The sequence below is a fragment of the Netta rufina genome, assembly GCF_964035555.1.
Source record: "Netta rufina genome assembly, chromosome: 1".
NCBI classification, from domain to species: Eukaryota; Metazoa; Chordata; class Aves; order Anseriformes; family Anatidae; genus Netta; species Netta rufina.
Genome location: NC_140123.1, coordinates 1,943,545 through 2,191,534, shown reverse-complemented (window position 1 = coordinate 2,191,534; position 247,990 = coordinate 1,943,545). Strand labels below are relative to the sequence as shown.

The following is a 247,990-nucleotide window of genomic DNA, read 5'->3' as shown; positions in this document are numbered from 1 at the left end:
TCCTTCAGTGCAGTGAGTAAATAATGTGAATGAAGCCGTGGAGTATCAGGTTTAGTAGCACCTAACCCTCTCGCAAGGCTTGGTACAGCCCAAGCCCTCCCCTGTAATCCCTCTCCACTTTTTTATTTAATCAACCCAGTTTCACCCAGGTCAGGCTGATCTCATCCAGCAACTTGGGACAAATCTTTTAATAGCCCAGAGACCAGCAGCTTACTGCACATCCAGCAGCATTATCGGCATTACTATTCTGAATGTTACATGGTTTGGCCAGGATGATTTGGGGAAAGAGTCGAGAGCAAGGTGCTGCTGCCTGCCTTACCTTGACCTCCTACCTCCAGCCTTCTCCCAGATCCCCTGGGCTGGTACAGTGCAGTATGTGACTTCTTGCTCAAGCCTGCCAAGGATGCTGAAACTGCCTCGGCACAGAAAGAAAACAGAGCTGAGGATGTTCTGATGGAAATTCGTGAATCCTGAAGTCTAGGGAGAAGCTAGAGTATGAAAACCCAAACAATCAGGGAGAGCAGGACCATTGTGGTCTTCCACAACATCTCCACCCATCAAGACGTGGCTGGAAGGACGTAGCAAGTGGAAAACAGTCTCTGTGAGGTTTGAAGAGGAGGATCCCATAGTTTCAGAGAGGCAGGTTTGTTGGGAGAGTGATGGGGACAGAAGAGAAATGCCATGGTCACCACAGCCTCAGTGTGCTTCCACCACACCCAACGATGCCCAAGGCCAGCACAGCAGGGGGACGAGCAAAACCAGAGCAGGCCCCAAGCACATGAAGTGCAATCTCCCAAAATTCAGGCCTGAGCAAACTTTCCCTGCTTGCGGTTAAAATAAATGCCAAAAACATAGGCTCCAGTGGTATCTGAGATATTTTCTTAACCAACCCATTTTAAAAAGGCTTTGGCATATCCTACCGCTTTCCACATTAAAAGTGTTTTTCCTCACATTGGTGACTCATGGGATCACTGTTTATCAAGAATCTGTCGAATTTCAACATCTCCATCTCTTATTAAAGCTTCTATCAAGCTGGTTATGCTTAAAACCTTGTTAAGCAAGTAATTACCTATTCCAAACACATGAGAACATTACTGATAACCAATTATCCATATTGATATTCTTGTAAGCCTTCAGGTCAATTGTTTCCCTAATTACACTGGAAAATCCTGATTTTCTTAAAATACTTTCTCAATAAAAGAAGTTAATCTCTTCAAGAGCAAGCCCTCCAGTTCTACACGCAAAAGAAATCCTTTTTGCCTGGCCAGGACTGAAGTGGTTTAAAGCTTTTAAAGGAACTGATCTAAATCCTTGTGACTTTCATGGTTTTCATAGCAATCTTTCTTCTTTAACATGCTGAGCTCATCCAAAACAAAGTAATGCAATTTCGTTTTCCCCAGCTTGGAAGACAGGAATGGAAGAGGGACAATATTCCCATCTGTTTAATAATAGAACAGCTCCTATAGAAGGGATGTTTGCTACAAGAGGAGATCTATATGCACACGCTGAGCAGTACTTTCCACATTTTCTTGGCTCATGCCCAGAACATCTCTGCTCACAAGACCAAGATTTAATTTTGAGGCAGGAACAGCAAGAGAAGACCTCAAAGCCATGAGCAGCTTCAATCACTGAGATGCTGCCTCTTGTGGCGTATTCTTGTGCCCTTGATGGTGTTGGAGGGTGCCCAAGGAGCAGCTGTGGTGACCCCTCAATTCCTGAAGCCCTCTTGATGAGCCAGGGGGGGGGTTCTTTCCAGTATCTTGTTATTCCCTGCTCTGGAAATCAGGTCAGGTTAGAGGTCTCCTACCTTTTTTTCCCCCCAGTGACAAGCACCCAATTTTATCCAGGCAACACAGAAGAGTCCCAGCACAAGGAAAAGCATCAGATGTGTTAAAGTGCCTGTCGCCACCAAGATTTTTCCCTAGCAAATAAACAATTAAAAAAAGGATAATCTGAATCCATTCATTGCTGCATATGTGCCACAAATAACTGTTCCAGTGACAAAAAATATGGAGGGGAAAATTAAAGTTAAGAAGAGGCCTACAGGGGTTGATTTATCAGAGAACTCTTATTCTTATGAAGAGGAAGAATGCTGTTTCCCTGATGCCTGGTGATGCCAAAAACCCTATGACTACATCCTAGCCCAGGCAGACACCCTGCAGAGCCACTTTGATTCACAAAGCTTTGAGTGATGACCCAAATAGGCAGGAGCTGGCTGACGTGTAGCCCCTATGGGTCTGACCTCTTGTTTATTGTTCTTAAATTTTTTTTAAAAATTAACAGTTTGAAACTAGGGCAGCTTGTAGTTCGGGGGTTGTACACTTCCAGTTAATGAGAATTCAGACTTCAAAAGATAAAGACTTCAAAGGAATTACAAAAGAAGAACTTTTACTTTAATCTCACTAAATAAATAAGCGCGGCACATGCTAACACCCTCTGCAATCTAGCTTCTCAAACATTTTCCACCAACTAAGGGCATGTTGGGTGCCCAGCATTTTGAAGGGCTTGAAGAAGTGGAACAGGACACCGGAAAAACCTGTACACACTTCTTACAGAGCAATAACCAAACAGCATCTCTGCTTTCTGCATGAGCTTGAGACTTCACAACAAAACCTTGCAGGTCAAGACACCAGTGCAGCTCTAAAAGCCCAACACCTGCTACAGTCAAATCCATCGAGTAGACTCAGTTGTCTCCCTTCTTCCAAAGTTCAGGAGCAAACTGCACCAGTTTCATAGAGTCCTGCCCTAATCCTGCCAGATTATGGCTCCGCAATAATCCCAGGCACCTGCTATGACATCTAAAACCAAAAGCCTACTCCTTTGTCTTGGTCTACATGGAACGGACAAAGCACAGACTAACCATCTTCAATAAACTTGGTTTCTTCTTGGAAAAATGTGGAGACCCAGCTGGAGACAGATTAGAGTTGACAGATGCCGACAAGGATCTCCATGGGCTGTTCCCACCTGATTTTTAAGTGACTATTTACTGGAAACCAGAAAAACCAGCTGAAATGGGTTCTGGTCCACATGCAGAAGTCCAAAGGCCACCAGAAGTCAGACCAACAAAGCAGGGAGGACACCCCACATGTTTACTCATGTTGCTGTCTGGTCAAAGTAGACCAAAAGGATTTCTGCACAAGAGATATTTAATAGTTGGAAGCAACAAAGGCACTCCGGTCTATGAAATAGCAGGTGATAAACAAGGGACTTGCTGGTCCTTTCTTGTGCCAAAGTGTGTCTGGCAATGAGTGTGAAAAGTTTGTTATTTTGGGGGCTGGTGGAGAGATGGGCAACAACAACAGCCTCATCAATTGCTCACATCTATTTTTTCTTTTCTTTTAGAAGTAGCAAAGAAGTTTTAAGCAGCCCAAGAGATGTAAAAGCTGATTTGCCCTGGCAGAGAAACTATAGGCCACTGAAAATACATGTGGCTGGGGTGAGTTGGAAGTACCCAAAAAAGTTAAGAAAATGCATAAAGTGCCATAGCTGGTATGGTAGAGGTCTACTTCCACTTCTGAGTGTATGTCATAGGGAAAGCCCAAGTTGGGCCGCTCACAGAGGTGCCTCCTGTGCTTCAATGGAAAGGCTGGCAACTGCTGAACAAGGCAGGATGCCGTTTGGCAGGCACAAAAACATTATTCCACTGCTGGAACATAAATGTTAAGCTCATTTTTAAGCAAGGCTGAAAGAGACTTTTAAAAAAGGGTAGGAAGATTAATAAAGGAAATATCAGCAGTACCTGAATTCCCATTCCAAGGAGTTAATTAGCTCTATAAGCACATTTCCTTTATATAGTGCTTTCTGGCTAAGAGCTAAGGCTCTAAGTGCTGCACCAGGGTCACTTACCCAATTAGAAATACAAACAGTTTCACATGGAAAGCCACGGCAGCCAAACCACTGCGCAATCTTTACACTGGGAGAGAGGATAGCCCCATCCTTCTGAGCCAGAATTTGGTAGGCACGCACTAACTTATAAGCCAAAAAAAAAAAAAAGCCAGGAAGCCAGTGGATTTCAGCAGTGCACCAGAACATGCTGATGGGTTAAGAGTGATGAGGACATCCTCAGTCCTCTGGACTGTGAAACCCTGAACCAGATCAGCCAGAAGGAGATCCATCCCTGAAGGTGTTCAAGACCAGGTTGGATGAAACCCTGGGCAGCCTGATGTCATGGGAGGCGTCCCTGCCCATGGAACTAGATGATCTTTAGGGCCCCTTCCAACCCAAACCATTCTAGGATCCCAGTCACTTTTATAGAGTTATCCTGCATTTAAGTAGTATTTAAGGGAGCCAGCATTTGGAAAGAGAGAGGGCAGCCTCCAGGAGGCCAGCAGGAGTTTCCACGTTACACCAGCCAACTTTTTACGCCATTGCTGGTAAACAGTGGAGAGCTCAAAGCGGAAGAACCTCTGGGTTACATCCTTTCCCAACCACAGATAAGTTGGGGACACAGTTTTCAGAAGGCACAGGTTCTCTAGTACACGTCTGTCTCAGATCATTGGCTCTGCGAGAGAGGAAGATGAGTGGATCACACAAAAAGCCACCAAATCCCATCACCGCGGAGCACTGAGTGCCTCGGCACCATGCCTGGTGGAGCCACCTTGGGACAGCAAGCCAGAAATGTCCAGACTAGCACCACAAGAGCACAGCAGACCAACAGTTAATAAAACCCAAAAAACAGCTCAACAGTAAACTGGGGTGGAAAAAGGGAAGGACCCAGACAGCACCAGGAGCGGCTGTTGATCTTGGCAAAAGGGGTGGAAGAAGCGGTAGCTGAGTCACAGGAGAAGTCAGGCCACAAAGTGCCAAGCAGGTCTGGGGGAAGCTGGATGGGGAGGGAGGCTGCGTCTTGTCCGGTGCATCCCACGTTCAACCTCTTTTTGCCTACAAACATCTAATCGTGTGCACTGTGATGCCAGCAGAGTCTGGGAGATGAAACCACATCAGTGGAGACAGCCAAGGAGGAAAGGAAAGTCACCAGTGGGAGAAAATACTAGGACCAAGGAAACACAGCTAGATGCTGAAGAATATCTGAGAGTTCCTCCGGTTGTTTTTAAATGAAATCTCTTGATTCCTCAATAAATTTTAAAAAGATTGCACAGCTTTTCCTTTCCGCATACCCCAAGAGTTCTGCCATCTCTGCCAAGATGGAGAACAAACGTTTATATCGAGCCTTATCCAGGCTCAGCATGTGTTTTTGCTGAGGAACTAAAGGGAAACAGAAGTGTTTTTGAACATGCACACCCTGCCATGCAGTTTCCTTTACAGACAAGCTTCTCCCCCCCTTCCTGATTACCCTTTCCTACCCACACCCCGAAGGGTTCACCATAACCACACGTGAATTGCATTAGCGGGCCCTCCGAGGGGCAGTTTTCATCTCCTCTGGAAGGTGTTAGCAGCTAGAGCAGAAGTTGGTCCAACACGTTGCTACAGAGGGCTTGTCATCTGCTTTCCCCAAGACGTGTTCCCTGCTGCACTGCTGAAAGTTTGGTTCACGCCAGCAGGAAGAGAGGAGAATTGCACGAACCACGCCAACAGCGCTCATCTGAGAAGGAGCAAAATGCCTCCACACCCACAGCACACACTTTAATTGAAACAGTAAGTTGAGGGGAAAAAAAAAAAAAGCAAGATTTATTTTACAATCAATACCATGCACGTCTGCTGTGCAACTGCTATCCAGAGAATTAAGCGCGAATGTCCCTGACTTAATGAGAGGTGGAAAGTCCTAGTTAAATGGATTACAAGCTCTTTATTTCCTGTGATTGATTCCTTCCATGCGGCTGCACGAAACGTTCTTCAAAACTGTTCTTACACAGCAGAGAAGCTAAGCTGGGGGGCAGTAGGCTCGTTCCCCATGTACCAACCGCTCCTTCCCTCCCAGGTAAGGCTCCTGCCCACAGCCAACGTGCACAGCTCTGCACCAAAACACCCTCTCTGACCATACTGAGACCCACACACACACGACCTGTTCCCTCTGCTTCTTCCAAGACATTATTACCCTTCCATTCCCAAAGCAAACATTCACTGCTCTATCACAGTTTGTTGCTCCTCTGTAGCTCCCTTGTCCTAAAAGCCAGATACTGTTTTGGCTTCCTACACCGAGAAGGCATAAATTAACTTGATAAGGCTCTAATTGAACAGCAAGCTTCTTCCCACTATAAACACCCTGCGTATCCCGTGGCCAAAGTAATCAAAAAAAAAAAAAAAGAAAAAAAAGATAGCAGGATCTGGTGACATGAGAGACATGAGGAAGCCAACCCCATCTCTGAGATTTTGGAGTTTTTGACTCCAGCACTTTTTCCTTTCCTTTCCATTGTTCAAAATCAGTCCAGCTGCCACCAAGACAGACCACTGGAACCCTAGAAAGGATTTCCAGGCATTCATTCTTGGATAGAGAACTCAAACACACAAAAAAAAAAAAAAATGATGAAGCCCAGGAGATAACCAAAAATGGCCAGCCTCCATCAGTAGATGGATATAGAAGAACTGTTCGTGTCTCTATTTCTCTCTCCCTGTCTACATTAAAGTGCTGAGCAAAACCAATAGTGTGATTGCACATAACAAGAGTTGAAAAATGCATAGCAATGCCAGAAGTGACATAAGCACAAAAAGTGGCTCAAAAGGTTCATGGAAGATGCACGCAAAGTGTCTCAAACCTGGAGATATGACGATGACTCAGGAAGACTTGTGATGCTACAGGTATCTCTGGAAGGTTGCAAAAACTCCATCCTTGGAGATTTTTTTTTTTTTATTTTTTTTTAAGACCTGGATGGGAAAAGCCTGGTCCAAGCACACATCAACCCTGCTTTGAGCAGGGTGAGATGGAGCAGAGCCCTCCAATGGTCTCTTCCCACCCCAGTGGGCTGATGGAGCCACGAAGAAACGAAACATTAAGCACCAGCCCCACAGGAGCCCCAGCTTCCAGAAGAACACGCACACAGGTTTTTCAAGTGGAAACCTCCTAAAAAGCGACTCCATTTTACCACCACAATCCCTTTGTGCCAAGTTGTCAGAGCAGACTCGCACAATTGGCACTTTCCACTTCATCACCTCCACTACAGCTTTTAGATCACTCAAAAAAAAAAAAAAAAAGAAAAGAAAAGAAAAAACCTTAAGACAATCAAAGACAAGATCCGGAATTATACTCACACCCCCTCCTCCAGCTATTTCACAGCAGATGCTTTGACTTCTGGAGAGGAAGGGCTCAACTCCTGCTCACCCCTCTCCTGTTCCAGAGCTGCTCAGAGGTTTGTCTCGCGTTCCTAAAGCCTCCTTCCAGTTGTGGCTGAATTCTTTCCAGTCCTGTATAAATCAGTCTCTGTTCAATGCAAGGAGGCAGACGCGACAGTTTCCCTCCCAGAGGATTTACAAGCTCGATCCAGGCACCGCGCGGTGAATGAAAGTGGCATCCAGGGAAACAAGCAGGCAAGGAAAGACAGGTGACAAGCTCCAGATCATACCGTCACTCGTTCCAGGTAAACACTTGTCTTGACTGCTGATGTGTGTACTCAAAACCCAGGAGCTGATCTTTAGGAAGACATGAATAAGGACAAAGTGATTTTACTGTTTGCAGCCGCATAAATCCTTCAGGGGAAGGGAATTTTCTCATTTCGTTGAGCAAGTGGTTGCAAAGTTCCCCCAATGTGTTCTGCTTCCAGAAGAGCATCTCAAAACGCCGGGCAAGGTCATTGCAACAGCGGCATCAGAAGTGACACAGCAAGGGAAGGGGAGAGAGGGTGAAGCCAGAAAGGGAACCACCCCTCCAGATCCACAGGGTGACTCCCAGAGCAAACAGAGGAGACTCATTTCCAAGCTGTGCCTGGAGAGTCCTGTTAATAAAAATAAAAACCAGAACTCCCTCTGACCATTGCATCAGCTGCTATCTTATTTTCCTTATGGAAGGGAAAAGTCATGAGGGATTCATAAACTCATTTACTGATGCAAATCCAAGACCTATCAGTCCAAGGGCTTTCAAACATTTTGCTTTCAAATGTTTTTGAGGACTTTTAGCACAACGAGCATTAACCCAGCCTATTCCAGAGCCATCCCCGGCATTAATGATGCTCTTCCAGACATTTACCAGTGGCACCACCACTCAGCATGCTATGAACAGTGACGAGCAGAGTGGCAGAGCCAAATTAGTTAATTATTACAGTGGAAGAATGACATCTGCAGCAAGCGGCCTTTGCAGCAGGACAGCCACCTTTCCTCCACCCCTGGTGAAACCTTAACAGGACTTATTTGGGTGGACAATAAATCACAGAGAAACAGGGGCATCCTTTACAGGATGAGCATCAAGCATTGCTGCCCATCCTTACAGCTATTTCCACCTTTCCCTCTCATCCTTCACAATGAGAAGATGATTGATGGTGGTCAGGCAAAGATACCTGGAGCAAACTGGTGAGGTTACAGCAGGCTTTGGAGATGTGACACAAAGCTCTCCATCGAATGTGCCTCAAAGCATCAATGTCCACATCGGTCACTGCTTACAAGCCTCATGCTGCAGAGAACGTGGTCTTGAGACAAGACCCCAAGGGGTCCATCAATGCACAGTTATGTAGTTCGGTGGGAATTGCTTCCAGCCCAGAGCAGCTTAGCCAAACATCTGCAGCAGCTAAGCAGCAAGTCCCACAGGAGCCCAGAGGCCAGGACGCAACAGCACCAGTATTTTTCTTCCCTTCCCCATGAAGCACTGAGCTTTCTAGGAAAAAGCCTCAAAGAGAAAGAGAGAAAGCTGATTGTTCTTCGTAGCCCTGTGACAATGCAGGAGGTGAGGGGGAAAAACAACCGCAGATTTTTACCAGGGCAGAGAGCTCAGAACCACAGACTAAAGATCAGTTATGCAAGCATGCAGTCATTGCTAATAAGCCTGACCAGAGGGATATGTGCTCATTCAACAAGATGACCTTTCCTTCCCTACCAAGAAAGGCATGGATGTCACCACAGAGATGACACAGACACCACCTAAAGCAGACCTTTCAGCACCAGGCAAGCAAAAAAGCTTCCTGGAAGTCTTTTGATGAGCCATCCTTATGCAAGCATCAAGAAAAGCAGAAACACTTGGTAGTCTGAAGCAAGGCTGAAGCACCTACCTGGGAGCATCATGCACCTCACACCTGGAATATGGACCAAAAAGCAGCTGAATTCCGGGAAAAGGGAGGACTTTCTGGAGCACAGATCTCCCACAGAAAAGCTTTTTTTTTTTTTTTTTAATTGTCCATCCTGGGTTTACGAGGTTTAAAACCTCTGGGTTTAAGAGGTTCCCAGGAAAATTAGCCCATGTAGCTTGAAAGGGCAGGTCAGCTGCACGCAAACAGTTTCCAGGATTAAATGGTTTTCTTTCAGCCTGGTTCACTTTCTAGCAGAGCCCATTTGGGGTTTTCATCTTTAAGAACCTGTCTAGATAAGAACATTGAGGAAAGCTACCATCCACAGAAAACAAGCAGATTTCTTTGCGCTAGCCAAGAGCTAAAAATATCTTTATTTTCAGCTTATTTTTCTAAGAAAACTCCGTCTGCTTGCATAAGTCTCTCTGATCACGTACTCTTCTCTGCTCTCCACTACCCTTTCCTTCCCAAGCATCAATGCTCTGGGGCCTCAGCCTCTTCCAAGGCAGAGCAGTTGTGCACTGACAAGCTCTCCAAAAGATGCTGCTGGGTGGAAAAGCATCACAGGAGCCCCCCAGGGGAAGAGCCGTCCCAGTCCAGCCCACTAGCCCAGACTACTCCACACGTACAGCTGGAGACATGAAAGGATGGAAGTGGGAAGATTAAACACTTGAAATAAGTCCCAAAGAAACAGATTTCATTTGCTCTTCGGTCTTTTTTTTTTTTTTTTGGTTAAATAGAAAAACTTTGAAAACAGCTCATGTTAAATAACTTGCTGGATGAAGGACCAAGCCAGTATCTGCTACCTCTTGAAAATACTTAAAAGGTCCTGAAAAAAATGCTGGCTTATTAACCAAATTAAGAGAAAGTACCAAGCACCTAACAAAGCACCTCTGCAAGTACAAACCCAGTGAGAAAATTCAGGATTAGGCTTTACAAGCACTAGAAACAAAACAGAAAGGACCATCAGCTAGCAGTATTTTGTTGTTGGAATGGTTCTTACATAATCCTAAAACTCAAGGGCAAGACTTACCCTTCCCTGGATGAGCACACCTGAGTTCAGCACCACCAGTAGACTGGATAAACCAGAAGACTTAATCCCAGAGGAAAAGAACTGGCCAAAAAGGGAAAAAAAAAAAAAAAAAAAAAAGACTGCTACAGAATGCTGCGTTTCTTAGCTGGGTAACTGGTCAGACTGGAGAAGAGAGGAGGAAGGTGGAACTGGGAAATAAACTGGACCAAGGTACAAACGATGGTTGGTTATATAGTAATAGGAAGCAGGCAATCCCTATGCAGCAAGGAAGAGCAGTAGTAATCCCAGCTTGCTTCAGGCCACAAATGTGAAGATGAGCAGCAGGGAAACCCAAAGATTGCATTTAGCAAGAATCGGTTTATTCAGATTTGCACAAGGCTGCAATACAAAAAACCCTGCATTAACAGGGTAAAGAACTACCTGAGGAGCAGGAAAAAGGTATATATGTATATTCAACAAGAAAAATACTTTAAGGCCATGGCACCAAGTTCATAAAAATCTCCGTCAAGCACTCTAAGCCAAGAAACCTTCCTCTCAGGTTATTCAGGGATAAGAAACATCTTGAAAGTTCAGGAAAAGGGCTGACCTAGGAGGAGTTCACAGGGCCTAGCATAGCTACCCCATTTATAAAAGTGACCGGGGTCCTGCTACGACTCAAGGATTCATCAAAAGCACAAGGCAGAAGGCACCTGCATAGCATAATGACTTAGGTTAACCTACCATCCATGAGAAATAAAAGACGTGAAAAAACATACTTCATGCTTTTATTTCAGAAAAATGGCAGTCCATTTTTTTCTCCTTAAGAACCATTTTCAACTAAAAACCAGGAACCTGACATAGGTGCTCCCTCTGCTTCATCGCCGCAGGACTTTCTTCACCTCCAATTTCCCCTCCATCTATGAGATGTAAGCATCATGGTCTAGCTAAGGCATAGGAGATTTAGCTTCCACACCACTTGCTAGAACTAGAAAACGATTTTCCCAAACAGGATACAATTTATAAACTGAGCCAGGTACCTTTACATCAAGATACAGCCCAGCTGATGTGTGACAGCAGCTCTGTATGGCTCACGGTTGATTTGACAGTATCTGAATTTCTGTCAATCTAGCAGACCTCCAACAGGTCCTTTTTTATTCCCGGTAGCCTGATCCTATTTTTGGATTCCGTGGGCTTATCAGCAATATGTTTGTCTATTTTTTCCATCTCTGCTACCTCTTAAGCTGGTTCAAGAACAGTTATGCAAGAGTCCCTCTGGTTACAATGGAAAGGAGACACTTTCTTCTCTGACCTGAATTCTGGCAGTATTAGCACATCTTCAACGTCTCTCGGCCACAGCCTTCCTCATTTTAGAGGTGTAAATCAAATCAATCGGCTGCCCAAAACTCAAATATTTTAGGCATTAGAACACAGAGCACTTTCTTAACCAGAAAGTGATTATTTCTCTTTACAAGTCCCTGCGTGGAGTGACTGAGACTCTGTACCTGAAGAAGTTTTCACTTTTCTGATATGGTCAGCTCACAGCTCAACTATTACGTAAACATGGATCTGGAAGCTCTTAAGCCAAGAATGCTGGGGAAGAACAAATACTGCAGCTTCAAGCCACTAAGAAGCTTATCAAGAAGTCTAAGAAAGGATGAGACAGAAGACTGCATCATTCACAAAAGAGTCATTCTAATGTCTTCACCCAGCAGAGCTAAAAGGAGTTACTTTTGTTGGTTTTAATCAGCCCACAGGCATCAAGTGAGACACATGAAGGAAACTTCTATTTCTTACTGCTCTCTCCAGGTGAACAAGTCGTTTCACTACTGTTATTTCAAAGCAGACCAGAAGAAATCTGGATTAATAATTGGTAGAAGTCATCTCCTTTCCTAGCCAATTGAATGGGGAACCCTGTTTTTTCATGTTGTGAACTTAAAAAAAAAAAAAAAAAAAAAGCAGCAGACTTAAACCCCTTGGGTCCACGTTTTTCTGCATCACACAGGACATGGCAGTTCCTGCTCATCTAGCGATGCTCTTGCAGTCAGCCTCTGCATCCTGCAACATCACACCAGACTCTGCCAAGCCACAGGGTTCAGCTGTAAGGTTTTATTTGATCAGCTTGCTTTACAGATGACCTCAGAGCTGACCTGAGAAGGAGATTTGACTAGGTGACCTCATGAGCTCCCTCCCCAGAGGGCTTACATTTTTCCTAGTCTTCCTTCTGTCACTGATGTGCCTGATTTATGCACTGATTTATCTCACCAGTCAAGGGAAAACATGGCTCTGTTCTGCAATAAACACAGCTAGACCCTGTTGTCCATACCAGTGGGACCAGTATTGCCAATACTGGACAATCTCATTGTCTCCTGTTAAGAACAATGGTGAATGAGCCAGGTCCATCCACTGAGAAATGCACCACAAAGTATTACAAGAAAACTGAGAAAAGCAAGCAGAACAGACTATTGCTAACAGCCACAGTAAAAGCAAGTCTTTTCAAAATCTTGGAAGCACAAGAAGTGTTGTATTTCATCCACAGCCTCACGTTAATTCTTCTGCCGCACATCAAGGCACTATGGAAAAGCATATAAGACACAGCACATGCTTCCTGATAGCCAGCTGCCAAGCAGCTATTTTACCAGGCTCAGGTCTCCAGCAGCAGCTTCCACACAGGAACGAGGTTTGCAGGGAGAAGTTTTGGTGTCTGCCTCCTTGGATAGGGAGAGCACAATGCAGTGACCGAGGAAAAAATGACCACTACTCACACTGTACTCAGAAGTGACTTGGAAAGAGGGAGTTAGAAAAATTGAGTGTTTTCCCCTCTTTCTTCCCTTTCTCAATGGATGTTTCCATTAGAGAAACAAAGTGCCTGACCAAGTTTTAAAACAGTCTGAGGTTTGCAGCCAACAACAGACTCCAAAAGAGTCTGGTCAGGATGGAAACTTTTTTCCAGCATAAACCCCCTCAAGCTAATAATGTTGGCCAAATCACTGTAAATCACTGTCTTCTCTTTAATCCTTGCTATTAACTTTTAGCTTTCTAAGCAATTTCACGTATTCCAGAAAGCTGGGGTTTTGGATTGTGCTGCTTTCCAAGAATATCCATTTCTCTTTAGCAGCATAGCAATTGCAAGCTATTGAGTAGGCTGTGAGACTTAAAGCCCTAACCCCTTACCTCACGTCTTCCTTAGCACTATTTAAGAAAGGCTGACAACATTTTCACTGCAGAAAACACTCTGCCCCAATAATTAGTAAAACATGGTAAATTTTAACTTGAATAACTTGAACGTTATGCATTTTGTAATGGAATTGTTGTTCAATCTTCTGCCAAGCCCCCAACAATTCCACATTTCTTCCTTTTTTTGTTCTTTTGAGTATGGACTGAAGCCTGTTCAAACTTTTTTTTTTTTTTGTAAACAGCTGATACCACCTGCTTCCAGCAGCAGGGAGGAAAGCAGAGCATCACACACCTGTTTCTATTCCTGGGACATTATGCAAGCATCTTCTTCACACGCCACCCACACTTTGGTCCTCAATCTGTTTGGCTTCACAGCATCCCTCTCAAGTGAAAACATGGAGGCAGCTCCCCGTCTCGTCTAGCTCTGTCTTTCGTCAGGCTGTTCGTGTTTCATTTCACAGCTTAATAAGGTTTGTTCCCTTTGCTGGTGAAATCTTTGCTACCCATCGTTTGCTCAGCCCACAGGTTTGAACCCAGCATATGCAGCTTGCTCGGCACACCCCAGCTCACAAGTCCTCTCCACAACAGGTGGCTCAGCTTTTACAGGAACATAAGTGTGACTTCTCTTAAATCTTCTTTCAGCTCAAAGTATGCATTTTAAACAGAGCATCCTGAAGTCTATGGGTTTTCTGTCAACTAAGCTTAGATGTCAAAGCTGTCATTATTCAAACTCTCAACAGAAAGCCCTGGCTATTTACTATAATAGATATACAAGTTTGACAAGCCCAACCCTGATACTTGGCCACCATACACAAGGAAATGACCACAGACATAAATGCATTATAGAAAATAGTGGAAAGGGGTAGAGACAGCTATTCTTCGGTGACAGGATGCTCAGTAAGGGAAGCACCTTTCCCTAGCACAGGTTCCTTCCTATTAGGCTTCAAGAAGTTTTTCATGCTCTTGGAAGTCACTTTCTATGACATTCTAAGTTCATTCTTGTCCAAAACACTTCAACCACATGGCCCAAGATAATCCCACTGACAGTTTAGACATGGCTGCAAAGAGCTCCATGTGGTCCACAGCCTACAAGAACCACTGTCTCTACCTTTATCTATAGAGAAGTTTCCAAATCTATAGAGAAGTTTCCAAAACATAAGGCTGCATGGCTTTTAGATGGGAAAAAAAATAAGTGGTTGTGCCACTAAGCTCACATTACCCTATTTAGGCAAGTAGGATGGAGGGGAGCATACCGTATTTCATATAACCCTTCATACAGGACAAGGGTTTTGCTTTCTTCCGGAGTGAGATCAAATGCATTGAGATAACTCCCAGTTGGGGAACCCCAACCCTGTGCCACCAACTTTCACAAGATCCCTTGTTCAGAAACTTCAGGAGCTAGACATGATAAAGAGTAAGTACTGGGATCTCCCAGGCTTGTTGGAGAAAGATGGAAATGCTTCACTTATTGTTATCACAAATAACTCCCACCAGCTTATCTTATCTGTCCCAAAAGACCTCTTCTACAGAGCAAATGAGGTCTCAAAACATCCATCCTGAGGCAGCCCAGTGAAAGTCTTACAGAAAATCTTGAGGGTATTATACACAGCACCTTAGCTCTTTGCTGTCGAAATACAGGGAGAAAAATGGAGATTCGGGGATTTGATATAGATGGATAGATATTTTCACAAGGTTTTACAAGGAGGGAGCTAAGAGGCTACAAATACTCATCTCACAAGGGCCAATATCCCTGGTCTTCAGCACTTCCTCCTGCTTCCAACATTAGCTTAGGATGAGCAAAACATGCAACAGTGACATCCTCCAGAGCATCAGCTCTAACCCCCTACCAGGATCTGTGGGAGTCACTGGAGGAAGGAGCAGAGCACACTGGGGAGATCAGAGAACAAGCACAGCAAATCACTCCGTTTTTCATTAGAGCCAGAGAGTACAAGAGCACAATCTCACGCTTGCCACAATCTTTGAGGTTGCAGAAACAGCTTGGACCCACCAGTACATAGGTTTTCCCCGCTTCTTCTCCCACTCAAGCTATCAAGGGGAAATTACTGAAACAAAGCCCTAGAAGGAAGAGGGTCTGGTGTGCTCAGGAGCACCTAAAATGCACCAGGGAGATCCAAGCAGGGTGGCCAACTTCCTTTACAGCCCCACCTCAAAAGGACATTGAGACAGCACACTACAAGTTATTTCTTACCCTCAGCTTGTAATATTTTGGGTCTACCCTATTCTGTGGCAGGTTTCATAAGAAACTTGTATCTAGGTTGCCCAGACTTTCCCTGCACTCTAGGAACAAACCATGCGTGATGAGGTGACCTTCTAAGCACTAGAAGGAGCAGAAGGAGCCTGATTTTTTTCAGGAGAGTTCAGTAGGTGGCATGCATAGATTTAAAGCCTGTCAGGTATCATTGCTGAAGGCTGCAAGGCCAACAGGATCATCTGTTTTATCCCAAAATAAAAACAACCTTCTAAAGCTGACCACCAATACAGGAGGAAAAAGCAGGTACAGGATCAGCTCCAGCAGATCTAGGGAAAAAAAAAAAAATCACAGGCAGAGCAGAAGCAACAAGAAAGAGCTTTTAAGAGGACAGTCAATATTCTTGGCAAGAAGTTTGAGATTCACAGGGTGTTTTTTTTTGCTGCGTGGTCATGCTTTGTTACAAACACTCCTTCCCAAGGAGGCTGAAGCCCTGCACTTCCAAACACAGTTGTCAGCAGCTTACAGAGCAAATATTCTCCAGGGCAGTCTCGCACTACTGACTTCATATTTTCACATTAGAAGCCATAAGCTGTATTCAAGATAGACTCCATCTTTGTATTAAAGCAAAAACTCAAGGCTGTCGTAAGTTATAATGCAGTTTATTAGCTGAAAAGTATTTCCAGCTGCAGTTATTGCCTACTAGAAGCGGAACTGGCACCCATTCATCATCTTACTCCTTATGAAAGGAGGCTGCACAGGCAAGACAAAGCTAATCACCAATTTCTTGCTGAAATCAGGTCCCACAGGCAGCAGAGTCACAGAATCACATAAATTTTTGAGTTGGATGGGATCTTAAAGATCATCCCATGGGCAGGGGACATGCCCTCACAGCACAGGGTGACCCCATCCAGCCTGGCCTTGGGCACCGCCAGGGCTGGGACACCCCCAGCTCCTCTGGTCAGCCTGTGCCAGGCCCTCAACAGGCAGAATTTCTTCCCAAGGCCTCTCCTAGATTCCAGATCTCTCAAAGATTTATGCATGGATTTACTAGCCAATTGGCTATTCTTTGCAGCAATCTGGGTGCTACTGAGCACAGCTAGAGCACGTTATTCACTAGGACACTTGCCCAGAGTACAAATACCAGCTGGGCATCAGCAGCTGAACAGAGAAAGGTGAGACGTTCAAGAGTTCAGATTAAAAGTAGCTTCTTCAAACCATACCTGGAGGTGGAAAGAAGGTGAGAGGCAACAACACAGAGCAGAAAAGGCTTTATAGCGATAAAGATGCTGGGCAAAGAGTTATAAGACTGTCACAGCACTCGTGTGATTGCAGCATCATCCAGGGACTGGAGCCACATCCCACAGTGGCAAAAGCAGCATTTTTATTTACTTATTTTTTGCAAAAAGCAACATTTTTTGCACGTTTTTTGCAAAAAGCAACAATTTCCCCTTTGCTTGCTGGGAACAGGAATACACGACAGGCGAAGTGTATTACAGCCCTGAAACCAGGTTACCTTAAAAGCCCATATAAACAGCAACAGTTGAGTGCCCTGGGTGGGGAGGATTAGCTAGGTTTGTGCACACACACAGGATGCATTTCATCTCGGGGGTATTTTCAAACAGAAAGACAATAATGCCTTTTTGCAACACCTCTCCTCCCCAGATGATCTTTTATACACCCACGTGTTGCACAAGCCTGAAAAGAGGTTCTCAGCATGCAGACACAAGGCTTTTAAGAGAAGACAGCACAATTAAAAACCTAGTACCTGAAGGGAACAATGGGACATCCACATGGATTAATGCGGGCAGAGGGCTGGATGGCAGGTACAAGAACAAAACATCAGGAGATGTTTCCATTGCAATTATCTCAATCCCCAAACCTACTCTTAAATTACATTCTTCCAGTGCTTTAAAAAAATACTCAGACCATCTTATATTTACTTTTAAGCAGCCTTTCTATTACCAGTGTTTGAGCGCGCAAAGCCCCAAGGAAGGAGATCAAGCAGCAGGGCAGGATTGGGAAAACTTCAGCTCCCAAAAGGTGATTCCTGCACAGAGAACTCAATGCTGCTGACACTTTGGGGGCAGATAAACATTATCAGAGGAGCCACAGACAGGAATAAGTGTGACTGCCTGCTCCTTTCACAGGCCTTAGATGCGTTCAGGTTGCAGTTTCACTAGAGCAAAGCGGATACGCCTGATAAACCACCCCGAAGCTTCCTTGGAAAAAGAAAATGAGTCACTTCTGGCTAGATGCATGCACACACTACTACAAAAAAAAAAAAAAAAAAAGAGGCAAAGGATCAGTGAAGTATTGACCCTGCTCAAAAACAAACTGAAAGTCCTTTGAAACAAGGATCACGTTGCTTTAACGTAGGTTCTCTCTATTGCTTTTACCCACATGCTTGCCTTCAGACCACACAGCAATTTGCTTTATAGTTCACACTGGCAGAAAGAAAAAACCCAGCAGGCCTCCAGAGCATCTAACCACAAAAACCCTCAGCAAAAAGTCACCTACACTGTGAAAGACAGTCCAGAATTGTGCAGCAGGTTTTTCTTTCCATCACATGCTGAATCTACGGGTTGAAACCCTCCCCTGCAAAAAGTCACCTATCTGGGCACCCGATTTCAGGAAGTTTTGTTGCATTCCTCTTTTAGTCAGATTACTGAAAAACCCGACAGAGATGCTGAATCACCCAGGAAACACAGGCTGCTTTTGAACTGGGGACGAGAAACAGCAACAAGAGCTAAAAATCCTAAAGGGATGCCCCTGTCCCTAAAACTAGGGAGACAAATTGTCACCATGCTATGAGCAGCAGCTCAGGGAGAACAGCCAGTTTCTGCAAATCTCTGGAGTAAGAGAAGGGATAAAAAGGAGATGAATTGTGACACTTTGGACCTTAAAGCCTGCAGGTTCACACAAGGATGGTGCCCCCATGCAGCCCGCCAGCTAACCCCACTCTCCTGTCCCACCCTCTTCAAGACCTCATTTGACACACTTGCATTTCAGGAGCATCAAAGCTTTCTCTTGCAGCGAGCAAAATCACAATGAAATGCTTCAAGTGCCCTGCAGCCCTTCAGCAGTGTTCAGGTGCTTGTCTGGTTGCCACAAGCCTGCTATGCTCCATCTCCCTCTCTTCTCCCCCACCAGGACCATGCAAACCACCACCAGAGCCCACAGAGAAGTGCTGTAAAGAAATCTCACCATCACGTTTGCAGCACGGATGATTTCATCCCAATTACTTGCTCTTGTCATGCAAAACAAAACCTACAAGAGAAGGTTTAAATCCTGACCAAGAAAAAAAACACAACCACCAACATGAAGACACTGCTCCAGGCAATCATTTCAGATTTTACATGCTGGGATCAGCCTTTGAGTCTGAGGAGGTTCCCAGAAGTGCTCTCAGAGGGCAGACAGACATTAAAGCACAATTATACATCTGAATTTATGTCTTCACCCTCTGATTCAGGGCAGCCCAAGGAACACGCACATACAGGAACAGCTCGTTTAAAAAAAAAAAAAAAGAGGACCTGGAAAAAAGTGTGCATGTTATGCCGAGAAGCCGGGCAAAGAATGCAAATTCTGACCTACTTCTCCCTCCTTGCTGGAGAGGCAGCTGCTATTGCTGCTCTGCAAGCACAAGAGACGAGCAGGAGCCCTGCCAAAACTGCTGCAGCGATGCCTCTTCCAGACGCAGGCTGCACCGTGCCAAGCTCCTTGCAAAGCCAGGGAATCGTCCTTCTGCCTGGACATCGAGATCACAACCGCCTGGTCCAGCAGTCGATGAAGTCAGGGTGGACAGAGGTCACTGAAGGGCCTGGATTCATTTTTTATGCCTGCATCCAACTCTTTTGCCAGTGCCTTCCTTAGCTCTGCTTCAGGGATGAGGAAGAGCAGTGCCCTCCAGGTAGATGAGAGGCCAGGTGCCTTCATAAAGCTTCTCCCCAACCAACCTCCAAGAGGAGAAGGACATAGCCATTAAGGTGATGGACACATTGTCTTGACTACAACCCCAACTGAACACCCACAAAGTCTTCCCAGGATCCACATGAGTCATCCACACTCCTCATGCAACGGGAGAGAGATGCAAGGAAAATTCCAGAGAGAAGGAACATGGGGAGTTTCACCCAGCAACTCTTCCACGGAAGGAAGTTTCCCTCTTATTACACAAGCTGAGGCTCTCAAACTAGATCTTGGTGCTGGATTATCTACCTGAGAGCCACCAAACCGCAGGTGAAGCAGAACCAGTAGCATTTAGGCAAGATTCACCCTACCGTGCTCATCATCTCAGGAGGATTACTTCTCTCATGTACTTGCAAAAACACAGCAGCCTGTTTTGGAGGGTCATGAGAAGCTTTCCTCCCAAGCTATCCCACGCTCCTTCCTGTAGGAGAAAGCCTTTCAGAGGAAGAAATTCACCTTATCTCACACGGATGTGCACTGATAGGGTTAGCCATTGGCTTGGGTTCGATGAGTCACAGAGACGCGTCATTGCAAAGTATTTTCATTAAGGCAGCAAACTGTTTCAGCACAAGGTGATGCAAAAATAAACGCAACCAAGAAGCAAGAGCTATCCCTTTTACATCAAAGATCCAGCTCCTTTTAGTCACCTCTTGCTTCATCCAGGGCACAGGATGCAGCTGGCATTTACAGGACACCTTGCACAGCACAAGGTGCCTGGTGCCAAAAAAAAAAAAAAAAAATCAGGTAGAAGTTACTGGATGTTCCCAGCTTATTGCAGCCAGCTGAAAAGAAATCAGGACAAGCAGAGCAGCACTGAGAGCAGTTTTCAAATAGCTCCAAGTCTCAGCCCGTTTCCAACACCAGCATAAAGGCACGGGGTGCACACAGAGGGTGGAAGTTACCTGGCAAATTTCAAGAGATGGGAATGTGAGAGGCACTGACCGTCCCACACCCCAGCAGGAGACACAAGCATCCAGCAAACACTGGTTTCTCATCAGTTCCTGCAAATCCTACCATATATTACACACATTAAGCTCTTAATACAGCCTAAGGTGTATTATTCACCATCTCTCAAGTCTTATGGTTAGCATAAGTGCTGTTACAGGGAGATCCATAAAACCCTAGCTGTATTGGCCAGCAGTTGCCATTTCTGGCCAAAGCCTCCTGCAAACCCTGATTATAGAGAAGGCTTTGTTCAACCTCCCTGCTTCCTTTCCCTCGGGAAGCCTATATGTCAGAAGACCAATAAATGCTGGCAATTTATTACGCGGAAAGACAGCCACGCAGCTGAAAGAGAGAGAGAACCGAGAGCTGAGCTGGGTTTACGATTGAAACAGCCACAGAGCCCTGCGGTGGCAAGTCAGATTTGTTGATTCTGCTTATGCACACACAGATATCTGGGGGTGAAGGGACATAAAGTAGAGAAGGATTATCGGCTTCACAGGAGAAGTTGGACAGAAAGACGTAGTTCAGCCTTAAAGACCATTCGGGGACTGTGTTGGAAGAAAATGGAGGAAAAAACACAATTTACCAGGAATCAGATAGTTCCCATTTAAAGAGGCTGTTTGTCAGTGTTGATTAAGGAAGGATTGTTTTTATCCTGAAGGACAGCAGGTCAATCTCCACAGCCCTAAGAGCTCTCACACCTCATTACTGTGATGCCACTACCCCAGGCACTAGAAGCACCTCCAATGTAATTGTGGTGTTTAAATAAAAAGAGACTCAGCCAGTATTTGGGGTACTTCTGGCCACCCAGGCACCAAAGTGCTCATCACCACCTATGCAGACACCTTACGCACTACTTTCAAGACAATTGATCATTTCTCTGGCCTCTTCCCAAGGGACTGGGGCATTCAAACACCACTTGGATAATTTGCTTTCCCAAGCCCTTTCTGCAGGGCTGCAGTCAGGGCAGGCACAGAGGTGTGCCTGCATTTCAGTGCACCAAGCAGCACAGCTTTCTTCACCTTCATGGGATGTGGCTTACGAAGATCTCCCTCTCCCACCCTACAGAAGAAGGAGCTGGGATGTTAAGAAATGCAGTTTATCCTTCTCACCAAAAACAACGAACAGCCCCAGGACTGAGACCAGTACCTGGGACATGCAATAGATGTTTAAATGTGTTGCCTTCCTCCCATGTCCTGCTGTAAGCACCCTGCCTTGTCCACCAAGAGCATTTCTATTCAAACCAAGAGGAAGAGAGCTCTCACCTGTTTAGTTTTATTTAATGCAGAGTGGCAGAAGCATACCTTAAAAGGTTTTTTATTATTATTATTTATTTTTTTTTACCTTGTAACAAAAGCAGCTGCTTTTTAGCTCAGACACACCAGCACATCCATCCAAAACCAGCAGTGAGGCAGACAAACCTGAGTTCATGCAGATCCTGCTCCTCACTCTTCTTCGTTCTTTGAGGAACACAGCAAAATGTTCCCCTAGGAGAGGCACGGCAATTTTTTTTTGTTGTGTGCAGGAAATCACACGTACAAGCTGTGCCACTTGCTGAATGAAGCAGAGCTGATGGCTTGGGTCACTCTGCTCTGTTCTTGTTTAATCTTTTCTCCAAAACTGAAGGCTCGCGGGTTTTTAATGAAGGCAGAAATTCTCAGGTTTCTGTAGACCTCAGACAGAAGATTTCAGAAAGTGCCGACTACTACACACCAAGGTCAACAGAGGAGAGGTAGGTGGTGAAAATCTGAGCAAAGAGCTCATCCCAATCTGTCCCAAAGTGCTGGGCACTTGCTTAACATCACTCCATCTTTCCCCCAGCAACTCAACACAGAACTAAACAGCTTCTCAGCCATCCTCCTAATTCTCCATGAGGGAACTGAGAACCTGTCCTGGCCTTTTCCAGAGAGCCTTTGCTAATGCAGACGGGCTCATGCACTAATGCACATGGGCTACCTTTGGAGCATCATCCCCAAAACACCACCACAAACTATCACCAACCCATGCTAGGGGTGCTCTGTACTATTTTGAGCAGGGAGAGTCACATCCTCCCTTTCCCTAGAGCTCACCCACAGAGCAGGACTTCAATGGTTTCAACACTGTCCTAGTGAACAGCATCTGGACCAGATTTTTCTTCCTCACCACTATGGGAAGCAAAAGACATCAGCCCTTCTCTCTCTCTCTCTTTTTTTTTTTTTTTTTTTTTAAAAGAGAGGTGACCATGTAAGCCAGCTTCCTAGCATATTTGGATAAACGTTAATTAATGGCACCTCTACTCTTACAGCCCTGGCTGTTTTTAAAGCCTCAACCACAATTTTTCAACAAGGAGAAGGTCACATCTGTGTCTGCTAGGAAAGCTGTATTTTGTTCCTCACCACCTCTATGGAGCCTTTTTAGATGCAGAATTAAATCTTTCTTTATACACAGCTTAGAGCGAGATGAGAGAGAGTATGAATTTCTCTTCACCTCCAAGGCAAGTTAATACCGATCAATCAAAAGGAGCAAGCAAGTCATACAAAACAGGGTTTAAACCTTTATAGGAAAGTCATTGTCACAGCAGAAAAGACAGACCAGCTGCTAAGAGAGTAGCATTTAATCATGCCAGGGATTCACACGGGATTCAGGGAGCCCAGGGAAATCTCAAGTCCACCTTCTGCAGTGGACACACCGGGAGAGGAGACCTCAGGTCACCCTCCCCATTTCCTGGCTTCCTACCACTGTCTCCATCCTTTTGTGAGGGACGGAAATTGCATCCTCTGAAATTGGCATTAAACCAAGGAAAACCAACTGATTGTCTTTATTTTCCTCCTCGCCTTAATGAGAATGGCATTCACCAAGAGACAGGGGGAAGGGGAAGGAAAGAAAAAAATCAATACATTACACACATTTCCTGCTTTGCAAGGTTAATTGCTCCAGCAAGCTATTAGCATATTTCAGAACACAGTTATCTGCCAAATATTAGATTTTCAGTTACGCTGAACAGTAATTAAGATACTCAAGTCTCCACGAGTCAAAGAGGTGGTTGTGCTACCCACCAAGGTCTCAACCTGGCTTCCCCACAAACAGCTCCAATGCATCAGCTCGCACAAAAATGCTGTGTTCAAGGCTCTGCCCTCGCCAAGTTTTATTGAATCCGCCCCACAGGTTCACGTGTTAAAAGAAAAACTTTCCTTCCAAAAAAGGAGGAAGAAATTAAAGTCAAAGCACTGATTCATAAAGAGGGGTTGATTTATACACTGCAAACTCACGCTGGAAGGGGTAGGAGGATGAATTAGCAGACGGTCCAAGCTGACACATCTTTGTTATTAGCCTCCTGTCATCCCTGGGACAGGGATCCAACTGCAAAGGAGAGTGCAACACCAATCCAGCGTCTCCGGGTCTGCCAGTCCTGGTGATTAACTGCACAGACGTTAATTACAGGATGTAAACAGTGCCCTCGCCTGACCCATAACTTGACGTCAGGCATTTAGAGCCCAGCTGGTGCTCTGGGGAGCTGGTCAGCTGCACGGCGCGGTCACACACGTGCCACCTCTTGCCAAGCAAGTGCAGCTTCTTCCCACCAGCCTCCCAGTCTGGGGCTGCAGATGACATCGAGCATTGCACCCACCTTTACTTTGCACCCTATTTCTACCCCCACCTTTTCCATTCCCAGAAATAAAGCTCCTCAACGCTGAGAGCTTCTACCACAAAGAACAGAGCAGGACAATCACATCAGCCCAAGCATACACCTGGAGAAAGACCGATTAACACTTGGCACCCCTGGGCCAACACCAGCCCATGGCATCCACAGAGGCCAAGGATTAACTCAGAAGCACTATAGCAAGATCCATAAACACCTCCAAAATTTCCTCTGGCACAGTCCCCGCTGCTGCCACAGTCATTTTTAGCAATGAAGGACTCACCAGGCAATGACCAGCAAGGACTGCCACTGTGCCACCAGAGACAGACAACGGCTGGCATCTTAATACGTGTCACCATGACCTTCTGCAGCTCCAGCCACAAATATAAAGGCATAACAAGATAACAGGAGTGCAAGTGCAACTAGGAATAAAGCAGTTTTAAGCAGCCCTGACGAATATTCATTAAAGTTTCTTTGCTGCAATCTTCCAAGCATTTTTTGTGTCCAAATGCCTGGGAGAGGGAAAGAGCTGATCCCACCAGCCCAGGAGATGCCTGACTCTGCTAGTTAATAAAGCAGCTCAGCAGACAAACATGCTCTGAGCCTTTGCACCAAAGGAAAGGCAGAAACAAACACTCTTCCATCTCCCAGAAAGTCTTCCTTTGCATTAGCTTTCCTCCCAGTATTTCTGTAGGCCACTTCTAAAACAACTGAAAAGCCCCGTTTTGCGCTAAATCCATATCCAGAAGGCACCAACGCTGAAAGATCACATGAAGCAGAGTCAGGATTCCCGCACTGCCTTTGAACTATAAGCACTTAAATGAGCAGACAACTTGAAATAAATGGAGTGAGCTGATGTTCACGTGAATTCAACACCAGCTGCTGGTTCTGGGGACTTGCTTTTAGAAGTGTGGTGCTGGATACTGACCACCAGTTCTCAAAAAAAAAAAAAAAAAGAGAAAGAAATACCTATGTACAGCACTTCCAAGCACCAATTTTGTGTGTGGTTATGTATGCACATGCAATCCTCTCATGCTACATGAGAAAACTTTTTCTGTACCTCCTTCCAACCACCCCTGCAAGACCAGGACTCCTGCTCATCTCACAGGGATCATTGTGGAGAAGCACGCAGGACCAGCAGCCTGTTCCTGCCCAAACAAACAGGGCTCATGCACCCTACAGCAGCCTAGAAGACAAGATGTTCGGTTGTGGCCCCCAGGCACAGACTCATTTTCCCCTGTGAGATCCCAGGGACCAGGCTGCACATACCAAACCACTGTCACCCATACCAAAGGGGTGGGAAAGACACATGGAATGAGATTTGTAACAGCACAAGCCACGTTCATTGTTGCTTCCAGCTTCCTTGCCTTTATTTAATCCGTCCTTCCCTTCCAAAAGCTCCTCCAATAGTTCAAAAAAATGTATTTTCCTGCTTATTTCCCTTCACATACATCACAGCGTGAAACACAAGCTAATAAGCTCCCTCAGGCCAAACGTGACGGGCACAGATAAGGTCAGTCTGGTGCTTATCTCCCACAAAGCTGCCTATTATTAGCAAAACAGGCTTGACTCAAACAAACAGTGCATTAGTGCAGATCAGCCAGAGCAACACAGACAGCTGGGCCATGCCTTTGTTGTCACCTCAAAGGCACCCAGTGCAATGCAGGAGGCAAGCAGAGAGCTAGGATGGCTTCACTTTGCAATGAAGGAGCCTTTGCTTTAGTTATCCCTTTGCACTACAGCCCTTGAAGCACAAGGGGCAGTTCTCTAGCATTTAGTTCGGAGCAGAAAACTTAAAATAATAGGAATAATCATAAAGGAATTTCAGAGCAATTTTCAGCTCAGGAGAAACTTCCATTTTCTCTCCACACTTGTGCAGGCAGCCTCATTCATCCGCCTCTAATCTCTGCTCAGACGCACTCTGACAACAATTTTAAATAAGTATAGGGATTAAAGGGGTGATACAGACTGCCAAGGTCAGGATGAATGGGAGGTGAAGCCATCCCTGCAGCTGTAGCGTGGACCTGCCCTGTCCACACCATTCTGGGTCCCTGTCCAAAGGACCACAAGGCAAAAGTCGTCCCTGACATTCTGCATCACCAGGAGTGATGGCCACCAAGTAGCCCACCTGCAAAACTTCTTGGCACAAAACACTGCAAAAAACAAGTTTATAGATTTCCAAGGGGGATATACTCTTAAAGAACACCCCACTGAGGCCTACAGTTTTTAAGAAGGCATTACAACATGTCTTTAAATTATTACACAGCTAATACAGGAGGTCTCCAAGCAACAAGCTTGGAAAAGCATATCTGATGACAATGCCTTTAAGCTTCAGCTCTGTCCCTCTACTCTTTTCTATGCCTCTGGATCAGCTTTGCATTGAAGACTTTCCAGAAGTACCTTCCCTGTGGCCCAAACCCTGCGGTAATTCAGCTGAGAAAAAAGGACACAAGAAGAGCAAACAACTTGTGCAGAGTCAGCAGTGTATTCCAGTGCCTAAATCAACTGACTTGTTTTCTTTTGAGGAATTGGAAAGGAAGGAAGCAGATCAGCACTTCAGAAAAACACTACTACAGCTGTATCCGTGGAGCATTTCTGATTCAAAACAGGCTCCAGCAGTCTCAGGGCTGCTGCAGATTACACGGGAGCCTGTCTTGGAGACTTATTTGACGCTTCTGGATAGACTTGCACCCAAGCAGAGCTGTATGGAAAAGCACCTGAGATGGTCTCTACAGGACTTCTCTCTAAACTTCTGCCCTCCAGCAAGGGATATCACAGAAAATAAATTATCTCAGCCCACCTCCCAGAATGAATCATCCAAGAAGTGTTCTGACCTCAGTTTCTCCAGCCTGGTGGGCACCAGGTCAACATTTTGGTGTTTGTACCTCTGTTAAAGGGAAAACATGCTGCATTATGCTATTTCTGTGTACTGTATTCAGTTTTGGGCCCTTCAGTAAAAGAAGGGCATTGAGGCCCTGAAGCACATCCAGAGAAGGGCTCCGAAGCTGGGGAAGGGCCTGGGACACAAGTCCTGTGAGGAGCGGCTGAGGGACCTGGGGGGGTTTGGGCTGGAGAAGAGGAGGCTCAGGGCAGAGCTTATTGCTCTCTGCAACTGCCTGAAAGGAAGGGGTGGGGAGCTGGGGGGCGGCCTCTGCTCACAGGGAACCAGGGCCAGGAGCAGAGGGAACGGCCTCGAGTTGTGCCAGGGGAGGCTCAGGTTGGCAATGAGGAGACATTTCTGCTCAGCAAGAGCGGTCAGGCCTTGGGACGGGTTGCTCAGGGAGGTGGGGGAGTCCCCGTCCCTGGGGGTGTTCAAGGAGAGGTTGGACGTGGTGCTTGGGGTGGCCCTGCTGGAGCAGGGTGGGAACAGCTCACCCAGGGGTGCCCCCAGCCTCAACCTCTCTGGGATTTTGTGAAGTTTATGCAGGAAATGGCAAATTTGTTTATATCCTAATTGCTCCTCACTTTGTGATTTATTTTTTATTTTTTTAGTTTACAGAAGAGATCAGAAGAGCCTAGATAAACTCAGTCCTCCCAATACCATGCACACAACCTGAGCTAACTGCGTTGCTCAGCATCTCTGGGGTGAAGTGACAGGAACTGCACCAGCATGCCCTCTGCGTTACCGCAATGCCCAAATGAGCTCTCCGTACAAGAGAACAGTCCTCTGTGCAATCACTCTTGTCCCCATGAGACAGCATTAAACAGTTTTGACGATGTCTATTTAAACACTGTCTAAAAATACATCTGGCTTTTGACCACTGCAGATGCAGGTATAGCCTCAGTGACTGTGGTAGGGCAAGGACAGATGCTAAACTACAGCTTAGACTGCGCTGTTTCAGGGACTTATCTGCCAAGTCAGCAAACATTTCCAAGCAATTCTCAGGCAATGATTTCAGAGGATCGCCTGCAATTTCTAATCTCCATACGCCTTGATAAGGCCAGGAAAAGGTTTGGGGTTTTTGTTTGTTTTTAAAGAGTAGCATAGATTAAATAAAGAGGAAGAACAAGAGGAATAACGAACAGTCCAGAGGAGAAGCCAAAGTGAGAATCTGCACCAATTTCAGGCCTTTAAAACACCGGTCTCCATTCCTGCATGTGTGGGAAGGCAGTCATCTGGCACATCATAGTACCCACGGCCAATTAGGCAAACAAAAAGAAAAATCTACCTTGGTCTGAGCAAGTGTTAGATTTCTCATCAGTATTCCTACAGCTTCTGCAGATTTAGACCCTTATTTCTGTGGGCAAGACATCTGCTGGGGGGCAATTTCTGGATTTCAGATCTACCCACTGGACACTACTAGACGCAGAATAAGGTGTTAAATTCTCAGATTTGGCTGATTATTTGTTACAGCTCTACTACAGACCTCACATGTTCTGGAATGGAAATCTATTGTCAGATCCAAGCTAGATACAAACAAATTCCAAAAAACAAATTGGCCTCATTCCCCACGTTACTGTATGAAATGTTTTCCTTAGAGGATCACACTCCTGCAGAACAATCCAGCTACGCAAGCCTCCGCTGCAGAAAGCCCCCCTGTCCTGGTTTCAGTTAGCACAGAATTAATTTTCTTCCTAGTAGCTGGTGGAATGCTGTGTTTTGGCTTAGAATGAGAAGAGTGCTGATAACACCCCGATGCTTTAATTGTTGCAGAGCAGTGCTTATACTAAGCCAAGGACATCTCAGCCTTTGCTCTGTCCTGCCAACGGGCAGGCTGGGGGGTGCAGTAAGAGCTGGGAGGGGACAGACCCAGGACAGGTGACCCAAACTAGCCAAAGGGGTATTCCATACCATCTGACGTCATGCTAAACAATATATAGGGGTGGCTAGCCGGGGGGAGGGGGCCGGACTGCTCGGGGTTAGGCTGGGCATCGGTCAGCGGGTGGTGAGCAATTGCATTGTGCATCACTTGTTTGTACATACTATTATTACTTTCGTATTATCCCCATTGTATCATCATTATTATTATTGTTATTATTATTTTTGTTATTTTTTTTTTTTCCTGTCTTATTAAACTGTCTTTATCTCAACTCACGGGCTTCACTTTCCATTTCTCTCCCCCGTCCCAGAGAGGGAGGGGGGAGGGTGAGCGAACGGCTGCGTGGTGTTTAGCTGCCGGTCGGGTTAAACCACGACAGTCTTTTTTGGCGCCCAACGTGGGGCCCGAAAGGTTGAGATAACGGCAGATCTGATCAGAGTGTGTTAAACTAAAATTGGTGTAAGGATTAGACCTGCTTAATAGTCACTTGTCATGATGCTGATTGCTTTAATCACAACTCTGCTGCGCCTGTTTTCCAAATTGAGTATTATAGTACATTATTTTCCGTATTTGCTCTCTGTAGTGTTGTTTCTCCTCTCCGGGCCCTGGTTTCAGACCATTATGGTACTAAGTGTTATAGCAATGGCTTATGAGACGATAAGATATCTGGTCATGACTCTAACTTGGTATTTATACTCAGTAACATCGTGGACTCTGTACTTTGGAAACAGCATCTTGGGAACTATTAGCAATTATACCTATTGTTTTTCTCCATTAGAGAGTCAATCTGTGGAGGGGAAAGGGGAGGATATTTTTCCTTACTTGCTTACTCTCCCTTTCTCCTTCACCACCCCTGTATCCTCCTGGGTCACTCTGCCTTCCTCCTTCACCACCCTCTTATCCCCTGAGCTTGTTACAATAGCTCTCCAAGATATTGAATATTTCTGGAATACTCAGAATACCATAGTCTTGTTGTTCTGCCTCATGAATGCACTTCAGATTCTGCTTAAAGTTAAACAACTACTTATGAAGCTCATCCGGAGATCTGCCCGGAGGCAGTATAGTTGTGGGTGGCAGGGAGTATGGGTGGATATGGGCAGGCATCTAGAGCAGTTGGCACCCCCAGTGTGTTGGAAATTCACCCCTGAACAATGGCAAAATCCTCAAAAACTGGCAGAATGCTTGAAAAAAAGGTGTAATGATTCTGGCAGTTCCAAAGTAACACAAATCATTGTAACGTGCTGGGGCCTGGCTCATGCCTATCGAGCTGCCATTGATACTGCTGTCAACTTAGTGACAGACCCTGCGGCCACTCCAAACCCTGTGACAGATCCAATGGCCACTGTGACCCCTACGGTGGATTCTGCAGCCGCTCCAGTCCCAGCTCCTGCAGCCGCTCCAGTCCCAGCTCCTGCAGCCGCTCCAGTCCCAGCTCCTGCAGCCGCTCCAGCTCCAGCTCCTGCAGCCGCTCCAGTCCCAGCTCCTGCAGCCGCTCCAGTCCCAGCTCCTGCAGCTGCTCCAGTCCCAGTTCCTGCAGTCGCTCCAGTTCCAGCTCCGGCCGCTACTCCAGTCCCAGTTCCTGCAACTGCTCCAGCTCCAGCTCCTGAAGCCGCTCCAGCTCCAGCTCCTGCAGCTGCTCCAGTCCCAGTTCCTGCAGTCGCTCCAGTTCCAGCTCCGGCCGCTACTCCAGTCCCAGTTCCTGCAACTGCTCCAGCTCCAGCTCCTGAAGCCGCTCCAGCTCCAGCTCCTGAAGCCGCTCCAGCTCCAGCTCCTACTGCTGCTCCAGTCCCAGCTCCTGCAACTGCTCCAGCTCCAGCTCCAGCTCCTGTAGCCGCTACAGCTCCGGTTCCTGCAACTGCTCCAGCTCCTGTAGCCGCTCCAGCTCCTGTGGCCGTGTCAGAGAAACGAGCTGTAGCAGTGCAAGTTGACCCTGCAGAGGGCATTCCAACCCCTGTGGCAGACCCTGTAACAAAGTCAGAGAAACGAGCAGTAGCAGTGCAAGCTGCCCCTGTAGAGAAGGTGAAAATATGGTACAGAAATTCAAGTCGTTTAGAACGCAGAGAGTCTTCTGCCAATCCAGGTAAGGCTTCTGCCAAAACTAAGTATAGAGATGACGAAGATGATGACGACGCTGGGCCGTCAAGGATTCAGGAGGAGGAAGATGAGGATGCCGAAAGAGCAACAGTAACTACCCGAAGCCTAAACGAGCGCGAGCTACGAGATGTGCGAAAAGATTTTGGTCGCTGTATAGGTGAGCAGCTTGTCACCTGGCTGCTCCGGTGCTGGGACTCTGGAGCCAATTGTGTGGAATTAGACGGCAGGGAAGCCAAGCGGCTGGGATCCCTTGCTCGAGACGCCGGCATTGACAAAGCAATTGCAGATGGAGCACGACCCACCAGCCTCTGGAGGCGTCTCCTCTCAGCTGTGAGGGAAAGGTATCCCTTCAAGGAAGATATTTTATGTCTACCAGGCAAGTGGACCACTATGGAGAAGGGAATCCAGTACCTGAGGGAATTAGCCGTACGGGAAGTGATTTATGAGGATCCAGACCTCAATCAAACATCCACAGATCCAGATGAAGTCAAGTGTACACGACCCATGTGGCGGAAGTTTGTACGGAGTGCACCATCATCATATGCCAGCTCATTGGCAATAATGGCCTGGAAAGAGGATGAGGAACCCACAGTGGGTGAAGCGGCTAAACAACTCCGGCAGTACGAAGAAAGTCTCTCCTCTTCCTTACAGGCCTGCGTCTCAGCTGTGGAGAAACTTTCTGAAAAGGTTCACCAACTTGAAGAGAATCTATTGTCCTCCCCACCTGAACCAACCAGTGCCCACCGACCAAAGGAGAACACTTGGGAGAAACTTTCTGAAAAGGTTCACCAACTTGAAGAGAGATTATTCTCCTTCGCACCTGTACAAAGCAGTGTCTCAGCTGTCAGGGGTAGGCGTTCACCCACACAAGGAAGACGATATGGTGGGTACTCACCCCGTGCCACCCTGTGGTTTTACTTACGAGACCATGGAGAGGACATGAGAAAGTGGGATGGAAAATCTACCGCGACCCTAGAGGCACGGGTACGTGAGTTGCAAAAGAAAACAATCAGGAAAAAGGGATTCTCCGAAAAGTTTGCTGCTCCAACTTCCAGCAGACAGTCCTTCAAACACAGAAACGAGGAAGATTCTGACCAGGATTAGGGGGGCCCTGCCTCCAGCCAGGGGGAGGAAAGGGACAATCGAGTTTATTGGACTGTGTGGATTCGATGGCCTGGCACATCACGCGCACAGAAGTATAAGGCTTTAGTAGACACCGGTGCACAATGTACTATAATGCCATCAAGCTATAAAGGACCAGAGCCCATCTATATTTGTGGAGTGACAGGGGGATCTCAGCAGTTGACTGTATTGGAGGCTGAAGTGAGTCTGACTGGGAATGAGTGGGAAAAGCACCGCATTGTGACTGGTCCGGATGCTCCATGTATCCTTGGCATAGACTATCTTAGAAGAGGATACTGCAAGGACCCAAAAGGGTTCCGGTGGGCTTTTGGTATTGCTGCCTTAGAGACAGAGGGCATTAAACAATTATCTACCTTGCCTGGTCTCTCAGAGGACCCCTCTGTTGTGGGGTTGCTGAGGGTCGAAGAACAGCAAGTGCCAATTGCTACCACAACTGTGCACCGGCGGCAATATCGCACCAACCGAGACTCCCTGATTCCCATCCATAAGCTAATTCGTCAATTGGAGAGCCAAGGAGTGATCAGCAAGACTCATTCACCTTTCAATAGTCCCATATGGCCAGTGCGAAAGTCTAATGGCGAGTGGAGACTAACAGTGGACTATCGCGGCTTGAACGAAGTCACGCCACCACTGAGTGCTGCAGTGCCGGACATGCTGGAACTTCAGTATGAACTTGAATCGAAGGCAGCCAAGTGGTACGCCACAATTGATATCGCTAATGCATTTTTCTCCATCCCTCTAGCAGCAGAGTGCAGGCCACAATTTGCCTTCACTTGGAGGGGAGTCCAATATACTTGGAATAGGCTGCCCCAGGGGTGGAAACACAGCCCTACCATTTGCCATGGGCTGATCCAGTCTGCACTAGAGCAGGGGGAAGCTCCTGAACACCTGCAGTACATCGATGACATTATTGTGTGGGGTGACACAGCAGAGGAAGTTTTCGAGAAAGGGAAGAAAATAGTCCAAATCCTTCTGAAAGCCGGTTTTGCCATAAAACAAAATAAAGTCAAAGGACCTGCACGGGAGATCCAGTTTTTAGGAATAAAATGGCAAGATGGACGTCGTCAAATCCCAATGGATGTGATCAACAAAATAACAGCTATGTCTCCACCAACTAACAAAAAAGAAACACAGACTTTCCTAGGTGTTGTGGGGTTTTGGAGAATGCACATCCCAAATTACAGTCTGATTGTAAACCCACTCTACCAAGTAACTCGCAAGAAGAATGAGTTTGAATGGGGCCCTGAACAACGACAAGCCTTTGAACAAATCAAGCAGGAAATAGTCCATGCAGTAGCCCTTGGGCCAGTTCGAACAGGACCAGATGTAAAGAATGTGCTCTACACTGCAGCCGGGGAGAACGGCCCCACCTGGAGCCTCTGGCAGAAAGAACCTGGGGAAACTCGAGGTCGGCCTCTGGGGTTTTGGAGTCGGGGATACAGAGGATCTGAGGCCCGCTATACTCCAACTGAAAAGGAGATATTGGCAGCATATGAAGGAGTTCGATCTGCTTCGGAGGTGGTCGGTACTGAAGCGCAGCTCCTCCTAGCACCCCGATTACCGGTACTAGGCTGGATGTTCAAGGGAAGGGTCCCCTCTACGCATCATGCAACTGATGCTACATGGAGCAAGTGGGTTGCACTGATTACTCAGCGGGCTCGAATAGGAAACCCCAGTCGCCCAGGAATATTGGAAGTGATCATGGACTGGCCAGAAGGCAAATACTTTGGGATATCATCAGAGGAGGAGGTGGGTCGTGCTGAAGAAGCCCCACTGTACAACCAGTTGCCAGAGAATGAAAAGAAATATGCCCTGTTCACTGATGGGTCCTGTCGTATTGTGGGGAAGCATCGGAGATGGAAGGCTGCTGTATGGAGTCCTACGCGACGAGTTGCAGAAGCTGCTGAGGGAGAAGGTGAATCGAGTCAGTTTGCAGAAGTGAAAGCCATTCAGCTGGCTTTAGACATTGCTGAACGAGAAAAATGGCCAGTTCTCTATCTCTACACCGATTCATGGATGGTAGCAAATGCCCTGTGGGGATGGTTACAGCAATGGAAGCAAAACAACTGGCAGCGTAGGGGCAAACCTATCTGGGCTGCTGCATTGTGGCAAGATATTGCTGCTCGGGTAGAGAACCTGGCTGTGAAAGTACGCCACGTAGATGCTCATGTGCCCAAGAATCGGGCTACTGAAGAACATCAAAACAACCAGCAGGTGGATCAGGCTGCTAAGATTGAAGTAGCTCAGGTGGACCTGGATTGGCAGCATAAAGGTGAATTATTTATAGCCCGATGGGCCCATGACACCTCAGGCCATCAAGGTAGAGATGCAACATACAGATGGGCTCGTGATCGAGGGGTGGACTTGACCATGGACGCTATAGCACAGGTTATTCATGACTGTGAAACATGTGCTGCAATCAAGCAAGCCAAACGGTCAAAGCCTCTTTGGTATGGAGGACGATGGCTGAAATATAAATATGGAGAGGCCTGGCAGATTGATTACATCACACTCCCTCAAACTCGCAATGGCAAGCGCCACGTACTTACAATGGTGGAAGCAACCACCGGATGGCTGGAAACATATCCTGTGCCTCATGCTACCGCCCGGAACACCATCCTGGGCCTTGAAAAGCAAGTCCTATGGCGACATGGCACCCCAGAAAGAATAGAATCAGATAATGGGACTCACTTCCGAAACAACCTTATAGACACTTGGGCCAAAGAACATGGTATTGAATGGGTGTATCACATCCCCTATCATGCACCAGCCTCCGGGAAAGTTGAACGATACAATGGCCTGTTAAAGACTACCTTGAAAGCAATGGGCGCTGGGACGTTCAAAAACTGGGATACGCATTTGGCAAAGGCCACCTGGTTAGTCAATACTAGGGGATCTACCAACCGAGCTGGACCTGCCCAATCAAACCTGTTACGTACTGTAGATGGGGATAAAGTTCCTGTAGTGCATGTAAAAAATATGCTGGGTAAAACAGTCTGGGCTACTCCTGCCTCAGGAAAAGGCAAACCTATTCATGGAATTGTTTTCGCTCAGGGACCTGGATATACTTGGTGGGTGATGCAAAAGAACGGAGAGGTCCGGTGTGTACCTCAAGGAGATTTAATACTGGGTGAGAATAGCCCATGAACTGAATTGCACCATGTTAAATAGTATATTATACTGTATGTTATCACTACCATGATTACTATAGGTGACTAATTAGAATGTATGGAAAAGAGTGTAACCTGAGCATGACATAAATGGTATGGAATAAGGGGTGGATAGATGTCCTGGTTTCAGTTAGCACAGAATTAATTTTCTTCCTAGTAGCTGGTGGAATGCTGTGTTTTGGCTTAGAATGAGAAGAGTGCTGATAACACCCCGATGCTTTAATTGTTGCAGAGCAGTGCTTATACTAAGCCAAGGACATCTCAGCCTTTGCTCTGTCCTGCCAACGGGCAGGCTGGGGGGTGCAGTAAGAGCTGGGAGGGGACAGACCCAGGACAGGTGACCCAAACTAGCCAAAGGGGTATTCCATACCATCTGACGTCATGCTAAACAATATATAGGGGTGGCTAGCCGGGGGGAGGGGGCCGGACTGCTCGGGGTTAGGCTGGGCATCGGTCAGCGGGTGGTGAGCAATTGCATTGTGCATCACTTGTTTGTACATACTATTATTACTTTCGTATTATCCCCATTGTATCATCATTATTATTATTGTTATTATTATTTTTGTTATTTTTTTTTTTTCCTGTCTTATTAAACTGTCTTTATCTCAACTCACGGGCTTCACTTTCCATTTCTCTCCCCCGTCCCAGAGAGGGAGGGGGGAGGGTGAGCGAACGGCTGCGTGGTGTTTAGCTGCCGGTCGGGTTAAACCACGACACCCCCAGTTTAAGTCAACACAAATTTGAGCTTTCCAAGAGAAGCTTCTATCCAAAGCCGTCATTATGGCTATGATGAATCCCATGGAGACAAGTTTCTGCAGCAGAGCTGAACTAAATCACCTCCATGCACCTTCCCTGCCCTGTGGAGGGGAAGAGTCGCTGCTGAAGCATTTCAGCCACAGGATGGACAGCAGCCATCTGAGTTTCCATCCCAGCCCACCAGATAACTTCATATCCAGTTATGCCAAGTGGAAAGTTTTCAGATGCTCATCAGCTTTGTACTCCAGGGAGACAACACCCTCTCCTCCTCTACACGAGGAATTTATTTTTAAGCAGGGAAGCGCAGACATGCTCTTGCTTTTCAGTTTCTTTTTCCTCCTAAATTCCAACCTCAAGGCTCCCATTTGCCAGAAAAAAAAAAAAAAAAAGTGTTTATACATCAACTTGCCAGAACGTGTCTCGTAGCTGTAGCATTTTATTGCTGCTCTGCAAACTGAGGAATGAGAGCAGAAAGCAAGCTAGGGGGATTGCACAAGGTCAAGGGATCCTGGTCCAAAAATCTAAGCACAAAGGACAGACCAGCACCACCCCAGAATCCCAGGACAGACCTTGGATACCAATAGAGCCATTGAAACCCAACTACATCATTTCATCACATACAAGTTGAAGCTGAAAGGGTTAGGATCATGTCTGTCCATAAAAAATAATGACATACTGTATGCAAGAAGGTACCGGTCATCATTGCCCAAGGGAACAAGTTTTGTAGGCAAGGTTTTAAATATCCACCAAGGGTTTTCTCCGAGCTTCTTGCCTATTCTCAAATTACAGCTTTCCATTAGAGCATCTCACACAGGCTCAGGCTGTTAATAACAGTGTTTACAGTGGGCGTTGGCCTTATCAACAGGATGAATGTGCTCTGGCTGCATGCCCCATCCCACTACAGCGTGATATAATCCCTTAAAAACATTATCAAGAACTGCTGTTGTTTAATTAGAGCACGTGATTTCCACCTAACAGGAGTGGGCAAAGCCCACGAGTTTGCTGCTGCCTTTCCTAGCTCACTCCATGAGCTAAGCAACACAAAGCCTATCATGAAACGTTCACACCAGCCACCTTTCCTCTTCCTCCCCAGCATAAATCACCAACAGCTCCCTGCAGGAAGCTCTTCTGATAAGAATTGCCAGGTCTTTTCAGCATTTATCTGCTCTGCCACGGAGTCTAGAGAACATTTTCAAAAAGAGAAGTAGGTCAAATTTAAGTAACTGCATAATCAGGTGGTTACTTATGTCCTTAAGCCTGCAGCATCCAAGGGCTTATCGTTTCTGCATACGGCACTCCACAAATTGCTCAGCTCCAACCTATTGCACCCATGGTGAAGGCTTAGTGAATTGATGAGCATCTTCCCTCATGCTGCTCTATCAAGGCTTGATTTATGACAGCTTGTCTTTGGAAATGCTCGTGGAGAACAAATCCAGTCTTATGAGTAATATTCAAGGCAAGTCTACTAGCTTTGGTATAGTGGATGGCACAGGGGATTGAGATACCTCCGAAATAAGGATTCTCATGGCTTTAGTGTATCATGAAATTATTCAAAAAATCCTGTCTGGTCTGAGATGAGCACCATCTCCACTATATTCTTCTTCCCCTGCACCAAAGAGGTAGGCATCCATCTCCATTTAGCCACGTGGCAAATAGGTGATCAAGACCCACTGCACAGTTTGTCCTCTCCTCCTCTGAGCACACCTTGGTGTGGTCTAAGAAGAGAGGATGCAAGGCCTGAGAGGAGAAACCAAGGGATTCTCAGGCATTGCAGAAGCAAAAATAAAAGTTAAGTTGAAAATAAAAATTTAAAGACTACAGATCACAAGGGTTTCCCCCAAAATGAGTGTATTTGAAAGGCTTTAAGAACAGGCTGACCACAAAAAGACCAGGTTTCATGGACCCTGCAATGGGGATCCAGACAAAAATTACACAGGAATAAGTGAGACCTGAGCAGGAGCAAGAAAAGCAAACCAGAGACTGAAGCTGAGCCCATACATCATCGGAGCGCTTCCCACGATGGAGAGGAAAAGGAATGAAAAGAGTCAGCTGCACAGGGAACAATTGCTCCAAGGAAGAGGAAACAACATTGTTTGAGAGATTTAACCAAAAGCCATATAAACCAATCCCCAAACCCCACCTCTCAAAAAAAAAAAAAAAAAGAAAGAAAGAAAGAAAAACAGAAGGAAAACCCTATGTGCTTTAGGAAGGCTTAGCACCACCTTGATGTTGCCTGCCTGCTCTGAGCCAGAAGGGAAGAGAAACAGCTTTGTTTGATTTTTCCAGGTGGTGTTACCAGCCCTTTTCCCCAGGAAGGAAGCCTTCCCCATTCCCCTTCCCCCCAAATTCACCAAGGCTGAGATCGACTCCTTATTCCACCTCCCCCAGTAAAACAGGCCAAAGGACAGCAGGACCACACATTTATTACACTGCTTTGAGAGCTCCCACAAGTCCTCACGGCACAAGAAAGTGGCAGCAAAATGCAGCAGCTCACCCACAGGTCACAAATTCAAATCCAGCCCAGGTTTCCAGGGCACCTGCAGGCTTTTCAGCTTTCATGGGCAAGCCTACAGACTCAACACAGCTCTCAGATGTAGACATTTCCCTTTTTCCCCTTTCATTGAGCAGAGTTGAGGGCATCATCACCCTATTTCCAGCAGGGAAGACCCCCTGAGGATGCTTGCATAAGCAGGAGAAATGTGGCCGTGCACATTCCATTTAGCAATGGTAAAATTCATTGCTTCCCCCCTCAGTTAATTCCAAGTCTCCCCGCTGTAACATGATCACAGCTGAATTTTATTCCACTTAAGCCTTCCCAAAATACCTGTGGGTCCTTTGAGGTAGTTTTATTTCTCATCAAAAGCTTTGCAGAAATTAAATCCTATTAGCACACAACAATCATGCAATAACCGTACTTTTTTTTTGCCAACACTGTCTCAAAAGCCTTAGCATACCTCCTCCTTCAAACAGGAGAAGTTCAAGAAATGTTTGAAGCCTCAAAGCACCCTTCCTGTGCACAGCATTTAGTGCTAATCCCACCAAAGCCACCCTGTCCTTCACCACTAACACCAGTAACAACCCACTGTTGGATCTCAGCCCTGTGCCACCCCAGCCTCCAGGAGCTCACTATGCAAGACCCTTCCTGGCCCCACAAAGTACAGGTCATGGCACACAACTGAATTATCTTATCTCTATCTGAACTAACACCTTTAACTGATTATTAATCATGTTCCCTGATGACTGGCAGAAGCAAAGCAGTTGCATGCTTGGAGGTTCTTGGAGCATTTAAGGTCAATTTCTTTCCCCCATCTGCTTTTTTAGTGCTAAAAACATCATGGTTTTGCACCTCTTCCCAAAGGAAACTGGACACATCTGCTAATCATTCACATGCCCCACTATCTTTAACCTTTTTCCTACAAATCCCTCTGCATTATTCCACACTACCGCTACAATATCAGGTCAGACACCACTCCTTCCTCTGCGAGATCTTACAAGTTCCTATAGATGCTATGGAAATGAGCTTTCCACCAAGCAGAGGACAGGACACAGGCAAGGGACAAGCCAAATGATCTTGTAGGCTGTCTTGGCAGCATCCAGGAGAGGGAGAAGTCTGAATCACAGTGCCTGGAAGACCCTTGAGATGTCACCCAACTTGATTCCCCCTATCCAGAGGTGGATTTGTCAGCCTTGCACAAAGCCTTGTCCAAATGGATCCCAAGACCTCCAGCATCATCCTACAGCCCTGCCCCAGCACAGCACTACCAATGGAAAGAGATCCTGCTGGTAAGCTTAAATCATCTTCCCTAAGCCAAGATAAATTTCTTCCTCCTGTTTTCCCAAGTTTTTGAAGATTTCAACCTAAAACTGAAAGTACACAAGGCTTGTAGACAACAATTGTATTTCCTTTCAGTCTATTTGTTCCCTCAGCCAGTTATCAGCCATGTTATCACATCCTCCTAAATTTCCCCCCTAGGTAATCCCTGTTTTGCTGTGCTACTCACTGATCCTCGGAGACCAAACAGCGCTCAGCCAGGACCCAGGACCAAAAAATCTGCTTCCACGTCCCTTTGCCTGATTTCTTTCCATTTTCTCTTAAACCAGTGGCTGCCACCCAGCTGCCCGTGGTGTTTCATGTGCATCAGGACAGGAGGAAGGTGCTCTGGCACACCTGGGTTTGATCCCCAAAAGGTAAGAGGAGCAACAAAACCACTCACCTTTAGAAAAAGATCTTGAAATCTCCCACGTGGCTTGATATTAAGCTGCTCTGAGTCCTGGGGTTTACAGCCAGATCTCACCCCAGTTACCAACAAGCAGATGGGTTATAAGATACTCCTGCACTACACAACAGGGACGTGGTTCTCCAAAACCCACCCCTCCAGGACTTCTGCAGCACAGGTGCCTTCTGGAAGACCTCTGGAGTTCTGCTATAGCAACCAGCTTCCCATACACACACAAGCACTCCACAGGTCTCAAGTTAGAGAGACTTATAAAGTTTGAAAGACAGTCAAATTTCTGACATTTTTAACATTTTTTTTTTTCCTGATCGGTAGCTTTTCAATCAGCATCTCCACAGAGGCAGGCGCTGGTCTCTAAGGAACGCTTTCAACCCAAACGCTAAGGGAAGAAGCATGCAATTCAGCCCTGACATCTGCTTTCCAAGGCCATTTTCTTGTCTGAAAGCCTGCAGGATAAAAAATAAAATAAAAAATCCCTATTTAGCACAAGAGGAAGTCTTGCAGTAACTCCAGGAGACAAAGGTTTTTAAAAGACACAGTTTTTGTCCATTTTCTGTCCCCATCCAGTACATCTTTCTAGGTTTCATTAAGCCCACTACAAATTTACTTTTTTTTTTTCCCCCCAATGGAAGTACAGATGCCGTTTGATCTAACGATTAGGATCACATTTCCTTCCTCCAAAGCAAAAGGCAAACATTAGCAAGGGCTGCTGAGGTTAAAGTTTAATTATTGCTTAGGAGAGGCCCAAACTCGCTGAGGCAAGAGACAGGGGGGTTAAATAAGTTAGTTGCAATGTATTAAGGGGCATTTAAGAAAGCTGTGTGTTGTAGCAATGGTCAAGTCTTGCCTTTATTCCACCTCCTCTAGCTTTTGACCTGGCCAACAAGCCAGGCACAGACAGGCAGGAGCATCCACGTGTGCTGCTGAAAGCTGTACTGCAGTATCATTACTCTATCAGATTCCCCTGGACAGCCCAAAAAGCTCTTGATTGAGACATTTACACCCCATTTAAGGGAGAGCAGGGTTGTCTAAGGAAACAATCCCATCCCCAGCTCAGTAAAAACAGCTGATAAATGAGAGCTTTAGCAACAGACAACAGGCTCAAGGCAGGCAAGTTTTGGAGCTGTTTTTTTTTTTTTTCTGGCATATAAGTGACACCAGAAGCTGAAGACCAGGACAAACATTCAATCCAATGCCTTCAGAGAAGTCTTTGCTAGCAAAAAGGAGAGCTGCAACTTGCTGTCTCCTTCCCTGCCAAGCATTAGGGTAGTTCCCCAGTTTGGTTTTCCATTTTTGGGGGATGACAGGTCATTGCATAGCTGTTAACTAGCCCTATAAATGTAGCTGGAGGCCTCAACAAGCCACTAAAACAAAGCTGGTGAACAACTCTACCCGACAAATCGGGGGAGCCATCCTGAAACCACATTCAGCCTTTCCACAGGTTTGTGGAACGACCACAGCAGCTCTTAAAAGATTTAAGTAGCAGCCTGTGTAGTCCTGGAGCTACAGAAAGCTGAACGTACCAGGAGATCCACAGCACTGCCAGGGTCCTGCATCTCTCCCCAGAGAATGAAAAGCTAATGTAGGAGCTGCCTTTGGAAGGCTCTTTGGTCTGCAGCACCAGGCAGCTTTTTTGGGTCCATGGCAGAGCCAAGAGGATGGCTTGCAACTATCCATGGCCCAAAGCACTGTGCACCTTCATCCTGACACAAAGCTGAGATCCATGAAGGCTGCTTGCCCTGGGCACGAGAGTGCTCTGCAAAGTCTACATCAGGCCCTTCTGCAAGATTAACTTCAGTGCATGAAGCACTGAAAAGGAGAGAAGGGAAATTAGAGGAGACTGCTCACAGCTGGCTGAGCACCCCAGCAGGTCCCCATCCAAAAGGCCTGCCAGCAAGGAGAGCACCAAACTATTTGGGGGAAAAAAGAAAGAAAAAAGCAGGTAAGCCACATGAAATTTGTTCCATTTCTGTGCTCATTCCCAACTACACAGCTGGCCTAGTGTTGGAGGTGACCATCAAGAGCTACAGGGGAAAGAAAAGGACTCGAAGCTCTTACCTGTTAGGTCCTCACCCCACTCTAGTGTGACATCCCTTCTCCAAGAGACTCCTTCAGCTTTGGGATCTGCCACCAGGCTGCAATAAAGAGGATGCTTTACAATGCCCCCCTTAACACCTTCTCAAGCAGAGACCTGTGCAAAGAGACAAGTGCAGTTTCCTCCTGGTGGCCAAGCTTCTGGAGCATGGAAATAATCAGCGTGCACACCAGGCACCGCTCTCCAAGCTTAAATTCCTCCTTGTCAGCATCCAGGCTGTGGCAGCGCTGCACCTTTCCGCTTCCTCTGCATTGAAATTAAGTTATTCTAGGCTGCTGATTGACACCAAGTCAAACTCCATCTGTTTCCACCCAGATAAAGATTCCTCCGAGGTCGCTCTGCTAAGTACCTGTGACTTTGCTGCCCTGCACAGGGAACAGAGGGGTGCACGGTGCCAAAATTAGCACCCGGGTTTGCTGAGGGTTTATTCCGGTCCAGATGCAAGGTAAAAATCTTTGTGCTATTTAAGCGCCCAGATCGATGCAGCAAGCTCAGTGCTATGCACAGTGTCAATAAATGGGAGTTTTACAGTCACTGCCAACGGGCTAGAGAGGAAAATGTAAACACTGCAAGGGAAAAAGCAGGAGGGAGCATTGCTGAAGCCCTTTTTGCTACACTGAAGGTTCACAAGTGAGGTCCATCACCAAAAACTCCCACACATAAAGCTCCCACCTCTGCGTTTCATTTCGTGTTTAAATTTTAACTACTTCTAAGAAAAATTAAAACCTTCCTAGCAGCGCTACAGTGCACAGAGAGTACCCAGGACAGGACAACTGGCAAAAGCCACGGCAGCATTGACCTTCATGCCCCACAAAAAAAAAAAAAAAAGAAAGGATTATAAAACTGAAACACCACAGCCTTTGAAGCATAGGATGCATGCAAACATCAGCAAACAGGAGGGGCAGAGAAAGGTAAACTGCAAGAAAGCAGGTACGCAGGCAGGAAATAAGAGGTGTGATTTTCTTTGACGTTATAATTACGAGTGATCGGGCTCTTGGGTGACAAATGCATTTGAGCTTTATAAATAGAGGCAGCCAAACCAAGCTTTCCCCATTGCCAAAACCAGCACCAGGAGGCCAGTGACTTGCTGTAGTCATTGCCCTGAGTGACAGCTTGGATGCAGCTCAACGCTGTCACTGCTGCAGCCAGCAGGCAGGAACAGGGTCAGCAAGACCAGCACGCTCACCAGCATCTCCTGAAGCCCTGCTCAGCCAGGCGCTTCACGAGAAGCTTTGTGGCACACATGGTTCTCTCAAGGCAGGAGACAAAGATGTCTAACCATGCTTTCAGCAGCCACCTGGATTAAGTATCCACCTGATTTTGCTCTGCAAGCAGACTCATGAGCATTTTGGGAGAGAAGATGGACATCATTGCACACCAAAGCCCTTCCTGCAGCAGGGCATCGAGCTCCTTCTCCAAGTGCTGTAGGATCAAGGGAAAACAAGAAGGAACGAGGCCTGAATGATTGCCTGGGCAGCCTGCACATGTCTGGGCACCACATGGAGCTCTGAAGCCACCAGCTGATGGGCATCCCATGCCACGTCAGGAGCAGTTTCGGACCCACATGCCCAAGCCATGCTGCGTACGACCCAGTGGCAGCCTCCAGACGGGTCCCAAATGACCCTGAATAAGCACCACTGCTGCACCTAGCAAGAAAAAATTTCCATGAAGCAGCTTGCCTTGCTTTCCCCTCCAAGTGTAATGGCCACTAAGCCACCACAGCTGCATTTTACAGAAGAGACTGGAAGTTCCTCTGCAGCTACTCATCAAGTGCTCACAGGAACGCACACCTAAATATGGGCACCAAAATACTTGCTCAGCAAGGGTTGGCAGAAGCTAAGCATCCTGCCTCACACCGCAAGGGGCGGCCAATCTCATTAAAGGTCAAGCTCTTGCCGTACCAGCAACGCAAGTTCCTATATTGCCAGAAAGCCACAAGTTTGAGTAAGGTTTGAGTAACGCACAAAGCTCCCCACACCTAACAGCGCGCAGACCACACCGCTGTCCCTCACAGTCACTGACTTTCCAGCAAAAACTCAGGTTACAGGGAAACCTTTTGAAAGATGACATCTCAGAGCAGATTTAGACCAAGCATTTTCGGGACTGAATACTTCCTCAGCAGCCCCACCTGCCCATTAGCTTGTGCTGTGCCATGGGAGGCTCGCCAATTTATTAGCCCCACTAAGCAAAAATTGGGCTTGACAAGGTTGGCAAGGGCATGGAGCAGCCTCAAACTCTGTCCTGATTAAAACAATATTCACTTTTTTCAAAAAACAAAACAGCCCCGTGTCACTGCCACAGCAGCAGGAAGGTTTTCCCATTACCACCTTCACACCCCACTGGCTCCAGAGATGCTCCACGAACTCAGCCCATGGGCACACTTGGGATGAAGACACCAGAGCCCCTCACCAAGTGCCAGCCCCCACAGAGCTCCCAGTTATTTTTTGGCAGGTTGCATCCAATGCTGCAAGGAGTTGTGGTGTTGAGCTACCATCCATCGCTGGGCAGAAATCACACGTGCTCATCATTTGGTACACACTAGACAAAGACCATTAGGAAGGAAAGGTGAAGGAGGAGAATTGTTGCAGGTTCTCTTTTCTTATCCCTATAGTCCCCCAGTGTCTCTGCATCACTGCTCACATGGAAGAATGCCATTACGCTCAGCTTAAAATACCAGAGCAAAGCCTAGCTCCCCAGCTTGGGAGCCAGACACAGAGCCCAGCCTCCAACACAGCACTTTCTGCACCCTCTCTCATCTCAGCTCTCACCACTCCCCCAGAAATCCCATCCTTTGGGCATTTTACATCGCCTTTGAGCATGCCCCATCTATCCCAGCCCATCACCAAGATGAATCTCCACCAAGTCACCTTGCTCCCTGCTGATTCCATCCCAGTCCTACCGTGGCCTGGAACCATCACCTTCAAGCTCTCCATGGCAGATTTTGCCCATTGCAAGAGGAATACAGACCTACAGGGTGCACACAAAGCATTTGGGGACAGGGATTGAAGGATGAGGCTTTTAATCCCAGTTTCACCACAAGCTTAACAGTAGTGGCTCAGGTAGGTTTGGTTTTGAGCATCTCACCCCCAACAGAGAAAGCAGGGTGCGTGTGATTTTAGGTGGCATCTACCTACACCAGTGGTGCATCTGAAGTGCTGCCCACCCAGCAAGCTCCCTCCCTCTGGCCAGACAGCTAAAATACTCTGAACACACCACTGGGGCTGTATTTCCATTTGTTACAGCAGGAATCCGAAAAGTTGAGTTCACCAGCTCAAACCACCAGCGTCACTGCAGGAACAGGCCGAGCAGCCCACCTAAGGAAGGCATTTTCCAGGAATGAGGCTTTCCTTGGCATGCGACAGCTCAACAGCTTCTTGTGTCCCATCTCTGGGTGAGTATGGAAAATTGGTGGAAAAATACTCCTGCAGGTGTCTTGTACAGGCTTTTAACTCCAACCTTCGAAGTGGCAAATATTGAGCAAAAACACAGTGACCCCCCAAAAAACAATTATCAGAGAAAAACGTGGCTCACACCAGGTTTTCTGGTATCCCTCCCATCCCAGGGGATGGCCAGAGCTGGTGGTAAGTGTACTTGAAAGCAGACACCTGACATTAAACAACTCATTTTTGAACCCAAACTCTTCTCCAGAGCAGTCACAAAGTACAGTCAGCCCAAGATCAGCACCAGGGAAGCTGGATTTGTGAGAGGATAACACAAGGAGGGAAAAACTTACATATCTACCTGCCTTTCTATGGTATTCAAGTCTTCACATCCTCGTACTGCCCCACCACCCATCCTGAAGGAGTGCTGTGTCCTCAGCTGACATTTTTCTCCTTGACCAAAGCCACTGAGAATACATGCATAGAGCAGGCAAATGAGCCCCAGTCATCACCCAATGCTTCAGGCATCCTCCCTTCATCACCACAGCACCAACCCCAGGCTTCATTACAACATCACAGCATCCAAGAACACGTATCCAAACATTTCTGACGTTAAAATGCAGGATGAATGACTCTGCTTCAGCTCTGCCAGGCTGAAACAGGAGGCAGATGGCACGCACAAGACCCAATGCCTCTTCTCCCTGGATAATCACTTTCAGATGCCTTCATCTTGCTGGGTAGGAAGGACTCAGAGTTCTCCAGTTCCTCTGAGCAAACATCCCTCTTGAGGCCAAGGGAGAAGAAAAGCTTCCAGACCACCAGCTACCCAAGGACAGAACTGCTCCCAGTGATCTCAGGAAGGTCAAAGCAAACACTTGCCATGAATCTCAGGACAATTACTTACTCATAACATCCCACAAAGCCCCATTCCCAGTTTACACCATTCTTCAGTCATCTGTAATAGAAAATAATTGGCCACAGGATAGCGTTGGTAGGAAGAAAGGAGCACGTTCCCTGTCCCCATCTCTCACGTGGGTTGAGGAAACCACACAAGGAGCATCAGGTACTGTTTGGGAAGGTCAGAGACTGATACAACCACAGGACTGCAGTAGAGCTAATCTTAAAGAATAACACCATGGAAGTAAAAACATTCCAAAAACATTCCCCTTCTTTCCATGGGAAGATTAGCATTGAGGGTCACCGTGTTTTAAGCTTAAGAAAATCCCATTGAAGGGATTTTATCCCACCCAGGGAATAAATACATTAACACCCACAGCAGTAATCCCCAACACTTCGTTGTACTACTTATGCAGAGCAGGCATCATCTCCCCTGGAAGGGGAGAAAATACAAGCTCAGGCATGAAGGATGAAGGACCTTCATCTGCAGAAGCAAAACCCTCAATGGTTTTTAGTCCCAACAGTCCTAAGCTTTATGTCCAAGCCCACAGGGCTCTGTGTTTGCAGCAAAGAGCCTGAAACACGTTGTTTGCACTTCACTCTGTCCCCAGCTCATCTCCACTGCTTCCCACAAGAGATGTCATGCCAGTGCTTTCTGTGTCCTCGTCACACAGCAAGGTTTTTCCTGAAGGAGATGCTGGACTGGAGCAGTAGGATATTAGTTTTCATGCTGCCTGTGCCATCTGTGCTGGAACTGCAGAGCAGAAAGTTGTATTTTAATTTTTTTTTTTCAGGTGGTGAAGGGAAAAAATAAAATCAAGACCAAGCCATTCTTACAGAGAGGTGCATTCAGACAAGTCCTGCTTATCCTGCCCAACAAATTCTGGTGTTTTGCAAAATAACTTCCAGAAAATAAAATTTCTTAAGCAGGTATTATCAAAAGACAACAACTCAAGCAAGCCTTCAGTGCCCGAGAGCTGCAGGATGGCCGTGGCACACAGGTCTTCACAAAACCCATGCCACTATAGCACCGAGATCTTTCAGCCCTATAAACCCCCACATATTTTACGGTTCCACAGAAGGAAATGACAAACCCTACTTTGGCCATCATTTACAACATTAAAAGAGGCTAGAGGATCCAACTCTGTAGCTCCTTTAAATGCTAGAACAGGAAAACGATTTAAATAAAGCCCTCGTATTTCATGGCAAGGAAAGGATTTATTACCACTGGGACACAACATTTTCCCCATGTGCAGGTAGTTGCTGCCTTCCCAAGTCTCCCACCTGGCAGCGAGCCTTGGGGAGAATCCAGACACCTCAGCAATCCCCTCGTATCCACTCACCAAGCATCCACAGCACGATTTATTTGGAAGCTCAGCCACTTGCAGCCGTATTTATTTTTTAATACCGGCTGCATTGCCTCAGCCCAGTGCTTCCCCTCAGCAGCTCTGCCATTTAGCAGGCATTAAACTTGATGGTGCATGAGACATAACAGGGTTTTACTCACACCCCTGTAAAAGAGCTGGCTCGGTAGAACTGACAGCCACAAGTGTTTGAGGCAGTATTTATCTCATACCTTTCCTTCCAGAAAAAAAAAAGCCAACCCTTTGCAACCAAACATATGGGAACTGTCACCCCCAAAAAAATAAATTAAAAAAAGGTGAGTTTGGGAGCAGAACATCACATCAGCCTCAGGCAAAGCTGAACCACAGCGATGTGTTTAAGGGTAGGCAGCTAAAGTTAGTGGTGACAGAGCTGAGCAATGTGCAAGGAGGGTGTAAAGTCCTGATTTTTGGTCAAGCACTTGGGCATTCCCCAGAGACAGCAGCCCTCAGACAAGGGCTTTCCTCTCCAGTACACGTTCCTCCTGGGACTCCATAAGCCTTTAAGTAGTTATCTTCTGGAGCTTTATAAGGTGCTGGAGGAAAAAAAAAAATAAAGAATAAAGACCACCACATGAACACAAAGTTGTGCTGAGATCCAAATCTGATGCCAGCACGTGGAAGGTTTGAGGGTGACGGTACACAACCTAGACACTAAGCTGTTTGCTGCCTCCTTCTACCACCACTTATCCTCTTTTCCTTCTAGACCTAACCCCAAACTCCACCATGGTTTTGTTTCATTTCCAACTTGAAGCAGAGAATCACCTCTAGAAGTGTGAAATGGTCAGGGTTTCCAGTTTGCAGCTTCCAAGGTAGAAGATGAGCCTGTGGTCACTGCAACCACCTTCCCTCAACGCAAAATGCTGTTTGCATGTTCTGTCTGCTCCATTTAAGCAAGAGAAATTTCACAGGAGATGCTGCCTTAAGCACAAGGTCTTTGAGATGTAATAAGTGCCAATAGATGTTCTTTATCCCCAGCTTTATAACATTTCGAGTCAGTTCTGATGTAACTGTTAGTGCATTAATCCTGGTAGAAAGCAGATGGTTTCTCTGTCTGGTACTGGACTTGGATAGCCCCAGGAACTCACATTTCCACTTATTTTAACTCTGGCCTTTTTTTTTTTTTCCATTTTTGATTATGTTGCTAACACAACACTGAGTTAGGAACAGTGGATGCCGTGTTAAATCCTGTTAGCTGATTACACAGCTGAGCAGCAGCAAGTGTTTGCTGAAACACTGAACCCAACTGCCCGATTTGGGAAGCCGACGGTCACACTGACCTTGTGTGTAACAGCAACACAGCGTTTGCTCCCGGTTTTGTCTGAATGCCATCTCCTCCAGCAGCTCAGACTATCTGCAGCACCTCCAGGGCTGACATTCCTTGAGCAAGCACCCAAAATCCTGGAGCACGGCTTCATAGAAAGCATGAGTACTTCTGCCACCAGAAATATTTGGCTATCTGGTTCCGACCTCCAGGCTCCATCCCTCCCGGGGAAGGAGTTTTGGGGAGGACGGAGATGAAAGGTCTCATTTCCTCGTGCCAAAAGGGAAAAAGGATATTTCTGAACACTTCCGATTGCACCACTCCCCTGTACAGCAGATATCACATCTCCCTCCTCAGGAGTTTAGCCCAGAATTAATTCATATTTTTAGAGAGAAGCCATGGGCACCCGCACTCTGGAGAAGGCCACAAGTTGCAAATCCCAAGAGAATGGAGAAGTCTGCATACAGATGGAGACAGCTGCCCAAATCAGGACAAGACCTGCCCGTGCTCAGACTACAGCCCCTCCATTCATCTCGATACATCTGGGCAGCACACGGGAATTAGGTGCTTCCAAATCAAGGTGGGAACCAGGCGATTCCTGGTCTCCATCCACACCACTGCACCCTTTCAGCCCAGGTTTTCACCATCCCTGCAGGTGCCCTAAAAGAGCATCAAGTCAAATCGGAAGATTTGTTGTCTCTGCACTGGCATTCAAGTCACACAAAAGCACCGGGAGCTCTTTCTCCAAGCACAGAGCAGCCCAGCAAGATGCAGGAGGACAAGGATCCCTCAATTTATTTCAAGCCCACACTGTGACCAGCTACCACCTTCCTCAATCAGCAGCCAGCTCCTTACACGCACACACCTGCAGGGCAGTAACCAGCTGGCTGCAGGCAAGCCAAACCCTTGGCCAACTTCACAAGCCTCATTCCCCAGATTATTCCCTGCTTTAAAAAAAATAAAAAATAAATAAATAAAGCACATTTGAGCAGGACTTACAGAGCAGCAGTACTTCAGTGCAATTCCTCATTGAGCATTTCTCCTAAAGGACCCGAAACACCCACCTCTCCCGAGCCTGGCTGATCCGTAAAGTTTTAATAGGGTTGATAAGCTCACGGCTGGAACAGCTCTTGCGCACAGCAAGTTTTATCTGCTGCAGAGCACACTTGTTGCCGAGCCTCTTATCGCCACTGCAAATATCAGCAGAGATAGAGAGCAGCACGTAGTGCCCACGGAGGGAAGCTGCAGAAATGCAAGCGGACACGTTGTTTTTTTGACAGTTTTCCCCAAGTTCGTGACCTCGGTGGCTCGCTGCTGCTCACCCCAGGTACCCCCAAGCTCCGCAGCAAAGTCATCAACATCCAGACCACAAGGAGAAGAGCAGGACAGCCTCTGGCCCTTAAGCCAGCGGTCCAGATTCATCTCTCCAAGGAACCCTCAGCTGAGCTGCAAATTTCAGGGAAATAAGGAAAAAAATACAATATTTTCCTTATGCCTGGAGGGAAGAAGCCAAGAGAACTTAAGCAATGGTCTCGTGGCTCTAATACACCACTCACCACTACCAGATTATTGCCCCAGAAGCTTGGATTTAAGGACTGTCATGATATAAGGGTTTTTAGCATCATAAACTGACACTTTTAGAAATAAAGGACCCCCGGTCTAAGCTCGTTCTGCTCTTCGAAGGGGATCTGTAACTCTTCACATCCCTACAAGGCAGGACTTCAGGTTACAGCCTCACAGTCAAGCTGCCAGGCTCCATTCCTGCTAACTAATCACATTCCCACTGCAATACAACGGCATTTAGCACATCGAGATAAAGCCACGAGGGGTTTTCAGGCCAGCAGGAGCCTTTACCTTCAGGTCACCGGCTCAAACCCAGCCTTGTTATTATCCAGCTGACCTCTGTCCACTCCTCCCACCCCTTCCCAGCACAGCCAGTTCTCCAGCCCAGGCATTTACCACCCCACACCAGGTGACAGAAGGGCAGGTCACCAGCATCATTAAAGCTTCCCAGCATCATTTTTCAGCCACGCAGCTTGATATCAGCACGCACCAAAGCTTTCCCAGCCTGTGAGATGCGTTGCAGCAGGCAAGTTTTTGCAACAGCCCCCCAGAAGCAGGGGCATATTTCCAATGAGCAACTTTTGGTGGAGATAGAGTTGCATCACAACCCAGGACAAGAGCAAAACAAACAGGTTTGGAGGGCTGGAAACCCAAAACCTGTAGGAATCAACCTTGCATTCAAGATTGAACCCAAAAGTGGAGCAATCAGCTTTGTTTTCAAGAGCTTCCTCCCCACATTCTTCTTCCAGGGGAAAGAAATGGGTATGCTCAGGCTTTATCTGGATACCTAGGTGGGTGCATTTCTCCAGGAGCTCTGGCAGATCCTAGCTGGAGGCCATGTAATTTCATCTTCCCTGGGGATCAAAGAGGCACAGAAAGGCTTCTGCTTCCCCCAGATGCCAGCAGGGTGCTCTGCCCCGGCCCCACAACAACCTGTGTGGGGTCAGTCCTCATCGAGCCACAGCAGACAGTAGTGTTAGCTCCTGCTATTTTTCCTTGCCTATGAAACTGGTTGTTTCACTGCTTCCTTGTGCTCTTCACTGCCCAAAAATACCAATCTTGGCCACCCCCTAACCAAGCACTAAGCATGTCCCCAAATGCCACAGGTGCCAGCAGACGTGGTGGCATCTGCAGCACAGCCTCCCACCCTAGTGTCACCGCTCACCTTCTCCCCAGCACCCTCTGATTTAAAAAGGGAGAGCAATTTTCCAGGCTAAAAGTTGTTGATGGAGCTTGGGTTGCCAGATACATCCACCTGGTTACAGATTGCTCACAGCTTCCAGCTTGCTTCACTTAAGGACTTTCCACTTAAAAGCAGAAGGGAAAAAGGTTGGTAGATGCTAAAGCCTAGCAGCCATACACAAGGAGCTCTGGAAGGGTTATTTTAAAGGACTGACAAGGTAGATGTTACAATCCCAGAATCATTAAGGCTGGAAAAGCCCTCCAAGATCACCTGGCCCAACCACCCCTTACCACCAGTGTCACCACCAAGCCCTGTCCCCAAGCACCATGTCCAACCTCTCCTTGAACACCCCCAGGGACGGGGACTCCCCCACCTCCCTGGGCAACCCGTCCCAAGGCCTGACCGCTCTTGCTGCGTAGAAATATCTCCTAATTTGTTGTGTTGACCCCACTGATAACATCAAGGAAGCCCAGCAGCTTCCTGCCTCCAGCAACGCTCCTGTGACAGCAGGAGAGATGCTCACCTCCCCAGGGAGGGCTTTCAGGAAGGATTTGGCACAAAAGCCAAAGACCCTCTTGCAAAGACCCCCTTCCAGCTCCAGTTTTGAGCTCATTAAATCAATTGCAATCACACAAACTAAGAAATAGAAGTTAAAATGCCTATAATGATGGCAGCTTTTGCAGCTTCACCTAACCAGTCACCCTGTACAAGGCCAGGACCAGAGCTGAAACCCCAGCACGTTGCAGGGCTGATAGGTGCAGCCACAAGGATGGACACTTCCTTGGGTGCTGGCCTTCAACTCCACCCCTCCTGCCCGTGTTTTCAGGGACAGCAGCTCCCTTGCTATCACCACACGAGCAGATTTATTCCTCTTTGCAAAACAAAACTGCGTACGGAGGCCCTGCACAGTTTGTTTCAGCAACACACGTCTATGCAGCGGCGTGACCTTGCGAGGCACAGAGACTTCCCTGACAGCTTAAGAGACACCAGAGCACGCTTTACTCCCACCACATTAACATTTTAACATACACAGCTGGCTTGCCCACGAGCACACCGCATTCCTTTAACGTACAGCTCTCAGAGCAAGAGCCCCGGGATGCAAACAAGAAACATCCTCGCGCAGAGGGGGCGGATTAGGAAACACTCGTGATAAAGGGAAGCGTCTCCAGCCAAGCTGTAAACCTTGCACTTTAAATCAGGCTTTTAATGAAGATGGCAAGCGCTCTGCATCAGTGATTCATTCAGAGCGAAGGATGAGTTTTAGCTGCTTTGTTTTAACGCTGATGCTGTCTCCAGGCTTGGGGCAGGAGGAAAAGCAGTAGAAAGGAAGCAGAACTGCAAAAAGCTCGCAGGCTGTCAGACACCAGCAGCTTTCCAAGTTAACGCCAAAGCCCAAGCAGGGGGTAACTCACCCCAAAACATGGAGCCACCCTCCCCTGTGCATTTACAGAGCACATCTTGAGCATTTCAGGAGTCCACAGGATTGTGAACACGGGGAAAGTGTTAAATACGTATTTTTAAATACATATTTTTGGTAAGCTTTTCGATACCTCAGTAGAAGCTGGAAAGCAAGGCTTTCAAGTTCAGCGTGGCAAGCGCAGAGCAATCCTTTGCGATAAACACAATTTGCATGTTAACAGGAACAGGGCTAAAAATAGCAGTTTTGAGAAGCCGGAGGTCTCACCTCACCTCTCTGCTCGATGAATCGCAGGGCTCCCGACAACCCCGAACCCACACACGGGTTATGAGGAGCGCTCAGCCCTTGTTACAGCACACAGCTCCAAGCCATGGACGAAGAAATCCCAACCCAAAAAAACTCCAGAGGAGGTTTGAGCAGCTGTTTAAAGTCTCATTGAGGAGATGCATGGATAACGAGCAGGCAGAGTGACACCATAATTCCCACCCTACCTGCAAACGCAATCACTGCTCCGCCAGGTGAATGCCTACAAAGCATCACCGACTTGACAGCCTCAAGAAACTTTTCTACCCTGGGCTTCTGCCTCCAAGAAAGCAGTCGGGTAAGAGAGAAACAGGTTTTGTACACTCCTTGCCTCCCCCACAGAGCCTTCCTTGTCTCCAAAGAGCCAGAGGTCAAAGGGTTGGATGAGTCCTTCCGACACCAACAGCTGAGACACGCAGGAAATATTTTAATCCCAAGGAAAGCATTAGTTACCCCTTGTTAAAAAAAAAAGAAAAACAAACAAAATCCGCCCAAGTATCACAGTGAGACTTCGCCTTGGTAAATCCCTGTAAACAAGCCTAAGCCCTTCGTATCCATCCCAAAGCAAGGGCGTTTGGGCAGAGTTTGGGCACTGGTGACACACACAGGGCACTTCAAAAGGGCCAAGCCTGCCTCTTAACACCACACTTCTACCCTCACTGCAGGACAGCGAGCCCAGACACAGCCCCAAATCCCCTCCAAGCTCTTTCAGGGAGCACTCCAGGATCACATCAGCTTCCCAACAGCCTCGCTCAGCCCTCGGTGCATCACCCTGATGGCCCACAGCCTTTGGGCACCGCGTCCCAACCAGTAACCACATTTCTCTCGCTGACTCCCACTCCAAAAAACTTAATCTTGTATTTTTCTAATGTAATCCTGACTTGACCAGTAACTTGATTTGAGACTGAAGCAATACAATTTATGATGAGGTGACTGTCAACACAAGAGGTTCATCAATACAAGACAAGTGGCTCAAGATCCACTCTATTAGAGCAGCTCAAACACTCAGACACCAAAGCATACAATCAGTCCATTACGCCTTTTTTAATGCCACATCCAAAATACCTGTTAAAGGAAACACTGGTTCTCACCTTGTGCTATTTCAATCAGAAGCAAGATGCTTTCCCTGAGCAACCTGTGCGTGTGTGAGCCCAAAGCTCAGCACAGCTAAAAACCAGCGCCCAGACAGAACATTTCTGCACCCTGCATCTGACCTCAGGCTCAGGGAGGAAAGTTTCACTTCATCTCGCCATGGGGGAAGGGAAACCCATGGAGTGGCTATTTTATAATTATAAAAGAGATTGTACAAGTTACAATGGCTAACAGAAACTGCTGGGATTTAAAAAAGAGAAACGAGGATTTAAACATTTGAAAAGGCAAACTTGCTTTAAAGGCAAAGCTGGAAGATAAAAGCTGTGTGAACACAGTACCACATGGTAAAACTGAAAGCAAAAGAGGCTCTTTTAAGCATTCCTGGAAAAAAAACCACAAACTTACAGTCCATCACATCCAACTCCTCCAGGATGCAGCAGCTCAGACCCTGAGCACCGCACGAGGCTTTGCTGAGAGCCCAGCTCCGAGCAGCACGGAGGACACAGTGGTTGGAGAGCAGGAGGATTTGGTTTTGTCATGGCTCAGGAATTACATCAAAACCAGCACAAGCTATTTCCCAGGAAGAGATTCACCACCAGCAGGACTGCACACAGATAGGGGATGGAGCTAGCGCCCAGATTTGTGCATCATCTGGGGCGAGGCACGGCTTGCCTCTCTCCTACCCCCATCCCACCCTTCATCCGTGGGAAGAAGAAAAGAAAAATTTCTTTTAAAAAGAGCCCATTTCAGCAATACCTGGCGCAAGAGCCACAAAAACCAGCGCCAAAAACACATTCGCAAGAGGAACGTTTCTCATCAAGCTGATCCTGCCCAAAGGCCAGACAGGCAAAAAGAGACAGAGCTCAATCAAGACGGGTAATGGATTCAGTATGTGCAAACACGCCGTGTGGCGTGATAGACCCAAGCACGGGAAGATTTCCCACTGCCACCCAAGAAGGTCCTTGTTTGAACACCCTTCGGGGGAACACGCCGTACCTTGAACCCCTCTCTTGGCAGAGGCGTTACACAAATATTTAATTACGTACAAAAATAAGGCTTTCGGGGGGTTATTGAGCAAGAGAGGCTATTTAAGCAAGCGTTCAGGCAGTTGTCCTGCCAGTATCTGTGGGTATTTTTGGAGGAAGTGGGGAGAACTCGGTGGTTAGCTACAGAGGAAAAAGCAGCAAAGCCAAACACCAGCCTGCAGCTTTTTCTCTTTTTTTTATTTTTTTTTTTTGAAAGCAGAGCCATGCATTAAAGTCGCTGCACCTAATCACTGTTTATAGACGGGCTGGCAAGCAAAAGCAACGGCTATAAACAATCCTTTAAATCCCTTTTCCCCGCATCATGCGCGGAATATGCCTGCAAAGGTCTGGTAAACACCGTCTGCGCCCTGCCGCGCACAGAGCATAGCTGGAAGGGAAATGATTTGTAGGGGAATGGGGCACTGGGATCCCACAAGGGGACTGGGAATGGCACCCTAGGGACCCTCCCGGAGCCCTGGGTGGGTGAAAAGGGGGCACCTCCGTGCAGGGCTGGGGGACAGCAGCAGCTCGCTGGTGTCACACTGCCCTCTTCTGAGCAGCAGGCACTGCTCAGCTCCATGCCCAGCTCTGTGCGGTGTCCCCAGGGAGCTACAGCCCTGGGTGACACCCTGGGACCTCAGTCCTAAGTGACAAAAGCACAAGGAGAAGCCAAGAGGCACCGCTCACCCTGGAAGTGCCCTGGTTGGCATCGCAGAGCCCAAACCAGCCCCAGCCTCCTCACGCAGCACCAGCAGAGCTTGTTGTGATGCCACCAGTAGAACCAGGACCTCCCCCAGCCCCATTTGGTCTCCTTGAGGTTTAATTCCCACCTGGTGCAGCCTCTTTATGGCAGCAGCCAAGTGGTAGCCAGGTGGATCCCATCACTTCATCTCCCCACCAGATAAAAGGTGCAAAGCATCTCGTTACAGCACTTTTGGGCAGGAGCACGGCCCCTTCGGGGATATTTTCTCATGGAAAAGCAGTTTCAAAGCAGCATCACCCTTCAGGGAAAGCCTGCTGCTACACCCCATGTTTGCAGGAGAGGAGTCCTAAACACCCATCCACATCCAACCCCAAAACTCTTCGCGTTGGCTAAACCCAAGCCACGACGCACAAGCCCACAGCTGCACCGCAGCAACGCCACGAGTATTTCAAAGTGCAACCATCTCCTTTTATCTTCGCCCTCAGACAGACTTAAAAGCCAGCTAAAGGACAATATTCCCTGCAGGTGCGTCTTTCAAAAGGGCACCCAGGTCTGACTTCCACCACCTGCCAGCACCGAAACACCTCGAAGCAAACAAGAAGGGGGAAGGAGCCATTCCTTGCCAAGATCTTGACCTCAACTTAAAATATATTTTTATTGTAACGCACACTTAAAACAACCACAAAAGCACCCAATACATACTGATTTTTGCATTGGGCAGAGTGAAACGCTACAATAATATTCATGCAGTTATTTACGATGAAATTTACCCAGCACTTTCTGGATAAAGGTGCAAGAAGCACCCCCCGGCCCCGCAGATGTCTCGGTATCTCGCTACAACCTTCCTGGCTCATAACAGCGATTTGTTGCCTTGCTAAAAACTCAACCTTTTATCATTAATTCCCAGTCAGCAGCTTCTGAATCTACAGCCTGACACCGACTAAATTGATCGGAGCCGAACTCATTTTCTTTGCTCGTTGTCGAGGCACAAGACAAACATCAGTCATGCTTCGCCTTCAAGTGGAGAATTCATTGCAGGGAGGAGCGTAACGTGCAGAACATGCTTATTTAATAGAAAAAAAAAAAAAAAAGTACAGCTTGACAGAGACACCCACTCCAAAATTAACTCTGCCTCGAAGCAGAGCTTATTTTTGCTGCCAAAGCCGTACCTGGTGCATCACGGAGCAGCTGGGTGCTGCCGAATATCGGCTGGGAGACGCTTCAGGTCTCGGCGAGGGGAATACAGGTTAAAATAGCAACTTTTAAGGATGCACCATGTGGACAAAGGGTGTGCAGTGCATTGACGGACTGCTTCCCGCAGCAATCTGACAGCCCACGAACGTGGAGGTGCCGGGTGAATCGCAAGGCAAGGAGCCCGCTGACTCCAGCTTTGCCCCAGCCACACCTGCCAAGAGCAAGCTGGCGATTTAGGAGAGGGAGAGCAGGTAGATGGCATTCAGTGCAGGATCCAAACCCAAAAAAAAAAGCTCTTTAAGAAGCAGCCCTGGTGCTACTTTTGCTCACTGACAAGCAATGCTTTGCATTTCCCAGAGGAGAAGGCAGAATCCACCCGGCGTGGTGGGGTTCCCCGTGCCCCACGTAACTTCCTAACACAAAAAGCCCTGGGGGGGCTCACCGAGCGAGCACTCCTTTTCCTTCACACGGGGACAAAGAGCCAGCAAAGAGAACCATAATTATTATTATTTTTTTAATCTCACATGCAGCGTTGTTATGTTCATGTACCAGTTATCCCTTCCCAGCCCCAAAATCAACCTTGTAACCGCACAATTACAAGTAATAATACTAGCTGTGCAAGCCCACCCCCAAAAAAACAAATCCTTGTGAGTTAGAAGAAACCTTTAAAAAAAAAAAAATGCTTTTTGTTGTTTTCTTTCTGGCTGAAGAATCCCCATTTCCATCTGGCCAGGGCGAAATTTAGCAGCTTCCACACCGGGAATTGCTACAACAGACCTTTTCCAGAGGCGAGCTCACATTTCCACTGCGACTCAACTCCTCAACGCCCAGTTTTCTAGGCAGCGAACGCACAGGACTAGCGAGAGAGCTTCCATAAAACAGGGACGGGATTTTTTTCCCTCTCCCCTTTTCCAGGCGAGCTGTCATTAAACCCGTTGGGGATTTTGCTTTCTCAGGATTTTACGGCACCGGACAAGCCCGGAGTGAAGCCCCGGGGCTGTGGGACACGGCGGGTGGCGTTATTTTGTGAGCGGTGGATAAAAATGAAGAGTTACCTGTAAAACAAGTATGGCCTAAAGGAGACCGGGGGGGTGGCTGGATCCACACCCTAGAAGCTGGGGGGGTTCCGGGGAGCCGAGGGGGCACCCGGGCACCCATCCCAGGTGGGTGCCCACCCACGTCCCCCACCGCACGACAGCTCCCATCGACTCCCAACTTTGCTTGGGATGCTCCCAGCCAGGTGAGGTAAATATTTATTTACTTTTTTTTTTTTTTTTTTGGGGGGGGGGGGCGCAGAGGGTAAGGAAGCACATTTTGGGCGAAAAAAATGCCTTTTGCCAACCCCGCAGCACCTTTTGGGTGTCAAAAGCTGTGTATTGGCCAAACCCCAACACCCCTCCAGGCTCAGCATCACCCCCCCGGGCACACCCTGCACCCCCGGGGCCGGTCCCAAGGCTTAGGGGGGGGGATACAAAAAGCCCCCCAATCCTCCCCAACACCTCCCCAGTCCAACCAGTCCAACCCTTTACCTGCTGCCACTGGGAAATCCTCCGTGTCGCCAAGGTGGGGTGGGATGGGGGGGGACACGGCCCCTGCCAGCGATGTCCCCCCGCTGTCCCCTTGCAGCGCGGGGGCTGGGGACAGCGCAGGGTCGGCAGGAGGGAGGTGGCACCGTCTTGTCCCTGTCCCTGTCCCTGTCCCCGTCCCTGTCCCTGTCCCCGCAGCCCGGCGCGGCTCGGCTCGGCTCCGCCGCCCGCTCCCGGGAGCGGGGCGGGGGCTGGGGGCGGGCGAGCTCCGCCCCAGACAGCGGCAGGAGGAGGAAGAAGAAGAGGAGGAGGAGGAGGAGGAAGGCTGCGCCCGAAAGCTGCCAGCCCCTTCTTAGTAGGGGTGCCCCTATGGGGATGCGGCCGGCTGCAAGCATCGGGGTACCCCCAGGGTACCCCCCAAGGTACCCCAAGGTGCCCCCAGGGTGCAGGTTTGGGGGTTCCCCTATGGCCCTGAGACCCCCGAGGGGTTGGGGAAGCTTTGGGATGCTTGATCCCAAAGGGATTTTGGCAGTGATGAACCCCAAAAAAAGCCTCACCACATAGCACTGAGTCCCCCCCCTTCTTCTCCTGGGCAAGCCAGCCTTCCTCCACCCCCATCTTCCTCTGAAGCTGGAGGTCTGGAAATCGTCCGCCCCGGGAGCGATGTGCACACACACGCACGCACGCAGGGTGCAACGAAAATAAAACCTTTTCCTTGGAAACCTCAGCAAACGAGAGCAGAAATCCAGCCCTGCGCGCCCCGGGTCGCAGTTAACTGGGCACCAGTAAATCCCCGTTTGGCAGCAGGGAGCGGAGTGGCCGTAAGGGAAAACACTTCTAAGGGAAAGGAAGAAAAAAATCTGTTTCTGGGATATTTATATCGAAGGCGATTGCGTCCCAAAGCCTGCTCAGGGGGACGCTTTGCGCAATGGGGGGTTCCCATCCCAGCTGATGGAAGCAGAAAGGGAGCAGAGGAAAAGGGTCAGGCATGGATTTAGGGGTTGCAGCCTGCTGACGTCTCCTCCTCCTCTAACTGTGCCCTTTCCAACCCAACAATTATTTATTTTTTCCATCCTTTTCCATCTTGGTCTTCCCCTGCTCTCCCAAGCGTGCACCGTGGAGGGGTCCCCAGGACCTCACCTGCAAGCTCTGGGGGTCGCGGCACAGGAGGTGCACGTGGTAGCAGTTTGGGGAAAAGATGAATGTTTTGATGAGTGTTTTGCTCTGCCTACACCACGCTCGGGATTTGTTTCCTGCACGCTGTGACAGCAGGGATGAATCAGAGCAGCCGGGGCTTGCTCCGAGCTGCCGGGTGCTGAGACCTGCTGAACTTTGTCCCCGGCGTCAGGTTTTAATGCAAGGTGGAAAACACCTGAAAGCAGCAAGTCCCTTTTTTTTATTTATTTCCTGCAAATTGGCTGTTTTTCACCCTTTTGGCCCACGCTCTGAGCCAGTCCCAGAGCTGTGTATGGTGCAAAAGGAGGAGACGTGCTGCCAAAACAACACGCGAGGTGACAGACACCAGGCTCCTCTACCGGCACGGGCAAAGCCAACAGCTCACAAGCAGCTTTTCCAAAAAAAAAACAAGCTCAGAAACAACCCAAAAGGCTTCACCCTCCAGCAGGGAAACCTCACGTGGAGTAGAACACAGAAGGGAAAAAATCAGACCCTAAAACCTGATCCAGAAAGACGATGGCTGGCCACAGCAGGATAGGAGCGGGCTGGCGTTGCAACTGGGAGCGCCTTGCAAACGCCTTTCCCTTCCTCTCCTTCAGCTCTGCGGTTATCTTAAATCCTGACGAAAATGCATCCCATGTGGGCACTTTATTCGCCTGCTTGCTGGCTGCTTTGAGGAGCTCAGGGATGTTTTTTCATGTTTGTTTTTTTTTTTCCCTTCGTGCAGGGCAATGGGGGACAGGCGCAGGTATTCGGAGGCACATAGCAGAGCCGTGACCGCAGCTCCTTGCGACTCTGCCAGGCTCTAAACAACCAGGATTACATTTTGCATGCTTGGGTGTCTGCCTAGGGATGGTCTCCTTGTAATTTCAGCAGAAATAGCTCGACCGTTTGCAAGATTCGGGGAAAACTATTTTCTTTTTTGGCGCTGCGGGGAAAATATTCATATAACTCTTGAGGTTCCAGAAACTGCAGCTGCTCCCAGTGTCAGCCAGTAACTTATTTTTCCCCGTCCCCGGGAACACTTGCTGAGTGAAATACCTCCGAAAAGAACCGCAGTTTGCACATTTTCAGGATTTTTTCTCCAACGTTGCCAGTTGAACCCGACGCGGACGCCGGGGAGCACGCTGGGCTGGGCAAGGCTCCCTTTTCCAAGCAGCTGTGAAGGGAGGAATGAAGAGCAGCAAGCCCAGCCTCCCCCCAGCAAGCACGTCCAATGTCCAAACCTTCATGGATTGACCAAGGGAAGGAAATTTCTTATTGATTTTCGACCTCTTCTAGGAAAAGAAATGCAGTTTTGGAGTGGGAAAATGTTTTCTGGTTTGAATGTTCCCGATCCTGTTTAGAGCCTGGAGTGCTGGGAGTATTTTAAATATCTCCTTTCGGCATGGCTGGGACTCTGCTGTGCTCATTCCTCACCATGTAACCCCAGCGATGCTCATTTCAGGATTTTACCTATAAAACCTCATTAAAGCCCTCTTGGTCCCCCAGTGATGCATTAAGACCTGGCGAGACCCCGATGCTCGGAGCCAGGGGCAAGTTTCAGTGGGCACATTTCTCACCTCATCCCATAAGAGTTTTGCTATGTGCTTATGGAAAAGGGTCCTTTTTTGAGCCTGGTCCCTTCCTGGTAAGTCAGAGTATTTTGGGGTGTTGTCTTTTCGTGTTTTCTGCAGTGCTCAGAGGTGGGAAGGTGACCACAGGAAGGTTTGGGGAACAAGACCAGGTGTATGGTGAGCAGCACAAAGAAAACACAGAAATCAGAGAGCATCGCCTTAAAATAAAGTGGCTGCCACTTACCTTTTGGGGGACAAGACCCCCAAAACAGCCACATGTATGTGCCGTATGCAGTCCGTACCCTGCTGCTGTTGGATTCTTCCAGTCGGATTTGGGGACAGAGCAAGGAACAGCTCACAAATTTGTGATGGCACTGATGTCCCATTGGAATGGAGACCCAAAATGTCCCATTGGGATGGAGACCCCAAATGTCCTGTTGGGAGGGAGACCCCAATGTTCCCTTGGGATGGAGACCCCAGGTGTCCCCTTGGGATGGAGACCCCAAATATCCCATTGGGATGGAGATCCCAATGTCTCATTGGGATGGAGACCCCAAATGTCCTGTTGGGATGGAGACCCCAAATATCCCATTGGGATTGAGACCCTGATATCCCATTGGATTGAAAACCCCAAATGTCCCGTTGGGATGGACACCATTGAGCAAGGGCTGGATGTTAGCATTGCCATCTCCATTTTGCAGAAGAAAAAAAACGAGGCATGAAAGAAGCAAGGCCAAGCTCATCCCAAAGCCTCCTGCCAACGCCACGCTGCACACGTCTGTCTGTCTGTCCGTCTGTCTGCCCGTCCGTGCGTGGCAGCAGAGCTGGTGGGAGGCAGACCCCACCACGGCGTGCCCCAGCATCCGACCAGCCCTGGGCGAGGGGAAGGAAGCGTGGCGAGGGACACGCTATTGTTCTGCTCCTGCCAATGCTCGGGGAACACAGGACAAACAGGAGGGAGAGCTGCGTTTTCCTGTGTTTGTACTGCAAATATTTTCATTAAGGCGCTTTTTCTTAATTCTTTCTCCCGGCCTTTTTGCCTCTAATAAGGGCAAGGAGAGTTCTGACTGCTGGCATCCCCTCGGGCCCCATTATTTCCCCATAATAACAGCCGCAGGGAGAACTCGTGGAGCTATTTTGCTGTTACAAACCCTGCATTTCCACGTCTCCCTCACCCTTTTCTCTCCTCACTCCACCCCCACGAGCCCGCACCAGGCACCCAGCCCTGCAACGGGGGCAGAGATGGGTCTGGGAGCCCTCAATTGCTCATGGGCTGAGAGCATGTGAATGTTTGATGTTACCCAGCAACTGGAGGCGAAGATATCGCGTGCCCGCTCAGCCAGGAAACACTTTGCCTGTTTACACAATAGCTGTGTTTGCCTGCTCTGTGGCGGGTTAACCCTGAGCCCTTTCAGGAGGAGATAAGGTGAGGATGCTTAAATAAGAGGGAAGTCACTCTCATGGTTTATTCTTGCTTGTAAATCGGGTCCCAAACACCCCCTGTCTCCCCTAATTACTGCATGGAGAAGAACCCGTGGCCATGCAGATGGCCCAAGAGCCATGCAATAAATGGGATAACGTTGGCCTGGCATCGTCTGGAGGAGAGGATTGCAGCCAGAACAAAATGCTTTGTGGCACATCATCGGCACAAATTTAGCCCTGAGCACATCTTCGCATAGACCAGAGGCTGCGAGTCAGCAACAAAGATTCAATGGGGATGATAAATGAGCATTTTTTTAGCTGTTAGGGAAAAACAACCATGAGAAGTGATGAACAGAGGCAGAAGTCACCCCCTTGGACATCTATATCTCACTTTAGATGCTCCTGCTCTGTATTTAAATATGGACTGGTTTTATAAATAAATGCAGAATGTGACATCGGGTGCACAATCAGGTCAGTACCCAAGGCAGTTCCCCTCCTTTCCCCTCTGAAAGGTGTAGTCGAGCCCCGAAGCAGGTGAGCAGAGAATTCCTGAGCAAAGGTTAACCAGCCCTTTATCACAGATATTTTATCGCAGCCCCATCTGGCCTCCCTGCCACCGTCCTCCAAATCGATGCCTAGGGAGCAAAGTGTGAACTCTCCCAGCAAGCGGCTCTAAGCGCACTATTGAGGAGGTTTTGGGCCTTTTTGGAGTCATTCACCAGCATCTTGCTCGCTGTCTGGTGGTTCCCTGAGTGAAGACAGCTTCGGGGAGGAAAATCAGGGGCTAACAAAATAATTTCAAACCTGTAACTCCCTTTTTTTGAGATGTGCATTTAGCTGTAGGTGGGAATAGCTGTCCACCCACCGCCAGACTGCGTGGAGGTTCCTTGTGAGAACCTCAGGGCAGGTGGGTGAAGCTGTCCCTGAACTAATTACTCTAATTACGTGTTTAACAGCATTCTCCAGATCCTAGATGTGGTCCAGTTAATAAACAAATGTGGCTGAAACGGTGAGGAAAGAATTACTTTTTTCACCTTGTGAAGCACATTTCCCCTGCCCATGTGGGAAGCAGCTTTACAAAAGATGCCCCAAATGTCATCTGGTCCGAAAAGGACGAGGATGAGGATGAGGATGAGGATGAGGATGAAGGCCAAACCTCACTTGCATCAAAATCCAGGCGGGTTTTGCTGCAGGAGTTCCCATCCCAGCCATCCCCATGGGGGGCAGTGGATTACAGCTGGCTCCAAATACCTTGTTACACCTGGTTTCAGATAAGATTTCCCTTATCAGAAGCATTAATCGGAGGCTTTCGGTGATGCCTTTGTTCTGTGCCCGCTCAGCAATGAGCACGGGGAGGTCGGGGCTCACAGCTCACACCCCTGGTGCCAGCACAGAAATCCCTTTATCGACAAAAGCCCTCACCGACACGGCTCCCTCCAGGAGGACTTTCACCTGCTCCAGCCCGTGCAAGGCTTTAACCTCATTAATTTGGCTCCGGAGGCGACGTTTATATAAAAGCAGAGATAGACACACAATCAAACCCTTCATGGATTACGGTTAATATTAAACAACCCCTCGGGGCGATATCCCTCCGCTTCTCCAGACCGAGGGGAACCTGCAGCATTCTTCTCATAGCTCCTTTGCAGGTTGCTGAAATAAAACCTGGGCGGCACAGAGCCGACCTGTGTCCCCAAACAAAGCAGCTCTTATCCAGCCAGGCAGAAGGGGAACGTGGCTTTGCTGATCGTCTCCATCCCGTTTTTTCCTCGGGTGGAGACGCCGGGCTCCAAGGACTGCGTTGGGTGACCCTATAACGGGGGCTTTATACAATGAAAGGCCCCTCACAGATGTCAGTGGCGGGGCGTGTTGGCACAAACAATGCCGAAATTGAACCCCGGCGGTTCAAAACCTCATTGTCCGGGATGCACTACGTGAACTCTTTTCCCCCTTTTCTCATAAAGAAGCGGTGTTATTTTCTCCCTGCTGCAACATAAGGTAGTTTCTCTATAACGCTGCTCCAGCCTTTCATACAAATTTAATCAGTAAATTGCTTTTTTTTTTTGATGGATGAAATAGGAATATTGGGGGTGTTTCCTATGATTTCACTTGTCTGAGCTTCAGTGTGCTACGTGCAACAGGCTGCTAAAACCACGTGGGGGTTTTGGGGCATATTTGGCCCATCAGGACCTTAATGGCAGTGGAAAGTGGAGTCCTCCTTGCAGAAGTGCCCGGCCACTGGCTCACGGGAAGGATTTTTTAGGGTGGTCAGCTCCTACCTCCTCCTGGCCACCAGCAGGAAAAAGGTCCCAGGGGACTGGAGGCACTGGTTGGGCCAGGATTCATTACAAGGACTCCTTGTCCCTGGGTTCCAGGGCAGGACAGAGCCCAAGGGAGCTTCGGCAATTATCCTATGAATCCCAAAGGATGCAGGACGGGCAGGACGGGCAGGGCTGCCTGTGGTCAGGGCAGGGTTGGGCACAGCAGCGTTGGAGCATCCCACGGTCCTGGTGTGGGAGCCGCTGCCCTGTGGATGGATTTTGCCAGCCCCAAAGCTGGGAGGCTTTTTGCCTTTGTCCCCTGGACTGCAAAATCCGTCCTCGTCCTCCCCAGCCAGCTCATGATGGGTTGCATGGAGGAGAGAAGAGAAAACTGCTTTGATCCCAGTAGATATTAAAATAATTCAGGGGAACTGTGATCCATGCAGCACGTTGTCCTCCAGGGACAAGCAGGAGGGCATTGGAGGCAAGACCTGCCATCACTTGGGCAAATGAGCCCAAACCATCTCCCAGGCAAGCTTTGGCCTCACCCAAAAATGGCTTGGCCATGTAAAAATCCTCCCTTCGAGCCAGGAGTTAAAATCCCCAAAAGCGCTCATTTTGACCCATTTCACGCCTAATTAGCCCCGTGCCTCGTTCTTAGCAGAGGGTGGATCCCAACTCAGGTCCTGCTGCTGGCCCCAGCAGCACGGAGAACCTGCTGGTCTCGTCTGACCTCCAAGCTCCTGCTCCACCTGCCGAGACCAGTCCTGGGAGGAAGGCTCCCATCCTCCTCACCCGCTGGGAGCACGGAGAAATGCGCTCAGCCTCCGCTGCCGTCCTCCTGGGGCCAGACCTGCCCCTCTTTGTCTGGTTTCATCTCGAGCTTCCCCTCCTCTTCCCGGTCCGGGAGGCTTTTTTCCTGTTTTCCCATGCTGTAACCTCACTTTTTGTTTGAGTAGAAATGGTCACGTTTTAGGAACAGGCACCACATTGGTTACCAGCCACCCTACACCACGGGAGCACTGCTGCAAACGCCCCCACATCCACCAACACAGCTCCTCTCCCCCAGGCACATTTCCCCTCCTGGATCACGGAGAGGCCACGAAACATTTATTTTGAACACTTTGTAGTGTTTGGGGTGGAAAGGTTACAAAGAAAACTCTTCCCCTATTTACGCTAGAGACACCAGCAGCCACTGACCCGCTGTGCGGGGCAGCGCTCTCGTAATAAAAAGAGCAAATATTATGTTGTGCAGGGCTAACGAGCTCCTGCTTTGTGATGCTGGGCCCATCCAGGGAGAGAAACCTCCTTAAATACTTGGGATTCCTCCGACAGGGATGAGAGGAATAATATTTGGGAGAGGAACACACCCCGCATAACTGCATCTGTGCGCGGGGTGGAAAGGAGCCGGCATCTCCCGGCCACAGATGGTTCCCATCAAGAGGAATTTTTTCCTCTTGTTAATCCCAAAACAAGCCCAAGATATATTTTTATTTCAGAGTTAAGCAAAGAAAAAAAAAAAAAAAAAGAAACTCCAGCATGACCCCTTGTTTTTCTGGCCTCGCTCCCTGCTTGGCCTCTGCTCTGAGCGAGCACAGAAAATTCATTTCGTGTTAGGGGCAGGCCCTGACAGGGACCCCAAGCCCAAAAACTCCTGGGTGGTTCCTCCAGCTCCTCTTGACCTGGAAATTTATCCTATTAAGGCTGGAAGAGGGGGGTGAAAATCCAGAGCCAGCGCTGCCTCGCTCCATTTCTGGTCTTAGCCAGAAGAGGGAACCTGTAAGAAAAAATTGAACGTCGCCGACAGCAGAAACGTCAAACCTAAACCTCTTTTTGGGATTTGTGCCCCTGCTGTATGTCCATGCCCTGCCTGTAGCCTGTTTTTTCAGGAGGAGGATGGGGGAAGAGACAGCAAGGAGGTTAAATCTGAAATAGGATGAGGGGAGGAAGACCTTGTGGAGGAAGATCTGGCAGTGCCGTGGTGCAGACAAGATCCAACCCCAGCTGCAGAGGGGAAGGTCCCCCCATCCTCCTGAACCTTGTGCCATCCTCGGGGCTCATTCTTCCCCCATTTCATATCTGAAAGGGAAGAGAGAAGAACTCAAGGGCTTCATAAAAATATCTAGGTAAGAAAAAAAAAATCCAGGTATCCATAAAAATATCCAAGACTTCATGAGGGTGGTGAGGAGCAGCCCTACAACCAGCAAGTGCCCGCGAGGAGGGGACCTGGGGACGTGTGTTCAGCACTGCCTGGGGCACTTGGAGCTGTTCCCTGAGGGAGTGATCATTTTGGGGTGTCTGTAGGGTTTGGGGTGCCACAGCTGGGGGCCACAGAGAGGGGTTTTGGGGGGGAATCAGGGCCAGGCACCAACCTTTCTTCATGGGGTGAAGCAACCCTAGGAGGTGGCAATGTGCCCTTGACTACCCAAGGGGGTCGTTAAGATAAATAGGTCATTAACAGGACCCCACAAGGGGGTCATTAATAGGAATTCATCTTCGGTTGGCCCTTCAACCCAGGATATTTACACCACCACTCCTGATGAAGGTGGACGGCCTCCTCTTCCTCACCGCCCTTCCTCGCCCCGCGGTGACTCAGCACGCCCAAAGGCTGACTCAGCACAACTTCCCAACAGCATTGGGCTCCCCGATTTTTCCTGGGAAAGGAAAATTCTCCTTCTGCCCTCTCCTGGGCCACGGGGACACATCAGGGGGCACCGAGGACACGAAGGAGGGGTGGAGGAGCTGGGACGGGATGGGGCAGCACAATGGATGGGGATGTATGGAGATAAGGTGATCTGGTCTGGGAGATAAGGTGATGTGGTCTGGGAGATAAGGTGACCAGGTCTGGACCTGCCCTCCTGTAGGTGCCCTTCAGGATGAGCAGAATTGCCAGGGGAATGTTTTCAGAGAAGATTTTTCAGAGTTGAGGAAGGGGATGGGTAAAGCCAGGGCTGGTGCCTTGCTTCGGGGTGTTTGAAGGGTGGTGGTACGGATCTTGTGGGGTTAAGGGGCTCGGTTGCATGAATTACGGGTCTCTGCACAGACAGCAGGAGACAATTTGTGCAGGCAAGGATAAAAACAAGCATTTTCTGCAGCAAACCATGTGGATTCTCTGGTGTCTCATAAGGGTTGTGCTCACGTCCAAGCCCAACAGGACGTTTATCTCCTCTCTCTCCCTGCTCCATGCCACAAAGCCTGGAGACTTCTACTGCCCAAAGGTCGTGTCTGAAATTGGCCACAGGCTCCAGAAGTGGTTGGATGGGAGAAAGATGCCAAAATTAAGCCCACCTCAGCTTGTTTTCCCTGCGCAGGAGAGGCAGCAAGGCTGCGCGATGCAGCACCGATGCCCGTCGCTGGCCACGGAAGATTACAGGCTCATCCCGAACAGAAGGATTGTAGGAGTCAATCCCACTTAAGCCTTTCTATTTAAAGGAATAAACTACCCAGGAAAAGCAGCCTAAGATTAGAAACTTGCAGGATTTCCTCAGATTCCAGCCATTGGCCAGAGATTCAGCCCGGGGGATGGTTTATTTTTCTCCCGGTGCACGAAGCCTGCACCCCAGTGGAGCTAAGCACGGATTACGTTCTGCAGCTCCATCGCAGAGCCAAAGCCCACGCCGAAAGCTGGTTTAATGCTGCTCCCTCTCTGCCTAAGCCCTCCCTGGCATTGCCTGGGTGACAAATAATTCTTCAGGCAGGAGAGTGTTGGCTTTGCTGGAGAGGCACGAGCAGGGGATGCTTCCTGCAAAGTGCATGCAAGGGTTTAGTGCACGAAAGGAGACTTGTGCAGGAGCATCTTTCATAAAATTTGGTGTTAAATGGGGTGGGAAGCAGAAAAAAATGCTGCAGTGTGGTTAGTTCCCAAGGCCAGAACAAACACAGGGAGGTGGGTGGCAGGTTTTGCTTGATCTCGAGGCACAATGTCACGAAAATGATTGGAGAAAGAGATGTTAGGGGGAAAAAAAAGACATGGGGAAGAAGGAGTGGGTCACTGCAGGGGTTTGGTGTGGATCCAGACATTACTTTGCTGTGATGCTGGTCCCACAAAGCATTGACCACCAAGGATGCTCCCAGACCTGCCAGCACAGGCAGCTGTGGAGCAGGACACATCAAGGAGTATTTAGTTTAAAAATCCCATACTTTGTGCCATACTTTGGCTGGAAATTGAGCATTTTGGGGGGATCTGGGATGAATTCCTGCCTCTGCTGCTCCTCCTCAACCTGGAAGAAACTCAAACCTAAAAGGATCTCCCCTTATCTTGGAGCAAAAAAGAAACAAAGCCACCTAATGGAAACATTGAAATCTGGTAGGACTGTGCAGGCTCACAGCCGTGCATGCAAAGCTAAGTTCAACCAAGTTGCATGTTCTGGAGAAACCTATTTTGGCCAAAAAAAAATCACCAAGCCAACAACAAACCCAGCCATGTTAGCAGCTCACCCTCAAAGGAAATATGCCGAGCCCAAAACTTGGCTGGATTTGATGATCTTGAAGCTCTCTTCCAACTTAGATGAGTCTGTGGGAGATCTTGGAAAGCTGAAGGTGGGAGGAAAGGGATCCAGAGGTTGATCATGCCTGGGACGTGTCTGGCTTGATGCTCGAGGGATGCCTTCACCAGGAGCCACCTCCACATGAAGCTGCCCGCGGCTGCTGCGAGCCTGAGCTCTGTCGAAATCATTGCCCTGTGTTGAAACCGCCCAAAACTCAGGGCCTTCCACGATTTCATCAGATGTTTTCCCTGAGCTTCCTTAAGGGCTCAGCAGGAATTTGGGCACCTGGGCGCAGTCCCCGGTTGCACCAGGGCATTCAGCCTCACCCGGAGGCTGCTGAGCTCCTCCTGAGTGGAGGCCCAGAAGATCCTTGATGTTTTGACCAGCACCTTGTGACTCTCAGAGCCTTCCTCCTGCCTCACCATCACCCAAACCACACCAAATCCCATCAAAGCTGCTTCAATCACTCTTTTCTCCCCCCTGTGTTTATTGCCCCGGACCCCCTACGGACTTACAGACAGCGATGTGTCATCCTCTGCTTCCCCAGACTAAACAAACCCTGCTCACCCGGAATGCCAAAGCCTTCCAAAAACCACCGAGCCTTGCCCCAGGCAGGCCCAGCTCCGTCTTTATCAGCCACATGCTTTAAAACCTCCAGCAATGGGGACTGCAAGCCCTCTCCAGCCTCCTCTCCCTACATCCCTGTGATTTTCCCCCCGTGTCTGACCATAGCAGTGACATCTGTGACATTTCCTCCTCTCTACCATGGCCAGGGAGTTTACTCCTTCCTTATTTGTACTATTTTTTTTCTAGGAATTTGAAGTTTGTCTCATGTCTCCGCTTCTGGCAAAACAAACAAAGAGAAAAAAAAATTCATTCTATCTTTCCCCCAGGACTTGCATTTTCCTGACTGCACCAGGCTGTGTACAGCCCAGCAGCAGGGCTGTTTGCAGGACACGTCCCAGGACATCCTGACCCTTTTTGCCTCGTATTTATCATGGGATAATCCAACGTCCCCTCCCCAAACCTGCCCCGTCTTGAAGAACCCAGCACTGCTCAGCAGCACCCGTTCCAGGCTTGGATTTCTCTTGATCCAAACTGCAGGAGCTTTACCAGGCAGCTCAAATTCAATGCAATCAGTATTTCCCCATCTCCTTTGTAGCAGTTTTGGAGTTTAAGGCTGCTGTGGGCCAGCTCAGCACGGATTCAGCCCAAACCAAACCCTCCTCCCATGGCTCTGAGCTCGAGCAGCTATATGGTGAACACAGGAGAGCGCCTGCTCGGTGCTCCCTGGGCTTGTTTTTAATGCAAGTTGGGCATTTGTTGGCTGGAAGAGCTCTAGATTCAGCACCCTGTGTGTAAACCAGCATCTGATCCAATTAGGAATGGAAATTCAGATGTGGATCCAGTGCCAAAATCAAATCCCTGCCTTGCTCACACGGGCTGACCCGTCACAGAGATGGAAATGTAGGCACTGCAGCTTGATTTCTGCCCACATATGGGGGCTTGAACCCACCTCTGGTTTAAAAACACCCATAGCTAAGGGAATATCCCCAGCAGCATCAGTCTGGGCTAAGAAACAGGGTGTCTTGCACCAAGGGAAGCAACAGAGCAAGGCAGAAAGCAGCGTTTCTATTACAATGATACTAAGGCGTACTTGGAATCGAGTTTGATTTCAGAGCAGAAAAAAAAAAAAAAAAAAAAAAAAAGTAAATAAATCAGGCAGCCTGCACTGCCCAGACCCCATAGGCTGCCACAAAAGGGGAGTTTTCGCTAAACCTTTTTAGAAAAACTCCCTTTGTGATGCTAGAGGTGCTTGCAGAGCCAAAAGCAGAGCAAGGGACGAGCTGCCTGCATGGTGGCAGCTCCTCTAGGACAGCAGGAGGAGGCGCAGCAGGCTTTAACAATCTTCCATCCCCTCTCCATCGGGACAGAAAAAATGGGAATTCGGTGCAGAAGAGGGCAGCTGGGTTCGGGAAGGGGCTGCAGGGATGACAGAGGTGTGCCCCCAGCTTTTCCTTCACCCTTTTGGCAGAGCACAACAGCTCGCCTCCCCCTCGCAGCTGACGCAGATCGAACGTCGCTGGAAAATAAATTCCTTTACCGAGCACGCCGGGATGGATCAGCTGACGGGGTTTGCCTCGGTAAATCTCGTGGTCACACAGCCCTAAATGTGCAGCGGTGGCTGTCTAAGCCTTTCCATTTATAGGACAGGCGGGAGCCGAGGGGATGGAAATAAAGTGTTGGCGAGCAAAAGGCTGCGGGGTCCTGGAGGCAGCTCCCCAGGGACGCGGGGTTTTGGCTACAGAAATTTGCAGGGTGGGAAGGCAGCGTGTGCCCAGGCACGAAACAAAGCTGATTGAATCCCCTGCATGTGTTTGATTCATTTTTGGCTCCAAGGTCTGGGGCAGGGCTCTGGGAAGAGGGAGAAAAACGCTGGGGCTGTGCCTGCCCCAAATGCCCGCTGAGCTGGGGCATCTCTTTCCAGGCTGGGCTGCAGTGTTAAATAAAGTGGTTCCAGGAGGGATAATAGAAGGGTAAAACCACCTCCCCAGAGCACCCTGGCTCACCTTGCCTGCCCCACATCTCTTTGCCCAGCAGCAGAAACCCAGCTTTGGGACAAATCGTGGCTGCCTCCAAAGCAGGGCGCAGCCCTCGCTCCTCCTGGGTGAGCTGCCGTGCCCTACTAAAGCAGATTTTCCCTCGAAAGCAAGACCCTGAGCTGCTTCTCCTCGGGAACCTGGCCTTTTGGTGAACTGTGTCAGTAAATAGCTCATGCCTCCAATTCCTCTTTCATTCAGCTGATCCCTGCAGGAAGCACCACGTCCGTAAGAAGGGCGCGCACGAGGCACCCAGAGCTGCGTGCAGAGGCACTCGGCTGCCCCATAAATCACCTGCAGACAGGCTGTGCTAATTACAACAGGCTCTAATTGCTCTGTCTTTGTTATATGTGGAGCAAAACTTATTGCTTCAGCCAGTTGTCCTCGTGCAGGCAGCTGTTAGAGCAGGTCTGAGCGACTCCGCAGGGGGGTTCCCACCCTCTAGCGACTGCAAAGTCGATGCAGAATCTGCCCTATTGATGATATTTAACTTAAAATGTCTGTTCCCTGAGCATGAGATGTTTCGTGGCAGATCTGTAGGGCTTTTTGTCGGGTTGGTTGGTAGTTTATGCTGGCGGTGGCGATGACACCGGTGAGGCCATCAGCTCCCATCACACACCCAGGGCTTGCTGGTCTCCAGCCAGGTCGGATCAAAGTAATTAAAGAAAAATAAGGAAAAAAAAAAAAAACACTTTCCTACAAACCAACCCCCCTTTTTGGTCGATTTTTCATCTGGGATTGCAGCTCTGGACTAAGCCCAGGGACAAATCAGTGCAGAGCAGACGCTGGCTGTGCCATTATCCACACACCCCCCGAGCCACTGCTGCCATGGGATGCGGGGGGACACAGCCTTTCCTTCTCCCCTGCATCCCTCAGAGATGTTTTGAGCTCCCTGCTGGGTGCTGAGGGGTTTTGCTGGCTTTTGGCAGGGTGTAACCCTGTAGGATCCCACCATGGGGCCGCCCCAGGCTCCTTGGGGGGCTCCTCGCCCAGCAAGGAGCAGCTCCTCCAGCTCCATCCACGTTTTGTTTCCCCAGTCTGAAGGAGCCCCTCCAAATCCCTCCTGCTGCAAGGTTTTTCCTGCACAACCCTCTGCTCCCTGCCTATTTTTTCCCTCCCCGAGGATGAAATGGTGCTGAGCATCCTCTGAGCGGTCGGGATTTGGGCAGGGCGAAGAGCAGAAGGAGAAGGACTCCCCCTCGCTGCCCTCCAGCGGAACAGCAGCGTTGACCAAAGCCTTGACAACTGAACCCAAAAAAGATGCGTGGCATCTCCTGGCGTGCCGCTCGGCGCCCCTTTGATGCTGCACGACCTGGGATCCAGCAGGGTATAGGAGCACCCATACTATTGTCTCTTCCTTTCTCGTGTTTGCTCTAATAAATTTCATCTTAAATGATATTTTGCAAGTTTTGAGAGATTTTCGTACCCAGGACAGAAGGGGAGTGCAGGAGCCGAGGGCATCATTTCCAGCCGTGCTCACCTCTGCTAGGCGCTGGGCAGAAATTACCCTATCCCATGGAAATCTGCCCCATTAGCCCCAAAATAACCTGATGTTATAACCAGGGGTCTTGCAGCTGGGGGGATACCCCCCGCTCACCACTCGGGGGGGCTCCAGGACTTCTCTTCCAGCATCCTCCAGCCTCCTCCAGCATCCTCCAGCATCCTTCAGCATCCCTGGTACCACCAGCAGCTCCTGCTGGGACCCCAGGGATGCTGAAAACTCTTCACCACCAAACCCCACAGGCATTTTCAGAGCCGTGCGAGGAGCAAGGAGCTGGACAGACTTTGGGGAGAGGTTGGAAATTATGAGGCCAAAATGAGGATGCTCCTCTGCATAGGAGAAGCATCTGCAGCAAGAGCAATGCAGTGTTTAAGTGGCTACAGCACCCATCGCAGGGAAAAAGGAGCCCAAGAGGCAGCCCATGAGGTCTGGAATCTCTTACATCCCTCTGTCTCCTCCTCTTTACTATTTTTAAATCTATTTCCGCTCATCTTTCCCTCCTCGGTATGCTTCACTGACACTAATATCCCGGAAAGTCCCCCGAAATATAATTGTTCTCTCATGTGTCAGCCCCGCGGGGATCACAGGGAGCTCGGAGACAGCAGAGCGGGACCTTGTGCCGTTTCTTGTGGTTTTCTGGCACTTTTTGAAGCATGGGAAGCTGTTGTCCATCACCATGCACAGCCAGAAGTGTGTTCCCAGGGCAGGATCCGGGGCGTGGGATTGGGGCTGGGACAGGGAATGTCAGCCCTGGAGGCTGGGGGAGGCTTTTGCCTTGATCTCACCCAAAAGGACACAGAGGAGGTGACATCAGGGGCACGATTTTCTGCGTATCTGAAGCAAGAGCATCAAGATCCTTCAGCTAACGGGAAAACGTGGGTCATGGGGCCCTACAAAACCTGCTGGAGAAGCAGCGAGCTCTCCTTGCTTCTCCAAAACCCCATGCCATGGGGTTTTTGGGCTGTCCCCCAGCCAACCCACCCCTTCCCAGCACTCCCATCCCCAGCCCTTCCTGCACACCCTGCACACACTGGGACGTCCCCAGTGCAGGGTTATGGGGTGAGCAGATGAAGGAGAGGACTCGTTACACATCCCACGTTTTATGAACTTGCAGGGCCAATTATCCTATTAGCTGGAATTAGGGAGAAAACTCTCGTTAAATCGTTAACTCACCAGGGCATGTGCTGTCACAGTGACCAAAAGCATTTCTAGACTGGGGGAGTGTTTAAAAAAAAAAAATGATAAAATGGGGAAAATAACCCAAGCAGTTTGTTTCGATTATTTTTTAATTTATTTTTCTTTGTCTGATAATTATATTTAAGGCTCCATTTAGCCCCTTTTTAGTGTAGAAGAATGGTGAAATAAAAGAGAAACCATGTTGCATTCAAATTAAGTGCAGTGGATTTCCCTTTGGGCTAGCAAATTGCCTCTTCTGACTTTATTTGTCCCAAATGAACGATGAATTCCATCTCCTGGAGCGACCCTTTGTAAAAAATCACCATTCCTCCGCCAAATTGTGTCCGTAACATCAGAGAGGGTTCGCCCAGCTCCACCACCACCACCACCACCAGAGAGCCATTTCTGGCAGGCAGTTCCTCCCATCACGGACACAGAGCTGCAAGAGCTTCATCCTACCTTGATTTATCTTACCTTGGTTTACCTTACCTTGATTTATCTTACCATGATTCATCTTGCCTTGATTTATCTTACCTTGATTTATCTAACCTTGATTTATCTTACCATGATTCATCTTACCTTGATTTATCTTACCTTGATTTATCTTACCTTCATTCATCTTACCTTGATTTCTCTTATCTTGATTTATCTTATTTTCATTCTTCTTACTTTCATTCATCTTACCTTGATTTACCTTACCTTGACTCATCTCACCTTCCTACCCCTTCCTACCACCACCTCCAATGGGATTCTCCACCAAATCAGCTCGCAAGCTGCTTCTCCCTGGACAGGACGTGGTGTGAACATGAGAAAATCTGGAGGGAGGTTAGGAGTGAGGCAGAGGGCAGCCCCACCAGGTTAGGAGAGATGGACGTGGACTCCTGGATGGACTCCTGGAGGCTCTGTAGGGATGGGGGAATCAAATCCCTCTCCAGGCCTTGCCTTTCTCCAAATATACAAAGCTCCTGGGCTTCAGACATCCAGGGTGCAAAATCACAGAGGAAATACACAATCCAGCCTGCAGGTGGACTAGCAGCTGGAGAGGAAGCCTAGAAAGAGGCTCTACACACTCCTTGAAACAAAACCTCATCGCAGCCTCCGTGCAGCCGCAAGGAGGCACAATGTCCATAGAAATGTGTTTTTTTCTCTATTCCTGGCATTGCTTCCAGCTGGAGAAGGGGGAAAGGACAAAACAAGCAAACAAAAAAACAGTTCAAGAGTTAAGAAATAAAACGGAGAGGAAGGGATGCTGATGGGCAATTCCTGAAAAAATAAAAATAATGTGAAACCTGACCTGGAAAACGAGCCCTTGGAGGGCAGTCACGAGTCCGGGTGATGAGGAGACACCAAAACTTCTGCATTTGACCCCAAGCCTTCGTTAGGTGGGACTAGGTAGAGCAGACTGCTGTCCGGGGCTTTCTCATAATCGGGCAATGTACAAATTGCAGGTTTTGCACTGTTTTGCACGTCCAGCATGGCTCTGGAAGCTGCACTCAAATACGCAGCTGGGTATCACCCTACCCGACAGATACCTGTGAGGCTGGGAGCTCAGGCTTGGAGCGTTTCCCTTTAAATAAAGCACAGCCCATGTTTCGTGGCCTGAACTATTCAAAGCTCGGGAGCTGCCGTTCATTCCTCGCTGCTTCTTCTCTATGTTCGGGCAGCGAGTGAGCCTGAAATAAATCCCAGCTGGATGGGGCCGTGCCAGGACCGTGGAGGAGTGGAGGAGGGCGGCTCTGAGAGGCTTCGATTCACGGCTCTTTTAACCACATCGTCCCCCTCAGACTCAAAGCAGGAGGAATTATAGGGAGATACGAGCCCTGTCCTCGGTCTGACAGAGGCCAGAAGTGCCGATGATTTTGAAGGATTGAATCCAAGCTGTGCAAGGCTGGTAAACTTCCCCCAGAGGTAATCAGGAGCGAAACAACGGGCCCCATTCATCGCCTCCCCCTACACCACCTCTCGCCCCGCCTGCCCACCCACCTCTCTGCCCTGTGCCGAACAAGAGACCTTGTGTGCAAAGCCCAAATTCCCAAATTCACCTCCTCTGGGCTTCGAAACAGCTCGTTGAGCCATGGGTGAGATGTAAAAAAGGTTTCATTTGCTGTGCGTTGGCTGAGAGCGTGGACTGGGCTGCTCCTGGACAGCCCCAAAAGTAGAGATGCAAAGAGGGAATTTGTCCAAGCTGCTTGTCCAAGCAGTAATGGGGTTCTGTGACTCCCTGTGTGGTGCTCAGCATCATTTTGGGAGGGGACGCAGCACAAACCAGTAAAACCAGTGCAGGACTCACAGTGCAGGACACCCGGCTTCTCACTCTAGCCCCAGACTTGCTACCCGTGCCTCGGTTTCCCCAGCTCTTACGCCAGGAAAATCGGCCTTGCTCAGCTTGACAAAACTTTTGGAAATCAGCACAAGCAAATCTTCCAATGTGATGAGTCAGGATGCTCCTGGGGAGGCTCGATTTGCAGCTGCTGAGCCCTGCATGGCCGGGGCCATCTCCCACCAAACATCTTTGGGGCTGTCCCTTTTCCAGGACCCTTTCTTCCTGCAGCAGCGCAGCCCCAGATTTCCAAATATCAGCCTATTTTGTGAGTTTCTGGACCCAATTCGGTCGCAGGGTCACCATCTTCTTGCTAACACTTGTGTGAGCAGCACAGGAGTCACAGCTCTGTCTCCATCAGCACGCTGTGAATGAAAGAGAGAAAAGCCAGGGTATTACTTGCCTGCAGTGGCCAAATTGCTGTCGGTGCCCACAGCAGCTAATTGAGCTCCAGGGAGAGCCAAAAGGCACTTCCACCAGGTCCCATCAAGCCTCCTGGTGCCACGGGAGCTGAGCACAACTCGGCCACGTGTGCAGCAAAAGCCTTGCAAGATTTGCTGCATCCAGTGGCTTTCTGCAAAGGGAGAAGCAAAGAAGAAAGATCTGCGGGAGCTGGATGCATTTTTTTGTGCCCTTTTAGTAAAGGTTTCAGGCTGTTGGGTTTAACTCTGATCTGGGAAGAAGAAAAAGCTTTCCTGGACGATCGACAACTCCTCTCTGCGAGATATAAAAGAAGGAAAATTGAAATCTAGCAGTGGTTTTTGCTGCTAAATTTAGAAGTCTCCCTGACGCATGAATGTGGCTCTGCACCACCGGCAGCGCAAAGCCCGGAGCTCTGGCGGGACACAAACCTGACCCTGGAAAAGTCTTTAACAGGTCGGTGCAGCCCCTGAACATCTGGAGTAAAATGCCAGCAGCCCCTGCGAAGGATTATGCTCGCAGACGGTGCTCTGCAAGAATGCAGCGGGGTTGCATCATGTGGGCTTCTTGACATTTCCAGAAATCCTGCCTGCCGCCACTTTTCTGCCAGCTTTTCACTCCAGATCCACACAGTAGCTGGAAAATGCTCCTTGCAATTCTGTGCTGGCGTATTTTAAACGGGGGTATTTAGGTTAGATATAGTTTGTGGGGTTTGGTGCATAGGGATATATAAAAGACACTCCTTTTTGGTAAGGGTCCTGCATGCAGAAACTATATCCTGGGATATAGGAAAGTTTGGACAGAGAGAAATTATGGTTAAATATGTTGAACGTTATGTGAAGTTATCAATCAGGCACCACACAATGACATAAAAAAAAAAAAAAAAAAAAAAAAAAAAAAAAACATTATTGAAGTTGCAAAAAGCACTATAAAGCTTGGGTCATGCTCCCTGGCCAAATTTGGGCCCAATCCCACATTTACGTGTAGGGACCTGGCTGGTGTGAAATTGGATGTGGGTGCATGGTGTTATCCTAAGCAAAGAGCCCCTAAAGAATGAAGCCTCTTCTCTTCTATCTCTCTGGGCAGCTTTTCTGTTGTCTGTGAGAGTGGAAAAGATCAAGAGGCTGCCACGACCCCTTCCTAAGCATCCCTTTGCTTATATATCCGCAGCACGTGGGCGATGAGCTATGTACGTGCCGTTTGCTCCTGCTGGACCGCTGCCCGGAGCAGGGGCTGCCGAGCCCAGCGTGGCTTTCCTTGAATTCATCTCTCCCCTCCTCCCTTCCTGCCTTCACCCGCTGCTCCGAGCACCCCCAAAATCCCCAACGCAATGAAAACGCCGATCCCAGGGTGTCGTGCGTTCACCCCCATCCCACCACCAGCAAACCCCACTTCTAACAACCACGCCACTTCGAGGGACACCAAGAAGGTTCCTGGGTCTCAAGCCAGCCTGGTTTTGTCACGGTGACACACGCAGTTGTGCAAATGGTGCGCCCACACGCGTGCACACGCGTGCACGGGAAGCACCCGCCCCATTGCCTGTCCCAGCGCTGTGCTGGAAGGAGAAGATTGGCTGGCGGAGGATTTCTCTCCAAGCAGGGTCAGCTTTAGGGGCGTTTCTGCTCCCTCAGCTGGCTCCGGAATAAACGGTTTCCTTTTACATCCCATTTCCTTCGAAGGGGCCCAAAACTGTGCGGCGCTGCAGGGGGGTGGAATGTGGGTCTGCGCCTCCTCTCAGCTCTCTGACAGCTTCAGCATGACTTAAAGGAGAGGCACCGAGCTCCAAGCTCCACATTCCTTCTGGAAAACCAGAAAAAAAAAAAAAAAAAACAGCCAGGATGAGATGAGGAAGAGCTGCAGTGGATGGGAACACAGCTTTTTACAAGACACCAGAGATTCCACCCCTGGGAGCTGCCCTCGCTTCATGCCCTGCTCTCAGCAGGCTGACCTCCCCAGTCCCAGACCTTCACATTTTGTAATAAAGGGTCAAAAACTGGAGGTGGCACATTCCCTGCCTCTAAGGAGGACAAGGACCAGGCGCTGGGAATGGGGAAACTGAGGCCACGGCACCCCAAAGCACTGGGCTCACCCTGCCCTTGAGGTGGCCCTGGCATACATGGGGCTGACGTGGCTGAAAAATTAATTGCTTTCTTGCTCTTTTGGATAACTTCTGGGTGGATCCAGATGGTCCCGTTCACTGCAAGGCAGGGAGAGGGATGAGGAGCACAAACACTCATCCAGCCAGCCTGGAAAGGGAAAGGGAATCCTCTTGGCCTTGCCACAGCCCTAAATCAGATCTCCTGCACCAGTGTAGAAAAACCATGGGACCCCACAGCCATGGGTGTTCCTAGGGAAGGCAAACTCCATCCCTGAGCTTTGGCAACCCACAAAGATCCTCTATTTTTTGTTCTTTTCCCCATTGCGCAGGACACAGGGGTGCACCAGCTGACCTGCCGCTACCCACGTGGGACCTGCGCCGAGGCCAAATTGTTGCCCTCCTTTCCACACGAGAGCACCCGAGGAATTTCCCCCTGTCCTCACTGGGTTGGCAGGGGACCCTGTGGATTTTGACCTTTTCTCTGGAGTATTAAACAGGGATTACGAAGCGGGATCAAGGGAGTCTCTCTCCTCTCTGCCCTGCGGGAAAGCAGCAGCCGGGGGCCTGTGTGCACCACGACATTCCTGCGATGCAGAATTATTTCCTCCGGGGCAATTGGGGTTGTTTTCTTCCTTGTTCTCCATCACATTTGCTGAAGGAGTGAAAGCTGACCACTGCAAATGTGCACCCATGGCCAAAACTTGAACTTTTAGGGCACGTAAACCCACCCCAGCACTTCCCAAGAGGCAGCACCCCCTCGTTGGAGGCATGGCAGGGTTAGCGGGGATGAGTTTGGCTCGTCGCTGCTACAAACCAGGCGGGCCAGGGCACACATCCACGGGACGCTCAGCTTTCAGCTTCACTGCCATCCTTTGTGTGCTGTCTGCTCACACAAAGCCGGTCCCGTCCAGCCCCAGCCAAACTGGGAGCCGGGCATGGCTGCAAGCCAGGAGGGAGGAAAAGGGCTACGAGGCTGCAGCGGCCGTGGCTGCTGCCTGGCTCCATCCAAAAGATTTGCTCTGGCTTGGGAGGGCTTTGTTCTGGCCTGCCAGGGCAGGAAAGCTGGGGAAGGTCTCTTGGTCAGGGCTGGGGGGACAGGACGAGGGGCAGCGGCTGGAGCCTGGCAGGAGAGAGGCTTCGGGAAGAAATTGGGAAGAAATTCTGCCCTCTGAGGGCGCTGAGGGCCTGGCCCAGGCTGCCCAGAGGAGCTGGGGGGGCCCCAGCCCTGGCAGTGCCCAACGCCAGGCTGGGTGGCCTTTAGGGCCCCTTCCAACCCAAACCATTCTCTAATTCAATGATTTTATGATTCTACGATTCAGGGTGGAGGCTGCCAAGAGGATCAATATTGCCTTCTCCACCTCCACTGTGATCTTTGCAGGTGCCATGGCTTTCAATGCTCCGAGGCCTAATCCCGCTGTGTGTCGTGCAAATACAAAATGTCCTGTGCAGACAGTCCTGCAGTCCATCCAGCAACACCCCACTGGTGACACGGGAGAGAGAATTTAGGACAAGCACCTGGTCCTAGCTCACCTGTGGTCCTTTCCTTGTGCCACCCCAGCACCGAGTCTGGCCTGTGGATTTTCAGCATACATCCCCGTCAGTCCCCAGTAGCATCCACTCCTGGAGCTGTTGTCCATAAATTTGTCTCTGATGCAACTTTGTGAAAAAGGACTGCCAGGGATCTCTTTAAAATTGATCACCTGATGTCTTCTTCCTAGCTCTTAACTGTGGGATAAGGCAGACAGCTTTAATCCCCTGCCCCATTACAGCCTAAATTACAAGGGACTCCTTCTCTGGTATCTCCTCTACAAAACACCTTCCTTTCTAGCCTTGCTCATGACTGTGCTTGATCTTGAAAAGCAGAAATCCCACAGCAGCACTGTCTCATTGCCGTTTTGGAGACGTTGGACTCTACCATGGGAAAACAACATCAGCCCCGTGGGTCACTGCAGCCTACGGGACAGGGCAACCGTGCAAAGCTGCTGGTATTTATATTTAAAAAGTCCTGTCCAAAGAGCCTGGCAGAGGGCAGGGTTTGGTTTCACTTGCTTTCGTAGGACTAAAGCACTCCTGTAATATATAATCGAGTGAATTAGTAACGCTGCTTTACAAAAGCCAGGCCAACCGACCACAGCGGCCATAAAACGTCTGGGCATGCGTAGTGTACCACAGGGCTGGCTGTAGGACTCCCAATACCGGGCAGATTTACCTCAGTAACTCCCCCAAACCCAGCTCAGATGCAATAAATCCCTGCCTGCTTTGTCGAGCTGTGTCGGATCAGACCCTTATGACGTGATTTATTACGATTATTTTTAATTAAAGTACCTCATAGCGCGGTAGATCCGCACCCTCCTATACCCAAGGCTCACTGTCCCCAGGGACCGTGCCCATGCTTGAAGCAGCTGGCGATGAAAGGAGCAAAAGTTTTGCCCTGCAGAAAGTAAAAATAAATAAATAAATAAAAAGCCGGCTGGCTGGAGGGGAGGAGCTGGGCTGCAAAAGTGGATGTGTCTTTTGGCAGCCAGGCCCTCTCATTATGGGAGCAGAGAAGACGGAAGAAGGCAACTCCCAGCATCGCTCCCCCCTTTCCCGGTCCTCTCCCACCCCAGCGCCGTCGTCGGATCTCCTACGTGGCACTGTGGGGGCTGGGAGAGCCAAAAACGTCCGACTGTGCTTGGATATCACTCGATGGAGAGAGAAATCTGCCCCCCTGCCAAGCAGATCGGCCCCATTCCCAGCGCTTTTGCCCTGGAAAATATATTCCCCATCGCCATCGAGCTGGGTGCAGATATTTTGGTAGAACGAGCTCGTTTTCTGCATGTTCACATCCTACAGCCCTGCAGATTTGCTGTGGTTAGCTTAGAGGAATGCAGCTGGGAATGTGCTGGCTGGGGACATAAATTAGTAAGGCAATAGGGGAAAATACATTAAAAAATCAGGCAAAAATTGAAACTTCTCAGTGCTGGGCTGCCTGTCCTCAGACACAAGAACTGTTTTAGTCAACTCTAAATTTCCCTTATCGAGGCAAGTCCGTTTAAAAGGACTGAAGTACAGAACCCTGTCCTTCTGTTGAAATAATTTGGTGCTGGGAGGCATTGAAAGAGATGAAAAGTTTTAGAATTTCACTGGGAATAATTAAAAATAAATAAATAAAATCTTATGAAAAGTTTTAGAATGTATTTTAAATTTCACTGGGAAGAATTAAAAAAAAAAATCAAATAAAATCTCACCTGGGAAGTAATTATTAGAAGGGTTTGGAGGTGAAGCAAATCAAAGCTTGGCAGGGGAAGCTGGCTGACACTGGAGGTTTAAAGGAGCTCTTCTCATTTCTCAGCTGGCGCGTGCTGCTGGTACAGACCAGCACCACTTCACCTGGGCACTGACTGTTTGCAAGCAGGAAATTCTTTTTTTTTTTTTTTTTTTTTTTTTTTTTTTGCTCCATAGCAACACAGTAATAAAGCAAAGATTGTGCTGTAAAAACCCTGGGGCTGCATTTTGATCACTTCGGTCCCACTGAAGGCAAGAAAATTGCTCGAAATGTATGCTAGCATGTAAGGACATGATGCTCAAGGTACCGCAGATCTTCTTCCCCCACTGGATCCCTCTGAGCATCACCACTTGCTCTGAGATGACTGGCATGATCTCCGCTAAGTAGGACCATTTCGGCATCCTATCATTAAAGACCTCAGCCTCAGGTACCTGCTTGGATGCAAAACGCCCAGGGAAGGCATCAACTGGAAATACATTTTGCTCAAGCATTTCTTTCTCCAACATGCCACTGAAATAGAAATAGAAATAAAAACCTCACATAACACCAGGAGATGTTATGACTTCCTGCTTGGCACCCAAAGGTCACCCAACAAGTGAGCCCCTTGGCACGCTTCCCCTATAACAGTTTGTGTGCAAATGTCACCGTGCGGATCAGTTCGGCCGTGCTAAATGCTGCTGGGAGTGGATGAATGGGACAATCTTCCTCACAGCCAGCAGCAAACTCGTTTTTTTGTCTCATTATTAGTGCTCCGGGAGCTGGCGTATTGCTGCTGGTGGGAATATTTGTGTAGGGAAGGCTCCAAGACCTCACCTCGCTTGGGGTGGGAAGTAAATACTCACATAGCATCATCCGAATGGTTTAGACAGCACACAAATATCACAAATATCACTAGAACTGGGGGAGCAATAGTGTGTGGTGGGGTGGCAGGTGGAAAGATGGGCTGATCTTGGTGCTTGCAGGGCAACAGCCCAGGGGTGAGGGCTCAATATTCAGGCTAAACCAGGGGCTGTTTTCTACCCCAGCATCAAGAGGTAGCGACGTGCTGAGACCCCTGCCTCCTGAGGGGAACCTGCAGAGCCAAAACCAGTATTAAGAGAGGACAAAACGAAATCAGAGGTAATTTGAAGTAAGGGAAGAAGCTCACCAACGCGGTGCAGCATCCTTCTAATGTGGTCACCGTTGAGCACGGTGCTTAATTACTGGGTAGTACCTGGAAAACGTCCCGAAGGGGCTGCCAGATTGCTGTAAAAAACATCCCAAACCAGCTCAAAATGTGACAGGGGTGAAGCCGACTGGAGTTCACCACCTGTGAGTCAGCACAGAAACTTCTCTACGGCACGGTCTTTGCTGCAGGCGCTCTCAGCCAGGCGCACACAGGCACCGCGAATATTTAACTCCTTCAGCATCACTTTGGGGCTGCGAATATTTGCAGCCGTAACACAGACTGAAGGCGAGCCCTTTCTAAATTGTGGAAATTTGCTGGAGACGAGGACTTTGGCACCGTACTACAAGGAACAACCACCCACTAACCTCACACCTGTGGGTCAGGAAGTGCAGAGGATGCGATGGGTGGAAGAGGCTCAGCTCCGAGAGGGGGAAAGAGAGGGGGGAAAAAGGAGAGAGGGCGTTGTGCAGGAGGGGAGAGGGCTGGAAAAGCAGTGCCTGTGGGATCTGGTAAGAGAAGGAAGCTTTTTGGGGACTTTTGGGGACACCTCAGATGGCGAGCGGTGGCTCTGAAGTGATGCAGCCGTGAAACCTTTTGCTGCCCGTGGGCACGGCTGGTGCACGGGGTAGGGCACTTTATATAACCAATTTCAATTACGCAAAGGATGACACCCTGACAATAAATAAATAAATAAATCAAAGGTCAAAAAAAAGCAACGATACCCTACCAAAAAAAAACAAAAAAGCCATCAACCCCACTCCTCCTCCACCACCGACCACCCAGCCCCCCCCTTTTGCAGCAGCAGGGCTGGCCGCTCTCAGCCATTGGAGGGAGGCCGGGAGAGCTCTTCGGATCCTCCCCTTCCTCTCCCTCCCCAGGCGTTTTCTTTCCTTTTTTTTTTTTTAGTTTGGGAGAGGTTTTTCCCAACTTTCCAGAAGTTTCTCCCCGGCCCCTTATATACCCCCTCGGCCCGCCCGGGAGGTGCACAAGGGGAGAAGAGCAAAAGCAGCAGCCCCATTCCTCAGGTAAGGGGAGTGGGGGGCGAGACACCACTTTGGGACCCCTCTTGGGACCCCCACTCCCAAAGGGATTGGATGTGCCAAGCTGAGATTGCAGGCCCTTAGTTTGGGGTGTTGCATGCTCCCCAAAATATGGGTGGGATTTTTTTTTTGGGGGGGGGGGAAGAGGAGGAAAGGGAGAAAATGGGGGGTGTTGCATGGAGGTGTTGTGTTTTTTTTTGGGGGGGGGAGTATGGGTAGGGCAACCCAAAAGCCAGCTCTGTTTTGCCAAAGGAAGGGAGTTAAAAGGTTTGCTGGGGGCGATGGCAGAGCGGCTGCAACCCCGGAGAAACTTTACGGGGGTGGAAGAAGGGAAAAAGGGAAGCGCCAGGATGGAAAAAGCTGCGAGCTCCTGCGCCTGCCCAGCCTGGGAGCCTTGGGGACCCTGGGCACCAACCCAGCGCAGGAGGGCGAGCTCTGAGCCTCCCCACGACAATCCCGATGAGCCCTATTCCTTTTCCTGCCTTCCCAAAGCATCACCTCCTTCTGCCAACACACGGAGATGGCTTTTGCTCGAAGTCCTGCGGCTTCACCGGGGTGACAGCGTGGTCCCGGAGGGGCTATGGGTGCTGGCACCTCCAAATCCTGCCCGGAGAGTGGGTCCCTGTGAGGTCTACGGGATGCCACGCTGGCACGGGGCGTCCCCTCGCAGGGCTGGGATGTTCATCCCCCGCAAGGATGCTATCGCCTGCACATTCCTCCTGTGGCATCCGGACCTATTTTCACCCCGGGTTACAAATTCAGTGATAATCTCACCCTTCCTCCAAGGATGGGCAACATTTTTCTGTCTCGCCGCAGCGGGCTGAGGCACAGCCCGGCTGCCAGGCCAAAATTTTTCGCCGGTCTCTGAAGTCACGGAGCTTTTTTAGGCTGAGGATGTAAGCAGCATGGGCCGTGGGTTGCTTGCGGGAGAACTGCTCCGTGTATCTGTTTTTTTTCAGAGGGAAAAAGGCAAGCGTTGACCTCCCTATGAAACAGTTTCAAGGTATTTTTAGAAATAAAAGGGGAAAGAAAAAAAAAAGAGATAAAAGAAAACCCCTCAGCTTTTAAATGCTTGGTGCACCCAACACTATTTTCACCTTAAAGTGCACCAGGGACAGCTCTGAGCCCTCTGCACACATTTTTTGGCTCTGAGTTAGCCGGGACGGCGCTTCCCTTCAGCGGAAGGCTTGCTCCCAAAAGGGCTTTTGGCTATAAATTGCCTCCCCGTCTGGAGCTACGTAATTCCCACTCTGGCAAGAGGTCCCCGGTGGAACTGCGCACTCGCTTTGCTCGGGGCTGTGTGCGTGCGTGCTTCCTTCCATATGTAATCCCGGCGGGCCCTTCGCTTCCTACTCTGCTCCCTTTTAACCCGTTGCAGTTCTCCTCTCTGTGGACCCTGAGCAGGGTGGGGGGACAGGACCACGGCCCTGGTAGCCTTGGGGATGAGGCATCCTGCTGGAAAAGCTCGCTTGGGGTTGCAAATATGTTTGCAACCTCAGCAAGGTTGCAAATATATACGCTCAGCAGAGGGGGAGCCCAAGCAACCCATTTGGAGCAAATGTTCACATTTTAGTTGCAACTTTTAATGAGCATTTAGGACCAGTCAATCTTTAACTTCATCTAAAAACCCTACAGTGGCTCAGAGGCCTCACCGGGCCTGGCTGCGCTTGAGTTGTGCTGAGATGCTTCACCAACGCGTGTGCATTAGAGGAAGGGGGAAAGGAGGGGATTCGCCACCTCCCTTTGTCCCCCTTCTTCTCTGATAGAGCTGAACAGGCAAAATTGAGTCAGCCGGAGCTGCCTGGCCAGCCTTGGAGCTGCTCCGAGGGCCCCTTTGATTTGGAAGCTCCCGTGCTCCACCTAGTGCCTAAAATGCAGGGTGCTGAGCTGGGGTCCCCAGAGGGGACAATCCTGCCAAGCACTGACCCTGATAACCCCAGGATGAACCAGCTACGTGGCCCTTGGGCAGCAGAAACATCCCAATTTTACCTTTTCCTGACCGATGCAGAGGTTCAACTTGCCACTCTACGGAGCGAAAGAGCTGTCGCTCCCATCCCCTGGCCCTTCCTTAAGTCATGTACTGTACACAAACATAAAGTAATACAGCAAAAATTGCTTAAAAAGGAAGCTTTCATTCAAAAAAAATGCGTTTCAGAGCACAGCCTGGACTCTGCTGCTCAGGGGAAGGCCCAACGTGGACTTGGGATCGTTGCAACCCAAGCAAAGTGTTGACGTGGGCGCTCTGGCAGTCGCTGGAAATTAGGAGTGGATTTCACTGATGAGCCCTTGGGGCCTCTGAAGGCCCTAGGAATGGTTTGGGACATCCTAATGGTGAACTCTTCTTGCCCAGCAGGTCCCCAGGGGTGTAAGGTGCTGCCAAAACCATGCGGATTATCGTGGTGCTCGCCCTCTGCGGCCTGGCCATGGCCGTGCCCTCAGAGGACAGAAAGCTGAGCGACAAGGCAACGACGCTGGCCGACCGCAGCACCACGCTGGCCTTCAACCTCTACCACGCCATGGCGAAGGACAAGGACATGGAGAACATCCTGCTGTCCCCCGTGGTGGTGGCCTCTTCCCTGGGCCTCGTGTCCCTTGGGGGCAAGGCCGCCACCGCCTCCCAGGCCAAGGCGGTGCTGAGCGCCGACAAGCTGAACGACGACTACGTGCACAGCGGGCTGTCGGAGCTCCTCAACGAGGTGAGCAACAGCACGGCCCGCAACGTCACCTGGAAGATCGGCAACCGCTTGTACGGCCCGGCCTCCATCAACTTTGCCGACGACTTCGTGAAGAACAGCAAGAAGCACTACAACTACGAGCACTCCAAGATCAACTTCCGAGACAAGAGGAGCGCCCTGAAGTCCATTAACGAGTGGGCGGCCCAGACCACGGATGGGAAGCTGCCGGAGGTCACAAAAGATGTTGAGAAAACTGATGGGGCCCTCATTGTCAATGCCATGTTCTTCAAGCGTAAGTTCTGCCTTCAGTTATTGACCCAAAACCCAGCGTGAGCCCATATAAAGCAGCCTAAGTGGGAAGATAAATAAATCCTGGGTCCACGGGAGGCCAACTGTTTTTTGTAGTTAGGAACCAGGCATGAAATTACCACTTTTTTTTTTTCTCACATGTTGATTTTCTCTCTCCTGTAGCTCACTGGGATGAAAAGTTCCACCATAAGATGGTGGACAACCGTGGCTTCATGGTGTCCCGGTCCTACACCGTGGGTGTTCCTATGATGCATCGCACGGGTAAGCTGCAAACCTCCTGCCCCTTGCCAAGACCTAGAATTACAGAATCATAGAATAACCCGGGTTGGAAGGGACCCACAAAGATCATCGAGTCCAACCCCTAACTTGCTGGATTTTTACTCACTGCTGCTCAGTTTTCTACCAGCTGCTTCCAAGATCATTTTGCTCCATGGGCAGTGAGTGAGAGAAAACAAAATAGGGTGTGCTTGCTCTGTTGATTCAGTCTTTGTGAGCAGAAATAATCCGGGTTTGCTACTGCATGCTTGGCTATTAGGAATAAATGCTAGTTCATCACACGAATGGCATCCACAATTTTGAGCTGTTGCCAGCTCCAGTAATTCCCAAAATAGCACTGATTTTCTCCCCTTGCTTGGCAGGGCAAGTCCAGGGTGAATTGGCAAAAAGGTTGAGGGTAGCTCTGCTCTGCCTGTGCTCTCCTTCTCACCATTTCCCACTTCTGATTCCAACTTCAAGGTCTCTACAACTACTACGATGACGAGACAGAGAAGCTGCAGGTGGTAGAGATGCCACTTGCTCACAAACTCTCCAGCATGATCTTCATCATGCCAAACCACGTGGAGCCCCTGGAGAGGGTCGAGAAACTGCTGAACAGGGAACAGCTGAAGACCTGGGCTGGCAAGATGAAGAAGAGATCAGTGGCCATCTCGCTGCCTAAAGTGGTCCTGGAAGTCAGCCACGACCTTCAGGTAAAGGAGGTCCTTGAAGAAGGCAGTTAAGCCTTGCATTTTTTTGGGGTGGGAGAGAAGACAGCGGGATAATGGGGTACTCGTGCTGGGAAGCTTTATTTTCATCAACTGGCGTGACAGTGGAGGGAACAGATCGCCCTGTGTCCTCTCCAGGAGGGTTGCTGACCTCTTTTCTCCTCCTAGAAACACTTGGCTGGCCTGGGCCTGACAGAAGCCATCGACAAAACCAAGGCTGACCTGTCAAAGATCTCGGGCAAGAAAGATCTTTACCTGTCCAACGTCTTCCACGCCGCTGCTCTCGAATGGGACACGGAAGGGAACCCCTACGATGCTGACATCTACGGCCGGGAGGAGATGAGGAACCCCAAGCTCTTCTATGCTGACCACCCCTTCGTCTTCCTGATCAAGGACAGCAAAACCAACTCCATTCTTTTCATCGGCAGGCTCGTGAGGCCCAAAGGAGACAAGATGCGCGATGAGTTGTAGTTCTGTTTTATTTTTTTTTTTCCAGAGCTCGTTTTGGTTTGTGTTCATTTTTTTTTTTTTTAGTGGGGGATTTCAAAAAAGGGGAAACACTATTTTGTATCCTTCTCGAACTATGGGTGCTATTCAGACCAGGGTGCATTGTGATGAGAAACCAGCATACACTTTACCTCACCCCCCAAATACTCTTCTTATTGCACACAAACCCACCTCCAGAGGAACAGGGGAGCCTGGCACGCGAGGGTCACCAGGAATGGATGGGAACTGGCACCTCAGCTGAGCTGCTCAGGCTGCTGCCTCGCTCCTCCCTGCACTAAAATTCAGCCTCCTGCTACTACCAGCAGCCCTGCCGAGGCACCAGCCCTCCACCCTTCCATCTCAAACGCTTGTGCACGTTCAGCTCTGCTTTTTTTTTTTGTTTCCCCTTCACTTTGGTGCTGTGAATCGCTATGCCGTGGCTGCTCTGATCCCTCTGCACTCGTTTCTTGGCTCGTGATGGAAGGCAGACGCATGCTCGCCTCTTCTTTCCTAAGTGGTGCAAAACAGAGCGAAACAAGGGCTGGTTCTGGGGTGCAACCCCCAGCACGAGCAGAACAGGAGAGAGCCAGCAGGGAAGAGCTGAGGTCGCACAGATCTGTGCCCTTCTGCCCTGCCTCACCCCTGCTTCAGCAAGGCACCAGCTCCTTAGCTAGAATAAAGCCAGGCACAGCTTTGGTCTGCGCTGCAGAGAAGCCAAAGAGAAGAGGAGCCTCTAAAACGAGGTCTCACTTGAGGTCCCTTCAAACGCTCCTGCGAGGAATTCCTATAAATGGCTGTGCTCCACGTTTCCAGGAATCACGGAGGGGGCCCTGGGGGCCAAGATCTGTAAATAAACATCCTGTCCCGGGCCGACAGAGGAACTTCTTCTCGCTGCTCCTGCATCAGCTCAGAGGGATGGCAAAGTTTACACTGTGAAGGTTCCCCCAGTTACAGCCAGGGCTGGAACCCGTCAGTTCCTGGGGCAGGCTGAGGTTTCTCCTGCTGGCTTCTCGCAGGGATCAGGTCTCACCCCCTCTTTCTTGTGTAATTTAGCTTTTGAGCTGCCACTACCTGGCTTCCTAATGACCCTTTTTTGAAGCTCCTTTCTCCTCCGTGATACTTTAGCTCCCTGTCGGCTGACCTGGACGAGGGCACGCTGAAAAAAGCAATGTATTTATGGTTATATACGTATTTATGTCTGATAATTAGCAAGTTTCATCACCTGCTCCAGCCTCCCCTGGGAGGCTTTTCCCATCTTCCTCTCATTCAGGGACGTTGTCAGGTTAATACTACTTAAATAAGCGATGCAACGCCACACGCATCAAAGCACGGGTCAGGTAAGCCTTGCTATGCACTGAGACAGAGCAAATCACGACAAATCACTGAAATGAGAGAAATCTGAGTGTCATAAATTGGTGGCAGTTATTTGGAAGCAGCAAGGATGGCGTGAATGCGTCGCTTTTATTTTCCTTCCAATGCATTCCCTGCCAGGTTGCTTCGTCCAAGCCCAATACTGCATTATTTTTTTTTCCAGACCATATATGAGACTGCCTCCACTTATTTATTACGTAAAAAATGAAGGAGTTAGCTCTCAAACAGCCCAAAATACAGCACCGTGCGCCCCCAGGTTTAACCTGACCGCGTCTCCTCCAGCTTCGCAAGGACACACAATTGCAGAACAGCAGCTCTGCCCCAATTCCCATCCAAGCCAGCTGGAAAGGGAGCTTTTTGCCCCGTTTTCTTCCTAGCTCATGCTCCCAGGTGCTTTCCAGGGGGAGGAGGGAACCCACAGGGATGTACCCAAAGGAATGGGAAGCCGAAAAAACCCAGCGTGTATGCTAGACCCTAAAATGTGGTGGTGAATCAGCGCACTGAAACCCAAATGCTGTAGCACATTCTGGAGGTCGGGGTTTGGGGGGGGAGAGACGGGGAGGGCAAGGCAAGAACACACTGTGGGATATTGTGAATAATTCACGTCGTGTGGATGCAGCTGTCCAGTGGCTTTTGTCGCCTCTTCTTGGATCCACACGATGACAGTTGTATAATTTTGCAATAAAACCTTTTTTCAATGAACCTCCCATCCTGTGACATTCAACCGAGCAGCAAATGGCTCTTAAAAAAATAAATAAATCTCTCTGGAGTAGGAATAAAACCGACCTGTTATGCACAGGGACCGCCCTTCCTGCACCTGCAGCCCCAGATTTGTGTGGCTGGGATCCAGCTGAAGGAAATAGATAAAAAAAAAAAAAAAAAAAAAGAGGAAAAAGTGAGAACCTGCAGCGTTGTTGTGGGCACACAGCTAGGTGCTGGAAAAAACAGCAAGGTCAGAACCTGCTGGGCTGTGCATTAACCTGCTGTATTTGAGCGTGGCACCACCTGCCACAAGCAAAAACTAAAACCCCATCTCAAAAAAAAAACACACACTGATCACTGTTGATAGCACTCTAACATTTAACAAGCAAGAACTTTGGGTTTTTAAAGCTTTCCACTGGAAGATGTGGACAGGAACCTGAAAATCAGGCTCATTCCGTGACACCCTGAGAGGACACGTCTGTTTCTGACAGACCTGACTTCCATCCCAGCCAGCTCCCTGCCAGAGCCAGGAACAGGACGGCTGAGGCTCGCACATCCACTGCCAGACAAGTTTCTGGCGCTGTCAGTTTGAAATTCCTGTTCAGAGGCTGCCTACGCAGCTCTTGCAGAGGAGCCCTCAGAAAATGGGAAATTGGATGCAAAAGCTACTCCCAAAAAATAAAATAAAAAAGTAGCCTTGTAACCTCGTTATCAGCTTCAGGATCTACCTACGCAACCCTACAGCTCCTCACCAAAGCCAGTTTGTAACAGAGCAACAAATTAATATGCTGTCTGTTCAAGCCCCAAAGGAAGACAAGATTTTTTTTTCAACCATTTAAATGTGTTTGCATCTAAATATTTAGGACAGAAGGTTTGAAATCTACATACACACACACTTTTTTTTTTTCCCCAAGTAATGTGTGAATGCCTGCCCAGGTTGTTTCACCTCGTATCACCACCAAGTGACGTTACCTCTCCCTACCAGGAGCTGTAACACTCCTCTGTAGCCCTAAGGGGCCCACAGTGCAGGAAGGTCTTAGAGTGAAGAGGAAAATGGAATTATACAGGTGAAAAAAGCATTTAGTAAAAAGTAAAATACTTCACCTGAACCCTGAAAGATCACAACGGCTTTGGACATCACTACAAAGCTCCCCCTTCTGGAAACCTTGGAGAAAGACTGGTAAGTAATTAAAGATTTGCCACGACTCCAGGTTTTGGAGATAATTGTGACACCCTAAGCACCAGACTGCTGCTCCATCTCTATCTAGAAACCAGCATTTCATCCCCTCTCTAGATCAGGATCGAGTAAGTTCACTCCAGAAGGTAACAGAGGCTAGAAGAAACGCGAAGGAATTCCTTCCACACCAGAGATGGGAGCGGGGCTCTCTCTGAATGCACCTGGCAAAAGAAGCACCCCCACAAACGCTGTCTTTTGTGATTTTATTAAGAGATGTTTTCAGGACAGCCAAGCTTCTGCTTGCAGATGCTGCAAAACCTGTAAGAAAAAGAAAAAAAAAGAACAAGATACTGAGTGAGATGGTAGCAGAGCATTTTCCATTTCCATTCTCCTACCCAAAATATTTATTTAGAGATAGGAGTTCAAACCTGGATCATTTTCTTACGGAATTTGCCTACGAATCATGTTCATGGGGTCAGCTGCGTGCTGGTAGGTGGGCTAAGGGGTGTGAGAACACCTCAAGCACGGAGCCCTTCTCAGACAAATGCCTCTAGGTCACTCAAATCCCAGCCCGAGGTCCCAGACCTCATGCTGCAGAACACAGCACGAGGCAGGGCACTCGGACGTTCCCTTTCAGACTCGTCATCGTATCCTCACTGAAGGGCAAGCCCCGGTGCTTCGCAGCGTGTCACTAAACCACCTCAGTTTTGGGGACAGCCGCCCCCAAAACAGCCACCGCAGCTGATAATTGCCCCCAGAACAGCGTGAAGCTGTCCGAAGGAGGAGAACAGCTCCCTCCTGGTTTTCTTCTCCACGTTTTAGCTACCTCCTGGTGCCACAAAACCTCTCCCACAGTACCCTCACCCCATTAAGTCCCGCTGCTCGCAGGCTCTTACCCCTCAGGCAGTGGGAACTGGCTGAGGCATGGCCGGCTGTTCTGGCTTGCCACCTTTCTGCTCTGAAATGGGAGTGGTGGGCAAGATCTCTTCTTTGGGTTCCACGATGCTGACGTGATCTGGCAGAGGCTTTTTGGGGCCAATCTTTCCGCTTGGGTCCCAAGGCAACATAATCTTTACTTTGATTCCCAGTACACCTGCAAAAGAAGGGTAAAAAAGTGCTCATTCACGAGGTACCAAGTGCACAGTCAGCAGTGAAAAGCCCCAAGGCTACCAAATAACCTCCCTGCATCAAAAAATGTTCCCTATCAAGACATAGATGGCAGCTAATCAAGACAAAAGGGGTAGAGCTTCAAAATCTAGTTACTGTAGATCTAAATCAGAGTATTTCTTTATGAATTTTGCTAACTGCAACTCAGGATTTACGTCATACTAACCCTGATGCGAAACACTTTTTCCTTCGGGTAACAGCTCAGTTTCCCAGCCAACTGCCTTGTTTCTTGTTTTTTTTTTTCTATCCCTTCTCAGACAAATGCCTCGAAATCATCCAATGCGTAGGACGTCCTGCCCAACGTGGCCTTGGCACAGCACCACAGAACGTGGCACCGAGCGGGCTGCGCTGATGCGAGGACGTCACCGTCTGACTCGTCATCAGATCGTCACCGAAGGGAAGGCAGAGAGGGTCCTCGTGCTGCCATTCCTACATGGGATGCTCTGCAATTAAGTAACCCGAAGCTAATTAAGATGCAGAAGTCACTTTTACCCAGGGGAAGGACCAGGGTGAGCAGGCTCGGCTGGTTTAGCTGGGAAGACCTGGAACAGCACAGCTATGGGGGAAAAAACTGTCAGTGGGTGGTGTTGGATTTTCTGTGGGGCTTGTAAGCACCCGTGTTCTGCCTGACTTCCCCCGGGAGCCAGAATCCAACTGCAAACAGCCTTTGAACAGTCAGGAAGTGCTTCTCTATGTTTAAGGTGTTTTGCTACCAGCCTCAGAAGCCATAAGACAAAAATCAGTGCCTGGAAAATCACATTATCAGCTGGAAACGTTCAATCCCCGCTAGTAGCAAAGGCAGAAGACTCAGAGAGACTACAACAAGTCCTGTTGTCTGATAAAGGATGCTTCTCCATCTCCCATGAGCTGCAATTCCCAGGGGGAGCACAACAGAAACACTCTGCAAGATCAGAGGGGCATGAGAGCTGAGGAAAACCTCCCACCTGCAGGCACGGAACGCCTGCAGCTGAGATCTCCTGGCTCCAAAGCACTTGGAAACAAAAAAAGAGCAGGGAGAGCCACTCACCCTGCCGGAGAAGGACGTGACGCACGGCTGTGTCGACGTAGTAATTCACGGGGTCCCCGCTGTGGATCATCAAACCGTCCACGAACTTCATGGACTTGGCACGCTGACCTCTGAGTTTGCCCGACACCACCACCTCGCAGCCCTTGGCGCCGCTCTCCATGATGAAGCGGAGGACACCGTAGCAGGCTCTGAAGGCAGAAAGCAGAACAAATTTTGGGTCAGTTGAGGGCACCTCAGCCAAATCTGCACTTCCCGGTGCCATTTTACACCAGCTTCAGTCCCGGGCCTCGGGAAGTTGTGAGCAGAGTGACAAGCGGACGTTCTGAGCGGCTCCGTAGCTGAAGGTGGACAATTCTTCACGGCAGGAGCCAGCCCCTGTGTCCCTTTCTCAGACAAATGCCTCAAAATCGATCAATGAGGATGGGATGCTCCTGCTGAAGAGCCACCCGCAGCACCACAGAACGTGACACCGCAGGGGCACCACTCCGCAGGAGCCACCCGCTTCTGACTCGTCATCTTATCATCACCGAAGGGATCTGAGGAACAGGGCCGCTGTCACCTCAACCACAGTTCAGCCAGAAGGCTTCAAGTTGTGATTTGAACCATTTATTCACAAATAAACGCAAGCTTTATCCACACCAGTCACCCAACTTTTAATCCCATCTGCTGTGGGCTTCAACATTTACTTCTGAAATAGTGATTACTACAAAAAGTAACAGTGTACTACACAAAAAGCTGCACACAGCAGGGATTAAAACTCCAAACTGCCCTCTCCAAGCACACCATTACCAGGTTAAATTTTCAAGCTGAAAATTTAGGGGTTCTAAGGGGTTCTTTGGAAATGGTGCCTGAAATCTGCACTGCCTCGCATTTGCTGTACTCACCGACGCACCGCTAAGCCTCCCAGAAGCTTGTACCGCAGGGACTCTGCCTGAGCGATGGCGCACAGACCTCTCGTGGCCACCTTCTCGGCATAGAGCTACAAAAAACAACAACAAAGCGGTCAGTAAACTCAGCACTGGCTTTATTTCCAGATGTTTTTCAGTTAAAATAAAGCAGGAGCTTCGTACTGCTCAACGTCCCATCCCCATTAAAACACGTCTGCTGATACTTCAGGAAGAGACACTCAAAAATCACACGGACAATATTCACGGAGCCAACAACTCCTGATGTGCTCCGTGAAGGTCGCTGTCATTAAGTTTAAACATCTGATGAAGATAATCAGCAGCCTTCACTGTATAATGTGATCCAGCAGCACTGGCTGAGCAGGAATAAACACGAGCAGCACCCCAGACCACAAAATACCACCCCCCAGCCTCCCCCAGAACTTTTTAGAGGAAAGTACGAGCGAGGACACCAGATTTCAACCATTTAAAAGACAGCAGGAAATTACTGTTGTGTCACTTCACTATCTAATTCATTACAGCTCTCACACAATCTCAGAGCTCATTCTGTAACAAAGCACTAAGGGCAGAAGCATTATGAATTTATTAATTAGGAATGGTAACATACAAATAAAAATTACGCTGCTAGACTCCTTTCTCACCTCAATGGTGGTACAGCAACATCCTCTACAAAACAACCACAGAAATGGTTTGGGTTGGAAGGGACCTTAAAGACCACCTAGTTCCAAACCCTACTGTGGGTTTTTAGAGAGATGTGCTTCTCAGATATTGGGAAAGCAGCGAAAAACAGCCCAACTGACAGCACTCAAAGTACCACTAAGAGCCAACCACCTCCTCTTTCAGGGCAACAGCATTTTGTGAGAACAGGTAAAACGCGCCCCAAGATAATCTCCCAGCAAACTTTCAGCTGAAACCACCCGAACAGAGCACGCAGCTAAGTGAACAGCCCACTTACTACTGGTTTAACTGAGGCAGTTTTACCTCAACGCTTCCCTCAGGAAAGCCAAACCTCTTCTGCACGACAGCTGTCAGCTCCCGGATGCGGCGCCCCTTCTCACCCAGGACATTCTGGGTTCTGTAATTAAAAAAAAAAAAAAAAGAAAAAAAAAGAAAAAACACAAAACAGTGAAGTGTAACTGAGAAAGCATACTCATGTCAGAGACAGACACCATCCCAAAGAGCTTCCAGAGAGCATCTAACCTCAACCAGCCTCGACTAATAGGGGTTGTAACGTCCTCACCCTTGACTAGCAGGGGCTGTAATGCTGCTGTATCACTGAGTATCACTTCAGGATTTCTTTCCCAAGTGTCTTTCCCTAATGATATTATCGTTTAAAGGTTCTGCAGCACCTCTTACAGCCTGGCACAGCCTCCAGGACCCAACAGCAGCGTCCCTGTTACCTGGTGGCGAGTATGATGATCTCGGTCCTGGTTGGAGTGACCCGGACTTCTACTCCCGAGTAGCCATCTTCAGCCAGTTCGCGAGTCAGGAACTCGTTCAGCTCAGCTTTGAAGATGCCATCAGCGACAAACTACAAAACGAAGGGGCCAAGTCAACCTCTGGCCAAGCACTCAGCCTCAAGTCAGGGTTTTCTGTTTAAACCTAGGCCAAATTCACCCCCGAGCCGGCCTGCAGCCTGGCAGCTCCTCTCCTCACACAGAAATAAGGAGAAAAATAAAACCTTCCGCCTTGAAAACCCCAGGCCCGGCTCCCCTCCCTCCTCTCAGCACCCCGCCAGCCTCCCGCCGCCATCTTCCCCACGGGGCCTCCGCGCCTCATCCGCCTCCATCCGCCGCCATCCTCCCCCATCCGCCGCCATCCCCCGCCGCCGACGAAAGCCGAGACCTCCCTCATCGCGGCCCCGCCGATATGGAGGCGCCCCGAGGCCGCGGCGACGCGGGAGGCCGCCCTCACCTTGCGCTTCTTGGAGATCTGCACCGCCATCTTGCGCCGCGCCGCCCGGCGGAAAGGAAGGAGCGGGCCTTCCTGGGCGGGCTATATCGCCTTCCGCCGCTCCCCATTGGCCCGCTGAGATCACGTGGGGGGGCTACCGGGGGAGGGGGATGATGGGAAATGTAGTTTTTTCCCGGCGCCGCCATGTTGGCGAGGCTTAACCCGCCCTCTTTCAAGGCGTTTTTTCGCCTTCCCAAGCGGCTGCGAGCGCCCTCAGTCGGTGTTAAGATGGCTGGAAAGCCGGTGTGAAAGGGCCTGGGCGCTGACAGGGTAATTCACCTCGATATGCAGCTTTCAGGGTGGTTACAGAGGCCGTCCCCTCATGGCTGCCGTCCCCGTCGCCATGAGGGGAGCGGCGCTGAGGGGAGGGCGCCAGCCCCGCTCTGACCGCGTTTTGCTTCAGTGTTTTTTTTTTCACCTTTCTTCCAATTTTTAGTCAGTCACAAGTGAAGGAAACGCCCCTGAGGAAAACCATGTGAAAAGCACACATGAGCTCTCTCTTATTTGCAGGGAAACATCAGGAGTCTTGACAGCTCAAGATTGCCTCTTACCCCTTACTTTAAGTAAAATTTAACAATAGCTGTTAATTATTTACAGTTACCTATAACTATAGGTTATGGTCAACTGTAAACTTCGAGCTATTGTAGGTCTTGGCTGCTGCGTTTGTGCAGCATCTCGAGGGTGGGCTGTGGTCCCTCTACCTCACTCAAGGCAAATTAAATAAATATGACAAATGGAGTTGCAGGACAAGTTTTTTTTATACCTCTTTTGACATATTGTCACGTCTTGTGTCCTCTTTTGACATGTCATCGCCCCTGCGGTCTGGGCACTGGATTACGTGAATACCAACAGGACGGGATTTCTTGCTTAAAACTTCCATGGTGGCCAAAGATGGAGAAATCTGTCATTTTGTCAAAAATGTTACAATTTTAGGGGGTTGCAGGCTTTTGGATGTGCTATGTAAATGAGAAAACATAATAATGGGGAGAACTAATAAATGAAAATATCTACAAACACGTGGGTAAATACGGACTGCTTGGGAGGAGTGAGAAAATGGAAGTCCTGCCTTGCAAACCTCCAAGGACGGAGCCAGAAGATTTGGGGATAATGGTGAAAAACGGGATAATAGTGAAAAAAAAAGGTTGAAATAAGCTGCTGGGCTTTCCATAAAGCTTCTTCTGGATAGCTTCACTAGAGGTTTGACAAAAAGTGAGCAGCCACGGGTGAGGGCAGCGGCACTGCACGGCTCTGGTTGTACAGAGAGGGCCTTGTGTGGATACTGCAGGGCTTCTCTGCCAAAAATATGTATTGAGAAAGGATGAAAAAATGGGATATCATCATTTCATGGCTCCGTAAATGACCCTGTGGTCCACCTGCCTTGTGCCAGCTGGATCTCTATCTCGGAGGGGTAGAGGCGAGGGGTGTTGAGAGGCTTGGGAGCACCTCTGTGTGCAGTAAAGATTAAAAAATGTGGTTAAAATTAAGCAAAACCCACAGACTTCACGATCACGGTCCTCCCACAGCAAGCAGATGAAGGCAGTGGGAGGTGGATGCTTGCTGCGAGCAGATTTGTTGTGTTTTCAGGTTTCCCTGGGCTTTTGGCTATGGACAGAAATGCTGAGCTGGGTTTCTTCTGAGCCAGAACGGGGAGAGACTCTTTGGGACGAAGTGTAGTGACAGGACGAGGGGTAATGGCTTTAAATTAAAAAAAAGTGGTCCGTCCTGCAGCCACCTCCTGCACTGCCCGTTTTCACCCTGCTCAGAACCACCCATGGGGCCCAGAGAAAAAAAAAAAAAAAAAAAAGGAAGGAAAAAAAAAATAAAAGAAGCCTGGTTTGCCACTAGATGTCAGTGGAGACAGTTTCCAGGGTGGGGAAAGCTTCGTGTGTTGTGCTCAATGAGGAGCTCCTCTTGCCCAAAATTCAGAGCCAAACTCCATCCATCTCCTCCTGATTTCCCCCTGTAGGGACTGAGGCTGGAGCCAGGTCAAACAGGGATCGAACTGGGAGCACTGGGAGCCCAGGGCTTGGACTGGGCTGGTGTAACGTGGACAGAAATACCTGCTTAGGCGTGCTGTCAGCTCCTGCTGCTCCTTTCCGTCTGCATCCCTGTAGACAGACAAAGCCAGCTCGTGGTTTAGAGGAGGTAAGAAAAGAAGAGGAATTTAGAGGAGGTGAGAAAAGAAGTGGAATTTAGAGGAGGTGAGAATCACCTTACGAGAGACTTCAGCCTCTAGGTTGGGACGTGCCTTCAACATCCCTTATCCAGCGGGATGGATCATGGGGCTGACCAGAGGTACGAGAGGGAGAAGTCCCCTCTCTGAAGAAGTCATTCCTTTCTTTTTCCATCCCATGCAGAGGCACTACTGCATTTTCCATGGCAGAAAAACGTTTTATATGACCTCTTCTCCTGCCCCCCTCACCCTGCCTTGCGCCTTCCTCCCTCCTCCCGGACCCATCCTTTGTAGGGCGGCCAGGAGCCGAGGACGTCTCTGTGCAGGGATCTGAGCCTAAATCCCTAATAACCTGGCTCTCAAATCAGTTTTTAGGACCCTCCTAACCTAAACCAAACCCACTGCTTGCAGGTTTCCACCTTGGGACCACCTTCCTTCAGGAAATATCTGCCCAAGGTCTTTCTTTTAGGCCGGGTTCCCCGAGCCGATGCATTTCTGCATCCCCTAAAGAGAAGGGGAAGGCACGGCGTGAGCCAAAAGCCTGGCCCTGACGTGCGTCGCCTTTTCCATGCCCTATTAAGGAGAAACTATGTGTTGTGTCAGCATTTCGGGGGCAGCATGGCCCAGAGGAGAGCTCTTGGGGGGGGGGTGTCAGGCGGCGAGGGAATGTCCCCTCTCCCCCCAGACGTGGCCTGGCTGAGCCAGCGGGGCTCCGAGCCTCGGTTGGGAAGGTTTCAGTCCCACAAATAGCAGCGTGGGATTCCTCCTTCGGCTCCCTCCGGCCCCAGCCACAGCCAGGAGGTTGCTTGGCTCTGCTGAGGAGCCAGGACTGCCCCTAAAACCCGGGTTTGTAGGTTTTTAGGTTTTTAGGTTTTTAGGTTTTTGCTGCTTGGGTTTTTGGGGTGCGGAGGGAGCAGGGAAAGAGCTGGCCGCCCTTGAGGGCATTTCCCTGCTGCTGCTCAGAGCTCAGGGGATTCACACCCCCCTTGGATGCCACATTGGTGGCACCAGCATCCCCGACGGGGGCCCCTTTTGGTGAGCTGGGGGTGAGCAGCAGGCCTCCTCGCGGCGGGGAAGCCATCCCGGAGCAGGTTGGGGATTTGGGAGCTGTCCTGCCTCCCCCCCTTGCTCCTTTCATCGCCCAGACAGCGACATGGTTTATGGCAGCCCCGGGCCATTGAGCGGGCTCAATGAAGCCGCTCGTCCCCTGCTTTGGCTCCCCAGGAACCTGGCTCCCGTTCAGAGCAGCCAGGAGGGGCTGGCAGCAGCCTCGCAGCGAAGGGACCGGGGTAAACGGTGACTTTTCCCAGCTCGTAGGCATGTGGGATTTTGGGGGGAGGCCCCGGTGGCAAAAGGCAGCATTGGGGGAGAACGAACTGCTTGGAAAAGCCCACGATTCCTCCTCCTGCTGCTGCTTTCCCGTGATAAAATCATGTCCCTGTCACAGGGAGATGCTGCAGGAGCAGGAGAAAATCTGATTGCTGCTCCCGGAGTGAGCCCTCACCTTCCCGAGAGGAAAAAGGAGCCAGCCCAAGGTCAGTGCTGCGTTAAACCTGCCTCCCACCGCCTTTTTTACACAACCTGGAGGCCTGGAAGAGAAAAACCATCCCACTCACCCGCCCCACAAACAGCAATTTCATCGGGCACACCGCAGGGCTCATGAGTTTTCCCCCCAAAAAAAGGTGGAAAAGTGGAAAACAAAACCCGGGACAGGGATGGACAAAAGGAGTTGGGTTTCTGCTCCCCGGGAGAAGGAGTGCTAAGGGACAGGGGGAAAAAACACAGCCCGAAAACCTCCACCTGCCTGCTCTTCTCGTCTCCTGCAGCATTTTAGCTCTTCTCTCTGCTCGGCAGTGAGGTGATTTGCAGCAGGCACGCAGCCACCTCCCAGGGGACAGCGCCGTGTGTAGGAGCTGAAACCCGTTCTGCTGCAGGGTGATGAAGATTTAGGGTTATTTCCGCGAGGCTGGGGGTTTGGAGGCTGTAGGATTGGCTTTGCTTGGGGAAGGAGGGAGGAGGGGTGTGCATCCCAGCCCTAATGGCCCCTGCATGAGGACAACCCATGCACTAATGGGGCAAAAACGCTCCCCGAGCTCCAGCCGCCAGCTGAGTCTCGGGACCCGAGCCTATTCTGAGCAAATTCACCCCATTTTCAGGCTGCCGGCTCGCTGAGAACCCCCTCCAGCAGCAAGAACCAGCACCAGAACAGCCGGGAGTCCACGCACAAGGTGATTTTATAGGACATTAACCAGAGCCCTCGGCAGCCAGCTCGCTAGGGACCCATGAGGAGCACACAGACACCTGACCGGAATGCAAAAGCGGAGCTGAAGATGCAACACCTTTTATTTTTTTTCCCGATCTTTCAAAAATAGCTCTAAATAGCGAGCTCAAAGCAGCGGTAGCAGTTGCGAGGGGCTATTTGCTTTTGAAAATGAGCAGACTCGGCAAAAATATCAGATGACTGCCGTCCAGAAAGGGCTTATTTTGGGGATCGCAGCTACTCACGGCGCTAAATAAACCATTCGGGCTGCGATGCGACACACCTGCTTGGCAGGGTCTAATAAATAAATGAAGCGTGTTTACCGAGCCGGCCTTTCTGGAGGAATAACACCTCCTCGCATCCTTGATTTATCTCCAGCCAGGACGATTCAGGGAGAGCAGGAGCTGCAAAGCCAACGGCAAGCAAAACCCAACCAGCACGAGCCGTTCCCAAAACGAGGGCTGGGTTAAAGGAGATCACAGCGGCCACGATCCCCTCTTTGTCCCTCCTCTGCCCTTGCTGCTCCTTTTTGAGGAGCTGCACTCATTTCTGTCACCTCTTTTTGGAGGAAAATGATGGTTTTGTGCTCAATTCATAGCAATGGAAGCAAAGGAAGGGCACACAAACAGGTAAAGGCATGCTGCGATCGCTCACACCTCGCTTCTCAGAAACCAGGTTATTCTTATTCACACAGAATTAATATAAAAAAAACCACCTCGTAACCATGCTTTTAAATCATCAGCCTCTCATATCTCCTCGTGCAAGCACATTTCATGAATTAACCTGAGGTTGTGGCTGTTTTCGGTCCCCGCCTGACAGCCTCGCACCCAAACGTGGTGCCTGTGGTGCCCTCCCGCTGTCCGGCAGGAAGGAGGCCCCACTCCTGGAGAAATTAATTAATCAGTGCAGTAATTTGCCTCTGTGACACGGAGGTGAAGCTGGATTTGGCCCAGTCTGCAGGATTCAGCCGGGCAAAACAGCTGCGCTACGGGGTTTGGAGAAGCTGCTGCCGTCAGCACTCCCCGCGCAACTGATCCTGGAAATTCATTTGTCTTTTAACAAACAACGGGAAAAAGGAGAAGCAATTACAGCAGAACACACCTCACAGCAATTGTTCTTGGATTTGCATTGTAAAGAAAAACCTAAACCAAACCCAGGAGCCAAAATGAGCACCCAAGAGGGGACAGAGCCTCCTCCACCCCTGGGTTAGGACAGCGCCCACAGCCCAGCACGTTTTTGCCCCAAATGATGCATTTAGGTGCCGGGAGGAGTGGGAGAACCCACTTCTTGTCACGCTGCTCTGACAGCTCCACTCCTCAAAAGCCATTTCCAGCCCGTTTCCAGTGCACAAAGCAGGCAGGCTCCTCAGGAGTGTCAGAATATTGTTTTTTGGGGACATTTCTCCTGGCACACTCTGCAGCCTCCATCCTTGATCCTGCCATGGCGGTGGGCAGCCGACCGCCTGCTGAAGACCACGAAGCTTCCCAGGAGACCCCGGGCAGCTGAAGCAGCAGCCTGGGATGCTCAGAAAATGACAGAAAGCCTCCAACGCTTCCTTTCCGAAAGCTTTCTGGCTGATCTGAAAGCTCTTCTTTTCGGGGAGAGGCTCAGAGGGATGCTGCAGACCGAATCGCTCGATTCTCAGACGAGAATCTCATCAGCTTGCAATTAAAGCAGCCTCACGTACCCGGACCGGCAACCCGGCGATGGCTGCATCCAAGAAATGGCTTTAATAATTTACTCTCTTCACTCTGCCAGTCCTGATTTTATCTCCCGGAGGGCCTGCCGTGTGTGATGCGAACTCAACCACCGTCTGCTACAGCCCAAACCCAACCCAGGACATATTTTAAGGGCTGAGCTTTCCCCTGGGACGTGGCACAGCAAAGCAGAGCCTGGCTCCTGCTTCCCTGGCTGCTGGTGTTTTTTTTTTTTGGCTCAGGCAGGGCCAGGTGGGTGTGAAACCATCGTCCTCCCCTTGTCAGTGAGTTTTCATTCATTCTTTCTGTCACTTTCTCTCAAAAATTTCCATCTTTGCACTGGCCAAGCTCCACGTGCTCTTTCCCTAAATCCCCCACACCAAATACAAAGCCATATATAACCTCTGCTTTGTACCAGGCTCCCTTTTGGCCTCAAAACGAGAGCTGTTAAAGCCACAGCTGTCTCCTTCTCGCAGGCAAAGCGCTTTGGGAAGTGCTTCAGGGTGAGGAGCTCTTCATGGAAAAATCGGAGGTGGATTTGGGGATTAGCATCGTTTATAAACTGTGCTGATAACAAACAGAGGTGTGTGAAGCAGCAAAAGGAGAGATGCAACAAGCAAGGCGCTGAACAAAAGAACAAAGCAGTCGGGACAATCATTTTTGGAGGAGCACCACGAATGGATCTAAAAAACAGGAGAAGATTTCTCAAAGGAGGAGACCTCGCACAGGGCTTGGCCGAAAAGCACTCACCTTCGAGGAAGGAAAAGGAGCAAAGCAAGGCACCGGGCTGCTGAGCTGGGAAGAAAATAACAGGGAAAGGCAGAGCACGAAGGGAGCCTTGCTTCGTGGTGCAGGGGCAACGCACAATTAGGCAAATCGAGCCCATTAAAGGACAATCGGGATGAAGAGGTATTATCAATCACCTTCCCCCTCTTTCTTTATGCAATTATCCTAACGGGGCCGTTAAGCAATTATTTCGATAGCTGGGGCTTTGTTGCCGGCTCTGCATTTGGGGAAGGATTTTGTTCCTCATATAAATACCACCTCCAAGCGATATTTTAAGCTTGTGTGTGTTTTTCTGAGCAGGAGTTTCACATTTCTGCATAAAAGAATAATAAACCATAAAAACGATGCCCCCAAACCTCTATATTTTTGTCCCCAAAGGCCAGGCTCTCTCTCAGCCACAGATCTTCCCCCGGTGGAAATCTTCCACGGACTTTTTGCCCCAAACGTCGCCAGGTCTGGTATCAAGGCAACAACAGGGCTTTAGTTCCACTTTTTTTTTATTATTCAACTTTTTATACATAATAAATACAAACTTTTTACAGCCAATATAAAGAAAGCATTTGCACCCATGCTTTCAGTGTACTGACGCTGTACATGATGATACGTCGAATACATGCCCTGTATGAAGAAATCATAGTTAAAAAGGAGGCATATTTGTACAACTTTTCTTTTTTTTTTCTTTTTTTTTTTCCTTTTTTTTTTTTAAATAAAATTAGCAGCTCTTACAGAAAATATTTTAAAATACAACTAAAGAGACTTTAAATAACACTTTCTGAATTTTGAAAGTCCAGGTATGAAGGACACAGAAAAACTGGCCAAAGAAATTGAACGTGAACGTTATGGCAAAACTTGCTTTTCTTCTGCGTTGTGAAGCTTTCAAAATTTTTGCAAACCGTTAAATCTTTTTAAAAACTTTTTTTTTTTTTTTTTTTTTTAAACTTAAGAACAAGTTTGATAAACACATAAAAAGACCTCGAACAGATCAACAGGACAAGAGGTGCAAAAGAATGAAAAATATGGAAAAGACTTCATTGGACAGTCACTGATTTCATAACTGATCAATGAGTTTTTTTTTTTTTTCTTCAAACAGCCCCACTCTTGGTTAAAGATCCCACTGGGAAAGGAGATTGGCAAATGCGAATGTCTCAGAGACCCAGCTTGGGTTGGGATTTACAAGTATGTGCAAAGTTTATGACAAAATCTGGTTAGATGATTTTTGTAAATGCAGCCTCAAAAAATAGCCCTTGTTAGTAAACTAACGGTAGACGATTTACTGGCTTAGAAAATAAAAAAAAATGAACACAGAAGAGCGCGTTCACTCGAGCCCATACAACAGCTCAAAAAAAGCAACCTTGTGATGCCTCTCAGCTTTGATCCGACGGATATTGCTATTCTGAGAGCAATTTAGGAATCACATATGAAGAGAAACCTGCTTTCACCTGGTTTTCCCCTTTCCTCTTCGTGTTACAGCTTTGAAAACCCTCTTCTTTTTCCATCCCACCACCAACAAAAAGCCTCCTTCCCGGAGATCTCTGATTTAAGCCTAGCTTTGAGATTTTTTTTGAGATTTTTTTTACTCTCTACTTGTTGCCTAAGAGGAATTTGCGACCATGCTCTGTTGTGCTCTTGGCCACTAAGGCAGTCTGAAGGCTTGGAATAAACCAGAGTTTTTCCTGGCTCTGGCTTCAGGTGGGAGAACACTACAGGACCATCCAATGCACGAACTAAATAATGCATGTAAATACTCTAAATGTAACGTCTAACTCTAGCCAGATCTTTTGATGACAAAGATACACTGCTAACGTTGGATAATAAAGTACACGGCAATAACTGGGATAAGAGTGACCCAAAAACTTTTTAAAAAAAAAAAGAAAACCAAAATAAAAAAAAAAAAAAGAAGAAAGAAAAAAGAAAACCCCCAAAATCTGCTAAGAAAAAAAAAAAAAAAAAGAGAAGCTCAATTTCCAGATCTAGACAAAATCTCACTTACTTTCCTACCGGTTGGTTTATGCTATGGAACAAGATGTTGCTACTAATTCAGCACCTCCATATTAGATACTCTATTACTAAATGTACTGCATAAATATTAATACAAAGAACATTTAGTTCTGTTTAACTGTTAATTATTGAAGAGGTGTGCATTAACGTAATTAACGCCATATGATCTGCCTCACTTTTCCTTATCTATAAGATTATTTTCCTGTTTCTTCCTTCCTCAAGGGTAGTAAAGAGGAGCCAGCCTCTCCTTATACTTATTTTTTTTTCAGTTCCCTTTCTCGTTCCGCAAGATCTGATTAATAGCTAATCAGACAAGTAATGCTACTTGGAGAATTGACAATCTTTTATCACATTCCTATGGCAACAGTAATATACTGTACTAATGCACGTGGTAGAAGTATGCTATGACTAAGTTGCATGAACGAGGCTCTTTCCTCGGCCTCCGTATAAAAATTGACCATCTTCAGCCAAGAGAGAAACCTGCTCCAAGGCAATCCTCTGCTCGCTGCTTGGCCCGGCTTGGTTTGTGCTAAGAGAGGAAGAATGATGTCTAGAAACCAAAACCCAAAAAAAAAAAAAAGGCACGAAATAGTCATGACCGTGGGAAGGAATCCAGCATGTCACCGTCACAGAAAATCCTCCCTATCTCTTGCTCTATTCAACGTCTTCATCATGCAAAGGTGCCTAAAAACGAGATCGACCAAATGCGGCGTTTGGCCTTGATTGTAGCACTACTGCTCGACCAGTCCGCTCGTTACACCAGAGTAATTTCCACGTCCTCTATCTTCTCTGTTGGCCGGCGATGATGCTGCGTAGGGGGCGGTGGGGCTGCTCGCACCTGAAACAGCCAGAAAATGCCAGTAAATATCCCCAAACTCAACCTTGGGCTTTAACAGGGTTTAAAGGGTGTTTAAAGTCCATGCAGGGTTTTTGTCACGTTTTCAGAACACACCAGAATGACTTGCTATGAAAAACATGAATTGTGGAGTATGAAACAGCTGCGCCTCCCTGGTTGGTACTGTCAGCAATACCCTAAAAAACTTCACAATATTTTAAAAACATGCATATTTAAAATGCAATACTACGAGAAATCCCTTTAATTAAGACATGGCACTGTTGTAGTATCTTGAAAAGGCACTCAGCTGCAAGAAACAAATTAAGTAAATACAAATCTACGAAATGAAAGAGTTGAATCAGGCATTTCACCAGAGAATATGATAACTTGCAACTTCTCTGTTCAGTACTTAAATGTTTAATAATGCAGCGCTGTATCTTTCATCTGTATTTCACTAAGGCTAACTCACTGCTGGAATATTTGAATGCATTTTTGAATATTCATTCAAAGAATACTTCTTCTGCAAACTCATTCATTAAAAATGTTAGGAAAACACAAATATTAGACCTTAATGTGATTTGTTGCCGGACTTTGAAATCCTCAAAATGTGATTCAAAGTTAACCCTAGCGGATGAACTTTGCAAGATTGAAGTGATGAAATTTTTCCTTTCCTTTCCTGGCAGGAGCTCTCTGTCTAAGCAGCAAAGGCATCACAAAAGGTACAGGATATCACTGTTAAGAAAATTTTTAATTCAAAATTCTCAAATCAAGCAGTTTGGAAAAAAAATTAGCCCTAAATGCAAGGGAGCTCCAAGGATTGGGTATTACATCAAACTGCCAGCGAGCAGATTTGTCTGCCAGCACGTTGTGTGGCTGGGAACACAACCTCTGGAAAAAAAACACAAAACACTTGTACAAATCATACGATTAAACTGTTCTGGCATTTATTCACCACCTCTTTATTGGTTCTGCTCAGTGGGTATTACGTGTGGCAACAGCAGAAGTAATCTCCCAAAGCCTCGCAAGGTGGTGTAGGTTTATTGACTAACATCTACATTATAGACGTAACAATTTCCTCCCAGCTTACATTTCACAATTCATGTGCCTCACAAAGAGACACGAAGCTATTCCAGCTACCAAGGCAGATGCAGAAGGGCAGGCTGGATACAAAGGGGCCAGATAAAATTCAAGGTCATTTTTAAGCCCAGTCAGGGACTTATTGTTTAAACAAGCGCAGCTTTGTTTTGTTCCAGTACCCACTTATCTCCAATAGCTCTCGTGTCCCACAGCTTTCTGACACATCTGTGGGATTATCAAAGGGGAGTGAGCAGACTTTTCCTCGCACCATTCTCCCGAGATGCTCTATTATTATACGGAGTAATTGGATTTGCAGGGCACTGAGAGCCAAACCATCAGGTGTTGTATCGCAGGCCACGGGAATTCCACTGCTCCGAATGCCCCTGTGCGGGTTTTACCTGGGCTAGTGACACGACCCAGCTTTAAAACCTGGTAACATCAACAAAAAAAAAAAGCCAGCATTTGAAACTCACAGGTCGCAGTTTGCCGTATGAAGTTTCAGGAGGAAGTCGGGGAGGCTGGGAGAATCCAGGGGACTCTGAGCTGAAGCTGTTTTCTGAAAGAGAAAGCATCAACACACCACCACCGGGTCACTCAATATTGCTGAGTAAGATTTATGTTGCAAAAAAAGCTTTTTTGTTGTTTTTGTTTTCCCGAAATACCAACATTTTATGAGCAGAACTGCTTCTTTGTCTATCACAAAACTTCTTACCATTAGTTGACGGCGATCTGGGGAAGTACTGGGACCCTCTTTTATCTGGGCTATGGTAGGGGCTCGTGGGAGGCTGGTCGTACAGCGGCAGCGGCGGGAGGGCGTTGTTGGGCTTCGGAGTCGGGGATACCTGCGTGAGAGAGAGGTAAAGCCTTACTCCTCCACGGTTTTTATCTACAAACCACGGCACGAGAAGCTCTCCAGGGCATTAGCATGCTAGGAACTTTCATCTGGAGAAAAACTATCTGACAAAAGCGCTGTTGGGTACACCAGAGGACAGCCAAGATATCCAACAGTGATTACAGATCTATCTTTAAATAACAGGTTGTCACCGAGCAGAAATTTTCATCCTTTCCCAGGTATAATTTAGACAGGCTTTTTGAAGGTTATCTGAAAAAAAAAAGCCATTTGGCCAAGCGTGCCTCTCCACACAGACACAAAAATGTGATAAAAGTGATCTGACTGCTCAGTTCTGTTTGTGCCATTAAAATGTTGAGACAAACAGAAGCAATAACACTCCTGCATGTAATTGGGACAAAGAATATGAAACAAAATTAGCACTGATATTTTATGACACAAACACATGCAAAGTCTGTCCAAAAAGCTCCGTGAATGTCTCTTTGGTTACCTCTGACATTCCTACCCGTTTAAATACAGGCAGCACTTCGGTGTTTTTATCTCAAATGAAATGAAGCTCAGTCAGAACAGAGGAACTGAGCGTGCCCAGGAATGCAGCTGAACACTCCTCTGTCTTCGTGGTCTTCTCAAATCAAAGAATAAAACACTGGAGAAATGTCTGTAGGACACATGGAAGTCCAGTTTCCAGCACCACAGTTACAGAAGGCGCCTGATTTTCTACTGTAGCGTGGGGATTACAGAACTACGCTGAAATGAGGACGTTTTGGCAAAAAGTACTGTGCTACAATATTCAGCAGCATTCTCCCTTCAAAAATTGAGAAGACGCAGACCAGCTTTAAGTATGAAAACATTAAATTAGGGCTAAGAGAGCCTGTAATTCTCTTTTTGCCAGGTTCTGTTCGATGTCTCAGTCCATGCCATGAATTAATTACAAGAAGTAGACTGCGAATTTTCTCCTTGGCTCATTTCCTTTCTACCCAAATACTTTCCTTTATTCACAAATCTGCTGCATTTGCCAAAACACATCAGTTGGTAATTATTAGGCTGGGTAAGGAGCTAAAAGGTAAGCATTCACTTTTTTCTTTTTTCTTATTTTGTTCTATTTTTTTTTTTTCTGTTAAAGAAGCAGCAGATCCCTGTGGTCTTGCAAAACTTCCCAAAGTGGGTGATTTCTAAATCACATTTTCATAATATCGAGTACATCACTAGCCAAAGGAATAGCTCAAGATTATCAAAGCTTGTCACTGAGTGAAAAGGGTTAGTGTGCAGAGGGTAAAATTTCCTACAGGAACATGCCCTAACAAACTAACACCACACATACAACTCTCCACGTACCTGAATATCTCCAATCCACTGAGTCTCTCCATTTTCTGAGGCCGTAAGCTCTTCAACTAACACTGAAGGGAATACCCCAACACGTCCGTTGAATTCTCCTTCCCAAAACCCATCATCGTCTTGATTCTCCTTGTTCAAGATGCGGATGATCGCCCCTTCTGGGAAGGACAGCTCATCATCTGTCTGGCCCTCATAGTCATAAAGTGCTTTTACAAAACAGACTGGGGAAAGAAAAAAAGTGTAATCAGCATCAGACTGAAAAAAAAACAACCAAGAGCTATATGAATAATTGCTAAATCAAGTTATTTTAGGTTTCCTTAATTTTGGTTAATGTTAATTGCAACTCTACAAGACAGACAAGTCAATTATGCAGATGTTTGATTGTAGGTAGATCGTTGTTAAGAACAGTTGTGCTCAGGTGCAGCTCAAGAAGGAGAAATTGAGAAATAAGAGGCTGGACTGGGTGATCTTGGAGGTCTCTTCCAACCCAAATGATTCTGTGATTCTGTGAAAATCTCACGTGCAACCTCCAAACTCACTGAACAGACCACGTTTGAGAGCAAGCTTAACACACCACTTCCTGGTTTATTGATATTTACCACTGGAGTCTCCATTCAGGCTGCCTGAGACCAAGTCAGCCTCCGTTGAATTATTTGAGGTGTGTGACCGACTGTCCAGTGCTGCAAGGGACTGGAGCATGCTCAGCAGGCTGCTCGATGTCGGGAACTGCAGGTACTTCTCCGGGACATAACCCACCTGGCCCGCCTTGTTCCGTGCCTGGAAATAAACGACAGGAAAGATGCTCTGCTTTTGCCTACTACTCTGAAAATAATCCAAATACGTTCTTACGTCACTAGTTCTGTTTCTAAAAGTAATAGCGGAAAGAAAACAACCTGAGGAAAATGATACCTTTACCCAGTCTTCCATATCGCCGTCTTCAATAACCTCCAGCACCTCGTGCTCCTCTATGGTCAACTCATCTGGCTGCGAAGCCTGAGGTGTATAACAGGAAAATTAGAAACTAGAAGTGTTTTCGGGTGCGAGGGACAGAATTCTACTAGAAATTAGAATTCTCATGCAGAACTCTATTAGAAATGAGGTTTAAAATAAATAAAAGTAAAAAAAGTCTATGATGTAGCTGACTTTAAAGCAGATTAATAAGGGGTTTTTCTGAGTGCCCATGGCACCCCCAAGGCCTTTTTCAGTCAAGAGGACAGATGGAAGCCCCCTGAATACCACCCAGCCTGCCGAGCCCTGTTTACTTTTGTAACCCTAATTACTCCGTACTCGAAGGCTGCCACTGGCCTCGGCTCCCGGCGCGGTGTGATTTACGGCTGGCCCAACAGCGCGAGCAGAGGTAAACAGCATGAATGCAGTTTGTCAGCAAAGCTTCAACTCGCCAACAGTGGCTGCACTATTCCAGCACAAAGAGCAGCTTTGTCGCGCAAGGCACAGGCGCGCCGGACACCGATACCACTGCTAGTGCAGCCCTGCAGACTCAGCAACAAACATGAGAACACCTCCTGATGGCAGGAGCCGGACAGGGACATCTCTACGTGCTCCTCTCTCCTTGTGCTTTTCACATCTCGCATTCAGACACAGTTAATGTGCACAATTACCAAACGCTGGCGTCCTAACTCCAATTCCCCCAGGCTGTGCTGTGTGTGTTATATATCATGGTGGGATTTGTTTTTCGAAGCAGACACAAATTTAAAAGAAAAAAAAAATCACAAACCTTATACGAATAAACGACTTTGCAGGTGAGAGGGTAATTTCTTAGAGTACCAGAAGGACTAGAGCTGCTGTCATCAAAAACATCCATGCTGTCTTCAAACTCCTCACCTTCTTCTTTTTCCGCATCAGCATTAATCTATTAAAAACAAATAAATTCATCAAAATGAAGTCAAACTGAATGTGAAGTCAAACTTAATCAAAAGCCAAAATGAACGTGTTAAATAAAAAGAAGTGAAGCAGTAACAATGAAATGAATTAACCACTATTCTTCAGGGTTTTTTTTTTTGGTTGGTTGGTTTTGGTTTTTCCTGCTTACAATTACTGAATCATCAGTGACTGCACAAAAACACAATGCAAGTTTTTCCCTTAAAAAATAAAAGAAGGAAATCAGGACCAAAAAATATTCAGCCTGTGAGTCTCAGCGTCGGGAAGACAATCATCAAACAAAGCCAGTAAGAGAAGCAGATGAATAAGAGCTGTCACCAAATCCCATCTTTGCCCAACTCAGCTGTAATTCTTTATTCAAGCCCAGGCCCATGTACTTAAAACCCATCACTAAAAGATTTTGGAGGCTGTAACTCAACTGCCGGACAGCAATTTTTTACATAAGCTATGAAATGTGACCGATGTGCTTTGGAGATGCCATTTCAGAGCCGTAGCAAATAGTTTCATGGAAAAAAAAGGTCGGTTACGGAGAATTTGTGCTATTAAGAGGCTAATGTACCTGTGACCACGAGCTACAAAATGAAACTGCAGGGGAAATACTCAAATTGAAGAAATAAAAACCTCAGCCTTCCATCTGGTGCGCTCTGCGCGAGGTATTTGCTGCAGTTTATTAAAAAAAAAAAATAAAAATCCTGAGAGAAAGAATTACGATTAAAAAACTAGCCGTAAAAGTTGAAATAAAAGCTGGAGTCAACATGCTGGAAGAAGGCAGGTTTCTGTAAATGCAGCCGGGGCAACATCGACAAGCACTGTGCTTTGGCCGCGTGCCCAGACTGCATTTTGAATAAACATTTCGTCTCGTGCAAAGATAGCAGTGTTGCCTTTGATTTGAAGGACTTGCCTACGTATTTGCCGTCTTCTCTTTATTTATGTTTATAAAAATACACTTAAACCCTTATAAATATGTAATATATATGCATGTATATATATATATAGTATTGAAACATGAATATACTCCGAGGAGGAGGGTATTTCGCTCCTCCAGACCTGGAGCAGATCACAAAGCTTGATGATTTTCTGATTTACACTAATTTTTATAACACCTCTGTGTAACTCCTATTAATTTCTCCCAGGCATTTTCACTCCAGAACTGCTTCTATCCATTTCTACCCCGCTGTTCATGGATGTACTATGAAAAACTCACCGTCCCGGCTAGCTAATGCTTTGATAAATCAGCAACCTACTAAATTATGGCACATGTAAGGTTTCCCCTCCAGTTTCTAACTGGTTTGTGCTGTGTATGCTCTACGTCCCAGCAGCCGGAGCTGGCATCCAGCTGACAGCCACACGAAACCTCATGGAAATTGGTGTATCATGTCTAGAAGGCCGTGTTCGTGGAACATCTGGTGCTGGTTTTCTAACACGAGGAGGAGAAATACGTTTTAATTTGCAGTGTGTGGGCTGCTCAAGCTCCTTGAAGGGAATCATTTGCGAAGTTGGCACGCAGAGGGAAAACAGCATTAAGGATACAGAAAACTTAGCAGTTTGTTTCATAAAGCTCCTCTTTCTATGCAGTCTGGTAGCGAAAGACACTGTCAGCAGAGACTAAACGCAGCAGCCAGAGTGGTACCAAAGGGACAAAACAGAAAAACAAGGATAAATGAAGATAAGAAGCTGACAAGACAGCTTGATTCTACGTGTGAAACAAAATGCAAATATATTTCTAGTTTTGTTCCACAACTGATAGCAAAAGAAAACCCAAAGTCTTTTTTTTTTTCCTCCTTATCTATCCTTATCTATCCTTGTTGACCCTGTCAACAGCAGAGCACACCTTCATTCCTGGAAAATAAATTCCATTTATTTTGAATAAATAATAATGATATAAAAATAATATAATATTAAATCACAAATTCCTCCTTTCTGAATAAGTTCCTTTATATATACACTTGCTATCCCAGAGGCAAGCACCAGAAAGGTTTCCCAGCCCCATCAATATGTCACAGTAGCCCTGCGTACGTCTTCCAGATGACACTGAAATTCAAAATGATGATTAACATTATTTTTTTTTGGCATCTACACGAGGAAAAAAAAAAGGTATTCCCTTCCAAGATGATGCATTTCATCGTGCTATCAGAAAGTCAGCCGACTGGATAGGTGATGGGATATTAACTCCTCCTGCTTACTGTAAATAAATATATTGGAATTTGATGATCTTGAAGGTCCCTTCCAACCAAGACGTTCTATATTAAATCTCCATTAGAGTATTTAATATATAATAAATGGTATTTATTAAATAAATAGATGGCTATCAAGCCACCAGTGCTGTTTTCCTCATTTCAGTCGCTTTGAAGAAAATACCCTGGGAGCCTTGCCGAGCAAAGCGCGACGTCAGGAGGGCAGGGAGCCGACTTGTGAGCCAGGCTGAAGTGAAAGTGCTGCTTGTTTCAGGCCGCAGTAATTCTCCGATAATTGCAGCGTAATTCCTGTAACAGTTCTACGAATTCCATCCACAGGCTGTCCTCATCCGGCCTGCCAAGGTCAACAGCGTCTCTTTTATTTTATTTTTTTCAAGCGGGAGCGTACGTAAGTGTAAAAAAAAGGGGAAAACAGGAACCAGAGCTTTAACCTCCCACGCCGTGGCATCCGCGAGCTCGCCAGGGACCCGCGGGGTTTTGGGTGCAGGGCCAGCTGTCAGCATGTGCGATGGGACGGAGAACAAGGTGCTGGGCAGCAGCCAACGGGATGCTCAACGCCCGACGGGAAGCCGAAGGAGGTGGAGCACAAGGAGAAGAAAGGGAAAAAACATCACCAAGCACAGCAGCGATGTGGCTTCTCCTCATCGATCAGGGCCAGGAAGGGCTTAAAATAAAACTCAGCAGAAGAATTTCTCCAGGCTTTGGGAAGTCTGAAAGGTAGATCTGCACAGTGTGACTTGAATCTGACTTGAATCGTGCTACTAATGATGGGAATAAAGCCTGCAGAGACTGCCTGCAAGGAGCTGTGGCTCTATCAGCCTTTGTATATCACCACCAGCATCCGAGCCTATGTGGGACATCCTCCAGGAGACATCCCAACATCCTGCAGAAGACTAGAGTGGGTTCAGGAGGTGTTTGCTACTCTGTGCTCACTCCCTCTTGTGAACTGAAGTGGACATGAAAGTATCTGTACATCCAAAATGACCTTCCCTGGAAGGGTTTGCCCCTTAACCATTACCAAGAACCCAGTAAAAAAGCAGAAAATCATGAAAAGACACAAGAAAAAGCAGGACTTTTTGTGTGTAGGCAATGCATGCTTGCTGCAAAGGACATTCTCCATCCATCCTCAGCGCTATGAGAAACCACCACGCCATTCCCCTCAACTTTTGTTATGCAGAAGGTACGCTCTGGCTGCCCAAAGAATTGGTCAAAAAGATTTAAAAAACAAGTGTGAATGACGTAATTTTAATAGTGTATGAAGACTACGAACGAAGGAAGTACCCACACCCAAAGTGAGACTTCACAAAAGCCTCTGAACTGGGTGGAATATTCTGCCACACGCTAGACACGCAGAGAAAAAAAATTCAGTTTGTTTGAGGCAAGCTGAGTCAGCCTTCAGGAATTTTATTTTTGTTGGTTGCTGGTGAAGAGCAGCAGATTGGCTAGCAGGACTGCCAAAGGTGACAGCTCAGCATTGCATGCCTCGCAGGGGGAGAAAAAATAAATAGATGATGAGCTCTTTTAGAGCTTCCTGTTTTCTGAACAGGATTTCTCGGTTCAGGCAGCTGTTTGATTCAGCTAGGGCTGCTTGTTTTGAAACACATCATTCTGTGGGACGGGAGAAGGGAGGAAAAGGAGTTTTCTTTTTATTCTTTCTTGAATTACATAAAAATGTGGTGTATTTTTTCCCAAGCTAAACATATAGAAGATGTCTCTGGCTTATTTTGCAAAGGAGCCATAGACATTACAAACCCAACTGGGCTTACCCAAACAAGTAAAAAGTCCTTATCAATCTTACGCTGGTCCAAGCCCCGTTTTAGTTAAATTCTGTGTAATGTGGATGAAATTTTCAAAAGTGTTGGAGTGACTGAGGATATAGTGAGACATATCCATGCAATTGAATGGAAGAGGTGCAGAATTAACCAGCTGATGAAATGCAGTGGTGGTGGTGTTTGCTTCCAATTTCACTTCGGTTCTGCTCTGAATTCTAGCTACTCGTGCAGAAAGACAAGGTGCAGACAAGTATTTGGTGGTCCCCAAATTCTTTGGAGAGGAATATCAACACTGCTCAGAGCGATTCAGAGGAAACCAGCCTGATTTCCAAAGCCTTACACTGACGTGGAATGCATCAAATTTTCATCTCGACTGCCCAAATCGATTTGGAAAACGGGCTTAGCTTTCCTGACGGCTTTCAAAGCAATCTGCACATAAACTACTTGTGAACAGAGGATGTAGAGTCAACATTTTTCCTAAATATTTGGAAAAAAAAAGGAAAAAAAGAGCCTTTCATCCCAATAGCTCAGCTAACATCCTAAACTCCTAATGAAACTTCAAAGAAACACGCAGACATTTTTTTGTTTTCAGGAGATGGAAAATAAATGGTATGGCACTCGTCCAAGGCCAGAAAATCAATCTAAAGTAAACCCAGCAGCAGAACCCAGCTTCCCAGCTTCTTGCGTTAAATTCAGGAACATGCTTCAGACAAGTTAAGCTACCAGAAGATTTTTCTGGTTAGCTGAAGGACCAAAGGCTACCAATTTTGGTTTCTACTCGATACGAAGTTACGAGTTGCTACTGGAAATGAGTGATGTGGAGACAAAGAAAAGGTTTACATGCTGGGAACCGTACCAGGTGCGAGGAGCCGTTGTTGGTCACCGAGGGAAGACTCGCCCAGCGCTCGTTTTCCAGTTCTTCCATCACTTGGTTCATTGCACTTTTTAGCCATGTGTCCACAGAGACGCCGATCTGCTTCAGCAGGTCGAGGCGGGCTTCTGCTTTCAGCTTAATTATCTGAGGAAAGAAAGAGGCAAAAATCAGAACTCGTCCACGATTACATTTCACTCCTCGCCCCATTTCAATTACGTCCTTTCCGGATCCGGAGATCACTCGGGTGGCTCAGAAAGCTGCTCCAAGCAGAAACGAGTCCAGTTCTTCATTTCCTTGCCTGCAGAAACGCGGCGTGAGGCCAAGAGGCAGGGAAGGGCTTTCTAGAGGTGTAAAACTCCAGGCATATCCCATTTCACAGGGCGATGTTTTCACCAAAACATCTAGTTCCCACTAACTTCCTATTCATCTATAGGGCGGTCAGTTAGTTTAGATGATTTTAGAAGCGCAAAAACCCCGACAAGACCCAGGGCTTCAAAATATTTTTAAAATCAGGAATTGTCTTGGGCTGCAAGCCCCCAGAGCTGTTCACAGCACACAACCACAGCTCGCACAAACCCCAAGGGCAGCAAGAAGGCTGCTTTCCAGGGAGCTTACTGGTTCTGGGAACAGCCCATTTTAAAACCCCCCAAATTTTAATCAACCTCACACTTCGCCAAACGCTTCCATGATCTCGTCTTTGTGACAGAGCGAAAAAATTAAGTTTTCTGACAGCTGGGTTCACTTGAGCATCCTGGCACGCTTCCTGGCCAACAGAGCCAAGGCTTTAATGAATTCATGGTAAACAACGACCCCGGTCCAAATTGTTTGACAAACCGAAGGAATGGGGACGGTAGCACCGAGAAACACAGCAGATTTTTCAAAGAAAGCACGAAGCAAACCTGGGGATGAAATTGAGGATCTTGATATCTTGTCCAGCACCGCCACCATCACCTTACTGCCCTTGTTCATCAGAGGAAGAAAACCGAAGGGATTTAGCAAAGGTCCCGCAGTGAGTCACCACGGAGGCAACAATACCAGCCCACCAAACCGCCTGGCAGATTTTCCTGCGTTTCCTTTCACAGCATTGTTCATTTTTAGCAAGTTTCGGTGCAAGCAGCAAAGTTTCGGCCCCTTTTTCGCCCCCGGAGCTGGGCAGCATCGTCCTGCAGCACCACTGCAATCAATGGGGCGCGTCCCCAGCCACCCCTGGAGCCCAAGGAAAACCAAACTCCAGCAAAACAGTTGGGTGTAAATACAAATTAGAGGGAAATTACTTTTCCTGGAGTGCAGCAGACTAGGTAGGAATATATTTACAGTGCATACAAATGTTAATTGGTGCTCCATGGATGTCTCTGTCCCTTACGCATCCAAAAAACCTTCACTAGATGCAAAATTTGGCGGTGTCCTGACATGACACCGCTGTTTTTCTTGGTTTTGCCAAGCTGCTGCTCTTTACCCCTGTATTTCTATTAAGACAGGTCAGAAAACAAATGACTAAGTCTTTAGGTATGACTTTCATCCAGCTAGCCACCTAACCGTGGGGCCCTTTTCCCTTTGAAACTAACAGCACAGGTGGCTCTAAAGCACTGCACCACTTCTGCCAGCCATCACTTATAATTCTGCTTAGAATAAACGTGATTTTTAGAAAAAGCAGAGAAGCTAAGAGCAGAATTTATTATGTGGAATGCATCTCTGTATGCACACAAAAGCTCTCCCATGAAATCAGGGAGGGACAGCAAAGGATAAGGTGCATTTCGGGAACATTTCCCATGGGAAAGGCCACGGGCACTTGGCCGTGAGTTTCCACTTCTCCATTCGAGCAGCCTTCAGGTGAATGATTAACGTGTACTGCAAACAGTGCTCATATAACCGAGAAAATGAGAAAAAAATAGAGTAATACACACCACGCTGCTTCAGCCAAGATTGAGGAAACACCAAGTTAAAGAGAAGTGACGTCCAAAGAGTGACCCATCTGTCTGCGTGCACATTAGAAAGAGATTCAAAGCATCGAGCTGAAAACCTTGCAGTTTAGTAGGGCCCAAGCTCTGGCCCTGACTCTGTAAATATTTACAAAAGCGATACCTATGGGAAGGTAGAAAACCAGAAGTTTTAAATGCTTTGTGTGCCAGGATGAGTGGAACGGGCCTTTTACCCCTCTACCGCTCTCAGACAGGCAACACCTGCTGCTCTTTTTCTTTTTTTTTCTTCTTTTTTCTCTTTTTTCCTTATTCTACAGTTTGTAGATTTTAAAGCTGCAAGGACAGGGAAACAATTATTTTAATTAATCACTAACCTTTCTACTTTTTTAATGTTTCAGGCATGCTTACCAAAATGAGAAGTGGATTTCTCCCTAAACGAAGCCAGACAGAGACTTTTAAACCCGAAGTGTGAGCACAGAAGGGTTGCACCAAAAAAGCTGAACCCAGGGATGCCAAGTGTTGAAGATCTGGAACAAAACCACTTTCTAACCACTTTTTCTTTGAGAGAAGGGGGAGGAGAGGAGGGATGCTGCGGCACTGAGTGGAGATCAGCACTGCTCCTGCCTCACTGGGATGCTCTTGGCTGCCTGTGGCCCAGCTGCCAAAATTAGAAATGCTGAGCTGAAACCCCAGGCAAAGCCCAGATGTATCGTGGCATCTGCCTATCAGCAGGCTCACGGGGCATTTGTGGTGCAGAACAACCTGGTAAAAGGCTTGTTTCATCCGGGGCTGGTTTGTTACTGCGCTGGGCTTGGTTTGCAGCTCCCGGGGGTGCATCACCCTCTCATCGTGCTGAGAACCTGTGATAGATGGACTTAATGCAGGATAATGCAAGTCATTTGCTTTTGTTTGTTAATGAGAAACCTTAATCTTACATTAATTATTGAGCTGACATGTCTTTCTCTACACATAAAGCTTTGGCACGAAGAAGCCAGCCCCAATTTGTCTTTGTTCTGCCATCACATTACGGTACAAAACCTTTTTAACACCCTCAACAGAGGCTGCACAGCACCTCCCAGCCCCGTTGTTGTGCTGTTTTACCTCGTTATGCAATTTCCAGTGCGCTCGGGTTATGCAACAGCAATAAACATTCGCCTGGGCGTGCTGTAAACATTTGTAGATGGTATTAGTCCGCTGCGAGCCGTGTTGTTTGGACCAACTTGTTAGCTAAAATAAACAGGCTGCTCCGAGCCCCTTGACTGGGCTTGTTGGGAGTCAGACGAGAAGTTTTTAATTCATGGTACAGGCGAATCCGATCGGGTTCCTTCCCTCTATTTACACACAGCGCCCTTAATCTTCAACAAACGCCGCTTCCCAACCACAAATGTTTTGGGTTTCATTCCACTGCAGGCACTCCATAAAAGCACTGACAGCGCCGGGTCAGGCCCGCACTTGAAAGATGGATAACGCTATTTACGAGCCTGGATATGGATTTTTTTTTTCTCCCCCGAAATAATTACAGCGTTAGACCCAACTTAACAGCTTCCTACCTATCCATGTAGGTGTACACATGCAGACAGATGTATATAAATATCTATAAAAGCCAGATGGTATTAAAACTTCATTCTGCTTCTCACACGGGAGCAGCTACATATTAAAAACACAAGCACTCCATTCAAATATCATCATGTCCAAATTAGCTGGGGCTTGGTGCTTTTGTTATGCTGGAATAAAAATTAAATTACAGAGGATGGTGTGGAGGAAACCTTGGAATTGCTCCATACCAGCTCGGGTGAGAGCTCAGCTGGGGGTGCTGCTTTTTGTCCTGTGCCCAGCCCCGAGATGCTTTCGGGAGGTGACAGTGCCACGAGCTGCAGTCCCAAAGCCTTCGACCAGGCAGGGACCCACCTTGCACAAAGTTTGCTCTTGGCTTTGATGTGGGAACGTAGCCAGAAGGTGCTGCAGCAAAATCTGAAGAGGCATGGTGCTCTTTCCAAGAAATGAGTGAAGGAAGCCCCTGCGTGCTAGCATACCCCGAAAAGAGGATGCAGCAGCTCTCAAAGCCTCAAAAAGGGCATCTACTTCTAGATAACAACTTCAGGCATTGATTTTCCCTCTCTGTGAGATGGAGCCCAGCAGACAAGCACGTTGTCCGTCCTTCTGGACCGATCTCCACCGACAGAAGCTTGTAAAATATTTTTTAATGAGCATTAAAAACGAAGAGCTTACATCCCCTGCAACATGAGGCATCTTACCAGGAAGGCAGCTGAATTTCCAAAGCACTGCAACGCCAAAATCCAGCACTCTGAGATCTGGACCCTGCCCAGATTTCCTTGTTATTAAAGCCTCACTGCAGGACAAATATTTTCCTACTTCACAGCGAAATTGCTATTTACTGGGACTATTTACCAATTACCCTTTAATAGCTGAGGACTAGAACACGTTTGCACTGATTTAATAACTGTCAGCCACCCACCACGTTTACAAACAGCGGTCTGGGTGGTTCCCACTTCTCCGAGCTCTTCTTTTGCCTTAGCTGATGGCAGGTTGTAAGATGATGAAAGGGAAAAAATAAAAAGAAACAACATTTAAAAAAACCATAATTATCTGTTTCTCACATACCTGTCATTGCTCTACATGGAAGAGGGAATAATTTTGTTTATTTACCGTTCCAGTTTTAATTAAGAAAAGTCTTCAGACCTACAGCTTGCATAAGATGAGGAGCAACGACTGCTTCGGAACTGATGGAGACCAAAAGCAGCAAGATTACAGCGCTGCACACCACAGGCTTAAATCTTAAACAACTTATGAAGGTGTCGGGGTAAAAAGCACACACCAACATCCACCAAAATTGATCCGATGAAGTTCCTTAAACATCCTGGGCTGTGATGGTTGGATTTTTTTTGAATGGAGCTTCCGAGAAGCAGAGTTGCTTTATTTTCCGTGATTTTTCAGGGGGAACAAGACCGTGATGCTCATCAGAGAGAGCTCCTCTCCCTGCTGCCGCAAGTAGAGATTATTTTTTTAGATACAGGCTATACTTAAAATATGTACAAATATTTAAATCGAGTGAAATTAGGATTACAAGTAGACCTAAATGATTTTTTCATGAGAAAGATATTATTCTACTGCAATATTTTTCTACAGGCAGGAAAAAATCATTACCAACTTAGATAGCCTCATGTTTTAGCAAATTGTTTTAGCTAAGAAGTAAAACACCACAAAAAGGTTTTGGCTAAATATTCTGGAAAAATATCTTTTTTTTTTTTTTTTCCCATTTGGAGAAATTTTTGTTTATATTCCAGGCTTTTTTAATTAAAAACATCTTAAATTGAAAGCGTTCTCTTAATGAGAAGCAGCGTAGCATTTAAATTTGGGGCCACACCAGAACTATTTGCACCCTGGTAGGTGGAAGGAGCTCTGAGGACAGTGAACACAAGCACTGAAATGCCGCTGATTTCTCAAAACCAAGTGTAAGCCCTCCCCTGCAAGTGGGTTTTAAATTGGTAAAGTAGGGATGCACAAGGAAATAAGCCAGGAAACCAAACTTTCTCAGCCTTGTGGCCATAAAAGATGTTTGGGATGGAAATGCCAAATGAACCCCCAGCCAAAAAAGTCCTCTCCCCAACCAGGCTCACCCCCGATCTGAGGCACAACCGAGAGCTCAGCCTTGAAACGGGAGCTGAAGAGGAACCCTGGCCCTATTGGAATCCATTTGCAGCACAAAATCGAGCCCTTGTGGTGCCAGAGCCTCGTAAAAACCAGGTGAGGGAGAGAGTCTTCTGGATCCGCTGGGGAATTAACTGATAACTGGCCATTTTTCGAGGTGACACGGAGCCCTTCGCCAAGTGGGAGCACGGGTGGGGAGTTTCTGCCGGTGTTACAGCCGAGTCACTTAATTTCTATGCTAAATTCTCTGCCTGGGTTCAGAGGGTTCAATCAGAAGAGGCTGCTGGGGTGAAACAAAGAGGAAATGAAACACAGCCGCAGATAACGTGTCTCGGGAGGGAATGGCAGGGTTAAGAAAACACCAGGGGAGCTGTGAATGAATGGAGAAGAGCTCACCTGCGCGGCCCCGGCCACACCAGCGGGCTTCTTTTTCCCAAGCTCAAGCACAAAAAACCATGAACGAGTGCTAAGGTGGGAGAGGAGGTGGTGGGAAAGGAGGAAGGGGGAGGAGGTGGGAGCAAGAGCAAAGCGTGGGGGGGTTTGGAGGGCTGGAGAAATCGTTCCCAGGCTACCGGTAACTGGACTGGATGGAAATCACCCAAATTCTGCACATAGAAATGAAAATAAAATGTGTGCAGGTAAACATTGACTTGCCTGTTTCTCTGCACTCCTGTTAATGAACACTGCTCCTTAATTTACTGGATAAATGTGGTGTATTTCTCACAGTCAAAAGATCCAGAGATTTCCTTTAATCAGAGCCCAAAGACACCCCATAAACGCACACCCCACGCACTGAAACCTCAGGAAACCACAGAAAGCTGGTTGGACTTTCGGTGTGATCCACCCTTCAAAAGGTGAAAGCAACTGGAATTAAAAAATGGCAGCAAGAAAATCTCCAAAACAAGCAACACCGATGGTCTCGTAGCCCCAGATAATCGCCGGCCCCTTTACCTAAAAGATTTCTGAAAGTCTGCCGGAGTCCTACAGCAATTTTTCTTCATCTTGGACAAATTTCAAGTCTCTGTGACTATTATCTGTGGGATGTTTTTAAAAGGACTTGCTCATTTGTTTCCATATATAAAAATATCTGTCCTCTAGAGTTCATAGGGTCTATAGGATATATGCAGAGCCAGCATTTCTTCCAGGAATCTTTACGACCATTTTTTACCATTAGCTCCAGAGCATCCCCGTGTTTGTTCCTGACACTTTGTCCCATAGAATACCTGTTAAATGTCCACTAATAATAATAAAAAACACCTTGATTGTCACCATGAGTTCACGTATCCCAGACTTCTAAAGACCTCCTTTCTCGTTGTTCGTACCAGCACAGGCAGGTTTGTCAAAAAACACCCCGTGAACTCTTTAAGCTGGGTCTGAGAATGCTGCACGCCGTCCAAATTGCTCACTCAGAGCAAATCCCTGAAAAATAATTACCAAAAAGCATTACTCCGAGATAAAAATGCTCGAACGCAGTAATATGATTTGGCCACGTTGCAGCCAGCATAATTGAATTTTGGGATGCAGCCGACGCCGTCCTCAGCCTTCTACGTCTTCCTAATCCCCCGACACAGCTCCAGACCCCTGGGGATGTTCCTCACCCACGAAATACCCATCTCTGCAGTTGTCCTCGCTGAGCTGCTGCTCCCCAGACCAATTTAACAGTCCTGATCCGTGGATGTCAAAGGCTGGGGAGTTTTTTAGGGTTGCCCAGGAGCAGGGACTAACCCCTCGCCGCGTCTCACAGGGCGAAGGCAATCTGCTCCCCGGAAAGGTTCAGCTCCAAAAAAAAAACCCACAAACAACCCTACAAATAGCAAGGGGCTGAAATGGAGCTACACCTCCGTGAGATGTACGTGGCACACGATTAAGAGATCAGATCCTAAGATAGGAGAGGGGCAGAGCCAGCAAACACGGCTGTTATCGCAGCCCGGTAATAAATATTCACAGCCAAAGAGAAGGGGAGGGGGACGACAGCCCTCTGCTTACAACTGGAACTGGACCTAAGCTTTTGAACTAATCAAACGAGGTAAACAGCACCATAACGAGTCTTAATCAAATCTTATCTGGCACAAATACTCCCCTGAGAGTTGTAGATATCCTCATTATGAGACAAAACGCGTCCCCGTATAATTAAGTGGAAATAGGATTAATTGCTGCGGAGGCCCCAAGACCTTCCTAGAGCACAGACCTCAGCACAAGAGGGAAATCTCCCATCAGGAGAGGAAAAGTGTTTCAGCCCTGAGACCAACTCCACGGCTCGATGCAATCCAAAGGTCGAGGGCTTGAGAGAGACACGGAGGTGAGCAGCAGAGGTAATTCAAGTCCCCCAGCCTCCGGGTGTAGGATTCAGGCTGAAAGGAAGGGGTGTGGAGACCAAGGGAAGAGCTTCGCCTTCTGCTTCCCCTTATTTCTGCTGGACGGATCCGTGGAGACGGGATTTGATTTTATTTGTTAATCCCTGATGGTTTAAAGACAGCGCCAGAGGTATAACCAGGCAGATTCTAACCTTTCCTTCAAAAGAAGCGAGCGAAATGAAACAAAAAACCCTAAGCCCTTTAACAAAACAACCCAATTCTTTTCTTCAATGAAGAAAATGTGTTGTGGTGATCAATTACGGTCATTGTAGAGCAGCTAGCATTTATCAATTGTACACAAGCACTTGGGTTTAAGTCTTATTTTTCCCAAACTTTTGATCGATCCCTGCTCCCTAAAAGACCACAGGGAAAAAAAAACATCTATCGCAGGGAGAGGAAGATCAGAAATAACCCGCTGAGGATGCTGAGGCCGTGGCCCAGGCTGCCCAGAGGAGCTGGGGGTGCCCCAGCCCTGGCAGTGCCCAAGGCCAGGCTGGATGGGGCTGGGAGCAGCCTGGGCTGGGGGCAGGGGTTGGAATTCGATGACCTTACAGGTCCCTTCCAACCCAAACCCTTGTGTTTTTGTAGGATTTTATGATAAATAGATGCTATACGCACTGCACAGCTCCTCGGTTGCTCTCAACCGTCCGATTTCAAAGGATTTGGGATCTCTGAGGAAGAGGGCAAAGAGATGAATACACCTATCCACAGGACGTATCCTGGAGAAACCGTATTCCCAACGTGTATCTTCCCCTTTCCAACCGATATCCACATATGGGTTCACCACGGGAAGCTCCGAACTCGGCCTCGTTCACTTTTCTGTACATCTGTTCTGAAATGAACGGCACCCGCAGGACGGCCCGATTGCACAAAGGTCATTTTTGGGTGCCTCTCCGATGGCTTTCTGCCTGGTTTAGGAAAAAAAATAAAGAGAACAAAGCTCCAGGTGGCTGCTTAGCAGATGTCCACGGGGAAAAAGCTTCCAAGAAGGTTTTGGGAGAGGCTGTGGCTCAGCCCGGGTCGTGTTCGATGGCATGTAGAGGTCGACGGGTCTTTGGGTGTTTAAGCAGGCTGGCACTGGGGCAATGTGGCAAGAATGAAAAATTCCCCAGGGAAAAACATGCAAGTGGAAGCATCCAGCGATGACCAAAATAGCTTCGTCAGAAGAGAGGCAAAATTTAGTCCTAACGTGCTTGTGAAATTATCTTCCCCTTCCGGAGCGATGGAGAAAGAAAGGGGAAGGGCAGTTTTGCTAAGGAAAAAGGACCAAAGAGCAGAGAGAAATCCCCAAATGGGACAGACTGATGGGCAGGCATTTCAGAGAGGAGAGGAAAATAAAATGCATTTCAAGAGAAAAAGCACACAGAAAAAAGGGAAGAAGGGAGAACGCCTCTGGAATGAGGAATTTCAGTGCACTCCAACACACCACAAGAGGTTAATCCAACCACACTCGTGGGGAAGCTTTCTCCAGTTTGTGTAATTCCAACCTTTTAATCCTTTTCTTCTTCTAGATGAGCTGTCCTCTGGTTGCTTTACTGAAAATGGGAGCTTTCCATGCCTGAGACTTCATCAACACGGCAGCAACCACCACATAAATCAATACTTGTTGCAGCTGCAAGCTAAGTGCGCTGACACCTCCCCAGTAATATATATTTTAACTGTTTTCTCTTTTTTTTATATACAATCCCCATGTTACCATGAAATGCTTTCAGACATGGTACCAGAACACATTAGACATCCTGATTTGCATGCTATGGGGATGCTGGCTTGTTTTACGAATGACATACATCAAACTGCCATCCACAAAGACGCCTGAATAGTTGTTTTTTTTCCCTTTTTCCTTTTTCCGAGTCTTCTTTTTCTCAGTAACACGGAGGTGCTGCAAATTCCTCCTTCCTCAGCTGGGCCTTTCCAATATGTGTTGGCTCCGGCCAGCTCCCCAGACTTTCTGTCCAGGATCTCTGAAGGACAGAGCTGATTCAGGTGTCTCCTTGCTTTGCTTTACTTACCAGCCAGCAGCTCCTTGATCCGAGAACTGCTGCCCCAAAGGGAAAAGGTCGTCCCAGCCCTCCCCTGCAGCCTAAATGCACGGCTGTAAATTTTGCACAAACGCCCATCCCATACCCACCCATCAGTAATCCCAAATCAACCCGTTCCATTTTAATACGCAAGGAATCCTGGAAATGTTTGGCTTTCAGACACTGAAAAGAATTATCATTGTATTACAGAAGACAATGATTATTTTTTTCAAGAAAGTTTATTTTTCTGCAGATAGCAGGTGTGGCAAAAATCTCATCTAATTAACGGTCCTGAAATTACCTTAGTAGTGCCACTCCTAAGGGCTGAAGCTAGAAGAAGGGGCCATCCCTAAGAAAGCCAGAAAGCTCACTGAATTCACTTAGTAGCTTTTCGCAAAGAGAAAATAAATCTATGTTGTAAATAACTTACTCAACATGCAGAGGTCGCAAACACAGTGTGGTAAAACAGACCATGCTGAACAGTGGGAAGATGAGGGATGTTTTAACTGCAACTCGCTGTCTAGCACCAGAAAACCCGAGAACTGCATCATTTTTCTGTCTCAGCCTTCTACCAAACACTGTGAAACACAGCGCAGAGAAAAATATTCATGATCTCTGCCTCTTCTGAGCGCTGCTTGGTGTTTAGAAGGATGTGCACATATTACTTTGTATTTGCTTCTCGTTAGTTCTGAGAATTGCATGCTATTTTTTGCCTTCTTCGTTGCTTTATGAATCACCTTCCTGGCTGCGTGCTTCCTGCCCAGCGTGCTTCCCAACCCAGCTCTCTCCATCCCTCTGCTCCTGGAGAAGACCATTGTTTGCTACAGAATGAGCCTGGCTTTGTTTCTGATCTCGCTTCTCTTTTCTTTTTTAAATATAAACCTTCCATTTCTTGGCACTTTCCGTCTGTTCTCGGCCAAGCTCTGTGGCTGAGGCCAAGAAAACTTGCAAATTTGTCTCTTTTTCGGTAATTCTCTCAAAAAAGCCAACCTTCTGCTGGGCAAAAGTCCTGAAATGCTCTCAGATTTCTTCTCTGCTGTATCCATATGGAGAACAACTGGCACGTTATCCCTGCCTTTGTGTTCTCTGTATCATTCACACAGGACCATGGCCTCGTTTCTACTGTTGAGACCCTTCTTAGCCACGACTATTGCAACACTTGCTTTGAAAAGTTCAAACTTTCAAGACCTCAACAACTCAAAATACTCCTGTCAATTTTTGCTCTCCGCCACCTCCCCCAAGGAAATGCCATCTTGCTCAAAAGAAAAAAAAACACAACAAAATAAAACATAACAAAACTGGCCCAAGCTGCTTTCCACTGATTTATTGGGTTCTGTTAATTATGGCTTCTTAAAAATTCACAAGCATTTGATTTCCGGAACTGATCTCATCTATACTATTTTTGTGCAAGAACCTTCTCCTCTGCAACTTCTTATCCTGATTTGATTTCTTTCTGGTTTTATCTTCCTTTCTCATGCTCCCTGTCCTTGTGTATTCAATCATTAACTATATATATACATCGAAGTACTCTGGAGTACAGTCTGTGTGAAAGAGGTTACTCAAAACAAAAGGCATTTTAAAAGATTTGATGTTAAGAGAATATATTCTGGATTTGTTTTAAAAAAGAGAGGCTAAGATTTATCATACCAGTGGGAGGAATATTTTCACTCCATATTTTCTAACCTCTTGAACTGTAAATCCCATTCCTAATTACAGCAGGTACTCCGAACATCTAGTGGCATGAGAAGCACTTAACTGAAATAATTACGTTTGCTCTACAGTTTTAATTAAGCAACCCACTCAGCTGAAAACTAACAGATTAGTTCCTCTTGCTTGCAGTAGGTTTTTTTTTGAATCACCGGCCAAGAAAATAGTTAGCTTTACCAACCTAACTTTGACAGTCAAATATGAAGCTCTCCTAACCCTGAGCAGGTCCGTAACCTTTCCAAAAGTAAGAGCACAAGGAGATACAAAGGTCACTTCAAATGTTTTCCCATCAACATTACAAATATGTATACCCAATAACAGCAGAACAGAAGCCCCATCAGCACGTGGTAGTTCCTTCTAGATACGATCACTATTTTCTGCTATCAGTTCTTTCAGGCAGAAGGAAAACTGAGATTGTTTTTTCTCTGCTTACGACCAAGCCCCTAAACAGAGAGATTCGTGACCTTTGCACAATAGCAGGAAACACAGCAAGTTTAATCTCTCTTTATCAGGAGGTTTTTTAAAATACGATTCTTTTTATCTCGAGTCTTTTATTAAGTTGATTCGGTGATTTGAGACGTAAGAAATCAAGGAAACACGACCTCTTAAAATTCCCTGGGTTTCGATGCTGGGAGCTTACACTTGCACACACAAAATTCAATAGCTGTAACAGAAATCATTCTGTAGTACGAAGGTGAACATGCCAAAATGATTTCTTCCTTACCTCAGCCTTGCGAATACTCTCTCTGGCTTCATCTATTTTCTGCTCCAGTTCTGCTCGGGTTTGCTCAGACATCACAGGCCCGTGGCATTCTAGCTCTTCAAGCGTCTGTCAGAAATAAGAAAATACAGCCCAGATGTAGGAAATGCTGCCTGATAAATATTTATGACAAGTCACAGAAAACGCTGTTTGACCAGGTTGGCTGACGATAGCTCCTTCCAGGAAAAAAAAGATGAGGACCACGGAGAAACACCATTTAAAAGCACAGTACTTCAGGTAGAAATTCCATTTAGGAGAACGTTTCAATATTTCAACGAAAACGTGACACTGTGGTATGAATCAACTCATCTACACCTTGATATTTACGTGTTTAAAATGGACGTGCTGGTCCGTGTTTATGCCAGGTTTAAAAGGGCATCCGAAACACGGAGTGGAAAGGTGCTATTAGGATTACAGCCCTGCTGCAGTGGAAACCCAGGCAGGTTTGCTGCATTTGCAGGAGCCTTGTGTGCAGAGAATTTGCTGAATCACAGAAGACACGCTGGAGTTTCTTGCCTTTAAGCACATAGATGTTGACTGTACCGGTCCAAATGAAAAACATCAAAGGGATGTGGTTGCACAAATTGTTATCTGCAAATCTGTGACTGGTTCAGTGACTGCATTTTGTGTTAAACGGTCCCTGGAGACAAAGCAGGAGCACCAGGAGCTAGGACCAGAATCCAGGACGCTCCCTCCTTCCTCAGAGGTGAATTTTTTCTGTCCTGTTTTGGCTACAGACTGCCTGGGGCTACAACTTCTGCTTTTTAGCTGTGGAGTGCCCCAGGTTCAGTAGAAGACAGGTAAAATGGCAAACCTGTTTCGGCCTTCTTGCTTGGTGCATTTTTCTGGGAATTTGGAGGAATGGCTCAAATCCACTCTGTGGGCAAAAGCTCGCTAAACACTGTACAATATCATAAGACATTATAGTAAAGCCTCGTGACCTCTAATTAGCAGTCTACACAAGTTGGTCTTGACCTTAGCAAGTGAAATGTGTCACACCTCCTCAGGCAGAAGCCAGCCACTTCCCCGCTCATCTCTGAATTGTGGCAGTCAGGATGCTTCCATCTCACCCTTCGGTGAGACAGCAGCACGACAGCCTTGTGACAGGCATTTAAGGAGCTCTGCGACCCAAACTGCTTTTCTCCTGACTTTATTCCCGCTCCCCATCAGTCCCAGCTGCATTCCAAAATACAGCCACCTAAAATCCCAAACGAGGCGCTCACGATACCGCCCTGGGTTACCTGCAGCAAAACAGAAGCTGTAACTTCGGATTTATACGGGAGTAACAAAACGTACTGACGAAGCAGACAGGCTGAGGAGCTGCAAACCTGGCAGTTTGAGCATACTTTACCACGAAAGGACAGGATGAAAAAGGCAGGTTGCCTCGAGAGACAGCCACCACGTAAATAACTCTGGGATGCTTGCAGCAGCTCCTCCTTCGTGCGGTGGGGAGCTGCAACAAATCAAACCTGTACACGAGTGTTTTCCTCACGTACCCGCTGACTGTGGACGATGTTTTTGTGTTCCCGGGCTACCCGGGTAGCCCATTTCCGAGCCTCCTTGTTGAGGCTGTGCTCTTCGGTTGTTCCAGTTTCCGATTCCAGTTGTCGACTCTGCAACAGAAAACAAGCAAACGAGTCGTGACACGGACCCGGGGCTACCTCTGGAGGTAACGATGCTATTTAGTTATAGGGTGACTTTATCTTACATTTATCAGCCTGGGATCTTGGTTCATATAAAACAAGAAAGATTCAAGAAAAACAACTCCCTTCCTTATGAACTTTGCTTATGAACACGCTGCAGAAAGCCAACTGCAAAAGCAGAGCTGACAAGAATTCACAACTCACTGTCTCGGGAAATCACCGAGCGGCCAGACACAGTCTCGCTGCAGTCAAAAAACACTCCTGGTGAATAAAACCAAGACACTATTTCACCAATAAACCACATCAAAGAAATGACAAACAGCTCGCCAGGGAAGCCACCACGTATCTAGACTAAACGTGCACCATGGAAAGCAAAGATGAAGGTTAAATGGGATACACGTGGCCGTTTAGGCTTGTTCGTTGTGACAGGTCGTCAAATCGTAATGCCATCAAGTACCTTAGAAGAGCACAGCCATCTCCAACAACAACATTTTTGATACTCTTTCATATCAGGCCTGCTTTTATTGTGTGTCAGTAACAAAAAAGAAATAATTTCTCCCTCTCAAGAAGTGCCAGCTGAAGAGGAAGTCGATTTCTACGCTCAACAGATTGAACTGAACCCCTTTGGAAATCCAAAGACACATATTCCAGAATTTAATTACTGAAATCACTCCCAATATTTCTATAATTTCCATTACTGCCACTGCAACTACCCCGTGCGTTGCATATCTCAGCCTTTAGGATGTAAATCGGCCTCAAGCTTTCTGTTAGAAGTACGTTTTCTGATATTCCTTCTGTATTTGTGACCGATCTGTACATATTTACTGCACCTGGACTGCGTAAGGATAACTCAATTCAGGATAACTCAAAAAATAACTCAACTCCTTTCCATGTGTGGCTTGTTTACTCATGCTCATTTTGCTACTGAGACAGTCACCCCGTTCCCTTTTATCCCAAGTCCTCTTTGGACTGATAAAATCTTGCACAGCCTTTGAGAGCAACTGAAAAAAATCCCCTAATGAAATATTACTCAATAGGAGAGTAGCAAAAGGAGTGAGTGCATGTGATGCTGCTCCACAGGAATAGAGGTTGTGTATGCACAGTTTCTTTCTCTCTTCCCTCCTTGGTTCAAAAAATGGGCTTTTTATCCATCAATTGTGGCTTGAGATCCCATAGGCAGGCAAAAGTTGTTTGGGAAGGAGATGTCCAAGGTCAGCCAGCTGGAGGAGGGTAAGGGAGATGAAAAACAAGGAATTATTTCCAGGACAGGTGAGAAACCTCCAGCTGCTGCTGAAATAGAGATGGGGCAATCGGGTGTTTTCACAAGGAAAGGGATATGACTCGGGTCAAAGAAGAAAGACAATTTTAATAGCAATATATGGAATTGGAGGAAAATGAAGAGACACGGGGAAGGAAACCGCAGGGATTTTGAAAGCAAGATTTTTGTGCCTTTGGATTGCAGAGAGGCGGTGACACTAACTTATGCTAACAGGCTACCAGAGGATTTAATTGAAAACGAGGCAAAAATTGGTTCAGCTTATTATTTTGTTCAGCTAAGCTACTTTTCATCAAAATTGAAATCTGGCCTTTATTCTCATTCATCCTCTTATTACAAGAGAGCCGGGGGTTGTGGATTCGAGGGGCTGTGAAGGAGATTTCCAGCGGTGGGGGCAAGTGAAGGAAAGGAAGACAACCCCTGGACTACCATGCACAGAAACACGTCCCTCTAAATTTCAGGGCTCTGAAACAGAGATAACAATCCTGGGGACTCCTGGGCCACTTTCTGCATGATTTTCAGACCTGTGACTTAGCCAAGAAGCTTGTAATGCTTTGCCTTGTCCCCACAAAATGCCTTAGGGCAGGCATTACTCAAAAGGGGAGTGGAGGGGGGAAGCATCCCTGTGCTGCTCGTAGCAAATAAAAAAAAATAGGGGGAGGCTTTTAAAATCAGGTTTAAGATGCCAAGATGTGTTAGCTCAAAGCCAAAACCAAACGTTTCCGTGAAATTCACAAGCTGGAGTGAATAGAGCTCGTGTGAATGACATTGTCAAAGTAAAAGGAAATATCAGACACAGCGCAGAGCAGCCAGAAGAGGAGGAGGGAAGCTGTAAGCTCCAGCAAGAACACGTAAGAAGGCAAAGCCGTGTGCTGAGCAAAGACCAGACAGGTGCAGCTCCCTTCACACCCTCTCTCTGTTTAAACACCAAGTTGCCTTTTGCCTGCTTTTATCGAGGTGGCTTTATATAATCAGGGTTTTGCATTGCTGTTTGAGCTCTTATTTCCTTCTGCTAAGTAATTGCAAACCATAAGAGGACAAACACAAGGATTTATATAGGCACATCCAATCCTTAAGATAACATTTGACCTCACTTGTGTTTTTTTTTCAGGCTTAGTGGAATCAGCATTTTTGTACGAGCTCTTCTTTCACGCCTTCCATCTGAGCCTTAAAGGCTGCAAGTCTGAGCAGAAATGACATTGCTTCTCCCCTGTAAAGGATTTCTTAATGGGTCTTCAGTATTCCCGTTGGTCTTGCTCCTGCTCAGCATCTCATTTCCATGAAGGAAGGACACAGACTTCTTTGCAACTGCTCGATAACCTTCTGCACAATCCCAAGCGTGGTTTTGGTTTTTAATCTATTTATCAAAAGCACTTGACCAGAAAAAAAAAAAAAACAAACGCAAACTTTGTGGCTACTCCTAAAGGCTTGTTAAAAAATAAATGAGTTTTTATTGCATCGGAGTGGTTTTATTAGCTACTCGTAAAGCACTGCTGTATCCACGCAGACCTCACCCTTGCTTAAAGGTCTAAATATAAACAATGTAAAATGGAGTAATAGAAAGAGTTGTGAAGAAAGCTCCTGCTGTGGTCTGTGTGGAACATCAGAAATACAAGGAAAAGCAGGAGACGAGATCTAGAGGCAAAATTTAGCCTCCCGGGGAAGGAGATGACTCCCAACCTGCACAAGACGAGGGAGAGTGGAGGAAATGCCCGGTTTGAATATTCGGCTGGATGATGGTGAAAGGAGAAAGGCTTCAAATTCACCAGGACCTGGAACTCTGCCTGAATAAAGGAAGCTGGTAAGGCAGGGATGGACTTCACCTGACCTGCAGAAAGACCACCAAGCTGCTGGCACCTCAGGAGGCCGTGAAGGAACTTCTAAGCCAAGAAACAGGAGCAAGCTGAGTGCCATGGAGGAGTACGAGCTTCTGGAGGGCTTCAAGGATGATGTGAGAAGTCTGCATCCTCAGGTAAAGATAGCACAGATATCTTTAAAGATAGCAAATATCTTTAAAGATAGCACATCAAATAAAGCAAAAACTGACTGCCATTCAAACAGGCACGAAGAAAGGAGTTAAAACTGAGACTTATTTACTACAGACATAAAAAGCAAGTGTAGGGAAGAGGTGATGGAACTGAATTAACGTGTCCTACCTGATTCCCTAAGCACAGATTTACGGGGCATACTAGAAATGTGGTGGAAGACAAACAAATCAACGTCCATTTATTACTCCAGGATGCAAAATATGTAAGACTAGAACACAAGAACAATCTGGGGTTTAATTACATTAAAAAAGAAGTTATTGTAGGGCGTTATAGGATCGGTGTGGATTCAGACACCCAGGTCCAAACAGCAAGAACACAAGGCTGTGTTTGCACCAGTCTCCTGCAGCATCACCAGACTGCTACAGAGCCTTAAATTAGTCGCTTGCTCACATGCTTTCAAGACTGGAACTCGGTAGCAGCAAGATGTCCAGTGACTGAATTTAACCTCGTCCAAAAGTGAGGGAAAACAAAACCACTTACCATGGCCAAGGAACGAAGGAAGAGCCAAAAAAAAAAAAAGAGCTAAACATAGACGAGCTTTCTGCTGGTCTCTCAGGGCTTAGATTACAGTGAAAGCAGTATTTAGTGCTAAAAATTCAATCAGTAAACCAACAGAAAATGCTAGATGACTCCGACCAGCTAAAGAGCTTAGAGGCTAGCCATGCTATGCTGTTTCTTAAATTAACAAACGCATTTGGTCTGTAGACACGTCGGCCTCCAGCTTTGTCTGAAACGTTGTTACAGGTGCAGCAGTTGCCCTACAACAGCGCCGAACACGATGCTTGCATTTATTTTTTATGTAATTATATCTGGATGCAGACGGCACATGCAGTTTAAGGAACTAAAAAAGAAGTCAGCTCTTGAGCCTAAAAACTATATTTTTCTAGCTGAAGACTAAGAAAGCTCACTTCAATGAAAGCAAAAAGGAGTAACATTTATTCCATGCAAGCCACTAACACAAAACACACCTAAAATCACAGCCGTTTCTTTCAAAAAGCTGAAAATAAGAGGTTACCATGCCAATGCGAATTTGCAAGCTCAACCTTACAATCAGCACTTCTGGGGAGAAGGAAGGGATATGCATGACATTTTTCACACAACTGATGGCTAAACATAGCAGTTTAAAGAAAATTGTGAGTCAACTTCGGGGCTCGTTTCTTGTATTACAGTGAAACTCAATTTCTTTTAGTTTAACCCAAAGTGAGCTAGGACTGGCTTGGATTTCAGTTTTTTAGTGTTACAAACAGGACACCCACCACTCTTAGAAGTAAAGAATATTAACTTACAGTTTTTCTTCTACTCAAGTATAAAAAGGGACCTATTCACAGGTTACATAAACTTCTTATCATACGTTATGATAAAGCTAAAAACCAACCCAACCTACTATTGCTGCATTTCAACTCATCACAGAAGGTAGCTCCAGGATATCTGAAGAGAGAAAGAGGGAACTGGGCCTTTCTGCCATAATCTGTGCTGAAAAACATCCCCAACATGACTGCATTTTCTTAAGTACATTTTATATAGCAAAATGTTTGATTCCCATATCTGCTTTTTTGTTTTTATTAAGACTAGAATCTAAAAGTAGCAGTTTTTGTTAGTGGTGATCGATATGGATTTGTTGTTTGCAGGGCCTGATGTTTCATATTAGGCCCATTTGTTACATAGCAAGGATTGAAACCTACAAATCTTATTTTTAATTTTAATCTCATTTAAAAGGTTTTAATCTTTTCACTGAAATTGATGTTGATATTAGGGTGTAACGTATTCTTTTGCTATGGTGCCTTTCCATTCTCACCCTCGCATTACTCTGATTTGCCTCAGTTATCAGCTGCACTCACATCTAACCTTTCCAAAAACCTATCATATGTTTGATTATAACAAGAAATACAGAGAAACTGCTATCATTAAATAACCACAGGAGGAAAAAAAAGAGCTTTTGCTTTGGCCTTGACACAGAGAAATTGATTTTGCAGATATTTTCCATAAACAACGGTCTGTTCTTTAAGTGGCCGCTGCTTTCAGGTATCACTTCTCTCGCTTTCACCAATTACTGAGAGCTTTGCTCAGTGTTTACTGACTGTAAAAAGCATTAAAATAAAATCAATTTCCGTTTATGATACTTGAAGTAAAGCAGAAGCTAGGGTAAAATTGAACGCGGGGTAAGGCAGCCAGTAACCACAGGCTGTGGGCTTTGCGTTTCCTTCAGCGTGCCCTTTCAGTACAGACCTTGGACCTCAATCCTCAATCTCCAACCTTTTTTTAAATTAATTTGAGAAGGCTCTAAGGACCAGCTGCAGTCATGCCAGAGGTGTACATGAGTCGAATTGAGGGGGATTCACAAGCCCAAAGTGCTCCTGTGCCTGGCAGGCCTCCTTTGGGCCTACCCAAACGCTCCCATGCCTGGATGGCTGATTTTTACCTCAGCAGCAACTCCCAACACTTTAGGTTGGGAACATTCAATCGTCACTCCTTTTGTCTAATTAGCTTCAAAGATGTTAGACTTAAAAAGAAATCACCTTACTCTGCTCTGGCATTAAAGCCCAGACCACTCTCAGTGCAGAGATGGGAGCGCATCCTCCGGACCCCTTCCCATGGGCTAGCGTCCGCTTATATTTCTTATATTCCAAATTTACTTTTTTGTATATTGATATATTGATGTCAAACATCAAATATGTACACTAAATAATTATAAAAAATGTAGTTATTTATAAAGATAAGGTGGTTTAAAATATTTAAATACATTTAATATTAAATAAGCTTTAAATAGGTCTTGAAATATTTAAATATATTTAATATTAAATGCTGAAATGTGTAAATACAGAGAAGAGAAACAAATAGTCCTCTCTGCCTCTATATGAATGTGCAGAACCCCTCTAAAATGAAAGCCTGGCAAAGCAGAGCCCTCGGCTGAGTCCTCGTTCCCACTTCCACAGTGATTTCCAGTCACTCTCGAGCCCCTGAACACTTCGAGAGCTGAAAAAACAGCCTTGCCATGAACAAGAACGGTCTCCTTTTGTAAGCCAGGCTGCTCAGAAATTCAAGAAATCCATCTGTGTATGGCAGAGAAGTGAAATTATGCCTTGTTCCCACCACCTAGCTGTAAACCTCGCACTCCATCCAAGTGACGAGGGGTGAGGCTGTAAAACCTTGCACCCATCTCACTAAGATAATAAAATATATAAATAGTATCATAATTTAGATAAAATAATATATAATTTAATAATATATAATTTAATAATATATAATTTAATAATATATACTGTACTATACTATAATATAATGTAATTTCTCTGCACATTACACAGAGAAAAAAAGTATTTTTTATGTTGATAAGCAGCCATACAAGTAATTTTTGGCTACATTTTTTACTTGTGTGCTCAAAGAAAATACCAGCATCAGTAATGTACGGGGAAAACTGCAGTCAGGGGCAGCAGGCAGCTAAAAAACAGGAAAGGGACCTACCTCGAAAGCTCGGTGTCAGCTTTCTGTGGCCATTATCCTGCAGCACTACAGACGCCCTTTTTGCCATTTATCCCATTTTCTCACCTGATAACACGCGGTTCAAGGAAAAGAATCTTTTCCAAGCAGGAAATATCGAAAAGCTGGCTCATTTCCTTTACGCTTGGCCCTGTTCTTCTAGCCACGCTTATCTCTGAAGCACGGGGACGGTGTGTTTTCAACGCAACTCATTTCTGTGGATTTAATAAGCATCACTCTCCTCAGGGGAGGATGTCGGATGATTAAACTGTCACTCGGTTGAATATAGCAGCCCCCATGTCAGGGCAGCATGTGCTATTATCTCTTCTTGGGAGGCTAAAAGTATTTCAGAAGATCCTTTCTTTTCTTTCTTTTTTTTTTTTTTTTCCATCTTGTAAAGGCCCAATCCATTTTTTGAATTCATTTATTGAGAGGATTAAAGCTGGTTGGGAATTTATCAATTATTTCTTGCTGAATACTTCTGAAACAATCCGCTTCCTTGAGGAATCTTTTTTTTAAATGAATTTATGTCAGTGAAAATCAACTGAGAAGCAATAATTTAATAATTTAACTATTTTAGTAACATTAATAAATGTACAAACCTAAGGTTAAAACAGTTCTTAGATTCTGGAAAATAGCTAAATGACATAAAATATTTTGTAGCAGGTTTCTCTGTGTGGACCTTCAAGAGTCCACCCAACAGCCAGTGCTAGGGGGACACTGGGGGAACAAAAGCCTGAACATGCTGGTAGGATGGAAAACTATGTCATACCTAAGCCTTCCCCCAAATAGTCTCTTTTGGAGGCTCTGGCTGCACGTGCTGAGAGTATTTGGGGAATAAATCGTGCTGCAGTGTTTGTACCTGACCCAAGGATTGCATGGCAATACATCCTATGTTAGTCTGTCAACTGCTCTCCCTCCATAAAACAAAATTTTAAGATAGACCCTGTAAAACTGGAATTTGCCAAAGCATTCATAGCTTTTCCTGTAGGTGAGTTCCATTTCAAAACTGTTTATAACACTCTCCTTGCCTACGATATTCACAATTGTTATTTCTTCATTCCGGTAATACTTCCTATTTATTCCAAATTTGGACCCCAGTCTCACTGTATCAGGCATTTAGTTTGATTTTTAAAATTTGTTGTTGAACAAGGTAAATATTAAACATTTGATTAGATGTACAAACCACTGTACATGTATTTCCTTCAGTGTTAGTGTTTAATACGAAAACTATCATGCACATCCCACAAAAACTAAAAACCAACTGATAATCTATGCAGGTCATTTACAGAGAGAACACGTGGCAAAAGAATGCTTGTCGATTGATCTTCCATTCCAGTTTGTTCAATTCGTTACAAAACATGCAATTTCTGACAAATTTGAAAGCCAAATCCTGATCAAAGCCTTTCATTCTCGAATAGCGACTAAATAAGAAGTGGTAAAAGCGTAACCTGCAATTTTCTAGGCAGGATCCCGTTAGCTGAGCATAATTATTTGGATCATGAAGTGTGTATATATTTTTTTCTGTTTGGTGTAAATTGGTTATAGCAGCTAGAAGCTCAAAGAATGCAGTGCAATGAAGAAACACAGTAATTTGACAGCCCAGGGGGGTTAGCCAAGTAAAGAAGTCACTGCACCAGATGTACAGAGACAGCTTTAGACATGTACGACCCATTCACTGTCTTCTAAAACAATCCTGCAGCCAAGCAGCACGCGCAGCGCATGTGTTCACTGTCAGGCCACACAAGTGCCATGCCAAAGAATCATGTAATTTTTCATGTTGAGGACTCGAACAATAGTGAATTACAGTTTTATTTTACATGGGGATGGCCCTCTGGAAAAAGAAGAGAATTAAATTAGTCCTGGGACTGCATTTCATCAGTGCAAACTAACAGCCTCCAGTTGTTATACAAGCTTCCCCGCTCGCACCGGAGAAGCAGCCAATTATACACATCGCTGTCGCGAGCTGTGAAATTTTAATTCATGCCCCCAAAAGATCAGAATATCAATTGCTAATGCTGTGCAAGTGCAAAAGGTAAGTGCGATGCGATCCCCATAAATAACACCGCTTTCTCCTTCTTTAAGTCTCTTTGCAAAAAAAGCTTTTTTTTCCCCATTTTACAGACGTATTATGCATTCTGTTGCCACCTCTGCAGGAGGAAATTTGAACGTCCCAAGCCACATGCACGCCAGGAACAACACAGATGCCACAGGCTGATGACAGATACTACCAGATACCTCTGCTATAGTCATTCGCATAGCACTGACAGGTGAGGGCTCAATGTCCACCAGCTGAACCGCGTTAAAACTCTAGATGCAGAGATTGCACAGAGATGAAAACACACAGCAGCAAAGGTTAGAAAGGCAGCACGAACAGCTAGAAAGATTCTTCTCACTGTATGACAAACAAGCTAACGCTTTATGTGAATAAGGGCTCCAGACAAAGGAGCTGGAAGAACAGCCAAAAATCATTTACATTTTGTTAAAAGGGAAAGAACAAGGGAAACGGTGTTACAGATGTTAATATTTCTGCAAAAATCATGCTTACAATGCTACGTATCCATTAGGAGAACTCTACTATTTGGTGACCCAAACTGGGGATCATGACATTTTCATCCAAGTCAGTTTATTAAGGAATTTGAGCAATATAAAGCTGCACAAGGTTAACTTCTCTTTAGTCTAGACAGATTTTAAATTGCTGTTGCTTAAAATAACATTAGTGGTGTCGTTGGGACATCAATTCACTTTCTTTTAAAGTGTTGACTGGGAATGTATTTACCTACTGTGATTTACTCACTTTTAATATCATTAATGATTGCTTTGGAAGCAATGTATGTCAAAGCATAATATTTTCTGAGACTTTTTGGAGTGCAATATTTTAACAGTGTTCTACATCAAGAACTTCTTATATGCATCTATAGATACTCCTTGAGTAAATCAGAGGAATATGGACATTGTATTTGGCATAGCATCACACTATTTGTAACCCAGCATTAGAAAACGTTTTGAGAACCTCACCCACACAACAAAAAGCTAGCAGAATATAGGAAGTATCACAATGAAAGCAGAGAAACACAGGACTGCTAGCCACAATCTGGAAACAAAAAAGATTCAGCTTTTCTGTGGATGACACTGAGCCTGTCTGATGCTTTGTTACCCACCTACCACAAGCAGGGCTGGGGGAATCTGGGTTTTTATTCCAAAATACAGCACGAGGTTAAAACAGACTGCACCACCCGTGAGCGCTTTCTCTCGCACATTTACAACAACTTTCTTAAAAACAGAGCAAGAAGAAATAAATGAAGGAATTCAGCGGTGTTCTTACAGTGTCGCTGTCACTTGGTTGGAACTGGAAGGGCTGGGGTTTGTGAAACACTGAGTTCTCCTGTAGAAACAGCTGTAGATTGTAGTCCCGCACCACCTAGAAAATAACACACGCCGTTTAGGTTGGTTATTTTACAGTCTTAAAAGCATGCAACAAATGCTGCTAGAGTAAACTCAGTGCACTTTCAAACAGAGACCAAATCTGCAGCAGCAAAACCTTGAGCAAAACAGAAGGAAATACAAAACCTGGCTCCGGGCAGTACTAGCCACAGGTATTCAGAAGCGACTGGTAGGACACACACCGGGAGACAGAGACCTAAAACATTTCTGCCATGACCCAACGAAAAATGTCACAAAGGCAAAACGGGGAAAAAAAAAGCCAACTACCACGCAGAGAGCCATGTCGTATCCCTACCATAAATATTTTGCTCTCCTCTTGTAGGTAATTTCTTGTAGGCAGCTCTTTCTTAAACTGAAATGTCTTATCTTTACACAAATTATTACTTGCAGGAGCTGAAAAGACTATTTGGAATAACGCACACAAAATCAGTTACAAAATTAATCTCTCCATATTAAATTACTTTCAGACAGAACTTTAGTAATTTGCATTTTGCCAAAACAAAGCTACTTCGGCCACCCAATTTGTTTAATGACATATTTCACATAGCAGGGCACGCATCCCTAAACAAATCAGCTACGTCACAAGTTGCACATATTTACAAAGAAAACCTCAGTGACTGCAGGATGACACAGAGCATCGCTAATTTAACAACACTACAGAGTATTCAGTGCTTCCGCTGATGACTGTGCACAAACAGCAGCAAATTATAGAAATGTAGAACCAAACTGAGGCTTTAAATGTGCAGAAGTCTCTAATAAAGATGGCATTTATCCATAAGTGTCAGCAGCGTTGCACATGGCCAAGAACACAGAGTGAAATTGTTGTAAGCTGGTAAATGGGACATCTCCAATGTATTAAAATGTTGATGCTTGCAATGCAGAACTGCAAGGAATTAATCCTGAGTTAAAGAAAGAAAAGTAAATAGTCCTCCAGGGCCAATAATGCACTAATTTAAAACAGTAAAGTACATAATTGCTGTTCCAATTGGAGTAGTTTAACGTAAATGCATTGAGATGCACAGAGATGGACAGAGAAGGCGAACAGGGAGCCTGCGTTAGGGATCACCAAACCCAGAAATTCCTAAAGCACTGAAGGAGGAACCATCTGCAGTGTCAGAAGATGCCGAGCACTGATTATGGGATCGCTAGGATGTGGTACAGGACGCTACCCCCTGACATCCCTATTTGCAGGGCACACTTTTCAGCAGCAGGTTGCACCAGATCCTCCAACACAAAACCCTTCTGCTGTGCAAGGCAGCCAGCCCTCCGTAACTGAGGGCTTGAGGGATGTGGACAGATCCAATTCTTCTTTATTTCCTATTAAAAGGACTCAAAAAAGGCAGAACTGCGCCTAGCCAAGTAGTCCGTGATAAATTCACTCTATACACCCTTTAGATTTAGTGCAGATTTTTGTGCCTGAGGACAACTGTGCCACCACAACGTCAGACCTGCTGTGTGCACCTCCTGCAGATTAAAAACCTGGAGCATTATCCTGTAATAATGACTAATCATGAGTGTTCATTATTAATTATAATAATTGTCAGATATCATAAATCTGATAACTGTTAAAATAAAAAAGACTTCTAAGCAATACAATATTCTCAGGACCAAGGGGCAATTTTTCCAAAGGGATTTCTTGTTATTCGGAAATTAATTCAGTGTTCTCATGGAGTTTCTTTACGAAGCCAATGTCTGTTGGCATTTTTAAATAGATTTGAAATCAAATGGTGAGTATATACCATGTGCAGGAATAGCGCACAGTCAGACACAGGCATACATGAAATGATCTGCCCTAGGCTGGAGAAGTTTCTTGAAATTTTGTTACTTAAACCAGCGAGTGGAGCTTTAAGAAAACAGTCGTTAGAAAAGCAAATTTTCCCAAAGGAGAAGTGCAAGAAGTGCAAATCTTGAGCAAGACTGTTCGGCTGAAAAGGAACTTGAATGGCTTTTTCATTTGCTCGGTGTCAGACAGCCTGGGTCACCCCAACCTCTCAGTAACAAAACCTCCAAATCTGCAGCAAACAGCACCAAGATAAATTGTGCCAGAGCTTCGTTTTGTACACAAAGCTTGTTTCTGCAGTGTTTTCCTGCCATGGACCATCAGCAGCTGCTCTGCGTTTGCTCCAGGGAAGCAGCTCGTCCTGCCCTCCATCCAGCACACACAAACACACCTCAGATGGCGAGGAACAGCAAAAGCCTTCCCATCAGTGATATTTTCTAAACGCAGCTTGGCAGTGATCTGGTATTTAAAACTAACAGAAAACAGGTGAAGCACTGAAAAACCCAATAAATATTTAAAATCTCTGCTCAGATGGCAGGCTGGCTTTTCCTCCAAATGACTGCATCACTAACAAATTTGTTGGACTTTTACCACTCAGGCAGCCTTTAAGACACACACATAAAAACTCTTTTGCTAAGCTCCTCGTCTGGATTCACCTCTCCTTTTTTTGAGCTGGTTCCTGCAACACAGACCCACCAGAAATGCTGAAGGTTCAGGAGAAAGGGTGAGGAAAAGCATGTGTCTGTGGGATAAACCTCTAATGAATGTGTTTAGCATTTCAGAGCAAGTGCTAACGCAGTACAAACTTTTCCTCCCTGCATTCTTGAACAGCAAGGAGAGAAGAAAATTGGGGCCGAAAAGCAGTTGTAAAAATCCTGTCGAGACCTGACAGCTGTATTTACATTTTCGTTCCTTCTCCGGGCATTGTACTAACCTAGTAAAGCAGAAACAGAAGAATTTTGCTCAAGCTTACACCAAGGAGTTGTTGCTGTGCCCAGGAAGGCAGACCTGCAGGCTGTGGCTGCTCGGGGGCTTGCTAACACGACTGTCACAAGCTCAGCGTGACAAAGGTTTTCCTGTGCCAAGGAGCCACGTGGATGTGACAGTTCAGCTGGATCACGGTGCTGGTCACCAAGCTTTTAACACAACACTGAGAAACGAGCTGGGAGTACGTAGGTATTGCAGAATTGGTTAAAAGACTCAAAACAGCATTTTGGGGAAGGTATTTTAAGCCGACCCAGATGATGCACTGCAAGGTCCTTTTCCAAGAGAAAATAAAAGAAAATTTCCCTGTCCTCACTGCCAAGTAAGTTCAAAGACTCCCTAGAACGAAGTCAGTTTTTAATCCACTCGCATTACACCTAATAAGGTGCACGTTAGCCTGCTTGCAGGTGAGCAAGGAAGGTGTTAAACATGTTGGTTTTCCATAAGTCTCTGCATAATGGGCTCTGTCTCCGTGCAGGTGCTTAAGGGCTACGTACAAAGGAATATTATGACTGCACCAAGGCAGCTCGTTGGAGCTCGATGGCATTTTTATTTATTTTTTTTTTTAGCCCAGCACATGAATTATTTAAGTATCAAAATGATCCTGGAAGCGATGGCATATTTCAGACTCGGGCTGCTCGACAAAGCAAACAAACCACGTGTATGACAAGGCTCTAATCTGCTTTCTGTAGTTCTCCATTCAGCGGAGAGAACGGCGTAATATTTTGGGTGTGAGTTGACAAACAACTATTAAAAAACGATCCAAACAGTTTGGTACAGCTTCGCTGTGACGGATGACTAATGCTGTTCCAGATCACACAGACCCTCAGCTGCAATTTCTCTTCTAAAACATGCAGAGGGAGGGTAATTAGACATCTCTCGGTTGCTGTTCTCCAAAGATCGTTTGCCGTGTAAGTGCACTCATGAGAACACAGTCTGGGTGGCAGCAGGCAAAACTCTCTCCAAGAAAACTGTCTCGTTTCTTTTAACTTAATACCGCTCCGGAGGAACCAAAAATAATAACCCGTCAGTTCTGTCATTATTTTGGAAAGAAATCTTAAGCCCGGGACCCTACGTATGCTCGAAGTATTCGGTTACAAAGAATCATTCGGTTAAAACTCACCCTGCTGGAAGTCTCCAGTAAAAACTGGAATGTGTTTTGTACAGCTTGGCACGCCTCGAGTTCAGTCCTGCTGAATGCCATTAAATAATCCTTAAGGTGATCGTACACGTTTCCATCAAGGGCCTGTAGGAAGAGGGGAAGCATTACAGAAAAGCAGTTCAGAACATGATTTATTGATATAATTGGTTAACTTTGCAAGATGCCCATTGAAAACCTTTTTAAACACGTCCACCTAGGCTTACTGGAGCAGACTGGGATGACTGGTGGACATGTTTCATCGGGGAGCAATGGCAGGGCATTATGCCCATCAGATGGCACCACAGAGTGCTAATCAATGCCTGCCGCTGCACACCTTCACAGAGGAGCATCAAATGCACGGCAAAAATTTATCACGAGCTTAATAATTACCTGAGGGCAACATCAAGGCTCAAACTCAGAAGCCCTGCTGTAGCAAGAGCTGTAAAATCCCATCGCGTGGCCGAGGTTATGCAAAAAGTTCAGTGCAGGTTCTCTACAAGCACGTGCTGCTTAGCAAGAAGCCAATAATTTCACTCAAGTGTCACAGATGTCGCTTAAAGTCATCATTAAAGTCAGCATTAAAGTCATACAAGGTCATGGAATGGACCCGATTTCAACTGATTCGAGGGTGCATTTCTAAATAAAGTCACATTTGGTTATTTAAATCGTTTGGAAGTCAAGGGGGAAAAAATAAGGTGAAGTTGTGAAAACCTTAAGAAATAGCTTCTGTCCCTACAAAATCAAACCCACATTTTAAGACGAGGCTAAGGGAGGTAAAATGGACAAAATCTGCTCTGAATCTGCTCCGAATCTGCTCAAAATCTGCTACTGAGTGTGAAGCTCAGCACCTCCTAGCCCAGGCTGAGTTGTAGCTCCCACCATCAGCATTAAACCCGCCTCTCATCCCAAACAAATCCCCTCCTGCGAAACGAGGGCTGTAGGAAAACAAACCAGCCTAGGGGCACGCCAGGCCAGCAGGAACATGAGGATTTCTCTACCAGCACCGGGCAGCATCTTGGCCTCCAGGCTCTCATAGGTGATGGCAGCAATACCTATATTCCACTAAATACGCTCTGAAGCATGGCTATTTTTTAAAATTTCTTTTAAAATGAGTTATGTAAAGTGAGTTTATGGCCGGAACAGTCACAAGACAAAAACATCAAGAAATTCACAAGCACAAATCCATAAAAAGCAGACGATGAGATACATACACAGCCTCAGGTCTTGCCTACACGCACAGCTCTACTGGAAGACTTCTCTCGCAGCACGCAGCTGTAAGGCCCAGGATTTTGACACCTTGCATGTTTTGATGATGTTAAACCTTTTTTATAACATTAAAATCTTCCGTGTCTTACTTCTGCAAACACCAAAGTTGCTCTCCCATTTCAAGGGCGTTTATTTTCATAAGTACACGTGGTCCTCAAAGCTGCCTTGCACTTTTGGAGACTATAAATGATGTGTAAAGTTGCTGAGGATGGGTCGTGCTCTGATGGTGGCAATCCTAAAATTCCCCCCAGACGGAACCTGCAGGCTTTTATGATCCCATGTATCTGTTCCCAAAGCTTTTCGGATCAAACAGCGGGCTGGATTGCGACTCGACTAATAAATGTAAATAAGTTGCAAGTTGGCAAGGCAGTTATAAATGCTCAGTTTGCAAAGCAGCTGCGATTTTTATTCCAGTCTGCTATAAACAGTGGTTCACAATCCAAACAAGTGACTATTTCAGAGCTCCCCCCCCTGCTCTCATATCGAGCCCATATGTTCTTTTTATGTCGGACCCAGCAGGAGGGATTCGTGGCATTTAGCTGCAGCCTGCCCCGATGCAGGGGTCTGGATTCGGGTTTGTTGCTCCGGGTCCTTTCTACAGCCACTGGAGAGAGGTTGGTGTGATTCCTCTTATTCTAAGGTTGATGGCTGATAGAGGGAAGAGGAAATACTGCATAAGTGCCTCTTCCCCTGCACTGACCGCACACAGCACCCAGGTTTGGATTTACACGTCTACCTTGGGGAGGTGAATCCCATCTCAGCACCTGTTTACTCCCTGTGACTGCTACCTACAGCTCCTTAGGAATTCGCTTGATAATCCCCAGCTGTGCTCTGCAGGTCTAGAAATATAAAAGGACGCAAAACATTAACTTCGTTTTTACCCACACCTCTTGCAAGCACCCTGAAGTTTTGTGCTAAAACGCCGGAATATTCCCCAAAAGTGATGTAGGGGGTACATAAGGAAGACAAGGGAGAAGCGTGGCTGAATTTTAGCGAGCACAGAAATCTGTCAGCATGGGAAAAGTGCCTCACAGCCCTCCTTCCATTAATTAAAAGCCGTTTCAATATGATGAAGTTCTTAAATACCGAGGAGAGCTGCCAGAATTGGAGTTATTGAAGTCGATGCAACACAACGCGGTCACTTTTGTCGGCCAAGTAAGCCAACAACAAAAAAAAGTAAGTGCTAAAAAAACCCAGGATGTGCAAACGTGGTTGTAGGGAAAGAAGAAAATCCCATCAGGTAGTGGATTAGAGAGATGGTTGGTTACAAGTTGCTTCCAGTGATAATTTACCTATCCTCCTATAAAACGGTAATTCTTACATCAAGCTGGATATTGTCATGCTAAAACAAAAGGTTTGACTTTGCTGAGCTATACAATGCAAACGAACATCCCTGTGGGATTTCGTAGTACCCAGCCTGAACCTCGTTTACGTGCACGCAGGCTGCCCCAAACCACCACCCGTCGCCGCTGAGGATTGAAAGAAATCGTCTTTTCAGACTTGCTGATCGCACAACTCCAAGAGGAAACTGAAAAAAAAGCCTCCAAACCCTCACGCGTTATTACACTACAATGGCTTTTGTTCTCCCGCTGAATCTCAGCTGAATGCTAAATCACTCACTGTATTAAAATCAGCCCGAAAAAAAAATCCATGGAAGAGTTTTTTTTTCCAACCAAAAAAGGGAAATTAGAAATTTCTTTAAAGGCGTTTCGCATCAGAATGAAGATAATGTGAAGTTAAGCAACACAGAATTACAACTTCCAACAAAAAGACAGAAATGTTTTTTGTGCTGTCATTTTTTTTCAGTGGAATTGTACGAAAGGTGCAAAATTACTTCTCCACCCGAGTCCAAGCAGATAATGGTTGAAATTGGGATTGGGAAAAACGGAAACTGTAAACACAGGTAATGAATACAAAACCAAATTAAATAATATTTTAGAATAAATCCTGTACTGCTAATTCAAATCAATGGAATGAAATAATGGGGAGAGAAATTTTTTTCTGGTTTCAGCATAAAGCGCCCATGTAAGACACTTTGAAAATAATTTTTCTAGTACCAAAATTTCTCAGTTTGAGGTTTTCTTATTTCAAGAGATTGCATTAAACCTTTTAGGAACTTGGCAGATGCTCTGGCTTTCATCATTCCAGCTACTATAAAGACTTCGTCAAAAACAAAGATTTGAACAAAGCTATTTCAAGTGTTGTTAGTGCATTTGGCTGCCTTTTGGCTGTTGTTTTTAAGCACAGATGACACGCAATGAATTATGGAGAAATGACAGCGTGTCGAGCGTATCTTGTTCATTCATGCAACTTCAACACCTACAAGTCTCCTTCCTTTAAAAACCACCACTTCAACGCTAAAACACACACCAGAAATATTATCAGAGCCCCTCGGTTCCTGGGAGTAGATGGGGGAGAAGCTAAAATACCGTGTATTTTTATTTTAAAAGATTAATTCTTTCCAAAATCCCCCTCAAAAACGTGTTGGATTTGACCCGTGCCCAACATAGATCAACGTCGTGCTAGGGCACCAACGCAGGTCTCCCATCCCACCTCTATTTCCCAAATATTCCTGCTAAAAAAATCATGATTGTCTCAGGGAGAAACTGCTAAGATGTGCTGGAGCTTTGGACGATATTTTTACAGTCGGTACTCACACGGTCAACTAAATCAACTGAATTTAGAGACTTGAACCCGCCAGGCACCAAAATCTGGACCTTCAAAAGACCACAGAGCCTCCCTGCTTCACACAACACCTCTAAATCACCTGGGCTCTAAGTACCTGGGCTTTCCGAATCACCTCTGACAGCTTCCTAAAGGGATTTGTGTTTTTAAACGAGGGCACCAAACCCCGAACCCTTTTCAGACCCCAACCCAGCTTCCCGAGAAGCTGGGAAGCCGGCGGCTGATGGTGAAGGCGAAGCATTTCCTTGCCAGGGTGGAGGTAAGAGACCAAAATTAGCCCTGCCCCTGCCCCACCCTGCCTCCAGGCTGAAAAGGGGAAGATAAGGAGAAGTTTTCAATGAACTGCCCCCAAATCATTGTGCTGGGGGAGCGATAAGTCTTCCCATTAGCTGCTCACTCAATGCTGTTGCATCAGGGCAACGTGACCTCATTTCCTTCTGGGTAATCACAGCAAAACCCCGAAGCAGTAAGGGAGATCCGTATCACAGGTGCCTTCTTCCATCTATTTTAGGAATGAAGAATTAAGAATTAAATTCTTACACCACCCTATCCTCGTTCACAGCGGAAGCCGTGTTTTGCCCGTCCCTGAGGTTTTGTTCTGAAAGCAACCTGTAGCCCATTAAGAACGGGGACTATTTTTAATTCCTGTATTTTCCTCAATGCTATTATCAATCTCTTAATACTTAACATTAAAAAAAATAATCCAAATGACATAGCACAAAAGCTGAGTCCAGCTTTTTGGGTATTTGTCTTTAAAACTTACGCCCATAATCCATTAAGAAGTGGGGTCTCACGGACGGTGCAGTTTGGGCATTTTCAGCCAAATGAGCTGGGCAAACGGGACTCCAGATAGAAAAAAATATATAGAAAAAATGATCAGACATCAGAGCTTTGTGGTCAAAAGGGGAAATGGAAAGGAAAAGCTGGTTACGTGCAGTGATTGGGGAATAGTTAAGTCATTGTTGCTATTAAAACACCAGCTTCAGCATCCTTTGGTCTCCCAGGGGTTAAAAATAAGGATGGTTTGGGGGCATTTTAACCCAAGCATGGCGAAGGACCTCGGCTTATTTGACAATGAAGGCCAGGGTATCTTAAAAATCCTTCTAAGCTCATGGGGAGCAAAGCCAAGAGCAGGCATCAGCTGGCTTTGGCGGACTCAGCAGCTCTCTGAGCAGGGGCACGCAGCCTTTCCCAGGGACCTTGGGACAGAAAGGAAGGAAGGTCAGGCAAACCTCGTCCTTTTTGGTTAAAAGTGCCATTCCGCAGCGATTTTCCCTTAAAAACGCTGACTGCTGTTCCTGCCCGGGGTTTATTCCAGGCACCTCTTTCTCCTCCTGCGTGTTTTCTTCCAGCCGTTATCTCGCCGAGTTCCTCCTTCCAGCATTTGTCACTTCTTTGCCATCGAGACACCCGAACATGAAAGTAAAGCGAGTGCTTGTCGACAAAACACGACTTCTGGCTGTAAATTACCAACAAAAAGCCGAGATCAAAGCCGTGTAAGCGGCCCCGAACAGCCTGCCTGCAGCAACCACGTAGCTGATGATGCAAAGCTCGTAGGAGCTCCCTTCTTTTTACCCCATCAGAGCAATCCCGGAGGAACTACTGCACCGGGTCTGCTCTGCTCAGGATTTCGAAGCCTGAAGTCTGATTTAAAAGTGACCATCCTGTCCTTTACAGGCTCTCCATTTGATAAAAAATCCTCGTTTTCTGCTAAAACGTACGTGTAAAGGGCCTGCTGGAAAGAAAGCAGATGACAAAAACCTACCCCTGGGCTGGCTCAGGAAGTTTGTGCTGGATTTCTCCAGCCTACAAGGAGCAAGGGCCCTCTAGGCTTAGCTCTCTGAAGTCAGAAGTTCGAGTTACGCAGCAGTTTGCATCCATTAAAAGATGGTGCTAAGCTAATTCCATAGAAATTCTCCATTTTCCAGGATATTCTTGCACATCCACGGCTGCTGCAGTGCTGGGCATGCCTCAAGGTCATCTCCAGGTCCAAACCACTCTCAGCGATGCATCCCAGCCAGTCTGCTCCATGAACTTCTGCAATTTAGTGGGTCCATAATAAAAAACACACAAAAACACAGAACTGCAGCACGGCCTTTATAACCTGCAGACTTTTCTACTTTACTAGCCCTTTAGAGCAAACTCTCCTACCTGCCCAGCCGCTGACCAGCTCAGATCTCCTTAAAATGAAAGAGTTTTGGGCCCAGCAAGCTCACAGCAGAGGGAACAACTCAGGAGCTGGTCCCTGCTGAAGGCTCCTCCGCCACCCGTCTGCCTTCTGCACTGCCTGCGGTTTCCCAGAAAACAGTGAAAGGAGTTTTTATAACTGTCTTGCTGTGCTGTTGCTGTCAAGTTAATTAGTTGCTTGTGTTTCTTTTTTTTTCTCTTTATTTTTTATCTTTTTTTTTTTCCTTTTTTTTTTCCCCTTTTCTTTTTTCCTTTTTTTTAATCCTTTTTTATCTTTTTCTTTCTTTTCTTTTTTCTTTTCTTTCTTTTCTTTTTTTTTCCTTTTCTTTTTCCTTTCTTTTCTTGTTTCCTTCTTTTCTTTTTCCTTTCTTTTCTTTTTTTCTTTCTTTTCTTTCTTTCTTTCTTTTCTTTTTTCTTTTTTATCTCCTCTTTTTTTTTCCCTTCTTCAATCCACACCCTGCATTATCACTTTCTCTTCTTCAGGAGCACGTCCTCACGCAGCCAGCTATGAACAAGGAAGCAGAAGATATCCCAGGGAGGCGCTGAGACAAACCCACCCTGCTCAGGAGCAGTAAAACGACGAAAAAAAAGCTGGTAAATAAATCATGCAGGCTAAAAATGTAGGAGAACAGGACAAAAAAGACAGCAAGAGGTGTAATGTGCCTATGTATGATCAAACAAAGGCAGCAGAAATTATATCTGAGCTTTCTCCTCTTTTCCCCCAAGCTCCAGGGGGAACTTTGAGCACGGCCGACATGGGAACAACAAACACGAGAGGACACCAGAGGCTGTTGGCTCGCCTTTCAGCTCGTGAGCACGCTTTGCACTTTCCCTTACCCCAGAGCTTTCTGTTTTCCAGTGTCAATAGTTTGGGGCTTGTTTGCAAGTTCTTTGTTCGGCCTCATTAGTCACTTGACAATTGGCCCGCACATCGTTTTGTTCCTTTACAATTTGGGCAGGGTCATTGTTCACCAAAGTCTGCTTTGAGCAAAGAAAAAACACGAAATAGCCACCGACACATGGCCGTAACCCTTCCCCAAGCCACAGAAAGTCCTTTTAAGACAAATATAAGCAAAATTAATGATAATATGGAGTACTGCTAGGCACCAGCCCACATGACAGTGCCCCGTGGTGGTCACTTGTGATGGTGGGGAACACCGAAGCAAATCTTCTCCACAAGTCTCTGCCCCGTGAGGCAGATGGCCATGAGTTACCTGATGAAGACGGCATTAAATTAACACGTAAGGGCCCAAGAATAATTCCTCTTCAGATGGTGGGAACACCCTGATGTAAGACGGGCATGAAATTAGAAAACCAGATCTTAAATTCTACTTTATAAGGCTTTAAAAAAAAAAAAAAAGGAAGGTGAAAAGATGAAAAGAGATTTTTTGTAATCTAGAAATGCATCTTTTTTTCCCAAAAGTGTGTACGTATCATCTCTGAAGACTTCCTGGGCCTATTTGTCTTTCACAGCACAGGGATAAACGCCAATCCTTCTGACAGGGCCAATTTTCAGAAAGTTGCACTGGTTGCTTTTGTACTTCCTTGTTCTTGGAATAAAAAAAAAATCTGGAATGAATCCAACACTCGGAAAAAGGCTTTGTGGTGGACCATCACCGTCGCATTATCTCAGTATCTGAAGACACGCCATAGTGCTCCTGCCAGTGACGTTTGGCTTCCTTTAGGCTTGAAAATTGTGGATTTAATTTCAGTGTTTTGCTGTGGATTTCTGCTATTTGAGTATTCTTACGCTGCCCACAGCATCACCGCGACTGCCGAACAACTGTGGAGTTGTAGCTGTGTAGTAGTACGGGCTATGCCCAACGCTCACCACGTGCTGCTGGTTTTATTTGTCCTTCGGTGGGGAAATAAATCCTGCAGTGAATTATGGCTCGGTGTTACAGACTTCATCCTTCACTCGGTTAGAAGGTAGCTGGAGGAAATGTACTCTGCTCGATGATGGACAAGATCCTCGATGAGTCTTCGGTCCTGCAAGACTTGATCACACAAAGACCAATCTCCAAGAAAGCTCTTGAAAATTTCCCTTATTTCCCTTTCCACCATGTCCAAGGTGTGGATTTACCTGCTCGTCCCCATAAAAGCTCTAGTTAAGTCTCAAAATCGTTTATGTTCTACAAGAGCGTAGACTAAGGAACAGAAACCTTAAATTCACACAAACGTGCAGGTGAATGTGCATTGCATACCAAATCCTCTGGATCTTAATAGTTAAAAAATACTCCTTTGGCAGATAAAATGCATACAGAAGTGGGAAAAAAATACTGATGATATGCCTTCCTTGAGACTTTTTAATTTTTTTCCTTGCATCCTTCCATTTTTTAATGATCTATTTTGTTTTCAGCTTTTGTTCAGTTTTGTATCTTTCTCAATCATTTTCTTTATTATCATTTTACCTGCACTTAACGCAATTAAAGTTTTACCCAGCGTGCTTTTCATTCACTTCTTCAAATAAATCTGTTAGAACAAAACCTTTTCTGCTCCAACAATGGCTGTTGCTCCCAACTGCTCTTTGGATTTATCACTTCCATGTGTGCTTTTTTCTTTCCTTGAACACAGGTTTAAAGTTACCTGTCACTTACAGCAAACTATTCACTGCACAGGCTTCCCAAAAGATGCTCTCAGAATAATTTCTGCGATGGTAATACGAAAAAATAAAAGATATTTCAATAAATTTAATCTATTACTGAACATTTCAGATTCTTATCACGCCAAATAGACATAACCAGCAGTTACCAGGTCCTAAAATTTAACATTGCACTGTCTATCCCACAACACAACGGGTGTTTTCAGAATAACGATGGCACTTTCCAACTTATTTTTTGCATTTTATGATAAAATATCAATTAATTAACCAGTACGAAAAGCCCATTTCATAAGCACATAGCATATGCACGTTCATTTCATACGGCATATTTCTTATAGTGACCATTCCTAAAAAAGATTAGTAAATACCCTTTACCAATCATAGGAAAATTTGAGGTCTAAAACAAGCAGAACTATTTTTAGGAATCCTTGTAATGTCCACAAATATGCAGCATGTTCTTAAAAGGCCAGCGGCTCTGAGTCACGGCAGCGTGATTACTGCAATAATTATAGAAGCGTAGAACAATGAAGGAAATCATCCCGAACAATAAAGGAAAAAAAAAAAACAAAACAACATCACAGCACTATGCCAAAGGTGTAACAGCTGCACTGCAGCATGAAAGATTAATCCACGGTTCCCAAAAACCTCTTGGGAATTCCACGTGCCAATTAGGCTTTATTACTTTTCGGAGTCCGTTCTGGTCTGGTCACGGGGGAATCGTGCTAAGGATTTCTCCTTCGTGGTGGGTGAGGAGAGAGAATTTTAGTCTCAAGTCTGCAATTAAAAACACTGTGCAAGGGCTGTCCCTTTGTAATAGATGCGCCGACACAAAGCAGGCAGGGCAAGCAGCATTCCCAAACAAGTCTGGATGTGGTTGTACTGTTTTCTCCAGAAGCTGCTGTTATTCTCCAAAGCTTCCACACGATCGTGATGGGTAACAAGAATCAAAAGAAAAACGAACAAAATAGGATCCGGTGTTGTTAGGCTATCTTTTAATTAAATCAGCTCCTAAGCGTGGCCTCGTTGGAATCCCCTAAATGCCTCATACTCCCCTAGCATCATTTCACGAACGTAATTTCATTACAGTAAGCTTCTTTCCAGACTTATTTCAACAGTGCTGCACGCTCCGTGGAAGTTGAAGGCTCAGCCCTATGTTAAAAAGGGTGATTATTTCATAATAATACTGCTTCGGTGCCCTAACTACCATACGCAGCCAGAAATGTTTAAATCTCGGAGGAAGAGACGGCTCTGCTTGTATAATTTAAAGTTTAAATAGAAAAGAAAGGATGAAGGGAGGTCAAGTGCCTCGGATGATGGCTCACAGCAGACTGTCTGCACAGCTACGACTACAGCTCGAGCTTTCTCCATTATTAATAAGCTCTGCACCAAAAACCTGGCAGCTTTTGGCTTTCTTTGGGTCACTGCTGGGCGTTGCTGTTAAAGATTCTTGAATCCACCATAAAAAAATCCCCTGCAATAACCCTACTCAGCGAACGCCCACTGAGAAGGGCGAGGAATGACAGGAGCAGGTCAACTATTCTGATATGTTAAATGATTTGGGCAAAGACATTTTCACAAATTACTGTGAAGTCGTTGTCCTCTGCATAAAGATGCTTCTCGCTCAGGTTTGTCCTCTTCTTTTTATCCACCTCCTTCCTAGGGCTTCATACGTTGTCAATTTATTAAATTGATTTTTCGTCTATTAAATTACATCATTATACCTGAAATCTAATAGAAAACATTGAACAATTTAATCAACGAGAGCAGTTAAAATTATTTTTTTTCCTGATATTCAAGGGCTTCAACTGGAAACCTGTTTCCTGCGTATCCCCACATAACTGCTTTTACACTTCAAAAGCAGCTCCTTCGAATAAATTCAGACAACCACAGATCGGGATATTGTCATGATTCTTCCAAGCAAACAATTTTTTTTCCAATATCCCAATATCTTCAGCCCATGTGTGTTTTTTTTTTTTTCTTCCAGGACAGTTTTTGTGCTCCCGTAGCTTTGAGACACGGGAAATTAAATTATTGATGAAATAATTGATGAAACTTCCTAATTGACGAAACTTCCCCGCAGGTTTTGAGGTGCCCTTGGACTTGCACAAGGTTCCAGCTGAGGGTGCTGCTGCTCAGAGCCTGATGCCTCCAGGAAGCCTCTCTGAATGCTGCTGTCACCGAGGGGGAAGGAAACATGCACACTGCAGGCAGGACTCGTGGCGAACGAGGTTTTCACCTTAATGCCGAGCAACGCTGGCTATCCCACCAGATGGATGGATATTCTGTCTTTTAATTACAACCAGAATCCCATAACCAGTTAATTTAGTGCTTCGTTGGATGAACTATTAAATAAGATAAGAGCTTTTGGTCATCCAGCATCCAGCAATCGACTGCCAAGGAATTCATGCGGTCTGAATTTTGGGGTAGGCAGGAGCTGGACTCGATGATCCTTGTAGGTCCCTTCCAACTCGGGATATTCCATGGTTCCGTATTTGCCTCCCTTTCAGGAAAAGGGGATTTGTCCTCGTTAGAAAGCCCTTTTAGCAGAGATGACAGCTTGAACAGATGGGAATTGGTTTGTGTTACGAAAACTAGCAGGTAGCCAGACAAATCATATTGCAGGATTAACGCTCCACCTCCCCTGAGTGATCCCAGCCGGCTTTCCAGTGGCTATTAGGAAATGTTAAACGGGAATTTCTTGCCTCCTAATGCCTGTCCGTGGGCTAGATGGAGTGGTGCGTGGTCCTGCTTATTTGCAAGAGGCAGAACGATAACAGATTAAAAGCTATTTTTTCCAATAACTTTTTTTTAACTTATAGCAAGATCAAGCTTCAAACACTTTTTAAGACTTCCTACCATCCCTAGAGGCTTTGGCAGAGGATTAAAACCAGCTGATCTTTGCCATGAGCTCTGACACACCCAGACGACCACTTTTAATTTGCAAACGACGTCGGTTATGTTGCTGGGACACCTGGACATTCATTTCTGGCCAGGCAGCAATTATCCCCCTAAAACTCTGGATTTTACTTCAAATCATCCAACTGAGCATCCGAACGTTTTCAGGACTGAAGTTATGAGCAGAGGGTTTTGGTAACCTTAAAGTTTAAGGCAGTAACATCTCGTTATTGAAGAGGGCAAAATCTGTACACGTGCATTCAATTTTAAAAATAGTCCAGGAGCTTTTCAAGTAGGTTCAGCTTAAATAGGTGTAAATTCCAGATAACTCCCGGAAACGTTAGGTGGCTGTAAGTGATAACAGCCAGAAATGTCTTCAGTTCTTGAAGTGAATCCTGAGTTGCTAAGAACAAAACAAAAAATAAACCCACAAGCAAACACAACCCCGCGAATGATCTGTTCGGGGCGTCTGTCTCCATGGCTTCTGAAAGACGAAAGACTTCTAAAAAACATGTTTCTAGTTAAAAATTTCAGCCGTAGCCCCACCTGGGTCCCAACCAGAGCACGCCAGGTGTTTCCTGAGCCTGGCCCAGGCACACGGGCTGGTTTCTGGCACAGCGAGGGGCTCCGGGAGCTGTTCTCATTGCATCGCAGCGTGGCTTTGAAATGAGCTGGCAAACTTTCATTTCCTGTTCCCAACGGCTAGCTTTACGACGTTTGCCACAAAAACCTCCTAGCCTGAGCTCTGCTTCTCCATCAAATCTGGAAAAGACAAAATAATAATGGACAAAATACGAAACACGGCCTCTTCCCAGGCAGCCATCCGCAATGGATCACTTTCCAGTTGTCTTCCTTGCTCTACCGCCTTACGTCCATCCTTCATCACCGACTGCATCTCTTTTCTCTTTATTTCTTCCCATTTCCAAGTCACTCCCATTCAGTGCTCCTGTTATTTTCTTGCATAAACCATCCGTGGCTTCTGCGCAGCCTCCTGGGCAGGAAATACCTTTCACGAGCATCTGTGAAATCACACCACGTGTTTTGCAATCAAGCCTTTTCCTAACGTTATTTCTGTTATCTGGCCAAAGAAAAACTATGGGACAAGTCATTGCGTTGTCAAGAAAGAGTTTTATTATGCCATGTAAGATTATTTGTTTAACATACTTAAATAAATTGTCTTGGTTTAGATATTAGACTACGGATGGATGCTGAGCCCCCTGGAAATAAACAGCCCCTTCTGCCCAAATGCTTGAAGAAGGAATTGAGACTCGTGGTTAAAACACGAGGTGAGACAGCTGCCGTCAGGCAAATGTGACCATTACTCAGTTTTTCATCTGGAAAACAGGAACAGGTCCGCTCCACACCCACTCTTTGTCTTGAGCCACCTTGGAAACGCTGTGTGTGAGGTAACGTGATATTCCAGGGGGCGAGTGGTGGACTTTAAATTGAAGATAGTAGATGCTACCAGAACATTTACGAGCAGTACCTTTTGCTGTAGGTAAACTTCATTTGCTTGTGGTTTTGCCAAAATCACCTCCAGGAGTGGCCTTCTGTTGGGAAGTCATCCTTGTTAATGTTTCCTCTCCATCAGCCAGAATACCAATGCTCAAAACTGCTTTTAGCACATATCCAAGAGCTATCTGGAGCTCCTGGTCTCCAAGGCAGCAATAGAGTGACTACGGGGAGGTGTGATGTAGGAGCACCTAAGGGAAAGCCTAAATAAGCACGCACCATTTTGCATTAATTATTCACCAATTTCCGTGGCTGCGTAATCACATCCCAGCCTCTCATTAAAGGAATTCATTTCCCCGAGGTTTAACGAGCGCACACGCACACAGACTGATGCCCTTGGAAGGGAAATCAGCGTGGCAGCAGACGTTGCAAAGCCCCAGTTGGCATCTTTGGGATCGCTCCTACCCCAAAGTGCAGCTGCCCCCCTTATTCATCCCCATTCATAGGAGCGAACACGTGAAAGCAACGCTCAGTCGCTGGCTGTCTTCACAGGAAAGTGACCGTGCCCATCTGATACTGGCGATAAGGCAATCTACGGCTGGCTTAATTGTAATTACAAAATATTTGTGGCTTGCAGCTGACAAGAGCAGGAAGTGGAACAATAGCTCTTTCACTTGCATAAATTCCCTCTGACTTTTAACGGGAGCCTTACGAGACCCGAGGAGAACAACGAGTGCTAAATTTGTAGAAGAGATTTATAGAAGAAACCCGAAACCTCTGCTGACATCAGAAATGCTTTAGAAAAGCAAATAGTTCCCTGGGCGCTTCTAAATCATTCTAAAAAGCACAGAACAATAATGTATACGTAGAGGGATTTCTTGAGAGCGATAACGTCGGTTCGACTAGCTCTGGAGTCTGCAGAGATACTGATGGAAATGTTCTCATTTATTCGGGGCACAAACTGCCCGGCCGCTGCTAGGGTAACATTCCTGAGACCATTTAAGACCTTCTAAAACACGTCAACTTAAAGCCAACGTCAGCTTAACAAGTAATGTCAACTTAAAGAGAGCCACCAGAGCGAAGCACCATTTGGCACACGTACCCTATTCATTTCTGGGTTTAAAACCAAATTATTAAATGAAAACCACCAAGGCCTCAATCCTGGGTCATTTCTATTAATATCACTAACTGCAGCTGATTCTCATTTGCCTAAGCAACATTTGGGGTTTGTGTTTGCATTGGTTTTAATTGATGGCTTAAAGTGCTCCATCGAAGTGGTGGATGGCCATGCTGCAAACACAGCTGGCAGCTCGGCTCCACAAAACCTCCCAACACCACTTAATGAAGAAAACGCTCGTCAAAAGATGACTATCCAAACGCTGCGTGCTCACGTGGATATTCCAGTCAGTGGCAGAGAAAACGGAGGCTGGAAGCTCTGTTTTCTTGAGCAGATCTTCCAGGAGATCTTCCTCAAGAGAATCATGGAGTAATTTAGATTGGAAGGGAGATACCAGCCCAACCTCCGCTCAACGTGGGGCCAAACAGATCAGGTTGCTCAAGGGTGCTTCCAGTCAAGTTTTAGATGTCTCCACGGTGAGACACTCCTCCCTGACCTCAGTCCCTGTTCCTGCATTTGACCACCTTCACGGGAAACCTTTTTCCTTGTATTTAATTACAATTTTCCATGTTCCTACTGGTCTACGGCCCTCCGTCCCACCACTGCACGCCTCCAAAGCCTGGCTTGGTCTTCCTCACACAGGTAGCTGTAAAACATGGAAATTGTTAGATGTCCCTGTCATTTCTTAGGCTGAGCAAGCCCGGTTTTCTCAGCTTCTTCATCATGTGCTGCAGGCACTGTGCTCACTCTGGGTGCTCCCTTGCTCTACCCATCTCGGTCCTTGTGACTGCCAGCTCATACCCCCGAAGCCAGACCGATTTCTTCCTCTCTCGGATCCTTTTAAGACAGTACCTAACGACAGGCAGGGATGTGAGAAAGGGAAACGTCACCCGTGTTTCTAAAAACTGCTCTCCTGGCTTAAAAAAGAGATGCTGTAACATGTCTCGGTGCCGTCATCCATGCAAGATGTGTTCGGCCCAGGGAAATTACATAAAATTAAGTTTCTATTTCAACCTGCCGCATCACCGCTGGAACTCGGGTCAAGAACAAGAGCCAAACCGAACGACTTCCTCATAGCAAGCAAGCTGGAAAGTACAGAAAAGCCAGAAAAGGCGACAGAGATTCATAACAATACAGAAAAACCTAACTGAAACCACGGAGGAAAGAAACGGTGAGGCACGCTCCCTTTTGACACCATTCCTCTAATTCAGTCTGCAAAAACGACTGTACTAGGGTATGAAAATTTAAAAAAAGCACAGAAAAATATTAGTTAGAAATACCTGCTATTACTGCTTGCTACTATATTGAGTTTTTTTTCCCCAAAGTTGTTCACAAAAATGCATCACTGTCTGCAGGCACTCCCACAACACTGATATCACACCTGATTGTCGCTGTTTCGGGGCTTTTTTTTTTGTTTTAATACCCTACGGTAGCAATGAGGATCCTTAAAAATCGTTTAGCTATAAAGGTTTTTAGCTTCTGGCATCAGCCCCGAAGCTCTGCTGATGACCAACTCCATCATTACAAACAGCTCTGAAAAAAGAAATCAAGGCGGACTCTTGGTGCTTTGAAGCACAAGCATCAAAACGGAAATCTCAGTGAAAGCAGCGGAGTTTGAAAAACACACCGGAGGGACAAAATAAATTATTTCATTAAAATGTTTTACTTTCTGTCAAAAACCTTGCTCCTCTGAGCGTGCAGCCCCAAGCCCCACGACTCCCACACACTGCGGGCCACCAGGGAATGAGCGGCTGATGCTCGTGACATCAAAACGAGACGTGGAAATCAGGTTAAGTTTTACTTCTCTGTCTGTCCGACAAAATAATCAAAGAATTATTTAAGATGTTAATGATGCTTCCTTTTTTTTTTTTTTTTTTTGATTGACCTTTCCATAGTCAGCAGCGTGTTATAAAGTCATGATCAGGGGTGGTTCACAAGAGGAACTTACAAAAGATTTAGGGGTAGAGTAGTAAAAGAGGAAACGCAGTAATAATAAAGTTTAGAGCAAGACAGGTATCAAACAAGCCTGAACTTCCTTCAGCCATCATCTCACACTTCCTTCTGACCTCCGTTTAAACTCTTGCAGAAGCCTGAGCACCAGGCAAACACCCTGAGCTTAAAAGGGTTTGCAACCCTGTGCCTCAGCACCAGGCAGCCCCTCCCAAGCAGCTTGTCAGGAAACTGGCACAGAAAAAAACATCTTTATGCCTTAGCCTAGACCCTTTTTTGTTCTTTCTTCTTCTTTTTTTTTTTTTTAAATCTCTCTCCAGATACCGAAATACAGATCTCAGGTCTGTGACAGCCCGGGGAGGTGGCGCAGCTGGTGCGGAAGAGGCACAAGATGTAAATCCTGGACAGAAAGGAGAGCTACAGGAAAAAAAAGCAAAAGGATTCAAATCTTTTCTAAAGGGAGAGCTAAAATAGTTGCGCTGCTCATTTGCTGATGGAGTTGGCATAGTGGGATGGCATTTTAGGAGTAATTCCCAGTTCTTTGAGAAGTGCTGGAAGCATTTGGTACATTCGGAGCATCCCTGCTTTGTTTGTGATGGCCTTTCAGAACTAACAACCACATCAGAGTGAATCATTTTGTTCTTCTTCAGATAAAATCGCTGCTAACTAAAATACCGTACTCTAAATACTGCGAATGATCAGGAGCTGTATGTCACCAGGAGCTCTGCCAAGCGAAACGTCGATTTGTTGCCTGTTCCAGAGGAGTAATTTGTGATTCATTTGTCACAGGACAGCACCACAGCAGCATTTCGGAGTCAGCTAGGACGAACAAAACCAGTGCTGGCTTGTAGCAAACACCGAGTAACCCTCAAGCCCGGCACGAATTATCTTTTCCCAGCAGTGGCTTCCCAAATCCCTTGTGCCAACATAAACCGACACGGGTGCTGAAATACGTCACCGCCCCTCCTCTCTCCTTCAGGTGTTGATTTTGCTGCTTAAAGAGCTGTCACCTGTCGGCAGTGCTTGAACTTTCACTGGATTTCACTGCTTAAAAGCCACCACCAGCAGCAGCTGGAAGCCAAGGTGTGCCTCGCCGTTCCCCGTCTGCATTCAGTTCATCTTGCACGGGATGCAACGAGCAGCTTTTGATGGACACGGCCCACAACGGGCTAAATAAATAAATATAAATTTCAAGGAGAAAATTGCAAGTTTTCGAGGAAAGAGAGCGCCGCCTGCATACGCAGCAGGGTCCCCAAAAGCCACGCAGAACAACTTTCATTGCAAACAATAACCTCATTAAAACCAAAACCTGCAAGGAAATTGTTTAGGATGGGCACAAACAGAAAGGGTCTTTGAGGCATTTGTAAAGAAGCTCGGGTTTTACCTTCTCACACAGCAACACAGCCAAGGAGCAGCTGACATCTCTGCAGGGCTTTTTCCACTCCTAAAGTTTTTATCATCTAAAGAACTATGGAAAGCTTTGACTCTGCTCAAATCCATACTGCTGCACTCCAAACAGTACACCAAGCAGCTCTCGTTTTATACCTAAATTCAATTTCGAACAACTTTTTTAGACAACAGGTATGTAAGATCAGTCTTTGAACCAAAATTACTTTGTTTTTTCATCTTTCCACGTGATTTGTAACATCTGTATTGTAAAACCGATGCTTCAGGTGAGGATTAGGGAGATTTTGAGGGCAGGGGAGGTGGGGCAGTTTGTTTTTCAAGCTTGAATGTTATATTAAACAACTTAGATGCTGAATATTATTTAGATAAAGGATTTACCTACGGGTTACTGAGTAACTCTGAAAGCCAGCCTGAAAATAATTTAAAGTTTATCTCTCTGCCACATACAAAAACATTTGCCCCGAAGAAAAGGCGAGGCAATGAACCCGATTCCAAATAAAGCAATGAAACTGGTCCTGCAATCACACCTCCAGATCTCACAGGGTAGATGCTGTGTGCTCCGGGGATCTCAGGCTCACCTGGTGCAGAGCGTGGATAAAATCAGCCGATCCGCACAGCTCCTCGAAGAGCAGACCCTAAATAACCCCGTTAAGCCCTGTGGTGTTCAGGGTGCTGCTGATTGCACGCAATGTTCCCACCTTACAGAAGTCAGGCTGCTGTCTTCCAGTTTGCTTTCAAACGGGGCGGGTGGCGAGAGCTGAATTTTTCAGGAATGCTGGAAATGGATGGAGATTTGGGACTTTGGGACGGGGATTTTATGGAGAAAACAGATGTGACATGGCACACGGGCAGCCCTGCAGAAGGCATATGGGCTCAGTCACAGAAATACGGAGAAATTAGGGTAGCAAGGTGCTCACCAGGTAGCAAGGTGGTCACCACGGCACGAATGCCAAAAGACTCATTAAGAAGGTGAAAAAAAGAAGGTTGACATCTTAAAAATGTCAACCTTAAGATATAAATGGCCACGTTTGGCTTGGACACTGCAACTGCACTGTATGTAATGTCTGATGGGGTCACACTGCTAAAAGAGGAACAGGGCTGTAAAGAAAGTGTTTTAATCACCTTTCGGTAGGCTGCCTTTCCTAGTGATGCTATGTAGAGATGGGATTAGGATCACATAATAGTCAAGTCCCCATTTCTTTATCCTTCATTCCAGCTTCTCCATCACAAATGGTAACGGCAACTCCGAGTTCTTTATCCCGTAGGCAGTGATTTTATCTCTAAATACTGCTTTTCACTTTTTAAGGCGAATTTCAGGTGCTATTTTCTTGCCTGGTAATCCCAAACCATCAAGATTTTATGACGCTTCTTGGTCGTAACCTTCACGTTTGCTTATACAGAACGATTCTGTACCTGCAGACCACCACTGCTCTTCTTCAGTTTGTTTTCCACATCATTTCTGTGAAATCATGATGCTAAATAAAACAGTCATTTTCTCAGCATTTAAACAGCATGGATCCTCCAGATTTCAGTTGGAAGGGGGAGGGATAAGAGGGAAACCAGGGCCCTGCCAGCAAATCTCCTCCCATTACAGAGCCCAGGCATTTGCTTTAATCCCACATCTTGGGTATCTCTTCATCGGGTCCTGATGTGTGAGAAAACCCCCGCCCTACCTGCAAGGACGCACCTCTTCTACGTAAGCAGAGGCTGAGTGGGAAGCCTGCTGAGAGCCCTTGGCAAGCTCTAGACACTGAACCAGATGAATCACCTTATCCCCGGGCTTACTGAGTCTTAAAGACGGCTTTTGCAGTCGCCGTCCCTCTTCTGAAATCATGCTCATCGCCCCACTATATCGCATTTACTTACGTGTGTACTGATCCCATTCACGAGTCAGACTTCTTGATAAATGATCCACCCCTGAAGCCCTTTTTAGAGGTTGGGGCACACTTCTGTTGATGCTGAGATTGGTTTTAGCATTACACCCAGTTGCTCGTATTTCAGCAGTTTCACATCCAAACTTACTGGATAAGCCCAGTTGGATCCTAATGACACTATCCTTGATTTTCCTGATTATTTTTTTTCTCTCCTCTTCTAAATGCATTCAGCAGACATTCAATTTGAAACCTTGCCTTCAACTTATTCTCTCCCTTGCCCCAAAAGACCTTGTTGCAAGGATGTTGTGTGCGCCCACTGATTTTTACTCATGCACCAAAGTGCCAAAACCAAATTGACAGATCTTCATTATTAACACAGCTCTTTACCAGACCAGGAGGTTTAACTGCCACAAATATCTGAAAGAGACGCAGAAAAAGAACCCTGCATGTTGTCCTTCCCTTCCAAAGCAATTTGGCTCAATGGAAGTACTTGCAATTTAGGTTTCCAGCAAACCACGATTATTTATATGGGAGAATAGGTTGCACAGAGAGATTTCCATATCAAAAACCATTCACATTGAAAACAACTTCAAAACAAGTTCTACAAAAGAAAGGACTGGGCAAGAGGGAGCCTGGTAAAGGAACCACCACGAGCTAACACGGATCAGCAGCAGCTTTAGGACAGGACCCCGGGTAAGCAGAAGATCTATGGACAACAGCACACACGCAGAGGAATGGCACCAACATGACTTTGTTATCCCTTATTGTATTTTTCAGTCTTCCAAGAATGATTCAACAGTTTGTTGTCTGATTTCTTATTGCAGAAACTTCACAGCACAGAGAACTTGTACCATCCAAAAGACAAACACTTAGGGAAATTCAGAGAGATGACAATCCTGCATGGCTCACTACGCTGACACCCGTTGTGCCTAGTTCATAACACACAAAATACAGCTGGACATACAGAGAAAATGAGACACTCGGTGTGCTCTGCAGAATTTGCAGGCATTATGTTCCAATGCCCTGAGACTTGAGCAGCCATCACCCACCAGAGCCAGCCATCATTTCACCTTTTTTTTTTTAATACAAAAAATCAAATGTCCATATTGTTTCTTAGGTTCTGAACATATTAATTTCACTTCTGGCATCACCTACACATAAAAGCATGATGACAGCCAGCCATGCAGGTAGTACAGAATTACCTTATAAGTATCTATTCATAATTTTATCTTCAACATTATAAGGAATATTTCCTCTACAACCATTGCACAGCTTCAAGGACCATCAGCTCTGCATTGCCTTTGAGATGCCCAGATCTGTTTTGGCCATCCAAGCACTTATATTCGAGGCAGAGCAATGAACATCCAACACAAACTGTGATTTTCTTGAAGAGGCATGCACACACCACCGTAGGAGCAGTTAACCTAGTCAAGACCTGATGGAATTTCACGCAAGAATCCCTCAGAGGTCGTGTTTTGCTCCCTGAGTAATTTGGTCGCCTGCATTTCAGAACAAAGTGATTTATAGATAGATTTCTTACAGATAGATTTCAAACAGATTTCTTCGAGTACGCAAAAACATGCTGGTAACACTGACTTGTTCCAACCTGCCACCCTTGTTCCAGGTGAGGAAGTCTACTCAAAAGTTTAAGTTCACAGAAGTGCTACGTTACCCAATAAAGCAATTTTAAATGCAAATTACAGGCTAATGAGTTGCCACGATCACATCACCTGGAAATAGTTTGTACACAGCAAACTTAAATACACCTCGAAAATGTCAAAATATGGAACACAACCACATAAAGCCTGCATCAGATTTAAATAGATGAAATTGCAGATTTTACACTTTATTCATAACTATTTAATCCTAAGTTACAAGAATTGAGTACATTTAAGTAATTCTAGAATGCTGTGGAAAACCTGTCAGCAATTATATTTGAACTTTTTGAGTATGTCATTTCCTATGAGTTCAAGCATCTACTCAGCTTGATGTGGCAAGCTGCCATGTGTAAGAACAGCAATGCTGATTTGCTATTCTCTAAAATTCATGGCTTGAAACCGACATCTTTAGTAGTTATATTTTCGTTAGCTATACCATAAAGAAATGTTCTGATCAGACACAAAAAAAATATTTTGGGATAGGCACTCAGGAACTAAAAAGATCTCTAACTTAAAGTCCACCAACTTGATTCCTTTAAGTATATTTTTAAAAAATAATAAATAAATAAAATAAAAAATAATTTTTAAAATGAAGTAAAAAAAAAAAAGGCAACTGCTTAGCTTTGGGACTGGGCAATTGTTACCAAGTATCTGTATGTTATCACAAGATTCATTGCAGTGCCCTCACCTACTGCAATACACTGGAAAAGTCAACAAAGTCAACAGTGCTGCCCCAAGATTTTGCATATTATTAATTTTGCTTTCCAGATTTTCACACTTCTCAACTCCAAAACGTAAATTAGCTTCCTTACCTTCATAATGTTTACTAAGTCCGTTTGATAATAGCGATCTTGGTGTGCATTAGCAGCTGCTAGAGTGAGAAGATAATCATTCCTTGCATGGATAGCCTTTGAATTACACTCTGATCGTCGTGCTTTTAACTACGAGAAGAAACAGAAGTTAAAAGGTAGGTACTAATGACAAGTTAAATGACTAAAAAAGGATTAAGAGCAGATTAATATGCATGCATGCATATATTAATACAGTCAAAACTTTAAAGGATTAACAGATTAAGATTTTTCTTAATGGTAAGGGGATTTTAAAATTATTTTTTCTCTCATGCAGTTTGTAATTTTACATGCAATTTTTATAGAACAGCTGTAATTATGACTAGAAATAACTTCCTTGTAAATTTGGCCTCATGTAATTCTGCACTCTGACTGCTGAGGAGTCTGTTCTTATCTGATAACTCATTCTAACAAGGTACCTTATCAAATGTCAGTCATCTGTAGATTCCAGACAACTTGGGTCATACACCTCAAGAAAATAGCTTCAAAGCACTTATATCATAAATGCAAACTTTCCTTATACTCACCTTTACACTTGCCTTTTGCAAGCTTATTCTTGACTGAAAAAGACTAAGTTTAGACCTGAAACAAAAAAAAATAACAGAAGAGATTACTGCCTTGTACCTTTTCTACAAAAATACAGGATAAATAGGCTACTGCACTTCTGTAAAACTTCCATTTTTCATGCCTAAATTTCTATTTGTATAGTTTTAAGCTTAATCTGAGAACACTACTGAGGATTTCTTTTTTAAAATAAAGAAACGAACAAACTTGCAAGAAATGGTGAAGCAAACTCAAATGATACAGGCAAAACTCCAAACTGAAAGCATGGGAGTTGCTTGCTTTCCTGAAACAACGGGAATCAACCTCTTCAAGATGTCAAAGAGCATAAAAAATAGTGTCCCCGTCCCCCCGCCCCCTCACATGGACTGATACCAAATCTGAGATCTGGAAAGAGAGAGAGAAGCAAATAGCCTTTAATAGCAAAAAGAGTGCTAGGTCACACAGTATCCTTCAAAAAGATTAAATTAAAGCAGCTATTTTAACTCCTGTCCTAAAGAAGTTATCCTAAATAAGCTGTACTAAACTATCAGGGTAAAAGCATGTTTGAAATGGTTACAAAAATGCATATTAAAAAAAAATGGCACAAGCTTATTGAAAACAATTATCTTCCTTCTAAACTAATATCAAGTGTAAAAACTAATACAAATAAAAATCTGGTTTATACACATGCGATTATTTATACATACGCTATTATAAAAACATACTTGGCCTCAATATCAGCTTTCTCCCGCACTGCTTGAGCCATCTGTTCAGTCTCAAAATATTTCTTTTTGCCTTTAGCTAAATCTTTTACTGTCTCTTGTAATTCGGCTTGGATCCTTGTCAGCTGGTCCACATACTGAAACAAAAAAAAATGCAGGAAACAAAGCATTAACATCTTTTGCATGTAAATAATTCCATTATCATCATTTGACTTCTTTTCATTCAATTTTATATGGAGCTACGTGGTCTCCGAGTCACTCCTGGTCAATTATTCATGCCTTCCTTTTAAAGCCGATCAGAACATAAAACCATATTTCTTTGTTTCAAGTGCTGTATTAACTGCTCGAATTCAATGCTAACTCGCAAATTAAACATAAAAGTCCTGAAAGGTTTTAATGAGGTAATTAGTAGAAATAATTGGAATACAATGGGGAAAAATCCAAAGGCAATCTATCAGAGGTGATACCAGAAATGATTTGTCTCTCCTTCTCTAAAATTTCAAACACGAGACAAAATTTACCGTGGAAAACCTAATGGTACTGTAGCACCAAGAACAATTTGCTAACATTATTTTAAGGCCTCTTTTTTTCTAAACTATTTTGTGACTTTTGAATACAGACTAGGGGTGGTAGGTGAAAGCTGCGGGCAATATTTAGAGACAGATCCTCAAATTCTTGGCCTTCTCTTCCCCAGGCCCACCACCCCCAGCTCTCTCAGATCAAAATTCATATGAGTTCCCATTAAAACCATTATTTCGTGTGTGCAGATTAATTAAGTATAGGGCTTCATAAGGTAAGCTTCATGGTGGAGGACAAGACTGTGCTTTTTTGGAAATCTTTGAGTGTACGATAGGAAAATGAAAGGTAGAAAAACCCGTATATATTGGACAGCTGACAGAGACCTAAAATCATTTTAATAGGACTGGGTTTTTGCAACATCAATCAGCGTTTTGATCCCTGAAGCCTCCTGCTGGCATCAAAAAATTAAAATATCAAATAGCCCCAGTTGTTAACATGATCATTTTGGAAACATCAGATCAGTTTGCTTTTACATCTCTGAAGAATAAAATAATATAGTCAGGAGGCTGGATGCCCCTCAGGGGTTTTGGTTCGGGCAGACGCTGGTTACATGCTGAAAGCTGTCTCAGGGAGCTCACAGAGATAATTTCTTGTTGCCCTGCCTCCACGTAGAGCAATTCTCCTCTATCTGCCTTTTAGCCCTCTAACATAGATCCGTGGAGACTTGTGTGGTGGTGGCCACGCTGTCTCAGGTTGGCAATGAGGAGACATTTCTGCTCAGCAAGAGCGGTCAGGCCTTGGGACGGGTTGCCCAGGGAGGTGGGGGAGTCCCCGTCCCTGGGGGTGTTCAAGGAGAGGTTGGACGTGGTGCTTGGGGACAGGGCTTGGGGGTGACATTGGTGGTAGGGGGTGGTTGGAGCAGGTGATCTTGGAGGGCTTTTCCAACCTTCACGATTCTGGGATTCTCTCTTTTCTGAAGACACGTGATGAAAGAACACCACAGGGCCTTCTCTCCCAAGGCCAGCTATGAAGCCACCCATCACTTACGGGATGAGTTTACAAGGCCTCAGGGGAAAGACGATGGCTGAGGGTGGGCTGCTGCCCACAGAAGAGCCTCCTCATCACATCAAAGAGCCTCCAAGTGAGGGCAGGGGATCATTTTTCTCAAGAGGCGAGACATGGCCTACAGAAAACATTTATTGCCCCCACGCCAGGACACCAACCATCTAGCAATGTTTTTCAACAAATCATGATGTGATTGTCCAAATGTTTCAGTTAGGACTAAAAAGGGTCATAAAAATGAATTTGATATAAAGCTTCTACATGCTACCATGTCAAGGAAATAAAGGCTAACAGAAACATCTGGAAAATAAACAGAACAGGTCATCGATAGCCACTCAACACCTACTGCAATCGTGGATGGAGACCCTGCTCCTAGCAGAAATTTGACTTTGGTTGGGCACTCCACCTTACAAGTATTTCACTGACTCCAAAATTTAAGTTTAGTAAGGTTTTAGCTGGATGGAGATCAGCATAATACATTATTTACCGTTGTGGAAAACCAAAGGACCGGGTGACAGATTGCACTGTATAAAACAATTAATTTGTCGTGGAGGAAAATTACTACTACCAGGTGGAGGATTGTTCCATCTCGTAGGAAAAGTGTATGGCTGTTAGAATATTATGAACCAGAAGTACTGACCTCATAATAGTAACAACATGTTCTGGTAATTTAAAAGTGAAGGAAAATTGTTTTATTTCTGTATAATTTCTACAAATTTAAAGCAGTGGTCCCCACTTCTGCCAACCCATCAACTTTCTGAACTACCAGAAAAAAAAATAACTGGCAATTATTTACCAAATAAAGATAAAATTGGAAATCTTCACAGAAAAAAAAAATCCCCTGGACAATAAACAAACAATATTAATAAAGTTATTTTTCCCCTAGAAAAAACAAATATTGCACATGCTTCTAGGAGTTATGCAAAAATTCATTGAGAAACTGAAAGCTCATGTTACACTAACATCTATTTAAAAGTCTGTAGCCAAATATTTTACAGTATACTGCTCTGAAGGGGGTAAGTTGCAATGAGATGTGGTACAAAAAAAAATGGAAAAAAATGAAATTTTTTTTTTTTGTCTTTTACCATGAATACATGGTTCAGCCTACTTGAGATTAAACCTAGAGGCAAAGCTCAGTAATATGCAGAGAAGAAATATTTACAACTATTAGTAATATTTGAGATGTTTGCAGTGTGTGTTCCACCAGCATTTTTATTTCCCTCCTTATTTTATGCTTCATGGAAGCCACAGAACGAGCATTTCAAAAGATCATTTTTGAAAACTTCCAAAAATGTATGGTTGGTGCAGTAATGAATTTTTGTAAACTATGCTTATTCCTTAAAACAGCGGGTTTTCTCCTTGCTCCAGCAAAATCCACGGAACACAAACACAAAATAATGAAAATACGAAGAGTACTTAGCCTTCACATAAATAAATGATTATTTTTAAAAAGTGTCTTCCTGCCTTATGGAAACAGATGGAATATTGCATCTTACTTCAAACATATTCTGTGTTAAGTAGTATGATAGAGACCTTTTAAGGCATAAATTACTTTAAAATGCAACAGCCAATTACATTTTTTAATGAAAATCATGCTTACTTTTTTCCTCGAACTACAGCATTTTCTTTGCATGAATTAATAGATCTGTTATAGCAGCTTTTGGAATAGTGACTTGAGATGCTTTTACAGCATGTGGCTGAACAACCTGCACTCGACATCTCAAAGACTGCACAAATCATTCCTTCAGGTTAAAGACAGGCTTTTTCTTAAAATCAGAACCTATTCTGACAATTGCAACTGGCACTACCCAGCCAATTCAACCTAATTGCCACAGCGTGATGTTAGACTTGCAGTCGTGGTTGTGATCAACTTTGTACAGCATTCATTTCAAAGCAATTTAAATGTCAGATATCAGCACAGAACTCTGTTCCCTCTCTAAAAAGCTGGCCACTTACTTCTGTAACATGCACATAAAAAGACTACGAAGTACACAGGTGCTTTACTAAAACACCTCTAATAACCAAAGAAAGGAAAATTACCTTTTTCAGCTGCTGTTCCTTAAAGCACCTTACAGTCCTGGCTGGTTCGGAAATCAAGTTTTTATAGTTCTCGCAGATATTGAGGCGGGATTGGGCCACTTGCATTGTGCCTTCTAACAGCGATTTCCAAACTGAGTACATGCTCCTAGAGTACCAAAACACAGAAGGAAGAAAGGGAGGTCAGGCACTGCTGAAAATGTGTTGATTTGTGTAAATAGAAATGATACATTCTTCAAAGAATGGCTTTTAAAACTAAGCTACAGCACAATTCTTTATGCTGATCTAGCAAATATCTGCAGTTTTACATGAAAGCTTAATCAAAGTTTCACAAAAACTAGGACTTTTCTCCTTCTTGCCCTGTTTTCTGATTTAATTTTGGTGGCAATTACTCCCATGGAACACACCCTACTGGAAGCAGCAGCTAAAACCCACCAGATCAGATGATAACTTGTGATAAGATCATGCAATTTTAGGCATCTTGCAATAGGGCTCGTGGTTATAGCTCATCCATTTTGCTTCAGCTACTGCAGTTTCTTTGTCCAACCCCCTCCCCACAACTAATCTGAAGATGCTAATAATCCAAACCTTAAATCTATTAACGGATTATTCCTTCTGAACCAAAATGTGTCAGAATAGGAAAATGAGGTATTTTAACACCTTTCCAAAATACTTAGGAGGTACTTATCCAAAGGTGGGAGGCATTTAGCAATTGAGTCAGGTCTGCTTTCATGTTAAGATGCACTTTGCTTCTTAATGAAACCAAGTTTTGTAAACACTGGTTTCGTGCCTCCTCACTGTCAGACAGGATCTTCATTACAAATAGCCCCCGAAAAAGAAATTTGTTGCTTTGTCTCATCCTGTGGAGTAATCTGCATGCTTATTACTCTAACCTTAAAGCTATTTCATAAAAGATATATATTTATATACCAACTTCCCAACTGGTAATACCCAAAGGAGGCACACGATTATGTTTTTTATCCTGTTGTGCCATTTGTTTTCCCAATCCTCCTAAACTATCCAAGTTATAAACAGCTATTTAAGCCTATTTCAAAATTTTAGAGGAAAACAAAGCTTCCTTTTTAACTGACAATCCCCTACAACAATGAAAAGCTTCCTTTTTAACTGTCAATCCTCTACGACAATGAATATAAATCATTTAAAATACAGAAGAGCAGCGTTTCATTGTTGGGAAAAATAATTACACAAATTGAAAATATAAAGACGGCTATTTCAAGATATCCAACTGTTAAATTACCTATAATCAGCTCGCTCATCAGCTTTTATTCCCAGCCAGTCCTTCTTTAAGTATTGGCTAGCCAGCTTCTGAATGCTCTGTTGAAAGAAAGAGAAAAAAAAGTTAAAACGAGGTACCTAAAAAAACGTTTTTGCTCTTATATCCGACAAATGATAATCTGGTATATAAGGAAGCAATTCATTTTTAGTCTTAGCAAACTATGATAATACGTGACTGCTGTTTCTACCTCTTTTTATATTTTTTAAGTTTCTGGTGAGATGTATTGATGAATTTCATGTTGATGTCTTAATTCATAGGGACCCCAAGATCTAAATGCACACCTCAGCTCTGAAAATGTTCCTGCATGTGAACGACCCCAGCAAAACCAGAGTGTGGCCAAATCAGAGCCAGGAATATTGACAGCAAAATGTCTTGATGTGTCACAGACAGCACAAACAAAACCCTTACTGAACTGCAAAGGAAAAAGGATTCTCGGGAGCAAGAAAATGTCAGGTCATTTGTGCCCCAGACTGACACGGCTCCATCCCTGGGGAACCGACGGACATTTGGTGCTCTCAGGATCAGGCTCAGAGAGTGAGAGCAGACTACAGATTAAAAAAAGCATTTTGTTTTTAATTATTAATGTTAATTACACTGTTTAGTCTCTGCATTTCACTTAGCACAGTCTCATAAAACCAGCAACGTCAAGGCAGCAGCAAAATGGAGCTGTAACGGTGCCAGGGGGGCTGGTGCAGCAGCATCGGCGTGGTGGGGATGGGGGGAAACAAAGCACGAGCCAGCACCAAAATCCACAGATGAGAAACGGGACAGTAGCCAGATGAACCCCCAGAAACAATTAAATTAAGACATTGCAGAAAAATCCTCATTTTTTAATTAGGTCCATCACCACTGCTAGCGGTGATTTCGTGCCCACTGGTTCCACACTTCCCTGATCCAGTTTCCATGGGTTTGCAAACGCTGCTGGTTCCTTCCATACCCCAAGCCATCCACTAGCACAACCCATAAATTTTTGGCGGAGAAAAATAATCAATCCCTCAAACAACACAGTCCTCAATACTTTTCACAAGCAAAGTTATGCCTGTAACTCTTATTTTTTGCATTCCCATTGCAATTTCTTCTCATTTTAAGAGTAGTGGATCGCATTAGGTAGCTGTTAAAAGGAAAAAGAAAAGGGGTATTTAATTTAAGTCAGTTTGCGATGAGATTTGGAGCCCTGTGAGGGGCCTCTACCTGCAGCTGCTTTCACGTTTCTGCCCCTTGTGCACCAGATCCTTCTGTGAGATGTGCCCTGAGGTGCTGAACAAACGTTCAAAACCAGAAAATGAACCAAGAAACGTGTTTGCTGGTGGCTGAGGATAAGCTCTGCCATAGGTAAAGGTGTAAAAAGTCGTGGTAGGGGTATTTAAAGCCATTACTGCCCACCTAAACCTCGTTACTCGCGATGCCAGCAAATCAGGCACAAAACCAGCGTGATTATACAGGCTCGACCGTTTGTGTCCAAAGTGAACAAATGCACCACAGAAGTCAACAAAACCCCAAACACAGGGCTCCAGCTGCGTTTTGAGACGCCTGATCATCCACTGAACTCTCCCGAGAACCGATAAACCAAAATGTTTGCCTTCCGTGCAAACTCCTGCAGGCAAGTGCATGACTTTGAGTGAGTTGAGAACAGCAGATTCCCTTTCCTAAGATCAATTCCAATCGCCGCTTTGTCGGGACAAGATCCTTCTTGTTCCTCCCCCAGCGAGGCTCCTCGTTGTGCTCCACTGAAACAAAGTGTGGCCTTGTTCGGCTCGAGCCGGGACGCGAAACGATTGCTTAGCCCCTGGCCTGGCCCGACTCGGCCCTGTCGTGGTTCCGCTCGAGTGGGCAGCCGAGCTCCACCACAGCCGCTCTCTCACTCCCCCTCCTCAAAGAGGAATGGGGAGAAAATATGTGAAAAGGGCTCAAGGATTGAGATAAGGATGAGAAAATCACGCAGTAATTATTGTAACGGGCAAAACAGACTCGGCATAAAGAGATAGTAAGATTTATTGCCTATTACTAACAAGCGAGAGAAGTGAGAAAACAAAGGAAAAAGCAAACCAAAAGCACCTTCCCCCCCATCCACCCTCTTCCACCTCCTCCCCCCGAGCGGCGCAGGGGAACGGGGAATGGGGGTTATGGTCAGTCTACAGCACTTCTTCTCTGCCGCTCCTTCTCGGTCACTCTCGTCCCCTGTGCTGTGGGGTCCCACCCACGGGATGCAGTCCTTGATGAACTGATCCGGCGTGGGCTTCCCACAGGCAGCAGCTCTTTCAGAACTGCTCCAGATATGGGTCCGTACCACGGGGTCCATCCCTCAGGAGAAAACTGCTCCAACCTGGCTCCCCCACGGGCAGCAGCTCCTGCCGGGTCACCTGCTCCTGCGTGGGCTCCTCTCCACGGGCTACAGGTCCGGCCCGGAATCTGCTCCGGCAGGGGTCTTCCACAGGCGGCAGCCTCCGTCGGTGCAGGGCCACCTGCTCCACCGTGGTCTCCTCCACGGGCTGCAGCGTGGAACCCTGCTCCACCGTGGTACTCCATGGGCTGCAGGGGGACATCCTGCTTCACCATGGTCCTCACCACAGGCCGCAGGGGACTTCTGCTCCGGCGCCTGGAGCACCTCTCCCCCTCCCTCTACACTGACCTTGACATGTGCAAGGCTGTTCTCTCACTCCCTTGACTCTCCCGGCTGCTGTGTGGCGCAGCGTTTTTTTTCCCTGTCTTAAATATGCTCTCACAGAGGCGCAAAACAACATCGCTTATTGGCTCGGATCTGGAAAACAATGGGGCCCTTCCCAAACATGGGGCAGCTTCTAGATCTTTCTCACAGAAACCACCCCTATGGCTCCCTGCTACCAAAACCTTGCCACGTAAACCCACTACAGGCCCGCGGCCTCCGAGGGCCACTGCTGCCCCCAAGGTGCCCGTCGACCACGTTCGAAGGGCTCGGGATGAAAATGTGCACCCAAAATGGGAGAGATGTGAAGAGGCAACAAGAGGAGTCCACGCAGGCTGGCCTGGTCGCAATGTTGTTTGAGGACGCGTTTCCCAAAACTTCACGTTTCCTTCAAAGTAACCCTAGAGCTTCAGTTATTAAAAACAGATTAATTACAACACGAATCTCCACCAAAACCCTCCAAACCTCTCCTCCTTCTCGTTTCAGCAGGCTACAGAGAGCCAAGCAGCATCCTTGATGTTGCACGGCTCGGACGTGCAAGGCAGGGGGTTGGCTTCAAGAACAGCAATTTTGAGAAATACAAAAAAAAAAGGGTTATTGTAAGTATGGAAGGTGACAGTTCACCAAGCCTACAGAAAGTCTGCTCACTGGCTGCTAAACAAGGAGTTTTTTTCATTTTAATTTTTGCTTTTCATCCTAAGGAATGTATAATTATAATTGAATAAATGTTCAGTTACTTATTTTTGAATGGTAGGAGCAATTCAATACGTTGATTTATTTTCAATCCGTTGATTTCTTTCAATCCGTTGATTTCTTTCAATATTTTTACTCAACACGAAGACTGTGAATGCCTGGAATCTCCTGCGAGCGCCGTTCAAGCTCCGCTCGTGCTGGCAGAAGAACCGTGCTTGGTGAATCCTACCTCGTGCGTTGCTCCCACGCCAGGCAGGATTTAGGAAGAGCAAATGTAAAAGAGTGGAAACAGACAGGCTGTCACACGAAGCCAATTTCAACTCATCACGAGACGACACGCACCCTTCCCGCGCCTCGGTTTTTCCTTCCTCGCCCCCAAGGCACTGTGCTGTGAGCATCAGTGGGGAGAAAAAGAAAAAGAAAAAGAAAAAGGAAAAGGAAAAGGAAAAGGAAAAGGAAAAGGAAAAGGAAAAGGAAAAGAAAAAGAAAAAGAAAAAGAAAAAGAAAAAGAAAAAGAAAAAGAAAAAGAAAAAGAAAAAGAAAAAGAAAAAGAAAAAGAAAAAGAAAAAGAAAAAGAAAAAGAAAAAGAAAAAGAAAAAGAAAAAGAAAAAGAAAAAGAAAAAGAAAGGAACGCTCTGGGAACATTAGCTATCATACTGATAGATAATAGAAAGTAAGTAGTTGGTGACAGGGAAGTGAAAGATGTCCCAAATTAACAGGTAATTGATAGAGACGTAGGAGGCTTTTAAAAAGACACACTAATGATGATTTTCAAAGTCTCAGGATCTTTATTAGCAAAAACTGAGAGCTGCTGCTGACAGCCAGGCCCCCCCTAAAACCTATTAGGGATTGTAGAAAGCATCGCAGACACCATCTGATGCTAAACTCAGTTTGGGTACAATATCACCAGGACAAATTTCGTGCTCTTCTTCAGCAGTCGTGCATTAGGAGTTTTCAATATCTTGCTTCATTTCGATCATTTCTCTGTATTAGAGTGGCATCCATCAACCAACCTATGCATCAGGTGCAGCAGCACCTTCCTGGCATGATTTTGTTTGCCAAGAACCATTATTTTGTGTCCTGAGCACTCTTCCAGCAAGCAAACACTGGGCAAGGGAGAGCTTTATAACCTCGCTTTGCTCGACTTGTTTCCCTTGGAGGAGACAATCAAATCCACAGAAGTTTGAAAGATGCCGGCGCAATTCAGCAGTGCCAGGCTCTACAACAGCAGAAGCAATCTATTTTATATATTTATATGTATATATAATATATATACAATGAATATTTTATATTTATATATCTATATATCCATATACATTATGCATTTTTCACTATTCACTATTGAATATTCATCACTCCCTATATTCACAATATTCACTATTGTGGTTGCATATGGATGGAAAATTGTCTTATTTCATTACTGCTGGTTCTTCATAAGTCAAATTGAGTTACTTTAGGACTTTCTTTTACATCAGAAAACCTGCAGTTTGTCTAATATCAGATTATTTTTAAAATGGCATGAGAGTAAGAATGGCTGAGAATGAGGACAAAGTGCCATACTCGGTGAATCCTCCAAAAAAACAAAGGATGAAAAACCCCACACAACGAAGCCATATGAAATTCCTGAATCTTGAAGAACACTTCTACTAGAAAAATTCAAAACCCTATGTCCATCAGGTGCTACAGCACCTCCCTTGATGCTCTCAGGTTCTTCTCCTCCATTAATAAGACCCCAAAATAATTAGTAAGACTCCAAATGAATCGCAATAGTCAGTGATTCTGGCTCACCACAACTGCAAGAGATGCTTCTTGCCAGCAACCCTCAGACAGCTTTAGCAATCGTCCAGATGTTTTCCCACAAGCCTGAGGAGCAATGTGAAACACATTTTGTAGGGTTTACCATCTCTTCAAACCCTCGTGGGGGAGAGGGCACGGCAGAGCCACGCAGCCTGCGTGCTGCTCCCCAGCGCAGGCGAATGAGTCAGTGTCAATATTGAGTCCCAAAATAAGACGCTGCGTGTTCACAGCAACTGCTTGAAGTGGCATTTTATTTACTAGGGCAAGAGTCAATAAAACCTGCAATGACTTAACGAGAACAAACTCTGTTTGGGACAGAGTCAGTTCGGGGCTTCCACGCAGGAGGGGACCTCAGGCAACGAGACCGGGACTGAAGAGCTGCTGCAGAGCAAATCAAAATGAGAATAAATGTTGAAAAAAAACACAACACGGGCAGCACGTGGACTTCTACAGCACATCCTAGTACCTCCTAAGGGCACAGATATGCCGGGACTGTTTGTCTGCATCGCCTTGAATCCTTTAATTGCCTTTAAAGAATCGATAACGTGGGTTTAGGAGGCCTGCAGCAGCAATTTGAAGCTCCCTAGGAATATTAAAGGAGGCTGATGTAAAGGTGCAGATCTAACAGCACCACGTCCCCCTCCTGTTTGCTTGTCGGGGTGCTCCTTCCCATCCTTAGACAACTCCTGGACAAGAAAATGCCGAGTTTGCCACCAACACAACTCACCCTTACATTCATAATCTCTTTCCAAGCCGCTCCATGCCTCGTTTTTTGATATTCGACACATGACAAGGTGGCAAGGGAAAAAAAGGAGAAAGCTGAAAAATTAATTTACGGCAGTGAAATATCCTCTGGCAGTCACAACGAACATCACTCATGGCACTCGCAGTGGGGTTTCGCCACATAAAGGTCAACTCTCATGTCCTTCATGGGGTTTGTTTGGTTTTTACGTTGAAGCTAAAAGCTAAAACCGTTACTTCACTGGAAGCATGCTCTCTAATTCTTCCCCAAACAGCAGTGAAATGTGGCGTCTCATCCCAACGCCTAGCTATTTTTGACTCAAATGTGCCTTTTATCATTTACTCCAATTCCAAGAATATTGTAGAGTTGGTAAAACAAAACATTACCTGTTCCATCTCTTTTTACAACGCCTTTTGTGGTGTTTCAAGACTTCCTTATACTCTAGACAAAGCATGTCCCTATTTCTTCCAGTACATTTTTCAGTCTTAATTTGTAACCTGGTTACTTTCCTTGCCCTTGATTTTCATTGCTCTACTCTGGTCTCTCTTGAGTTGGGCCAAATCTTCCTCGAAAGGTAGGAGCCAACACTTGAAAGACCTTCCTCTGATTTTTGAGGCTGATTTTGAACTCCCAGCACTGCTGGTAGACCCACCTGCCACCAGTCCTGGGTCAGCATCAGTAAATTTAATAGCATGAATCTCACTCCATACACAAATGATGATGATGAAAAATACTGGAGTAGGGACAGACCCTATGAAGCTTCATTCATTTTAACAAAAAAACAGCACAAACAACTATTTGAGATCTACATGATTTGCCGAATGGCTTTTATCACCCTTTTGTGGTTTTATCCTGACCACATTTCCCTAGCGTGAGTGTTAGACCACCACGAGGATCAGCAAGCTCCCCAAAGTCAAGGCATCCAGCACCTTCCCTATTTATGAATGTTAATCCGTAGAGAAAAGAAAAAAAAAGAAAAAAAAAAGAAAAAAAAAGCGTATGCCCAACTATCATGAATCTGTTTTTCTTAACACTTCCATTTGTTGCTCCAAAGCTTTTCTAGGAACTTCAACCAACCACAGTGATGCATAACTTCAAAACTCATAGATTCATGGAATCATTAGGGTTGGAAAAGAGCTCCAAGACCATCCCTGGTCCAACCATCCCTCTACCACCACTGTCACCCACCAAACCCTGTCCCTGAGCACCAACTCCTCAGCCTTTTGGAAGAGGGAGCGCTACCAAGCTGAGCTTTCCAAGCCAAAACTCGCAGCTTTTATGGGGGAAGCGACCTGATGCTGAATGCTCTGCAGCCAAGCTGACTGCACCCAGAGCCAAATCGTGTTTATTTATCAAAATAGCCTCTAATCTACTGTATTCCTGACCTTGCATCAGGCCAAGATCTCTGTGAAATAATATAACAACTCGGGGATTAATAGCAGTCAATCTACCTGTGATGCTCTAGTTCACCTGGCAACAAATAAATGTTGGAAGTTTCTCTACCTGCATATATCCATTATCAAGAGCACCCTAACAGGCTATTTCAATAAAAATTAAGTGATAAAATCGTGTCCTAGCAGGCTTCCAACTGTTTGCTTTCTGTCTTCAGCTCCCAAATTCCAAGGACATACAACTCATGCCGTACCAACGCCGCAAGGCAGGATTTGCAACACTTCTCCAATATTGTTCAGTCCAAAGGGAGGGTTTTCTCTGCACAAGATGCACATGCAGCAACAGAAAATATCAACATTTACATTTCCAGACACATATAGAAGAGACTGGGAAAATCTAACTTGATCTTCCTGCCCATGAGCTTATGCTGCCTTCCGAGCGAGTCTCCTGAAAGAAGAGGGTTTGAGAAAACCCGAACAAATGCTACCTTTACGATGAGGCACCGTGTCCATAACTAAACAGCAGATGCTTGTAACTCTGAGCTTACAAATTAGAAGAAAACTAGCTAAAACGATCAAGCTATGTATTCAGCTTTTTACGTTATTTTTGCTTTCTAAATTACACGCTTCAAATCGCTAAACTAGGAGTAAGTTGCCATTCAGAAACATTCCTGGCTATTTTTAAGGCCTTTTTCTAAAAACGTCTAGGTTGATGCAAAACTTACTGCATGGTCCAGTGAGATTTCGATGTGGTTTTCCTCCTGCATGCACTGCCATGCAGAGGTAGGGCTGATAGACCAAGAGCCACCAGGAGCTACAACACGCCGAGCAAGCTGCCGTCCTCCCCTCGCCAAGACCACAAACCCAACGGGCTGAACAAAATTACCCCCTGGTCCTCAAATTTGAAATGAGTGAAACCGCTAAATTGTTTTTTTTTTTAGTCTTCCAAATACAAGGATTGTCTTAAAGGAGCTTGTGTTTAGACTACAGGCAGTTACTCTTCCCTATACTTGTACTAACTTTGTCTAGATTGGGAAGTTCTTCAAAAACCTAAATGTTGAGTCCTTTTTCATAGCTGCCTTCCTTACAGTCCCTGTGAAATTATCAGAAGAACCTCAGATTATCTCTAAGAAGTTGTGAAGGCCCCAGCATAGCACCTGCATGTGTGGCTGATGGCAGATTAACAGCTCTGCAGAAGAAATTGGTTTGCATCCTGGTCAAAAGCCTGTGTTTCTGGAGCAAATCCCCACTCCTAACAGACTGAGCAAAGTCCTGTGTAGTGTTTCTGAACGGCGTGCCATTGCTTTGCAAAGTTTTGTGTAAGGCAGATGCTTTTACCCTAGCACCACAATGGATAATAAAGCTTTTAGCAGTGTTCGTTTTGTAATTTTAGGGAATCTAAAAATTGAGGTTGCCCAAAGCCCCATCCACATCCCGATGCAAAAGACAGCCTCCAAAATCCATTTAGCAGTCCATGAAAATTCAGCATGGAGAAATGCAGAATCAATTAGGTTGGAAAAGACCTTCAAGATCATCAACCATCAATCCAGCCATCCACCTGACCTACCGAGTGCCGTCACCAGACCACGCATCTCTTAAATGCCTGCAGGGATGGGGACTCCTCCACTGGCCTGGGCAGCCAAGCCCAGCGCTTGAGTGAGGAGGAGTTTTTGACCAAGAGTTTGAAGTCACTGCTAACCACCTCTTTTTTCTGCATGTACAGGTCTGATTGCTAGCGTTATTTCAACACAACGCTTCTCAACCTGCCACAGAGCTCTGGAACAGCAGGACGCAGCATCTTCAGCTGTGCAAAGTGAAATCAAACACCACGTGTAACAGTGAGTGTAAAAAATCAGTCATACTTTTCACTCAAAAGAGCAACTTTCACACTTAGCGGATCCATCGGTCTCCTCTTGAGCACCTCATCTGAGCAAGTACTGCCTGGGAAGGAGGCAAGGGGATGGGACAAATCTTTCCTCACCATCATTTTCTGCTGTTTTAAGAGATATAAACCAAAAGCACGAAGAGGTCCTGTTATTTAACATGAGTTTGAAGGCGCACGATGCAGGGTTTGAAGCAGCGCTGCTGTCAGGTGGAAATATTTCTCTTCCCTGCACAACCTTCTGTTATAACACCTGAGAAATACAACCTGAAGCCTTACAGGCTCCTGAAATGCTGTCTGCCTCCCTCCTCTGCACTCAAGGGGCAGCTTCATGCTGCTGGAGAGAAAAGCATCACGACCGAGTTGCTGTGGGAAAGAGCAAAGCATCACTGATGAGACCGAAAACCCAACAGCTTCTCATATTCTCACCTTCCCTGTGCTTATCTCCACGAGATCCGTTCTGCAGAGTGAGACCACAACCTGGCACTTCCTAGTTTTGTCCCGTGTGAGGATTTGGTGTATTTTTCAATTCCTAATTTCCTGTAATTCACCTCTCGGGCGGCTGACGAAGCGTGGCACCCAGCTTCGCCTCCCGCAACGTTTCTGTCTGGGAGAGGAATCCGGCCACGTCCCCCCCACAAAACAGGAGGCTGGACAGGATCCCGTAGGCACAGACTGAAGTGGGGTGTAAGGAATGATGCTATAACCACCTCACCTGCCTGATGGAGGAGAGAAAAGCCTCATCATCCTGCCAGCAAAACGCCTCCAAAGGCATCGGTCTGCACCAGCGGGCAGCTGCCCCGCACCAACGCCTTCAACACCGCCACCAGAATCGCTGTCAGGTTCACATCATTTGTTAAAGAAAGTAGCAAAAAGGTTAAAGCAGCTTTGTACACCCCAGATGTGATAACCCATCCACACAGCTCTCCCACCCACAGTAATTTCAGTCCGTCCTGATCCACGTGGCTTTTTATTCCATCTAAAAAAGAAAATGCTTTATTCACCAAAAAAAAAATAACATATTTATAATCTAACCAAACCCTTTTTAGAAGAGACTGGTCAAGCGATGCTGCCAGCAAGCCTTACCCGTGCCTCATTTGGGAAGGAACCTGAAAAATCCAAATTTTTGCTTGCAAACTGTGCTGGCTGCCTGATGGCAGGAAAAGAGGACAAACCCATTCTCACAGCACAAGCAGGTTCAAGTGTGGTTTTTTGGAAGCAAATCTGTGGTATTGTCGACCCTAGGATATTTTCTGGGAGGTGAGAGGAAGCCTGGCTCATGTGGATGCAAAGAAAAAATAAGCAAAAAGAGAACTGCACAAGAATAAAAACTGAAACACCGGAGGGGACATGAAAAATACGACAAGCCACAGTAAACCTCATTTTCCCTAATATACATATTTTCTTCCATTATTACACTAAAGTGCAGAAAGATGTTAAAAGATTGTAAAATAAAGGCTGGAAACTTCATGAAAAGAGGATGACAAAACGACACACTGGTAAAGTCATCCACAGAGACAAATTAAGCAACAATGAAAACGGACTCATTAGCAGAACGTGCAGATTGCAACACAGGGAATTTTAAGAAAATTGTTGGAAAATACATATGATAGCAAACGTAGCGTGTTTGTTGGGGAAGTTCAGCTAGGGAAAATTCCATTTTACTTCCACTTGATCACAAGGTTACAGAACACGTGTGGCTGAATCTCATTGTGACAAAACACAGAGTTTCAGGACGAAATTAAATAAGTGGAAAATTCAAATTAAAACTTTAAAAGCCTACAAGCGCAGCATCGCAGAAAGATGAAAATATTCTAATAACCGCACTTACTGTTTCACCCTATAACTAAAACGGAGAATTATGAACTAAGCAGTGTAAGACCTTAACCAAAATTAAACTCATCAATCTTCAGTTAATTTAAAGACATGTGATGCATATGGAAAGAGCGTAAAATTAAGAACAATATTTAAGAGACTCAGACCCGGAGACAGGGGCAGTGATAATACCTGTTAAATTAAATATTTATATAAGCAAATACAGCTGATTTACACCAAAGTCAGCGGTTACAAAGTAAAGAAAGTGAATGCACGGCAGTCAGCAAGTGAAATTATCTGACATGTTGATTAACAACCCTTACAGCTATCAGGTTGTAGGGGCACGCAGACAGCTTATGGCAGCCCAAAGACTTTGCTCAGTCTTCAAAGCACTTCTTGTCGTTTGGGAATTACCAGCAACCTAAGTGAGCTGTACTTTGTACCTGAAAAGCTGCTCAGTTCACAGAATCATTAGGGTTGGAAAAACCCTCCAGGATCACCTGCTCCAACCACCCCCTGCCACCAATGTCACCACCAAGCCGTGTCCCCAAGCACCACGTCCAACCTCTCCTTGAACACCCCCAGGGACGGGGACTCCCCCACCTCCCTGGGCAACCCGTCCCAAGGCCTGAGCGCTCTTGCTGAGCAGAAATGTCTCCTCATTGCCAACCTGAGCCTCTCCTGGCACAACTCGAGGCAACAAGCACAGCTACACCCAACCCGTGCAGGGCAGGCCGTGTTTTGTCCCACAGACCTTTTTTCCTTCACCAGCAGAGCTGTCACAGAGCTGCCACTCGGTGTGCTCGCTGTCTGAACCCGGCACAAGAAACCTCCTGGAGTGCTTACTCCTAAAAAAAACGTTTTCCTTCCCAAACGGCACCCCTCAAGGTGGGCAGCGTGCAGCTGGGCAGGGAGCTGATCACCTCAGGAGCCCTTCCTGCTGTGCTGGGGATTTCTGTTTCGGTGGGGATGGAGGAGGCAGCCCGGGGATGTGGGCCAAAGGCCGGGCTGGTGTCAGCTTTCGGAGCCAGCACCGGCCTCCGGGAGAGCCTCAGCCCTGTGGGCAGCGAGGTCCCAGCCCCGCACCGCACATCCCACACGGGCACCCGGGGCTGGGTCCTCAGCTGCCTCAGCACCCCAAATGTGGGGCTCGTTGGTCTAGGGGTATGATTCTCGCTTAGGGTGCGAGAGGTCCCGGGTTCAAATCCCGGACGAGCCCTTGTCTTTTAGGACACCAAGGCCAACGGTGTCCAAGGTGCTCGTCCCCCTGGGCTCTGCTCTGCTGAGGCCGCCCCTCGAGTGCTGGGTTCAGCTTTGGGCCCCTCACTCCCAGAAGGACATCGAGGCCCTGGAGCCTCTGCTCACAGGGAAGCAGGGCCAGGAGCAGAGGGAACGGCCTCGAGTTGTGCCAGGGGAGGCTCAGGGTGGCAATGAGGAGACATTTCTGCTCAGCAAGAGCGGTCAGGCCTTGGGACGGGTTGCCCAGGGAGGTGGGGGAGTCCCCGTCCCTGGGGGTGTTCACGGAGAGGTTGGACGTGGTGCTTGGGGACAGGGCTTGGTGGTGACATTGGTGGTAGGACCAGATGATTTTGGAGGACTTTCCCAACCCTGATGCTTCTGGGATTCAGCAGTTGAACAGCACTCATTTCGAAGTCCTCTCCCAACTTACTTTCCTCTGGCTAACCCCACAGCCACAGTGGAGGCAAGGTTTGCCACCACCCGTCAACCCTGGTTGTGCACAGATCAGTAAAGGAATTAACTGGGCTGAAAGGGCTGCTTCAGCCAGGAAATGTAACCTGTGGAGCAACATTTCAGTAAGAATGTACTAGAAGTATCATTACAAGTGGTAAACATGACGGAGATGATCACCCACAATTTTTTAACAACAAATGAAGAGGATTCACCTTGGCTGGACTTTCATCCAAGTGGCTTTTCTGAAGAATCTCCATTCATGTAAGGAGGTCACAGAATCACAAAATGCTTTGGAAATGGTTGGAAAGGACCTTAAAGTCCATCTAATTCCAACCCCTGCCATGAGAGATGCCTGCCCCCAGCCCAGGCTGCCCCAAACCCCATCCAGCCTGGTCCCAAGGCTGGGAGATCCCACTGGAGATAACAACCAGCCTGGCTGTGTCCTGCAGGGAAATACAAGAGAACCTCAGAAGCTCCAAAAATATAATTTCAGGAGAAATGTTGCCAAGGACAAATAAATATTTCCAGTCCCTGGTCTGCTGTGACAGCTGATCTGCAGGCTGGTATGAGCAGATAAACTGGGTTCACAGGCCTTTAAGAATGAAAAAAGAAGAAAATACAAGTATTGATTCCTTCCCTTAACTCCAAACTTCGTTACGTTATCAGTCGGAGCAACGCTCTGTGGATTACCTAGGTCAGCTCAAATTTTTGCAATTTGTGTTTTTTTTTAACACCAGCAGAAGTTTCTTCAAGCTTTCCAGCTGAGATAAGACGAGAAATGACATTACCAAGAACCTTTAACCCATGGTTTGCTGCTCCAGTAGTTCATGTCTGAGATGCCACCACTGAAACTCTCAACGTTCATACCCCAAGATGCCAGAATAGAGCCAAGGTTTCCCAAGGCTTCCTACAAAAACTGAATTTTCCGCTCTTGGGCTGAATATAAAAAGCAGCCTTGGCAACCCAGCTTGCTGCTCCTCTCATGTTGGTGGCTGCCCCTGCCATGGCAGCAGCACGGGCAGCAGGGTTGTGTGCCCCTGCCTGGCCACCCGTAGGCAAGATGTAGGCAATTATTTCCTTCGTCTGCACTGCAGACACTTACAGATGTTCATCTGTAAAAGACCTGAACGCTCAGGTTGTATTGCAGTTTGCAATGTCTTGTTTTATCCCCGCAAACAGATTGGGAGCATTCTTGCTTTTTGTTCATGGTCACAGTTAGCAAAAAAACATAAAATATCCTGAGCTGGAAGAGACCATTGAGTCCACAATAAAAAAAAGCATACAAACAAAAACCCAAAACAACCCAAAAAAGGACAAAAAAACCTCCACGGCCCAGGATACAGGTGCTAAAGCACTCATTAAGCGCAATATCCGTCTACTAGAAATTGTTTTTTTCTCTGAAGTTATAACGCAAGCCAAATCTTGGAAGAGCTGCCAAGAGAAGGCGAGTTCAACTCAGCTTGACTTCATTCACACAAAACCCCCTCCTTCCTGCTCATTTACAAAAGAAGTAGACAGGAACAATTGAGAAAAAAAAACATCGAGCTCATCTCCACACAGAAAAAATGGCTCGAAAAAAAGGGAAAATTGGCGCTCAGGCAGCTACAGCACGACCCCGTCCCATCTCACGTGGAAATTCCACTTTTACCTGGCATTTTTTTGGCATTGTTTTCTGCTTTCTGAATGGGTCCTGTGGTTAGTTTTACATCGCCGGGCCTCTGCAGCACTCGACTTTGCTGGTTTTGAAAAATCTTTGATTTTTTGGCTAATTCCCAAGTCTGCTTCCAAGACAGGTCAAGAAAGGAGGCAGGCAGGACTGAAATCAGTCAGTAAAATCACTCCAGGACTGTCTGCGTCAACCTCACCTGGGCTCAAAGTTGATTCTAAACAATCAAAGTTAATCTTGTTTACCTGTATATTTACTAATGGCCAACAGACACGGACGAGTTTACTCATGCGTGAATAAAACAAACCAGCGAGGTCTGAACTTACCACAAACGGGACATTTAAAAGCCTATGATGGTAAGAAAAAACACTCTTTTTTAACTTAAAATTGCCTGAGCAGAGGACTGAAATGAGGTACTTGGAAACATTATTTCATGGACACTCACACCAGCAGCAGAGAGCACCCCGGACTCTTCGAGAAGCCAATTTATTGCAAGGTTCTTCTTCGGTGATACATGGCAGTTCCCAATGATATTTTCAAAGCATTAATTTAAGAGATATCGATAGATATTGCCTCGGATTTTTCTACGTGGGTTCCTGTGGTGCCTGGGAGCACCAAGACACCCTGAACGGGTCCGAACTCTGCAACATCAGGGGCAGAAAAAACAAATGCAGTGACAAGACAGCAAATTTAAGATTAAAATTATATCCCAGGATTTACCTAATGTCAACCACAATGTGCAGGAAAGAATGAAAGCAGCATTGATCTCATCAGTGCCCATCAGCACATTACCTGACATCTGGGATCACGCAGCGGTTACGGGAACTTACAGTAATTCACGTTTTGGGATGTTCAGCCCTCACGTACTCAAAGTCAAATCTTGCTGACTGCCTAATATCACTTTTTTTTCGCTCTTAGTGGCAGCTTTTCCTTTCCAAAGATTAGTGGCTACTATTTTTAAAAAAGATAAAGGGATTTAGTAAAAAGCATGCAGCTTCCAGGAGGGTACTTTAGGAGCAGCCTCATGCAAGGACCCTAAAAAACCACAAATTGTTCCTGCCAATAACGCACACGATGCCCAAGAGCTGGAGGGATGGGGAAAGGGTGCTTGAGAAGATGCGGCTGCCAGAACTATACAACTTCAGATGCTGTCTTCACTGCTAAAAAGGTGTTCAGGAGACTTTCAGGGTGTAATCATGATAAGAGAGCCATAAAATTAGGGTTACCGTGCAACAGGGACACGGCAGCAACTGTCTACGTGCGTGGTGTTACCTGCAACAACTACTAGAGTAGTGTCACTGCTGATTTAGCAGGTGTTAAAGAAGTAATTGCTCGAGGGCAGCAAGTTAACCTGTAGGAAAAAAAAAACAACACAAGGAAAATAGAAATACTCCAGTCTTTAAACTAGAAATGGTGTTTTCCAGAGAGTGCTGTTAAATAGTTTGGGAAGGGGGATGAGGAGCAGCTCTGCTGGAACTCAACTGTGGAGGTTCAAAGTTTTTAGGGGAAAAAAAATCTAGCAAGTTTAACACTGATACTGCAAGATGCATGGTGCAAAAATACCAGCACCCCCAAAGGGGAAAGGCCTTGGAAAATGAAAGATGAGTTGAGGGCAAAAAGGGAACAGAAAGAATAAAGTAAAGGAAGGTGAATTTACTGCGTAATTCTGGAAACCAGGAGCCTGTTCAGAATTGAATCCAAAGGTACATGACTGAAACCACAGCTCTACATCTTGATGTAGAGCTGAGATGTGCTTTTGGGTTAAAGCAGTCACCAGAAATGATTTCACAATAATCCAAATAATTTCTACGAACAACCGCTCATATAAACACCAACTATACAATATTTCATCGCTTTCCTCCCTTCTGCAGTATTTTTCTTTTTTTTTATTATTATTTTTTTAAGGTAATATTAACTTTAAGGTTACCAAACAGGCAGCCAAACGACCTCCCAGAGCCACGAGCAAATTCAGCTGGAAGGAACTGAACAAGGTTTGCCAAAAAAATACCGTGATGTTCATGTCCTGCTTCGCGTGGGTTTTTATTTATTCACCATACACTGCCGCTCGGAGAGATGCGAGCGACCTGGTCTCCGCACGGAGCAGCACAAAGCACTAATTAACAGATGACAAAGTCATCTGCTTCGGTATTCCCCACCACTCCTCAAAGGAAAATCATTCCGAACCCAAACGCAGGCTTCGTGGAAAAAGCCCCGAAAGGTTAAACAAAAATCTCTTCAGTCAAAACGCTTACAAGCCTTAAGACAGCAAGCTATAAATTATTAAGTAGCTTGTCTAATTGCTTCATGATGGCATCCAAGGCCTCCAGTTCCCCCTACCCCCACGTCCCAAGACGCAATTCCAGCTGGATGCACTTTCAACACAGACCATTATTCACCGGGGTCCGCGCTGATGTTAAAATGAGGTACCAGGGGTCAGGCTCGCAGTAATAAAACAAAGAGCAGGATTCCCATGCCCGCAGCACATCCTAAACCGAGCGGCTCCATCAGCAAGCTGGCAACTGGAAAACCTTGGAAACCTCAGCGATAAGTGATGGAGAAAGGAGTTGGATTACACCAGACCCTCGGATTTTACCCCAAATTGAGCCGTGTTTGGAGAACGGCTCCAGTAAACGCTGCTCGGAGCCACGTCTGCACATCAGAAGCTTAAAGCGAGGATTCGGGGACTTCCAGTCAAAGGACAAGGGAAATGAAAGAGAAATCAACCACCAGTCATTATGAAAAATACACGCAAAGCAGAAAGAACACACTGCAGGTTAAAAAAAAAATCATACCCGGTTCATCAGCATGCGGGTTTTGCAGCTCACTGATTTATTAGGTTTTAAACAACACGGGCAGAGAGAGCACAGATTTCATGGCTTGGAGTGTGCAAGCACACTTTGCAGCTCAAGCAAAACATTTTTTTATTTAATAAAAGGGCAGTAGTAAGTAACAGGCTTCCTAAGTTTGAATTATACATTAAGAAGCCATCCACAGAAAGGCGTGCGGAGATGTTAACTGCTGAAGCAGGAGGCTTGGCTTGAAACTTCTCGTCTGAGTTTGCAGCCGTTAAATATTCATCGTTTCCTGCCCAGCGTCTTTCGCTTTAACGCAATTATTTGTCATTACAGTGAAGTGCAGCTGAATGCTTTTCATCTTCTCTCCTGGGCACGGCAGCGGGTAACCTGGCAGACACGCTCGGCTTCCCTCAGGCTGAGCGCTACTGACCTGCAGCTAACGGGAAGAGATCGGCCACATCTTACCAAAGGATGGATAAATAGGGGAAGAAAAACAGCAGCAGAGCTCCGTGCCCACTGAAACGTGGTGATTGTGCATCGGGGACAGGCAGGCAGCAGCACGGGGCAGTGAAGTGTGCGGGGATTTCTCAGGATCGTGGTGGGACCTGCAGCTGATGATGGACAGAGCATCTCCTAATCTCATCCTCTGACACCGAAGAGCAATCCCAACGGCACCCTATGGGCTCAGGAAGAGTTAAAATCATCACGTCCTACGGGCTGAAAGCATCTCTTGCCTTTAATTGCTAAGGGAAGACAAGGAATAAACAACATCCCTCTTGATTCCTACCTCAGTAATGATCACTGAGCCAAATTGTTTGGAAACGGAGAAAAAAGGGAGCAAAAAAACCATCTTTTAGGATAAAGGTATGGAAGTGACGGGCACTACAGAAGCACAACGATCAGGGCTGGCTCCCGTGCCTTTCGTGGCAAAAAAAAATAAATAAATAAGAAAAGAAGAGCAGGGAAGGGTTTGTTTTGCTTTGCCATAAGGCAGCAATCGAAACTCAATCTGTGCGCGCCGAGACGCTCTCGGTGCAAAGGTTGACGTGCGATGAATCGTGGCACCCACAGGGTTTGTCCTTCCTACGCCCCGGCTGTCAGGAGATCCAGGAATGAGATTTTTTCCCCGCAGAAGGCAGAAGAGGGCGGAGGGAGAAGCAGCCCAGGTCTTGGGATGCAGCACTGGCAGGGGGAGCGGCCGCAGCACCCTGCTCTCCTTCCCCCCGCTACCAACCCAATTGTTTAATGAATTGTTTTGCGCAGGTGAAAGGGACCATTAGGAAACATCAGACAACACTTAATTTATCATTTATACAAGGACGAATGCAAATCTTTTTAAGGTTCGGGGTGGCGTTGTGGTTTTTTTTTTTTTTAATTATTATTCCCACACCCCCGATTAATATTCATGAGGATAATTCCACAAAGGCGGTTCGAAAACGAAAGAAGCAGCCTGAAAACAGAGCCGTGGTCCGGCAGCGAGAGGAAATTCTCTTCCCCCCCTCCCATCCCCGGCTCGAGACGGGGATTTAAACCCAAGGCAAACATTGCCCAAAGGATGGGGTTTATAATATTTTAATCGAGTTATTCATTACACAAAGATAAGGCTGTGGCGGAGCAGATAACGCCGCACAAAGGCTAAGTTCATTTGTTCTGGACAGGTGGCCGGGCTGCAACCCAGCGCCGGCATCCCAAGCCCGCCCACAATAGCACTAAAGACGATTATGCAAATGCTCCCCCTTCCCCTGCTATTTTCCCAGGAACGGGGAGAAGGGGCTCTCCGTGTGGAAGAAGCGATTGTTCCCCACTCATGTGGAAAACAAACGGAGAGAAAGAAGGGAGGCAACGTGGAGAGGGAGGTAGCGCCGCACGCCCTCCCTACCCCGCATCTCCCAACGCCGGCAGGGATCCCGATGGGGCCGGGATTGCCACAGCCCGGCACGGCCCGCAGGGGTCAGACGCAGAGTTGAGAGCCCAGGAAATGTATTCTTCATCCGGCATTTTTTTCCCTTGTGTTCTGCCGCGGGACAAAGCGGTTTAAAGGTGGTACCTCTGCTTCGCTCGCCATCCATCACGCCAACGTGAACGGCGCGGGCAAGGCAAAGCTGCCCCGGGGGAGCCCGCAAGGGATGAGAAGCCGCCTTCGAGCTATCCGGGAGCCCCAGTGCGGTCAGGATTTTATGCTCTGCCAGGATTTTTTCCACCTTGGTATCAAGGAGTGGATAAAAAATCACAAAACCGAAGGGTGTGCTCGAGGGTTTTGCTCCAGCCCCTCAGTGGTCTTCAATTCGAACCTGTTTGTACTGAAACACAGCACCTCACACCACGGTATGGACTAGTTTAATTTGAAATTTACTCTTAAAAAGCATGAAAATGTTTCTTACGTTTCAAACACAAGCCTCAAAGCCCGTGGTTTGTACCTGGAGGCTTAAAGAGCAATTCCTCTTCCACTTCACACGACGCCACGCAGGCTTTTTCCAGTTCCAGCACCGCAAGTTGTAACCATCAAAATAAAAGCTACCTCCTAGCCCTGGATCTTTTACTTTTAAAAGCACAGATTTTCAGAATTTAGTTTTTTTTTTTATGCTTTTTTATGGCTTCACCTTCACAACTGCTAACCCAGCGGGCAGTTTCCCAAAGCACACGTGCCCTGCTTCCCCGCTTTGCTGGGGGTTTCTTTCCAGCTCTGACCCCGAGCTCTTCCCCGTTGGGATGACGACAGCTGAAAGTCTTCATTCGTGCTGATGTTCGGTTCACCAGAGTTTCTTGGCAGCTCCTGCCATTGCTTTAAAGTGATAAAATCCCCCTTCCACAACTGATATTACTGCTGCTTGTCCTCATTCAACAGGATTTACAAATAGAAGCGCCGAGTGAAGACTCGTACTCACACGCTCATCCTATGTGCACTGCCTCAGTCCTTCCTGCCTGCCCGTAATCACTCCGCGGTGATTTCCACACTCCTCAGGACTTTTTACTCTTCCTTTTTTCCCAGATTATCAAGCACTTTGCACTTCCATCAACTCTCCCATTTGTCTCCCTCTTGTTTTAGGAAGCTCCCCCAGGATCGGCCTGCCAGTTGGCTTCTGGGCGCTTTGTAGATCTTCCAAGCACCTTTCATCTTCTCCTTTTTGGTGTGCTCGTTCTCAATTATTATTGTTCTTTCAGCACCAACATCTTCAGTTCCAGTGCCCCAATCCTCTCACCTCGTCATACAGCTCAGCTCAGGCTCCTCTCTCCATTCATCCCCTACCCAAGAAGGGTATTTCCATTTTCAACACCAGCAAACTTCTCTTTTTTTTTTCTTTTTTTTCTTCTTTTCTTCCCCTCTCCAACTTCTAACGCTTTCCAGCCCAGCAGCTCCTCATTCTTTACCCACCTCTATGGCTTTGTCTTGGCCCGCTAACACGAACCTCGAGCAGCCATTCCTATCATCTCATTTTTTATGCTGTTCCACGGCTCTTCACCATTCATTTCTTCTTTCACCGGCGACAAAATTCCTCCCCCCGAACCTCTTTGTTTTCTCTCCTGTATCTGGCTCTTCCCATCTGTGCTTATCGTAGATCTTCGCTCTTGACACTTTTTTGGGTTGCTCCTCGCTTCGCTGATGCCAGCACCGACTCGAGCTCAGGAGGTAATTCTGGGAGAGAGGAAGCCTCCGACAGCCTGAGGAACGTGCCCTGATTTACCGCGAGCTCTGCCCGGAGTTATCAATTATTGCTCGCCCTCCCGTGCAATTGACTGAGATTTTAAAGGGCAGGAATTATTTGGGGACTGAGCCAGACACTTTCACATGTAAATAATCAGGAACTTCAGAGAGTCTTAAAGAGGTGAGCACAAGTATGGCTACGAAATAAATCATATTTCGTATTTTAATTCAAGCACGCCTTCAGGCTATGGCAATATCGGTATTGTTCTGGGGGTTATTTCTACATATTAGAGAGATTTTTGCATGTTAAAGCTGTGAGTACATGACTGTACATAACAAGAGTCCTGCTCTACCCTTCATTTAGTAGATTTTATGTATTATTGCTGGTCTTTTTTTATAGGAATATAGAAATACGTAGACAGAGGGACAAAGAGCATTTAGAATAACCAGACCGTGCTTGGGGCATCCCAGCAGATCAGGCTCTCAACACTGCCACTTTCTCCCAAAAATAGTAGAAAAGAGCACACTTAAAAATAAGAAAGGTAGCACTAATAAGGATTTTAACAATTTCTCGTTTCAAACGAGATCCAAATAGCCACTTTTCTTATTCGCTGGTTATGCACACACCTGAGAGAAAGCACCTTTTGCACATTTTTAGGCACACAAAAAACCTTACGATTAATTTAGCATGCAATTAAGGTATGCTCATCAGCTCCTTGTTTCTCTGCAGGCCTCTAGCCCGATATTTTCTGTCCAGCTACACCGATAGTGGCACCAAACTCAAAGGTTTATGCTGCAGACCCAAGTCCTGGTAAATAACAGCTTTGGAGCCACAGCGAGATGAGTCATGTTTGAGTTTCCACCCGTTACAGGTAACTCAGCTCATTCATTCTTAAAATATTTTTGCTCCTTGGGTATTATCTGGAGTCGGGGAGAGAAAATTCTTCGCTACAAGCCGGAGGGAGAAGAGGAAAAAGAAATTCATTGTAAATAATCAGCTGCTCCTGGGAGACAGAGACATTGCAGTGTGCCAAGTCAAATTAATCCCAGACACAAAGATCTGAATAAAGCTTTAAAGCTGAGATAAAGCAGGGAAATTAAATAGATCACTTAGAGAAATAAAACTAACCTCATTCGGTACTGTATTTTACACACTGGCCAATGTGTGCCTAAAATCCAAAGTTTCTGGAAGGGGAAACGCTCTTCACATGAATGCCCGAAGCCGAAAAGAAGAGAGCACTGTATATGGAGAGCGGAGAGTGCAGATGGGCTTTCTGAAGTCTTGTTTTAAGCAAAGGCATCAAGCACAAATTTCTCATAAGAAAAGCCAACAAAATCTGGTTTTGAAAGATCTGAAATAGAATCAGAACCAAAGCGAAGTGCATTCATATTGAAATCAGCATTGCCAGATAATAGGTTTCAGAAGAACCACTTCCATTTAGCCTCCAGCGAGCTTCAAATTTGCAGTCTGGTCTCATCCCTCCACTCAAGCCTTTCTTTATCACATTTTCATTTTGACTCCTTGGTCTTTAAATAAACGCTGTGTTTCTCAACACAAGATGTCAAAGTCGGCCCTGACGGAACTTAATTAACTTCTCCGGGGGTGCGTCATTAGAAAACATTTAGATTTTGTTGCACATTTCCATAGTGCTTTGCAAACACTGAAGAAAACAGATTTCCTACCTGGAAGCACTTGCGCCACAAATAAACCAGCAATGACTGGGGGAAGCAAAATTAATTGCAAACGGGAAGGTGCAGAAGTTGGGCTGTGCTCTGGGGGCACAGAACGGTGGCCACCGAAGGCTAAAAAACAGTCGAGAAATGGAGGAAAGCGAGGGAAAAAAAAACACAGAGGCAAGTTAACAGGCAAGGGCATGACACTTCAGAGCCTCGCAAACAAGGAGCTTAACTGTAATGCGGTGAAGGACAGAAAAACACTCGTGCTCGGAACAAAGAAAGTAGAGGAATCTGTCTATGTTCCCGTGGGATGACTTGAACAAAAACTGTCTTTCCTTTCAGCTGCTAAACGAGGAGTAAGATGTTCGTGCTTCAGATGACTGAGAAAGACATTCTGGCAACGACAAAGAAGGGGGGGGGGGGAAAATGAATCAAAACATATGTGAAATACGAAAAAAATGATCACTGGAAGATGGTATCTCACCGCTTTCCAAATTAAAATCTGAGAAGAGCAGATTTGGGAATCAGAAGCACGGGCAGGGATGGGTCAAGGCAGGGCAGACCTACCCAAGCTGGGCTGAAATCACGAGGCGTGGAGCCACGGAGGGTCGCAACGGGGCGTGAGATGAGGAAGGGGCCATCCACGAGGCCATCTCGATGCTGCTGCTGCACCCGATGCAGCCTCGTACCTCTTCCAGACATCCCAAAAAGCAGCAGCGGCGGTTCCGCGCTCAGGTTTTCGTTGCCTGCTCCCCTAACGGGGCAATTTCTGGGCACCCGGCCAAATGATATTTAATTAAAAGCTACCACTCCGCTTCTGATTCTTCTGTAACTTGGTTACGGGCCCAGCTGACCGTTTGTGTGATGAAAGGAATTTAATAAGGAACCGGTTTGCTGTTGTGTTTACGGAGCCGGGGACAGGGTAATTTTGGTTGTAGAGACAGCTGGCAGCATAGTTCGCTTAAAAAGACTCCGAGAGGTAAAATATAGAAAAGGTTGAGACAGAAAACGCCCCAAATCAATGGAATTCGTGTACTTTAAGACTACATGAGTTCAATTTCTTTCAGTTTCCCATTTGGCAAACCAACGAACTGTCTTCACCAGAGATGAGTTTCTCACAAAATACCTCAATAACCCCAAACCCATTGACTCCAGCACTGATGCCTGATATCGGGAAGGAGAAAAAAGGTATCTTTGATTAAAACTACATCTTCTGCACTCAAAGACGGCTGATTAAACAAACCTAGCAGATGCACACCAATGAAGCACACAAACATCACTGAGAAATCAAGGGATGCTGCGTAAAGCACCATTTCTTTTTATTCTGAGGGCGGATTTACGGCCCTCAAATGGTAGGAAAACCTCTCTGAACCTATCAGTAGGCTCTGGTCGTGGTTTTAAACACCTGCAATCAAATCTTAACCACAGCGAACTGATTACAAACCTTCCTGATGACCTCCACGCTGATAACCCAGGCCGCTCCCGGAGAAAACTCGCTCCTGACATCCTTCAGCACAGCAGCCACGAGTTATCGAGGACAAGTGATGAGTTTTCCCTAAACTGGTAAGATGAAGTGAATTTCAACATCTGAAGCCTGAGTAAACTAAGAGAACTGGTACAGGTGATACCTTTGGAAGAGCTGGCTTCAATCAACCCCAAATGAAATAGGATGGGCAATACTACGTGATGCACGGCAGAACCACCTCAGGTGTTCTCCCGTTTTTATATCAACACGAAGTGAGAAACCTCTAGGAAAGTAGCCAGTCTGATTACGGAAAGTAAAATTTGCTTCCCAGTGTCAGCTGCGTTCGTCTAAATTGTCCCTACATCTTTAGAAGAAAACTTGGTTTTTAAATACTTAGCGCTGCAGATAATATTAAGAAATCTTCAAGATTTCCCTCATTTTTCTGCTTTCACACAGGATTTTCAGACTACTATGCTTTTTTTCTATATTGCTAATACCTTCTCACACGAAATACAAGTGGTTGGAATAGGATGTAGATATATTCCTGCATCCCCCAGGGCACAGCACCCGTGGGGACACCGCCAACCAGCCCGGCCTGAATCCCATCGATGCTTCCTCAGCACGTCCTGATCCTGCCAGCAATCATCAAGCACTTCACGGTCCTGAACCCAGATAAACTGGAAGAATAATCAGGGAGAAACTGCGTTGAATGCTACATTAGGAACTGGTTGGAAGAGTAAATCTCTTTTCAGTCCTGTTTCATACAACCCTGCGAGGCTTGGAGCTTGTCTAACTTCCCCAGCTTGCTCAGTCTAAAAGATTTTGGTGAAGGAAGTGTGATCACCACTTGGTGCAATTTTTGTAAACTGCAGAGAAGATATTTTAACTGTAGCCTGTGATTCAAATTTAGCTACCTTTAATACCTTAATTTTGAAGTTAAGCTTCGCTTCAGCTCCGTGGCTTACTGAAAAGAGCAAAAATATCAGGAAGTGAAACAATATTTCAGGTTGTTTTCAACATTTCTACTTACAAGCTCTTTTCCTAACCTCTAAGACATACAGAAAAAAAAACAAACCACTAAGATAAATAAGCCATGCAACCTTACAAAGCCAATAACACGATATAAGTTTGGGGGTGGTTTTCTTTTGGTTTTGGTTCTCTTGGGGGGATTGTTTTGTTTTGTTCAATTGTTTCTGTCAAAATTCAAGAGCTCAATTTATTACCCTGCAGCCACAACCCTTCTCTCATGGGTTTCTTTTTGCAAAACACGGGGACAGAAGCTCTGGATGAGGACAGGACTTGGTGCTATGTGCATCTGTGAACGGTCTGCAGAAGGCCAGGAGCAACGAGCTGCCATCTGCTGCTGATGGTTACGCAGGGATTAAAGTTGAGGGCTGCTATCAGGAGCTGGAAAGGTGTTTAGTGAGTCTGCATCATCAGATAAGGAAATAGAGACTAAGTTCAGGATAAATAAACAGATGCAAAGCAAAAACCCGCTGCCCTCATCTCCTGTGAGAGTTGCTTGATGGACTGTTTCCATGCAGGGTCAAGATCTTGGGGTCAAAGTAAATATAATCATGAAAAAAATCAATGTCCATTCACAGTCGAAAAAAAAAAAAAACACGCCCCAAAATAAAACGTAGAATTAAAAATAAAAACAAGCACCACCAAGCCAGGAAGGAAGAACAAAGATTGGTGCTGTGGCACTGCAGGAAGAGATGGAGCTCCAGCTCAAATTTTGCGTGCCGGTGTGGTGTTTCCTTCTCCCTCTTCTCTAAGAAAGAGGAAAGAGTTGGAGAAGAAGGAGCAAGGATGGAAAAAAATGTACGAAGGACAAGCAGGCTGGGACAGGGCAGGTTCACGCTGCACATTAGGGAAAATTTATTTTCCAGGAGGGTCATTAGGCACTGGAACAGGCTTCCCAGAGAGGTGGTTGATGCCTTGTGTCTGCCCAGGTTTAAGAGGCATTTGGGTAATGCTCTTAATGGTGTGGTTTGACTTTGGGTCAGCCCCAAAGCAGTCCGACAGTTGGGCTCGATGACCTGCGTAGGTCCCTTCCAACTGAAACCATCCTATTGTGCATCAGCTCAGACAGCTTGGCCTTCTTGGACTCGGACTTGTCACCAATATGGTGACAACTGGTAGGAATTCACTGTTAATTGTCAAGTTAATGGGGAAAAAACGGCACTAGCTCAGAGTGGTTGGATGTCAGGACCTGCCCAAAACCAACACATGGACCACGATGCATGGCCTTAAAGGATGGTGTCCCTTCCTTCACAGATGTTCAAATGGGCCATCAAAAAGGGTTTTGCTTTGTTGATATTCAAACTTTTCCCACTGGATCAGTCATGACAAAAAAAGCTCAAGAAAAAGAAAAGGCAGGAAAAGCCACAACCAAAATGCTCCTCTTTACTCTAGGTTTTGCAAAGCAGTTTCCACATACAGCTAGTTAAGCACCGTGATTTCTTCTCGCAATCAAACCTGTTTATTTTTCTCTGGAGCCTACTGCGAGAACAGAATCGCACGGTGCTTCTCCAACACTGACTGAAGACTTCACCAAAGAGTAATGAAGGAATTTAAGGAAATGCAATGAAGAGCCCATGCCCAAAGGAAGGGTGTTAACGCCAGAAATGAATTCTGCACTACTGATGAAGACCTCGGATTTGCTAGCAGCTGGTAATCTTCCCTTCATATTGTTCTTTGAAGGTCGTGTGTCCGCCCTTCCCCCCCAACAATTACGGTTTTTAAAACTGCAAAAATATCCTCGCTGGTATATGAAGCCTTGCACGGCTGCTACAGAGCAAAAAGGCTCATCTAGAGATATCAGGGTAGTAAAACAATTCATTTAAGCAGCAAAACAATAACAAAATAACAAAAAAGAGGCCAAATTTTTAAAGCTCTGCAAGCTACATGAAAACACATTTCGCTGTTGCGCAGTAGGTTAAGCAGATGGATCTGTCTGATTCCATTTCATATTTTGTAGGACAAAGATATTTTTATTTTTACTAAAATTCTTGAAAACAGGACAGCTCAACTCCCCAAATCTTTGCAATATGGATTTAAATCGACTCCTTAACAAGCAGCAAAGCTTACAGTCCACGCAAAATATTGTAAATCTTTGTGCAATCTCAATTCATCGGTTTGCTAACTCTCGAAAGCCAAGTTCAAAGCACAAAAAAAGGATTTCCTTATTTCTCAGAGCTACATACACAGCAAATTAGCCAGACAGACACATTTGCAAAAAAAAACAACTTACCAGTCAGAACCTTCACTCAATCATTAAAGTCTCCTGAGCTACTTGAAAGTTGACAGAGTGACACTAATATGGCCAAACTCATTTATTTGACTGTTAAGTTCCTAACACTTTAGTTGCTTTGAAATAAACCCACATGGTTGAGGTGGGAAGGGAGCTCTGGAGATCATCTGGTCCAACCCTGGTCCTAACAGGAATCTGTGAAGCCTCAGAAATGCACTTCTATGTTCCTAGAAATAATTCCCAAAAGTGGCCACATAAAAACAACTCTTGAGGATGGTCGGCTTGGAGTTACAGAAGGGGATGGGAGAGAGCCCAACTTGCATCACTAAAACCCCCTCGTGTAAAAATAAACAAACAAACCTCAGTTCTTCTCTTTTATTCACCTGCAATTATCGCTACAAAAGAAAGGAAATCAGCTTTGAGGTCAAGATCCCTCACTTTGTTATTGAGAGGAAAAGCAGATGGATTTTTACTCCAGATAATCAATAAGCTGTGTGGTTTTTGTTCTGTTTCTGTGGTTAACCTACCTCTATAAGAGCGAGCTATAAACATCAGTAAAAAACATATCTACAAAGCTTACTGTAACTGGGCAAGGCAGTTGAGTAATTCCTAAATACGTCTTTCCAAGGAAAGCTGGTTGAACCGTTGCTGTCTTGATAGAAACCAGAAGGGCTCCTCCAAGAAACACTATTTTGGCTTCGTAAATTGAGTAAGGGATCTCACGTAACGTCAAGTTAACCTCAAACAGCCCCAGCCAGGGGCACATCGCTGCAAAGCAAAACGTAGCAATGGAGTTTTAGCAATGGCTTAGGATTTGTTCAAGCTCTTTCTAAGAGCTCACGGTGCTGTCCTCATCCAAAAGTTTTCTTCATGAGACTTTCCAGAAGTCGTCTGTACCTAGATTCAAACTTCTTGCGTGGTTTTTATTGGTGTTGGGGTTGCTACATGAATTTGGGTGGTTTTTCTCTCTATATGGTGATCTAACATAGTCTACCAGAATAATCAGAAATAAAGATTTGGATGGATTTCAGCTCTTTCTGTCTCCACACAGCCCCTTGTAAGCGAGAGCAAGGGTTAAGCAGGTGACGAAGAGTTCTTCATGCTAACGCCACGTCAATGTGATGGAATAAAACAGAAAGCTGTGCTTAAAGGAACTTTTGATCTTTGATCCCCACGTCCATCTCGGCACCTTTCCTTCTCCAACAGTTGGGAAATCACCTTTCTTTCTGCCTCTGAGGAACCTCTGCCAAGTCCGTCGTGGTGGTGAGCCTGGGAGGCACGGGAAACTCAGGCAGAACACAGCAGGAGCAGTTCTGATAATATCCATATATTTAAAAGCTATTTTTCAGAAGGTAGATACAGCCTTACCCTTCTTGTCCAGAATATGGCACTTTGAGGAACACAGAGAAGTGATTTTCTTCACCCATCTAACTCCCATTTGCTGGAGGGCACTCATCAGACGCTTTGCTCCAAGTTAACTGAACAAAAATCGTCAGGAAAACCACCAAAAAACCCAGCACCAGACAGAAAATGTCTTTCAAGACGCTGCTATAAACGGAATAAAAATAATTTGATAGGAAAAATGCAAACTTCTCACTAGCCCTATTTGGATAGACAATCAAAAAGCAAACACAGATGTACTTGGCACCCCGGCCAGAAATAAATCCAGGAAACCTCGTAGCTTGCAAATTTCACATCCCGAAAAAATGTGACCGGCCCTTTTTTTTTTATTTTTAAAATTACCTCTTTATGGGTTGGGAAGGGAAAAACAAAAAAAGCTTTGAGTCATATTTGTACGCAATCAGAGCTAAGAAAACCAGGGCTGAGATATTTTTTTTTTTTTTCTTCCATAAATCTGCAAGCCTGAACTTCCTCCCACTCAATTAGCTTCTGTTTGCAACCAGCATGAAATATGCTTTTATTCGTGTCGAAAATATGGCAAGCTACCCCTTAAGCTGCAAAAAAAAAAGGTGTATTAAGTATACTGCTAGTGGAATGAAGGGCAGTATGAGGATCTGTCTAGCAGAAAACACAGAATAAGGTCTGAAAAAGCAAAAAACGGATAGGAGGAGTAAATCAGTGTAATCATCAAAATGTTTTACTGATGCTGATGTCACTGATTTATTGGTCAATACCTGAGAATGTGTGCTCAATGTAACAGAAGTGCAGATAGTTTAATACACTGAAATTTCCCGATATAAAGCTTATCACAGACTCATTTTTTTAATGAAAATGGAAAATATTGAAAAAAAACCTTCCAATTTCCCAAGTACTGCAGGCCATCTGCGACTAACGGGATACAAACCAGTGAAGGCTACAAAACACAGGGAAGTAGCAACAATTTGAAGAGAGCTAAGAAAATAATCAAGCCCATTTTTGCTGAAACTGCAAGAAACTAAACCACGCTACGCTTCCACTCTTTCATACTCGTAATTAGGAGATCGGCTCGCAATTATGAGTTTTATGTGGTTAGGATGGATGCTGGAACACAAATTTCTTTTCCACGTTGACTTCAATTTCGTACCGTGCTTCAAGCACAATGCTGAAATTCATCCCAATATCATCATTATTTGTATAGCTAAGGCAACTGACAGCTTCTTTTGCCTGCCCAAATTCCACAAACCAGGTTAAAACCTTTTACCTAGGCAGCTATAAACATCAGCGAGTGCTTTGAGCACCGCCCTGGGGGGTTCTGTTTTACCGTGGGGACAGTGCCAGCCCTGCCGACGATGCCACCCGGCGATCCGAACTACACGGATGGTGGAAAAGAAGCCAGAAGCACGTGGGCAGGATGCTCTCCGATGGTATTTCCTACACCATGACCCACAGAGGAGGCTCAGCACCTGTAGGGGATGTATAGCAGGCCACGTATTTCCACACCGTGTCCCCCCAAAAAAACCCTAGTCGTTTATTCCTATCTTTGCCGGAGCAGCAAGAGCTACAGAGAGCAGCAGGCACTCGCTCGCCCGGATCGTATGGGCAAGACTTCTCTGCTGTTAGCACGTCTGTCAGATCAGCAGAGCATCTTTTCTCCCTCTGCAGCTGCCATTTGGACTCCTCTCCTGGCCTGAGCAACCTTACATTTCCTCTCTCCCTCCTCTTTCTCGGGAGGGTAGGCAGGGCTGGCCGATAAAAGGCCTTTTATCTGGATAAAACCGAACAAGTCAGCCACTGTATGCACGGGGTCTTCCACTGAATAATCATTTACGGTAGATTTGACTTAAACATTCTCTCCCTGTGTTGTTTTTCTTAAAGCTGTCAACACATTCGGGTTTGTGCAGGTCTCCAAGCGCGACTTCCAGGGCTGCGAAGGGGAAGAAGGGAGCATAGATTTTAAAAATAGTGAAGAACACGCTTACTGTACCCTTTAAAGTAATCCTCGGTCTAAGACAAACAGCTGTAGCGGCCAAAAAATCTGCCCAGTTTACCTTACATCCATCTAACAAACCGCTGGGCGTCAAACAGAAAATCTGGATCACTGGGTCAGGGACAGCTCTCGAACAGAAAGGCTGAAAGGTGCCTCCTGCAGAAATATACCCAAATATCGTGCCAACACGCGGACAAATTAACGTATTTTGGGTGTTGTACTGCGGGTTAAAGGAGCTCTGAATTGATTTTGTTGTTGTTGTTCACCAGTGAAGGCTGTACCCTCGGAAAGTTATGGTAACGTGAGCTGAGAGATATGAAAAGTCCGACTACTCTGAGATTTCACCACCTAAAATACATGGAGATTGGTTAGACATAGTCCCAAAATCCTCTGGTTACTATGTAGGAGGTGGAATCAGACATTCAGCCCTACAGAAGAAAGGAATAAGTCCTTATTCCTATAGGAATAAGTCCTATAAACTGGCTTACAGATGTTATACAAACAGTTGAGCATCAGAAGAATTAACCCGCTGAACAAACCACCTGAACCTGAATTAAAATGAAGAGTGAAGCTCCACGTACCTTCATTTCTGCATGGATTCTTTTTTATATACAAACATTTTCATTTTAGTGACACTCTCCGGAGCACCGTTTAATTTGGTGACTGCTGCCTCCCTTAAATGATGGCCTTCCAGTTGTAAAGGAGAAGAGGCTCGTTAGGTAAAACAGCAGCGTTATGCTGAAATGCAAAAGATTCCTTTTTTTTGTTTGTTTTAATTGATGGTTTCAGAACAAATCCAGTGCATAAATGCAAAGACAAGACAAAAGAGTGTTAAAAGACAAATGGCTTTTGCCTTGTTTATGGTGTGCTAGAATATGGAGAAAGGGATGACGAGGAGGTGCTCACGCTCCAAATATTTACCTTGAAATACGCATTCATAGAAGGTTTGAGGATCTTTGAAGACCACCTAGTCCATTTGTAGGTGCCTTGACAGCTTACAGGTCTTCGCACACGAGTCTCGGGTGCATTTCCCAGCCCCGAGGAAAAGTGACACCACCCCAAAAGCTGACACCACCCCAAAAAGTGATGAGGATGGGGGGAAGGGAAGGGAAGGGAAGGGAAGGGAAGGGAAGGGAAGGGAAGGGAAGGGAAGGGAAGGGAAGGGAAGGGAAGGGAAGGGAAGGGAAGGGAAGGGAAGGGAAGGGAAGGGAAGGGAAGGGAAGGGAAGGGAAGGGAAGGGAAGGGAAGGGAAGGGAAGGGAAGGGAAGGGAAGGGAAGGGAAGGGAAGGGAAGGGAAGGGAAGGGAAGGGAAGGGAAGGGAAGGGCAGCCTCCCTGAACCTTCACGCTAGACATGCTTGGAGCAGGATTTTGGACCAGATGATCTCCAGCCATCCTTCCCACCCTAAATTATCCCGAGTCTAAAAGTGGGAGTAGAAACACAGAGAAGAGCCCAATGTCCTTCATCCCTCAACCTCCTTTGTCCCTCTCCCCTTGCCTGCTTCCATCCCCATCCTTCACAGCAGCTTTCTCCCTACACACGTGGCCCCGACACATTGCTTCAATGCATTTTTGACTCATTTTCCCTCATCTTTTACCCCACTCCAGCCACATCCTCTTACAGCACCCCAGGAACATCACAGGGATAATCCTAGGAAGCAGGAATTAGCTTTTGACCAAGGAAGGCACAAGACTGGGATGAAACAAAAGGCTGCTAAAACCAGGTTGCAATAACCTCTCCCCACACACCAAAAAAAGGAAAGAGGGAAAAGGCCCTCAAAAACCAGCGAGACAGCGCAGGACAGGAGTGAAAGGGCTGTGAAAACACGCCTGGATTAAAGGATTAAGGTTCCTGTTGGATCCTAAAGGATTTTAGGACAGACCTATGACTCGGTGCGGGTACCGCTACGACTCTGGAGGCCCGAAGTTTCCACTGGGTTTATTTTTAAAGCTCGGAGCCGTGCCTAGCCTGCCCTCTTAAATCATAGGAAAGAGCACGGCAGATAGCGGGAAGGATGACTGGTTGGGCTGAACGCGTTAAAAAAAGAAATTGAGCTTCTTGGGGAATTGAAAAAAAAAAAAAAAGAAGCCAAAATGCCAATGCGGTTCAAGGAAAAAAAAAAAAAGACACACACACAAGCTACAGTGCAGAGAACAGTGATGCTCACAGAAGCAGCTCACAGATAACTCCCCGGGCTGAAAGACACACTGCCCGCTTCACCGAAACGAGGAGAAGGAGTCAAAAAGGAGCAGCTTTTAGGGGCGCCGTCCCTTCATCGGGATGCGAAGCGTTTCCACGTATCAAAATTCCAGGCAGGGGGAGCTTACGAGGGCAGGAACTGGAAAGAAAAATAACAGCTAAAAGCCAGCCCGGAGAAAGCTGCCTGCATCGTTTCAGCAAAAAAAAGAAATAAAATAAAAAATGTAGTTTCTTTATGAAGGGCTGGCTTTGTGGAAACGACGTCGGTCTAAGCTTAACAACCCCTTTACAAGGAACTAGGTGTTTTCACTGAAAATAAAAGCTGACAGTCCACCTCTGTTCCTAGAGAAATACTGGTTTAACTTCAGGAATTCCACAAAACCCCGCAGAAGATGGCAGGTTTTACAAAAACGACAAGCTTTTCGGAATTATTTTTTTTTAAATGGACAACTCTTTGGGTCTAAAGCATTTCAGATTGGCAGCCAGCGGCGAGACAAATCCTCGAGCTGCTACCTGACTTTGTCCCCCACCCTCGAAGCGTTGACATGCGGCTCTTGGAGGACGACAAGTCCATGAAATGACTACCCAAGAAATCTACATCAGGACAGAAAGGCACCCATAATATTGTTGGGAACGTCACATGCAGACCCATAGCCTTTGTTACACGCTGGGTATATTATATTAAACATTAAACGGGCGTTTAATATAGACAATCCTAAAGAGCTGCTTGTTTGGCAGCAAAAAGGGGAGCGTGCACGAAGAGGCTGGGCTGTGACAAGAGCAGAATAGGATGGATAATCCCATTATAACACCTGATTTGTCAAACCGGGCTCGACAAGTTCTTCTAACTTTCACAATGGTGCCCGTAACCATTTATGAAACGGAGCAGACCGCTGCTTTGTGGCGTGCCCGGCCGCTGATTCTCCATGCTTTGTTGGGAAGAATGGCTTGAATAGCTCCCAAAAGCCTTTCCACTTCATCTTCTTCCACCCCTCGCTGATGCCCTGTTGTTTCCAGCGGTGCTTGGCTACAAGAGGACGGGACACAAAGGTGGCACGGAGCAGGTGGTGTCCTTCTGGAGCCAGCAAGCCCTGCTGCCACGTTACACGGCACCAGCTTCCTTGGCCATGAAGTCAAAGCATGGTTTGGGTTGGAAAGGACCTCAAAGATCATCCGGTTCCAACCCCCTGCCATGGGCAGGGATGCCAACCTCTAGATCAGGTTGGCCAAGGCTCCAACCTACCTGGTCTTGAGCGCCTCCAAGGATGGGGCATCCACAGCTTCTCTGGGCAACATTTTCCAGTGCCCCACCTCCCTCTGAATGAAGAATTTCCTCCTAACCTCTAATCTAAATCTCTCCTTTTTTATTTTAAGGCCATTCCCCCTTGCCCTGCCATGATCTGAGCAACGAGTCACTCTCCATCTTTTGTCCAAGTCCCCTTCAAGGATAGAAAAGCCTCAACGAGGTCACCCCAGAGCCTGCACGCAGTCCCTACCAAATTGAAGATTTTTAAGGAAAATTGCAAGGAAAAAAATAGACACTTCTTTAGAATGGTTGCTCATCAATACATACATACTTTTGATAGCCTGGACTGGAAAAAAAAAAGTTTCCTCTTACTTTTGCATCTGGACTGAATGAATCCAAAGCACTTCCAGAGGCCTCCATGGATAATCCAGAAGAAATGTTATAAAATAAATGATGGCGTAGAATAAAGATGAGTTTTTTGGGTCAAGGAGGTGCTTCAAAAATACTTTTTCCCTGGTAGAAAGTGTTCCTCCAGGAAAAGGGTCCAGAAACTATTGCTAGCTGCAGGCCACCTCGAGCTAGGAAAACGTTGGATCATACAATTTCTAAAACCTTATTTATTAAACAGAAAAACAAAGCACACAGCATGACAACTGCTCAGACTTCTACACAGAAGAATGATTAAGTTCTTGGACTGGAAGCCAGGGATTCTTTATAGATCATTGATTTTGACCTCAGTAACTTGTGTAAACAGAGGAGGGCTCGAAGATATGCAACAATTCTCTCTTTTTGAAATAATTCTCCCAAAAATGAGAAAAACGACCAAAACTAACAGCAAGGAAAAACACAGAGAGTCCAGAATGAATAAATTTTTCACATAACTAAACAAAAGCCACAATTAACGTAGAAGGATTTAAGAGAAGAGACACAAAATGGAAAAGGGAGGAAATGAAGGCTACTGAGAAACTCAGAGGGGAAAGTGGGAAATGCTGGCTGATGGAGTGATGGACAAGGACAGGGAAGGGGAATGAGCTGTATTCGTGTTCCCTACATCTCCACTATCAGGGGCAGAGATTAGATTTATAAATGGACTTTGGAGACACAAACAGGTCAGTACCTATATTCCATAAAGTCCCTGTTTGCTTATGTTTCTAACGCAAAACAATCCATTAGTACCATGGAGAACGTGCAAATAGAAAACTCTGACACAAAGCTCACACCTTAAAAGAGAAAACTTCACAAACTGATGTTTATTTCTATAAATGTTGTAATACCAATTAGCCAAAAGACAAGACAGATGTCCATGGACATGGTCTCTCTCATTTAAGAAGAAAGATAAACGTTTTGGCCAACTGGTTTCTGTTGTTTGCAAGAATGAGAGCTAATATTTCTATTCAAACCCACTCGTGAATATCTCCCACCATTTCCAGTGTATTATAGTTGTAGGTTAGTAGGTGAAGCTTGCCGACCTATTATACATTAATGAGGTAGACGACAGATTTTCATAAAGCATTTGTCTTAGTACCTAATTAAACTTTAATTTCAAAACAAGACTGGGTAACAATAACTAAGGCTTCACAGCTGTCAAAAAAAATTATTTGCCTACGAAGAGATTTTCGGAAAGCAGCACAGCACGTTGAGGGGTTGGAACGGGACGATCTTTAAGGTCCCTTCCAACCCAAACCATTCTGTGATTGTGTTTACTCAAAGAGCCTGAGATGATTTTCTGCACAGCTGGGCTCGACCAGCCCAAGCCCACAGGGCAGGAAGGGCAGGGAAGTTCCCAGAGCTGAAAATTCAGATCAGACCTTGCATTACGGGACTCCAGCGGCTGTTATCTCTGTCCAGGTAAGGAGTGAGCTTTCCTAAGCCATCCGCAAGCACTGCAGGGAGCAGCTGAAGCTGGAAAAAGGCTTTGCATTTGCAGAGAGCCTCCCTCCAGGCGCTGGGATGGAGAGGCTGTGGCTCTGGCTTGGGAGAACATTCAGCAGCGCTGGGGGCAAAACTGTGGTTTTCCTATTTGGTAAAAAGAACCACTGAGAAGTCATTAAAATGCTGTGCAATGCTACTGAAAAAAACACCCCCCGCAGAACAAAGCTGCCTCAAACCTACAGCCATGCTTTGGACCTCCAGGATCACTTCTCGCTGTCAGCACGAACCTGGCTGCCCGAGCTCCCTGAAGATATCCAGGACAGCACGCTGCAGATAACAAGATACCTGCTCTTCTCAAAAGCAGGACTGTATGGAGAAAACTCAAAAAAAAATTAAAAAGTTATTTTTTAAAAATATTTTTCATCTTCTTAAACAGGAATGAGAAAGCTGACACCTGCAGAAAATGCAGCAAGATCACTGAAAGAAGATTTTACTGATTTTTTTTCCCCTAATATCTCCTACAGAAAGCTTGGAAATGCAAGGAGGATACACCTGAGAAAGACTTCAAAGCAATTTGCTGTCTTCCATGCAGCTGCTGTCAAGTACACCACGATGCAGACCTGCTCCTCTCGCTGCCCAGTAGGGAAATTTGTGGTGCACAGACTGCTCACCTGCTACACGCAGAAGTTTCTCTGCGGAGGAACTGCAGAACAAGAGCCAAATTTCTCCAAAAGATAAGCCTGAGAAGCACTGGTCTCCATACGCACGCTAATTCTCAGCTAAACTCCTCCTCTCGTGATCTGGAGGAGAGAAGTCAGAGCTCTTAGCTCCCTACAAGATGAAATGTGCCCATACATCTTCCCCCAAAAAAACACCCTTCAAAGGCTGACCTCGCAGGTGTTTATCTTAAAGCCCTGCTTAATTACTACAGTCATCAATTTCAGACCTACAGCATAAATAAGACGAGTGTCTTAATTACTGCAGACATCCTTTAGAGAGAGATTTCCCGCGGCAGCAGACCTCGTACCATCCTCCTAGGATATCCTCGAGCCCATCACTTAAAGCAAGCTGCTGACCGCTCGATCCAAGGCTGCTGCTCATCTGTCCCCAAGCCAGGGACCCACCCTTAAAATCCACAATCCCTTCCTGCTCTGAGGCCACGGTAAGCTCTTGTCTCCTTTGGGAAGAAAAAGAAAACAAACGGACTAGCAGCAAGCTGCTTGTAGGGTCTCCAAGGTGGCTACCTCACGTTTATTTGACCCCAGCCCAGTGGGAGTTGGAGGGGAGCTGCTTTCACCTCCAGTTTTTTTCTGTTCAAAACCCATCCTCAGATTGTGCTCACCAAGCTGCCACCTGGGACTTCTGATTCATCCTGGGAAACTTGTGTTTGGGTTTACCAAGCTCTCCCCAAGCCTCCCAGATGCTGCTGTCCCTGTGTGGTGCCTGCCATCCTCCCCCTCTTACCATTCCTGCCGTATCTGCCCAGCTCCTCAGCTTCCTTGAAAATCAGTTTGCTCCACCTGGTGTAACAGAATAATAGCAGAACAGGAGACAGCTTCCCTTTCAAGAAAGAAAAGTGTAATCTCCACTAAAGCACGGCTTACCTCTTTCTGATACGCCAGCACAGGCACTGTAGCAATAAAATAAAATAATGAAATGCTTGTACAGCTCCTCTGTAAACCTCAAAGCCTTTTACAAAGCAAGGGAAGAACAAGGATTGGAATTCTACACCTGAAGCAAACGTTGCATTAATTGTCAAAGGCTTCTGTTTAAAAAGAAATTCAGAAGACCAAGGATCTACTTCCTATTTCTAAGAGACATAAGTTATATATCCTACGAGACATAAGATAAAAGTTGCCCAAGTTAATTCAGTTTCTCTAATTCCTTTATAGGGAAATATTGCCCCATTTCTAGTATTCTCATTACAATGAGATACCAGTTCATTTTTGCAAAGGTTTGGACTACCCGGTAAAAAACAAAGAAAAAAAAAAAGAATCACAGCGCAAATTAGTAAGAAAGGGGCTGGATGGTAAAATCTCTTTTTAACTCTCAGAACGTTAATCTGTTGAAAAATTATTAAAAAGGGTCACTGCCTCTTGATTAGAGCAGTGCAGCATCGTTTTCAGAAGACACTAAGATAAGGGTCAGCTTCCATCTTCTGAATTCAACCAACAGAAAAGCGATGTAGCAGGAAGAGTCAGCACCTATTTGGGCACTGCAGCCCATATATAGATATCGGATACCTAAATAATATGTATGTAATGTATTATTTTTGTGCTTTGTGGCTGCATTTTATACACACGTACACAGAAGATGCTGCTGGAATGCTGCACAGTTTTATTACTTCCTAGGAAATAGGTATTCACTTTCCTGATGCCTTGAAAAAAAGTGCTTCTCTAGTCGTGCAAAGCGAGGAGAAGCTGCCAGAGGTAATCATAGTATCTGCTTACATCCACCCTTCCTCTTACCTTCACGGTTCCTCCCCTCCACCCTCTTACTCTGGCAGGCTGCTTCTTCCTTGGGCATTTATTTCACATTATTTTAAGTCTCCTCTCCTGGTTATTGCCACTGATGTGCACAGCACCGAAGGACGAGCTTATGCTTCACTCATAACCAAGAAAAATGCATGGATGTGAACTGTACCACCCTTCTTTCCCCCGTTTTTAAAACATTTTTCACGTATCAAGTTTCTCTTTGCGCCAGGCTAAGCAACGAGAAGGAATCAACACCGAGTGACCTGTCCGCTCCCTCCAGATCACAGATAAGGCACCTCCTCTTACCGAGCACGTCTCTTCAACGTTAATCTGATCTCCATTAAAACAGAGAGGAAAAAAAATAGTGTTTTGTTTTCTTTTTTTTTTTTTTTTTTTTAAATCTGAGCAGAAACTTCTACTTGCAACTCAGTTCTGCAGCTGCCAGCGTGGTCTCTCCTCTTTCTACAGCACAGATGTCTCCAGTTTAGGTAGCAGTTAGCAGCTGAGTTGGCACGTGCTGGAACAAGCAGCACATTTCACAGCTCGAGCACTTTCCAGGTATTTGCAAGCTCCAAGAGATCCGAGAGATACACCCCAGGTCGGTTGCCTCGAGTCACATTGTGCTCCGGAGAGCAAGGACAGCTAAATATCAAGCACAACCAAACCGTGACAAGGAAGGCAGAAAAGAAAATAAAGTCTTAGAAAGACTGACATCTAATAGGAAGTGTTAAATAATAATAAAAAATAGAGATGTAATTATGGGCTCCCCCCAAAAATCTCCATTTTATCTATTTGATATGCTAGGTAAAACAGGTGGGATTTTTTTGTTTGTTGTTTCTGGGTTTAGTTTTTGTTTTTTTTTTTTTTTTTTACTAGATAGCTGCAAATGCACATTGACCAAGTTCTGCTTTTATAGAATATTTAGAATATTTAGCCGCTGATTTCAGCTGGCTTATTAATCGTGGAGCATAGCTAATAATAATAGCTAATAATCATGGAGAATAGCTAATAATAATACAGTATTGCAATTTAAATGCTATTACTAGGAATACTATTAATGGAAAATGAGAGGCTTTACATACTCTGAAGTCCGAATATCACGATAAGCCTTTAAGCACATATTAAATAACGCTGAAAACCCGAGCAAAGAGCTGAGTGTGTTTGTAACACGTCTAGAAAGGGCCCCAGGACTGCAACAGTGGGGTCAGCTCATCCCATTCCTCCCATCCGTACCATGCAGAGTCTGGAAAAGTCAGTTAATAAACAGAAAAAAGCTCAAAAAAAAAAAGGTTGGAGGGTAACAGGTAACAATATGGCGAAAAAGGCTAAAAACTCCTGGTAGGATAAGGCACGGAGCGATTTACATACAAATCCCGTAATTCATCACATCCACCCGAGCCACTTCCCATGTAATTAGGGATAAAGTCTAAACACTGAGCCGGGGTGTTTTTACTAATGTTCGTGCAGGTTCTCCCCATCCACACAAAAGCACACTGTATAAAATCTTGGCACCCCAGCCCAGCGCATCGGAATAAATGGGTTTTCTTAAACCAACAAAGCCTTCGGTTTTGGAAAGTTATGGGAAACTTATTTTTACTGTCCGCCCTTCCACTTTATTTATTTTTTTGAAGCTTGCCAAAAACGTCCTCGGTTAAATATCCCGAGCAGCTCCCTGCGAGACGATCTTAAAAAAAAAAAAAAAAAGGTTTCGAAATCTTGCTTCAGGAACTGGCTACGGAGAATTTCCAGCTCCCTTTAAACCCGGCCGAAATGGAACCTCCTGCAGTCGGTGACTATGACTCCGTGTTTATTTTGAGTGCAGTTTCCCTCACCAGAAGGCTTTATGTGAAAATTTGTTGCCGTCTCAAGAACAGGAATCCTTCTTCACGCCCAGGAAACGCCCAGTGCTGTTCTTGAACTTATCGGGGACGAGGAGGTGATCCCACAGGGCTTCATTCTTGGGAGCAGCCATCCGACGAGCCCCCGGTGCTGCAGCTGGACTGCTGGAAATGCTGGGGGTTTGTTGGTTGGTTTGTTTTTAAATGCACGCATCTGAAAGCCTCGCTTGTTGAGACTGAGCCTTCCAAATCGGAGAACTTAATTATTTTCCAGCTTCCCGAGACCTCCCTTCAGCAAACACCAAAAAAGCCTCCGCGTATAAAAACCCTTTCCAGCGTAGACCATTTGTGATTGACCTCAACTCCTCCACGTCATAACAAAAGAAATCACTACAGGATACCCGTTTTTAATCAAAGCTTCATTCAGCAGCTATCGATTCTGCTGCATTTAATCAAATGAAGTGCAAATGCCAACGTGATCGATGCAAATTCACGCCAAGAACTGGAGCACCAACGCCTGCAGAGCCTTGTACCACCACCACGAGCGCTCAGATGAAGCTCAGCACCCGTCCCACTTGGCTCACTTACAACTTAATTACTTTTTATATTTATAATTTATTTATAATTATATTTTTATATGCAACAACTTAATTATTTTTTTTTCCTGATACCACGTTAATTTAACCCATAGATCAGGGCTGGAAGCGTCCTAGTGCCAACCCGTGCTCTCAGACTCCACCTCTGCCCCAGAATCCACAACATCAGGCACATCTCCAGCTGTATTTATTGTACGTTAAGCTCCACAAATTCCCTCGCTTGTATTTTCTTCTACTTTTAACCTATTTTAAAATAACGTATTTTTAATCTGTTGTACTTGAACGTGAGCTCTAGGAGCCCTTACTGTCAGTTAAGCAGGCAGCTGCCCCTTCTTGGATGCTTTCTAATTTTGGAGCAAGGGAGAAAAAAAATCCAATCCTCCCTCCTTTCTGACAAATAAAGCAAAATTCACTCCACTCCCTATCCCAAGCGTTAGGTCAAATCTGGTGGCTCTTATTCCAGCTGAATGGGAAGCTGCCCTTTCTGAAGAATGTAGATGTTCATTTACTTTGGACCAGATTCGCCAGAACACATTTCTTCTCCAGCTGACCTGATTTTACCGCTTACTCAAACTTTGCACCAACTTCTGAGAAAGCCTGAAAGCATCGATTGACTTTCACGGAACAATTTTTAAGATGTCAAAAACCTTTTCTTTTACCCAAGAGCTTCCACAAGCCCAAGTGTCCACAAAAACACAGGATGGGCTTAACTCCTGAAGAAGCAAACCGCCTGCTTCAGAATTTCAACGGGTTCTTCGTGCTAAGCAGCGTAAGGAAAGGATACACGACAAAAATATACTCAGTGAGAAGTCTGCTAATGAATAAATCGCCTCCAGAGAACAATGCCATAGACGTGAAATTTAATCCAGGACCTTACCTGTGCATATTCTTTCTCAATGGCAGCTCTTTTCTGACTGAACGCTCTGAAAAACAAAAAAAGTTGGGGAAAAAAGCCATTAATACATGCAGCAATACACTACAAATTCAATAATTTACTCAGAAGGAGTTTGTGCTAGGAAGTCTTTACAGTCAGATGAGCAACTAAAAAGCAAAATTGTTTGACAGCTGTGTACCAGCAGCCTAGCAACTCGTGCATATGTGGAGTCCGCACGCAGTGTTCACATTTCCAAGTTTTCCTGGACAAATTCAGTTCCCAGGGCTACCGTGTAAATACCATTTACTTCATTAAAGGCTCATCAGCTTTCCCCTGGTACAGCCCAGGGAAGAATTTGGTGGGAGAGGATTTGGCTTCGTGCATCTAGGCTTTAAAAACACAGCCGTATTGCTTCAACGTAGTGTTTTGTGCCTGCAGCTGGGGACACGAGGCTCGTGAAGCCCTCGTGGGGCCCCAGCCACGTCCTGGTTTGCCCATCGTCACCTCTACATCACGTCAGAGCCGCTCAGCTCAAGGCATTTTTGTGTCGTCGGTGGCTTGGTGTCATTCCACGTGCAGCCAAGAGCACAAGAAAACCTGATTTTGTTTAAATTAATTACACGATAATTATGGTGGCTAAGAAAACAATCCTCAGGAACATCCTGTAACGAGGTTAACACCAATAAACACAAACGAAATGAGTTCTGAGCAGGCTTTCTGCTCCTGCCTTTCGCCCCCAAAGAGCACCCAGGGCATGACAGGCTCGGCCAGCACAACGCAAAGCAAGATCCCAAAGGCAAGGGGAGAGCTCAAAACTCTTCCAAGATCCACGAGATCCCCAAAGAGCTGGCCCTATTTCAGCACTGACAACGTCCCCGTGCAGCACAGTTGCCCAGCCGTGCCAGGTGAAGGTTCAGATGCTCGTAGAGAACCCTCTTTGTAAATATTTAAGGTGTTTAATGCGCTACAAACCCATTTATTTCAGGTCTTCCAGTTCCCAAGTCCAATATCCCAGCCAGTTCAGCAAGCACGCCTGAAAACACAATTCCCTTTTCAAAAGGATTTGACTTTTACAAGCACAAATGGCTTCAGAGGTAGCTACGAGGAATACCCAGAATATGTTATCCACACTGCAAAGGTAACGAAACGAGCAGCCGACTTCAAACCCTAAATCTGGGAAGACTGCAAGGCAAAGGCCGTTATTTTCTAATTCTCAGCTAATCTTATTTGGAAACATATAATCAGAGCTAAATGCTGGGGGATAGTCGGTTTACACAAAGCGTGGATTTGGAGCCGTGTATTTCACCACGAGGCTGTTTTTTTTTTTTTTTTTTCTTTCCATACAAAACAAATTCCACTTAAACTAATTGCATAACAATAATCGTGACAGGCTGGAAGCGTAAGATATCCCCTATAAACCTTCCATATTAAGAGGTTTACACTGGAGAAGAAAAAACAAAAGCCTTCAACCGGCCCCGGTATAGAATTACAAAATACCATGCAAATCAAATTTACCCACAAAACCGACAGAAATTTTGGCCTCGGACTTGGCACGCCTGCAAGCTCCGGCACGAAGAAAAAGCCCCGTGCGGTAGCAGCTCCGTAAAGGAGCAACGTTTTAGAGCAGTTTTAGGTTTTGCCCTGTAAAACCCTGCTCAAAATTAAAATAAATAAATAAAAGAGGCGGCAAGACGTCACGTCATTCAGTTTGTACAACACCGAAGCTGGTGTTTGATCTGTGTTTGGGGGAATAACAAAAAATGGGAAGCGCTGCAAGGCTGGCAGCATCAGCCATCTGCATTCCTTGAAGCTGCTCCGTGCTGCTTTGTGACTGCATTTCCCTCGATTAGTCAAACACAAAGCTGGTTTTAACCTCGGGACAGTTTATCCAGGAATCCTTTTATGACACCATAAATACATCACAAAACACGCAGAGATATGAGACCGAAGGTAGGCAGATTTCCCAGGAGAAATTATTTCTAGCAGAAGACAAGAAAGGTTCCCTAATAAATGCATCGTGTTTTCTTAGCTAGGGAAACTGGAAAATTTTCCTGTGAGCATCTGGGATGGGATGTTCTTACCCTCACTGTCAGTCAGGACGGACAAGTTCATTCACATCAGGAAACGTTTGGCTCCCGACGTTAATAAAATGCTCTGCTACTGGAATGGTTTTAAGGAATCTGTTAGTGGGTCTGCAGGAAAGCAGTGATATTTAGGGTTTCTTTCAACTAGGATGTATTAACAGCTATTAATACACTCACAAACTAATGGTTAATTAAATCTAAGAGATGTTAGACTAATTGTGCACGCAGGAATGTTCAGGTTTTGTTTCTGCACAGTAATTCCTAAGCACTGGCTCTATCCTGCGACCATTCTCATGCACTATGCTTATTTTCTTGCTCCCACCAAAACCAGCTCAGAGGCATTTCAACTCCTTGTCTGTTTAGAAAGACAACAAGAAAGAATAAATGCAATGAAGTTCGACAATATTTGGTGTATACTCTCAAGCTCTGCCCATCTAACATTTTCACTACGATGCTTGCCACGATCCTCATATTGCAAGGAAATCCTGACTTAGCCCCTTAAGTCTCCAAAAATGAAAAAAAAGGCAATAAAAATTACACTCAACAGCAGGACAAGCTGCCACTGTGTAAAAACCATCGTGTTATTCCACATTCAGAGGGCAACCAGGCAACTGTCTTTAAAAGAGCCTGCAGCTAGGGAACACCACTGCGCGCCCGGGGAGGGAAGTCTCAGCCAAATCTCATCGGGGAAGTTTTCCCAATGGTTTCAACACAGGAGATCTAAAACTGAGAGGCAATGCCAGCCTCCCACATCATTTCCTCGCATGCTGCTGCCTACAGATACTCACTCGGCTTCCTGATATGGCTGGGAAGGACGAACCTAAGCCTGGAGGGATTACCAAGATACGCTTCTTGCAAAGCGTGACCAGGAGAAGTGGTCAAGTGGCAGCAAGCGGCCAAAACGCAAGCAGTGATCTCTCCAAAATGATTAGTGTGGCAACGAGAGCCACAGGTGGGGCTGGAAAGGACTTCTCTTCCAGACTAAATACTGGTGGTATGAGTATCTGAAGAGGAGGAGGATGGAAGTGGTTCTGCTACACAGTAGGACTTGACCCACCGACATCTCTCCGGTACGTTTCTCACTCTCAGGTATTTAAAGCACTCACCAACAAATAATTTAAAACAAGAAATGCAATGAAAAGTCCAGGTGCATTTGAAAGTTTTCACCATAAAGAAGCTTAACACCACGGAGTTTAGGTGGAATGACGCACGAAGGCGACGTCCTGCGGGGCTGTCAGGGTCACTGGTGGGTGGCTGTCCCCTGGGGTGGCATCACCCAAAGCTCCCATTTTCATAGAAATCCGTGCTTTAACACTGCAATGTACATTAATGCTTAGCCAGTCACACAAATCTGAGGATGAAAGTCGCAGACTACGCGTTAAAAAACAAAGCACGGTGACGGTGAATTACCCTATATATTAAAAAGCTCATTTAGCGACGTTTAGAAAGCTATGCAGCTAGACAAAATGTAAAAAGACACTTTATGTACAGGTCTACATGCATAAATAAGGATTAAAAATAAAAGGAGGACTGAATTTGTGTATGGTGAACATATTTCCACTTGAAGGCTGAGAAACTCAACAGCAAGCCAAGCAGTGACCTGAACCACATCTGGAACGAGTCGCCGTGAGAAGTCAGGGCACACGATGGTCAAAATCCAGATGAAGAATTGGTACAACTCACCCAGCAGGAGCAGTTTGTGTTGATACAGTTTTTGGGCTGTGGATATTTGTGTTAATTGTTGGGGAATTTTACTGAAAAAAATAAAAAAAAACCTACAACGTTAACATCAAACGCAAAGGACTTGAAAGTGTGCAAATCAGCAGCACATCTGAAACCTCCCAAAATATTCAGCCATAGCAATGCACCTGTTTTCACTGACCTTGACCTGAGAGTCTCCAGTGAGCGCTAACAAAAGGAAGGAGCAGCAAAGGAGCCGACACAGCCAGCTCTGGAGACAAGATCTCCCGCGTCAGCAAAATGTGCGGCACGGAATTGACACTTTCAGCACCATTCATCCGAAAGACGAAGAAAGGAGATGGGTCTGGGGGGAATTACACACGCACACCCTTCACGGTGTAGCTCTTCAAGCTCTTCTTTTTATTCTGTAATGCTAACAGAAGCGGAATGGCAAAGACAGCATCATTTTCTCCTTGCCAAGCTCACTCAGTTGACAAAGTAAAATGCATGTTGAAGATGCAGATCAATGGAGTAGGTCTGCAAAGCTCCAATACAGTAAGAAAAAGGATGGAAAAAAGAAAAGAAAAACTGAAGAAATAACAGGTTTTGCATTGTTCTAATTTTTCTTTTTAGGTGTAATTTCAAAATTCAGTTTTAAATGATCCCATTTACCCCATCAAGTGGGGTCAAAGTCAAGAATCGCAGAGCACCTTGCAACTCATTTTACATTAAATCAATCCAAAGCGCAAGGAGGTGAATCAGCAAGTAGGAAGATACCCAAAATTTCCAGCTCCCCCCAAAAACAGGTCAAGAATAATTCATGACATCTGGGATTATGCCAGCAGAAAGCTAAGAGTTCCCAATTCCTCCCTATAATATAGGGAGTGCAAGCGCACACAGTGGGCAACGATGCCCCAGCTACTACTACATTGATTTATTTTAATTATTTTTTTTTTTTTAAGATGAAAGGAAACACACATTCCTAGTAACATTAAAATAAAAAGTAGAAGCTGAATGTTTTATTTTATTTTTAAATCAACCCAACCCACACACACCGGCAGAGGCAACCCCAGAAAAAGTGAACGCCAAAATTCTGTGCCAGGGAAGAATCGGGCAGGTGCTTGCTTCGAAGTGTTCAGTCTTTTTGTAGCATTTTGGAGAAGAGCCGACCAAAAATCACTACGGAACAGCCTCAAAACCACCTACTTAGCAGTGAATAAATGCATGAACGCAGTCTCTCGGCAGAAAAAGTCCCGATGCACCTCAAAAAAAAAATCAACCTGCCTGTGACAAGTTGAAGTGCAGCGTTAGACATCAATTCCCTGCCTCCCTCAACAGACAAAGGGATCCAGAACGCCTTTTACTACGCTAAGATGTATTTGGTGATGGAAAGTGTTTATTCTGAGCAATGGAAACAGATCCCAAGACATTGGTGACAGCAACTACAACGCAGGTGAAATATTTACGCGCAAGATGGCATCGAGGGCTGCTTCCAGCTGTCTGCACTTTCATTTTTTATTTTTTCCTTCGAGGTGAGGCTGTCACATCCATGCTGCCATCAACGTGGCCTCTCCTCCAGCATATCTGGCAAGCAAAACACCGAAAAGCAGAGCAGGAGGTGGCCCCCACGGGGCACAGTGCTGCCGCACCCGGCCCTGGCTGGATGCAGAGGGCCAGCTGCCAGCAGGACTTTGTCCTGCTCCCCGTCACGCCAATGGGGCCGTCCTGCCAGCTTCCCACCCACCTTCCCGGCCGCTTATCGGTGTCCCCAGCTACAAAAGTGCTGCAGGAGATTGTCTTGAAAGCCTTGATGAAGTCCACGTGTTCAGCCGCTGCTCCTTTCACGGCCAAGGCCGCCTCAGGCAGCAGCTGAGGCGTCCCAGATTCTTCCCCACCCCAAACCCCCCCAGATCCCTCAGCCGCTCCTCACAGGTCCTTTACTCAAAGATTTTCTCAAAGCATTCGCTTTGGGGTCGCTGGCGATGAGGCATCCCAAAATGGCGGGCTCACACCAGGCCATGTGGGAGTTTGGCGCTGCCCTGTTCTGGATTTACCACCTCTGCGCCTTCCTGAAGCTGTTCCTGGTGGCAATAACCTTGTGTCCTGTGGGACAGGGATTTTGGAGGATGCTACTTTTTGGGAAGCCCCAAGAGGGAAGGGGTTGGTGGCTCTTGTAGGGCCATGAGCCTTCCCTCAGTCCTCATAGCACAGGAGTATGAGGTGGGATGCCTCAGCCCCACAGAGCACCACCTCAAGGCCCAAAAGCTGTAAAAATCGACTCAAATCTTCCCCTATAATGTTGAAAGGGGAGTGTGCCCCCAGCTTTGGCCCCGGGGGAGCTTCCTAAGGAGGGGGCTGCAGAGTGGCTGCATTTCAGCAGCCCAAACCCCAAAACTGGGGGAAGTTTTTCAGTCCTGGTCAGGAAACCTTAGTGAAGCCGGTCAGCTGGAGGCAGGAGGGCACTGCCTGCATCTGCTGCTGGAGATTTCTGTAGGGAAATGGTTCATTTCCCAGTGAAACACATCCAAAAAATCCTGTATTTTCCTAACTTCCTCTTAGTATCCATCAAATCAAGGGCTCAGACTTGGTTGTAACGTTCCCAAAAGATCAGATCTCATCTCAGCCTAACTAAAAAAAGCCTAACTTGCGTCCCAGGCCCTTCCCCAGCTTCGGAGCCCTTCTCTGGCCACGCTCCAGGGCCTCGATGTCCTTCTGGGAGTGACGGGCCCAAAGCTGAACCCAGCACTCGAGGGGCAGCCTCACCAGGGGGACGAGCACCTCCCTGGCCCTGCTGGCCCCACTGCTCTTGTTGAGCTCATCACCCACCTGAAGGCCCCATCCCATTTTCCCCAGTAAGGTGGGAAACACCCCATAACGAATCACTATCACATAATTAAACACATGCTTTAGTTGGGTTCTTAATTTAATGACAGGTGTGTCACAAACCAAGTTGCTCCTCCAGGAGCCCCCGTACATGCAGGGCCAGGCTGCATTAATATTCCCTTTCTGCATCCAGCAGAGACAAAGCTCACCTCCCCACAGCCATAATTAATCCCCCAAAATGCTTCATCACGACGAGACTCTCGGATGCCACACGTTAATAACCTCCCCTTCGTTTATTTTGTTTACCCCAAGCAGAATTACCACTACTGAGGCATTTCAAACGACACGCATGAAATCCCAGGCATCCGAAGGATGAATTATATTTACCGAAAAGCACCGATTTCACGTTATCTGTACACACACACCCCTCAGAAGCAGCAGCTGGAGCTGGGTTATTCAGATGAGAAACGTGCTTCTAATGAGGGGGCTCCTGTTAGCTCCAATGCAGCAGGCAAGCGCACGTGTGGCTCTTCAAAGAAGGGAAAGAGCAGGGCCCGCTTCAAAGAGGCGACTTAAAGCACTGCACACAGCGGAGGGAGGATGAGCAGAAGGGATTTTCATCACACAGTCCCCATGGCTTCACACCAGAGAGTTTTGTAGGGTGGGGAGTTGACGTGGGCACGCCAAGGGCTGGCTTTCCCTCTTCCAAGGGAAACTTGTCTCAACTGAGGCAACGCTGTCGATGGAAGGCAGGAACAGAAGCATCTCGGTGCCTACAGCATCAGAAGTCACTGCCAGCGTTGTGGTTCAACGCAAATAGCTGACGGGCAACTGGAAAGCTCTCTGAGCTTCCTCAGGTTTATGGGAAGTTGGGAAGTTCAGACACAGCATCAGCAGAATGCAAAAAATGGATATTTAAGGGGAGAATTACCCTCCCTACCCTCGATGCTGTGCTCGATGCACCCCAGGGTACGGTCCTGGCCCTCCAGGCATGCTGCTCTTCTTCAATCCAGATAAAAGAAGGGCTCGTCCGGGATTTGAACCCGGGACCTCTCGCACCCTAAGCGAGAATCATACCCCTAGACCAACGAGCCGCCGCGATATTGCTCCTTTGAGCACGCGTTACGCCTTCCAGAACAGAAAACCAAAGCAATTGGGTTACGTGGCCTTACAGGGTGACGTTAGCCTGCACCACACAGCTGTAATTACGCCAGCCTGAGATTTTGGAGAAGGCTCAGTGCTTCTGCTGAAACCAGCAGTAACCTCCTCCTGTCCTCAGCGGCCAGCTGCAGAGTCACAGGGGACATGATTAGCACTAAAAAACAGCCTAAAACCCCCCAAAAAACCTCCAAACCCTTTTAGGTATGTCCACAAGCTACTACATGCGACTACATACACATTGCTCTGCTCTTTTTCTGCATGTTGGAAGCAACACACAGCCCAGAGCCTGCCATCTGGCAGCAGATCAGACCGAAGGCTGGCTTATCCTGATCACAAAAACCACAATAAACTGGTCAAAAGAGCAGCTAAAACCATAGCACACCGGTTTGAGCAGTCACCGGTTTCCTGTTGACTCTTCAGCTGAAAAAAAAAAAAGAAAACCCAGACACTACCTGCTTTTTAAATGAAAGTCTAACTTGAAAATCCGTACTGCACTCAGTGTTAGGGCGTTGCTTCTATTAATGACATGTGAAGCTCACAGAAGATTGATCCATTGATAAACATCAATAAAAGGAAACGTATTTGACACATCTGCATCGAAAAGTGTGAGAAAGCAGCCTTAGTGACCACACGCAGCTGATTTTCACCTCTTCTAGCCAGAAGATGCTTCCTGCCACAATTTCTGCTCGCCCACCATGCTCACACCGATCAGACAATGCTGGTGGCATTGCACTGACACACCAAAAACCACCCAAGGACAAAGCACACAGCCTGAATTCTGCTGCAATGCTTTTATCATGATGAACAGTTTGTTTTTTCCAACTACCTTTGTGCCAACACCGCCAGCTCCAAGAACAGGGCAAAGGAGCTCACGCGTCTGTGTCCATCCATCCAACTGGCTCAACTTGGCGCACAGACAAATTCGTTTTAGATATTCTACACTAGTCAGTGGGATTTTTTTCTTGTCCAAGCAGGCTACGGGGACATTTCCTTCCCAAATCAACCTGGAAAATAGAAGAGGTAGAGAAATCCCCGCTAGGAAGTGGTTCAAAGGCTCTGGATGCAAGGAGGCATCACGTTTCTTTCTCAGCATGCATAGGGGAGATCAATTTCCACCTAATTCAGCATATATAAAAGAATTAACTCCTTTATAAAAACCCATTACTTGAATGAAACAGATCCCTTCCTAGAACTGTCACTGTTTTATAAACACACACTTTAACCTTCCAGGTTGATTTGATAAAGCAGAGTCAGCAGCATTTTTATCAGGGAGCAAAAGTCTGGACCCCTCAGCGCACACATTTCTGTGCTGGGTTGGAGCGATACCAGCACTGCTACTCGTGTTCTGAAGACTCCGTACCACTCATTAAATAACCTCTAAAATAAACCACTGCCCCGATTTGAGTACGAAGCATCACTGTTAAAACAGTTTTTCTGCTTAGATTTGGTTCGGCTTCATTTCTCTGACCTTCAGCTAACCTCGCTGCCTGACACGTCGGCGTGAGGTTGGTCACCAGCCACTTCTGCTTGGAGATCCACACACACCGTTTTTCCCCAGGTCTCGTAGAAAGATGTTCATCAGCATTCCTATCAGAGCACATCTTGGCTCTGGGGACTTGTTCTTGTACCACAGGCACCCCATTTTTACCCACAAGGAATCTGTGAGCCACCACAAGAAGCCAGCATTGCCCTGGCTTCACCGACAGCAAGTTGTGCCTGACGGATCTGGTGGCCTTCTGCGATGGGGTGACTGCACCAGTCAACGAGGGAAGACCGAGCAATGTCATCTACCTGGACTTCTGTCCTTTGACATGGTCCCACGTGACTTCTTGGTCTCCAAATTGGAAAGGGATGGATTTGAAGGGTGGGTCACTGAGTGGATAAGGAGTTGGGTTGATGGTCAACAGCTCCATGCCCAGGTGGAGGCCGGTGACGAGCGGTGTCCCTCAGGGGTCCGTCTTGGGACCAGTGCTGCTTAATATCTTCATCAATGACACAGATGATGGGATCGAGTGCACCCTCAGCAAGTCTGCAGATGACACTGAGCGTCCAGAGGGCCAGGAAGGTGATCAGAGGGCTGGAGCACCTCTCACTGCCACCTTTCAGTACTTGAGGAGGTCTTACAAAAAGATGGAGGACTCTTTACTCATGTAGATAATGACAGGACTAGGAGGAATGGTCTTAAACCAAAAGAGGATAGATTTAGATTAGACATTAGGATGAAATTCTAGGGTGGTGAAGCAGTGAACAGGTTGCCCAGAGGAGCTGTGGATGCCCCATCCCTGGAGGTGTTCAAGATCAGGTTGGACAGAGCCTTGGCCAACAAGATTTAGTGGGTGGCATCCTTGCCCATGGCAGGGGGTTGGAGTTAAACAACCTTTAAGGTCTCTTCCAACCCGAGCCATTCCATTATTTCCTGCCTGGGAATCAACTTGAGGTCTGCCTGTGTCAAGGACACCTTGAAGCTCCTAAGGAACGGGTATCTGTAGCATCAAGAAACTCCCAGCTTGCTGAGTCAGGAAATTCAGCAGCCTCACTGCAGGCCACACGCTTCTCGGAGCTCGCTGCCAAGTCACCCCTCAGCTCAGCGTGCTTGTCCAGTGCTCTGACAAGTGTAAAAGCAAAAAAAAAAAAAGTGGATTTTCCTGAAACTGGATTTTCACATACGTGCTCTTCGCATCCTCTTCAGGAGTAAGTCTGAAAATATTCAGCCCTTCTGACTGACGACTCAAGCAGCTCTTCTCTCCTTCACGCACCCTTCACCACGACACACGTCTCCCTTTCCAGTTTTCCCCAAGCAAATAGCAGCTGCCAGATCTGCCCAGCCCTTTTATAGCCGGGTACACAAACTTTCCCCGGCGGATTCAACCCCTGCAGAACATTTCACCACCCTCGAGGAGTCCCGCTCCGTATTTCCACTCCTCTTCTGCTCCGCAGAGGGTTTACAGTAACTCACCGAACGCATCTCCGTGTTGCGATGAGAAGTACCCTTTTCCTGCTACTCCAACTCATTATTTCGGGCAGCTTTGCTCCAGCTTGTCCTTCGGAGTGTTTACTCTTGAAGTAGCCACTTATTCTCCACTAAGATAAACTACGCTAAAGGAAAATGCTCTTGAATGTAAACAGAGATATTACAGCAGAAGGCATTTCAGCCAATTTGGAGAAAATCTGCTTCTAACTTACATCAGCACGGAGTAAAACGCGTAACAAAAACCTGGAAGGGAGGCAGAGCAAGAAACCATACCCTCTTATCACCATCCCTGACATGGAGCATAACCGTTTCTAAACATAGCCACAGGTCTTCATCCTCCTCCTGGATGCAGGAGGATCCCGAGGGAATTCAAGCAGAGCAAGCTTCACCTGCAAGAAACGCGTGGCAGCAAACTGCAAGCCTGAATCTCGGCCATCTTATTGCAGGAGCAGGTCTCCTGTAAACACAGAGCCAAGCAGCTCCCCTTATCTCCTGCAGACAAACTCCTCCAAGCGACCTTGGCACACGGCTTTACGAGCGATCAGCTGCTGTTCCCTGGCAATTTGTGCTTCCACCTGCATTTCATTCCAAGGAGGAAAAAAAAAAAAAAAAAGCAGAACTAATTTACCTGCTCTCTGGCTCTGGTTATGCAAGGCAAGCTGCTGAACCGGCACGGGTCAGCGGGTGCAAGTTTGGGTGTTCTTTACAAGGTGCATAACGCACGGGTTTGTTATAAATATAAGTGAAAGGGGTTTTAACGCAGTATATATGACACACCCAGTCACAAAGTTCTTCATTTTAAACTAAAAATTGATATTCTGAATTCTTGGTGCAATAGTGGAATCGTAGGAAAGATCCCAGAGTCATTAGGGTTGGAAAAGCCCTTCAAGATCACCTGCTCCAACCACCCCCTACCACCAATGTCACCACCAAGCCCTGTCCCCAAGCACCACGTCCAACCTCTCCTCGAACACCCCCAGGGACGGGGACTCCCCCACCTCCCTGGGCAGCACAAAGCCACGAGCACAGACCCGGGTTCAAACAGATATCGATGATTTTGTCAGCTCTTGGCCTTCCACTTGATCAGGAGCTTCTCCTTCCTAAAGATCAGGAGCTTCTCCTCCCTCCCTAAAGCCATCAAAAATTACTAAGCAATTTTCTTCCTCGCTTCAGTTTCAAGCACGCTTTTAGCCTGGCATTTTATTACGCATTAAAACGCTCTGATCCCCACCGCCTGCGACAAACGACTCTCTTAAAGCATGAAACATCCTTAACTCGTGCCCGAACAATGATCCTCTAGCAATGCACACGGGGGAAAAAAAAATAAAAAATCCAGACAACATTAAACAGCGAGAAACGCACCCACCATAAATCACAGCGCTGTACAGTTTGGGATTAGGATGAGTTGCCACTAGCAACAGAGCCCAAAAAAAGAAATCAATTCTCTCCCTATATATAGAGAGAGTCCTCGGAGCCTGCAACGGAGTCAATGTTTTCAGCAATTTGTCTCGGGGAGGTATTAGCAAGCCAGCGTGTGAGCGGAGAAACATGACAGCCAGACGCAAAACAACCCTAAAACAAGGTTTTTTCTCCCTTTAAACAGAATAATAATAAAAAAGAACAACTGGAAAGATGCTGATGAGAGCGAATATTTCATTCTCCCTCTTCATAATAAAGGCAGGCAGTCTTTACAGCAGCAGTGTTTACAATAAATATGACAAGTGGTTTTCTAGCTGACGTGCATCTCAAATTATCACTGATCTTTTTTTTTTTTTGCTTTAAATGGGGAAACCAAACAATAAAAGAGACAATTTGGACACATGCAAAGGTATTTCTGCTGACGGCTTACCCAGAACTGATTCGTCACATTCAGCGTGATTTGGTGTTTCTCGAAATACCAGCACGTTGTAATTCCGAGGTTACTGAGAGCTGCAAGAAAACGGGGGTGTGACAAGTCCCTTTGATCCCCCCCCCCAGCACCTTTCATCATCCAGGCAGCTCGCTTCAGCCTGGAGCTGCAAAATGTTTTGCGGGAGGCAGCGACAGAGATCTCACCTTGCTCATCTGTCACATTTTGGGGATCTTGAAGGCGCCTCCCAGCTTCATTACAAACATTTCCTTCCTTCCTTTACCTTTAGTTTCAACGCATCCACTTTTTCTGTAAATAATGCACTTCACAAGGCTACGTTTTCAGCAGCATTGACAGAAGTCAAATGCTTTGTTTTAATTCATACAACAAGAATTACCATCACGTTTTTTCCTCGTAAAAGGCAGATGCTGTCCTAGCAGTGCACGTCCCATATCCTGGGTTAGTTTTATTCATTTTTTTGGGGAGTGCTTTTTAGTAATCCACTGGAAATACGCAGTCCAAACTGTAAAAGTTATCTGTAGGTAATTTATCTGTATCTTGGGTTATTCCTTATGAAGTTCCTTATGAAGTTTTGGGGTGGGAACACAAGATAAAACTGACAACAACTGGAGGAAAGGAAGGAATTTCAGGTGGTGTCACCCCAAAAGCCAGGTGAACCAACCCAGCTTACATCTCTGAATGCAGATCTCAGAGTAAGAAGGCAGATTCACCACGCAGCTCTGATGAAATGCTGCTGGTCACAGGGTTTTTTTGGGATATTCAGCCTGGTCATACAACAGATGCAGGAATGGGATCCCTCAGGCACTCAGAAATGCGGTTTGCACGACCATCCTCACCACCAACCTCTTACCAAAGCCTTTCCCAGCCAAAATAATTCAATGCTACATCGTTGTTAGAGGCTGTGCTCCACACACATCATGGAAAATCAAGGATCTCTGCCACTGTGAGCACCTGTTCCAGCCAAGCCTCAGTAAAGTCCCCCTGTTCCCAGCTATTTGGGGATTTCCACCTTCTCTGAGCCAGGTGGGACTTGGAAGAAGCCACAAGAGAGACACCAAAACTGCCCCCAAATTCGGGAAGCACGGTTCTTTGTGGCAATAAAGAGCAAAGGAACAAAGCACGCTCCTGGAGGCAGAGCACCTGCTGGGTAGAAAGGGAAAAAACACCCTAGGATTTCCTTCCCAGGGCTGGCAGGGCACTGCCTGTCCTTGAACCAGGTCTTCTCACCTCATTTCTGGAATGAGGGGAAGTTCTTCCTTCCACCCATTTAATCTGGTTCCCTACCCAGAGAAAAAAAAGGCCAGACAGAGCCCAGCTCTATCTTTTTTTTTTTCCAAAAAAGCAGAAACTTAAAGTCTACTGCCACCCAGCCTCTTGGAAAGGACATTTAAAAGGCTACAAGAAGCCTTTTCTTCTTGCCACTGGCTCTTCTTCACCTTGCTTCCTCCCTGCAACAGCAGCAGCTGCTACAAACACCTGGGCAGGGGAAGGAAAATCCTCCCCAAGGGCAAACGCAGCTCGAGTGCTTCAGTGGGAATTCAGAAATCAGTTTTTCTTATACCTGTAGTGCAAATTCCTTTACAGGAACGGAACTTTTTTATTTTTCCTGATTGAAAAGCCCCAGGAAAAGCAGAAGTGAAGCAGGGGAAGATAAGGCAGAGTGTTTCAAACATCAACAAAATCGGGGCCAGCCCTTCCCTAGCGTAAGGTTGAGGTAGGCAGCTAATTTTAGAAAGGAAAAAAAAAATAATGAAAGGGTGAGCAGATCAACTTCTGGAGCGGGCAGATCTGCTTCAGGCACTCACAGAATGGTTTGGGTTGGAAGGGACCTGGAAACGTCATCCACTTCTGGGCACGGACACCTTCCACTCCGTCAGCTTGCTCATGGGAGAGTGGAAAAGATTTGGGATGTGTCTGGATTCAGGAAAACATCCCCTGGGCTGTAAAGATCCCATCGGGGTTCTTGTGAGTGTCGTTAACTGGACAGGAGCACTGCAGCACCGCCAGGTGAAGGACTTGGCATTAAGCAGCTCCAACAACCAGAGAACATCAAAGCAACCAAGCTATGGGAGATGAAAGCAAAAGGCTCCATAACCTAGCCCGGGGTGTTTAAAAGACGTCCCAAAACTCAGAACAAAGCCTGCTTTTGACAGCCACAGCCCCCTGAGCTCTCCAGCAGTGGCAAACCGTGGCTGCAGGTCACAGAAAGTGTCTGGACTTTGTGTCCAGACGTCTCCAGGACATCAGGAACAGCATCACCGCCACCATCCTCGACTTCAGGTCCCCCCAGAGATGGGCAGACACCAAACATCAGCTTCAGCCATCGAAGATTTACAGCCAATGAAGGTTTTCAAGTGACAGATTCTCACCTCCTGAGTGAAATGTGTGAGCTTCAGGTGTGTACAAGAACTGGATTCTACATCCTCCCTGGTTTTCTATGCAAGGTTCAGAGCTACTAGCCAAAATCTGCTTTCCCATAGATTTATACAAAGCTGATATTAATATTTCAGAAGGTTTTTCTAGCCCACGTGAGCATCACAGACATCATTTAAGCGCTGCGTAATTTTGACAGGTGAGAAGTTTTCGGGCAAAAGCTGCCCTGAAAGCCTGCACGTTGCTCAGCCCGTCACACCAAGCACTTCTGGGCCTTTCCCACAGGGAAAAAAATCAGAGCCCAAAGTGAATCAAGGCATTTTAAGTCTATCACCACCCATAAAGCTCGTGGTGTGAAGACTCAGCACCTCCCAAATCGTTACTCTACTTCTGAGCTCTTTGCTAGTTTTGTGTATTTCAGCTCTAAATGAAAAAGCAAATATAAACTATTCTTCCTGCAACTCCTTACAGAAACTGCTAAAAATAATTCTCTTTCACCTCTTTACCTGTTTAGGAAAATGAGGAATACCAGGAATTGCTACAAATTCCACCAGCAGACCCAAAGATGTTGGTTACAGAAAGCACTGTGGCACCCACAAGGTATTAACGTGCTGCTATATGGAGAGCTGAGGTCCTTTAAGAGCAAGGAAAACGTGAGATTGGCCAAAGATGTAGAAAGGAAATCAAATCATGAGCCTTAAATCTTTCTGATCACAAACTCACCCATCTTTCTGCTGGTATACCTGAAAATAGTAACAAAAAGCACTCCCCTTCCCCTCACCCTCTGGATTCTCAGTTTCACAAAGATTTATTGCCTGCTTTTGTATGGAGAAAGGAAAAAATCACCTAATATAAAAAGATTTGCAAACAATCCAAGGATAGCTTCAGTGAAGAGAATGGCATTTGGTTAATTACGAGGTCCTGAAAAGCAGAACACCCAGCTCTAAAAACACACGCTCATCCACGTTACCTGGCTTGGAGGTTTGCTGTACAGACGTGCCACTTCAACAGCACCCCGCTAAAAAAGCACAGCCCCATTTAATTGTCACCTCCAGGGGCGTTGAAGGGAAGAGGGGAGAAAAAAAAAAACAGTGTTATGGTCCTCTAAGCAAAAGTGTGTGGATGCTGCTGGCTTCCTTATCACTCAGCCTCATCTAGAAGGTCCAACCTCTCTGTCTCCTTGCTCTCCAGTGCGGTCCCACAGCTCCTGGCCTTCTAAATTTATCAATTCAGAGCGCAAAGCCAGCAAGATCTGCTCCCCAGTCTCCTGTCTGGACGTAATTTCAGGTACAGGCTTGCATTAAATAAACATAAATCACGCCAGCGCTCACGGGGGAACGCAGCAGGCTCGTGTCAGCCACCCAATTATCTCCCCCAGAAAAATGATTTCCTCCCATCCGATGCTGGGGAGGAGAAACCACGGCTGTTCCTCCGGGTAAGAGGACAGGGAAGGGGAGCAGCTGTGGCACAGGATGGAGGTGGAGCAGGCAGAGGAATTCCTGCTGGGGAGATACCTGGAGGCACGGCTGGTTTCAAAGAGCATCCGTGTGCTCTGGGATTGCCAGGATAATAAATTACCAAGAGCTTATCACTGCGTGCTAGTGCTCCATTTGTTCATTCTTCCTTCTACTTTGGATGGAACTGAATATTGGGGGTGAATTCGGTAAAAGTGGTGTTTCTGGGTCTATAAACTGTGTGTTTATAGAGCTGGGGGATGCCAACGCCGCAGCAGATCTCGTATAGGAAGTGTGAACGCTCTGCCTGCGTGCTGTGCCTCTCACACAGCTCCGTGGGCTAAAAACACGGGGAAGAACGGTAGAGGAGGGAGAACATAAAGATAAAAATCAGAAGCAGGACTTGTTTTTAAGCCAGGTGTTCCCAGGCAGCTAGATTTACCTGCCATCTGATTTAGTCCACCTGGATCACATGGGGCTGATGAGAAACAACCACCCAAAGTCGTGATTGAAAGACAGGACAGGCACCCAGGGCACAATTTGGGTTCAATTAAAAATAAAAAAATAAAAAAATAAGGCCTTCATTTCTGTCTTTCTAACTTCCAGAATTAAAACCAAAACGATTTCTTCCTTAAAAAAGAGTTTGGAGTAATTCCTCAAGTTTCCAGCCATCCCTAACACCGCCAAGAACACCTCCCAGAGAATAAAAGTTCATTCATTCTGCTATTTAAACACCTTTAACGGTACCTTTGATCTGGGATCATCTCAGAGTGTCATACCCTCAGGAAAAATCGTGGCTTGTCTGGGTTCTCTGAATGCCTGACGGCACCCACCCAGACGTGGGGCGAGGAATTTTTCACCCAACTCACAACACTCGGACAAGGAACGGCTCCAAACATCAGGAATTTGGGCAAATCTAGGGATAGCATCCACGATTACTGCAGCACGTGGGGAAAAAAAATAGATTTCAATAGAGTTTTAATTAGTTTTCTCAAGCATTAAATGGCAAAATTGCATTTATTTCTAAAGTAATACAACTGAACTCGTACCAGCATTAATTCAATCAAAAGACTAACTTAATGTACCCTCTGATTCATTTAGCAAGCTGTTGCTAAAACTTTAAAACCTAATAAAGCACACGCACGAAACCCCACTACTTGGAGCTATTATAAAACTGTAATTCATTGGGAGCACCCAGCCTGGAATTGCTTCGGTTCGTGCTGAAGCTGATGGGGTTTTACAGCACCTTTTTACGAATATGGGCACAGGGCAACCTTTTTGTGTGTGCTTTTATACAGAATGAAAGACCTGGAAGATTAAATAAGCTCCCTGACTTTAATATATAGAATTTTTTGTTATTTTTTTTTGTCTTAGTCATCAGAAAACTGAACTGACAGCCACAACATAAGGCAAAAAGCCCCCCAGGAGCAGCACTGACCTCAGGGAGCAGCCGGGATGGGGTGCCCGGCGATGCTGCAGTCAGATAGCCACCCTCCCGTAGCCTCTGCCCCCCAAAATTCTCTGCTTTCACCTCCACCACGAGCAGGGGAGGTGCGATCTGATAACACCGCTTCCCTCAGCTGTCAGGACAAGCTTCCCACTCGCTCGCCCTCGCCAGGCGCAAAGGATTTCAAGTCCCGACGGGAGACGGGACCGGCCGCTCCCTTTTGATCCCGAGTTCCTGGAGCCGCGTCAAATCCAAATGTTAAAAAGGAAATTTCACACAATTCGAGGCAGCTTTTATGAGATGAGATGCAGACGGAGCCCGGTTAGACCTTTTGGTTAAAATATAACCACTTCAGAGGGAGCGACGGCTGTCCCCTTCTTACCATGCAAGCCCCTTAGGACAGAGGCATCTTTCTATATTATTATTACTATAATATAATAATATATTATAATATAATAATAATATAGATATAATATCCTTCTCTGGAGATATTCAGGCTGACCTTGCAGGCACCGTTTACGAAGCCTCCGTGCAGGTTTAGCTGGGAGGCTGAAAGCCCCGTCTGCAAAAACCGCTCGAGGCGCCACCGGCAGAGGATGCGAAAGCTGCCAAATTCACCTTTTTCCCACCAAACGAGATGAAACAAACACGACAGAAGAGCGTAGGGAATTAAGGCAGGCTACGCTGATTGCGTCTGGAATGATCAGAATGCCCTTCCTCTTCCCAGTGCCGTGACGTTTGTGGGATGTCCTGGACGCCTCCCGTTCCCCTTCCACGTGGGGTTTCGGAGGTAGGGGCTGGGATTAAAACCGCCCAGACCCTCGAAGGGAAAAGCCCTGCTTATAGGATTTGGTCCAACGGGTCCCAGGAAGGGTTTGGGGTTCCTTTAAATTGCCTGTGCCATATTCTGAGACAGCCAGGTAGCTTGGTTGAGCGTCAGCTCCTCCTTGCACGGTCACACCACCAGCTCGCCACCACTGCTTCTCCGGGGCTCTGCCAAGGAAAACCCTGCTGGGAACGATACCGGGGTAAAATCCAGCAGGAAAAACACCACCCCCACCCCTGAAAGGTGAAGAAATCCCTCCGAAAAAAGGAGGCGTTCAGTCCAAACTGACAGCGCAGCGCCTAGCAAACAAGCCGTGCATTGTACCAGCAGCAGAATCCTCTTTTTATTATCTTCCAAGGCAAACACGTCCTAAAGGCTGGAGTGCTCCTGAAAGCCCGTAAAGAAACGAGCCCTGAAATTCAGGCTTCCAGAGCGAGCGTTGGCACCGCGTCCCTAAACCAGAGCTCATTCATATGCGAGCCTTAAAGCCAAGAAGTGGGGAAAAATATTAATTTTTCTTCTTGACACGAGTAAGAAGTGCATCGGTGCTCTCTGAAATCGCTGCTTCTGCTATAAAAAATACAAAGGACATTAAAAACAAACCTCCAGCAGCTCACCAAAAAACTCTGAAGCTACTCAGAAATACCGAAACAGGAGATCCATTGCGTTTTATACGGCAGGGATTAAAAAAAAAAAAAAGAGGGAGTGTGGTCCATTTCTCAATTTCACTGTGCCAAAATAGGCTTGAATCCTTACACTGTGGCTATGTTTATACTGAAACCTATTTTTTTTTTACTCAAAACTTGGACTTCCACACCCAGTAGGCAACATTTTTATATTTTTTTTAAACGCATTCCAAGCTTCCCTCAAACAGCTCCAGTCAAAACAGCACCAGATTTTTTTAATTCCGTCAAGAATGCGAGGATCTCATTAAATAACTGCCTAATTACAGGTAACGTGCCCAGACCGCAGATCCTGTGGCATCTTGAACTGGAATATTATTCAGAAGCAACAACCACCAGCTTTGGAGAGGAAAAAAAAAAGCTGAAATTTCTGCCGCACGAGTACTCCAGCGAAGAATTATGCCGCCTGTCTTCAACTAATTAAGAGAGCTCGGAGAGAGGAGGAGAAAAACCCTCACAGTACTGCAACAGGCACTAGTGGTGAGAAAGATCACCCAGAGAGGAAAGAAATGCATTCAACTCCAAAAAAAAATTGCAGGATTTAAAGAAATTAAAAAAAAATAAGCTTCTAGATCCTCTAGATCTAATGGTTGTGCAAGGAAAACCTTTCCAAGCGAGTCAAATTAAAACTAATATAATGTTTTCTGTACTGTGTTCTTGAGTTTTCCTCGTACCTCTGCTGTTTTCTGCTTTGTGGAGGTGCAGAAAGGAGAAGCTGTTGGCACACAGAGCTGCCCTGCTCCTCGTTAAATAACGCCACGGACATCAGGTCTGCTGGATGGAGCAAGCAACCTTGGAGGAGAAAGGAAAGGTGATGGCGAAGGATGAGTTTCTGAGCAGCATAAAGGGGAAAAAAAAAGAGGGCATCTTTATGAAAAAGCCTCCCAGCCATTGCAGCGAGGAAGTTTTGAACAGGAATTTAGAAAAGGGTTTTATCAGATACCCCCTAGCCAGGGGCAAACCTGCTCTGGAGCCCAGGATGGGGTTGAAGGCTGCGAGCAAACTGCATTCCCTGCAGCTGGGGAGCAGGAAGCACAGGACGAGGTGAGCTCCTCACCGCCACCTCGCCTTGGGGCAGGAAAAGGAAAAAAAAAGGAAAGCTCTCCTAACTTTTCAGGATCTCAGAGAGGATCCTGGTACGTATTAGTGTCCATACATACAAATACAGGTTGTTTTCCAGCTCTTTTTCCAGTTCCTTCTCCTCCTGCAGCACCTCCTGCACTGCAACGAGACCTCAAGGCAACCAGGGCTGACAAATCTCTGATCTGTCGTGTTTAAAACTGGAACCGGGGCTGGTTTCTCCTCCAGTGAGCGTTGCCATAAACCTTACCAGGAACCTACCGCTGCAGTCAGCACGATTCCAGGAGCTCAGGCAAATTCCACGGGCGAGTACAAAGTATATTCACAGCAAAAGGTCACACGCAGCTGGGCTAGGGAGAGCCTAACTCGGTCCAGAAAAGGACACGTTCCGACTAGCACCAGCTAGCTAGCTGCAGGCACACATTCATTCACGTTTTGGTTTGTTTTTTTTCTTTGTTTCTGCCTTTTTTGTGCGTATTTTTTTTCCTTAAATCCATCCTGTTCACCCAGGCTTGTTAGGGCAGAGGCGAGACAAGATGTTAGAGGTGTGGAAGTGATGTTAGAGGTGTCCAAGTGCCGTCCTCGTACCGGGAGCACAAATAAAATCCCCCTCGGAAACAGATGTGACAGCCAAGAAGTAATTAAAATTCACAATCAGAACTGGGTGAAGAAAGTAACAGGGGAGAAAAACAACAAAATAAGTTGTCTGGTTGGAAGGAGGGATCGACCTTCAGAGGGCAGACCTTTGGAGGAGAGCACACGCTGCACGAAGGCAAGGGACAGGGAAATTTAGAGGAGAAGGTGGCTTTACCCCAAAAAAGATGAATGAATGTAGAGGACAGATGCTGGACTGGATGATGAGAAGAGAAATTAAGGAGGGAGGAACCACGAGGACAGAAGAGCGGAAGGAATAGGCAGCACCTGAACGTATTTGCAAGCATCTCTGGGACACGCAAAGATCACGAGCCTATGATTTTGGCAAGTCCTTCTGCACCAGGCATCTAGCTGAAGCTGAGGAAGAATTAAATTTGGTTCCCCAGCCACTCATTTCTCTCCCGCTAGCAGAAATGCTCACGGAGCCACACAGCCAGCAGCACCGGGGGATGGATTTACCTACAAGCAGTCCCATTTTGGGGACGAAAACTGGGAAAGGTGTGTTTGCAAGGGGGTGAAATCCCAAATCCACAAGGCTCACCCCCAGAATGAGAATCCCTGTGATCCTACAGGGCGACAGCAAAAAAAAGTTGGGGAGCGGAGCCAGCCCTTCAGCAGCAGCCCAGACGTTAGAGAGGATTAAAACTGCCACGTAACCACAGCCTCGTGTTCGCTGGCAAAGCTTGAAAGCAAGGAAAGAAGACAAAAAAAAAGACTTTTTGAGAACGTAATATCAAAAACTGCGGAGGTTCGAGGAGTTCTTCTGGAAGCCAGGCCTTGGGATGACGTCCAAGGTGAAGCAAGCATCACCTACCGAGTTTGTGGAGCCTGCAGCACGCACGGACCTCACAGAAACCCCAAACCCAAGCGTGGATCACGTGGAGATCTTTACATTTACCAATTAAATAACGCAACGTCTGAAGCCAACATAAAATACAGGAAAAGTGCCAACACCTTGGAGAAATTCAGCCATTCACAGCCCAGTTGGCCTTTGGAAAGGAGATGAACTTGCTCCCTAGAAGAAGCTAAGGGTGGGCAGACCAAAGAAGTCCTTCCAGCCATGGAGAAGCTTCAAAGGATGCCCGTTTTGCAGCGAGAAAGCTTAGGTTGACCTTTTTTTGGGGGGAAAAAAGCACCTTTCTCCATCACGGCTGCAGAAGGACGATCTTTTTCTAGTCACGCCAGCGCGGATCCACCACGTGAAAGGCGGTGCTGGCTGCAGGGAGCTCGAGAAGATAAACACACGCCATGCCTAGAGCCGAGCCAAGGATCCCGAAAGCATCCTGAAGCCCTCGTTCCACGAATTCTCCCCGGCACCGAGCACGAAGAAACACAGCGCAGAGCCACGCCGAGGTTATAAACACAGGAAGGTATTTTTAAACCCGTTTCGCACAGGATTCTTGTCAAAACACAACGCAGTTCGGGGGACTGCCGTGGATGATGCAAATTTTCTCAGAATCTGAGAATTTTAGGCTGTGCCCAAGGTTGTCCAGCACCCCGGGAAGCTTTGAACCCAGCTACCTGCTTTGCCGATCGTAGGTGTGATTTCCACAAGCAAAATACTCTGCCTCTTCTTCCCAGCCTGCGTGACCCGAAGCTACATCCTCGGCGTGCAAAACGCCGCGTTATCGCTGGAAAAGAAGATGGATTTTAGATTGAATGAAACACCTCGGTTTGGGGGATGCGCAGCCCTCCAGGAGGTGAAGCATCTGCGGAGAAAAATCCAGTTCCACCTGAAGAAGGAACCCCGTTTGGAACAACCAGCAGCTCAGCCTTCATCCCCTCCAAAAGGGGCTCTTTAAGCCTTCCAACCACAACCATTTAAACCAGCGCTCGGCTTTGCATAAAAAAAAATAAAAAATATATCAAAGCTGCTGGAATGAAAAGTATGTTTATGATCTGGGGCATTGCCAGAAGTCATCCAGCTCCTGCTCCGCCAGACAATGGACGTCTTTTGCTGGAACTCATCAGGGAACTTTCTGATCTTTTCCCTCGCATCTCGTCTTCAGGACAGAATATTTGAAGTTTTGTACAAAACCGGCCCGAAACGATATTAAAAAAAATGTAATGAAGAGCGTTAAAGCCCAGACAGACACTCGGGTTTATAAATAATGTGTACACGATTTCAACGCCTCCGTTTAGAGGCTAATATATACAATAATTATTTGTAGCAAGCTCACATTTGGAAATATGAATTTGTAATCACCAACTTGCAAACCACGCATGCAAAGCTTCCCGGTGCCGCTCCAGCAGCTGAGCGGAGCTCAGAGCAGCACAAACCAGCACGAGGCTGTGCCCTGCCCGCGCTTGAAAGCTCAAACGGGGCTGCAAAAGGACCCCAAATCCCTCAAGTTTTGGTAAAAAAGCAGGATTCGGGTGAAATTTAAGACTTTGGGATAGCGGTAGGGTGCTTTCAGCAAGCTGCAACCAAGCTTCTCCCACCGGTGACACGCACAGACCAACGTCACATCATCCTCAAAACCCTCCTCAGCTGTCTTCAAATGGAAAAGGCCCCGGCACCACAACCTCAGATCCTTTTTTTTTCCTCCCAGCCGTCGTTTTTAAGCCACAATTCCCCCGTTTTCTCACGCTCCGCCACCTGCTATCCAAAGGAACCGTGGACACGACGGAGCTGCCACCTCCTATCGCATCACGTCACGTTTAGGGAGTGCTTCAATCCCTAAAACCACACAGTGCTTCTGCAAACACAGGCTGAAACACCAAGCAGAGACTACGGACGTTTCGTGAGCACATCAATGAACGAAATATTCCAACCCCATGGCTCAATCCACAAATTAACATCAGAAATCAAGTCGCATTAAAGGCAAATATTTTAAAGGCAGCGTTTTCACGTTCTCCTCTTTTTATACCCACAGGTTCAGGGCAGCTTTCAGCAGTCAGGCTGCAGTGATTATGAGCACCTGAAGGATAGGAAACGCTAACAAAACCTGGACTAGAGCAACGGGACCCATCCCTAATCATCTAAAAATAATCTCCTATCCAGGAGGGGGGAAATTCCTTAGATCTGTTAATTATTACTCAGCATTTGCTGGTAAAACACTGCACGGATGATTATTTTGATCTAAGGAGATGAAGGCTGGGATCTTTCCCCTACAAAAAAAAAAAAGGGTTTTGATATCCACTGCAGGCAAACAGGGGAGGGAAGAGCCTTGTCCCTCTGATTTATTAGGGGAGGGCGTCGTGACAGCGAGACAAACAGCACGCCAGCTCTCAGAGCGGCCACATTTGCATTTTAGATGGCAATATAAGGCACAAAATCTGATCAAAATCTGATTTAATTAACGGGTGGGAGACACGCTGCGAAAAAGAGAAGGGCAGCAGCAGCCCCACGACCCAATACTTGACAGAAAACCCTAAAATTTCTACAATTTGATCCTCTCCAAGCGCAATCATTAATCCTCCACCTAATGCTGGGTAGCCACTACCACCCTATTTCATGAAAGGCAAAGTTTGGAGTTAAAGAGGAGCAAATCACATTAGTTAACATGAATAATAAAAAACTAATCACACGACGCCGTTGACGTAATGCAGATTTTCCCCTATTGCACCGAGTTTTAAATCATAAATGCAAATATCTTGCAAGTTTCTGGTATTAAAAAGACAAAAAAAAGGCTTTTTTTTTTTAATCTATCTATTTAAAAGTGCTGTTCGAAGCTCTTTCTAGCAAGATGTAAATCATCGGTGGTTTTAATGCATCCGTAATAATTGTAACAGCCTCTTACGGGCAGTAAATCAAAGTCTATTACACAGAGAAGCACTGCTGAAAAAAAAAAAAAAGTGCTTTTTCTGTGTTATTTGTGACTTCTTTAAAAAAAAAACATTTCCCCCATTGAAGCGAAGAGGAAAAAAAAAAAATAAAAAAGTGTTTGCATTGTGTTAGCTGCAGTTATAATTTCCAGCTGTGTCAAAACCTTTAACAGCCTCAAAGCAGGAAATCCAAAGAGGAAATTCCATCGTCAGTTCCTGAAGTTTTGTAACTCCAGCCTTCTTCCAAAAAAGCTGGATCTGAAAGGGAATTTCGGTCGCGGTTCTCTGCAGCCTTACCTGACGTCCTCGAGGAGCTCACATTCTGCCTGGTGCTTGGCCTGAAGCTTTGTCATCTGCTCGACCTGGATGTTTTTTAGCTCTTGTGTGACTTTCACCTGAAAAAACAACGAAACAACAAACCATATGAATCTTCCGTGGAGTTTAAATCATATTTTTTTTCCCCATTAAGATACGATTTCCCTCATTTATTCTGAAATTGCACGTTTCGGGGCAAAACTAAGGCACAGAGCGAAGAATTAAGGGTGAAAAGAGGCTGAATTCAACGCACGCTGCCACCTGGGAGGGCTCACACCCCGCAGGAACCTCACGCTTCGGCCCCAAAATTAACGAAAATGCCGTTTTATTCTGAAAGATGAGAGGAGGAGGAGTGCCCGATGGGTTTTTAGAACAAAAAAAGCTTGGAAAAAATAAAATATCTGGGCTACAAGGGGGGAAAATCGACGGCATGTGTATGTTTAGTGCTTAGCAAGTTAAATAATTTTAAAATTAATTAAGATTTCAAAGAAAAAAAAAGATATTTAAAGAATTTCCTTTAAAGGCAGCCCAAAAATCACGGTGGTTCTCAATGCTGCATCCAAATAACCCTTCGGAGGGAGGCTGTGGTCCTGCTGCAATTTGGTGCTCATTAAACCCCAAATCCCAGCAGCCTGGCACCTCCTGGCAGGTATCAGGAAGGATTTGGGTTCAGAACGGCCCCACGGGGCTGTTTGCTCTCTTTTTTTATTCAAAAAAAGGAGATTTGGGCATTAAAACCCCTCGGTGATGACAGGGGATCCTCCTGCTGGCTCGGAGGCATCGCCGCAGCCCCTGCGCATCGGGGAGGTCGGGAACGCCTCGCGGTGACGGTAATGGGGGCAGGAGGACCCCAAACCCCTTTCCCCTTCCCCAAACAGGGGGAGGAAAAGGAAATCGAGATCCTAAAAGCCAGGAAAAAAAACCTCCTCGGCTCCGACGATTCCCCGGCAGCCAGCCCCCTGCCACTGCACCGCGAAACAACAAAAAACAGGGAGGGGACGACACAAAACCGGGGGAAATCGCACCAAAAAACGGGGGAGCCCACCCCACCGCAGCCCCAAATGGGGCAATATGACAATGAGGACCAAAGGCACGGATCCCAAAATCCTAAAACCGCCCCCCCACCCCCTCCTAGTGGCTCCCAACCCCATACCCTGCTCGCTGTCTCTGGCTCCCCCTCTGTCCCCAGCAGCTCGATCCCAAAGCGCTCCGTCCCCCTATACCAGCACCCGCACGCAGCTCGGGTCCCCAGCCACCCCCAAAAACCCCAAATCGACACCTCCCCCCCTCGCCGATCCCCCAAAAAGCAAACCACCCCCAACCCCGCACGCTGCAGCAAGCGGAAAACCCTCCCCTGCTGCCGCCACCTTTTGGGGTTTGCTCTCATCCCACAAACCCTACAGGTTTATGGCCACCCCTGCTCACCCTCATCCTCGCCACCCGGACCCTAATATGGCCGGGGGGGGGTCTCCCCGCTGCCGCAGACCCCTCTCTTGTCCCCCCCCCCCCTTTGCAGGCCACCGCCCCCTCCTCTCCTCGCCCACCCCACTGCGGCCCCAATTCATTGCTGACCCCCCCTCATCCCTTAAATCTCCCAGCCTGTGGGATCCCATAGCCACAGACCCCATCCTTGTGCCCCATATCGCAGCCAGACCCTATATACACCCCACCAGCCCTCATCCAAATGCAGCCCCAAAATGCAGTCAGCACTGCTGGTCCCCAATCCCATATAGGATCCCATTTAGGATCTCCCCTCCATGCCCAAACGCAGCCCTAAAATGCAGCCAGACCCCGTCCCCCCCAAGCCCTAAACACAGCCCCAAATCCCAGTCAGCCCAGGAACCCCCATACACCTGCCCAAGACCCCAACCCTATTGAAACACAGCCCCAAATCCCACCCAGCCCTATTACCCCCCACACACACCCCACCCAAAACCCCCAAATTGAACCCAGCCCCAAACCCCACACACCCCCACTGTCCCCTAAACCTACCCAGGCCCCCCCCCAAAAACAAACCCAGCCCCAAAACCTACCCAGGACCCCCCCCCCCTAAGGAAACCCAACCCCAATCCCTCATCACCCCCTAACACCCCAAAAACCCCAAACACCCCCAAATCCCCCTCCTCAGCCCCAACCCCGCTCTCAACCCCAAATCCCCTCAAGTCCCCCCCAAGCCCCAAATCCCCTCAAGTCTGCCCCTCAAACCCCAAATCCCCCCAAACCCCCTCAAGTCTCCCCTTCAGCCCCAACCCCCCCCAAATCCCCTCTAAAACCCCAAAACCCCTCCTCAGCCCCAAATCCCCTCAAGTCTCCCTCTCAAACCCCAAATCCCCTCCCCAGCCCCCAAACCCCTCAAGTCTGCCCCTCAAACCCCAAAACCCCCCAAATCCCCTCCTCAGCCCCCAAACCCCTCAAGTCTCCCCTTCAGCCCCAACACCCCCTCAAATCCCAAATCCCCCCAAATCCCCTCAAGTGTCCCCCTCAGCCCCAAAATCCCTCCCTCAGCCCCAAAATCCCTCAAGTCCCCTCCTCAGCCCCAAACCCCCTCCAGCCCCAAAACCCCCCTCAAACCCCAAATCCCCTTAAGTCCCCCCCTCAACCCCAAATCCCCTCCTCAGCCCCAAACCCCCCTCAAACCCCCAAACCCTCCTCAAACCCCAAATCCCTCCCTCAGCCCCAAACCCCCCCAAATCCCCTCAAACCCCACCCCCCCCCCTCAGCCGCAAACCCCCCCTCAAACCCCAAATCCCCCCCGAACCCCCCTCAGCCCCAAAACCCCTCAAGTCTCCCTTTCAACCCAAACCCCCCTCAAACCCCAAACCCCCCTCAAACCCCAAAACCCCCCAAATCCCCTCCTCAGCCCCAAACCCCTCCTCAAACCCCAAATCCCCTCAAGTCCCCACCTCAGCCCCAAACCTCCCCCAAACCCCAAACCCCCCCCAAACCCCAACCCCCCCCTCAAACCCCAACCCCCCCCCAAACCCCAAATCCTCCCAAATTCCCCCCAAAACCCCAAATCCCCCCCCCTCAGCCCCTCACCTTCCTCGGCGGGGGCTGCATGTTGGTGCGCGGGGGCTGCGCATCCAGCCCGCCGCCGCCGCCCCCCCCCCCCCCGCCGGCAGCAGCAGCGGCAGCGGCAGCAGCAGGAGGAGGAGGAGGAGGAGGAGGAGGAGGAGGTGGAGGAAGGCTCCGAGGGGAGGGGGGGGGGGGCGGCGGCCTCCGGCCTGGAGCGGCCACCATAGAACGGGGAGGGGGGGGGGGGGGAGGAGCCATGAGGGGAGGGAGGGGAGGGAGGGGAGGGAGGGGAGGGAGGGGGGGGGGAGCGGCCGCTAGGGGGCGCTGAGGGGAGGGGAGAGGGGAGGGGTTAAGGGGGTGGGCGGGGTTAGGGGCGGGGTTTATAGGGAGGGGGTGGGGTTAAGGGGGAGGGGGTGGGGTTAAGGGGAGAGGGCGGGGTTTAGGGGGAGGGGGTGGGGTTTAGGGGGAGGGGTTAAGGGGGAGGGGGTGGGGTTAAGGGGGAGGGGGCGTGGCTTGTAAGGGGGAGTAGGGGGAGCACGTGGGGGGAGCGTGGGGGGTGAATGGGGGGCGAATGGGGGGTGAATGGGGCAAATGGGGGGGGTGAATGGGGGTGTAAGGGTGGAAATGGGGTGGAAAGGGGGATGTAGGGGGATGTAGGGGGAGAAATGGTATGTATATGGGGTGGGGGGGTGTAAATGGGGATATAGGGGGGTAGAAATGGGGTGCACATGGGGTGTGGGGGGTGGAAATGGGGTGCACATGGGGTGTAACTGGGTATATAGGGGGTAGAAATGGGGTGTATTGGGATGCGGGGGATAAATGGGGCGTGTGGGGGTGAATGGAGATGTAGGGGTGGAAATTGGGGGGAAATGGGGATGTAGGGGGGAGAAATGGGGTGCGCATGGGGTGTAATTGGGGTGGAAATGGGGTGTATGTGGGGTGTATTGGGGGTGGGGGGTAAATGGGGTGCACGTGGGGTGTAACCGGGGATGTAGGGGGGAGAAATGGGGTGCACATGGGGTGTATGGGGTGTAAAAGGGGTGTACATGGGGTGGGGGGGTATGTATGGGGTACACATGGGGTGTAAAGGGGGTGCACATGGGGTGTAAATGGGGTGTAAATGGAGTGGGGGGGTGTAAATGGGGTGCACATGGGGTGTATGGGGTGTAAAAGGGGTGTACATGGGGTGGGGGGGTATATATGGGGTGCACATGGGGTGTAAATGGGGTGCACATGGGGTGTAAATGGGGTGTAAATGGAGTAGGGGGTGTAAATGGGGGGCGCATGGGGTGTAAAAGGGGATGTACGGGGGTGTAAATGGGGTGTATATGGGGTGTGGAGGGTGTAAAAAGGGGTGTACATGGGGTGGGGGGGTATATATGGGGTGCACATGAGGTGTAAATGGGGTGCACATGTTGTGTGGGGGTGGTGAATGGGGTGCACGTGGGGTGGAAATGGGGATGTACGGGGGAGAAATGGGGTGTACATGGGGTGGGGGGGGTAAATGGGGTGCATATGGGGTGTAACCGGGGTTGTAGGGGAAAGAAATGGGGTGCACATGGGGTGTATGGGGTGCGGGGGATAAATGGGGGGCATGGGGGGTGAATGGGGATGTAGGGGAGGAAATGGGGTGGAAATGGGGAGGAAATGGGGATGTAGGGGGGTAAATAGGGTGCGCATAGGGTGTGTGGGGGGTGAATGGGATGCACGTGGGGTGTAAATGGGGATGTACAGGGGAGAAATGGGGTGTATATGGGGTGGGGGGTGTAAATGGGGTGCACATGGGGTGTAAATGGGGTGGAGGGTGTAAATGGGGTTCATATAGGGGTGTGGGGGTGTAAATGGGGTGAGGGGTGTAAATGGGGTGCACATGGGGTGTAAATGGGATCGAGGGGTGCACATAGGGTGCACGTGGAGGTGCGGGGGTGTGCATGGGGTGCACATGGGGTGTGGGGGGGGTAAATTGCGTGGGGAGGTTCACATAGGGTGCACATGGGGTCCATGTGGGGTCCGTTTGGGGTGGGGGGTAGAAATGGGGTGCACATGGCGAATAAATGGGGTGGAGGGTGTAAATGGGGTGCACATAGCGGTGTAAATGGGGTACACAGGGTGCACATGGGGTATGGGGTAGAAATGGGGTGCACGTGGGAATGCAGGCGGTGTAAATAGGGTGAACATGGGGGTGCAGGGGTGTAAATGGGGTGCACATGGGGATGTGGGGGTGCATATGGGGTGGGGGGGTGTTAATGGGGTGCACGTGGGGGTGCAGAGTTTAGGGGAGGTATAAAGAGGGGTGCACAGGGGGTGCATGGGGGGGCACATGGGGGTGCAGGGGGTGTAATTGTGGGGTGCATGGGGCTGCAAAGGAGGTGCAGGGGGGGATTGCAAGGGGTGCACAGTGGGAAAAGGGCTATGGGGTGCATGGGGTTTGCAAGGCACGCAGGGGGGGATGCACAGAAGGGGTGCAGGGGGTCTGTAGGGTGTGCCCATGGGGTTGCAGAGCTCTGCTCTGACACAGCAGAGCCCGGGAAGGGCGGGGCAGAAGCGACGTTCCCAGCCCTATTTCGGTGGGGTGAGGGTGAAATGAGGTGAGGGTGAGCTTATTAAATCAGCTGCGAGGGAATCTTTGAAACACCCACGTGCTTTTGGGTTTTTCCTTGAAGAAAATCACCGGGGCAGGTTGCAGGGCACGGGGGCGATTCTCCTAAATGCGTTTCCCCAAATGCTCCTGTTTCATTATGGCTGAGCCACATTACTCCAATTCCCAAAAAATGACCCCTGCCTTCCCTACAGACACCTAAAGGTGTTCGGACACACAGATATAAGGAGAGAAATCCCCCTTTACACCCTACATACGGTTACCAGAGTGATTTGGGGACGCTCGATGTGACGTGGTGGGTGCCGTCGTGGCGCTGGGTGCTGTCTTTCTGGAAGGCCTTTGGCACATTACCCCATAAAAACCTCATAAAAAAGGTGTTGGGGTGAGGGCTGGGCGAGCAACCGGATCGAGAAGGGGCCAAAGGGTTGGACCCAGAGGGGGGTGGTTATGGGGTGAGTGTTGGAAACCTACAAAATCTCCAACATCAGCCAGGCCGCGGGGCTGCCGTCTCTGCAGGCAGGATCAGGAGGCGCTTTCGGTGCCGCCTTCCCCTTCCTGGCTGTAGTTTTCCACTGTTTGCTCGTGTTCATCCACCAATTATTTTATTTTATGCATTACCCACGGATGCCCTCGAGCCTGGACCCCGGGGTGCTGCAGGTTCGGTGCCTGTCCCGACAGAGGCGGCACCTGCAGCGCTGCTGAATCGCGACGGGGCTGCCTTTCGGAGCTGCTAATTGCTCTTCCACGTCTCTGTAATGTGGGTAATAGTCAAAAAGGGGGAAAAAAAATAAAATAAAAGCAGTGAAATAAACTGATTAAATACTTTGTGAGCAGAGGGTGAAAAAATGAGTATGGCACGGCGTCAAAGCGCGGCGTGCTTTATCAAAAATCTGTGTTTCCACGGCCTAACTTAGCTCAAAATTCATATTTTTAACCCTTGATTTTTCATTTATGGTCAGGCAGGTCCGGGATATCAGGTCTGCCCCAAACGTAAGTGT

General features: G+C 46.6%; 3 protein-coding genes across 4 annotated transcripts; 1 reads left to right on the top strand and 2 right to left on the bottom strand.

Moving 5' to 3' along the window:
- Nucleotides 1–85,577: 85,577 nt before the first annotated feature.
- Nucleotides 85,578–92,051, top strand: SERPINH1 (serpin family H member 1). The gene is made up of 5 exons (XM_084306205.1): nucleotides 85,578–85,686; nucleotides 88,055–88,668; nucleotides 88,848–88,946; nucleotides 89,421–89,653; nucleotides 89,837–92,051. Exons 2-5 carry the CDS (start codon nucleotides 88,086–88,088, stop codon nucleotides 90,137–90,139), a joined length of 1,218 nt encoding a protein of 405 aa, XP_084162331.1. The 5' UTR covers nucleotides 85,578–85,686; nucleotides 88,055–88,085; the 3' UTR covers nucleotides 90,140–92,051.
- A 1,602-nt stretch (nucleotides 92,052–93,653) lies between these two features.
- On the bottom strand, nucleotides 93,654–98,478 carry RPS3 (ribosomal protein S3). Its single transcript, XM_084291668.1, has 7 exons — nucleotides 98,418–98,478; nucleotides 97,904–98,034; nucleotides 97,485–97,578; nucleotides 96,483–96,577; nucleotides 95,599–95,786; nucleotides 94,301–94,497; nucleotides 93,654–93,722 (listed from the first exon to the last, which is right to left on the bottom strand). Exons 1-6 carry the CDS (start codon nucleotides 98,445–98,447, stop codon nucleotides 94,304–94,306), a joined length of 732 nt encoding a protein of 243 aa, XP_084147794.1. The 5' UTR covers nucleotides 98,448–98,478; the 3' UTR covers nucleotides 93,654–93,722; nucleotides 94,301–94,303.
- Nucleotides 98,479–105,973: 7,495 nt separating this feature from the next.
- Nucleotides 105,974–244,480, bottom strand: FCHSD2 (FCH and double SH3 domains 2). 2 transcript variants are annotated; one of them, XM_084296569.1, is made up of 20 exons: nucleotides 244,418–244,480; nucleotides 241,361–241,458; nucleotides 216,193–216,238; nucleotides 174,510–174,586; nucleotides 173,255–173,399; nucleotides 169,637–169,770; nucleotides 168,896–168,950; nucleotides 168,333–168,461; nucleotides 146,410–146,532; nucleotides 142,404–142,499; nucleotides 132,131–132,247; nucleotides 130,599–130,703; nucleotides 118,190–118,351; nucleotides 113,203–113,337; nucleotides 112,377–112,460; nucleotides 112,067–112,244; nucleotides 111,468–111,688; nucleotides 109,995–110,124; nucleotides 109,756–109,838; nucleotides 105,974–108,208 (listed from the first exon to the last, which is right to left on the bottom strand). In XM_084296569.1, exons 1-20 carry the CDS (start codon nucleotides 244,436–244,438, stop codon nucleotides 108,125–108,127), a joined length of 2,223 nt encoding a protein of 740 aa, XP_084152695.1. In that variant the 5' UTR covers nucleotides 244,439–244,480; the 3' UTR covers nucleotides 105,974–108,124. The 2 variants fall into 2 exon arrangements, with proteins under 2 accessions (XP_084152695.1, XP_084152694.1); XM_084296568.1 differs by having other exon boundaries at nucleotides 112,067–112,460.
- Nucleotides 244,481–247,990: the final 3,510 nt, after the last annotated feature.

Coding starts and splice junctions, on each gene's coding strand:
- SERPINH1 (XM_084306205.1), top strand. CDS start 88,086: ATGCGGATTATCGTGGTGCTCGCCCTCTGCGGCCTGGCCATGGCCGTG. Junction 88,669..88,847: donor CAATGCCATGTTCTTCAAGC/GTAAGTTCTGCC, acceptor TCTCTCCTGTAG/CTCACTGGGATGAAAAGTTC. Junction 89,654..89,836: donor AAGTCAGCCACGACCTTCAG/GTAAAGGAGGTC, acceptor TTCTCCTCCTAG/AAACACTTGGCTGGCCTGGG.
- RPS3 (XM_084291668.1), bottom strand. CDS start 98,447: ATGGCGGTGCAGATCTCCAAGAAGCGCAAG. Junction 97,579..97,903: donor ATCATCATACTCGCCACCAG/GTAACAGGGACG, acceptor TTTTAATTACAG/AACCCAGAATGTCCTGGGTG. Junction 95,787..96,482: donor GGAGGCTTAGCGGTGCGTCG/GTGAGTACAGCA, acceptor TTCTGCCTTCAG/AGCCTGCTACGGTGTCCTCC.
- FCHSD2 (XM_084296568.1), bottom strand. CDS start 244,438: ATGCAGCCCCCGCCGAGGAAG. Junction 173,400..174,509: donor GATGAGCGAGCTGATTATAG/GTAATTTAACAG, acceptor TTGGTACTCTAG/GAGCATGTACTCAGTTTGGA. Junction 130,704..132,130: donor ACATCGTCCACAGTCAGCGG/GTACGTGAGGAA, acceptor TATTTCTGACAG/ACGCTTGAAGAGCTAGAATG.